This window comes from Triticum urartu, chromosome 2A (genome assembly GCF_056163025.1).
Source record: "Triticum urartu cultivar PI428250 chromosome 2A, HENAU_Tu73, whole genome shotgun sequence".
NCBI lineage: Eukaryota > Viridiplantae > Streptophyta > Magnoliopsida > Poales > Poaceae > Triticum > Triticum urartu.
Genome location: NC_141874.1, coordinates 40,619,097 through 40,881,876, shown reverse-complemented (window position 1 = coordinate 40,881,876; position 262,780 = coordinate 40,619,097). Strand labels below are relative to the sequence as shown.

General features: G+C 45.6%; 18 protein-coding genes and 7 pseudogenes across 21 annotated transcripts; 15 read left to right on the top strand and 10 right to left on the bottom strand.

The window, feature by feature from the left end:
• Positions 1–2,944: 2,944 nt before the first annotated feature.
• LOC125527944 (proline-rich protein 4-like) lies at positions 2,945–4,371 on the bottom strand. Its single transcript, XM_087542932.1, has 2 exons — positions 4,159–4,371; positions 2,945–4,070 (listed from the first exon to the last, which is right to left on the bottom strand). The coding sequence occupies exons 1-2, from the start codon at positions 4,301–4,303 to the stop codon at positions 3,583–3,585; spliced, it is 633 nt and encodes a 210-aa protein (XP_087399058.1). The 5' UTR covers positions 4,304–4,371; the 3' UTR covers positions 2,945–3,582.
• A 17,847-nt stretch (positions 4,372–22,218) lies between these two features.
• On the bottom strand, positions 22,219–23,285 carry LOC125540799 (proline-rich protein 4-like). Its single transcript, XM_048704357.2, has 2 exons — positions 23,088–23,285; positions 22,219–22,995 (listed from the first exon to the last, which is right to left on the bottom strand). The coding sequence occupies exons 1-2, from the start codon at positions 23,227–23,229 to the stop codon at positions 22,502–22,504; spliced, it is 636 nt and encodes a 211-aa protein (XP_048560314.2). The 5' UTR covers positions 23,230–23,285; the 3' UTR covers positions 22,219–22,501.
• Positions 23,286–26,053: 2,768 nt separating this feature from the next.
• On the bottom strand, positions 26,054–27,287 carry LOC125534844 (uncharacterized). Its single transcript, XM_048697921.2, has 2 exons — positions 27,275–27,287; positions 26,054–26,916 (listed from the first exon to the last, which is right to left on the bottom strand). The coding sequence occupies exons 1-2, from the start codon at positions 27,285–27,287 to the stop codon at positions 26,423–26,425; spliced, it is 507 nt and encodes a 168-aa protein (XP_048553878.2). The 3' UTR covers positions 26,054–26,422.
• A 7,669-nt stretch (positions 27,288–34,956) lies between these two features.
• On the bottom strand, positions 34,957–36,109 carry LOC147983413 (proline-rich protein 4-like). Its single transcript, XM_048698382.2, has 2 exons — positions 35,874–36,109; positions 34,957–35,759 (listed from the first exon to the last, which is right to left on the bottom strand). The coding sequence occupies exons 1-2, from the start codon at positions 36,013–36,015 to the stop codon at positions 35,266–35,268; spliced, it is 636 nt and encodes a 211-aa protein (XP_048554339.2). The 5' UTR covers positions 36,016–36,109; the 3' UTR covers positions 34,957–35,265.
• A 3,770-nt stretch (positions 36,110–39,879) lies between these two features.
• Positions 39,880–40,860, top strand: LOC125535329 (uncharacterized). The gene has a single exon (XM_048698383.2). It carries the CDS (start codon positions 39,929–39,931, stop codon positions 40,562–40,564), a length of 636 nt encoding a protein of 211 aa, XP_048554340.2. The 5' UTR covers positions 39,880–39,928; the 3' UTR covers positions 40,565–40,860.
• Positions 40,861–44,828: 3,968 nt separating this feature from the next.
• Positions 44,829–95,000, bottom strand: LOC147983409 (uncharacterized). Of its 2 annotated transcripts, XM_087542933.1 has the most exons (6): positions 94,941–95,000; positions 68,626–68,637; positions 50,643–50,793; positions 50,363–50,495; position 50,276; positions 44,829–45,182 (listed from the first exon to the last, which is right to left on the bottom strand). In XM_087542933.1, the coding sequence occupies exons 1-6, from the start codon at positions 94,998–95,000 to the stop codon at positions 44,829–44,831; spliced, it is 711 nt and encodes a 236-aa protein (XP_087399059.1). The 2 variants fall into 2 exon arrangements, with proteins under 2 accessions (XP_087399059.1, XP_087399060.1); XM_087542934.1 differs by lacking the exons at positions 68,626–68,637; positions 94,941–95,000 and having other exon boundaries at positions 50,643–50,830.
• On the top strand, positions 54,492–55,471 carry LOC125540798 (uncharacterized). Its single transcript, XM_048704356.2, has one exon. The coding sequence runs from the start codon at positions 54,561–54,563 to the stop codon at positions 55,200–55,202; it is 642 nt and encodes a 213-aa protein (XP_048560313.2). The 5' UTR covers positions 54,492–54,560; the 3' UTR covers positions 55,203–55,471.
• LOC147983412 (uncharacterized) lies at positions 75,046–76,639 on the top strand (annotated as a pseudogene).
• Positions 77,743–78,589, top strand: LOC147983411 (uncharacterized; annotated as a pseudogene).
• Positions 84,232–86,039, top strand: LOC147983410 (uncharacterized). The gene is made up of 5 exons (XM_087542931.1): positions 84,232–84,321; positions 84,433–84,645; positions 84,731–84,823; positions 84,949–85,053; positions 85,518–86,039. The coding sequence occupies exons 1-5, from the start codon at positions 84,232–84,234 to the stop codon at positions 85,905–85,907; spliced, it is 891 nt and encodes a 296-aa protein (XP_087399057.1). The 3' UTR covers positions 85,908–86,039.
• Positions 95,001–96,129: 1,129 nt separating the features above from the next.
• Positions 96,130–97,397, top strand: LOC125534843 (uncharacterized). The gene is made up of 4 exons (XM_048697920.2): positions 96,130–96,150; positions 96,269–96,389; positions 96,505–96,597; positions 96,916–97,397. The coding sequence occupies exons 1-4, from the start codon at positions 96,130–96,132 to the stop codon at positions 97,395–97,397; spliced, it is 717 nt and encodes a 238-aa protein (XP_048553877.2).
• Positions 97,398–114,040: 16,643 nt separating this feature from the next.
• Positions 114,041–115,193, bottom strand: LOC125535328 (proline-rich protein 4-like). Its single transcript, XM_087542930.1, has 2 exons — positions 114,958–115,193; positions 114,041–114,843 (listed from the first exon to the last, which is right to left on the bottom strand). Exons 1-2 carry the CDS (start codon positions 115,097–115,099, stop codon positions 114,350–114,352), a joined length of 636 nt encoding a protein of 211 aa, XP_087399056.1. The 5' UTR covers positions 115,100–115,193; the 3' UTR covers positions 114,041–114,349.
• Positions 115,194–118,899: 3,706 nt separating this feature from the next.
• LOC125535327 (proline-rich protein 4) lies at positions 118,900–119,954 on the top strand. Its single transcript, XM_048698380.2, has 2 exons — positions 118,900–119,122; positions 119,215–119,954. The coding sequence occupies exons 1-2, from the start codon at positions 118,981–118,983 to the stop codon at positions 119,703–119,705; spliced, it is 633 nt and encodes a 210-aa protein (XP_048554337.2). The 5' UTR covers positions 118,900–118,980; the 3' UTR covers positions 119,706–119,954.
• Positions 119,955–125,124: 5,170 nt separating this feature from the next.
• Positions 125,125–126,004, top strand: LOC147983408 (uncharacterized; annotated as a pseudogene).
• Positions 126,005–132,109: 6,105 nt separating this feature from the next.
• LOC125535326 (uncharacterized) lies at positions 132,110–138,060 on the top strand. Its single transcript, XM_087542928.1, has 6 exons — positions 132,110–132,282; positions 132,351–132,606; positions 132,729–132,951; positions 133,042–133,174; positions 135,270–135,495; positions 136,432–138,060. The coding sequence occupies exons 1-6, from the start codon at positions 132,121–132,123 to the stop codon at positions 137,637–137,639; spliced, it is 2,208 nt and encodes a 735-aa protein (XP_087399054.1). The 5' UTR covers positions 132,110–132,120; the 3' UTR covers positions 137,640–138,060.
• A 1,262-nt stretch (positions 138,061–139,322) lies between these two features.
• LOC147983407 (uncharacterized) lies at positions 139,323–139,878 on the top strand (annotated as a pseudogene).
• A 1,376-nt stretch (positions 139,879–141,254) lies between these two features.
• Positions 141,255–146,830, top strand: LOC125540797 (endo-1,4-beta-xylanase 5-like). Its single transcript, XM_048704355.2, has 7 exons — positions 141,255–141,491; positions 141,622–141,659; positions 141,762–141,912; positions 144,594–144,769; positions 144,869–144,970; positions 145,065–145,211; positions 145,709–146,830. The coding sequence occupies exons 1-7, from the start codon at positions 141,380–141,382 to the stop codon at positions 146,693–146,695; spliced, it is 1,713 nt and encodes a 570-aa protein (XP_048560312.1). The 5' UTR covers positions 141,255–141,379; the 3' UTR covers positions 146,696–146,830.
• Positions 146,831–165,028: 18,198 nt separating this feature from the next.
• Positions 165,029–171,171, top strand: LOC125535325 (Transducin/WD40 repeat-like superfamily protein). Of its 2 annotated transcripts, XM_087542926.1 has the most exons (6): positions 165,029–165,400; positions 165,921–166,082; positions 166,745–167,229; positions 167,981–168,629; positions 168,720–168,828; positions 170,317–171,171. In XM_087542926.1, the coding sequence occupies exons 1-4, from the start codon at positions 165,073–165,075 to the stop codon at positions 168,350–168,352; spliced, it is 1,347 nt and encodes a 448-aa protein (XP_087399052.1). In that variant the 5' UTR covers positions 165,029–165,072; the 3' UTR covers positions 168,353–168,629; positions 168,720–168,828; positions 170,317–171,171. The 2 variants fall into 2 exon arrangements, with proteins under 2 accessions (XP_087399052.1, XP_048554335.2); XM_048698378.2 differs by having other exon boundaries at positions 168,720–171,171.
• Positions 171,172–176,322: 5,151 nt separating this feature from the next.
• On the bottom strand, positions 176,323–180,764 carry LOC125534842 (uncharacterized). Its single transcript, XM_087542927.1, has 5 exons — positions 180,707–180,764; positions 177,527–177,582; positions 176,756–177,005; positions 176,539–176,687; positions 176,323–176,407 (listed from the first exon to the last, which is right to left on the bottom strand). The coding sequence occupies exons 1-5, from the start codon at positions 180,762–180,764 to the stop codon at positions 176,330–176,332; spliced, it is 591 nt and encodes a 196-aa protein (XP_087399053.1). The 3' UTR covers positions 176,323–176,329.
• A 24,377-nt stretch (positions 180,765–205,141) lies between these two features.
• Positions 205,142–206,546, top strand: LOC125540795 (uncharacterized protein At4g15970). Of its 2 annotated transcripts, none has more exons than XM_048704353.2 (2): positions 205,142–205,429; positions 205,505–206,546. In XM_048704353.2, the coding sequence occupies exons 1-2, from the start codon at positions 205,253–205,255 to the stop codon at positions 206,375–206,377; spliced, it is 1,050 nt and encodes a 349-aa protein (XP_048560310.2). In that variant the 5' UTR covers positions 205,142–205,252; the 3' UTR covers positions 206,378–206,546. The 2 variants fall into 2 exon arrangements, with proteins under 2 accessions (XP_048560310.2, XP_048560311.2); XM_048704354.2 differs by having other exon boundaries at positions 205,144–205,429; positions 205,511–206,546.
• Positions 206,547–207,586: 1,040 nt separating this feature from the next.
• LOC125540794 (putative 3-hydroxyisobutyrate dehydrogenase-like 2, mitochondrial) lies at positions 207,587–208,916 on the bottom strand. The gene has a single exon (XM_048704352.2). The coding sequence runs from the start codon at positions 208,763–208,765 to the stop codon at positions 207,779–207,781; it is 987 nt and encodes a 328-aa protein (XP_048560309.1). The 5' UTR covers positions 208,766–208,916; the 3' UTR covers positions 207,587–207,778.
• An 11,825-nt stretch (positions 208,917–220,741) lies between these two features.
• LOC147983406 (uncharacterized) lies at positions 220,742–221,977 on the bottom strand (annotated as a pseudogene).
• Positions 221,978–224,868: 2,891 nt separating this feature from the next.
• Positions 224,869–226,916, bottom strand: LOC147983405 (uncharacterized). The gene is made up of 4 exons (XM_087540719.1): positions 226,389–226,916; positions 226,060–226,282; positions 225,582–225,988; positions 224,869–224,985 (listed from the first exon to the last, which is right to left on the bottom strand). The coding sequence occupies exons 1-4, from the start codon at positions 226,887–226,889 to the stop codon at positions 224,869–224,871; spliced, it is 1,248 nt and encodes a 415-aa protein (XP_087396845.1). The 5' UTR covers positions 226,890–226,916.
• Positions 226,917–237,151: 10,235 nt separating this feature from the next.
• On the top strand, positions 237,152–238,066 carry LOC147983404 (protein FAR1-RELATED SEQUENCE 5-like; annotated as a pseudogene).
• A 33-nt stretch (positions 238,067–238,099) lies between these two features.
• Positions 238,100–239,682, top strand: LOC147983403 (protein FAR1-RELATED SEQUENCE 5-like; annotated as a pseudogene).
• The last annotated feature ends 23,098 nt before the right edge of the window (positions 239,683–262,780 follow it).

Genomic DNA, 262,780 nt, shown 5'->3' with positions numbered 1-262,780 from the left:
TAAACCACATGGGCCTCTATGAATTGAGTACAAAGCTTGAACCTAATTTCAGAGAACATGACCCCAATCGGCGCTAGGTCATAGGCTTTAGAGGAGGTTGCTTGCTTGAGGACCAGGGAGTCTGTTTCAAAAATTGCCCTCCCCACATCAAGCCTGTCTGCTATGGAAACAACCTGGTACAGGGCAAAAGCTTCAGCATGCAATGCATCAGGGAAGTCATGTTTTCCACCAGCCGCTGCAAAATGGATAGCCGAATACGCATCTCTGCAAATCACTCCCCATCCCCCAGCTCCCGATCGTTCCGAGAACGCCGCGTCAATATTGATCTTGACCATGTGTTCAGGTGGCTTCTCCCATTTGCAGTGTTGCACTACCGGCCTAGCTGGTTTTGGTACAAGATATTGTATCCACTCCTCAGCATGCCGGGTTACCATGTATCGAAATGCTTCAACATCTAGCCGCTTTTCCCCATGGTTGCCCCTGTTTCGTTCTGTCCACCAGAACCACAACATTGCCACAGACATTAGCATTCGCTTCTCCGAAAGACTGAGGATTAGCGACAGGCATTCCTTTGTTGAAGTACAGTCGACTAACTTAAGTCTGACATCCTCCAGAAACAGAGCCCGCCACCTCTGCTTGGCGTTCTTGCATTTTATAAAAAGGTGCCCTCCATCCTCGAAATATTTGCCACACACAGCACAACGGGTGTCAAGCTCCACCCCGCGTCTACAAATATTCATGTATGTAGGATGACTATTGTGGGCGAAACACCATAGGAAATGATGAACCCGGGGTGGGCAGTGGACCTTCCAAAGCGCTCGGAGCAGTGCAGGACTTGTATCTGAATTTTCAGAACTGCCCCCTTGCTGCCTGCTTGCCTCATTCCTCAACATCTGCACATGAATCTTGTAGGCCGATTTAACAGAGAAAACTCCCTTGCTGTCAAAGTGCCAGGCTACAAAGTCTTCAGTTTGGTCACAAATTGGTATACGAAGAATGGTTTGGGCATCATCTGGATGGAAGCAACTAGTCACCAGGTCACTATCCCAGCTACCGGTGTTCGGGTCCATCAGTTCAGAGACCCTCGTGAGCAGGTTAGTCCCTTGGTGCGAGACCGGTCTGCGTGAAACACCTCGTGGGATCCATGGATCCTCCCAGATTTTCACACTAGCCCCATCACCGATGCGCCAGATTATCCCTTCTTTAAGAACTTCCAATCCTTTTAAAATACTTCGCTACACATAGCTCATGCCGACCACCGGTTTTGCAGACAAAACATCCCCACTTGGATAATATTTGGCTCGCAACACGGGAGCACATAGTGAATCCGGGGCCTGAAGCAATCGCCACCCCTGTCGCGCCAACATAGCCATATTAAAGGAGTGAAGATCACGGAAGCCGAGCCCCCCTTCCTCCAATAGTTTCATCCTCTCCCATCCTATCCAGTGCATCTTCCTCTCGTCTGCTTGCTGATTCCACCAATATCGGCAAACAAATTGGCTGATCTCGTCACAGAGAGATCTAGTGAGGTCGAAACAGGCCATAGCGTAGGTTGGAATAGCTTGTGCAATTGCCTTGACATATACCTCTTTTCCTGCCATTGATAGGCACCTTTCCAATTGAGTCAATGGGATTACCGCGGATGAGCAGACCGGCACAAAAATTGACCCAAGCGCATGAACTGGGATGACTGAGCTCTTAGCTGCTAAGAACGTTTAGTGAGCAATTCTTCAGCGTTGATTCAATAATTTTTTTTTGAAGTACGTTGATTCAATAAATTGGAATGTTTAGGGTGCCAAATTGCTGTGAAAGGCCTTAGGTGGCTCAGTTTTACTGTTTTTTAATTATTATGGCCCAGTCCTGATACGATACCTTCCTTTGTTATTCACTTTGTTTCTTTTTTCTTTTTGTTATTTATTTCAAATATTTTAAATATGTATATTATAAAAATAATTTACTTAAAAATTTTAAAAGTATTTATCATATTTAAAAACTGGTCATGCAGTGTAAAATAAATGTTTGCACAACTTTTAAAAAGTGTTGCCTACCGCTTTAGTGACCCGTGGTAGGGAGGATAATCCTCATGCATTGGCTCAGGCTAGTTTAGATATGTTGGGGTTTTAGTCCTCGTAGGGGCTACGCTACATCTTCGAGCCGGTCTTTCGGGCACCGATCCTCCTTGAGTTCGTTCATTGGGATGGATTGACGGACCTCTGGTGTAGATTATCATCAGCTCCTTCGGTCGGCGGGGTTAGGATTTATTGTCTTGTGTACGCGATAACGAGATTTGATGTCTGGTTCTTCAGATCGATTCAAGGATTCAATGACGACGACTGCAGTTCCGGGGCACTGGTCCTTAGGGGCATGTGCGCGAAGACTTTGCAGCTGCCATCGACAAGGTTAGGCTGGTTCTGGTGGCTGCAATGGTCATTCGGTGGTTAAGGAACCTCGCTGTAATTTTTATTGATTGTGGTGCTTTGTAATTGTACTTCTAGTGAACTTTTACAATAGGTCTGGATCGTTTTCATCAAAATTAAAAAAAAATGTCTAGCTATTACATGATCTACCTCATTGTCTTCTGTGAGCTCTGAAGCATTGTTCAAACCTTACCCTTGTAAATCCATACCTGACTTAGCAAGTTCTCTCCAGCCCAAGTAGTATTGATTGTTTGGTCTTCAACAGTTCGGGCCAAATATGCCCCCTCGTGTACTTGAGTTGGACCGGGTCATGGCTCAGTTCCCCTCCTGCTTAGGCTGAAAGAAGTCCAAGGACGGGCAGTATGAATGCATGATCCCTGGTGGTAGCTGCAATTCTGTTTTTGACATGAATGCCATGAGTTGTCCATGACAGATCCATTTGCACACCTGACTGAATTCCACTTGAGTTTCAGTCCACAGATCTGAAAACCGGCTGAAAGTAATGATGGTCTCAGGCAACTACACAATGGCAAAACCATTTTTCCATTAAAGAGACCGCCACACAGTTATTACATGAACTAAAAACAAAAAAGAATGTGAATAAAAGTAAAAGCAAGCCTAAAACATCAGGCAAAACATGAACTAAATGCAGGCATCACACACTAGAACAAAATCAAGCCAAAAAAGCCAACATCTCCGGTAATCCCATTGACTCAAATGGACTTGATTAAATTACTAAGAACTACGTATACAAAACACACACCGAAATTACAAAATCTTTAAAAAGCAGTACAAGCACACTGATCCCTGTGTTCCTCACAACTGTTATTCTGAACTCTCAACCGTGCAGTGCAGATACTAAACCGGGGCAGCGAATAGCAGAAGACCAAACAATACACCCACGCATGCATGCAAAACGGATCATGAATATCAACGTCGATCACTCAATGATCACCAATGAGGACGGGGCTTCGACCCGTTGGCTGGGCAGCTGAGGTTTCTGTCAGCCCGCCCGAGTTCGAGTCCCGGCACGAATGCGCGGTGCTCACGGAGTTTCTCCTATAAAGAAAAGCCAACGAGGGTTAGCCCTTGGGTTGATCTCACACAATGATCACCAACCCGTTGATGAGATTTCATCGCTGGGCAGGACGGTGGTAGACAGGACTCAGTGGTGTCCGTGGTATCCACCGCCGCCACCGCCGCCGTAGGTGGGCGTGGGAGGGACGTGGTGGTAGTCCGGGTGGGGTTGCGGCTTGGGCTCCAGCTTGGGCACGGGGCCGTAGTCTGGGTGGGGCTGGGGCTTGGGCTCCGGCTTGGGTGGCACAGGCTTCTTATGATGGAAGTGCTTGATGATGTGCTTCTTGATCGGCCCGCACAGGGTCACCGACGCGCACTCTGGCGATGCCACCGCGTTCGTCTTGGCGCCCGCGACGACGCCGAAGGTGGTGCCCTCGGACACCGGCACGATCCTGGATGGCTCCTGCCCAGGGCACGCTGTGTTGGAGGCTGCGCTGTGGAGCTGCGCGACGCAGTCGGTGCCGTGGAGGTTGGCGGCCAGGGGCACGCTGAAGGTGCCGGTGCCGTCGAGGCCGCCCACCGTCTTGCTCTGGTAGTCGCCGTGGACGTTCTTGCACTTGATCGCCACCTGAAGACCTGATGTGCATTCATGGCCGAACAAGAGTGAGCTAATTTCAATATGTATGTGTGCTTTGATGCAACGTGGCCGATCTAGCTAGCTTACCTTTGAAAGCTTCCTCGGCCTTGATGTTCTTCCTGGTGCAGTCGGCGCACTTGGCCAGGCCGACCACGACGGATGCCGCCTCGGCGTTGGCGACGGCGATCGCCAGCAGGACGGCGAGGACAAGTGCTCTCGTCGGCGCCGCCATGCCCGAACCTCTAATCGAACCCCACTACTTGCCTGTGTGAAGTGAGTAGCTAGCAGGTAGCAGCTCGATGGATGGATGGATGAATGGAACAGGCGACGCATGGTTTATATAGGCATCCGCATTGAAGGATACGATGCAGCTCGTTGATGATCTGATCTGGCTGCAAGCCAAGAAAAAGCGAGGCAATGAGAGACAGACCAATTTTCGTCTGGCGCGCCGAAATTTCAGATGGCGAATTAAAACACGGTTGGTTCCAGAGTCCACTGCACGCATCGATCAACGATTTGATCCACGTCGTCATTTGTTATTCGGTTGATGATCAACTTTGCATTGGCTGGTGGTTGATCGCGTCGTTCTCGTACGCACGTAGGTTCCACGCGGCATGCACATGGATATGCATGCATACAGCGTACGTACATGCCCTTTTTACCGTCTAGTACCTCTGTCTTGATTTGTTGATCTTTTTTGGTATTTTGCGTCAAAATTTTATCATAGATTTAACTGATAAAATGTTAATGCATGTTATAAAAAATTATATCGTTGGATTCGTATTCAAACATAGTTTTCAATAATATTGATTTTTTACAACACGCATTAACATTTTGTAATTAAATATATAGTTAAAATTTGGCACAAAATACTCGGTGACCAATAAATCAGGACCAAGGTAGTAGAGCGTACTTAAGTCAAAGCATTCTCTCTGTTGATCCCTTTCTGCCGGTGTGGTGCGCCTCCCGCTCATTTAATTGGCAAGGACGTGGCTAGGGGTAAGTGTTGACTAAAAGACGTTTAGGTCAGTTGATCTGTTTTGAGCCGTCGGATGTAAGATGAATGGCCAGACCATCTTCTCCAACCTCCCGCTGCCCTCCGGTTCATCTCTTACCTAAAACCACCCCACGCATCACAGGCCCAACTTTCTGCCTCCATCGCCCGCGGCCGGTGGTGCTCCCGCATCAACCTCACCGCACCACCACCCACCGTCGTGCTAGCGCCGCCCCCGACCATCCCTTTAAACTGGCGACCATGAGATTTTTTTTGGCGAGCTTCCACCTGCACCCCTCAACTTTCGTACTTGACTCCGCCGACTACACCTCATTCCTTTATGAGGCATTGACATGTAAATAATCTGAATTGGCAAAGCAACAATAGTTGGAGCTAGTAGCGTCGATTGGTTGGTTAGAAGCTTAATTAGAAAGCAATCTTAAAGTGACATAATCTATACCAATATAAAAAGATCCAAATGGGCAGATCCAAACCATCTCAATCATCAAATCATGTTATCTAGCGGTTCAGATCGCTCCAATGTTCAACACCAAACACGTTTAACGCTCTAATTACTCACCACTGCCATTGGTTATAAACACGTTTTGACTCAACGTTATCCCTTGAAATCTGCCATGTAATTAATATCCTACCATTCCCGCGAAAAAGTAATTGATATCTTACCAAATACCAACATGCAACAGATATATCTTACCTAATATAACGTGCAACTAATATCCTATCTAATATAAACGTGCATTGCACGTACATTATTACTAGTAATGTAAAAACGTCTTAAACTTTGAATATGACTTCGATTGCAGCCATACATATTTTGTTCTACAGTTCTAGATAGCTGTATTCCATTGAGTTGAAATTGCTCTACAACTACCGGCTCATCAAATTTGGGATTTCTATCGTGCCACAATATTTTGGTAAGTAGTTTCCATATCAGCTAAATCAAGATCGGGGCTATTATAGTACTACGCACCAATGCAACCATGGCTCCTATGTGCATGGAGAGAGTACGGGAGGAGATGGAATGGTGTTGCGGGACGACAAGGGAGCTGTGATTTTCTCATCATGTCGTTGTCTCCGCTCATACTACTCGCCGCTTGAGGCGGAGCTAGCTGCTTGCCTCGAAGGAATCGGTCTGGCACTCGCTCACACTGATAACAACCTGATCATTGAACTTGACTGTAAAGAAGCTGTGGACATGCTGAATGACATAGGCATGAATTGATGAGCTGTGGCTAGTATGGTAGAGGAGGTGAAGAGCATGCTGTATGGCATCCGATATCACAAAATCGTGCATGCAGGCAGGCCATGCAATGCTGCTGCTCACTATATGGCGCATATGGGGCGTTGTTCCCAGCGTACGGCCGTTTGGTTTAGCTCCGGGCCAGAGGATTTTATGTATGATCTGTGAAACTGAGTGTAGACTCATTACTTAATTAATATACACTATTTTCACCCGCAAAAAAAAACCATGAACCCTGACCATACACCATTCACGTGATTCCGATTAGGAAGAAGAAGAGGGTGTGGATGTTAGGATGTGGATGGCACTCCAGACGGATCATGAAGGATGCAGAGGAGAGGGGCGATGGCGGCAACATCCCAGGCACTGGTGCGTGTTGGCGATAGTGATGATGGGGTTTTGCACCACATACAGGACAAGCTGAGTGTGCACTTGATAAATGATGAACGACAAACGTCTAAAACTAAGTGATTAGATGTCCATTAAATTCTAGAAAACAAAGATGTTGATACGAAGGGTGTGTATATCAATCTTCGCTTCACCGCTCCGCCGACGGTTGCGTAGAGAATACATCCATAAAATGAAAGGGTATTTCATATAACCCAAAGTTTAAAACCCCTTTAGATGAAGCACACATATGTTCCACAACTATGAATTGCTATACCTATTTACAATTGGGAGCATGAGGGTTTGGGGGATGGGGGGGGGGGGCATTCGCCCCTTTAGCCCCATTGAAGTTCCACTAATGTGTCCAAGTGACCAAATAAAGAAAAGGTAGTACATAAGTAGGAGATCAATGTTGGTCCAAACCTATTAACAAGCGAAAATAATCCTCAATTTACTCCCTGATACCAAAAAAGAAGAAGACACCCTTCTCCCCCAATCAGACGTACTGAACACACAAAATTCATGAGCAGAATGTTGTGCGATGCTATCGCACAACATTAAAATGGCTAGCCCATCGCGGATAACTACGAGCCTGCGATGGTTCTAAGATCGGTGACGCATGACCAAAACAGCTAAAATCAAAGCGCTGCAGGATAGCAAAAACATATGAAAAAATAACTGTTGAGCATGCACTAAGACTGAGGAGGGCGTAGAGGTGGCGAAAATTGCTCAATACCTTGAACCGACGACCAACACTGATAACCTCCCCCCACCCCACCCCTCCCGACCACTGCTTTTCTTCGAAAAGGGGGGACTCCCCGGCCTCTGCATCAGAACGTTGCATACGGCCAGCTTTATTAATAAGCAAATAGGTTCAACAAAGGTCATAAAGCTGAAGTGAAAGTAAAAGAAAAGCTCACATAGAGACTATAAAAAAGTAACCATAGCGCCACAACCGGCCGGCATCAACAAGATAAGGAAACTAATTGCCTATCCTATTACATGACCGCCATCCAAACCGGTTAAAAATATCCCGTGCTACCATCTCCCATCGGATAGATCCAGTAACCAAACGCTCCTTGGCCTCCGTTGGAGTGAGTAGCGACCACATACGGATCAAAGCAGTGGCTCGGAAGATAACCTGCAAAAATTGAAAATTTGTTGTTCTATTAAAAACCAAATCATTTCTGCAGTTCCAAACTGCCCACAATAAAGCACATACTCCTACGCGAATGTGTCTCGCTGTTTCGGCCTGTATCCCGTTAAGCCATGTTCCAAATAACATGCTGACAGAATTCGGAGGAATAATATTAAAGGCTATGTACACCGTCCGCCATAGCACTTTTGCCAGCGGGCAGTCAAGAAAAAGGTGTTTGATGGTTTCATCTTGATTACAAAAACTGCACCTAGTAGGTCCTGTCCAGTTGCGCTTTGCTAGATTGTCCTTAGTTAAGATGACTTGTTTATGAACAAACCACATAAACACTTTAATTTTCAAAGGAACTTTGACTTTCCAAACCTGTTTGGAACTAGGAATGGAGCTGGAATTGATAACATCGAGATACATCGATTTAACTGTAAATTCCCCATTCCTAGTAAGATTCCAGCGCAACTGATCGGGTTGTTGAGATAACTGGACCTCCATCAGTCTACGCACTAAATAGAGCCAAGCCTCCCAACGATTACCGGCTAGCGTTCTCCTGAATTGAATATTGAGGGGGATGGACTGAAATTCCCGACCACTGCTTGACTGATTGTGAGGCCGACGAGAGATCTCCACCGACCTCCTATCCATACCACCCCTCTCCCACTGGTAGAAAAAGGGCCTATAGTCCCGGTTCCTGAACCAGGACTAAAGTGTCGGTACTAATGCCCTGTACCTTTAGTCCCGGTTCAATCCAGAACCGGGAGTGATGGGCCTCCACGTGGGCAGTGCGTAGAGCCCAGGCAGGAGACCCTTTGGTCCCGGTTGGTGGCACCAACCGGGACCAATAGGCATCCACGTGTCAGCATTTCTGTGGCTGGGGTTTTTGTTTTTTTTTGAAAGGGGGGGGGGTTGGGGGGTTTTGGGGGGTTAATTTAGGTGTTTCATATATTGTGTTAGCTAGCTATAATTAATAGAGAGAAGTGTCCTCTCTTACGTCCGTGCTTGGTCGACGCTACGTACTATACATACGTATAGAGAGGACTAGACACGCTAGTTAGCTAGTAAGCAAACGAAGGAAACAGAAGATCGTCATGAACATATATGCATACAGAGAGAAGTGATATCGACCACCTCTCCTTCTCCGAGAGATTGGTCGAACAACAAGTTCTCGTATATCTATCCGACACTACCGGCTACATATATACAATAATTATCTCTTACAAATATAATCATACGGACTCATGGTCCACATAGTATTCTCCGTCTTCAGCGATCACTTGGTCAAGAAAGAATGCCGCCAATTCCTCTTGAATTGCTCGCATGCGAGCTGGTGCTAGGAGTTCATCCCGCTTCCGAAACATCTAATTTGAAGAAGGGGGTCAATACATATATATATGAATGAATGAAACTCAATACAAATGATGGTAATAAAATAAAATTGTGAATGTTGTTATTTACGTACTTCATATTGTTCGTCAGAGTACCCGCCCCGCTCACAGGTCGTGTGGCGGATGGACTCGCAGACGTAGTATCCACAGAAATCATTCCCTTTTTCCTGCCACAACCACTTTACAAGAAATAGAGGTCAATCAAACTGATAAGCAAGAATGCTAAATGGTATTGATGAAACTAGCGCTTGAATCACTAGGAGATGCGCGGAACATGCTACTATAGTACTTACTTTCGGGTGTCTAAATTCCAGCTCCTTCGGCAATCCTGGAACTTTTCTGGTGAATTTTCTCCAAACCCTGCCGGACAAAGAAAACAATTACTTGATATCAGGAAATGAACAAAGTTGCTGATATGGTGGATAATGATCGATTTAACTTACTTCTTGAGGATTTCAGTCATGTCCGCATACTCCTGGGGATCTTTTCGTTTAGAGTCCAAGACGGTTACTACTCCCTGCTCAAGCCTAATCTCTAGGAGAATATAGTGGAAACTGCACACGCATGCATAACTCATCAATTACATTACTATAACCTGGACTAATATATAAGGGAAACCGAATATGCACAAGACAGTAACACTCACTTGAAGTTGTAAGGAAAGAGTATTATATCTTTTTTCATTTTTTTGAATGATCGTAGCAAGTTGGCCTCGGTATCTCCGGGACGATGTTGAACCTCAGTTGCATCTATGAGATATGTGTTAACGAACCCAATATCACCGATTTGTCTTTTCTTCAATTCGGCGATCTTCATTCTGCATAATATAGTGAGGATAATTATAAATACATGCAATGAAAGAGATGAGCTATATAGAGAGACTTAATGACAGAAGTAGTAGTACTTACAGACAGTAGCAGGTGATCGTTGTTTTATGGAGGGCCAATTGATTGAAAAATTGATAGAACTCCTCAAATGGAATAGGCAACAACTCAATTCCAACGAGGTCATGCTCCGGTTTAACTCTCGCATACAAAGTACTCTCCCCCAGACTCTCTGCAGATTTTCAAGTACCAATCATGTAATCTTCGCATCATCGTTGTTAAAGATTTTTCATCTTTGACGAGAGGCTTCCCGTACTCGTATCTGTGTATCTGCACCTCCATGGGATCATAATGTACATCGTCGGGCAGGTAATCGTCAACATTGCCATAACCGGGCACCATCCTCGGATCGACGATGTCACTAGGCACCTTGAGGGGGGGGCACGATTGCTTCGCTTGTTCGCCGAGCTGGGCAATTTGTTTCCCAGCTGCTCGTCGTTCTTTCAGCCTTTGATCACTGACTGTACTTCCCGACCGCTCCGCTTCGGCCCATGTCTTTGCAATAATGTGCTCATAGTTGCCTTTCGGCGGAGACTTGGGTGGTTTTGCCAGGGCAGCCAGAGTGCGCTTCACTTTCACCGGATCTACCTTCTCCTCCGGAGGTGGATGTCTCTTTGCTCTCAACCCTTGAAACCAGTCATCCACTTCGGTTCGCGCGATCTCGGCGTTCTCCTCCGGGGTCCTCTCATATGGTAACTTCTCTGGAGTCTTCAGAGAAGGACCGAATCTGTATGTCCTCCCGCCTCTGGTTGTACTGCTAGACGCCGACCGAGCAGACGGAGCAGTTGTCTTCTTTACTTGCTTACGAGGCGGAGGAGAAGGACTACGACGCGCCAGAGCAGCTGGAGCGGCGGCAGGTCTCTTCCGCCCTTGCTGACGAGGCGGAGAAGGAGGAGGCTGGCTGCTCGGGCGCGTCGGCGCAGGCGGAGAAGGAGGCGGAGTGCCGCCACGCGCCGGAGAAGGAGCCGGCCGAGGGCCCTGATCATCACTCGCCGGAGGAGGAGGCGGTGGAGGAGGCGGAGTGCCCTGATTCACTGGAGAAGGAGGAGGAGGCGGAGGCGTCCAGTTCGGAAGGTTGATGAGCTCCTTCCGCCATAGGCATGGAGTCTTCAGAGCAGACCCCAGCCAAGTCTCCCCTTCACCGGTAGGGTGGTCAAGCTGGAGGTCCTCAAATCCCTCCGTTATTTCATCCACCATCACCCTAGCATATCCTTCTGGAATCGGCCGGCAGTGAAAAGTTGCGCCGGGTTCAGTAGGATAAACAGAGCCAACAGCCGCCTTGACCTTCAAATTCATCCATTGCGTCATAAGGTGGCAATTTTGAGACTCCGTGATAGCATCCACGGGATAGCTGGCAGGAGCCATCAAGGCATGCTCTGGCTGAAGCAGCTCAGTGGAACCCACGCTGCTTTTGCGCTGAGATGGCGGGGTAGCTTCGGGGGAGGCTTCGACAGTACGTTTGCTACGATTTGCTTCTCGTTCCTCTATCGCGTCTACCCTTGCTTGCAGCGCTTGCATTTGGGTCTGCTGCACTTTTTTCCTCCTCTCATGGGATTTGTAACCGCCTGCGTCCGGAAACCCAACCTTCCACGGAATGGAGCCTGGCATGCCTCGTGTCCGTCCAGGGTGCTCAGGATTCCCGAGGGCCATTGTGAGCTCGTCGTTCTCTCTGTCTGGAAAGACTTCCCTTGCTGCGCTGCTTCGATATACTGCTTAAGCTTCCTGACTGGTATGTCCATTTGATCGTTCGTCCAAATGCACTTCCCTGTTATAGGGTCCAAGTTTCCGCCAGCGCCGAAGAACCAAGTCCGGCAACGGTCTGGCCAGCTAATTGTCTCTGGTTCGATCCCTTTATCAACCAGATCATTCTCAGTCTTGGCCCACTTAGGCCGGGCTACGAGGTAGCCACCTGACCCCGTGCGATGGTGAAGCATCTTCTTCGCAGCATTTTGCTTGTTTGTCGCCGACATCTTCTTACTCTTTTCCGATGTCTTGTGGGCCACAAATGCGGGCCAGTGATTTCTGATCTTCTCATATCTGCCCTTAAATTCTAGTGTCTCATTATTTTCGACAAACTTATTCAGCTCTTTCTTCCACCTCCTGAATAGTTCTGCCATCCTCTTAAGAGCAAAAGACTTGATTAATTGCTCTTTAACTGGGTTCTCTGGATTATCCTCTGGCGATAGGGTGAAATTTGACTTCAGCTCAGTCCAAAGGTCATTTTTTGCATATCATTGACATAAGACACCTCAGGGTCTTCTGTAGCCGACTTAAACCATTGTTGGATGCTTATCGGGATCTTGTCCCTAACCAGAACCCCACACTGAGCAACAAATGCGCTCTTTGTCCGGAGGGGTTCAATCGGTTGGCCGTCGGGCGCGATTGCTATGATCTCAAACTTTTCATCCGAGCTCAACTTTTTCTTCGGGCCTCATCTCTTTACCGAAGTTGTGCTCGATCTGGAGGGCTAGAAAAAAGAACAAAGACTTAATTAATATGCGTACATACCAAAACAATGAATGCATCAATCAGCTAGTCAGCACAGGCTTAACTAATATATATACCTGGCCGGACTCGGTTCGGTCACCGGATCCGTCATCACGGTCACCTTCTTGCACCGGCATTGGGTCACCGGAGCCGTCCTCATGTTCTTCTTCTTGCACCGGCATTAGGTCACCGTAGCCAGCTTGTTCACCCTCTCCTTCCAGACCATCGGTGTCGTTGAGAAACAACGAGACGGCATCACTTCCTTCTGCGATTATGTCCCTCAACAACGCTTCTTTTGCTTCGTCTTGGGCGGTGTCCATAGTTTCTACAAATATTTACAACATGGCAATTATTATTCAAACATGACAGATGTATATATTAGTGCCAAACGTAGAACTAGCTACCTAATCATAGTAAGGAATCATATATATTACTTAGTGGCCTCGACCCCCCCCCCCACGTGTTGAAGCTATCGGGAGGGGGTATATATCGACAACGACGACACTACATCTATATGTCCCTCGACGACCCTCGTTCCCGATAAAAAAAGAGGAAGAAGAAGAAAAAAAAAGAGGAGAAGAAAGAATAGAGGAGAAGAACTACTCTATTCTTTCTTCTCCTCTTTTTTTTCTTCTTCCTCTTCTTTTTTTATCCTGTTCTTCCTCTCATGTTCGAGAGGATCGTCGAGGGGTCGGAAGGTTGCCTAGTGTCAAAGGATTCAACAAAACCATGTCTTCATCATTAGGCGAAAGTAACATGTGCATGATGGTACGAAGCTCTCCAAAGTTATTTTGGAACGGAGTCCCAGATAAGATAATTCGCTTTTTGGTACAAAGTTCAGCAACACCTTCCAAATATCGTTATTTGGAAGGCCTTTGCTGAAATTCATACAAAAAGGCAAATTATCCTATCCGGGACACCATTCCAAAATAACTTTGGAGGACTTCGTCATGCCCTGATTACTTCCGGCTAATGATGAAGCCATGGATTTCTTCAATACTTTGACACTAGGAAACCTCTCTCGACCCCTTGGCGATCCTCGACCCCTTGAACCCTCGACGACCCTGGAACCCTCGACCCCTAGACGACCCTGGAACCCTCGACCCTCGATCCCTAGACCCTATAGAACCCTCGAACCCTCGACCCTGAAACCCTCGACCCTTGACCCCTTAACGACCCTCGACCCTCTACCCTAGTTCCCGATCCTCGACCCCTCGGCGATCCTCGACACCCTCGTTCCCGATAAAAATTAAGAAGAAGAAGAAGAAGAAGAAGAAGAAGAAGAAGAAAAAAGAGGAGAAGAAGAAAGGAATAGCTAGAGGAGAAGATCGAAGAAAAGAAGAAGAAAAAAAAGAGGAGAAGAAGAAAGGAATAGTGGAGATAGAATATTCTATTTTCTCTTCCTCTCCACTATTCCTTTCTTCTCCTCCTCTTCTTTTTCTTCTTTTTTCTTCTTAATTATTTATTTCTCCTCTTCTTTTCCTCTCCTCTTCTTCTTTCTTTCCTCTTCTTATTTTCTTCTTTCTTTCTTTTTCTAAAATTGTAACTTTTGCATATATAAAACTTTTCTAAAATTGTAACTTTTGCATATAGAAAGGAATAGAGGAGAAGATCGAAGAAAAAAAAGAAGAAAAAAAAGAGGAGAAGAAGAAAGGAATAGAGGAGAAGACTTCTTCTCCTCTATTCCTTTCTTCTTCTCCTCTTCCTTTTCTTCCTCTCCTCTTCTTCTCCTTTTCCTCTTCTTATTTTCCTTTTCCTCTCCTAAATATATAAAACTTTTCTAAAAATGAAACTAACCTAAAATGTACTAAATCAGAGAACATATATAGATAATCCTTTTCTAAATATATAAATCTAACTTTTTTGCATATATGAACATATATACACAGAGAACATACAAACATATATGCATTTTTATAAAAAAGCAAAATACAAATCATCATATGTATGAAAAAAAATCTGAAAAGAAGCAGCATTCACAATACATATACTCACATATATATATATATATATATATATATATATAATCTGAAAAAAACAAGCATATAATATATGAAAAAAAGGAACAGGGGAGGGGCGGCGCCGGCCGGACCAAGGGAGGGGCAGGGGTGCGGGTTCGGCGGCGAGGACGGCGACGGGGCAGGGGGCGCGCGTTCGACGGCGAGGAATGGGGCGGGGCAGGGCGGCGGCGATGACGGGGGCGCGCGGGCCGGGGCGCGCGACGCGCGTCGGGGCAGGGCGGCGATCGGCGACGGCGTCGGGCGAGGGCACGGGCGATGGCGAGCGGGCGGCGACGGCGACCTCGGGAGGCTAGGGGAGGCGACGGCGACGTCGGGGCAGGGGCCGGCGTCGAGGAGCAGCGCAGCAGCCTGGCGGCGTTGGAGAGAAGAATGGCGGGTGGGGGAAATTTCTTAAGTGTTTGGTTATATAGAAAAGGCTTTGGTCCCGGTTCGTGGCACCAACCGGGACCAATGCCCCCCTCTTTTCAGCAGCCCAAAGGGCGGGAAGCGGCGGCCTTTGGTCCCGGTTGGTGGCACCAACCGGGACTAAAGGGGGGCATTGGTCACGGTTGGTGCCACGAACCGTGACCAATGCCCCCTTTAGTCCCGGTTGGTGCCACCAACCGGGACCAATGGCCTTGTGCTGTCCCGCACCCAAAAGTTTAGTCCCACCTCGCTAGTTGAGAGGGCTCGGGAGTGGTTTATAAGCGATGCTGCGCCCACCCTCCCGAGCTCCTCTCAACTGCAGGCTTTCGGGCCTAATCTGTCACTGCAATGCCTGTGGGCCTACTGGGCCTGCTGCGGGCCTGAATCCTGGCCCATGGTAGGGTTTCTAGTCGTATTCAGGCCGTGGTGGCCCAGTAGGTGGCATTTTTTGTTTTTTTGTTGCTTTATTTATTTTCTTTTGTTTTTTGCTTTATTTTTTAATTCTTTATGCTTTTAGTTTTAGAAAAATTATAAACTTTTTGTTAATGCCATTAGTTTTCAAATTTTATTTTGTGATTAACTTTACTATAAAAATAGTTTTTTCCTGTTTTTTTGATTTGTTTTTTGCATTATTTATTTTCTTTTGTTTTTTTCTTTAATTTTTAATTCTGTTTGCTTTTAGGTTAGCAAAATTATAAACTTTCTGTTAGTGCCATTAGTTTTAGAAAAATTATAAACTTTCTGTTAGTGCCATTAGTTTTCAAATTTGAAAACACTTTTTTAGTTTTTTTGTTTTCTTTGTTGCTTTATTTATTTTATTTTGTGATTAACTTTACTATAAAAATAGTTTTTTCCTGTTTTTTGCATTATTTATTTTCTTTTGTTTTTTGCTTTAATTTTTAATTCTGTTTGCTTTTAGGTTAGCAAAATTATAAACTTTCTGTTAGTGCCATTAGTTTTAGAAAAATTATGAACTTTCTATTAGTGCCATTAGTTTTCAAATTTGAAAACACTTTTTTAGTTTTTTTGTTTTCTTTGTTGCTTTATTTATTTTATTTTGTGATTAACTTTACTATAAAAATGGTTTTTTCCTGTTTTTCTGATTTGTTTTTTGCATTATTTATTTTCTTTTGTTTTTTGCTTTAGTTTTTAATTCTGTTTGCTTTTAGGTTAGCAAAATTATAAACTTTCTCTATTAGGGCATCTATTTTCACTTTGAGAGGAGCTCAACAAGGCAGAGAGGGAAGAGCTTATAAACCGGTGTGAGCCCTCTTCGGTTGGCGAGGTGGGACTAAACTCGGCCCGCAACGAGGACCAACTCTTTAGTCCCGGTTTGAAAGTTGGCATGGGCCAGGGACTAATGGTCATGGTATTACGAGGGCCGAACCATAAGACATGAAAGCATTTCAAATGAACTCTGAAAATGTTGAAAGTTGGGATGGTATCATAATTTCACCCACATAGCATGTGCATGTACAAAACGGACAATGGTAGCATGTTCGTGTGTTACAAAGTTGCAGGAGAAAGTCTTCACTTTTTCTTTGCTTGTGTCATTTGCTTATTGCGCCGTAACCATGGATAATCTTCATTGTTTATCAGGATGCTTGGGTCAGCCTTGACATTGAAGGGAGGAATTTCATGAAACTTTTCATAATCTTCAGACATGTCTGTCTTGCCGTCCACTCCCAGGATGTCCCTTTTTCCTGAAAGAACTATGTGGCGCTTTGGCTCATCGTATGATGTATTCGCTTCCTTATCTTTTCTTTTTCTCGGTTTGGTAGACATGTCCTTCACATAGATAACCTGTGCCACATCATTGGCTAGGACGAACGGTTCGTCAGTGTACCCAAGATTTTTCAGATCCACTGTTGTCATTCCGTACTATGGGTCTACCTGTGCCCCGCCGCCTAACAGATTGACCCATTTGCACTTAAACAAAGGGACCTTAAAATCAGGTCTGTAGTCAAGTTCCCATATGTCCACTATGTATCCTTTCCGCTCTCGGTTGCAGCATCAAAGCGGACACCGCTGTTTTGGTTGGTGCTCTTTTGATCTTGGGCGAATGTGTAAAATGTATTCCCATTTATCTCATATCCTTTGTAAGTCAATACAGTCAAAGATGGTCCCCTGGACAACAAGTACAACTCATCACAAACAGTATTGTCACCTCTGAGACGTGTTTCCAACCAACTGCTGAAAGTCCTGATGTGTTCACATGTAATCCAGTCGTCACACTGCTCTGGGTGTTTGGAGCGCAGACTGTTCTTGTGTTCATCGACATACGGGGTCACCAAGGTAGAGTTCTGTAGAACTGTGTAGTGTGCTTGAGACCAAGAATATCCGTCCCTGCATATTATTGTCTCTTCCAAGAGTGCCTTTTCCAGTCAGTCTCCCCTCATACCGCGATTTAGGGAGACCTATCTTGTTAAGGCCATGAATGAAGTCAACACAAAACCCGATAACATCCTCTGTTTGATGGCCCATGGAGATGCTTCCTTCTGGCCTAGCGCGGTTACGGACATATTTCTTTAGGACTCCCATGAACCTCTCAAAGGGGAACATATTGTGTAGAAATACGGGCCCCAGGACGACAATCTCATCGACTAGATGAACTAGGACGTGCGTCATGATATTGAAGAAGGATGGTGGGAACACCAGCTCGAAACTGACAAGACATTACGCCACATCACTCCTTAACCTTGGTACGATTTCTGGATCGATCACCTTCTAAGAGATTGCATTGAGGAATGCACATAGCTTCACAATGGCTAATCGGACGTTTTCCGGTAGAAGCCCCCTCAATGCAACCGGAAGCAGTTGCGTCATAATCACGTGACAGTCATGAGACTTTAGGTTCTGAAACTTTTTCTCTGGCATATTTATTATTCCCTTTATATTCGGCGAGAAGCCAGTCGTGACCTTCATACTGAGCAGGCATTCAAAGAAGATTTCTTTCTCTTCTTTCGTAAGAGCGTAGCTGGCAGGACCTTTATACTGCTTTGGAGGCATGCCGTCTTTTTCGTGCAAACGTTGCAGGTTCTCCCGTGCCTCAGGTGTATCTTTTGTCTTCCCATACACGCCCAAGAAGCTTAGCAGGTTCACGCAAAGGTTCTTCGTCACGTGCATCACGCCGATTGAGGAGCGGACCTCTAGGTCTTTCCAGTAGGGTAGGTCCCAAAATATAGATTTCTTCTTCCACATGGGTGCGTGTCCCTCAGCGTCATTCAGAACAGCTAGTCCACTGGGACCCTTTCCAAAGATTACGTAGTGTAAATCATTGACCATAGCAAGCACATGATCACCGGTGCGCATGGCGGGCTTCTTCCGGTGATCTGCCCCGCCTTTGAAATGCTTGCCTTTCTTTCGACATTGATGGTTGGTCGGAAGAAATCGACGATGGCCCAGGTACACATTCTTCCTGCATTTCTCCAGGTATATACTTTCAGTGTCATCTAAACAGTGCGTGCATGCGTGGTATCCTTTGTTTGTCTGTCCTGAAAGGTTACTGAGAGCGGGCCAATCGTTGATGGTCACGAACAGCAATGCCTTAAGGTTAAATTCCTCCTGTCTGTGCTCATCCCACGTACGTACACCGTTTTCATTCCACAGCTGTAAAAGTTCTTCAACTAATGGCCTTAGGTACACATCAATTTCGTTGCCGGGTTGCTTAGGGCCTTGGATGAGAACTGGCATCATAATGAACTTCCGCTTCATGCACATCCAAGGAGGAAGGTTATACATACATAGAGTCACGGGCCAGGTGCTGTGATTGCTGCTCTGCTCCCCGAAAGGATTAATGCCATCCACGCTTAAAGCAAACCATACATTCCTTGGGTCCTTTGCAAACTCATCCCAGTACTTTCTCTCGATTTTTCTCCACTGCGACCCGTCAGCGGGTGCTCTCAACTTCCCATCTATCTTTCGGTTCTCACTATGCCATCGCATCAACTTGGCATGCTCTTCGTTTTTGAACAGACATTTCAACCGTGGTATTATAGGAGCATACCACATCACCTTCGCAGGAACCCTCTTCCTGGGGGGCTCGCCGTCAACATCACCAGGGTCATCTCGTCTGATCTTATACCGCAATGCACCGCATACCGGGCATGCGTTCAGATCCTTGTATGCACCGCGGTAGAGGATGCAGTCATTAGGGCATGCATGTATCTTCTCCACCTCCAATCCTAGAGGGCATACGACCTTCTTTGCTGCGTATGTACTGTCGGGCAATTCGTTATCCTTTAGAAGCTTCTTCTTCAATATTTTCAGTAGCTTCTCAAATCCTTTGTCAGCCACAACATTCTCTGCCTTCCACTGCAGCAATTCCAGTACGGTACCGAGCTTTGTGTTGCCATCTTCGCAATTGGGGTATAACCCTTTTTTGTGATCCTCTAACATGCGATCGAACTTCAGCTTCTACTTTTGACTAATGCATTGCGTCCTTGCATCGACAATGACCCGGCGGAGATCATCATCATCGGGCACATCGGCTGGTTCCTCTTGATCTTCAGCAGCTTCACCCGTTGCAGCATCATTGGGCACATCGTCTGGTTCCTCTTGATCTTCACCAGCTCCCCCCGTTGCAGCATCACCGTATTCAGGGGGCACATAGTTGTCATCGTAGTCTTCTTCTTCGCCGTCTTCCATCATAACCCCTATTTCTTCGTGCCTCGTCCAAACATTATAGTGTGGCATGAAACCCTTGTAAAGCAGGTGGGAGTGAAGGATTTTCCGGTTAGAGTAAGACCTCGTATTCCCACATTCAGTGCATGGACAACACATAAAACCATTCTGCTTGTTTGCCTCAGCCGCATCGAGAAACTCATGCACGCCCTTAATGTACTCGTGGGTGTGTCTGTCACCGTACATCCATTGCCGGTTCATCTGCGTGCATTATATATAATTAAGTGTCCAAATTAATAGAAGTTCATCATCACATTAAAACCAAAGTGCATACATAGTTCTCATCTAACAACATATAGCTCTTCAAAGCATCTAATTAATTAAACCATACATTGAAACTATGTAAAACATTGCAATGCGAAAACAAATGCGATCATAATCGCAACCAAGGTAACAATTGATCCAACGGCATAATGATACCAAGCCTCGGTATGAATGGCATATTTTCTAATCTTTCTAATCTTCAAGCGCATTGCATCCATCTTGATCTTGTGATCATCGACGACATCCGCAACATGCAACTCCAATATCATCTTCTCCTCCTCAATTTTTTTATTTTTTCCTTCAACAAATTGTTTTCTTCTTCAACTAAATTTAACCTCTCGACAATAGGGTCGGTTGGCATTTCCGATTCACATACATCCTAGATAAATAAAATCTATGTCATGTTGGTCGGCATAATTTTCATAAACAATAAATGAACCAATAGTTATAAAGATAATATACATACCACATCCGAATCATAGACAGGACGAGGGCCGACGGGGGCGGATACCAAAACCATCGCACCATATAAGATGCAATAATAAATGTAAGAAAATGATACAAGTATAAACATACAAGTAAGAATATTTTTCCTTTCAGAAAGAAGATAAGAACAAGAGGCTCACCACGGTGGTGTCGGTGATGAGATCGGCGCGGGTGATCGACGGCGGTGAAGACGGGGACGGGGTGTGACGGACCGCTAAATATAGACAAATCTCGAGGAAAATGGAGTTTGGAGGTCGAGCTTCGAGAGGAGAAAGCTTAAGTAGTGTGGCTCGGGCATTCCATCGAACACCTCATGTGCATAGGAGGTGATCTAGAGCACCACAAAGCCCTCTCCCCCTCGGCCAGAAAAAACAGAGCAGTGTGCTCTGCTCTTGCGCGAGGGGGTATATATAGGCACCTCATTGGTCCCGGTTGGTGACATGAGCCGGGACTAAAGGGGAGCCTTTGGTCCCGGTTCAAGCCACCAACCGGGACCAATGGTGGTGGGCCAGGAGCGAGGCCCATTGGTCCCGGTTCATCCCACCAATCGGGACCAAAAGGTCCAGATGAACCGGGACCAATGGCCCACGTGGCCCGGCCGGCCCCCTGGGCTCACGAACCGGGACCAATGCCCACATTGGTCCCGGTTCTAGACTGAACCGGGACTAATGGGCTGACCCGGCCTGGACCAAAGCCCTGTTTTCTACTAGTGTCCTATCTACCGCCATTCTCGGGCAACACGAATCCCTCCTACCAACGCTACTTGTCGGCAGCTCTCCGCGCTCCATGGCATGTAGCCAGCCCCTGTCGTTGATTCACCGATGAGGCACCCTACTTCCTCCACCGTCTCCCCCCCTCCTCGGCTTCCCTCTTTTCAGTCCCCTCCTCACATATGCAGTGCGACCAAAAAAGTGAACATGGTGTCGACCAAAACCTAGATAGGCAAACCGCAAACCCGAAAATGAAAAAGGGCTCAACAACAAAAATCCCTGGACTCACACACGCGGAACACTCGCATGAGATGACCGCTCAAGTGTTGAGATTCCTACTAAATGGGCGGCCACAAAAAACGACCTGAGGCGAAATAAAAAATAGACACACGAAAATTAGGAAAAAATGTTCAATATTGCATCCGCATAAGTGGGAAGAAAAACCTCCCGGATGATATCTTATCGCCAAACCGCAGCTAAGATATCTCCTGTCCAAGTTTTTTTTAGAGAAAACACACTTTATTAATTGCTCAAACCAAGGTTTTACATGAATTACAGCGGGGTCATAACGGTTTCCCAACCATACATGACCACCAACATCTAAACCATGATCCCTGGTACCTACTCCCTCCTTCCATCTATATAGGGCCTAATGTGTTTTTCGAGGTTAACTTTGACCAAATGTTAGAGCAATAATATATGACATGCAACTTATATAAATCATACCATCAAATTCATATGTGAAAGTAGATTTCAATGATATAATTTTCACATTATGCATGTCATGTACTATTAATCTTGTCAATAGTCAAAGACGGTCTTGAAAAAAGCATTAGGCCCTATATAGATGGAAGGAGGGAGTACCAGTTTGCTTTTGAATGCCATGAGTTGTCCATCACAAATCCATTTGCACACTTGCCTGGATTCCACTCCACAGATCTGAAAATCGACTCAGAAAACTACGCAATGCATGGCTAAAACATTGTCATCGTCATACCCAATCATCCATCCACAGATCCACACCAACGGCTTCATTAAATTACTTGATTCACAGTAATTTCTTATACAAAACACACACTGAAGTTACAAATCTTAAAAAAAGCAATACACGTTCCTCACAAATGTTATTCTGAACTCTCAACTCTGCCGTGCACATACTAAAACGGGGCAGCGAATGGCAGAAGACCACCAAAGAATACCCACGCGGCCACGCATGCAACTGATGATAAATAGTAACGTCGGTCACTCACTGACACTGATCATGCACTCGCTGATGAGATTTCAGTGCTGGGCAGGATGGTGGCAGATCGGAGTCAGTGGTGACCGTGGTATCCACCGCCGCCGCCACTGTATGTAGGCGTGGGAGGGACGGGGTGGTAGTCGGGGTGGGGCTGCGGCTTGGGCTCCGGCTTGGGCACGGGGCCGTAGTCAGGGTGGGGCTGGGGCTTGGGCTCCGACTTGGGTGGCACAGGCTTCTTGTGGTGGAAGTGCTCGATGATGTGCTTCTTGATCGGCCCGCACAGGGTCATGGACGCGCACTCCGGCGACGATGCAGCAGACGGCGTGGCGGTGTTGTCGCCGGCGACGATGCCGAAGGTGGTGCCCTCGGAAACCGGGACGATCTTGGATGGCTCCTGGCCGGGGCACGGCACCTTGGAGGCGGCGCTGTGGAGCTGAGCGACGCAGTCGGCGCCGTGGAGGTCAGCGGCGAGGGGTACGTTGAAGGCGCCGGTGCCGTCGAGGGCGCCCACCGCCTTGCTCTCGTAGTCGCCGTGGCTGTTCTTGCACTTGATGGCCACCTGAAGACCTGTTGTGCATGCATTCATGGCAGAACAACAGTGAGCAGAGCCCCATCGATCATGCATTTGCAGTTTTACACAGTAGCTAGCTAGCGCTTACCTTTGAAAGCTTCCTCGGCCTTGATGTTCTTCCTGGTGCAGTCGGCGCACTTGGCCAGGCCGACCACGACGGACGCCGCCTCAGCATTGGCAACGGCGATCGCCAGAAGGACGGCGAGAACGAGCGCTCTCGGAGCTGCCATGTCTGAATTGGGTTGCCTGCTTGGGTTAACGGATGGATGATGGATCGACTGAGTGGCAGTGTGGTTTATATAGGCGTCCGCGTTGATCGCCACAGCTCGATGGATGATCTGGCTGCATGCTCTCCAAGGGTGGCCGGCGCAATGATGCGTGACAACGAGAGGCCGGCTAATTCGCCGAAATTTCAGATGGCGAATTGAAAACTCGATTGATTCTGCACGCATCGATCATCGATTTGTTCCACACCTCGTCATTACTCAGTTGGTGATCGAGATCAAAATTGCTAAACTGGTTGGTGATCGACTTTGACCGGTGGTCGATCACGTCGTTCTCCTTCATATGGATGCATGCAGCGTAAGTACGTACGTACCCTTTATCATCTCGAGCCTACATAAAAGTCGTCAGAGCGTACGTACTGTTAACTAATTATATCCGATGATCCCTTTCTGCGTGAGGTGCACCTCCCGTGCATTTATATGGCAAAGCAACAAGAGTTGGAGCTAGCGACGTGGATTGGCTAGTTACAGGCTTAATTTGAAAGCAATCTTACAACCATTCAGAGCTAGAAGGATTTGAGCACCAGAGCTATAAAAACTTCTCAATCTTTCAATATAATAACGCTGGTTGCAATCGTACATATTTTGTTCTGCAGTTCAGAAGATAGTTGTATCTCCCCGCAAAAAAGAACAAGAGTTGTAATCAAATCACTCTCGAGGACACATGCATGGTAGTTTCATCAAGTTACTTTCATCTTGTTTATATTGAGTTAACATTCATTGCTTTGATAATTTGCTGTGCGGTGGAACCTATAGTAATGTGTTGTTCTAACTTCCATCAAGATTCATTGAGAATAATTAAGATAGCATCTAACCATAACAATAAAGTTTGGGGTTCCAACAGCCCCTCATGCTAATTCATAAACTTAGGATTTGGTAATTCAGTCACTCCAACCATCTACCATAGATAAACTAATCACAAAATACTCTCCTCGGCCTTCATGTTCTTCCTGGTGCAGTCGATGTTCGCACATCACCACTACAAAATTACATCACAACATAATATCAAAATATTGAACTATATTTAAATTCACAAGATTAATAGTAACCAGGTTTATCCCATGTCCTCAAGAACGTAATGGGCTGCCACTCACAACACATCATATGGATCATAATCAGTGGAGATGAAAGTATGAATAATAACCTGAACATATGAATCCAATAAAACTTCTAAGTATCAACTGCAAGCAGTAATCAACATCAGACATTATACTCAACAAAGGATCTGATGTAATAGTTCATAAGTCAGAATATGCATTGGTCCCAATGATGATCGGAGTGTTGTGATGACAATGGCTTCGAATTCCCCTTCCGAGAGGGACGAATCTCTGGCAAATCAGCCCGCCAGAGGAAAAAAAGTGCCCCGCCTCTCTTCCACCTCGCGGAAGACCGGATGCAAGGAGGGCAATCCTCATGGCTCGGCTCCGGCTAATAGATAGGTTGGGGTTTTAGTCCTCCTAGGGGCGATGCTACATATTCGAGCCGGTCTTTCGGGCATCGATTCTCCTCGAGTTTATCCGTTGGGATGGATCGACAAACCTCCGACGCAGATTCTCGTCTGCTCCTCGGGTCGGCAAGGATAGGGTTTATCGGCATGCGTACGCGACGATGATATTTGATGTTAGGTTCTTCACATCGATTCAAGGGATCTACAACAACGATTGCAACTCCAGGGCGCTGGTCCTTAGGGGCATGTGCACCAAGACTTTCTAGCTGTCATCGACAAGGCCAAGCCGGCTTCGGTATGGGAGCGACGACAACGACACGTCGTCGGATCGTTCTGGTGGTCAGTGGTCGTTCGATGGTTAATGGACTTTGATGTAATTTTTATTATGTCCGTTGTGCTTTGTAATTGTACTTTTGGTGAACCTTTATAATACTCCTTCCATTCCTAAATATAGGTCTTTTTAGAGATTTCAATATACACTACATACGGATGTATGTAGACATATTTTAAGTGTAGATTCACTCATTTTGCTTTGCACGTAGTCCATATTGAAAACTCTAAAAAGACTTGTATTTAGGAACAGACGGAGTAGATCTGGACCCTTTTCGCCAGAAAAAACTATGTTCAGCTATTACATGAGCTGCCTCTTTATCTTCTCTAAAGCATTGTTCAAACTTTACCTGTGTAAATCCATGTACTTGACTAAGCAGGTTCTCTGCTGCCTAAGTGGTACTGATTGTTTGGTCTTCAACGGTCCGAGCCAAATATGCCCCCTTATGTATTTCAGATGGACCGGGCCATGGCCCAGTTCCCCTCCTGCTTAGGCAGAAAGAAGTCAAAGCAGAAGGGGCAGTATGAATGCATGATCCCTGGTAGCTGCAATTTTGTTTTTGACATGAATGCCATGAGTTTTCCATGACAGATCCATTTGCACACCTGCCTGAAGTCCACTTGAGTTTGAGTCCACGAATCTGAAAACCGGCTGAATGTAAATGATGGTCTCACATGACTACACAATGGCAAAACCATTTTTCGAGCAATGCTACATCAACGGACCATTACGAATGTTTTACAGGGTGTTTTTGAGTTTGGCAAACTGTGATTGGACTAAGGGGGAGAGGGGCCCCGCCTTCCTGAAAATCAGAGGTGGGGTGGGGTGGGGGTCAAGTTTAGTTTGTTGGGAGAGTCCGTTGAAACCCCGTAAAGAGCCCGTCGATGTACCATTTTTGCTATTTTTCCATTAAAAAACTGCCACACAGTTATTACATGAACCAAAAACTTAAAAGAAAATAAAGGTAAAAGCAAGCCTATAAAATTAGGCAAAACATGAACTAAACACACGCAACACACAGTAGAACAAGATCAAGCCAAAAAAGCCAACATCTGCGGTAATTCCATTGGCTCAAATGGACTTGATTAAATTACTTGATCCACAACTTTATACAAAACATACACCAAAAATACAAATCTTTAAAAAGCAAAATACACAGTGATCCCTGTGTTGCTCATAACTATTATTCTGAACTCTCAACTTTGCGGTGCAAATACTAAAATGGGGCAGCAAATGGCACAACACCAAGCAATCCATCCACGCATGCAAACCGATCATAAATAGCAACATCGATCACTCATTGACTTTGAACCCGGTGATGAGATTTCATGGCTGGGCAGGACGACGGTGGTAGACTGGACTCAGTGGTGTCCGTGGTATCCACCGTCGCTGCCGCCTCCATAGGTGGGCATGGGAGGGACAGGGTGGTAGTCTGGGTGGGGCTGCGGCTTGGGCTCGGGCTTGGGCACCGGGCTGTAGTCTGGGTGGGGCTGGGGCTTGGGCTCCGGCTTCGGCGGCACCGGCTGCTTGTGGTGGAAGTGCTCGATGATGTGCTTCTTGATCGGCCCGCATAGGGTCATGGACACACACTCCGGCGATGCTGCGGATGGCGTGGCAATGTTGTCACCGGCGGCGATGCCGAAGGTGGTGCCTTCCGAAACTGGCACGATCTTTGATGGCTCCTGGCCAGGGCACGGCGTGTTGGAGGCGGCGCTGTGGAGCTGTGCGACACAGTCATTGCCGTGGAGGTCAGCGACGAGTGGCACGCCGAAGGCGCCGGTCCCGTCGAGGGCACCCACTGCCTTGCTCTCGTAGTCGTCGTGGACGTTCTTGCACTTGATTGCCACCTGGAGACCTGACAAAATTTTCGTGGCAGGGCCATTAGTACATCAGTGACTGTGAGCTGATCTCCATACATTTATAGGTGTGTGAAGTGTGCACCTGCAGAGTGACAGTACTGTTCATATTTATCGACCTATATATGGTATGTAGCTAGCTCACCTTTGAAGACTTTCTCGGCACGCAAACCTCTTTTTACCGGATACGGTACCTACCGGCAAACCATCTGCCACTCAAATGCGAAGTGATTCGTGCTATAGGGAGGCCCACAAACAATGTATAGATGTGTATAATGAGAGTCTATCTCTTGTATCTTTATTAATAGTCAAATCAATGTCAGGTGAAAGGGGCCCATGTCAGCAATATAGTTATACTTGACGCATGCATGGTCCATTCTCTCTCCTCATTCTCACGTACTGAAGATGCATCACATGTCAGACTAATTCACGCCCTTTATTTTCTCTTTGGCAATTTCATTCATTCATATATTTTAAACTGCAACTTGATTTTTGAAACATTTTATATATTTGAACTCCCGATGCCAAGACCTTCAGAACAAGACCAATCTTAAATACATTCAAACATATTTTAATTTCAACATTTCAAATGTGTGAAACATGTTTTGTGGAATACACGAAATAAGTATTTGAGTGAAACCAAAATTTTCAAATGAGTACATTCTGTTTTCATGCATATGAAACAAATTTCATCATGAAATATTTTTAACTTGTTATTTAGAAAATGTGAAACTAGTTATTTTAAAACATGTGAGACAGATTATTTCAATTTTTTTTATAAATGAGTGAAATCTATTTTATGAAGCGAGTGAAATTGTTTTTTCATAGCATTTAAATTTCACTTATTTCAAGTTAAAATTTATATTTCAAACATTTGAAACTAACTTTTGAGATGATTGAAATACATTTGAATATATTTCGTAAATACAAAGTGGAATTAGTTTTTGAGATATTTTTTGTAATGAGTGAAATCAGTTTTATGAAATGGGTTATTTCAATTAAATGAAATATGTTTTTTGAATTCAATGAAACAAATTTTATGAATTGAATGAAATCATTGTTTGAATGGGTGAAATCGTTTTTGAAATGAGTGAAATATAATTATTGAAATGAGCGTAATCTGTTTTATGAAGCGAGCGATTTTTTTTCTTTTCAATTGAGTGAAATCGTTTTTTTAATAATCGAAATGAGTTATTTGAAACAAGTGACATCAAATGAGTGAAGTTAGTTTTATGAAATAATTGAAGTTTATTTTTGTGACATATACCAGCTTCTTGAAACAAGAATATTTTTATTTTCAAATGAGTGAAATTAGCTTTTCAAATTATTGAAACATGTATTTCTTTCAATTGAAATGACTCAAATCAGTTGTATCAAATGAGTGAAATGTGTTGTTTGATTCAATGAGTGAAATCAGTTGTCTGAAATGTTTGAAATAAATGTTTGAATGAGTGATATCCATCATTTTGAATGGGCCTAAATCTATCTTTTGAAAATGAGTGAAATATGTTTATTCAAATGATTGAAAATGAGCGAAACACTAGAAAAAACTTTGTGAGTTCCATATTCCAGTTTGTGAAAAATGAGCGAAACACTAGGAAAAGCTAGAAAAAATGTTGTCCTATCAAATATATCCGTGTCTCTGTGAGTTCCATATTCCAGTTTATGAAAATGAGTGGAACGCTAGGAAAAACTTCTATGACATAGTGAAACAATCTAATTTTTATGAAAGTGATTTCAAACAAAATTGAAATATATAAAATAAAATATATTTCAAACATATCCAAAATTGATCTTGTTCTGAAGGTCTTGTCACCACGAATTCAAATATATAAAAAGTTTCAATAATAAACATTTGGTTCAAAAGATATGAATCATTAAAAATATGAGGAGAAAAATAAAGCATGTCATATGTATGGCTTGAGAGAATGCATGCATGCATGCACCGTTCTCTCTATTTTAACTCTCTCTCTTTTGTAAAGCTGACAATATCTGACATCAGTACATGTATTGCTATGTCCAATCTAATATCTAGAAATAGAGTATAAGATATGCATAGATCTTGACAAAAGTGATGGATGGTGGATTGGCCACCGGTACATACCAGCACCGGTAAAATAACTTAGTCGTTTCTCGGCATGCCTGAACCTCTACCACTCGCTTGCCTGTGTGAAGTGGCTGGTCGATGGATGGATGGATGGATGGATGAATGGAACAGGCGACGCATGGCTTATATAGGCCTCCGCATTGATCGATACAGCTCGATGGATGATCTGGCTGCATGCGTGCTCGAAGCTCCAAGGGTGGTGGTGGACGGCGAAGTGATGCGTGACAACGAGACGCCGGCTAACTCGCCGAAATTTCAGATGGCGAATTAAAACTCGGTTGATCGATTCTGCACGCATCGATCAACGATCGATTTGATCCACGCACGTCGTTAGTCATTATACTCGGTTGGTCATCGACTTTGCATTGGCTGTTGGCCGATCGTGTCCTTCTCGTTCGTAGGTTCCACGCGGCACATGGACAAGCATGCATGCAGCGTAAGTACGTAAGTACGTACTAGAGCCTAAACAAGTTAGAACCTACATACCTAATTCTCTGTTGATCCCTTTCTACGTGCGGCGCGCCTCCGGAGCATTTATATGTACCAAATCAACAAGACTTAGCTAGCAGCGTGGATTGGCTGGTTAGAAGCTTAATTTGAAAGCAATCTTACAACCAATCAGAGGTAGGGTTAGAGCACCAGAGCAGCACAAGCAGCACCAGATCCCAGGCTACCCTCATGTTGCGGTAAAACCAGTACTAACTATAGGGTTTGTCAGTGTGAACCCGAGCAATTGCCATCCACCTCGTTGCTTCTTCCGCCAATTCGGCATCCTCCACAACTACACCTTGCTGATCATCTTCCTTTAGCCCTAGTTCTTCCATCATGGCCTCTAGCTCGGTTGTAGCCGTGCCCGAGCCCGAAGCCTTATTCTCCATCAGATCTCTTGCCCGAGAAGTCAGTATCCGCAGGCGGTAGGTTCCCTAACCAGATACCCCCGGGACCGCTACACCACCCAGAGCCCCGGGCTCCGGCAGCGGCAGATCACCGGCGGGGGAGGCAAGGGAGACAGGTTCTCTACGGGGTGTAGCACGCCGCCGCCGAGAGGATAGAAAACCCTAGCGAGAGGGGATCGCGAAAGTTTTTTCTTCTTCTTGTAAACAACGACTTGGCATGCTTGGGCCGGCCCAACAGGCCCCGGCGGCGGGTTGGGCCATGGCTGCCGCATTTTCTTATCTATTTTTTCTTTTTTCTTTCCTTTTTTGTTATTTAATTTTTTTTCCTTTCTTGAGTTTAGTTATTGTTTCGTTGACAATTTTCAGCAACTGTTAGGAACTTATTTTTAGCAATTTTCATAAAATTGTTAAAGTTTTTAAGATTTTCATAAATAATTTGAAATTACAAAATTAATGATAAATTAAAAATGGTTAGAACATAAAAATATGTTCATGTTGATTCATAATTATGGAAATTTCATATTTGAATCAACAGAAGCATTGAATTTAAGAAAACTACATGCTCGCCGATGCAGTCTCTAGTTCGGCACCCTACTCTTAACTTTTTTTTGCACTATGGATAAATGACCTCAACTTTTACAGTAGCCTGACCTGGACATAATAGGCATCCATGCCTGATTCGAACGACTTACGACATTGCCGGCACATTGCAACATGTGTGGCCATTATATAGACCATTATTCACTAAAATAATTCAAAATTATCAAAAACTTGTCCTATGAAAGTACCAGTTGGCATGGTGGCATGAAATGATGATACAAGGTGATGGAAAAAATAGTGCATTTGACGGATGTCGAAAAATGAGGTGTTCACAAATAGACTGGAACACCATGTATCGAACATGGTTTTTTTACATGTGAGAATGACCCCAACTTTTGCCACCAAGGGTGTATGCCTATGGTAGGCATATACCTGTCTGATTTGAATGAATTCAGGCACCGTTTGCGCATTGCAACACGTCCGGTCATTTATAAGCCTTTTTTCACCGTGAGAACTTCAGAAAATACAAAACTTGTCGGAAACGAAAACAACCTGACATGATGGCATGAATTGGTGATACAAGGTGATAGAAAAAATTGAGGCCATTGACGGATGCAAAATACTAGGTGTGCACAAACGGACCCTTCTGGCCACCAGAACACCCTATGCCTAACATGGTTTTGTTGTACATGTGAGGAATGACCCTAAATTTCGCCACCAAGGGTGTGTGCCCATAGTAGGCATCCATACCTGGTTTGAATGAATCGGACACCATTTGCAAGTTGCGACATGTTTGGCCATTTATCGGCCTTTTTTCACCGAGAAAATACCTTAAAGTACAAAAATTGGTGAAAACGAAAACAACATGACATGGTTGCATGAATTGGTGATACAAGGTGATGAAAAAAATTGGGGCCATGTGACAGATGTAAAAAACATGGTGTTCACAAACTGACCCTTCAAGCCTACCCAAACATCCTCTGTCTGACATGATTTTTTGTTGGACATGTGAGGAATGACCCAAATTTTGTCACCAAGGGTGTGTGCCCATGCTAGGCATTCATGCCTGGTTTGAATGAATTCAGACATCGTTTGCACGTTGTGGCTGGTCCGACCATTTATAGACCTTTTTTCACTGAGAAAACTCCATAGAATTACTAAACTTGTCAAAAACAGAAAAACAACTTGGCATGATGGCATGAATTGGTGATACAAGGTGATGGAAAAAATTGGGACCATCTGACGGATGTCAAAAACCAGGTGTTCATAAACAGACTCTTGTAGTCTATCCGAACACTCTCTGTCTAACATACTTTTTTGGACATGTGAGGAATGACCCCAACTTTTGCCACCAAGGATGCGTGCCCATGGTAGGCGTCCATGCCTGGTTTGAACGAATTTGAAATCTGTTTGCACGTTGCGACATGTTCGGTCATTTATCGGCCTTTTTCAACAAGAAAACTCCAAGAAATACGAAACTTGACAAAAACCGGAAACAACTTGGTATGGTGGCATGAATTGGTGATACAAGGTGATGAAAAATTGAGGTCATTTGATGAATGTTGAAAAACGAGGCGCTCACAACTCGCTTGCTCGCTCTCTTACTCGCACGAGTTTTTCTTGGTTTTTTTCTATTGGTCTGGTAGGGAAAAACCAGCCGGTTTTTTTATGCTGTAAAAAAATCAGGAAATAAGGTAAGTTCGCAAAAAGTCAAAAAAGTTCTCTGAAAAACGAAGAAAAGGTCATAGATTTGGAAAAGCTTCATCGATACTGAAAATTAGTTCATGAAAGTTGAAAAAGTTCATCGGTTTTTTTAAAGGTTCATCAATCTGAGAAAAAAATCACAAATTTGAAAAAAGTTCATCAATTTTCAAAAAGCTCATGAATTTAAAAAAATCATGAGATTTAAAATAAGTTCACAAAATTTGGAACAAAAATGTTCGCAGAGCTTGGAAAATAAAAACAAAAATGAAAAGAAGTGCACGTATTTGTAAATTCACGAATTTGACCAAAACAGAAAAAAAAACTAAAACCGGAAAAAAGGAAAATAAATAAAAAAATCAACCAGCGAACAAAAAGTAAGAAAATACAAGTACATTGTAACACGAAACTTAGGCTTCCCAGATGGTTATCTCGAGTCCTTGTGAACCTTGTGGTTGTGTGTTTGAGTCCCACGTACGCATCTGTTTTTTTTTTGAACTTTAGCACAAAATAAGTGTAGCAAAGAAAAGTATAAATTGGGCCAGCCTAGGACGGAGGGGAGGCAGCCAGGATGTGGAGACGCGTGTGTACGTCCCGAAAGGAGACCCATACTGAGGTAAAGTATACGTTTCTCTCAAAAGACCAAACTGCCCTTATATGTTTTGTGGAGGGTTGTACCGAAGCGGGACTCATACAACAATACGCTGACTTCATATTTGTAGAATATGAAGGACTGGTGTATGAGGCTAAGACACTGCGTAACTTTACTTCACAAAGTCACTAAAGTCACTGAAGTTACGCCCTCAGTAGCCCAATAAACTTTTCATGATCTCGTTACAAATTATTTCTCTAACCTCTTGGTTGTCGTATGAATAAAGCACTGCTCCTCACTTCATGCCCAAAAATCATCAATCCTTCTGTGCACAACGGAAATTTGAGGATTGCTTTTGCGTCAAAGTGTGTAAAGGCAGTCTGCATCATTTCTTCTTTCCACATCGCTGTTACTAATTCAACGAGCTCAGCTACTTTTTGAGGAGGATTCTGCACCAAAGATATGATAGGCCTCCTGTACTCAAATTGTACAATATAGAGAAAATTAGTCAATGGTCATACTGTCATAGCTAAATCATATCCTGGAATTTATGAAGGAGTTGTACAATATAGACAAAATTAGTTCGATGGTCATACTTGGCACACATGTAATTTCAATGTTAAAGAATTGACACATGGGTAGTAATTTTCTAATGTCTTTCTGAAGGTTATGTACGAAATTTCCATGTGTGTATAAACATTTAATAATCAACTATTACTACCATTAAAACAACCTGCTAAGTAGTTTCCGGTAGCTATTTATAGTTAGAAGCAGATGAAGGAAGAAAAATATGAACCTTTCCGTGAGCACTTTAATATGATTGTTAGCAAGTAAGAAGAACATGAAGAAATAATCCATCCCACCTCTCTTGTCGTTACACTTCCAATGTTTTTTCATGCAGTTGTCAAAATTTTAAACTTCTATAAGAAGATTTTAGACCTCGCATTGACCAAGGCTCTATCTAGTCTGCATCTTGTGTAAGTGCCACCAGATACCTTCTTTTCAAAAGTCCAAAAGTTGCCCTTGAACCCCAAATCTAGCAGCACGCAAATGTCAATCGTGTCCCGAAACGCTTGTATTTGGGCATAACTACGCTGTCGAACTCCCTCATGCTCATCCGGACGTAGAACTTCGTTGAAATCACCCATACACAGCCATGGCAACGAGTTCAAAGTGCTAATGTTTTTTAGGACTGTCCATGTTTGATGCCGCAAGTGTGTTTGTGCCTCGCCATATACACAAGTCAGCCTCCACTTTTCATTTGTTTGTTCCTCAACCACAACATCAAGATGATAAACAGAGTAACCGAGAATCTCTACTTTTGTTGCATTATTCCAAAAAAAGTCCAATACCACCGCTCCGCCCTTGGCTGCTAATAGCATATGGATTATCGAAACCCAAAGTACCAGCTAATGCTTCTACCCTAGATCCCTCTATCTGTGTTTCAACGATGCATAGTAGGGCAGGGGCAAATTTCTTCGCGAACTCGCGAAGCTCTCGTGCTGTCGCGGTTTTGCCCGCGCCGCGACAGTTCCAACAGAAGGCACTAATTGGGGTCGGCGGTTCTCCTCGAGAGAGCCCGTCAAAGTATATTTTGCTGCGTTGTTGTTACCACCCTTTACATCAGAAGTAGTCTTCGGCCGTGTTGCCGCCATAGAAATTATACACGTACGGATACTGTGAGCAGACATCTGAATCATTTTCCTGTTATGGTCGCTCGTGTCCATATATGCATATGGTTTGACGCTGCCGTGGCCAAAAGCATCGGTCAGTAAAGTTTGTCGAGACAGTACTTCCGCGACTAGCGGCAGTCGGGATCATCGCCAACAAGATCAAGCCAACAAAAGCCAACACCGCCGTAATTCCATTGACTCAAATGGACTTGATTAAATTACTTGATCCACAACAACTTCGTATACAAAACACACACCGATATTACAAATCTTTAAAAAGCGAAATACACACTTATCCCTAATGGTTAGACGGAGGAACTGAGGAGATGCTAAAACACATGGACCTCAATGACGAGGAACTTGATAATGTTGTTCTTGGGTGACCAACATAAACACATGGAGCTGCAGTCTTTGAACTCACCAACCTACAGGCGAAGACAAACCTGGCTCTACACCACAGAAACTCAATCCAGAGCACACAGTAGAGCAAAGTCAAGCCAAAAGAAGGCAACATCTCGGCAGTAATTCCATTGACTCAAAGTGAACTTGATTAAGTTACTTGATCCACAACAACTTCGTATACAAAACACATACCAAAATTACAAATCTTCCAAAAGCAAAATACACACTGATCCCTGTGTACCTCACAAGTCACAACTGTTATTCTGAACTCTCAACTCTGCAGTGCAGATGCTAAAGCGGGGCAGCGAATGGCAGAACACCAAACAATACACCCACGCATAAAACTGATGATAAATAGCAACGTCGATCACTCACTGACACTGATCATGAACTCGGTGATGAGATTTCAGTGCGGGCTGGACGGTGGTAGATCTGACTCAGTGGTGTCCATGGTATCCACCGCCACCGCCACCGCCGTAGGTGGGCGTGGGAGGGACGGGATGGTAGTCCGGGTGTGGCTGCGGCTTGGGCTCGGGCTTGGGCACGGGGCCGTAGTCCGGGTGGGGCTGGGGCTTGGGCTCCGGCTTCGGTGGCACGGGCTTCTTGTGGTGGAAGTGCTCAATGATGTGCTTCTTGATTGGCCCGCACAAGGTCATGGACGCGCACTCCGGCGACGCTGCAAACGGTGTGGCAATGCTGTCGCCGGCGACGATGCCGAAGGTGGTGCCCTCGGAAACAGGCACGATCTTAGATGGCTCCTGGCCGGAGCACGGCGCATTGGAGGCGGCGCTGTGGAGCTGAGCGACGCAGTCGGCGCCGTGGAGGTCGGCGGCGAGGGGCACGCTGAAGGCGCCGGTGCCGTCGAGGGCACCCACGGCCTTGCTCTCGTAGTCGCCGTGGACATTCTTGCACTTGATCGCCACCTGGAGACCTGAGGTGCGTTCATGGCAGCAGGAAAACCATGAGCTGATCTCCATCTATAGGTGCGTGGCTGTGTGCATTGACATATATGGTACGAATTGAGCTGCATATAGCTAGCGCTTACCCTTGAAGGCCTCCTCGGCCTTGAGGTTCTTCCTGGTGCAGTCGGCGCACTTGGCCAGGCCTACCACGACGGACGCCGCCTCGGCGTTGGCGACGGCGATCGCCAGCAGGACGGCGAGGACGAGCGCTCTCGGAGCTGCCATGCCTGAACCCTTACCACTCGCTTGCCTGTGTGAAGTGGCTGATGGATGGATGGATGGATGGATGATGGATGCAACAGGCGACGCATGGCTTATATAGGCATCCGCATTGATCGATCCAGCTCGGCCGATGATCTGGCTGCATGCGTGCTCGAAGCTCCAAGGGTGGTGGTGGACGGCGAAGTGATGCGTGACAACGAGAGGCCGGCTAACTCGCCGAAATTTCAGATGGCGAATTAAAACTCGGTTGATCGATTCTGCACGCATCGATCAACGATCGATTTGATCCACGCACGTCGTTAGTCATTATACTCGGTTGGTCATCGACTTTGCATTGGCTGTTGGCCGATCGTGTCCTTCTCGTTCGTAGGTTCCACGCGGCACATGGACAAGCATGCATGCAGCGTAAGTACGTAAGTACGTACTAGAGCCTAAACAAGTTAGAACCTACATACCTAATTCTCTGTTGATCCCTTTCTACGTGCGGCGCGCCTCCGGAGCATTTATATGTACCAAATCAACAAGACTTAGCTAGCAGCGTGGATTGGCTGGTTAGAAGCTTAATTTGAAAGCAATCTTACAACCAATCAGAGGTAGGGTTAGAGCACCAGAGCAGCACAAGTGGCATAATAACATAAAAACTTCTCAAACTTCGAATATAATAACGCTGGAGTATTTTGTTCTGCAGTTCAGAAGACAGTTGTATTCCATTTTACTTGAAAGTTGCTCTATGACTACTGGCTCACGGAACATGCAATTTCTATCAATTGTTGCCACAATATGTTGCCAAGTAGTTTCCATCACTAAATCGAGGTCGGACCTAATATATGAAAAGTTAAGTGCTCTTGATAAATGATGAATGGCAAACATCAGAAACCAAGTGATTACTAGATGATATCTCGCACATTGTTGAGGGAATGTTCTGCATATATTTCAATGTATTTGGCTGGGTGGAACATGAGTAGTTAGATTAATATTATAATAAATAAATGAAAATATATATGGTTTATTGTGTTTGATTATTGTATGGTTGTAAAATATTTATTAGATGTAAATAGCATAATACTACAGTGGAAATTCCAATTAATATTTGCATGTTGAGGTGATGCTTTTCCTATGCATGGTTGCATGTTAAAGGTGGGTCTTTGACACGCTGAGATGGCTTGCTTACATAGAGATAAATAGGTTAGTGGCGCTAGCTATTTAGATTCTCCAGGATTCTCTCAAGATATAGAAAACTTATGTTTGTGATTGGCCGAGCCACCATAGAAGAATATCTTTTTCAGATCGAGAATCTTTGCTATACCCTTTTTTTTGCAGCAAACAACAACACATGGGTCGGCAAGAATGCCCCTGTTCTGGGACGGTTAATTGCTGACAATGTTTTGATTACCTATGGAAGTTTGCATCCAACAAAAACAAGAGATTTCGTAAAGATGGATGGTACATTGGATAAAATATATAATGAGAATAATATTGAAGCATCGAGGCATAACGGTATGTGGGATTTAGTTTGGAACCTGCAGTGTCCGGCCAAGGTAATTTTTTTCTTGTGGAGGGCAATTGAAAGGGGCGACTCCCTGTCGTGCAAATCTTGCTGATAGACATATACAGGTGTCTCCTCATTGTCCCATTTGCAAATTATGGGCTGAGGAGTGAGGATGTTAAACATCTTCTATTTGAATACTCTTTGGCTAGTGAAGTGTGAAATCCCTCGGGACTTGGTGATATCATCCATAAATCATGTGTCTCTGGCTTGTCCTGGGAGGAGACGCTGGAATATTTATTGAACTTCCTTGATCAAGAAGCGATGATTTTAGGACATGTATCCCGATAAATTATTGCTATTGCATCTTGGTATGTGTGGGAGCAGAGGAAACTCTTGCTACGTACTCTCTAGGCATCGTTTAAAGCTCAACGTTGATATATCGTTTGACCTTGATACTCTCTAGGCATCTGTATCACCTGTCCTTCGAGATTGTATGGGAAAATTCATTGTTGCTGCAAATGAAAGAATTGATGTCTGTTTTGACGCTTTCACGACCGAAGCCACAACACTGAGATATGGGGTGAATCCTGCACACACAGTTGGGTGCAACAATCTTGAAGTGAATTCAGATAATCTGGAGGTGATTACGACAATGCTAGAAGGGGCTTCATCATCTGGCGTCACGAGTGCTTTATTTGACGATTGCTATGTACAATATGTCTCTTGATTTTACTCATGTAACCCATGATCACTGTCCTAGAGAGGCCAATGCAACCGCACATGAATTAGCTATATTAGCTAGATCTTCTGCTCATGGTACTTGGATGGATGACGCGCCTTGGGAGCTAATCCAAATTCTTGTCAACAATGTAAAAAGAGACCTTAAGTGTAAAATAAAGAACATCCATGCGGCCATGATACTTGGAAAAGGGATGTTGTATATGTGTAGATCTTTTCCACTGGAACACAACAAGCTCATACAGCAACGATTCACTTAGAGTATATGAACCGCATAACCATTGGATGCATCGTGAAATGGGATACGACCCTGAATATACAGTATCGTCCGGGATACATCGTTGTCCTTGGAGTTGCCAACCCCGGTGGAGCTTTCACTGAAAATGAGATGAAGCTTTATTATGCCCACTCATATGTGAATTCTTTTATTGCTTCCACCAATTTGAGAAACATCAAGTTTTTACAACGTCTGTTCTTTGTGTGTATTCCATGCTCTTAAACTAAAAGGTCGTGTTAGTTTGTACAATGTCATGAGTCACATGTTTTTGTCACTCCATTAGTTCCAAAATACAAGGTGCATTAGTTTTTCAAAAATTCAAGCATTTTGATATTTGATCAAGTTTAGAGCAAAATATATCAATACCTGCAATACTAAGAAATAAAGTAAGAAAATATATTTAATGGTGATTCTAGTGATAATGGTTTTGTATTGTAAACATTGATATATTTTTCTACAAACTTGATCAAAGTTATAGAAGTTTGACTTTTAAAAACTAATACACCTTTTATTTTAAAAACGGAGGGAGTATCTATTTGATCAAATAAACATGGAAGTCAGCAGTGTCATAATTTTGATGCGTCAACCTGCAATCTGTAGTAAGTACTACTCTCCAAAGTTTGACTTTCAAGACAGAACCAATATGTAAAGTAAAAAAAGAAATGAAGCAATTGCTGTTTGAACTGGAAGTTGCTACTTACTTCCTTCGTTTCTTTTTAGTCTGCATATAAGATTCGTGCAAAGTCAAACTTTGTAAAGTTTGATCAACTTTGTTGGAAAAAATATCAACATCTACAATATTAAAACTACTCCCTCCGTTTCAAAATAGATGACTCAACTTAGTACTAATTTTATACTAAAGTTAGTACAAAATTGTGTCATTTATTTTGGAACAGAGGGAGTATATGGTAAGAAAATTAATTTCATGATGCATCTAACAATATTGATCTCATATTGTGAATTTTGCTATTTGTTTTATAAACCTAGTGAAAGTTTACAAAGTTTGACTTTGATCAAATCTTACATGCAGACTAAAAAAGAACGGAGGGAGTACTGATGTTTGCCAGCTAGGATACCATTCGTGACCTGTTTGTATGTTCTAAATAAAAAATCGATCACCAAGACACCAACTGAACAGTGACGTGGATCAAAACGACGACCGATATTAATTCGCCATCAGAAACTTCGGCGCGCCGAAAGCGAATTAGCTCATCTCTCGTTGTCTCGCTTCACTGCGCCCGCCGGCCATCCTTCTTCTTCTGCGCTTGCGGACAGATCGGCCGGTTGAGCATTCGAGCTCTGCCGATCAACGCCGAGGCCTATATAAGCCATGCGTCGCCTGTTACATCCATCCATCCATCAGCCACTTCACACCAGCAAGTGGCAGTAGTGCGATCCACACAAGTTCAGGCATGGCGGCTCCGAGAGCACTCGCCCTCTGCGTCCTGCTGGCGATGGCCGTCGCCAACACCGAGGCGGCGTCAGTCGTCGTCGGCCTGGCCAAGTGCGCCGACTGCACCAGGAAGAACATCAAGGCCGAGGAAGCCTTCAAGGCTCTGCAGGTGGCGATCAAGTGCAAGAACAGCGCCGGCGACTACGAGAGCAAGGCGGTGGGCGCCCTCGACGGCACCGGCGCCTTCAGCGTGCCCCTCGCTTCTGACCTCCATGGTGCCGACTGCGTCGCACAGCTCCACAGCGCCGCCTCCAACGCGCCGTGCCCCGGCCAGGAGCCGTCCAAGATCGTGCCGGTGTCCCAGGGCACCACATTTGGCGTCGTCGCCGGCGACAACATTGCCACGCCGTCTGCAGCGTCGCCGGAGTGTGCGTCCATGACCCTATGCGGACCGATCAAGAAGCACATCATGGAGCACTTCCACCACAAGAAGCCCGTGCCGCCGAAGCCGGAGCCCAAGCCCCAGCCCCACCCGGACTACGGCCCCGTGCCCAAGCCCGAGCCCAAGCCGCAGCCCCACCCGGACTATCACCCAGTCCCTCCCACCCCCACCTATGGCGGAGGCGGCGGCGGTGGATACCACGGACACCACTGAGTCCAGTCTACCACCGTACTCCTGCCCAGCGATGAAATCTCATCAGCGGGTTGGTTGTCAGTGAGTGATCGACGTTGCTATTTATGATCGGTTTGCATGGGTGGGTGCATTGTTTGGTCTTCTGCCATTCGCTGCCCCGTTTTAGTATCTGCACTGCAGAGTGAGAGTTCAGAATAACAGCTCTACGCGTGTGTGTCAGGCAAGTGTGTGGGTGTGGTTGGTGTGTTTGCTTCTGTAATTTCGGTGAGTTCTCTTGTAGTACAAGAGGTTTTTATGAATCAAGTAATTTAAATCAAGTCGATTTTGTCAACCGAAGTACACTGCAGCTGTTCCAGACGATTGACACGATAAGGATAATGTGATTTTGCCATTAGTTCCAGTCAATTTTCTGATCCGTGAACTAAAACTCAAGAGAAACTGAGGTAAGTGTGCAATTGGATTTGTCATGGACAACTCATGGCATTCATGTTGTAAGCAAATGGTAGCTCTTTTTTTCTAGAAGCAAATGGTAGCTACCAGAGATCATATTCATACTGCCGGTCCTAGTTTTCCTATTAGGGGAAAAGCACTTTTTGTCTTGCTAAGTCTTAGTCGGCTGAGACTTCGTTAAGTCTTAGTCGACTGAGACTTCGTTAAGTCTCAGTCGATGTTATATCCGTTGGATCTTATATTAAGATCTGTGCAAAATTTATTTCTCAGTTTTTTCTCTCTTGCATGTTATATCATTTGACTGAGACAGTGTTAAATCTCAACCGATTGAGACCTAGCCACACCCTTTATTAAAACTCAATATCGTCGAACAGCACGTGATTAACCAAAGCTTGAGCTTCCTCCTTGTTGGCGCCTTGTGCGGCACTAGGATCAACCGGCGCTCTGCTCACACGCTGCCTCCCGTGGCATGGCCCATCAACGCGCGCAGATGGCTAGCTCGGGTCGCTTTGCTTTACTCTTTTTTTGAGTTGCTGGTTCACTTGATAAGGTTGCCATTAACTAGATGTGTTGGCCTTCTGACACATTGACCCGAGTTTACTGTTGACTTTTTTACAAATTTTAAATGCTCAAAAATATTCATACAATTTTTATAAAGTTTACGAATTTGGAAAGAGTTTGTGGTTCAAAAAATGTCACCGATTTGAAAATAGTTCACGAATTGAAAATTAAAAAGGTTGCTAAATTTAAAATGGTCATTGATTAGAAAAAATCATTGAATTTGAAAAAAGTTCAATGATTTTGGAAAAAAAATCAATTTTTTTAAAAAAAGTTCATCGATTTTGCACGTACCCTTCTGCGTGAGGTGCACCTCCCACGCATTTATATGGGAAAGCAACAAGAGTTGGAGCTAGCGGCGTGGATTGGCTAGTTACAGGCTTAATTTGAAGGCAATCTTACAACCAATCAGAGCTAGAAGGATTTGAGCAGCAGAGCTAGGTGGCATCATCATAACATAAAAACTTCTCAATCTTTCAATATAATAAAACCGGTTGCAATCGTACATATTTTGTTCTGCAGTTCAGTAGATAGTTGTATATCCCCGCAAAAAAGAACAAGAGTTGTATTAGTTATAGGGATCAAATCAATCTCGAGGACACATGGTAGCTTCATCAAGTTACTTTCATCTTGTTTTATTGAGTTAACGCTCATTGCTTTGATAATTTGTTGTGCGGTGGAACCTGTAATAACTGAGTTATTCGCACTTTCATTACTCCCTCTCTCCCGGTTTATAGGGCATGCACATACCCCTAGGTCGTCAATTTGGCCAACCTAATACAGGTCCTATATTATAAAAAATATACCAATATAAACTTTAGATGTTCTATTTTTAAACGGTATAATTTTTGTGTTATATAGTTTATACTAGGGTGATAAAATTGACAACCTAGGTATACGCGCAGGACTTGTAAACTGAAACGGAGGGAGTAAGATTCATTGAGAATAATTAAGATAACATCTAACCATAACAATAAACTTTGGGATTCCAACAGCCTCTCATGCTAATTCATAAACTTAGGATTTGGTAATTCGGTCACTCCAACCTTCTACCATAGATAAACTAATCACAAAATACTCTCCTCTAGGATTATGAAGATCAAGTGATATGCAGTCGACGTTCGCACATCACCACTACCGAATTACATCACAACATAATATCAAAGTATTGAACTATATTTAAATTCACAAGATTAATCGTAACAAGGTTTATCCCATGTCCTCAAGAACGTAATGGGCTGCTACTCACAACACGTCATATGGATCATGATCAGTGGAGATGAAAGTATGAATAACAACCTGAACATATGAATCCAATAAAACTTCTAAGTATCAACAGCAAACAGTAATCAACATCAGACATTATACTCAATTAAGGATCTGATGTAAGTTCAGAAGTCCGGATATGCATTGGTCCCAATGATGATCGGAGTGTTGGTGATGACGATGGCTTCGAATTCCCCTTCCTAGAGGGATGAGTCTCTGGCAGATCAGCCTGCCAGAGGAAAAAAAGTGCTCCACCTCGTAGACAACCGGATGCAAGGAGGGCAATCCTGATGGCTCGGCTCCGGCTAATAGATAGGTTGGGTTTTTAGTCCTCCTATGGGCGATGCTACATATTCGAGCCGGTCTTTCAGGCTTCGATTCTCCTCGAGTTTGTCCGTTGGGACGTATCGACAAACCTCCGGCGTAGATTCTCGTCTGCTCCTCGGGTCAGCAAGGGTAGGGTTTATCGGCATGCGTACGCGATGATGATATTTGATGTTAGGTTCTTTAGATTGATTCAAGGGATCTACAACAATGATTGCAAATCCGGGGCGCTGGTCCTTAAGGGCATGTGCACCAAGACTTTCTAGCTGTGATCGACAAGGTCAAGCCGGCTTCGGTATGGGAGCAACGACAACGACACGTCGTCGGATCGTTCTGGTGGTCAGTGGCCGTTCGATGGTTAATGGACCTTGATGTAATTTTTATTATGTTTGTGGTGCTTTGTAATTTTACTTCTGGTGAACATTTATAATACCCCCTCCGTTCCTAAATACATGCATTTTAAAAGATTTCAATATACACTACATAAGGATGTATATAGACATATTTTAAGTGTAGATTCACTCATTTTGCTCTGCACGTAGTCCATATTGAAAACTCTAAAAGGGCTTATATTTAGGAATGGAGGGAGTAGATCTGGATCCTTTTCGCCAATAAACTATGTTTAGCTATTACATGAGCTACCTCGTTATCTTGTCTAAAGCATTGTTCAAACTTTACCTGTGTAAATCCATGTACCTGACTAAGAAGGTTCTCTCCTGCCTAAGTGGTACTGATTGTTTGGTCTTTAGCGGTCCGAGCGAAATATGCCCCCTTATGTACTTCAGCTGGACCGGGCCATGGCCCAGTTCACCTCCTGCTTAGGCTGAAAGAAGTCAAAGCGGAAGGGGCAGTATGAATGCATGATCCCTGGTAGCTGCAATTTTGTTTTTGACATGAATGCCATGAGTTGTCCATGACAGATCCATTTGCACACCTGCCTGAAGTCCTCTTGAGTTTGAGTCCATAGATCTGAAAACCGGCTGAAAGTAAATGATGGTCTCACACGACTACACAATGGTAATACCATTTTTCGAGCAATGCTACATCAACGAATCATTACGAATGTTTTACGGGGAATTATTGAGTTGGCAAACTGTGATTGGACTAAGGGGGAGAGGGGCCCTGCCTTCCTGAAAATCAGAGGGGGGGGGGCAAGTTTAATTTAGGAGAGTCCCTCGAAACCCCGTAAAGAGCCCGTCGATGTAGCATTTTTGCCATTTTTCCATTAAAAAACCACCACACAGTTATTACATGAACCAAAAACGTAAAAGAAAATAAAGGTAAAAGCAAGCCTATAACATTAGGCAAAACACGAACTAAACGCACGCAGCACACAGTAGAACAAGATCAAGACAAAAAAGCCAACATTTGCAGTAATTCCATTGGCTCAAATAATGGACTTGATTAAATTACTTGATCCACAACTTCGTATACAAAACACACACTGAAATTACCAATCTTTAAAAAGCAAAATACACAGTGATCCCTGTGTTCCTCACAACTGTTATTTTGAACTCTCAACTCTGCGGTGCAGATACTAAAACGGGGCAGCGAGCACAACACCAAACAATCCACCCACCGACCCACACATGCAATCCGATCATAAATAGCAACGTCAATCACTCACTGACTTTGAACCCGTTGATGAGATATCATCGCTGGGTAGGACGACGGTGGTAGACCAGACTCAGTGGTGTCCGTGGTATCCGCCGCCGCCGCCGTAGGTGGGCGTGGGAGGGATGGGGTGGTAGTCCGGGTGGGGCTGCGGCTTCGGCTCGAGCTTGGGCACGGGGCTGTAGTCCGGGTGGGGCTGGGGCTTGGGCTCCGGCTTCGGTGGCACGGGCTTCTTGTGGTGGAAGTGCTCGATGATGTGCTTCTTGATTGGCCCGCACAGGGTCATGGATGCGCAGTCCGGCAACGCTGCAGACGGCGTGGCAATGTTGTCGCCGGCGACGATGCCGAAGGTGGTGCCTTCCGAAACCGGCACGATCTTTGATGGCTCCTGGCCGGGGCACGACGCGTTGGAGGCGGCGCTGTGGAGCTATGTGTTAAACGATGTATATCTGTAATGTGTGCATGTGTTGTATTCAGTTAGGCCAAGGAGACCTGATCCCAAGTGTTAAACGATGTATATTTGTAATGTGTGCGTGTGTTGTATTCAGTTAGGCCAAGGAGACCTGATCCCATATCTGTTAGTTAGTTAAGTTGGAGATCAAGTCCATGGCCTAACAACCCTTGTAATCTCGCAGGCCTTTGCGCCATATATTAAGACGCACGCGTCCCTGCATCGAGTATATGCTTCAGCCTAGGTTTTCTACATGGTATCAGAGCCTATCTCTTCCATCGCATCTAGGTCATATCTTCTTCCACCTCCGCCATGGCTGCGCCCTCCCTTGCCTCTCTCAGCCACACCATCACAGAAAAACTGAATCGGGAGAACTTCCTCATCTGGAGGGCGCAAGTCCTGCCAAACATTAAGGCAGCGGGCATGATGGGCTTCCTCGACGGCTCCACCTAGGAGCCCCCCGCCGAGCTTCGCACGGAGAAAGCCGTCTCTGGCAAGAAGGAGATCACCATCACCGCCAACCCAGAGCACACCGTTTGGGTCACTCAGGACCAGCAGGTGCTTAGTTTCCTGATCGCATCTCTCTCTCGCGATGTTCTTCTGCAGGTCAGTAACTGCACAACCGCTACCGCAACCTGGAACGCTCTCCTTCAGAGTTTTTCCTCGCAATCCCGAGCTCGGATCATCCAGCTCAGGGACCAGATCGGTCACCCCAGGAAGGGTGACCTCTCGGCGGCCGCCTACTTCACCAAGATGAAGGGGCTCGCCGATGAACTTGCTGCTGTTGGGAGGCACTTGGATGAAGATGATGTGGTCTCTCACATCATCCAAGGTCTTCAGCATGAGCCGGAGTACAGCGGCTTCTTCTCCACCGTCTCCACACGCACCATCACTGACCAACCCATTGGCTTGGGCGAGCTGTTCTCGTTGCTGCTCGCTGCCGAGTCCCGCATCACCGCCGCCCAGACCTCTATCTACTCCGCCAACCTCGCTGCAAAGGGCGGCGGCCGCAGAAACTCCAACCGTTCTGGGAACGGTAGTGGTGGCTGGAACGGTGGCGGTGGCTCCCGTGGCTACAACAACAACACGGGTGCCCGCTTCTCCGACAACTCTGGTGGCGGCGGCTCTGGTGGTCCGCCCCGCCCGGGTGGTGACCGCGGTGATCGTGGTGATCGCGACCGCGAGAAGTGCCAAATCTGCAAGCTTGAAGGGCGTGGAGCATGGCGCTGCAAGAAGCGCTACGACCGCAACTACAACAACAATGTGCGCAATCCAGCAGGAGGTGGAGGTGGCGGTGGTAACCGATCTGCCAACGCCGCCCATGCTTATGGGGTTGACACCAACTGGTATCTTGACACTGGGGCGACGAATCACGTGACTGGCGAACTGGAGAAGCTTGTTGTCCATGATCGCTACACCGGCCCGGAACAAATCCACACTGCGAGTGGTCAAGGTATGAACATTGCTCATGTTGGTCATTCAGTTTTATCTACACCCCATGTCTCATTAGATCTAAACAATATCCTTTATTCTCCTCAAGCTGACAAGAGTTTACTCTCCGCTTATCAACTTATCAAAGACAATCATGCCTTTCTTGAAGTTTACCCTGAAACTTTTTTTGCTAAGGATCGTGCCACTCGGAGGATCATTCTTCAAAACGAGAGTAGAGATGGTCTCTTCCCAGTTTCTGGTCGGCAAGAGGCTCCTCCCACTCGACAAGTCCTTAGCGTGGTAAAACCGTCTACATCAAGATGGCATAGGCTCCTAGGACATCCTGCATTCCCGGTGGTTCAGAAAATTCTTCGAGATTTTAGTCTTCCTGTGTCCAATAAAACAGATCATTTTTTGGTTTGTGATGCTTGTCAGATGGCCAAGAGCCATCAACTCCCTTATCGTAAGTCCACTAGTGAGTCCAAGGCTCCTTTAGAGCTTGTTTTTTCAGATGTGTGAGGTCCCGGACCCGTTTCTGTAGGTAGACAAAAATATTATGTGAGCTTTATTGATGATTTTAGCAAATTTAGTTGGATTTATTTGCTCAAAAATAAGTCTGACATGTTTGAGAAGTTTCATATCTTCCAGCAGCATGTTGAACTCCTCTTTGATCGCAAGATTTTGGCTATGCAAACGGATTGGAGGGGGTGAATACCAAAAGCTAAATTCTTTCTTTGAACGCATTGGCATTACTCATCACGTTTCATGCCCCCATGCTCACCAACAGAACGGGTCCGCGGAAAGGAAACATAGGCATATCGTGGAAGTGGGTCTATCTCTTCTTACGCATGCTTTTATGCCCTTGAAGTTTTGGGATGAGGCATTTCTCACTGCAGTTTACCTCATCAACCGTGTCCCTAGTAGGGTCATCAAAAACCAAACGCCTCTTTGGTACAAAACCCAACTACACCTTCCTTCGCATTTTTGGGTGTGCCGTATGGCCCAATCTACGCCCCTTAAATAAACACAAGCTTGAATTCCGGTCAAAACAATGTGTGTTTTTAGGGTATAATACCCTCCACAAAGGCTACAAGTGCCTTGATGTGGCCTCTGGTCGGGTTTATGTCTCATGTGATGTGGTTTTCGATGAACATGTCTTTCCTTTTGCCCAACTCCACCCAAATGCCGGTGCACAACTTCGCAAAGAACTCATTCTCCTACCTTCACATCTTCTGCCATCACCTGGTTTTCTTCAAGGGGGAGTAGTAGATGCTGCTGACCACATGTCAATGTCTCACAATAATGCCTTTGATGAAAATTCTGCTGAAAGTGTATAGGAATATGGAGCAGAAAATAGCGAAAATGCGCATGATTTTATGCTCACAGAAACCACAGGGGAAGCCACAGAGGATCCGGTCGCCAATCCCGGTGGGATTCCCTCGGGATCCATCCTGTCAGACGCGGCAGGATCTCTTGCGGGATCAGCGCCATCGCCTGATTCGGCGGGCAGGCGCGCCGCGCCCACTACGGGTCCAGGCGGAGCCCCAGCGCGTGGCCTCGGTTGGGCATCTTCAGTGGCGGGGTCAGGCGGGCCCCCTGCACAGGCATCTGGTCGACCCACTTGTGTGGACGAGGGCAGCCCACACACCGGTGGGGTTGCACGCTCGGGCGCAGGTGTGCCCCCGCCCGACCAGCCTCTGCGCACCATACAGGCGGCGCCAAGTGGCAGTTCCGGAGAGGCAGCCTCGTTCGCTCCAGCCGATTTGTCTCTGTCTGCACAGGAGCCGCTACAGGAGTTCTCTGGTGGATCTTCTGTGGCTGATTCTGGATCTGCTGTTTCATCCTCTACAAATCGTCTTCAACAACAAATTGATCGACCAGCTCCGCCCCCTCCCGTGCGTTCGCACACCATATCGCAAAGTGGTATTGTTAAACCTACAGTATACAAAGATGGTTGTATTCGTTGGGGTTCTTTTTGTGCAACAGGTGAACCTCAAAGCTTTGGAGAGGCGCTAGGTGAATCTCGTCGGAAGCAAGCCATGGATGAGGAGTATGCAGCCCTAATAAAGAATAGAACATGGCGTTTGGTTCCACCAGCCAAGGGCAGGAATATAATTGACTGCAAGTGGGTTTAGAAGGTAAAGAGAAAGTCTGATGGCACTGTTGACAGGTACAAGGCACGTCTAGTTGCTAAGGGATTTAAACAGAGGTATGAGATTGACTATGAGGACACATTTAGTCCTGTAGTAAAGGCTGCCACCATTAGATTAATTCTTTCAGTTGCAGTATCTAGAAACTGGTGCATAAGACAGCTAGATGTCAAGAACACGTTTTTGCATGGTGTTCTGGAAGAGGAAGTGTTCATGAGGCAACCTCCTGGGTATGAGCATCCACGTTTTCAATGTCATGTCTGCAAACTTGATAAAGCAATCTATGGACTGAAACAAGCACCTAGAGCTTGGTACTCTCGATTGTCCTCAAAGTTACAATCTCTTGGTTTTGCTCCGTCCAAGGGAGATACTTCGTTGTTTTATTATCATCGGCATGGGATAACTATTTTTATGCTTATTTATGTTGATGATATAGTTGTTACAAGCTCATCATCTAAAGCAGTTGAAGCTCTTCTCATGGTTTTGAGCAAGGAGTTCGCACTCAAGGACCTTGGTAGTCTTCATTTCTTCCTTGGAATTGAAGTAAAATATGCAAAGAATGGAATTGTTCTGTCACAGGAAAAATATGTGCAAGAAATACTTCAAAGGATGGGCATGAAGGGATGTAAGCCATCATCTACACCTTTGTCCACCTCTGAAAAATTGTCTCTTTATGATGGAGACATGCTTGGGACAGAAGACTCTACCAGGTACAGAAGTATTGTAGGAGCATTACAATATCTGACATTGACTAGACCAGATATCTCATACTCAGTAAATAAAGTATGTCAGTTTTTACATGCTCCTACTAGTGTGCAATGGACAGCAGTAAAGAGAATACTTAGGTATCTTCAAGGAACAAAGAGTCATGGACTCAAACTGGGAAAGTCGGATTCGATGCTTGTAAGTGCTTTCTCAGATGTAGATTGGGCAGGTTGTCCTGATGATAGGAGATCAACTGGAGGCTTTGTAGTTTTTCTTGGAAGTAATCTAATCTCCTGGAGTGCTCGTAAACAGCCAACTGTATCCAGATCAAGTACAAAAGCTGAGTATAAGGCTCTAGCAAATGCTACTGCTGAAATCATCTGGGTTCAGAACTTGTTGACAGAGTTGGGTGTTCGACATCCAAAGGCAGCATCACTTTAGTGTGATAATCTTGGTGCTACATACTTGTCTGCTAATCCTATTTTTCATGCTAGGACCAAGCATATAGAGATAGACTATCACTTTGTTCGAGAAAGGGTGGCTGACAAATTGTTGAATATCAGGTTTATACCTACTGGCGATCAAGTTGCAGATGGATTTACTAAACCGCTTTCTTTTAGGCAGCTGCAAGCTTTTAGGCACAATCTCAACTTGGATAGTTGTGATTGAGGGGGAATGTTAAACGATGTATGTGTGCGTGTGTTGTATTCGGTTAGGCCAAGGAGACCTGATCCCATATCTGTTAGTTAGTTAACTTGGAGATCAAGTCCATGGCCTAACAACCCTTGTAATCTCGCAGGCCTTTGCGCCATATATTAACACACACGCGTCCCTGCATCGAGTATACACTTTAGCCTAGGTTTTCTACACTGTGCGACGTAGTCATTGCCCTGGAGGTCAGCGGCGAGTGGCACACTGAAGGCGCCGGTGCCGTCGAGGGCACCCACTGCCTTGCTCTCGTAGTCGCCATGGACGTTCTTGCACTTGACTGCTACCTGGAGACCTGACAAAAATTTCGTGGCAGGGACATGAGTACATCAGTGACTGTGAGCTGATCTCCATACATTTATATGCGTGTGAAGTGTGCACATGCAGAGTGACAGTACTCTTCATTTCTTATCTACCTATATTCGGTATGTAGCTAGCTCACCTTTGAAGGCTTCCTCGGCCTTCATGTTCTTCCTGGTGCAATCGGCGCACTTGACCAGGCCGACGACCACGGACGCTGCCTCGGCGTTGGCGACGGCGATCGCCAGCAGGACGGCGAGGACGAGCGCTCTCGGAGCTGCCATGCCTGAACCCTTACCACTCGCTTGCCTGTGTGAAGTGGCTGATGGATGGATGGATGGATGGATGATGGATGCAACAGGCGACGCATGGCTTATATAGGCATCCGCATTGATCGATCCAGCTCGGCCGATGATCTGGCTGCATGTTCGCCTGGTGGCCGGCGAAGTGATGCCTGACAAGGAGAGACCGGCTAACTCGCCGAAATTTCAGATGGCGAATTAAAACTCGGTTGATCGATTCTGGACGACTGCACGCATCGATCAATGATCGATTTGATCCACGCACGTCGTTTGTCATTACTCGGTTGGTGATCGACTTTGCATTGGCTGGTGGTCGATCGTGTCCTTCTCGTTCGTAGGTTCCACGCGGCAGATGGACAAGCATGCATGCATGCATGCATGCAGCGTAAGTACGTAGTCTTTATCATCTACTAGAGCCTAAACAAGTTAGAGCCTACATACCTAATTCTCTGTTGATCCCTTTCTACGTGCGGCGCGCCTCCGGAGCATTTATATGTGCTAAATCAACAAGACTTGAGCTAGCAGCGTGGATTGGCTGGTTAGAAGCTTAATTTGAAAGCAATCTTACAACCAATCAGAGCAGCACAAAGTGGCATAATAACATAAAAACTTCTCAAACTTCGAATATAATAACGCCGATTGCAGCCATACATATTTTGTTCTGCAGTTCGCATTCCATTTTACTTAGAAGTTGCTCTATGACTATCGGTTCATCGAACGTGGGATTTCTATTAATTGGGCCACAATATATTGATAAGTAGTTTCCATAACTAAATCGAGGTCGGAGCTAATACTCCTATATGACAAGTTGGGTGCTCTTGATAAATGATGAATGCCAAACATCGGAAACCAAGTGAATAAATGTTTATTATAACTAGATGATATCTCGCACAATGTATTTTGTTGTGTGGAACATGAATAGTTAGATTAATATTATAACAAATAAAATGAAAATATATGTGGTTTATTGTGTTTGATTACTGTATGGTTGTAAAATATTTAGTAAATGTAAATAGCGTAATACTACAATGGAAATTCCCATTAATATTTGCATGTCGATGTGAAGCTTTTCCTACGCATGGTTGCATATTAAAGGTGGATCTTTGACACGCTGAGATGGCTTGCTTACATAGAGAGAAATAGGTTAGTGGGGCTAGCTGTTTAAATTCTCCAAGATTCTCTCAAGATATAGAAAACTTATGTTAGTGATTGGCCGTGCCACCTTAGAAGAACATCTTTTTCAGATTGAAAAGCTTTACAACACCCTTTTTTACAGCAACCAACAACACATGGGTCGGCAAGAGTGCCCTTGCCCCAGGACGGTTAATTACTCACAATGTTTTGATTTCCTATGAAAGTTTGCATCCAACAAAAATAGAGAGTTGGAAAAGATGGATGGTACATTGGATAAAATATCTAACGAGAGTACTATTGAAGCATCGAGGCATAACAGTACATGGGATTTAGTTTGGAACCTGTAGTGTCCGACCAAGGTAATTTTTTTCTTGTGGAGGGCAATTGAAAGGGGCGATCCCCTGTTGTGCAAATCTTGTTGATAGACATATAAAGGTGTCTCCTCATTGTCCCATTTGCAAATCATGGCTGAGGACGTTAAACATCTTCTATTTGAATACTCATTGGCTAGTGAAGTGTGCAATCCCCCGGGAGGAGACGCTGGAATATTTATTGAACTTCCCTGATCAAGAAGTGATGATTTTAGGACATGCATCACGATAAATTATTGCTATTGCATCTTGGTATGTCTGGTGGGAGCAAAGGAAACTCTTGCATGGCCAGTCGATACAAACACCAAATCAAATTCATCTTCCAGTGAGAGCATTGGCAGCAAACTTCACATTAGCAAGCTACCTCGAACCAATTATGAAGCATGGAGGGTGGACCAAGCCGATCCATGGTTATTTAAAGCTCAATGTGGACACATCGTTTGACCTTGATAATCTGTATGCATTTGTAGCACTTGTCCTTTGAGATTGTACGAGAAAATTCGTTGTTGCTCCAAATGAAAGAGTTGATATTTGTTTTGACGCTTTCATGACCGAAGCCACAACACTAAGATATGGGGCTGAATCTTGCACACACAGTTGGGTGCAACAAGCTTGAAGTGAATTCAGGTAACCTAGAGGTGATTATGACAATGCTGGAAGGGGCTTCATCGTCAGGCGTCATGAGTCATTTATTTAATGATGTTACGTATAATACGTCTCTTGATTTTACTCATGTAATCCATGATCACTGTCCTAGAGAGGCTAATGCAACCGCACATGAAGTAGCTATATTAGCTAGATCCTCTACACATGGTACTTGGATGGATGACGCGCCTTGGGAGCTAATCCAAATTCTTGTCAACAATATAATGCTACTCGTTGTTGAATAAAAGGAGACCATAAGTGTAAGAAAGAAGAAGATCCATGCCGTTATTTATGTGTACAAAAAGAAGATCTTAAATGTAATGATACTTGGAAAAGGGATGTTATATATGCGTAGATCATTTCCACAGGGACACAACAAGCTCAAACAGTAGCATTTCACGTGGAGTATATGAACATTGTATAACCGTTGGATGCATGGCGAAATGGGATATGATTCAGAAAAAAATACAGTGTCATCCGGGATACACCGTTGTCCTTGGAGTTGCAGACCCCGTGGGGCTTTCTTTGAAAATGAGATGGAGCTATTAAGTCCACTCGTATATGAAGTCTGTTATTGCTTCCACCAATTTGAGAATCAAGTTTTTACGACGTCGGTTCTTGGCGTTTATTCCATACTCTTAAACTTAAAGGTCTCATAGTTTGTATAATGTCACGAGTCACATGTTTTTGTCATACTCCATCAATTTGAAAATATAAGGTGCATTAGTTTTTTTATAAGTCAAACATTTCGATATTTGATCCAGTTTAGAGCAAAATATATCAACACCCACAATAGTAAAAAATAAAATAAGAAAATATATTTAATGATGATTCTAATGCCAATGATGTTGTATTGTAGACATTGATATATTTTTCTATAAACTTAGTCAAAGTTAAAGAAATTTGAGCTTTAAAAAAACTAATATACCTTATATTCTGAAATAGAAGGAGTATCTATTTGATCGGATAAATATGGAAGTCGGCAGTGTCATATATTTTGATGCGTCAACCTGCAATCTGTGGTACGTACTACTCTATGTTTGTCTTTTCGCATGCATGTCAGTTTGGTCTTAAATCAAACTTTCTAAATTTGACCAAGTTTTTAGAAAGACATAAATTTACCAACATTTAAAGATACCAAATCAATGTCACGTCCATCATAAAATATATTTTTCATATCACTTGATATTATAGATATTGACATTTTCAACATAAGTTTCTGAACGATTCAACCTTCCGCGCCGAAGAAGTTTGGCAGCTAGGATGCCATTCGTGACATGTTTGTATATTTTAAATAAATAAAAAATCGATCACCAAGACACCAACCGAACAACGACGTGGATCACAAGGACGACAGATATTAATTTGGCATCAGAAACTTCGGCGCGCCGAAAGCGAATTACTAGCTCATCTCTCGGTGTCTCGCTTCACTGCGCCCGCCGGCCATCCTTCTTCTTCTGCGCTTGCGGACAGATCGGCCGGTTGAGCATTCGAGCTCTGCCGATCAACGCCGAGGCCTATATAAGCCATGCGTCGCCTGTTACATCCATCCATCCATCAGCCACTTCACACTAGCAAGTGGCAGTAGTGCGATCCAGAGTTTCAGGCATGGCAGCTCCGACGAGAGCACTCGTCCTCTGCGTCCTGCTGGCGATCGCCGTCGCCAACACCGAGGCGGCGTCAGTCGTCGTCGGCCTGGCCAAGTGCGCCGACTGCACCAGGAAGAACATCAAGGCCGAGGAAGCCTTCAAGGCTCTGCAGGTGGCGATCAAGTGCACGAACAGCGCCGGCGAGTACGAGAGCAAGGCGGTGGGCGCCCTCGACGGCACCGGCGCCTTCAGCGTGCTCCTCGCTTCTGACCTCCATGGTGCCGACTGCGTCGCACAGCTCCACAGCGCCGCCTCCAACGCGCCGTGCCCCGGCCAGGAGCCGTCCAAGATCGTGCCGGTGTCCCAGGGCACCACCTTCGGCGTCGTCGCCGGCGACAACATTGCCACGCCGTCTGCAGCGTCGCTGGAGTGTGCGTCCATGACCCTATGCGGACCGATCAAGAAGCACATCATGGAGCACTTCCACCACAAGAAGCCCGTGCCGCCGAAGCCGGAGCCCAAGCCCCAGCCCCACCCTGACTACGGCCCCGTGCCCAAGCCCGAGCCCAAGCCGCAGCCCCACCCGGACTACCACCCCGTCCCTCCCACGCCCACCTACGGCGGCGGTGGCGGCGGTGGTGGATACCACGGGCATCACTGAGTCAGGTCTACCCCCGTCCTGCCCAAGGATGAAATCTCATCATCAGCGGGTTGGTGATCAGTGAGTGGTCGACGGTGCTAATTATGATCGGTTTGCATGCGTGGGTATAAGCCAAGCATGCGTTTTGTTGTGTGTGTCGCTGTGTCAGGCGAGTGTGAGGGTGTGTTGATGTGTTGCTTTATCAAGATTTTGTAGTTTCAGTGTGTGTTTTGTATAAGAAGTTATTATGATTCAAGTAATTTAAACAAGTCGAATTGTCAACCGAACAACTGCAGCTGTTCGAGGCGATGGACATGATAAGGACAGTGTGATTTTGCCATTACTTCAAGTCAATTTTCAGATCAGTGAACTGAAACTCTAGAGAAATTTAGGCGTGTGCAACGCATTCATACTGCTGGTCGTAGTTTTTTCTCTTAGGATGAACAAGCCGATTTATGTACATTTTTTTCTAGATAAGTGAGGCTTTTAAAAAATGTTCATCATGTGTTCAGAACATGATAACCATGAATTTAAAATCTTCATTGCGTATTGCAAAATTGTTCGCCGTGTATCTTAAAAATGTTCATCGTGAATTTAAAAGGCTTTCCATTAATTTTAAAAAGTTCATCTTGTATTTAACAATGAATTATCATGTATTTAAAAAAAGTCATCACGTAATTAAAAATGTTAATTGTGCATTAATGAAAATTTTACCATGTTTCAGAAATGTTCATCATGTATTAATAAACTTAACCGTGTACTTTAAAAGTCAAATAAATTCTCCTTATCTATTTAAAAAATATAAACATAGTTTATAAAATAATATAAAAATATTCATTGTGTATTAAAAAAATATTCACCATGAATTGTTCAAAAAAATCACCTTGTATTAGTCAAAAACGCTCAGACCCAAAGGACAAATATTCATACATATTGGGGGGAAAGGAGAAAATGCATAGAGTAAAAGAACAACAAAAGAGGAAAAATGGACGATGAAAAAAAAGAAATAAAGGGATAGAATGGAGAATCCAACTAAGAAAAAAAACAGTTCAGAAGCCAAACAGAAAAACCACGCAAAAAAACGCAGCAGGAACCTTGCTTGTGACTGTCTTCGCATCCATTTGACGTGTGTGCGTATTTGCCGGAGACCTCCTATTCCCTGACCTATGCGGGGAAAAGTGAGGAAACGTGCACCTTGTTTTTTTGAGACAATCTCACGAAGTTTTTATTAATCCGTCACAATGTTTACAGGGACGGAAGTAAGGTTTCGAGACAGTCCTAACCAAACATGACGGCCACCCTGGAGAGATAAACCATACTTCGCTAAATTGTGAGCTTCGAAGTTCGAACTCCTAAATTCATGGCTAAATTTACAAAAATCAAAATCCAAGGAGTGTCGTATTATCTCTTGTATAATCGCTCCATCAACGGATGAATTCTCCTTCTTCAAATCTTCCACAACTACCTTGCAGTTAGGCCACATGTATCCTCCTTTCATAGAGATCATCTGAGAGATCTAGTGCTTCTCTGATTGCAATCGCCTCCAAAATCTGTGGTTCTGCAATAAAATTGACGACCATTACAGAAGCTCCCAAGAATGTCCCATCCGCACTACGACATACTGCCCCAATAGCACCACGCTTAGCTCGTCTCGACACTGCAGCATCAACATTAACCTTAACACATCCCGCTACCAGTGTTTACCACTGGTTTGGTTTTGGGATGGCCGCATGACTTGTTTTTGGTAGTTTTGCATTGATTGCACTAACTTCGGCTAGATAGCTTGTGATGAAACCATTTATGGCATTTATGGCATGCGATGATCGATATATATCTTCATAAATCGCTTTTCTCCTCGCTGCCCAAATCGCCCACATGGTAACAATCATTCGTACAAAGGACTCCCTATCAAGACGGTCATATGAAGGGCAAAAAGCCACTCCCTCGATCCTTCCTCCTGTCTTTCCATCAGATGATAAACCAGATCATCAGGCGCGAAAGACCATACGCTAGCCTATATCGGGCAGATAAAAAAGGCATGTTTCCACGTATCCGTCGCTCCACACAAGTGACAACTGTCCTCGGGAGACATGTTGCGGTGTTTTAATAACTCTCCCGTAGGCATGGATCGTCTGGAGAGACGCCACACAAACATCTTTAACTTCGAGGGAACCTCCATGTGCCAAATTTTACTCAAGTGATCACTCTCAGCCTGCGCACTTGATGACCCTCTTGTTCATTAAGCCAAGCTTCCCGGCCATGTTTTGTATGCAGGATCATACGATAAGCAGAACGTACGCTGAATCCACCTCTAGCTTCCTCATGCCATGCCCAGAAGTCATCTATCCTCCTCGTACATAGGGGTATTGAGGGAGTCATGGATTAGGGGGTCTCCGGATGGGACTCTACTTGGCGTGGAAGGCAAGCTAGGCAATACGGATATGTATATCTCCTCCTTTGTAACCGACCTTGTGTAACCCTAGCCCTCTCCGGTGTCTATATAAACCGGAGGGTTTTAGTCCATAGGACAACATACAATCATACCATAAGCTAGCTTCTAGGGTTTAGCCTCTTCGATCTTGTGGTAGATCAACTCTTGTACTACTCATATTATCAAGAATAATCAAGCAGGACGTAGGGTTTTACCTCCATCAAGAGGGCCCGAACCTGGGTAAAACATCGTGTCCCCTGCCTCCTATTACCATCCGCCTTAGACGCACAGTTCGGGACCCCCTACCCGAGATCCGCCGGTTTTGACACCGACATTGGTGCTTTCATTGAGAGTTCCTCTGTGTCGTCGCCATTAGGCTTGATGGCTCCTTCGATCATCGATAGCGATGCAGTCCAGGGTGAGACTTTTCTCTCCGGATAGATCTTTGTATTCGGCGGCTTCGCACTGCGGGCCAACTCGCTTGGCCATCTGGAGCAGATTGAGAGTTACGCCCCTGGCCACCAGGTCAGGTTTGGAACCTTAAACTACACGGCCGACATCCGCGGAGACTTGATCTTCGACGGATTCGAGCCCCTGCCGAGTGCGTTGCACGGTCACGATGAGCATGATTTAGCTCTGCCGTCGGACAGTGTTCAGGAGACCGCACCGGCAACCGCTTCGACCCTCAATTCAGAGCCAATTGCGCCATCCATGGACGGGTGGATAGACCCCGCCCCGGAGGCCGTACTCTCAGCGGCGATCGAGCCGAGTATCGACCTTACCCTTCAAGGGAGCCGTGACGCCGAACTACCGGATTCTTCCCCGGCCACGGACTCCGAGCCGCCTACGCCCGTGCCTATCGAATCTGACTGGGCGCCGATCATGGAGTTCACCTCCGCGGATATCTTTCAGCACTCGCCCTTTGGCGACATACTGAACTCACTAAGGTCTCTCTCCCTATCAGGAGAGTCCTGGCCGAACTATGTTCGGCAGGATTGGGATGCGGATGACGAACAAATTCGCCGCCCACCCACCACCCACTTGGTAGCCACTGTCGACAATTTGACCGACATGCTCGACTTCGACTCCGAAGACATCGACGGTATGGACGACAATGCGGGAGACGAAGAAGAACCACTACCCACAGGGCACTGGACAGCCACCTCATCATATGATATATACATGGTGGACACACCCAAAGAAGGCAATGGCAACGAGACAGCAGAGGATGACCCCTCCAAGAAGCAACCCAAGCGCCGACGTCAGCGGCGCCGCTCTAAGTCTCGCCAAAGCAAAAGCGGTGACAACGGCACAAGAGATAATAGCACTCCGGACAGTGCCGAAGACAACAACAACCCCCTCCAGCAAGATTTAGAGCAGGAGGATGGAGAAGCCAGCCCTCCCGAGAGAGCGACAGATGGAGAGGCGGAGGATGATAATTACATGCCTCTCTCTGAAGACGACGCAAGCCTCGACGATGACGAATTTGCCGTGCCTGGGGACCCCGTCGAGCAAGAGCGCTTCAAGCGCCGGCTTATAGCCACGACAAATAGCCTTAAGAAAAAGCAGCGGCAGCTTCAAGCCGATCAAGATTTGCTAGCTGACATATGGACTGATGTCCTTGCGGCCGAGGAATATGAACTCGAACGCCCCTCCAAGAGTTACCCAAAGCGCAGGTTGCTACCCCGACTGGAGGAGGAAGCATTAAAACCTACATCTCCAGCATATGATGCGGATGATCGGCCACCTCGTGGCCATGACAGAGAGGCAATTCAGCCGAAAACTCAGCCCGCACCCCGACGCCACTCAAATAAAAATGACAAGGCACGAGGAACCATGCTAGACCTGTGAGACATATTGGAGGACAAAGCAAAACACGCAAGATCGATCTACGGATCGCGAGGGCGCGCCACTACGCGAGACGATAACCGTCACGCCGGATACAGTAAAATTAAATCTGGCCGGGCCGAACACAGCGGACAATACTCATCCGAGCTGCGTCGTGACATAGCCCACTACAGAGGCGCCGCACACCCCATATGCTTCACAGACGAAGTAATGGATCATCAAATCCCAGAAGATTTCAAACCCGTAAATATCGAATCATACGACGACACAACAGATCCTGCGGTATGGATCGAGGACTTCCTCATGCACATCCACATGGCCCGCGGTGACGATCTACACGCCATCAAATACCTCCCACTCAAGCTCAAAGGTCCAGCTCGGCATTGGCTCAATAGCCTGCCTGCAGAATCCATTGGCTGTTGGGAAGATCTGGAAGCCGCATTCCTCGACAACTTCTAGGGCACTTATGTGCGACCACCAGATGCCGATGACTTGAGCCACATAATTCAGCAGATAGAGGAATCGGCCAGGCAATTCTGGACACGGTTCCTGACAAAGAAAAATCAAATCGTCGACTGTCCGGATACAGAGGCCCTAGCAGCTTTTAAGCACAACATCCGCGACGAGTGGCTCGCCCGGCACCTTGGCCAGGAAAAGCCGAAATCTATGGCAGCCCTCACGACACTCATGACCCGCTTTTGCGCGGGAGAAGACAGCTGGCTGGCTCGCAGCAACAACATATCAAAGAACCATGGTACTTCAGATACCAAGGATAGCAAAGGCACGTCACGTCGCAACAAACATAAGCGTCGCGTCAATAGAGACAATACCAAGGATACGTCAGTCAATGCCGGATTCAGAGGCTCTAAACCCGGTCAGCGGAAAAAGCCATTCAAAAGAAGCACTCCGGGCCCGTCCAGTTTGGACCGTATACTCGATCGCTCGTGGCAAATACGTGGCACCCCTGACAAGCCAGCCAACCACACCAACAGGGAATGTTGGGTGTTCAAGCAGGCCGGCAAGTTAAACGCCGAAAACAAAGACAAGGGGCTACATAGCGATGACGAGAAAGAGCCCCGGCAGCCGAACACTGGAGGACAGAAGAGGTTCCCCCCACAAATGCGGACGGTTAACAGGATATACGCAACCCACATCCCCAAGAGGGAGCGGAAGCGTGTGTTAAGGGACGTATATGCGTTGGAGCCAGTCGCCCCAAAGTTCAACCCATGGTCCTCCTGTCCGATCGCCTTCGATCGCAGGGACCACCCCACTAGTATCCGTCATGGCGGATTCGCCGCACTGGTCCTAGACCCAATCATCGACGGATTTCACCTCACTCGAGTCCTTATGGACGGTAGCAGCAGCCTGAACCTGCTTTATCAGGACACAATGCGCAAAATGGGTATAGACCCCTCAAGGATCAAACCCACAAGAACGACCTTTAAAGGCGTCATACCAGGTGTAGAGGCCCATTGCACAGGCTTAGTCACACTGGAAGTGGTCTTCGGATCCCCGGATAACTTCCGAAGCAAGGAGTTAATCTTCGATATAGTCTCGTTCCGCAGTGGCTATCATGCACTGCTTGGGCGAACCGCATTCGCGAGATTCAACGCAGTACCACACTATGCATATCTCAAGCTCAAGATGCCAGGACATCGGGGGGTCATCACAGTCAATGGAAACGCAGAGTGCTCTCTTCGCACGGAGGAGCACACTGCGGCCCTCGCAGCAGAAGCGCAAAGCAGCCTCTTAAGGCAATCCACCAGTTTGGCGATTCAATACCCGGACACCTTCAAGCGCGCCCGGAGTAATTGGCAGCAAGACCACCTGGCACGTTCCGAGCTCGCGTAGCAATGCGGCCCCCACCCCAGTACCAGCCAAACGGCGAAATCCGTGCCACGCGTACATAATTACGCATTGAAAATACCATGGGCACAGGTGGGGAGGGGGGCACGACTACGGCACGCCACAAGACGCGGCTCAACTGCACTAGGGGCTTCCCGCTTTGTTATTTTTCTCTCTTTCAGGACTTTAATCTCTGGAAACCCCGTTCGGCAGTACGATTGCCGGACACACGATGCAACAACCAAGGAGGCGGAAAGCTACGTCGCACCACGGAACTCCCAGATGGTCTCTGACAACGAGTGAACTACCTGCTTTAAATACCATTCCTCAGCTTGCCCTTGGAGGGGACATGTCAGATAGTCCTACTTGTTGCTTATCGCACTACTTGTATCATTCTGCTTCGACGCACCTTTTTGAATAAACAATGCATAACACTAGACTATTACCGCATTCTCTATTCTCTTTATATATATATATATATGTTCATCCATGACATTCAGCATCCGTACACTGGTACGGCGAATACGCCAGGGGCTTAAGCATACCCCATAATACGACGTGAGAAGTCCGAACACTTTCGACAGTGCGGCACCCTGAACTTATAGCATTATATGCATCGGCTCCGAATCATGTCTTGGGTCAATAGTTGGGTTTGCCCGGCTCCCATGTTTTGGTACCTTACGTTCCACTATATCGGCTAAGGTAGCACTGGAAGAACTACTGCGATTGTGCCCCGGTTCAGCTGGGCTAAGCACCTCAGTAGAGAAAGCTAAAACTGACTGTCATGATAAGGTGAGAGCTGGTCGCTGTTCGAGAGGTCTCGAGTCCCTAAAGACTTATGCCGCTTAGAGCGAGGAGTCGGCTTTGTCCGGCTTATGGAGTGTATAGCACCCCGAATTTGGCCTTCCGAATACTAGGGGCTTCGCCAAAATTTAAAATTGTAGAATTCTATGGCTAAGTGAGAGTGATAAAGCATTATAGTACGGTTGCCTTGTTCGTTGTGCTGAACACCTCCCTCGAAGGACCCAACAATGGGAAAAAGAGTGCTCAGGTTTATCCCGAACACCCCAGCACTCATGGCATGGGGCCAGAAGCCGACGACTGGCCATCTCTCAGATTTGATAAACAGCCGCACAGAAGGTAATATTTTAAATCCAAACAAGCGTTGCATAGCGCATATGAACAAGTTTTCATAATACAGGATCACACGAGCAAGTTTACTCAAAAATTACATCCTTAGCACACTCGTCCGCCACAAGACGGGCACCCTTCAGGACACCCTCATAATACATCTCAGGGTGGCGATGCTCCTTGCCCTGCAGCGGCCCCTCCTTCACCATCTTCTCGGCGTCCATCTTGGCCCAGTGCACCTTCGCGCGGGCAAAGGCCCGGCGTGCACCTTCGATACAGACGGACCACTTGATGACTTTCAGCCGTGGGCAGGCATCCACAAGCCGCCTCACCAGGCCGAAGTAGCTGTTGGGAAGGGAGTCGCCAGGCCACATCCGGACTATAAAGCCCCTCATGGCCTGTTCGGCCTCCTTGTGCAGCTCGACCAGTTGCTTCAGCTGGTCGCTCATAGGCACCGAGTGTTCGGTCCCAGTATACTGAGACCAGAACAACTTCTCCATCGAGCTTCCCTCCTCGGCCTGGTAATACTTCGCGGAATCCAACACGCTGCGGGGAAAATCTGCGAATGCTCCTGGAGAGCTCTGGAGTCGGGTAAGTAACAAATAATTTACTTTCACATGCTTGCTTTGCATATTGAATGCCTTAGCCGCCGCTATTTTCCTCATTGCCTCAATTTCCTGGAGGGCCTTTTGGGCTTCGGCCTTGGCATGCTTGGTGCTCTCGAGGGCCGCGGCAAGCTCGGACTCTCGCGTCTTCGAGTCAAGCTCCAAAGTCTCGTGTTTCTTCACGAGAGCCTGGAGCTCTTGCTGCACCTCGCCCACCCGTGCCTCTTGTCTCTCCCGCTCGGTGCGCTCCTTGGCCGCTTTGTTTTCGGCCCCGGACAATGCTTGCTTCAGGGTTGCCACTTCGGTCGTGGCCCCTAGCACATTCATGATGATCCTGTCAGTTCGCAACCATATTTTCTTTTTTATATAGACAAGGTATTACTTACCCTTGTTCTCCTCGAGCTGCCTCTTGGCAAGGCCGAGCTCTTTCTCGGACCGCTCGAAGTCCTGCTTCAGTGCGGCGACTTCCGCAGTCAGTGCGGCAGAGGTCAGCAGCGAAGCCTGCATACGCATACATACATACTTATGTTAGACTCCTGCAGATATTATTCGATCCTCTATTCGGCTTTTCTTTGTGAACACCAAACAGAGCATCAGGGGCTACTGTCTATGCGGTAATATTTTTCCTATATTTTAAATACTTATCTCAAAGCCTGTTAGAAGGTTGGTACAGGCTTCAGTCAGTCCGCTCTTGGCGGACTGAACCTTCTTGATCATTGCACTCATAAAAGTACAATGCTCTTCGTCGATGGAAGTGCCGCTAAGCGCTCCCAGCAGTTCGTCCGGTGCCTCTGGATGGACAGAGGTCACCGGCACGGACGGCTTGCCCCTCTTGGAAGGGGGCCGCCTGCCCGAGTCCGGAACCACTGGAGGTTCCGGCACAGTGTCCGGCTGCGGGCCGAACTTGGAGCCCCTGGGAGCCTTGCTCCCTTTGCTCCTGGAGTCCGGAAGGTCGCCTTGAGGCGCCTCCGGGACTGTCTCCCCCCGTCTCGGTGCCCCTTGAGACAGTACCTCGGCATTGTCCGTAGGGCAGGGAGAGGTGGCGGTTGGAAGTGTATCACTATCGATGTCCGACGACCCCAAGGAACCGCCCGATGATGATACGTCGATACGGGCTTGGGGCGAACTGCATAATCATATTCGATGTTAGGAGAAGCAGTGCAACAAAAGTATGCTATGAGTTACTCTAGTATCCAAATACTTACGACTTCGCCAGGGGCTTGGCCCTGAGAAGCCACTCGTCTTCGCCGTCGGCGGCGGTGGTGGAACAGTCCGGAAGGAGAGTCCTTCCCTTCTTGGACCCTTTGGCCTCCCGGTTGGAGCGGCCTTCGTTTTCTTGTCTCCCCCGGATGGAGGGGGAGAGTCTCCGTCTTCCTTCTCCTCGTTTTCATGGGAGGAGTGCGTATCGGAGTTATCGGACGATGAGTCCGATACCACCTGGCGCCGGGAACTCTTTCGGGGTTCCCTTGGCCTTCTTCTTGGTTTTATTCGGCACCTCATAAGGAGCCGGAGTCCGCATCTCCGTCAAGAGAGCGTCCGCAGGGTCTTCGGGCAGAGGGGCCGGACAGTTGATCTGCTCCGATGTCTCCACCCAGTCCTGTCAAAGGCATGGGAGCTCAGACCCCGCACATGGTTAAGCTATGGGAAATAAATACCCTGCCAGATGTACAGAACTTACCGGATTCGCACGGCGCTTCGCGCTTAGCCCGTGGTCCTCGGTAAGAGGAGGAGGGACCTCAGCGCCCTTAAACCGCACCTTCCAGACGTCTTTATGCGTCGTGTCGAAGAGCTCATGTAGAGTCTGGTGCTGGGCCGGGTCGAACTCCCATAAGTTAAAAGCCCGTTGTTGACACGGGAGGATCCGGTGGAAGAGCATGACCTGGACTATGTTGACAAGCTTAAGTTTCTTGCTTGTCATGTTCCTGATACACTTATGGAGTCCGTCCAGCTCCACCGATCACTACAAGAAATCTGTTAATCCATGACGGATTTTTTTGACGATCCTATATCCGTCACCGATTATGACAGTTTACACTCATCCGTCACCCATACCGTCACCGACTAGTAAGCCGCGTGTGGGCCGAAAAACAGCAGGCCCTTGATGACGGACGTCGGGCTACCGTCACAGAAACTGTCACGAATCGAACAAGTGGGCTTAGTCGGGCCTACAATTTTTTTCCATATACACCATCCAGACCGTCATGGATTATGCTCATGCTGATGTGGCGTAGATGCCCCTTCTTTGGCCCACATGTCGGTTGGACCATACGTGTTTTTCCAAAAAACAAAACAGTGAGGATGCGTGGGTGCCATTGTATGTGTTCGGAACGTAGTAATTTCAAAAAAAAATCCTACGCACACGCAAGATCATGGTGATGCATAGCAACGAGAGGGGAGAGTGTGATCTACGTACCCTTGTAGACCGACAGCGGAAGCGTTAGCACAACGCGGTTGATGTAGTCGTACGTCTTCACGGCCCGACCGATCAAGCACCGAAACTACGGCACCTCCGAGTTTTAGCACACGTTCAGCTCGATGACGATCCCTGGACTCCGATCCAGCAAAGTGTCGGGGTAGAGTTCCGTCAGCACGACGGCGTGGTGACGATCTTGATGTACTACCGTCACAGGGCTTCGCCTAAGCACCGCTACAATATTATCGAGGATTATGGTGGAAGGGGGCACCGCACACGGCTAAGAATATGATCACGTGGATCAACTTGTGTGTCTATGGGGTGCCCCCTGCCCCCGTATATAAAGGAGTGGAGAAGGGGAGGGCCGGCCCTCTCTATGGCGCTCCCTAGGGGGTCCTACTCCCACCGAGAGTAGGATTCCCCCTTTCCTAGTCCAACTAGGAGTCCTTCCATGTAGTAGGAGTAGGAGACAAGGAAGGGGAAGAGGGAAAAGAAGGAAGGAGGGGGCGCAGCCCCTCCCCCTAGTCCAATTCGGGCTAGGCCTTGGGGGCGCGCGGCCTGCCTCTCCCTCTCCCCTAAAGCCCAATAAGGCCCATATACTTCTTCTCCCGTATTCCCGTAACTCCCCGGTACTCCAAAAAATATCCGAACCACTCGGAACCTTTCCGATGTCAGAATATAGTCGTCCAATATATCGATCTTTACGTCTCGAACATTTCGAGACTCCTCGTCATGTCCCCGATCTCATCCGGGACTCCGAACTCCTTTGGTACATCAAAACTCATAAACTCATAATATAACTGTCATTGAAACCTTAAGCGTGCGGACCCTACGGGTTCGAGAACAATGTAGACATGACCGAGACATGTCTCCGGTCAATAACCAATAGCGGAACCTGGATGCTCATATTGGCTCCCACATATTCAACGAAGATCTTTATCGGTCAGACCGCATAACAACATACATTGTTCCCTTTATCATCGGTATGTTACTTGCCCGAGATTCGATCGTCGGTATCTTAATACCTAGTTACCTAGTTCAATCTCATTACCGGCAAGCCTCTTTACTCGTTTCGTAATACATCATCTCGCAACTAACTCATTAGTTGCAATGCTTGCAAGGCTTATGTGATGTGCATTACCGAGAGGGCCCAGAGATACCTCTCCGACAATCGGAGTGACAAATCTTAATCTCGAAATACGCCAACCCAACATGTACCTTTGGAGACACCTGTAGAGCTCCTTTATAATCACCCAGTTACGTTGTGACGTTTGATAGCACACAAAGTGTTCCTCCGGTAAACGGGAGTTGCATAATCTCATAGTCATAGGAACATGTATAAGTCATGAAGAAAGCAATAGCAACATACTAAACGATCGAGTGCTAAGCTAATGGAATGGGTCATGTCAATCACATCATTCTCCTAATGATGTGATCCTAATGATGTGATCCCGTTAATCAAATGACAACACATGTCTATGGTTAGGAAACATAACCATCTTCGATTAACGAGCTAGTCAAGTAGAGGCATACTAGTGACACTTTGTTTGTCTATGTATTCACACATGTATTATTTTTCTGGTTAATACAATTCTAGCATGAATAATAAACATTTATCATGAAATAAGGAAATAAATAATAACTTTATTATTGCCTCTAGGGCATATTTCCTTCAGTCTCCCACTTGCACTAGAGTCTATAACCTAGTTCACATTGCTATGTGATTTAACACCAATAGTTCACATCATCATGTGATTAACACTCAAAAGGGTTTACTAGAGTCAATAATCTAGTTCACATCGCTATGTGATTAACACCCAAAGAGTACTAAGGTGTGATCATGTTTTGCTTGTGAGAGAAGTTTAGTCAACGGGTCTGCCACATTCAGATCCATATGTATTTTCCAAATTTCTATGTCAACAATGCTCTGCACGAAGCTACTCTGGCTAATTGCTCCCACTTTCAATATGTATCCAGATGAAGACTTAGAGTCATCCAGATCAGTGCCAAAAACTTGTATCGACGTAATCCTTTTACGACGAACCTTTTGTCACCTCCATAATCGAGAAACATATCCTTATTCCACTAAGGATAATTTTGACCGATGTCCAGTGATCTACTCTTAGATCACTATTGTACTCCCTTGCTTAACATAGTGTAGGGTATACAATAGATCTGGTACACAGCATGGCATACTTTATAGAACCTATGGCTGAGGCATAGGGAATGACTTTCATTCTCTTTCTATCTTCTGTCGTGGTCGGGCTTTGAGTCTTAATCAATTTCACACCTTGTAACACAGCCAAGAACTCTTTCTTTGACCGTTCCAATTTTGTACTACTTCAAAATATTGTCAAGGTATGTACTCATTGAAAAAAAACTTATCAAGCGTCTTGATCTATCTCTATAGATCTTGATGCTTAATATGTAAGCAGCTTCACCGAGGTCTTTCTTTGAAAAACTTCTTTCAAAATAATCCTTTATGCTTTGCAGAATAATTCTACATTATTTCCGATCAACAATATGTCATTCACATATACTTATCAGAAATGTTGTAGTGCTCCCACTCACTTTCTTGTAAATACAGGCTTCACTGCAAGTCTGTATAAAACTATATGCTTTGATCATCTCATCAAAGCGCATATTCCAACTCCGAGATGCTTGCACCAGTCCATAGATGGATTGCTGGAGCTTTGCACTTTTGTTAGCACCTTTAGGATTGACAAAACCTTCTGGTTGTATCATATACAACTCTTCTTTAATAAATCCATTAAGGAATGCAGTTTTGTTTATCCATTTGCCGGATTTCATAAAATGCGGCAATCGCTAACATGATTCGGACAGACTTAAGCATAGATACGAGTGAGAAACTCTCATCGTAGTCAACACCTTGAACTTGTCGAAAACCTTTTTGCGACAATTCTAGCTTTGTAGATAGTAACACTACTATCAGCGTCCATCTTCCTCTTGAAGATCCATTTAATCTCAATGGCTCGCCGATCATTGGGCAAGTCAATCGAAGTCCATATTTTGTTCTCATACATGGATCTCATCTCAGATTTCATGGCCTCAAGCCATTTCGCGGAATCTGGGCTCATCATCGCTTCCTCATAGTTCATAGGCTCATCATGGTCAAGTAACATGACCTCCAGAACTGGATTACCGTACCACTCTGGTGCGGATCTCACTCTGGTTTTACCTACGAGGTTCGGTAGTAACTTGATCTGAAGTTACATGATCATCATCATTAGCTTCCTCACTAATCGGTCTAGTAGTCACAGGAACAGATTTCTGTGATGAACTACTTTCAATAAGGGAGCAGGTACAGTTACCTCATCAAGTTCTACTTTCCTCCCACTCACTTCTTTCGAGAGAAACTCCTTCTCTAGAAAGGATCCATTCTTAGCAACGAATGTCTTGCCTTCGGATCTGTGATAGAAGGTGTACCCAACATTTTCTTTCGGGTATCCTATGAAGACGCACTTCTCCGATTTGGGTTTGAGCTTATCAGGTTGAAACTTTTTCACATAAGCATTGCAGCCTCAAACTTTAAGAAACGACAGCTTAGGTTTCTTGCCAAACCATAGTTCATACGGTGTCGTCTCAACAGATTTAGATGGTGCCCTATTTAACGTGAATGCAGCTGTCTCTAATGCATAACCCCAAAACGATAGTGGTAGATCGGTAAGAGACATCATAGATCGCACCATATCTAATAAAGTACGGTTATGACGTTCGGACACACCATTACATTGTGGTGTTCCAGGTGGCGTGAGTAGTGAAACTATTTCACATTGTTTTAATTGAAGACCAAACTCGTAACTCAAATATTTGTCTCTGCGATCAGATTGTAGAAACCTTATTTTCTTGTCACAATGATTTTCCACTTCACCCTGAAATTATTTGAACTTTTCAAATGTTTCAGACTTATGTTTCATCAAGTAGATATACTCATATCTGCTCAAATCATCTATGAAGGTCAGAAAATAACGATACCCACCGCGAGCCTCAACACTCATTGGACTGCATACATCAGTATGTATTATTTCCAATCAAGTTTGTTGCTCGCTCCATTGTTCCAGAGAATGGAGTCTTAGTCATCTTGCCCATGAGGCATGGTTCGCAAGTACCAAGTGATTCATAATCAAGTGGTTCCAAAAGTCTATCGGTATGGAGTTTCTTCATGCGCTTTACACCGATATGACCTAAACGGCAGTGCCACAAATAAGTTGCACTATCATTATTAACTTTGCATCTTTTGGTTTCAATATTATGAATATGTGTAACACTACGATCGAGATCCAACGAACTATTTTCATTGGGTGTATGACTATCGAAGGTTTTATTCATGTAAATAGAACAACAATTATTCTCTGACTTTAATGAATAACCGTATTGCAATAAACATGATCAAATCATATTCATGCTCAACGCAAATACCAAATAACACTTATTTAGTTTCAACACTAATCCCGAAAGTATAGGGAGTGTGTGATGATGATCATATCAATCTTGGAACTACTTCCAACACACATCGTCACCTCACCCTTTACTAGTTTCTGTTTATTCTGCAACTCCCGTTTTGAGTTACTACTCTTAGCAACTGAACCAGTATCAAATGCCGAGGGGTTGCTATAAACACTAGTAAAGTACACATCAATAACACGTATATCCAATATGCCTTTGTTTACCTTGCCATCCTTCTTATCCGCCAAATACTTGGGGCAGTTCCACTTCCAGTGACCAGTCCCTTTGCAGTAGAAGCACTTAGTCTCAGGCTTAGGATCAGACTTGGGCTTCTTCACTTGAGCAGCAACTTGCTTGTCGTTCTTCTTGAAGTTCCCATTCTTCCCTTTGCCCTTTTTCTTGAAACTAGTGGTCTTGTCAACCATCAACACTTGATTTTTTTCTTGATTTCTACCTTCATCGATTTCATCATCATGAAAATCTCGAGAGTCGTTTTCGTCATCCCTTGCATACTATAGTTCATCACGAAGTTCTACTAACTTGGTGATGGTGACTAGATAATTCTGTCAATCACTATCTTATCTGGAAGATTAACTCCCAGTTGATTCAAGTGATTGTAGTACCCAGACAATCTGAGCACATGCTCACTAGTTGAGCGATTCTCCTCCATCTTTTAGCTATAGAACTTGTTGGAGACTTCATATCTCTCAACTCGGGTATTTGCTTGAAATATTATCTTCAACTCCTAGAACATCTCATATGGTCCATGACGTTCAAAACATCTTTGAAGTCCCGATTCTAAGCCATTAAGCATGGTGCACTAACCTATCAAGTAGTCATCATATTGAGCTAGCCAAACGTTCATAACGTCTGCATCTGATCCTGCAATAGGTCTGTCACCTAGCGGTGCATCAAGGACATAATTCTTCTGTGCAGCAATGAGGATAAACCTCAGATCACGGATCCAATCCGCATCATTGCTACTAACATCTTTCAACACAATTTTCTCTAGGAACATATCAAATAAACACAGGGAAGCAACAATGCGAGCTATTAATCTACAACATAATTTGCAAAATACTACCAGGACTAAGTTCATGATAAATTTAAGTTCAATTAATCATATTAATAAGAACTCCCACTTAGATAGACATCCCTCTAATCCTCTAAGTGATCACGTGATCCAAATCAACTAAACCATGTCCGATCATCACGTGAGATGGAGCAGTTTCATTGGTGAACATCACTATGTTGATCATATCTACTATATGATTCACGCTCGACCTTTCGGTCTCCGTGTTCCGAGGCCATATCTGTATATGCTTGGCTCGTCAAGTATAACCTGAGTATTCCGCGTGTGCAACTGTTTTGCACCCGTTGTATTTGAATGTAGATCCTATCACACCCGATCATCATGTGGTGTCTCAGCACGAAGAACTTTCGCAACGGTGCATACTCAGGGAGAACACTTCTTGATAATTAGTGAGAGATCATCTTAAAATGCTACCGTCAAACTAAGCAAAAATAAGATGTATAAAAGATAAACATCATATGCAATCAAAATATGTGACATGTTATGGCCATCATCATCTTGCTTCTTTGATCTCCATCTCCAAAGTACTGTCATGTTCTATATCGTCACCGGCATGACACCATGATCTCCATCATCTTGATCTATATCAATGTGTCGTCACGTGGTCGTCTCGCCAACAATTGCTCTTGCAACTATTGCTATCGCATAGCGATAAAGTAAAGTAATTATTGGACGCTTGCATCCTATGCAATAGAGAGACAACCATAAGGATTTTGCCAGTTGCTGATAACTTTAACAAAACATGATCATCTCATACAACAACTTATATCTCATCACGTCTTGACCATATCACATCACAACATGCCCTGCAAAAACAAGTTAGACGTCCTCTACTTTGTTGTTGCAAGTTTTACGTGGCTGCTACGGGCTTAGCAAGAACCGTTCTTACCTACGCATCAAAAACCACAACGATAGTTTGTCAAGTTGGTGCTGTTTTAACCTTCGCAAGGACCAGGCGTAGCCACACTCGGTTCAACTAAAGTTGGAGAAACTGACACCTACCAGCCACCTGTGTGCAAAGCACGTCGGTAGAACCAGTCTCGCGTAAGCGTACGCGTAATGTCGGTCTAGGCCGCTTCATCCAACAATACCGCCGAACCAAAGTGTGACATGCTGGTAAGCAGTATGACTTATATCACCCACAACTCACTTGTGTTCTAATCATACATATTACATCAACGCATAAAACCTAGGCTCTGATACCACTGTTGGGAACGTAGTAATTTCAAAAAAAAATCCTACGCACACGCAAGATCATGGTGCTGCATAGCAACGAGAGGGGAGAGTGTGATCCACGTACCCTTGTAGACCGACAGCGGAAGCGTTAGCACAACGCGGTTGATGTAGTCGTACGTCTTCACGGCCCGACCGATCAAGCACCGAAACTACGGAACCTCCGAGTTTTAGCACACGTTCAGCTCGATGACGATCCCCGGACTCCGATCCAGCAAAGTGTCAGGGTAGAGTTCCGTCAGCACGACGGCGTGGTGACGATCTTGATGTACTACCGTCGCAGGGCTTCGCCTAAGCACCGCCACAATATTATCGAGGATTATGGTGGAAGGGGGCACCGCACACGGCTAAGAATATGATCACGTGGATCAACTTGTGTGTCTATGGGGTGCCCCCTGCCCCCGTATATAAAGGAGTGGAGGAGGGGAGGGCCGGCCCTCTCTATGGCGCGCCCTAGGGGAGTCCTACTCCCACCGGGAGTAGGATTCCCCCTTTCCTAGTCCAACTAGGAGTCCTTCCATGTAGTAGGAGTAGGAGACAAGGAAGGGGAAGAGGGAAGAGAAGGAAGGAGGGGGCGCAGCCTCTCCCCCTAGTCCAATTCGGACTAGGCCTTGGGGGGCGCGCGGCCTGCCTCTCCCTCTCCCCTAAAGCCCAATAAGGCCCATATACTTCTTCTCCCGTATTCCCGTAACTCCCCGGTACTCCGAAAAATACCCGAACCACTCGGAACCTTTCCGATGTCTGAATATAGTCGTCCAATATATCGATCTTTACATCTCGACCATTTCGAGACTCCTCGTCATGTCCCCGATCTCATCCGGGACTCCGAACTCCTTCGGTACATCAAAACTCATAAACTCATAATATAACTGTCATCGAAACCTTAAGCGTGCGGACCCTATGGGTTCGAGAACAATGTAGACATGACCGAGACATGTCTCCGGTCAATAACCAATAGCGGAACCTGGATGCTCATATTGGCTCCCACATATTCTATGAAGATCTTTATCGGTCAGACCGCATAACAACATACATTGTTCCCTTTATCATCGGTATGTTACTTGCCCGAGATTCGATCGTCGGTATCTTAATACCTAGTTCAATCTCGTTACCGGCAAGCCTCTTTACTCGTTTCGTAATACATCATCTCGCAACTAACTCATTAGTTGCAATGCTTGCAAGGCTTATGTGATGTGCATTACCGAGAGGGCCCAGAGATACCTCTCCGACAATCGGAGTGACAAATCCTAATCTCGAAATACGCCAACCCAACATGTACCTTTGAAGACACCTGTAGAGCTCCTTTATAATCACCCAGTTACGTTGTGACGTTTGGTAGCACACAAAGTGTTCCTCCGATAAACGGGAGTTGCATAATCTCATAGTCATAGGAACATGTATAAGTCATGAAGAAAGCAATAGCAACATACTAAACGATCGAGTGCTAAGCTAATGGAATGGGTCATGTCAATCACATCATTCTCCTAATGATGTGACCCCGTTAATCAAATGACAACACATGTCTATGGTTAGAAAACATAACCATCTTCGATTAACGAGCTAGTCAAGTAGAGGCATACTAGTGACACTTTGTTTGTCTATGTATTCACACATGTATTATGTTTCCGGTTAATACAATTCTAGCATTAATAATAAACATTTATCATGAAATAAGGAAATAAATAATAACTTTATTATTGCCTCTAGGGCATATTTCCTTCAGTATGCCCCACATGACAGTAAAAAAAACAAGTTATCGATTTAGTCTGTCCCCGTCCAGATTGAGGGTCGTCGCCGCGGCGCCGCCAGTGCCACCGACGGCTGCCCGGGCGAGGGTGGTCCGGCGGGGTGGTCTGTCTCGGCGTCATCTTCAGGATCCCATAGGCCTCTCGCCTCGCCGCCACCCGCCCTTGCTGCGCCGACGAGCCAGCCTCCGCCAGGCATTGCCGCGCCACGATCTAGACGCAGCCCGCCATTGCCGCACTGACAAGCCGCCGCCGCCCGCCATTGCTGCACCGGACACTCCCCCGTTCTTCCCCACATCAACGTCAACCAGGAGCAAGCGGTATGTCTTCTACAGAAATCATCTCTCTCCTACTGAATTTGTTGATTAAATATTGTGATTTGCAAGCGGAGGTGAAGCAAGTATGCATATACAGAGATAATTTAAGATGGATTTCCCATCCTTAATACTGCTATTCCAGTATAGTTGTATGGATTGAGGTGAATTTTTTTTGGATAGGGGATCTAGGATAACAGTGCTTGGCCAAATGATTTAAATGTACGCATAGATTAAAAGTTGGGGTTGTGTTGTGTTTTAATATCCGGATCTTGTATACCATGTGATCTGAAATCCCAGTTACCTTGCGTAATCTGCAAGTGATTTATGCATGCTTAAGCTTGGTGTTTTGTTGGCAGAATTTGCCCAGAATCTGATCCTGCCCTAAGTACAGGACATGCTGCTTCTATTGGTACAAAATGCCCAAAATCTGATGCTGCCTTAAATCCTTAATACTTGTGACTACCTGGTTATCGTTATTTTGTTTGTTCTGTTGTGCAGAAGAGATTGTCTACAGGCAGCTCCCTCTATTATAACTTGTTGCTATTTTATTTATCTGGCCGTTAAAAGTCTTCACTTATGGTTGTATGTTATTTCCATCTTTGCTAGTAAACATGTTGCCTGTCTAGAGTTATAATTCTGATCCATATGCCCCTTGTAATATTGGGATTACTTGTAAGTTCTTCTAGTCATGTCTCTTCAGTGATGATATATCTTTGATTCTTTTTCTGCAATGCAGATGGATAGACGCTGGATTCATCATACATTGTTTTCCCGTGAGTACATCGAAGGTGTCAAAGAATTTATGAACTTCATTCAAGATAAATTCAGCGAGGATGAGAAAATACTCTGCCCATGTAGAAATTGCCTTAATCATAAACACCAGCGTCAGACTGTTGTGAACACACACATATTGACGTATGGCATGGAAAGTACATACACTCGTTGGATATATCATGGAGAAGACTTTGATGTTGATGTGATTGAAGAACCTGTTCATGTGCATGACACCGCCGATGGTAACAATGGTGCTGATCGATTTGAGGAGATGTTTGGAGACCTACACACAGCAGTAGAACAAGCTGAAAGTGAAATTGAAAATCCTTCTGAGCATGAGTCGTTTTTGAAGAACGTGATGAAAGAGGCAAAGCAGCAACTTTATCATGGTTGTACCAAGTTTTCGAGGTTCTCCTTTGTGGTAAAGCTTCTTCATTTGAAGTCATACCATAGGATCACAAATAGTGCATTTACTGATATATTGAAGATATTGGATGAAGCATTCCCTGAACCTAATACACTCCCAAAATCATACGAGGAAGCGAAGAACCTTCTGAAGGAATTAGGCCTTGGGTATGTTTCTATACATGTGTGCTTTAATAATTGCATTTTGTTCAGGAAGCAATATGCCAATCATGACAACTGCCCAGTTTGTGGTCTATCAAGGTGGAAAGACCCTGCTAGAAAGAAGATTCCACAAAAAGTGTTGAGGCATTTTCCATTGGTGCCTAGGATGAGGAGGATGTTTCTTTCCAAAAAAGGAGCAGAAGAAGCACAATGGCACAAGCTAAAGAGGCAGCCCAGTGAGAAGGAATTGAGTCATCCGGTTGACGGTGATGGATGGAAAGATTTTGATAAACAATATCCAGATTTTGCAAAAGATGCCAGAAACATTAGACTTGGCATTTCCACTGATGGGTTCAATCCTTTTGGAAACTTTAACACAACCTATAGTATGTGGCGTGTGTTTGTTATACCATACAACCTTCCACCTTGGGCATGCATGGACCAGTCAAATTTCATGATGGCTTTGCTAATTCCAGGTCCTAAATCACCTGGCAAGCACTTTGATGTCTTTCTACAACCACTTGTAGAAGAATTACTTGAGCTCTGGGAGGGTGTGCATACATATGATGCTCTTACTGAAAAAATGTTTGATCTTCATGCTGCAGTTCTATGGTGCATTCATGATTATCCAGCTCTGAGCACTCTTTCAGGGCGTACCACAAGAGGCTATTTTGCATGTATCCATTGTGACAAACACCCTATTTCTTACGGCCTAAGGGAAAAAATTGGGTATATTGGTCACTATCGTTTTCTTCCAAAGGGACATTGTTTGCGGAGAAATAATGAATTTGTTGGTCTTCATGAAAGCAATGATCGGTTAGGTAAATTCTCTGAGAAAGAGCTGCAAGCAGAATTGGAGAAGGTTAGACCTGGGAGGCAACAAGAAAGTAAGAAAAGGAAACGTTCTGACTTAGGCAGCAAGAAGGCTCATGTGCCAATTTGGAGCCGCAGGGTTTGTTTGTGGGATTTGGAATATTGGGGTAAATTGAAGCTGAGGCACAATCTTGATGTCATGCACATCGAGAAAAACATATTTGAAAACCTCATTGGGACAATTTTGAACTTAGAGGGGAAGACAAAGGACACACTCAATGCTAGGATTGATCTCCAAGATTTGAATATTAAAGAGGAGTTGAAATTGAGGAAGGAAGGAAACTCATATGTGATGCCTCGGGCACGATATACCTTGTCCAAAGAACAAGTGGTTGCATTTTGTCAATTTCTACGGGAGTTAAAGTTTCCAGATGGATTTGCTTCCAACATATCAAGATGTACAAGTGCTGATGGTACCAAGGTACAAGGCCTTAAAACACATGATTGTCACATTCTTCTGCAAAGAATCTTACCTGCTGGCATGAGAGGATTTTTGGACAGTGATATATATCAAGCAATAGCTGAGTTAGGCAAGTTTTTCAGGGAACTATGCAGCCAAACTCTTAATAGGGATGTGTTGGCTGAAATGAAGAAAGAAATCCCTATAATTTTGTGCAAGCTTGAGAAAATTTTCCCCCCTGCTTTCTTTGATGTGATGGTGCACCTTGCAGTACATTTACCTGAAGAGGCATTGCTTCGAGGCCCCGTACAATATGGGTGGATGTACCCAGTTGAAAGAAGGCTATATACTTTAAAGCGCTATGTGAGGAATAGGGCACGACCAGAAGGTTCGATTGCTGAAGCATATGTTGCGGATGAGTGCCTGACATTTTGCTCCAAGTACATGGATGATGTTGAAACAATATTTAATCGGAACCCAAGAAACATAGGTTTTTCAGATGAAGAAGCCTATGGTGTTGATGTTTTTGGACATGGAGTTAATTTTACTTCAGGATATGATTATGAATATGTACATGCGGAAAAATAATTTGATCAGATGGTGGGGTATGTGTTGAACAACTGTGATCAAGCTAAGAAATATATCGAGTATGTTGTCACTTCTGAACTTGCTTATGTTGTTTGTGTTGTACTTATGTGATCTGTTGATTAATATGTTTTACTTTACAGAATATTCAGAGATGAGTTAAAGATAAAAGGGGCGCCAGACAGTGATAAGGAGCTTCAAAAAAATTCCAACATGGTTCAAGAACTATGTTAGTTTTCATTCGCATCTAGTTTTTGGTTGTCACATTTCACTACAGACTCTAATGTATGTGTTTGCGTGTGTTGTTGCAGATGATAAGGATGCAGGATGAGGTTGGTGAAGAGGTAGACGAAGATCTCTTTGCCTTGGCATGTGGTCCTGATCGGAGAGTCCGGAAATTCTCATCATGCATAGTGAATGGGATTAGATTTAGCACTGTTGATCGTGATAGCAACAAGAGAACGCAAAACAGTGGAGTCATGACCGAAAGTGAACATGACCGTAAGATCATAAATTTTTATGGAACCTTGAAAGAGATCATTCAATTAGACTACAACTTGGATGACAGGTCAGTTGTTTTGTTTAAATGTGACTGGTTTAAACTTGATGGAAAGAAGACCGAGCTTAAAATGATGGTTTTTTCGAAAGCATAAATGTTGGAAGTATGTGGTACAAGGACGATTCTTTGATTCTGGCTACGCAGGCTAGAAAGGTTTTTTATTTGCCAGACATGAAGTATGGGAAGAATTGGCAAGTTGTGCAAACATTTGAACATAGGCATCTCTTCAATATTAGTGAAACTGAGGGTGTACCTTTTACTGGTCCTGCATATCAAGAGGACGAGTGTTGTGATGAGGAGGGTAGGAGAATATCTATTTCTGACCTTACATCCGAGAAGCCTTTGCATAGATATGATGAGCAAGGCATTGTTTTTGAAGCTGATGTAGTTGCTCGTTTGATGAAAGAAAAAAGCACAGAAGTGTATGAAGGTGGCAATGAAGAGGAACAAGATGATACGGGTCTGGAATATTGCAGCGAAGACGAAGGAGGTGCCATGGATGTTGACAGCGATGATGAGTAGATGTTTTAATGTAGAGGTAATATCTTCATTCTTCATTTAGTTTCTGTTTCCTATTGTCTACATGGAGTTTATGTTCATTACAGGGTTAACACAAGTTTGCCATGATTTAGTTTATGTTCAGTACAGTTTTAAAGAGAGTGAGGTGTTTTATGCACTACATGGAGTTTTTGTTCAGTACATTACCAACTGGTATTTCCTAAAAAAAATTCTCACTGAATCCTGTAGTTAATGTGTTGGCCGGTGTGTTAGAGGATTAAAATGGTAGTATCTGAAGTTTTATCTTGTTTGCCTTAACAGAGTTTTAGTCTGTCAGTGTGTTGTGATCCATAGTGTTTGTTCAGTACAGTACATGAGAGTGTGATGTGTTTTTCTTCTCACTGATGCATAGTTTTGTTCAGTACAGTTCATGGAAACTTCTAATTTTGAAATATTCGACAGGCGTTGCTAATGAGGCTGAGAAGGAGATGCTCAAAAATGGTAGTGCTGCAAGCTTAAGTTGGTCTGGAGTTTTATTTTGTTTGCCTTGATACGACAATGACCGCTGATCCTTGTTGTGATCCATAACAGAGTTGTATCTGAAGTTTTATTTTGTTTGCCTTCATAGGCCAACCATTTTGTCTGTTAATGTGTTAACAAAGTCGCTGTAGTTGTAATCCTTGTTGTATGCCTGACAATATATCATCTGTGCACCGGCTGTTGTGAGGATGGCATATGTGTGCTGTCATTGGCTATTCAGTTTCACAAATAATTCCTGAAATTCATAAGGCTCATGTATGTTCAGAATATGGCCTAAAATCAAGTTCCTTATATCTAGTTTAGATGCAATCTTCCAAAACACAATTCTGGTCATTTTGGAGCTTTGTGAAGCGATCCCAGGCTAGCCAACAGTCTTGGCAGTGTAAATTGGCAGAATGACACTCCTTACTACCCTGGCCATCTACCCAAAACCTCTGGACAAATTACCCAATGAAAGTCCAGTGCATCAGGCATCAAAGTTTGCCGCAGAAACTGATTTTCATCCAAACAGGGCACCTATCCTTAGCCATTAACATCTAGCTTCTTTGTATACCCTAATTGAGCATAGAAGCACATTGTGACACGGTCGGTTTCTTCAACCAATTCACAGAGAGGGAGAGCATGTGGTGACCATTGCCCTGGCAGGCAAAAATGGCTCTGTGCGTTTCTGGCGGCGCCACGAGCGACTCAGGCCCCTACTCACCCACCCCTCTCGCCTGTAGTCCAGCACCGTCCAACCCCCCATAGCGCCAAGGTCTCATCCCACCTGCCCCCTCCAACACGTGAAAAGGAAAGAGGAAAAGGGGCACCAGATCGTGGGAAAGAAGGATCGAAGGAAACAGAAAAATGATCGAAGGAAAGAGGGAGGAGATCTCGTGCGGCGCAACCCACCAGACGCGCGTCTGATCCATCGCGCGAGCCCTACGCGCTCCACCAGACAGTGCGTCTGATCCAGCACGCGATTTTTTCCTCTATATGCTAGCGACAGCTTCCGCTCAATAAGATGAAGTCCCACCAAATATAACACAACAACTAAGATAGCCCGGTGGAAAGAGCACCGCGCTTCAGCGCTGGTGACCCATGTTCGACTTCTCTTTCTCCCCTTTTTCCCTACGGCGCGATTTTTTCTTTTATGTGCTACCTATGACTCAATAACAGAAATTCCCAGAATATAAAGCATAATTATTGAGATGGTCCAGTGGATAGAGCATCTTGCTCCAGCATTGTTGACCCAGGTTCGGCTCCACCTTCTCCCCTTTTTCTTTTTTGGCGGCAAATTTAAAGTTTTTTAAAATATTCATATCTTTTAAACCGCAACTCACTCAAATTCCTCTTTCTGTTTGAAATTACACCCTTGGCAGATTATTTTCTAAAATATTCATATCTTTTAAATCGCAACTTGCTCAAATTCCTTTTTCTGTTTGAAATTACACCCAAATTAAATCGGAGCGGCGGAGCCCATGCCACCCAACAATGGACACGTCTCAACGACGTCCTACACCATCCATGTGATCACTAACGTCGCCTCCGATGATCGGGTCACCGTCGATGACCGTGTCGACTCCGGTCGCGGCTTTGTCGGAAGCTTTCAAGATCGTGCGCTCCATTCCAAGCTCTCCGTCCATCCATCCCGGAGGCCATGCCACCCAACAATGGACACGTATCAACGACGTCCTACACCATCCATGTGATCACTAACGTCGCCTCCGATGATCGGGTCGCCGTCAATGACCGGGTCGACTCCGGTCGCGGCTCTGTGGGAAGCTTTCAAGATCGTGCGCTCCATTCCGAGCTCTCCGTCCATCCATACCGGAGCCCATGCCACCCAACAATGGACACGTATCAATGACGTCCTACACCATCCATGTGATCACTAACGTCGCCTCCGATGATCGGGTCGCCATCGATGACTGTGTCGACTCCGGTCGTGGCTCTGTGGGAAGCTTTCAAGATCGAGCGCTCCATTCCAAGCTCTCCGTCCATCCATCCCGGAGCCCATGCCACCCAACAATGGACACATATCAACGACGTCCTACACCATCCATGTGATCACTAACGTCGCCTCCGATGATCGGGTCCCCGTCGATGACCGGGTCGACTCCGGTCGCGGCTCTGTCGGAAGCTTTCAAGATCGTGCGCTCCATTCCCGAGCTTTCCGTCAATCCATCTCGGGCCCATGCCGCCCAACAATCGACACATATCAACGACATCCTACACCATTCATTTGATCACTAACGTCGCCTCCGATGATCGGGTCGCCGTCAAGACCATGCGCTCGATTCCATCACAAAATAATTTCATAAATAATTTCTAGTAATTATGACATAGTGTGTAATTAAATATATGTCTTGCTAATTATAGAAACAAATCACTTGCTCGTGATGTGTTCTCTAGAATTTTTTTAGATCAATTCTCTCTCTCTCTTTTTTAGTGGAGAGATCAATTCTCTTTCTTTTTTTGAGTGAAGAGATCAATTTCTAAATTTACCTAGCGGCAAGAAAGCGCGCGCAGGGGACTTTATTTTTGCTCCACCGGTGCCAAGCCAAAAAGAACCATCTTGAATTGACCATATTGCCCACCAAGCTACTCTTCCATCAGTACATACAAAGGGACAACATTGTAATTTGACACCAACCACTATCCCCACCGCACGGCCGCCCCTAGCCCCCAAATCACCAAATCCCCCACGCCCCGCCCCCCCCCTCCTGCACGGCCGCCCCAGATCCGCCTCCACCGCTCGCACCACCTCCTCCACCGCCGGCATCACCTACTCCATCGCCGAGCACGAGCCTTGTCTCTCTTCCACCTCCACCGCCGGTCACAACTCCTCCCTCACTGCTGGCCAAGACCCCCTTCCGCCCCCACGCTCCACCAAACCCTAGAACACGACCCGGCCGCCACTGGTCACCTCCGCCACTGCCTTCCTCTTCCTCTTCCGCCTCCACCACCAGTCACAACCCCACATCCACTGGCGGCCACAGACTCCCTCCCCTCCTCCTCCCCTCCACCAAACCCGAGAAACAAGATGTTGTCGCCTCCATACTGCGCTGCTTCAAGTGCCTCGCCGCCACCACACTTCACTGCTCCAAGGGCATCTCCGACACCTCGCTGGACATCTACATGACACACTGATGGGGAAGAAGATCGCAGCGAAGAAATCCCGAGGACGCAAGACAGCAGGTATAATCTTCTTAACCCATGCTTTGATCTAAAACTACCATATCTGAAACTAGAGCTTGAGCTACTGCATACTTGTACAGCAGTCCTGGAGCACCTAAAAGGCACTTGGATTCCTGTTATGTAGTAAAATACGAGCAGATAAGATAAGGATCAACATTATAGTGTTTGTTGGTTTTCAAAATTGCACACAACTGTATATTGATATATTCCTATCCAACCAGATAAAATTCAAAACATGACCATGTATGTCTAATTACTAGGTGGTAATAGTGTTTTTTATTGTTCTTGACTTCATTTGCTAGTGTTCCTGGTTCATTAGGGCCGTAGCCATACATAAACATAAGAAACAGTAATTTGTTAGTAAGTACATATTATGCACATAGTAATTTGTGTTCATGTGTTCACTCATCTTAGAACCACCACCTGTACATCATATGGACAATTTGCGCCTCAAAAGAATCATAAGGAACAATTCAAGGCTGCAAGCACTCGGAATTCCTGCATTATCAACATTGTTTGCAGCCAAAACTGTCATTTCACCTGGAAAAAAAGGCCCAGCAATAGTACCGATGAATCTGAAGCTGAGTACCATCCTAATGAGGACGATACCAGTGAAGGAGAGTCGTCCGGTGGTAGTTTAGTACATGAGACAGAAGCATTGCAAGAATTTAAGTCCACACCTGCTGCTAGCTCAAACTCCAAGGTGCTAGAATCCTCCATCTAGTCATTGCTAGATATGTTGCTTGTTGGTCATTGTAGCAGAGTTTTTGTTAAAGGTTGTTAATTAAACCGTGTTTTCATTTTCTGTCAGGGCTTGAAGGACTGTAAAAAAACAAGTCAGGAATCTAGTAAGAAAAGATCTGCTGTCATGCCCCCTGGTGGAGTCAAGCCTCGGCCTCCTAAGAGAGTTCTCGCGGACATCCCAACTAATATGCGAGTTACAAGGTCGAGGAAAGTACAATCACAAAATGGTGGTGCAAGTGCTCAAAATGAAGAGATGTATGATCCTAAACAGCAGACACCAAGTGTCATTCATAAGCCAATTTCTTCTATGGCTTGTGCCAGCCAAGCTGAAGAATTTGTTCCCAACTCTGACGACCATTTTGTTGAAGGCAAGTTTCTTACTATTGTTGTCATATCATGCTCATGTTCTGTCCTTTGAATTTCTAGCCTTGTGTATTAACTTCGATTGCATAATGAACATGCTCTCACTGGATGCCTTCTTCTAAAAAGATGATGACCTTACACGTTGTGATGACGGCAACTGGATGGCCAATGGAGCTGATCTCATTGCCCATTGTGATGATGACAACCAGAGGGACAACGAAGCTGGTGGTAGTACCCAACCTCATCAGCAATCTCAACCTGACAGTAACTTTGAAGGCAAGTTACAAACCTGATTTTTCTTGCATTTATTTGATTGTTAATGAGGCTATTGTTATTTAGTAATGGCACTGTGACATAGCAAATTAAGTATATATATTTTCAGATCTTCCATTCAAGCATTAATGCCCTTCAGATCTTCCATTCAGATTTTCTAAACTTCTTGTTTAATCTATTGTTCTATGCATCTTACCGTCTTAAATATACTTGATATAAACCATAATGAAAGCTTGACAGATCAACTATTAGTGCATACATCATTAGCTTCTCTTGTCACCGCTTTACACTGTTTCGCCTTAATTGTTGCTGCCATCGGTTACTAGTATATTGTCTTGGCCTTCTTGTGAGCTTAATACATCCTTGATTTTACCTTCTTTGTAGGTCCACAATCCTATGAGGAGCCAAGGGAAAGGGGGCCCAATTTGGGGAAAGGTTTGGAAAGGATCACTCAACGCCGGCAGGGCAAACTGCCGCTTCTCATTCCAGAAGGAAGCTTACGGCCAGACACACCTCTTCTGGCTGCAAAGTTTGCAATCGAATGCAATGTCATAGTCAGACACCATATGCCCGTGTTTAAGCACCGGAAGGATTACAAGGACCCAAATGGAAATGTCAGAGATGGGATCTTCAGGAACTTTGTAGGCAAAGTTGGTGTAAGTACATAATACTGGCCTTTCTCCCTCACATTGCTAGGAACCTGTTAATCTTCTGCTATTTTGTCTATCTGCCATCATGATACTTACCCATGTTTTTTATCTTACTAGAACAAGTTTCAGATGGACCTAGAGGCGGTGCCAGTTAGGAAGGCTTGCACAGAAATGCTGAAACACGCGACTCGCCAACAACGATATAGACTCAAGAAAGAGTATTTTGATCCTCACGCACCCCATTTGGTGAGGAGAACTTCTCCAGTCCCCTTGATGACTGATGACCAGTGGAACGAGCTGGTGGAAAGCTGGAAGGATCCCAAAAAGATGGTATGTCTCTTCCTGCAGACCGATCTCGCCTTCTACATGCTAATCTAGAGACTGTGCCTTACATGTATTTGGTCTCTTGATGTAGGGGATATCTCAAATTAACAAAGCTAATCGAGCTCAAGTTAAGTTCCACCAAACTACTGGAGCGCGCAGCTACCCTGTGCACTGTGGAAATCTGGTAAGTCAAACATGTGGTTGTGGATGTGCAAGATGTATGTGTGCACTGTTAAAAGGTGTTTTTGGATTGCTTCCATGTAGTGTAGGTATATGATGCTCCCTTGCCTTCATATCTGTTGTTTTCAGGGAGACAAATACAAGGATAAAGAACCAACTGCAGTGGATTTGTTCAAGGAGTGCCACTACAACAAGAAAAAGAAATGTTACACCAATGTTGTGTTGGATGCAATTGTAAGTCAGCTTTCAAAGACTACCAACCATCAAAGTTTTAACTTTTGCACGGCTAGAATTAATATTGTTTCAGCCCCTCTTACAGATTGAAAAATATTAAGCAAATGCCAGTGTAGGTTAATTGGAAATGTTAACATATTCACCTGACTATCTTGTAATAGATTGTCCTATATTGCAGTTTTGGCCATCCTCAGTCTCTATCTTGTAGTATATATAAAATAATTAGATTTAAACATTAGTTGCTTGTACTTTATTGATATAATTTATCCTGTTTCTTCTGGCCACTTTGTTGTTGATGAATAATCCGACTCAGCTCCACACAGAAAAAAGTTTAATCTGACTCTGTTCTCACAAGATAAGGATGCATGCTAGCTTTCCTCATGCATGTTAACTTGCTGATGATGATGTCATCTCTACTTGTGCTTAAGCTGTCTCATAACCATGTTTGTTGCTTGCATTGCTAGACCGAGATGGAAAAGAAGGTTCCTAATCCTACAGAAGATGGTCGGGAATCGAGCTCTGCAACTGAGGCGGCAACCGAAGCTGTAGCTGAAGTGCTTGCTAAGCACACTAAGAAGCCGAGGTTTCTTCAGCATGTGGGGATCCAGCACGTCCATGCGAGATCCAGTGCTATCAACCGTGAAGTAGAATTGGCAGCGCAGAAGATGAATGTTGAGCTTCGGGCGTGTGTTGACACCTTGACCAAGAAGTTGAAGGAATCTGAAGAAGAAAGGGCCAGGCAAGATGAGGAGTACAGGAAGCGAGACGAGGAGAACAGGAAGAAGCAAGCTGAGATGGATGCAAAACTAGACTTATTGCTAAGTCAGATGCCATCAAGATCAGCTGAAGGGTAAGGTGTTTGTCCAAAAAGCTGCTCGAAGCTATATGAATGTGGGATATGCTGGTGGAACCTAGCTTGTTATTTTGTCAGCCTTTTGTTATGCAAACTGCATACTGTTCGATGCAAACTAGTTGCATGTTGGTGCTTGATGGTTAGTGGATCTTGAGATGTAAGCTGAATGCTATGCTGGATGTGTCATGGAGGACCAGTACTTGTGTAATGTGACTTGTGCTTTGTAATGTTGTGCCTCTTTTCTTTCTTAATATTTGTATACAAATTATTAATAATTGTCAGTGCTAAATTGTTTCGTGTAAAAATCACAAATGGGCTTCGTTGGGTAAACCTAACATTGATGGGCTGGATGAAGTAGGCCTCGAAACATATTTTGGGTAAAAAAACATAACTGGCCCATAAGATTAATGGGCTGATGTGCTTGTTGGACCACTCGAAATGGGCTAACATGAACGGTGAAAAAAAATAGTTCGAACCAAAACAAATGGGCCAAAACTTACTGGGCCGAAGGCTACATCGGCCCAGGCGGTGCCATGTCAGACCCACACTGGAGTGTTGATGCCACGTCATCATGTAAATGCGTGACGGAAAAGTCCGTCACAGAGGCCCGGGTGGACAAATCGAGGATAGCGAGCTTGGCGACCGAGCGGTGACGGTAAATGACCGTCATAATTTGGCCTAAATCCATGACAGACGGAAAATCTGTCAAGGTTGGTCGGGTGGACAAATTATGACGCGATATACATGACGGACAGGCCCACCGTCACCGACGGTCATCGATGACAGTTTCTGGGCTCTCGGTGACAGACAAGGGCTGTCACAGATTACCATATTTCTTGTAGTGGATGAACCCCAGGACAGGCTCTTCTCCTTCCAGGAAGTGAGCCGTGTGGGGATTCCGGATCAAAACTCGGGGGCCGCCACCCAGTTGGTGTCGCGCGGCTCGGTGATGTAGAACCACCCCGATTGCCACCCTTTATGGTTTCCACGAAGGAGCCCTCGAGCCATATAACGTTGGGCATTTTGCCCACCATGGCTCCGCCGCATTCCGCTTGTTGGCCGCCAACCACCTTCGGCTTGATATTAAAGGTCTTCAGCCACAGGCCGAAGTAGGGCCGGATGCGGAGGAAAGCCTCGCACACGATGATGAATGCCGAGATGTTGAGGATGAAATTCGGGGCCAGATCATGAAAGTCCAGCCCGTAATAGAACATGAGGCCACGGACGAATGGATGGAGGGGAAACCCGAGTCCGCAGACGAAGTGGGGGAGGAAAACCACCCTTTCATGAGGTTCCAGGGTAGGGACGATCTGCCCCGCGGCTGGCAGCTGGTGCGCGATATCCGCGGCTAAGTATCCGGCTCCACGTAACTTTTTGATGTGCCCCTCCGTGACAGAGGAGGCCATCCACTTGCCTCCCGCTCCAGACATGTTTGAGAGTTGAGGAGAAGGATGCGGACCTGGGCGCTGGAGCTCGAGTGCACGAGAATGGATGAGCAAGGAGGAAGAAGGCATGGGTAGAAAAAGGTGAGATTTGATCCCTTTATAAGGGCGGACTAAACTATGCGCCCCCACTAGCCTGCTAAACTCGCTTATCCCCCAAGCGCCGTAATTGATGGCGTGGTTGGGTTACCCACGTCCGTATTGATGAGAATCCCGTAATAAGGGGAACACGATCTCTGCTTTGACAAGACGTGTCAAGAAACCGTCTCGCGTTATGTGCGGGGCTGGTTAAAGAAGAACGGTTCAAATAATTGCCGGGCCGTGGCGTGATGTCATGCTGCCAAAACGTGTCAGCAGATTAGATTTGTGGTAATATTATTCTCTCTATGGTGGTATGTGGAACTTATTTTGTAGGGTCGGACACTATCCTTGTATTCAAATTCTTTCGTGGTGTATTCGGAGGAGGAACCCGCCTTGCAATGCCGAAGACAACACTGCACGCCGGACTCGTCGTCATTGAAGCCTGGTTCAGAGGGCTACTGAGGGAGTCCTGGATTAGGGGGTCTACAGACAGCCGGATTATATCCTTTGGCCGGACTGTTGGACTATGAAGATACAGGATTGAAGACTTCATCACGTGTCTGGATGGGACTCTACTTGATGTGGAAGGCAAGCTAGGCAATACGGATATGTATATCTCCTCCTTTGTAACCGACCTTGTGTAACCCTAGCCCTCTCCGGTGTCTATATAAACCGGAGGGTTTTAGTCCGTAGGACAACATACAATCATACCATAGGCTAGCTTCTAGGGTTTAGCCTCTCCGATCTCGTGGTAGATCAACTCTTGTACTACTCATATTATCAAGAATAATCACGCAGGACGTAGGGTTTTACCTCCATCAAGAGGGCCCAAACCTGGGTAAAACATCATGTCCCCTGCCTCCTGTTACCATCCGCCTTAGACGCACAGTTCGGGACCCCCTACCCGAGATCCGCCGGTTTTGACACCGACAGGTATCTTCAATATTTCTGCTGCATCAAACTAAGTGAAAGTCGCCCTTACAAGATCGACGTTCCAAGATGAGCTTGTAGCATCAATTAGTTGAGCCACCATCTGAGGCGGATTTGGGACCAGAGAGGTAATGGGTCTCTCAAAACTGTCCCAGGGGATCCAGTTTTGGCTCCAAATATTTGTGGTTTCACCGTCTCTGATTCTTCTGATTATTCCTTGCGCAAGGATGTTGCGCCCATCAAGGATCGCCTGCCCAATCTGGGAAGGATGCGCTCCCAACTCCGCCTCTAAAAGTGAGCAGTTTGGGTAGTAGACCGCTTTCAGAATCCTTCCACTCAATGATGACTCATCCGTCAACAGTCTCCAAGCCTGGCGAGCAAGCAGCGCGAGGTTGAAGATTTCCAAGTCGCGAAAACCTAGACCGCCAAGCTGTTTTGGTCGAGTCAATATATCCCAAGCCACCCAGCTAGATTTTCGCTTCCCCTGCTTGCTTCCCCACCAAAATTGTTATATGATGGAAGTGATACTTTCACAAAGTCCTCTTGGCAATCTCAAACATGACATAGAAAAGACCGGAATTGCTTGGGCCACTGATTTGATCAACACTTCTTTACCTGCCGATGACAAGAGCTTCTCCATCCAGCCTTTTATTTTCTCCCAAACACGATCGCGCAAATATCTGAACGTACCATCCTTCGAGTGGCCCACATCTGTAGGCATACCTAGATATTGTTCATTCAGTGATTCATTGTGTACATGTAGAGTGTTTTTGACTGCCTCTCTCACAGCCTCCGGACACCCCTTACTGGAAAATATCGATGACTTTTCATTATTTATCCGCTGCCCAGATGCACCACAATAAGTATCAAGTAGGTTTGACACCACACCAGATCCCTCTACATTCGCCTTGAAAAGCAACAGGCTATCATCTGCAAACAGAAGGTGGTTAACGACTGGCGCCGTCGGGGCCACCTGGATACCCGCAAACGATGACTGATTACTAGATTTGAGGAGGCACGAAAGGGCCTCTGCTGCAATCAAGAAGAAGTAGGGGGAGATTGGGTCTCCCTGCCAAATACCTCTAGTTGGTCTGAATGCATCAAGTTTCTCACCATTGAAGAGCACCGAGAAAGACACTGATGACACCATGCCCATCACAATGTTAATCCACTGTTCTGCAAAGCCAAGTTTTGCCATGATAGCTCTCAAATATGGCCACTCCAATCGATTATAGGCCTTCATCATGTCCAGCTTTAGCGCACAAAATGAGTTGGCCTTTGACCTGGACCTTTTCATGAAGTGTAGGCACTTATATGCACATATGATATTATCCGTTATCAACCTCCCTGGAACAAATGCTGACTGCTCCACAGAAATTATGCCAGGCAATATAATTTTTAATCTGTTCTACTTTGATATTACCTTTGATGCTATCTTGTATAATACGTTACAAAGACTGATGGGTCGGAACTAGGGCAAAACTGTTGGATTTGTTACCTTGGGGATAAGTAATAACACCGTGTCATTGATACAATGTAGATTTTCTTATCCCCGTACTATCCTCAGGACAATCCTTGTGACTTCGTCTCCACAAATGTCCCAGTGACGCTGATAAAAATGTGCAGGATAACCATCTGGGCCCGACGCCTTTGTTGGGAACATCTGAAACAATGCAACTTTCACCTCCTCATTAATGTATGGGGCACAAAGTGTTGCTTTCATATCATTTGTTACCTTCCTGAGAACATGCTGTAAAACAGCCTCCATGTTATGCACCCCCTCCGAAGCATACAAATTTTGATAGAACTCATTGGCCATAGCTTTCAGCTCTGCTGGGTCTACTACAACCGCTCCAAGGGTGTTTTGTAGAGCCTTTATCATGTTTTTCTTCCTTCTTAGACTTGCCCGAAGATGAAAAAAGTTGATATCCATGTCTCCTGCAGAAAGCCATTCTATTTGAGCCCTTTGTCGCCGCATAATTTCCTCTCTATGATACATTTCAATCAGCCGTTCATTTACTTTTAATACAAAATGAGAGAGTCCTGTTCTGGCCGGGTCACTCCTTAATTCCTCCAGAATGCTTTTCAGTTGCTTTATCTCCTTAAGGACACTGCCAAACATATCTCTACTCCAGTTATTCATTCCCTTTGACAGGGTTTTCAATTTTTGGCGCATCTCCTCCACTGAAGTGCAGGGTGGTACCATAGCCCAACCGTTCATAAGTAAATCTATGAAGCCTTCATGTGATTCCCACATCAATTCATATTTGAAAGTTCTTGGCGGCTGCACCTCCTCTAAGCATCCAAACTCCACTAACAACGGCGAGTGGTCTGAGGTCGAACCAGTAAGATGTGTAACAGATGCTGTTGGAAACTTGGACATCCACCCCGCATTGACCAAGGCTCTATCCAGTCTGCATCTTGTGTAAGTGCCACCGGATACCTTCTTCTCAAAAGTCCAAAAGTTGCCCTTGAACCCCAAATCTAGCAGCATGCAAATGTCAATCGTGTCCCGAAACACTTGTATTTGGGCATAACTACGCTGTCGAACTCCCTCATGCTCATCCGGACGTAGAACTTCATTGAAATCACCCATACACAGCCATGGCAACGAGTTCAAAGTGCTAATGTTTTTTAGGACTGTCCATGTTTGATGCTGCAAGTGTGTTTGTGCCTCGCCATATACACAAGTCAGCCTCCACTTTTCATCTGCTTGTTCCTCAACCACAACATCAAGATGATAAACAGAGTAACCGAGAATCTCTACTTTTATTGCATTATTCCAAAAAAAAGTCCAATACCACCGCTCCGCCCTTGGCTGCTAACAGCATACGAATTATCGAAACCCAAAGTACCAGCTAATGCTTCTACCCTAGATCCCTCTATCTGTGTTTCAACGATGCATAGTAGGGTAGGGGCAAATTTCTTCGCGAACTCGCGAAGCTCTCGGACTGTCGCGGCTTTGCCCGCGCCGCGACAGTTCCAGCAGAAGGCACTCATTGGGGTCGGCGGTACTCCTCGAGAGAGCCCGCCAAAGTATATTTTGCTGCGTTGTTGTTACCACCCTTTACATCAGAAGTAGTCTTCGGCCGTGTTGCCGCTATGGAAATTATACACGTCCGGATACTGTGAGCAGACATCTGAATCTTTTTCCTGTTATGGTCGCTCGTGTCCATATATCTGCCTCCACTAGCGAGATCATCATCATACAAATCAGCTTGGCTATGTCCTGCATATCCCCAACTGCCTCCAATTCGGTCTGCATGGCACCCGCTAGTTGCCTTTCAGCGGAGTTGCTGTACTCCTTGCCATCTTCCCCGCGGATCCCAATATCCTCCATCATCTTCTTCAGATCGGCTGCAGATCCTGCGCCGGACACCGCCGCCGTCGCTGACCTTGCCGATGATAACTTGAAACCTAACCCGACTGAGATTGAATCGGGTGTTGCAGGAACCCTAGCTCCCCTCTCACGCACCGAAGGTTCGACCAAGGGCAGGGGGGTGATCAGGGATCACCACGAGACATCCCCGAGTGAAACAGCAGGCGGATCGGAGGAGGGAAGGTAAAACCTCGATGGGAGCGAGAATCGCCGCCGGGAGAAACATGACCCTAGCTAGAGGGAACGTAACTCTAGCGGCGTAAACATGCACCTAAACCTGTGGGTAGCACGACCTGAGCCTGGCCCGAAAAATCCAGGCTGAGCTCGGCCCTTGTTTCGCAGCCCAAAGTACATTTCGGCTAGGCTCGGGCTTTCGTAACAGTACTGAGAAATAGTATTTGGTTGGGCTTTCAATATTCAGGTCGGGCTTACAACTAACAACATTGATAAACAACACTCGGGCTAGACTTTCGGGCTTGGGGCCTATATTTGGGAGAGGCTCGAGCTTGAAAAAGTGTGTGTTGACACTAGATTTTGGCATGGTCAAAAACACAATTAAGATGGCCTCAAATGAAAAATTGCTCAAAGTGAGAAAGTTCGTCAAAATGAGAAATTTTGATATTTGAGCCATAGCCATCCGATCTCATCTCTATGGCTGAAGTTGTATTCAAAGTACTGAGATTTTGTATTCAGAACACTATTCGGCTGATTAAGCCCTGGCCTCATATGGAAAAATGATCTACACGAATTGTCTGCGTCTCATCGAAACGATTGATTTTGATATAATAATCATCCTAATCCGAGTTCGTATGCAAAAGTTGGAGCTATCGGAATGCAGCCCTGTCAGGAGATGAAATATGGTGCGCCCCATCAGACGCATGTCTGATGAGTAGCGCGAGCAAACAGATGTTTTGCGTGACCGTTTTGGCTCAGAAGATGGCTTCGAATCGAAAAACGTTCAACATAAAAGTTGTTCGTCTCGTCGAAATGAGTAAATTTGCTTTTGGGCTTATCTTCATCCGAGGTCGTTTGTGGCCTATGGGTTCTAAAAACCGAACTGATGTTCCAGACTTAACTAAATCCGATTTCGGTTAATTTTGGAAAAACATTGGATTTGATTTGGACGTGATTTGGAGTCCTTTTCTTGTACAGGAAGTCCATCCACCTCTTATATACCTAAGGGGTGACGACCGATTAAACAACGCACAAACGAACAAAGCATCTACCACTTTTTATCTTTTATCTATTCTCCTTAACCCTAGTTCTTCTTCTTCCTCGTTCTTCGTTCATTCTTCTTGTTACATGGCGGCGAATCTCGAGGCCCTAGGGGCGATCAGGTCGACCTAGGGCAGCTCATAGCCGCCGCGCGCCCACTGGGTACCTCCCGGGCGTGTGGGGTTTCGGGTCCTCAAAAGCACCCGCCGGATTGCCTGCGTACCGCGCTTTCGGCCGGGTCTCCTTCGACGTGAGCTATGGTGCATCACCCCCGGCATCGAGGGTACACGATGACGTGTTCGTCTGTGAACACACTTTTTGGCGACTCCGTTGGGGACGAAGCTTTGAACGGTCTCCGGTCCGTTCTTGCTACGAAGAGAGCGTCATCTAGGGTTTGCAATCTACAAAGGTAATATGAATACCCATTTCCCTATTGTAGATGCAAATAATTTATACGGTGTTACTAGATCGTTTAATGAGTATACTCTATCGGCCAGCCCTAGTTTTTTCAATAATGCATCTAATTACGTGCATAGGCCAATTCAAAGTAAATTACATGCTTCAACTTCTTAGGATACTAGTAACATACAACATATGTATCCTAACTCTCATGTATCGGCAACCCCACAAATCTATATGCCGACGAACAACATGATGGGTTTGGCTAATCAATTTGAAACACCTCATGTTAAAATTTCCAATAGTATACAAGAAAGTGTTTCGCCCTCTTATTCATCAGCAACTAATTTGCAATATGTGAATCCAACCTTGCCGGTGGATGGGAGAATTGGCTATACTGCTACTAGCTATTCGGCCAGTCACTCTCAACCATCATATGCTACACCTCATGACAGTAATTTTTCAGCACCATACATAATTGTAAATGTTCATACTTCGGCTTCACACCTTTCTGTTCATAGCCGAATGAATGTAAATTTACAGCAGCAATTGTGCCAAATATTGTAGAAGATGAGGTAGTGGTGGCTGCATTGAAGAGTTTAGCCCAGAATAAGAGGATTAGTGCTATTTGCCTTGAACAACATGAAAAAGGGTTATTTCCCAATTATGTGGCAATAAAAGCTAGAGTTTTGCAAGAAGATGAATCTTTGCCAATTGATAAATTTGGCGAGCAAAAATATGGTTTTACAACAATGCATATGCCTTCACCTAATACTACATCATATTATACACCCCCTACACAATTGCAAATTTTCGGCAACACCCATGTGTCATTGCCGAATGAATCTAAAAGCATTAGGGGGCAATCATATCCTGAGTGGGCTGAAATTGATAAAAAAACTTAAAGCCAATTTTGCCGCTCGCCGCCAGAAACAAAAAGAGAAAGAATTGGCTCAAATAAAAGAAGCATTGCCAATTGGTAGAATCAATGAAAAGAAGGATGATTTGGAACATGAAAGTGCTTCGGTTGAAAAAGCCGAATCAAGTAGTTTATATTCTGAGTCCATCAAATTCAAAGAGGCAAGCATTATTAAGAAAGGGCATGGCAAGCATAGCAAAACGACCATGTTTGATTTTTCTGAAGTTAAGGGAACCTACTTCCTCCCCTATGAGCTTCGTGGCACAGAAATTGACAAGTCTCAAGGACAAGAACAAGTAGCCGAACAAAGTTCGGTTGACAAGGATCTTCAAAGTAACAGTGCAAATAATCAAGAAAAAGATGATGAAAAGGCATTGGGGAGCCATTCAAAGACGGAGAAAAGTATTATTGAAGTGATAAAACACCATCATGCTCTCCCAATATATTTGAAGAGGTATGTTTAGCAACTAATAATTTACCTATTTTCAGATTTGGTCAGAACTTTATTGTTGATGTATCTATTAGAAAAATCCTCATAAGTAATTTTGAAATACCAATGAAGAAGAATAATTTACTTCTTAGCAATAAAATTGTTATAAAACATATTGGTCAACCAATTGCGCCATTTATAAAGACCGATAATGACTTGACTGAACCTATGAATTGCACTACCACTTGCTTGCCTATGTGAAGTGGCTGATAGATGAATGAATGGAACAGGCGGCGCATGGCTTATATAGGCATCCGCCTTGATCTGGCCGACGAAGTGATGCGTGACAACGAGAGGCCGGCTAACTCACCGAAATTTCAGATGGCGAGTTAAATACCGCGCCGGCTGGATGATCGGATCGGTCGGTGCGTGTGCCTCCACGTCGCTGTTAGTGATCAATTGGTTTGGTGGTGGAGTACGTAGGTAGGCACCGGCCGCGTCTCTCGATCGGCATGCACATGCATTTGCGTGCGCTCCATTTGGTGGTGGAGTAGTAGTAGTATCCTGTTTGATGGTGGTAATCTGGTGTTGGATCGACATCAGAATTGCTGTAAAGGGCCACGTCCATTTTGGGGAGTAGTGAGTTTGCGGTACAGTACCAGTGGAAAAAAGCAGTGCTTTGTTTTTCACAAATAGAATGTTGTAAAAATTTGAGCAGCTTCCAGCTATGTTTAATCCAAGAAAAAGCAGCTACAATAGTGGACATGATATTCGAACAAGAGAACTTGGTAAACAGAACAGACATGCTATTCGACGGGTATGGTAAACATTATGGTATGTCAGGTTGAAGGCTAGCAGTAAGGAACCAGAAGTGATCCTTAATGGAAGGGGAAAATAACGTATGATGTGGCGGATGAAGAAACGTTCGCAATCACCGCACCATCGGCGGTTGACATGGCGTGGAGGGAGGGGGAGTCGTCGTCGGAGTAGTCATCGTTGAAGAAGTCGGTGTATGCCACAATGTCCGAGGAGATGCTAGCAGTCGTGCGAGAGCTCTCCCCAAAAACCCCAATGTCATTTCTCTCATAATGATCACAGTAGACGGGGTTCCAGAGACCTGATGTCCCACATTGCGGTGCATGATGAAAAGTGCACTGGGAAAGATGTAGGCGGCGCAAAGCTCTGGAACTGAAGGATAGTCTCATGTACATCTCTCCATGGCCCCATCTAAAGATACAGGAGCAACCTCTAATAGACTCCGATAACCGAAACCGGTCCACTATGGAGGAGTCGAAGAGGAAGAGCCTACAAATGCTCGATTTCATCTTCTGCCAAAGAAAAAAATGACTCCTGTCACACACGGAAAAGAGAAACAGTGAAACACACGTGACATAGGTCAAAGTCCAGCTTGTTCACGAAACACGCGTCATGACAGGTGATGTTATGCAAGTGCATAGAGTTTAGATGTGCCTGTTTTCGAAGTAAAGTATCGATCCCACCAAAGCTGGGGAAATGGTATTTTGCCCGTTATAGAGGTTTATCATAATGTGCTTGCATGTTATTTTAGGTCCCAAGAAAAAGTGGTGAGAAGGATGAAATATGCACATGTGAGTCAAAGCGAGTATTAAAGTCTGCAAGAATAATGGCTAAGAATAAGAGAGTAATGAAAATGATGGAAGCTGCAACAGGTCTAAAAGGCATTTTCATGGAGTCTGGATTCATCACTAGTATTTATTATACTTAATTGTGTAGAAACACAACCTTTGGTTCAAATGTGATATGTGTTATATATGTATTGTGCAGGAAATGACAATAAAAAGATATGTGCTTACTGCCGCAGTTATGTATCACGCATGCCACAACTGTCCCTGCAATACATATCCATGGAGTACAAGGGTGATTAAGGGTCTCTCCGAGACGCGGCACAAAACACATGAATCTCCATTGTTCCCTTACCAATGATTCGGTAAGGATTAAAGGTAGCTTATGCCACCGTTATATCTCTAACCCCAGCCCACATCACAAAAATAGTAATCCGTCAAGTCTCGATGGGCTAAATATTGCGCAGTCGACGTTCGCACAATATCACGAAGAACATTAAAACATGTACTATATAACAAATATTGTATATCTTATCGACATTAGGCTCATATAAATACTAGAGTTTCCCCATATCCGCTATAAGTCAGTAACTAGTGAATTACTTACACATAGTGGCGATCAAGTGCAAGAACAGCGCCGACGAGTACGAGAGCAAGGCGGTGGGCGGTGTCGACGACACCGGCGCCTTCAGCGTGCCCCTGGCCACTGACCTCCACAGCGCCGACTGCATCGCGCAGCTTCACAGTTCCGCCTCCAGTGCGCCGTGCCCCGGCCAGGAGCCGTCCAAGATCGTGCCGGTGTCCGAGGGCACCACCTACGGCGTCGTCGTCGCTGGTGAGAACACCGCCATGCCGTCCGCGGTGTCGCCGGAGTGCGCGTCCATGACCCTGTGCGGGCCGATCAAGAAGCACATCATCGAGCACTTCCATCACAAGAAGCCCGTGCCGCCCAAGCCGGAGCCCAAGCCCCAGCCCCACCCGGACTATGGCCCCGTGCCCAAGCCCGAGCCGAAGCCGCAACCCTACCCGGACTACCACCCTGTCCCTTCGACGCCCACCTATGGCGGCGGCGGTGGATACCACGGACACCACTGAGTCCGGTCTATACCACCGTCCGGCCCAGCGCTGAAATCTCATCACTGGGTTTGTGGTCAGTTGCATGCGTGGGTACCGTTAGGTGTTCTGCCATTTGCTGCCCCGTTTTAGTATCTGCACTGCAGAGTTGAGAGTTTAGAGTGCGCGTATGTGTCAGTGGGTGTGTTGCTTTATCAAGGATACGTCAGCGAGACTTTTTCGAGGATACGTCAGCGAGATCATAAATAGAAAGTGTCTAGAAAGGTATATAGTTTTACAACTTATCCACCGTTATCATAGCCAACCTTTAACATGCGGATTACTCACTACTAGCTCACCCACCTACTCTCTGGAAGCGATCTCTCCTCACGAAGCAGCCCAGCCGCCCTCCAATCTTGTCCTTCTAAGTCGATCCTCTTGAGAAGCTCCCTTGTTGAAGGAACCGTTCCGTTGAACACCACATCATTCCTGTGTTTCCATAACAACCATGCTGCGGGGCTGAGCAACGCCCTTCTGCTGCTCTCGAGTGCCCCGGCATGCTTCTTAGTGTACGGGCCGGCGGCACTCTAACTCTGTATCCCATCTACCTATCAATGCAATCAGGCGTATTAGAGAAAAAAATAACAACCATGCTACCAGCGCTATTATTGTCCATGTCTCCTTCCTAAGCTTTGGTTCTGGATTTAGGGATGTCCACCAGTCCACCAAATTGGTGTCGGCGCTAGGTAGCCAAGTTAATTTATCCCAATGGTCGAGAATGTAGAGCCACACTTGTCTAGCAAATACACATCCAAGCAATGGTTGATCGTCTCAGGAGCATGATCACAGAAGGGGCAGGCCGTCGGGTGTGGTAGATGTCGTCGTGCAAGCCCGTCGGCCATCCAGCACATCTCCCTGGCAACCAGCCGTGCAATGGATTTGTGATGGACAACTCACGGCTTTCACGTCGTGGGCAAATGGTAGCTACCAGAGATCATGCATTCATACTGCCGATCCTAGTTTCCTTTTAGGGGAAAACTACAGTTTTTATTAAAACTCAATCAACATCGTCGACCAGCGCGTGATTAACCAAAGCTTGAGCTTCTTTGTGCGATGTTCTTCCTCCATGAAGTAATGCTACTGCGCCTGTCCATAGTTCCTTACTTTATCAAAATAGTATTTCTAGCGGTTTCGGCACCTAGTGGTGAGGAATCCACCATTGACTGTTTATTCTGAAACTCATGCAGGTTTTATGCTCTACTATGTAGGGAACGCATAAACTTATTGTCCAAGCACATAAACAACGTATTAACCATAGCGAAAGAAATTTAGAATGATTGCTCAATATGGATCAATTCAATCTAGTAAGGTTACATCAGAGACATGGCATTGCCTTGGTATATGACATAAGTGTGTCCCGTACAGAGCAGTTGTCCAAGCAATGTTGAAGGGTAAGGAGATCAAATACAAAAAAAGAAAAAAAAAACAAGGCAACATTAGATCTGAAAGTTCACAACAAAGTGAGTAATATATACTATGTTCCAAAAGTAAGCCAAGACGATGGATCGTCACTAAGTAGATACAATAGTTGGGTTGCCAGAGTAGCGGTGCGAGATAAAGTCCAACCAAACACTCACAAAGAACATATATAGTTCTGCTAAAGCTTAATATTTGATGGCTTCACTTGGTCATTGACTGACTCGTCACATGTCATGTCATATGAACCTGTTGTGATCATATTGTTTAGCCGATGAAACCATAGGAAACATTTCATGTATAGTATGATGACAACCTTGTGACCGACCTTGTCAAAGCAGGTAGACAGTGAGCAACAGTTTGCTCCTTTTAGCATTGAACACAGAAGACACATATCTGACGTTCTCCAATCTCTGATGTCTTCACAAGTCTGACCAATTAGTTGTTATGGTGGCTCTTCCACAACTCACTTTATAAGTTGGACATGTTCCTTGGCGCACCCACATGCAAGTTTAGTCCACATGTCCTCGATTGATGGATTGAGGTATTTTGTAAGGTATTTCCTTGTGAATGGAACTGAGAAATATTGGAAGCAGGAAAGATCCGACAGTCGTGATCATTGATAAGTGAAGTTCATTTGCGTCAAGGAAAATGCGTAGATAGAGCTCTCACCATCCTTTGGCCGGGAGCGGTGAAGGTCTTGTTCATCTCGCATATGTAATACCTGATGGCAGGCTTGTTTGTACTTTGTACCAACAAAATGCTTGAGTCAACCAAGTTCGCATGGAGATACTTTTAGCTTCTTTGCATAGAAATACCTGCATCCAAGGGTTGTACCACAGTGGACATGCAGTCCTGCGTAGCATCAGAATTTAGCATTACAGAAGTGAGAAATACGGGTTTCATCAGAGTTTGTCATTAGATAAGGCTCTTTCTGGCACAGTTGTTTTTACGGAGGCGTCTAACTGAATATTTGAGCCAATCAGTGTGTACAACACAACATCATTAACAAAATTTATAGATACATAACTTTGTCATCACCGATGCAAATCGGGTCGTCGATCCTCGCCCCTTTCATAATGTGTCCATAAAGAGTGAAGTGTAAACGCAAGAGAGACTGTGATCAGCATAGGCCTAGTGAGATCAGTTTCAATAAAAATACTAACAAATAATTAACTTAGCTTGTACGCAATTGATCATGATTGTGGATATTCAGTGGAACTCACATGCATGTTCACATTAATCTAATCTGATATACAACACTTCCTCTACGGTACAACCCCCCTAAACACAAGAAAGGCTGCGATTGATACGTACCCTTTGATAATAAAGGGCATGATGGTCCTATTTCAAATAAGCTTGGGCTGCCTATCCGCGTTGTACGTAGAAATATGTACGCCTAACTGGGCATGGGCGATGCGTGCGGGCCAGCCCATTTAATCCTTCTTTTACTGGTAACCTCCAAAAAATTATGCACGCGGCATGATTCGGGAGCAACTAGTTAACGAGCGCTCCTTCGGGAGCCTCGCAACGATCAGCGTCACTTGGCGCGTTCTCAGCCATTCGCCATGTGTCGCGCTCTGGACGCTCCCTTTGGATTTTTTTTTTATTTTTCCGCACGCGTTTTCGGCTTTTTAAACGGTTTTTTCGACGTTTTGGTTTTCCCCCGGTCTTTTTTAGCTTTTCGAACAAAAAAATTTGAAAAAAAAATTGCGCGAAAAAAACGCGTTTTCTTTTATTTTCCTTTCGCGAAAGTCACGGTTTTTCTTCCGCGAGGGGCATGGTTGTGCATTAGCGAGAGTCACGGTCGTGCCTTTCGGAAATGAAAAAAAACGTGTTTTCTGTTTTTTTTCTTTCGCGAGAGTCATGGTTTTGCTTCCGCGAGAGGCACGGTTGTGCTTTTGCGAGAGTCACGGTCGTGCCTCTCAGAAAAGGGGAAAACAAAACGCGTTTTCTGTTTTTTTTTGTGAGAGTCACGATTTTGCTTCCGCGAGAGGCACGGTTGTACTTTCGCGAAAGTCACGACCGTGCCTCTAGGAAAGGGAAAAACAAAACGCGTTTTCTGTTTTTTTTCTTTCGTGAGAGTCACGGTTTTGCTTCCGCGAGAGGCACGGTTGTGCTTTCGCGAAAGTCACGGCCTCTAGGAAAGGGAAAAAAATACGCGTTTTCTGTTTTTTTTTCTTTCGCGAGAGTCACGATTTTGCTTTCGCGAGAGGCACGGTTGTGCCTTCGCGAGAGTCACGGCCGTGCCTCTCGGAAATGAAAAAAAACGTGTTTTCTGTTGTTTTTTTCCTTCCACGAGAGTCATGGTTTTACTTTCACGAGAGGCATGGTTGTGATTTCGCGAGAGGCACGGGCATGCCTCTTTCAGAAAGGGAAAAAAACCACGCTCCCGGTTCGGTTTTTTCGCCCGGTTTTTTTCGTTTGGTTTTTTTCGTGAAAAGAAAAGTTCGTCAAAACCTATCAACATGGATCTAGTTTTGAAGATCTCGACGTGAGGAATCCAATGGTGAAAACAGTTCGAGATTTGGACGCACGGTTAAAGAGATAAAATGTTCTTAATAAACGGATCTACGAAAAAAGGGAAAACTCTCAGGTTGCGACAAGTGGCGCGCTGCATGTGCACCACTTGTTGCGACCTGGGGAAGTGGAGTGTTCTTTACAACAAGTACTCCTTAATTAGTGATTTCGGCATGATTCGAACTCGAAACCTCCAATTCTAATAAACAACACAATAACCAAGCGAGACAACTTACTCTTGTCATTTTTTCTTCTTCTTGTATTTTTTTTAGTCTAAACACACGCTTTATTGCTCAAGAATGTTCTGAGGAATACATCTCAGACTTGGAGGATCTAGCAGCCACACATGGCGGCCAATAAGTAGATTAAGCGCGTATCTAGCGAGGCTACGTGCCTCTATATTCGAAGCTCTATTTTCGTAAATAAAAGAACAAGAATGTTTTTCTAATTCCATTAACTTTATCTCTCGAATGATATGAGCGTGTTTTCCTCCGCTGCCTTCAGAGATATTTGATAGCACTTCCTTGCAGTCCGACGCAACAACCACTTGTGTCTTCATGAGATCCGATGCCAACGCCAGAGCTTCTCTGCAAGCTAGAGCTTCAAGAGACGCCGGGTCTGAAACTCCTTCAAAGCAAATAGCTGACGCTCCCATATACGAACCATCAACGGCACGGCAAATGGCACCCACGGAGCCGCGTCTAGCTGATTTGGTTGCAGCCCCGTCCACTTTGATCTTGCAATGGCCTATCGGTGGGGGGATCCAACGCGTATCTGCTCTCACAGCCTGCGCTCTGTTTTGATAAGTAGGCCTGGTTGCTGAGATTTCTGAGATGAAGCGATCAATAAAGCCATGCGTGCTGGAAGGACTTTGAAATATATGTTCGTGTATGGCCTTCCGTCGAGCATGCCAAATGGCCCATAGTGTGATGAGGGCTCTAGTCAGTTCTGTAGCAGAAAATTTCTCCATGATGGTAAATATCCATCTACGTGCATCCGGTTCTGTGGCAGCAGTTAAAACCGAAGTGAGTTGCTCCTCCTCCAAAGCTCACACACATTTAGACATGGTGCACTCCACCAATGAGTGGCGCCATGAATCCTCATTGCCGCAAAGAGCACACCGGCTAGATGTGGCCATATTCCGGTGATGAAGCAGATCTGCAGAAGGTATAGGCTGTTGCGCCAATCTCCAAAGAAAAATTCTGATTTTTGAAGGGACTTGGATTTTCCATAGTTGACACCATGATTGTTCCTCTCTTTCAGTATGAGATGAGTCACTCTGTCCTTCAAGCCAAGCCTCTCTACGGAGTTTGGTCGTGACTAACATACGGTAAGCAGACCTTACTGAAAATAAGCCCTTGGGGTCATGGCTCCAAGCCCAAAAATCCTCAACTGACCTTGTACATAGAGGTATTGATAATATTGCATCAGCGTCAAACTTGATGAAGATACTTCGGACCAGCTCCCTGTTCCAATCACCAATATTATGCATGATAAGCTCCTCGACCAACTGTGGTGGATTCTGAACCAAACTCGTTATGGGCCTCATATTGTGATCACGGGGCAGCCAATTATCACGCGAGATGTGGGTACTTGCACCATTGCCCACTCTTCTGATAAGCCCTTGAGCCAAAATTCCCTTTCCTTCTACAATCGCTCGCCAAACTTGAGATGGTGAGCTACCTAGTTCGGCTTGTAGGAAATCTGTTGGAGGAAAATATTTTGCTTTCAATATTCTTGCACTGAGGGAGGTTGGGTCCTGAAGAATACGCCATGCTTGCCTAGCCAGCAAAGCGAGGTTGAAGAGTTCTATGTCCCGAAACCCTAGTCCTCCCATGTATTTTGGTCTTGTCATAACTTCCCAAGACACCCAGGCAGCCTTTCTTTCCCCCTCCTTGCTTCCCCACCAAAATTTTCTGATAAGGGAATTAATGTGCTGACAAAGGCCTCGAGGGAGTAAAAAAACATGACATCGAGTAAACTGGAACAGCTTGAGCCACACTTTTAATAAGAACTCCCCCCCCCCCCCCCCCCCCCCCCCCGCAGAAAAAAGTTTTTCCATCCATCCTTTTACTTTATTCCATACTCTGTCACGCAGATATTTGAAAGCCCCATTTTTTGAGTTACCAACATCACTAGGCATACCCAAGTATTTCTCATTGAGGGTTTCATTTGGAACTTCCAGCACCTCTTTTATCTCATTTTTCAAGTTTGTAGGACACCCTTGCTGAAAAACATAGATGACTTTGATAAGTTAATTTTCTGCCCTGACGCCTTGCAGTACTTATCCAAAGCAGAGGATAACTCTCTAGCTCCATCACCATGTGCCTTGAAAAACAGCAGGCTGTCATCTGCAAAAAGCAAATGACTTACCGGCGGAGCCGTTTGGGCCACTTGTATACCATTGAGGTGCGATGACTCGTTACTTTTTAGGAGACACGAAAGGCCCTCCGCTGCAAACAAGAACAGGTAAGGAGATATTGGCTCCCCCTGCCGGATACCTCGGGTAGGTTTGAAGCTCTCAAGTTTGTTTCCATTTAATAACACGGAAAAGTTAACTGAGCTTATCATACCTAACCTATGATCATGGAGATCCACGCCGATGCAAAACCAAGTTTGGTCATTATAGCTTCCAGATATCTCAATTCCACTCTATCATAAGCTTTCATCATGTCCAGTTTAAGTGCTGCAAATCTGTTTTTCTTTGCCTTGTTGTGCTTCATAAAATGCAGGCACTCGTATGCAGAGATTATATTGTCTGTAATGAGACGGCCAGGAACAAAGGCAGATTGATCTTCTGATATGATCTCAGGTAAAATTAGCTTTAAACGGTTGGAAACTACCTTGGAAGCTATTTTATAGAGAACATTGCACAGGCTAATAGGGCGAAACTGAGATACTGAGTTCGGATTGGCTACCTTCGGGATCAACACCAAGACCGTAACGTTGAGCACTTCCGCACTCTCCTGCCCACGCAGAATCCTCAACACAATATTTGTTACCTCGTTTCCAACCAGATCCCAATGCCTTTGAAAGAAATGTGCCGGATACCCGTCTGGTCCCGGCGCCTTGGTTGGGAACATTTGGAAGAGAGCCTATTTTACCTCTTCCGCTGAGTAAGGAGCAAGTAGGAGCTGGTTCATCTCTGGCGTGACTTTGACTAGAACAGAATTGAGCACCTCCTCCATACCAGACGTGCCCTCTGAAGTAAACAGATTCCTGTAGAGAGTGAAGTCTGATTTAAACCCTGAGGTTGTAGAGCTTGTGGAAAACGAACCCTCACCTCCGAATTCCTGAAGTCTGTACCCTGTACTCTCTAATCTCGATCGTTTTTAACCTTGCGGTCACATCCAAACAGGGATTTCGTATTTGGCATCGGGAATGGCCGGGATCGGTGGGTTAGGCAGCACACGTGTTGAAGTGCGGAAAATGCGCACCAACCCAGCTAACGAGTTTTCGTCTCAAGTGAACAGAGATAGCTCTTCTATAGGAAACACACATAAGAAAAGGCATCGTCCACGGGTTTGCTTCAGTCTGATCTGCTGCGGCATGAAGGCATCGTAGGAAGAATACAAGGCGCCGAGTAGCTGCACCAGGGGTAGCGAGGAAGGAAGAAGGTGCCTGGTGCAGCTTCGATGGCTGCAGCGCTGCGGCCGCCTCGCGCGCTCACAGATGTGCTATGGCGAATGGGTGTGCTGCAGTATGGAGAGTTGGAGACCCACCCAGCGACGTGTGTTGCGTACATGATGCAGTCATGCAGAAGAAGTAGGTGGAGGGCAGCGCGGAAGCCCCGGCGGAGAGGTATGCTCGCTCGCCGGTGGCCAAGCCGATGTTGTACGTGGCTGAGCTGACGTCCATGGAGTCCTTCAGGTCCCCAACAACGGTGAGGGACGGCGTGATGTGATGGCCAGTAGGCGCGCGACAACCCCGGCGATGCATGAGCATGAGCCGGCGAGACGGCTGTCAGCTCGCCAGTGTATGAAGCCGTGTACAAACAGTCGGAAGTCGGCGAGCAAAACGATGTTGCCAGCAGTGCACATGTAGGTACGCAATCCTCAGGTGCGTGTGCGAGTATGCGTACACACGTATCTTATTTTGCGCTGCTCGTACATGCATACCCTTGTGTTCAAGTAGCTAGCGTAGGTACGCTGCGTATGATCGACCGGCGCCCCTGTGCCAAAAGAAAAAAAGAAAAAAGAGAGAGAACAGGAAAGAACGACCAACCGACGCGGTATGTACTCACGCTGCCACGCACTAAGACATGCATCCATGCACTCGTTTAAACAAACCCACTCTTAAAGAAGCATCAAGGTTAAAAATGATCAGGATTAGAGAATACAAGGTACAGACTTCAGGGATTCGGAGATGAAGGTTCATTTCCGACAAGCTCTACAATCTCAAGGTTTAAATGAGACTTCACTCTCCTGTAGAAGGAGTTCGCCACTTGTTCCATCTTAGCTGGATCCGACGTTGTCGTGTCATCAGCACGCACTAGTTCTTTTATTTTATTTTTACGGCGTCGCATACTAGCTCATTGTTGGAAGAACTTGGTGTTTCTGTCACCATCCGATAACCAGTCAATACGTGATCTTTGCCGCATCATGATCTCCTCTATATGGTATAGCTCTACTAGATGATCACGTATCTTTATCTCTACATGTGATGGTCCCGTTCTGGAGGGTGTGTTCTGCAAGATATCCAGTTCTTTTTGAGCTTCTTTATCTCACGCCGGACATTGCCGATGTGACGAGCCGACCAGGAGACCAGCGCACCGGATAAATTATGGGAAAAGCTTCTAAACAGACGGCTGATTTGCTTGAGGAAATCAGCCGCCTCGCTCAGGCGCCACGCGTCATATGGTCCCACGTGTACGCTCTCCCTGGACCATCGATGTGGAGCGCCATCAACCTCACCACCATCCTGGTACCATCGGCGCAAGCAGCAACCATATAACCACGCAGTATGTCCATGTCCACTCCAAGTTTCTGTAACAATAACGTTGTTGCGGAACGGCGACACGGCGACAGCATAGGACGATTGTGTTAGTGCGCGATGCGGACAGAGATGTCGTTGCAATTTTTGCAACAAATATCTTGTTACAGAAAATTAGACACGGCGAAAGATGTGTTTGGAATTTTTGCAACAAGAGTCTTGTTGCAGAAAATTAAAGAAGAAAAGATTTTGCAAGATGAGACGTGTTAGAGGAAATTAGTGAACGGAAGGTTTTGCAACAAAAGTCTTATTGCAGAAAATTAGAGAAAAGAAGGTTCCGCAACAAAACTTTTGTTGCAGAAAATTAGAGAAGAGAAGTTTCCACAATAAAGATCTTGTTGCAGAAAATTAGAGAAGAGAAGGTTTGGCAACAAGAGTATTGTTGCACAAAATTAGAAAGAAGAAACTGATGGCTCGCATCACTCAAGCGAACAGCTCGCGAGCCGGTGGAAATGCCATTTGAAAGTGACTAGAGATCTGGGGCAGCATGCAGCCCCGCAAAGCGATCCAATGGATTAATCATACGGCGATCAAGCCGGCTGATTTATATGTCAGATGAGCCGGCTGACGCATAGTGCTGCCCGCACGGGATAAATTATTTAGCTTAGCTGCTAGTCCGGTCGCTGTCGTTGCTACAGGTACCGCGTCCCATCTCGTTCCCAGAGAATCTCTGAAATTATCGTGTCGCTCCCAGAAAACCTCATATCTGAACTGACGTTGTTCCCTCTTGCCGCGTGATTCCGGGGTAAACAATTCCAGACTGATCGGAGCATGATCCGAAGACGCAGCAGTAAGGTGCTGAAGCTTAGCATTAGGAAATTGAATCATCCAATCTACATTTGCTAGAGCCCGCTCTAGCCGTACTCTGCAGTAAGCTCCACCTGATACTTTCTTTTCAAAGGTTCAGTTTCTGCCTACATACCCCAGATCGACCAGGCCACATACATCCACTGTGTCCTGGAATCCTGCTATCTGTGACGGCCGTCGCTGACCCGTTCCCACGTGCTCTGACACATGCTGGACCTCGTTGAAATCGCCAATACATGTCCAAGGCAACGGGCTTGTGGACACCAAAGACTTTATTGTATTCCAAGTGTTGTACCTTTTGCCAGTTTGAGCCTCTCCATACACACAGGTCAGTCTCCAGTCAGGTGTGTTCACCATGCTCACTTTTGCATCTAGATGGTATTTCGAGTAACCCAAAATTTCAAGCTTTATTTCATTGTTCCAAAACATTCCAAGGCCACCACTACGGCCGTTGCTACTTACAGCATAACCATTCTCAAAACCTAGTGTACCAGCTAGTCCTTCTACCCGTGTTCTTGAGATTTGTGTCTCTACAATACATAACACGGTAGGGGCAAATTGCTTCGCTAGGTCACGAAGCTCGCGAACTGCCGCCGGCTTGCTCGCACCGCGACAGTTCCAACACAGCACACTCATTGGCCCCGGCGGCGCTCCGCACCAGAGCCCGCCAAAGTTGCTTCAGTACTCTTGCCAAGAGATGAAGTGGTTGGTGTAGGACTTTTCTCGGATGTTGTTCGGATCCTCTTTGGGTCCTGTTTCGATGTTGGGCTAGGAGGGATTTGTGGCGGTGGCAGAGCCAAAACTGCACCAGGCAAATTAGCTTGAGGTGATAATTGCACTATAGCTGCTGGGTTAGCTGTTGCTGGATCAATCGAGTTACTCCTTTCTGACGACCGTTTCCTGTTGAGATCAGCTTCAGTCATAGTTGCATCAACGTCATCTTCCCCTAACCCAAAAGCATATGTGTCCTCCTTGCCCTGCGTATTCCTGCGCCCAGCTCCACGACCAGATCGACCTCCTCCTCGTCCTTGACCTCTTCCTTGACCTCGACCACCAGCAGGTCCCTGGCCAGCTCCACGGAACCACGTGGCTCTAAGATCTTGAAAGACCAAAGCTTGGGGGGGGGGGGGGGGGGTGCACACCATCGCCACACTCCTTGAACATGTGACCCAGATGGCCACACACCGCGCACCAATCTGGCAGTCTCTCATATTTCACCCTGTAAATCTCCCTATGAATCTCTCCCTTCCTCTTGACGACAAGCGAAACAGCATTCTTTAGTGGCTTCGTTACATCTATCTTTACACGGACATGAAAAAAACTGCCCTCAAAATCATGTGACTTTGGCTCAGCATATATGAACTCACCAACTGTTGATGATAGTGCCTTGATCTTGTGGAAGAAACCATCAGGTAGATCATGGATTTGCATCCAGATATCTATTTTGTTTAGTTCATACGAAGATGGCCGTGTGTAACCATCATAGTGCTCTATAACCACTGCCTTGCCCTTGGACGTCCATGGACCTTCCTCCATAACCCGTTCCCAGTCTCCAAGACATGAAAACTTCAGCGTATACAGGTTGTCCTCGAGGGGGCGGATCTTTACTTCCTGCGCCAGATCCCAGGCTACCCTCATGTTGCGGTAAAACCAGTACTAACTATAGGGTTTGTCAGTGTGAACCCGAGCAATTGCCATCCACCTCGTTGCTTCTTCCGCCAATTCGGCATCCTCCACAACTACATCTTGCAGATCATCTTCCTTTAGCCCTAGTTCTTCCATCATGGCCTCTAGCTCGGTTGTAGCCGTGCCCGAGCCCGAAGCCTTATTCTCCATCAGATCTCTTGCCCGAGAAGTCAGTATCCGCAGGCGGTAGGTTCCCTAACCAGATACCCCCGGGACCGCTACACCACCCAGAGCCCCGGGCTCCGGCAGCGGCAGATCACCGGCGGGGGAGGCAAGGGAGACAGGTTCTCTACGGGGTGCAGCACGCCGCCGCCGAGAGGATAGAAAACCCTAGCGAGAGGGGATCGCAAAAGTTTTTTCTTCTTCTTGTAAACAACGACTTGGCATGCTTGGGCCGGCCCAACAGGCCCCGGCGGCGGGTTGGGCCATGGCTGCCGCATTTTCTTATCTATTTTTTCTTTTTTCTTTCCTTTTTTGTTATTTAATTTTTTTTCCTTTCTTGAGTTTAGTTATTGTTTCGTTGACAATTTTCAGCAACTGTTAGGAACTTATTTTTAGCAATTTTCATAAAATTGTTAAAGTTTTTAAGATTTTCATAAATAATTTGAAATTACAAAATTAATGATAAATTAAAAATGGTTAGAACATAAAAATATGTTCATGTTGATTCATAATTATGGAAATTTCATATTTGAATCAACAGAAGCATTGAATTTAAGAAAACTACATGCTCGCCGATGCAGTCTCTAGTTCGGCACCCTACTCTTAACTTTTTTTTGCACTATGGATAAATGACCTCAACTTTTACAGTAGCCTGACCTGGACATAATAGGCATCCATGCCTGATTCGAACGACTTACGACATTGCCGGCACATTGCAACATGTGTGGCCATTATATAGACCATTATTCACTAAAATAATTCAAAATTATCAAAAACTTGTCCTATGAAAGTACCAGTTGGCATGGTGGCATGAAATGATGATACAAGGTGATGGAAAAAATAGTGCATTTGACGGATGTCGAAAAATGAGGTGTTCACAAATAGACTGGAACACCATGTATCGAACATGGTTTTTTTACATGTGAGAATGACCCCAACTTTTGCCACCAAGGATGTATGCCTATGGTAGGCATATACCTGTCTGATTTGAATGAATTCAGGCACCGTTTGCGCATTGCAACACGTCCGGTCATTTATAAGCCTTTTTTCACCGTGAGAACTTCAGAAAATACAAAACTTGTCGGAAACGAAAACAACCTGACATGATGGCATGAATTGGTGATACAAGGTGATAGAAAAAATTGAGGCCATTGACGGATGCAAAATACTAGGTGTTCACAAACGGACCCTTCTGGCCACCAGAACACCCTATGCCTAACATGGTTTTGTTGTACATGTGAGGAATGACCCTAAATTTCGCCACCAAGGGTGTGTGCCCATAGTAGGCATCCATGCCTGGTTTGAATGAATCGGACACCATTTGCAAGTTGCGACATGTTTGGCCATTTATCGGCCTTTTTTCACCGAGAAAATACCTTAAAGTACAAAAATTGGTGAAAACGAAAACAACATGACATGGTTGCATGAATTGGTGATACAAGGTGATGAAAAAAATTGGGGCCATGTGACGGATGTAAAAAACATGGTGTTCACAAACTGACCCTTCAAGCCTACCCGAACATCCTCTGTCTGACATGATTTTTTGTTGGACATGTGAGGAATGACCCAAATTTTGTCACCAAGGGTGTGTGCCCATGCTAGGCATTCATGCCTGGTTTGAATGAATTCAGACATCGTTTTCACGTTGTGGCTGGTCCGACCATTTATAGACCTTTTTTCACTGAGAAAACTCCATAGAATTACTAAACTTGTCAAAAACAGAAAAACAACTTGGCATGATGGCATGAATTGGTGATACAAGGTGATGGAAAAAATTGGGACCATCTGACGGATGTCAAAAACCAGGTGTTCATAAACAGACTCTTGTAGTCTATCCGAACACTCTCTGTCTAACATACTTTTTTGGACATGTGAGGAATGACCCCAACTTTTGCCACCAAGGATGCGTGCCCATGGTAGGCGTCCATGCCTGGTTTGAACGAATTTGAAATCTGTTTGCACGTTGCGACATGTTCGGTCATTTATCGGCCTTTTTCAACAAGAAAACTCCAAGAAATACGAAACTTGACAAAAACCGGAAACAACTTGGTATGGTGGCATGAATTGGTGATACAAGGTGATGAAAAATTGAGGTCATTTGATGAATGTTGAAAAACGAGGCGCTCACAACTCGCTTGCTCGCTCTCTTACTCGCACGAGTTTTTCTTGGTTTTTTTCTATTGGTCTGGTAGGGAAAAACCAGCCGGTTTTTTTATGCTGTAAAAAAATCAGGAAATAAGGTAAGTTCGCAAAAAGTCAAAAAAGTTCTCTGAAAAACGAAGAAAAGGTCATAGATTTGGAAAAGCTTCATCGATACTGAAAATTAGTTCATGAAAGTTGAAAAAGTTCATCGGTTTTTTTAAAGGTTCATCAATCTGAGAAAAAAATCACAAATTTGAAAAAAGTTCATCAATTTTCAAAAAGCTCATGAATTTAAAAAAATCATGAGATTTAAAATAAGTTCACAAAATTTGGAACAAAAATGTTCGCAGAGCTTGGAAAATAAAAACAAAAATGAAAAGAAGTGCACGTATTTGTAAATTCACGAATTTGACCAAAACAGAAAAAAAAACTAAAACCGGAAAAAAGGAAAATAAATAAAAAAATCAACCAGCGAACAAAAAGTAAGAAAATACAAGTACATTGTAACACGAAACTTAGGCTTCCCAGATGGTTATCTCGAGTCCTTGTGAACCTTGTGGTTGTGTGTTTGAGTCCCACGTACGCATCTGTTTTTTTTTTGAACTTTAGCACAAAATAAGTGTAGCAAAGAAAAGTATAAATTGGGCCAGCCTAGGACGGAGGGGAGGCAGCCAGGATGTGGAGACGCGTGTGTACGTCCCGAAAGGAGACCCATACTGAGGTAAAGTATACGTTTCTCTCAAAAGACCAAACTGCCCTTATATGTTTTGTGGAGGGTTGTACCGAAGCGGGACTCATACAACAATACGCTGACTTCATATTTGTAGAATATGAAGGACTGGTGTATGAGGCTAAGACACTGCGTAACTTTACTTCACAAAGTCACTAAAGTCACTGAAGTTACGCCCTCAGTAGCCCAATAAACTTTTCATGATCTCGTTACAAATTATTTCTCTAACCTCTTGGTTGTCGTATGAATAAAGCACTGCTCCTCACTTCATGCCCAAAAATCATCAATCCTTCTGTGCACAACGGAAATTTGAGGATTGCTTTTGCGTCAAAGTGTGTAAAGGCAGTCTGCATCATTTCTTCTTTCCACATCGCTGTTACTAATTCAACGAGCTCAGCTACTTTTTGAGGAGGATTCTGCACCAAAGATATGATAGGCCTCCTGTACTCAAATTGTACAATATAGAGAAAATTAGTCAATGGTCATACTGTCATAGCTAAATCATATCCTGGAATTTATGAAGGAGTTGTACAATATAGACAAAATTAGTTCGATGGTCATACTTGGCACACATGTAATTTCAATGTTAAAGAATTGACACATGGGTAGTAATTTTCTAATGTCTTTCTGAAGGTTATGTACGAAATTTCCATGTGTGTATAAACATTTAATAATCAACTATTACTACCATTAAAACAACCTGCTAAGTAGTTTCCGGTAGCTATTTATAGTTAGAAGCAGATGAAGGAAGAAAAATATGAACCTTTCCGTGAGCACTTTAATATGATTGTTAGCAAGTAAGAAGAACATGAAGAAATAATCCATCCCACCTCTCTTGTCGTTACACTTCCAATGTTTTTTCATGCAGTTGTCAAAATTTTAAACTTCTATAAGAAGATTTTAGACCTCGCATTGACCAAGGCTCTATCTAGTCTGCATCTTGTGTAAGTGCCACCAGATACCTTCTTTTCAAAAGTCCAAAAGTTGCCCTTGAACCCCAAATCTAGCAGCATGCAAATGTCAATCGTGTCCCGAAACGCTTGTATTTGGGCATAACTACGCTGTCGAACTCCCTCATGCTCATCCGGACGTAGAACTTCGTTGAAATCACCCATACACAGCCATGGCAACGAGTTCAAAGTGCTAATGTTTTTTAGGACTGTCCATGTTTGATGCCGCAAGTGTGTTTGTGCCTCGCCATATACACAAGTCAGCCTCCACTTTTCATTTGTTTGTTCCTCAACCACAACATCAAGATGATAAACAGAGTAACCGAGAATCTCTACTTTTGTTGCATTATTCCAAAAAAAGTCCAATACCACCGCTCCGCCCTTGGCTGCTAATAGCATATGGATTATCGAAACCCAAAGTACCAGCTAATGCTTCTACCCTAGATCCCTCTATCTGTGTTTCAACGATGCATAGTAGGGCAGGGGCAAATTTCTTCGCAAACTCGCGAAGCTCTCGTGCTGTCGCGGTTTTGCCCGCGCCGCGACAGTTCCAACAGAAGGCACTAATTGGGGTCGGCGGTTCTCCTCGAGAGAGCCCGTCAAAGTATATTTTGCTGCGTTGTTGTTACCACCCTTTACATCAGAAGTAGTCTTCGGCCGTGTTGCCGCCATAGAAATTATACACGTACGGATACTGTGAGCAGACATCTGAATCATTTTCCTGTTATGGTCGCTCGTGTCCATATATGCATATGGTTTGACGCTGCCGTGGCCAAAAGCATCGGTCAGTAAAGTTTGTCGAGACAGTACTTCCGCGACTAGCGGCAGTCGGGATCATCGCCAACAAGATCAAGCCAACAAAAGCCAACACCGCCGTAATTCCATTGACTCAAATGGACTTGATTAAATTACTTGATCCACAACAACTTCGTATACAAAACACACACCGATATTACAAATCTTTAAAAAGCGAAATACACACTTATCCCTAATGGTTAGACGGAGGAACTGAGGAGATGCTAAAACACATGGACCTCAATGACGAGGAACTTGATAATGTTGTTCTTGGGTGACCAACATAAACACATGGAGCTGCAGTCTTTGAACTCACCAACCTACAGGCGAAGACAAACCTGGCTCTACACCACAGAAACTCAATCCAGAGCACACAGTAGAGCAAAGTCAAGCCAAAAGAAGGCAACATCTCGGCAGTAATTCCATTGACTCAAAGTGAACTTGATTAAGTTACTTGATCCACAACAACTTCGTATACAAAACACATACCAAAATTACAAATCTTCCAAAAGCAAAATACACACTGATCCCTGTGTACCTCACAAGTCACAACTGTTATTCTGAACTCTCAACTCTGCAGTGCAGATGCTAAAGCGGGGCAGCGAATGGCAGAACACCAAACAATACACCCACGCATAAAACTGATGATAAATAGCAACGTCGATCACTCACTGACACTGATCATGAACTCGGTGATGAGATTTCAGTGCGGGCTGGACGGTGGTAGATCTGACTCAGTGGTGTCCATGGTATCCACCGCCACCGCCACCGCCGTAGGTGGGCGTGGGAGGGACGGGATGGTAGTCCGGGTGTGGCTGCGGCTTGGGCTCGGGCTTGGGCACGGGGCCGTAGTCCGGGTGGGGCTGGGGCTTGGGCTCCGGCTTCGGTGGCACGGGCTTCTTGTGGTGGAAGTGCTCAATGATGTGCTTCTTGATTGGCCCGCACAAGGTCATGGACGCGCACTCCGGCGACGCTGCAAACGGTGTGGCAATGCTGTCGCCGGCGACGATGCCGAAGGTGGTGCCCTCGGAAACAGGCACGATCTTAGATGGCTCCTGGCCGGAGCACGGCGCATTGGAGGCGGCGCTGTGGAGCTGAGCGACGCAGTCGGCGCCGTGGAGGTCGGCGGCGAGGGGCACGCTGAAGGCGCCGGTGCCGTCGAGGGCACCCACGGCCTTGCTCTCGTAGTCGCCGTGGACATTCTTGCACTTGATCGCCACCTGGAGACCTGAGGTGCGTTCATGGCAGCAGGAAAACCATGAGCTGATCTCCATCTATAGGTGCGTGGCTGTGTGCATTGACATATATGGTACGAATTGAGCTGCATATAGCTAGCGCTTACCCTTGAAGGCCTCCTCGGCCTTGAGGTTCTTCCTGGTGCAGTCGGCGCACTTGGCCAGGCCTACCACGACGGACGCCGCCTCGGCGTTGGCGACGGCGATCGCCAGCAGGACGGCGAGGACGAGCGCTCTCGGAGCTGCCATGCCTGAACCCTTACCACTCGCTTGCCTGTGTGAAGTGGCTGATGGATGGATGGATGGATGGATGATGGATGCAACAGGCGACGCATGGCTTATATAGGCATCCGCATTGATCGATCCAGCTCGGCCGATGATCTGGCTGCATGCGTGCTCGAAGCTCCAAGGGTGGTGGTGGACGGCGAAGTGATGCGTGACAACGAGAGGCCGGCTAACTCGCCGAAATTTCAGATGGCGAATTAAAACTCGGTTGATCGATTCTGCACGCATCGATCAACGATCGATTTGATCCACGCACGTCGTTAGTCATTATACTCGGTTGGTCATCGACTTTGCATTGGCTGTTGGCCGATCGTGTCCTTCTCGTTCGTAGGTTCCACGCGGCACATGGACAAGCATGCATGCAGCGTAAGTACGTAAGTACGTACTAGAGCCTAAACAAGTTAGAACCTACATACCTAATTCTCTGTTGATCCCTTTCTACGTGCGGCGCGCCTCCGGAGCATTTATATGTACCAAATCAACAAGACTTAGCTAGCAGCGTGGATTGGCTGGTTAGAAGCTTAATTTGAAAGCAATCTTACAACCAATCAGAGGTAGGGTTAGAGCACCAGAGCAGCACAAGTGGCATAATAACATAAAAACTTCTCAAACTTCGAATATAATAACGCTGGAGTATTTTGTTCTGCAGTTCAGAAGACAGTTGTATTCCATTTTACTTGAAAGTTGCTCTACGACTACCGGCTCGTCGAATGCGAGATTTCTATTAATTGGTGCCACAATATGATGATAAGTAGTTTTCATAACTATATCGAGGTCGGAGCTAATATATGAAAAGTTGGGTGCAATTGGTAAATGATTAATGGCAAAACATCTGAAAACTAAGTGATTAGGCGTTCATTATAACTAGATGATACTCCACAAGTTTTAGCAGGAATATTTTGCATTATATTTCAATGTATTTGGTTGTGTAACATTAATATTTAGAGTGATATTATAATAAGTAAAACTGAAAATATATATGGTTTATTGTGTTTGATTATTGTATGGTTGTAAATTCTCATCCATGTTTGCATGTCGAGGTCAGACTTTTCCTATGCATGGTTGCATATTAAAGGTGGGTCTTTTGATCGATGACTTACTTACATGTTGAGAGAAATAGGTTAGTGGGGCTAGCTATTTAGATTCTCCAGGATTCTCTCAAGGTTTTTCATGCGAAATTGTGTTCTTTTGTCGTACTGATTTCAATCTGTTCAAAAGAACCGGCCCATACAAGATATAGAAAAAGTTACGTTTGTGATTGGTGATGCCACCATAGAAGAACATCCTTTTCGGATTCAAAAGCTTTGCTATACCCTTTTTTGTAGCAACCAACAACACATAGGTCGGCAAGGGTGCCCTTGTTCCGGGACGGTTAATTACTGACAATGTTTTGATTGCCTAAGAAAGTTTGCATCCAATAAAAAATAAGAGAGTTGGGACAGATGGATGGTACATTGGATTAAATATCTAAGAATACTCTTGAAGCATCGACGCACAACGGTATGTGGGATTTAGTTTGGAACATGCAGTGTCTAGCCAAGGTAATCTTTTTCTTGTGGAGGGCAATTCAAAGGGGCGACATCCTGTCGTGCAAATCATGTTGATAGACATATAAAGGTGTCTCCTCATCGCCCCGTTTGCAAATTATGGGCTGAGGACGTTAAACATCTTCTATTTGATTGATCTTTGGCTAGTGAAGTGTGGAATCCCCTGGGACTTGGTGATATAATTCATAAATCTTGTGTCGCTGGCTTGTCTTGGGAGGAGGCATTGGAATATTTATTGAACTTCCCTGATCAAGAAGCGATGATTTTAGGACAGCCATCCCAATTAGCTATTGCGTCTTGGTATGTCTAGTGGGAGCAGAGGAAACTCTTGCATGGCCAGTCGATACAGACACCAAGTCAAATTCATCTTGTAATGAGAGCATTCGAAGCAAACTTCACATTAGCAAGCTACACCAAACCCATTATGAAGCATGGGAGATGGACCAAGCCGATCCATGGTTATTTAAAGCTCAATGTGGATGCCTTGTTTGACCTTGATATTCTCTAGGCATTTGTAGGAGTTGTCCTTTGATATTGTATGGGAGAATTCATTGTTGCTTCAAGATATGGGATGAATCTTCCACGCACAGTTGGGTGCAACAAGATTGAAGTGAACTCAGATAATTTGGAGGTGATTACGACAATATAGGAAGGGGGTTCATCGTCAGGTCTCACGAGTGCTTTATTTGACGATTATTACTATATGTCTCTTGATTTTACTCATGTAATTCATAATCACTATCCTAGAGAGGCTAAAGCAACTGCACATGAATTAGCTAGATTAGCTAGATCTTCTACACATGGTACTTGGATGGATAAAGCCCTTTGGGAGCTATTCCAAATTCTTGTCAACGATGTAATGCTTCTCGTTGTTGAATAAAAGGGGATTGCAAGTGTAAAAATAAGAAGATCCATGCCACCATGATACTTGGAAAAGGGATGTTGTATATGTGTAGATCTTTTCTGCTGGGACACAACAAGCTCAGGTAGTAATGGTTCACGTGGAGTATATGAACATCGCATAACCATTGGATGCATGGCAAAATGGAATACGCCCCAAAAAAATTACCGTCTCATTCGGGATACACCGTTGTCCTTGGAGTTGCCGACCCCGGTGGAGCTTTCACTGAAATGAGATGAAGCTTTATTATGTCCACTCATATATGAATTCTCTTATTGCTTCCACCAATTTGAGAAACATCAAGTTTTTACGACGTCTGTTCCTGGTGTTTATTACATACTCTTAAACTAAAAGGTCGTGTTAGTTTGTACAATGTCATGAGTCACATGTTTTTGTCGTACTCCATCAGTTTCAGAATATAAGGTGCATTAGTTGTTAAAAAAGTCAAACATTTTGATCAGGTTTAGAGGAAAAATATATCAATATTTACAATAGTAAAAAATAAAATAAGAAAATATGTTTAATGCTGATTCTAATAATAATAATAATAATTTTTTATTGTAGGCATTCATATATTTTTTTCTATAAACTTGGTCAAAGTTAGAGAAGTTTAACTTTAAAAAAAAGTAACATACCTTATATCTCGAAACCAAGGAAGTATCTATTTGATCAAATAAACATGGAAGTCAGCAGTGTAATATATTTTGATGCGTCAACCTACAATCTGTAGTAAGTACTACTCTCTCCTTTTCTTTTTATTTTGCATGTCAGTTTGGTCTTAAGTCGAACTTTCTAAATTTGACCAAGTTTTTAGAATGAAAGAAATTTATCAACGTTTACAAATACGAAATCAATGTCACATCCATCATAAAATATATTTTCCATATTATTTGGTATTATAGATATTGATAGTTTCAACATAAGTTTGATGAAATTTTACAAAGTTTGACTTCAAGACAGAACCAATATGTAAAACAAAAAAGAAATGAAGCAAAATTGATGTTTGAACTGGAAGTCGCTACGTAGTGCAGTGAGTTTCTGAATGATTCAAGCTTCCGCGCCAAAGATGTTTGCCAGCTAGGATGCCATTCGTGGCCTGTTTGTTTATTTTAAATAAAAATTCGATCACCAAGCCACCAACCGAACAATGGCGTGGATTAATTCGCCATCGGAAACATCGGCGCGCCGAAAGCGAGTTAGCTCATCTCTCCTTGTCTCGCTTCACTGCGTTTCTTCTTCTGCGCTTGCAGACAGATCGGCCGGTTGAGCATTCGAGCTGTGCCCATCAACGCGGTGGCCTATATAAGCCATGCGTCGCCTGTTACATCCATCCATACATCCATCGAGGAGCCACTTCACACAGGCAAGCAAGGGTAGTGAGACTCAGAGGTTCAGGCATGGCAGCTCCAAGAGCACTCGCCCTCGCCGTCCTGCTGGCGATCGCTGTCACCAACGCCGAGGCCGCTTCCGTGGTCGTCGGCCTGGCCAAGTGCGCCGACTGCACCAGGAGGAACATCAAGGCCGAGGAAGCTTTCAAGGGTAAGCGCTGATGTGCTACTCCACTGTGTCTGTGTGGCAATGCATGATGGGTTGACGCTGATCACCATTGTTCTGCCATGAACGTACCTCAGGTCTTCAGGTGGCGATCAAGTGCAAGAACGTCCACGGCGACTACGAGAGCAAGGCAGTGGGTACCCTCGACCGCACCGGCGCTTTCAGCGTGCCCCTGGCCGCCGACCTCCACGGCGCCGACTGCGTCGCGCAGCTCCACAGCGCCGCCTCCAGCGCCCCGTGCCCTGGCCAGGAGCCGTCTAAGATCGTGCCGGTGTCCGAGGGCACCACCTTCGGCGTCGTCGCCGGCGACAACATTACCACGCCTTCTGCAGCAGCGTCGCCGGAGTGCGCGTCCATGACCCTGTGCGGGCCGATCAAGAAGCACATCATCGAGCACTTCCACCACAAGAAGCCCGTGCCGCCCAAGCCGGAGCCCAAGCCCCAGCCCCACCCTGACTACGGCCCCGTGCCCAAGCCCGAGCCCAAGCCGCAGCCCCACCCGGACTACCACCCCGTCCCTCCCACGCCCACCTACGGCGGCGGCGGTGGATACCACGGACACCACTGAGTCCGATCTACCACCGTCCTGCCCAGCGCTGAAATCTCATCACCGGGTTCATGGGCATGAACTCATGATCGGCGTTGCTATTTATGATCGGTTTGCATGTGTGGGTATCGTTAGGTCTTCTGCCATTCGCTGCAGAGTTGAGAGTTCAGAATAACAGATGTATGTGTGTCACTGTGTCAACCGAGTGTGAAGGTGTGTTGCTTTATCAAGATTTTGTAATTTCGGTGCGTTTACCGAAGTTATTATGAATCAAGTAATGTGAATCAACCGAGTGTGAAGGAGTATTTAAACAAGTCGATTTGTCAACCCAAGTACACTGCAGCAGTTCGAGATGATTGACATAATAGGGACAATGTGATTTTGTCATTACTTCCACTCAATTTTCAGATCCGTGAACTGAAACTCAAGAGAAATTGAATCAAGTCTGCAATTGGATTTGTCATAGAAAACTGATGACATTCACGTCATTGACAAATGGCAGCTACGAATGCATGCATTCATACTGCCAGTCCTAGTGGGTGGGTGGGTGGGTGGGGGGGCAGTTTTATTAATAATCAATATCATTGAACAACACGTGCCTAGCCAAAGCTTGAGCTTCCTTGTAAAGAATTGAATGGAAAAACAAAATGAAAAGGAATGGAAAACCGAAAAGAAACCAAAGAAAAAGGACAAGAAGAAAACCGAAAAATGTATTTTTAAAATGTTAAACGTGAATAAAAAAAGGTTGATCATGTATTTTCAAAATGTGAAACGTGAATAAAAAATGTTCATGATGTATAGAAAAAAAAATGTATAACGTACATTAAATAAAAGTAGACACCAGGAAACATATATTTTAACAAAAGTTCATTTTGTATTTTAAAAAAGTTAAAAATGTATATAAAAGTGTTTCTGATTTATATAAAAAATGCACATTGTGCGTGAAAAAATGAATATTGCCATTAACAAAATTTTAAACATATGATCAATGATTTTAATTATTTTTAGCAGTTTTCAAATACATAATCTATGTTTTTATACACCTTTAACATTTTTTAAATAAGATGACAAACATTATTTTCATGCAAATTGTATAGTTTTTTAATACATGGGAAATATTTTTTCTATACACTTTTAACATATTCAAATACTTCAGTAAGATTTTTCAAATACTTGATTAATTTTTCGAAATGCTTGATTAACATTTTTTAAATATGTGATCTGCTTTTTCATACATATTTTATATTTTTTCGTTGGTAGCATACTTTCTATACACATTTAATATTTTTGAAATTCTAGATTAAGATTTTTTTAATTACTTGATTAACACTTATTTTAAATGCTCGATTGGAATTTATTAAATACATTATCAACTTTGTAATACACATTGTATATTGTTTCTACATATTTTTCGTATACATGAGAAACATTTGTTCTATACACATTATATATTTTTAAATGCTTGATTACATTTTTTCAATGTTTTATCTAAAGTCTTTTTTAGTATATATATTTAGAATATTTTGAAGTATAAAAAAGTAAAGAACAGACAAATGAAAAAAAACGAGGCTGTGGCCTCGTGCATGCCTGGGCCACCCATCTCGCGGTCGCCTTCAGGCGAGGCTGCCCTACGTCTTATGTCAAGCGAGACATAGCCGTGCCCCCTAATTGACGCTTAGTCAACAAAAAACGCACGCATGTGGGTTTAGTGACTTTTTCTCTCTATTCGTTATAGGTCACTGAGGCTTTATCTATGGGTTTTTTATATAAAAGAACGAATCTTTCATTATGAAAGTGATGAAAATATATAAATAATGTTTTTATATTTGGGATCATTTTTTGAAGCGGACGAACTTTTTGTAGCTAGGTGAAACTTTTTTTAGAAAATGCTCATCATTTGTGCAAAACATGTTCGTCATGAATTGAAATATGTTCGTCCTGTATTTTAGAAAACTTCTTTGTGGATTCAAAATAGTTCATCACATATTTTAAAAGTTCATCTTTGTATTTAAAAATAAAGTAGCATGTATGTTTTTAAAAGTTTTCATCGCATAATTAAAAAGTGTGCACAATATTAATAAAAAGTTCACCATGTTTAAAAAAATAGCATCACGTATTAAAAATATTCACCATGTATTTTTTTGAATAAAAATTGTCGTCATGTTTACACAATGTTCTAGACATAGTTGTTCATGACTTTGACATTATCTAGAAATAAGATGACCGTAGAACATGTTTACAGAACACAACAATTTATGACTTATTATAACAACAATGTAAATGACGAAGAATGCTCCATTTTTATTAATCTTGCTTCCATTAGGATATGAATTGCTAATGTCACAATAAGCATAGCTAGTGTCCTTATCATGTGTGCATCCCAGCCAAATTCTGACCTTGCATTCAACTTTTAATCTTTTATACTATTTTTCCGTGGAAAGGCTTCTAAATAGAATACACCTCACATGATTTTTGTTTAGAATTTCCTCTATTAACAAAGCAAGTTATCTTACATTGACCACACAAGATGTGAAGCAACTCGTCCACCTGCTTTTTCAGGTTTTGTTTGTCCGTAGAAAAGGGAAGACGGGAGCGAACCAACATGTGGTAGGATAGTTAGAAGGACAATGGCATACCTAGCCCACCAAGGTTCAAGTCTAATCTTCTCTGACAATTCGGTTGCTCTCTCCATCTTTTATTTCTCTCACATGTCCCTTTCCCCAGCCATATCTGAGCCATATCTGTTGTGCAATTACCTTCACCTCTCCTCTATCATGGCGGCGACGCTGGATCCAACCTCACCAAGCCCTGCCAGCGCTGGATTCAACAGCGAGGAGCTGTGATGACATGTGCCACTACAACATTTCATATGGTCCGCGACCGAGCTCCACACAAATGTTCACCTCTTTGCTGCTCCTTGGTAACGACCCATCATCTAACTTCTCTAACTCCCACAACCGCCGGATTTTATGGGGAGGAGCTACGGCGACCTACACATTGTCGGATTCAATGGTGAGGAGTTGCGCCAACTGTAAAGAAAAGGTGAGAAAATAGATGAGATTTTGGTTTTTCACTTTTTCTTCCGTGTCACTGCAAGATCTGATCCGAAATTTGTGGAGTGTTGTAGAATCGTTACGATAAGCCGAGAGATCATGTTATTGTTTTTCTCAGACGAGCTCTGTTATGATATTTTGCCATGAGATCTTGAAACGTGTGGGGTGTCATCTAGTTATATATAAGGATTACACCCACCGCCCCAGCATACCACGTGTTTAGTTTCTCAATTATTATGGGTCATTAAACTAGGCTGCGCCACTGGAAGAGTATTATACTACTCCCTCTGTTCGGAAATACTTGTGTTGGTATTGATCTAGAGGCCCAATGGGCCAAAACGAAAATAAAAGACCAGAAATAAAGTTACGTTAAAGAGAGAAACAGGGAGGCCACGAACCAACGTTCGTACCCCTCGATCTCAACTTACGCGCCCTGATCGGGGGCACCCTAACCAAATATGGTTTTGGTCCCCTGTCGCCAGCGCACATAAAAAGATGGGGGAGCAGCCGGCACCTACGCTAGACCAGTTCTCGTACGGTTTACTCCTGCTCCCCACATCCCTAAACCGGCCCTAATCGATCTGGGGGAGCGTTGCACGACGGGAAGATCATCTCCTACCTCTGCCCCTGTTCCAGGGCAGTGCCGATGGCGCCCGGAGGGACGCCGCTACCCGCTGCGAACGTCTACCCCAAGCCTGCATCACGCCTGCATCGAGCAGGCACGGGATTTCGCATCGCCTACACCAATGGCTTCTTCCATTGGTGGTAAGAACTCAACCCCTCTCTGTTCATATGCAATTAGGTGATCTGAATTCTAGGCATAAGATCCAATCTATCCTACTGGAGTAAGTCTAACAATGGTATCTTGAGCATGGTTAAGCCTAGATTAGATCCCTAAGATGATATGTTCAAGTATATGATCTTGATTACGACCTAATGATTAAGGTTAAGGATAATAGATCATGATTAAGGTTAGCCCTCTGTTAAGTCAAGTCCTAGGGTTAAGAGGTTTCTGTTTAAATGACTAATCTGCTACTGGATCAGTGCTAGTTCATTTATGATTATCAACAAGTTATGTCAGTTTACCTGTGTCACGCTTCCGCATCAAGTTCGGTTAATTAGCACTGGTTTTGTTTCATGTTAAGAATATAGGAGGGAATCAGATGAAACACTCATTTTTTCCCCTAATTATGAGAAACCCTAGCCCTAGAACTTTTTCCCCATTCCGAAATCCCAAAATCAGAGTTAAAATATTGAAATTAAGAGAAAAGGTGACGGGCTCACCCAGATGACGCCGGCCTTCGGGGTCCGCATGGCCGCCGCCGTAAGCACACGCCATGGCCGGCACGCCGCCGCCCTTCAGGGTGGCGCGCGGAATGAAGCAGCAGCCGCCGCTGCTGCGCTCACGCACGCGCGCGTCGCCTGGCCTCCGCGCCTTGCACGCCGCCGTCGCCGTCGAACGCCTGCGCCGGCAGCAGCCGGCGAAATGACCCTCCCGCCGCACAGGCGCCGTGTGCGCAACGCCGGAGCCACGCTCGCCGGAGGAGCGCGCGGGACTCGGTCCATTGCACGCTGCTCCGGCGAGGGCAGCCACCGCGCCTCCATGGGCCGGCGAGCTTCGAGCCGCCGCGCGGCCGCCACTCCTCTGGAGTGAGCGAGTGGATCGGGAGGAGCCAGGGGGAAATGGGGATAGGGTTTGACCCGGCACCAGTTTTGCCCCGCTCCGGTGCGATCGGGGCCGTCGGCTCGATCCGACGGACGAAACCGATGCGCTGCTCCGAGCAGGGCCGCTTTCGCGGCTGGGCTTCAGCCCAAGTTGTCTTAGCCCGCAGAAAAAGTGTTTTTTTATGTTTTTTTTGTTCGCTGGGCTAGAATTTAAAGAGCTGCCGTGGGTTTTGGGCTAAAATTAAAGTTTCTGTGCATTTTTGTTGTTGTTTATTCAGTGCATTTTATGTATTATGATTTTCCTCAAAATGTTCTGCACTGTTATAAATAAATAAAAAATTGCTAGAAAAAAATGATGCTGAAAATTATGTTTTAGTTTTCTGAATGAAATGGAACCAACGAGAAATTTTATTTAGAAAACTTTTATGGATTAATGTTTGTGTCATTTTATGGCATATTTATGTTCATCTCATGGTAACATCAATGAATGATGAATTATTAATGTTGGAAAATTTATATTACACATGAGATTAATGTGATCATTTTTGTAATACAGACCAACGTTGTTTTACTTTTTTGAATCACTTTGTTAATTCCTTATTTTTTTTCTGCCCAACGGTGATATAATTTGGAGTTAATTGATCAAACCAATGTAGGTTAATTTTTGTGCAATTTAATTCAATTATGATGTTCTTTTCCTTTGCTTATGATATTTTGAAATCATGACAGCTTCCGGTCCTCGTGGTCTCGAGAATATCGAACCACTCACGGGAAACAACTTCCAAACTTGGAAGGACTCGTTGCTTTTGCATTTGGGTTGGCATGAGGTTGACCTTGCACTAATGGAAAGTAAACCAGTGGAACCTAAAAAGGATGCCACTGGGTATGCTGAGCTTAAGAAAGCCTACGACACTAAAGTTGAGAAGTGGGAGAGGTCCAATAGAATGGCACTCCTAATTATGAACTTCTCCATCTCCACTGAGATTAAAGGGGCTATTCCCCCTAATGAAAGTGCTGCCGAATATTTGAAATCGGTGGAAGAACAATTTAAAGGCTCAGAGAAAATGTATGCAGATGAGCTTTTACACAAGCAACTTGCAAAATATGAAGGAAATGAAAATGTGAGGGAGCATATTTTGAGCATGAGCAATGCCGCGGCAAAGCTTAAAACCATGAAGTGTGACTTGAGCGAAGAGCTTCTTGTGCTCCTAGTTTTTAGGTCACTACCCTCATAGTTCAATCCATTCAAGATAAACTATAATTCTTTTGAAATCAAATGGAAACTATCTGAACTCATTGCACATTGCGTTCAAGAGGAAGAGAGAATGAAGAGTGAGCAGAAAGATCAAGCTCTCCATGTTAACTCTGCAAAGAGGAAGCATGAGAACCATTCTCATAACAATAATGTGCCCAACAAAAAGCAGTATTCCAAAAAGAATCCTCCAAAGCCTAAGCAATGCAACGAGGCAAGTTGTTCACGTCCCGCACCTTCAGCGGCTACTTCAGTTAATCTTACAAATGCCGCTGGAGAAAGACTTTGCAATTTTTGCAAGCAGCCAAATCATGTCAAGGCGGACTGTCCAGATTTTCTTAAGTGGCTGAATAAAAAGGGTAAGGATGAGATCACTCTTGTAGATGAATCTCTATATGTTGATTTTTCTGAATCTACATGGTGGATTGACTCAGGTGCGACTATTCATGTCGCGAATTCTTTGCAGGGATTCCATATAAGCCACACCCTAAGGGGTACAAGAAGACTTAATGTCGCGAATGGGAAGGAGGCTGAAGTTGAAGCCGTGGGCTCCCTCACCTTGAAGTTGCACACTGGTTTCCTACTTCAGCTCAAGGACGTTCTTTATGTGCCTACTTTGAGTAGGAATTTGATTTCAGTTTCATGTTTAGATGATTTTGGTTTTCATTGTACCTTTGGGGAGAAACAATGTTTTTTAAAGTATTGGAATAAGGATGTTGGTCTCGCCGTCAGACGAGGCAAACTTTATATGTTAAATCTTTCCGGTTATCCTATGTGTGTGAATCTCTGCGAAATGAATATGAATGAATGCAATCGTAAAGAGAATGGGAGAAGTATCAATCCTTCTTCGAAATTGTGGCATCGTCGCTTGGGCCACATTTCGAGGGGGAGAATGGAACGATTGATTAAAGAAGAAATACTTCATCCGCTAGATTTCTCTGATGCGGGCAATTGTATTGACTGTATTAAGGAAAAATATGTGAAAACAATTAAGAAAGGAGCAGTAAGAGCCACATCGGTCCTTGAACTTATTCATACTGACATATGCGGACCTTTTAACGTAAAGTCTATGGATGGTTTTGATTCTTTCATTACCTTCACAGATGATTTCTCTCGCTATGGCTACATTTACCCCATATGTGATCGATCCGAAGCTTTGGACAAATTTAAGATTTATAAAGCCAAGTCACTGAGGTTAGGGCGATTGATCTTGAGGAGAAGCGGGTGTACGTTCCATCCCCGACTATCCAACGGAACTTTATCCCTATGCCTAATATGCACGAGACACCTACTGGTGATCCCGAACCTGAAGTGGATCCTCAACCCGACGAGGAGCCTCAGCATAATGAAGATCCCCAGCCTGATGAGGATCCTCAGCCAAATGATGAGCCTCAACCCAATGTTAATCCTCAACCTTCTCGGGCAAGAGAAAATGCACATACTAATGAGCCTGCGAGAAGATCACAACGGGAAAAGAAAAAGGCCATCTCTAGCGATTGTGTCACTTTCATGTGTGAGGATGAAAATGACATAGGGAAGGCACAAGATCCGACCTCATATAAAGAAGCCACTAAAAGTGAAGACTCGTCCAAATGGTTGGTAGCCATGGAAGACGAACTGAAATCTATGAGCTCAAATGATGTTTGGGACTTAGTAGAAGTTCCTGATGGAGCCAAAAGGGTAGGCTGCAAGTGGGTCTACAAAACCAAATATGATTCCAAAGGGAACGTCGAAAGGTTCAAAGCGAGACTTGTAGCAAAGGGTTTTACGCAGAGAGAAGGAATCGATTATAAGGAGACCTTCTCGCCTGTGTCATCCAAAGATTCTTTCAGAATTGTCATGGCACTTGTAGCTCATTATGATTTGGAGCTGCATCAAATGGATGTCAAGATGGCATTTCTGAATGGTGACTTAAAAGAAGAAGTTTGCATGACTCAACCTGAAGGTTTTGTCGTGGAAGGAAAAGAACACATGGCATGTCGTTTAAAGAAATCCATATATGGCTTGAGGCAAGCTTCAAGGCAAGTTCGATGAGATTATTAAAACTTTTGGTTTTAAAGAGAATGAAATGGACAACTGCATATATGTTAAATTTAAAGGCAGTAGGTTCACATTTTTAGTCCTATATGTGGATGATATTCTATTGGCTTGCGGCGATAAAGATATGTTGCATGAGACCAAGAGATTTCTGTCCTCAAAATTTGACATGAAGGATCTCGGTGAAGCCTCGTATGTCCTTGGCATCGAGATTCATCGAGATAGGTCCAAAGGAACATTAAGACTATCGCAAAAGGCATACTTTGAGAGAGTACTAAAGGAATTCAATATGCATAAGTGCTCTTCCTCACCTGCCCCCATAGTTAAGGGCGATAAGTTTGGGACATTCCAATGTCTGAGGAACCAAAATGAAACTGATCAGATGAAGTCGGTTCCTTATGCTTCAGCTGTCGGAAGCATCATGTATGCTCAAGTATGTACACGCCCTGACTTAACTTTTGTAATCGGGATGCTTGGCAGATTTCAATCTAATCCAGGACCGGACCACTGGAAGGCCGCAAAGAAAGTCTTGCGTTATATGCAAGGTACTAAAAATTCCATGCTTACATATAGAAAGTCCGATAACCTGGAAGTTATTGGTTATTCAGACTCTGACCTTGCCGGGTGTGTGGATAGTATGAAATCCACGTCAGGTTATATATTCACACTCGCTGGAGGAGCAATATCGTGGAAAAGCTCCAAGCAAAAGATAGTTGCCTCATCTACGATGATGGCAGAATATCTAGCATGTTTTGAGGCCACCGGGCAGGCTGTATTCTTAAAGAATTTCCTTCCCGGACTTAAAGTGGTTGACAGCATTTTCAAACCACTGACATTGTACTGCGATAATGAACCCACAGTTTTCTATGTGAATAACAACAAGTCAAGTGCTGCTGCCAAGCACATTGACCTAAAGTACCATGTTATTCAACATAAAATCCAGGATCAAACTATTAATATTAAGCATATCAGTACGACACGTATGCTTGCGGATCCGCTTACTAAAGGCTTACCACCCAATATATTTCGTGAGCATGTCACTATTAGGAAAAGGGCTATAGATGGAATTGACACTAATGGCGCACCATGTGTTGGTGCGCCATTAGTAAAAAAAATTAATTTTTTCAAAACTACTAATGGCGCACCGTGGGAGTGGTGCGCCATTACTAGTTGTAATGGCGCACCACTCCCACGGTGCGCCATTAATAAAAAAAAATTACTAATGGCGCACCGTGGATGTGGCGCGCCATTACTAGTTCAACTAGTAATGGCGTACCATGCCACGGTGCACCATTAGTAACTTGGCCCAAACATTCGCCCGAATGCACCCCCTGACTGCCTTTTCAATTTAAAAAAAATAAAAGAAAATGATAGAAATGTCAAAAAATAAAAGAAAATAAGATTCCCATGTGATATGTGGTCTAGTTGTTAGCAAAATTTACAAACATAAATTTTCGACTTTTTTGCAAAATCTCTCGAGAATTTGTAAAAATGGGCATAACTTTTACGTATGAACTCGGATGAAAAAGTTTTTTATATGAAAAATTATCTACTCAAAAAGTTACATCCGAGTTTAACCGGGGAACTTCATTAAACATTTTCAAAATTCTCAAAAACCTAACAGAAAAAAAAGATACGGGGCTTTTAAGATCTGGAGAGGCAAAAAATTCAAATTTACTAATGATGCACCTGCCCATGGTGCGCCATTAGTATCTTCCCGCCTTCAAAATTCAAAATAAGTCAAAAAATAAAAAAAGTTATTAATGGCGCACCTGCCCATGGTGCGCCATTAGTATCTTTCCGCCTTCAAAATTCAAAATAAATCAAAAAAATAAAAAAAAGTTAGTAATGGCGTACCTGCCCACGGTGCGCCATTACTATGTCGTATATATGGCTGGGCGCACCTCCTCCACTCCACCTCTCCTCCACCCCATCTCCTCCTCTCCTCCACTCCATCTCCTCCTCTCCTCCACTCCATCTTCCCTTCTCTCCTCCATCATACTACCCTCCTCCTCTCCGGCGACCTCCTCCTCCTCCTCTCCGGCGACCTCCTCCTCCTCTCCGGGGACCTCCTCCTCCCTCCTCTCCTCTCCTCTCCTCCCCTCCCCTCCCCTCACGGTTTCTCCTCCCTCCTCTCCGGTGAGCTCCTCCTCCCTCCTCTCCTCCCATTCCCTCATGGTTTCTCCTTCCTCCTCTCTGATGCTTCGGTGAACTCCTCTCCGGCGACCTCCTCCTCCTCTCCGGCGATGTAGGCGAGCGCCTCTCCGGTGACCTCCTCCTCCTCCTCTCCGGGGAACTCTTCTCCGGCAAAAGAACACGGCAAAAGAACGTACAAGATCCAAAAATAGGAACAAAATTTGAAATAATATCGTGTCAAAAAACAAGCAAAAAATGGGCAAAAAAATCACGATCCAGATCCAAATTCAAAATTCAAAAATACCAATGGCGCACGGTGGGGGTTAGACGGTGCGCCACTACTATTTTCCCGCCTTCAAAATTCAAAAATACTAATGGCGCACCGTGGCCTATACTAATGGCGCACCGTGGCCTATACTAATGGCGCACCAATGGTGCGCCATTAGTATACCAGATACTAAGTGGCGTTACTAATGGCGTGATACTAATGGCGCACCAGTGATGCACCATTAGTAGGCAAAACTGGTGCGCCATTAGTAGCCATTTTCCTAGTAGTGTGTAGCCAGCATGGGATTATTGGAAGCCTCTTGATTCTGGAATTATGGGACCGCTAATATAAACCACTTCCAATAAGTAAAATGTTTCCTTTTTGAAATAGGATGTGTGCTATGAATATTGAGGTTCAATGGCTTTTCATCGGCTGTTGTAACACTTTACTCTGGTATATTATTCCTATGGAGAATGGACAAAAGTCATTGAGCCTAACGATCAAGGGGGAGAATGTTGGTATTGATCTAGAGGCCCAATGGGCCAAAACGAAAATAAAAGACCAGAAATAAAGTTACGTTAAAGAGAGAAACAGGGAGGCCACGAACCAACGTTCGTACCCCTCGATCTCAACTTACGCGCCCTGATCGGGGGCACCCTAACCAACTATGGTTTTGGTCCCCTGTCGCCAGCGCACATAAAAAGATGGGGGAGCAGCCGGCACCTACGCTAGACCAGTTCTCGTACGGTTTACTCCTGCTCCCCACATCCCTAAACCGGCCCTAACCGATCTAGGGGAGCGCTGCACGACGGAAAGATCATCTCCTACCTCTGCCCCTGTTCCAGGGCAGTGCCGGTGGCGCCCGGAGGGACGCCGCTACCCGCTGCGAACGTCTACCCCAAGCCTGCATCACGCCTGCATCGAGCAGGCACGGGATTTCGCATCGCCTACACCAATGGCTTCTTCCATTGGTGGTAAGAACTCAACCCCTCTCTGTTCATATGCAATTAGGTGATCTGAATTCTAGGCATAAGATCCAATCTATCCTACTGGATTAAGTCTAACAACTTGTCCTATAAATGGTTGTATCTAGAGGGAGTAGATGCAAGTAGAACATAGAAAATACATGTAGCAGTAGTGCAGCACGAATTAGTCTAATTAGCTGGAGCCTGGAGGCGTTGCTGGGGAAGGAAGGTCGTCGAACCGGAGGAATGGAGAGCAGCCGCAGTTACAAGCTCGGTCGTCTAATCATCTCAAGGATTGCTTGATTGGCCGCCCCGTCGTCTAGCCAAGGTATGCTCCTCCAGTATGATGTATTACTCTTACTATTTGGTCCCATGATTAATTATTGGCTGGGCGTTGAGGACGACGGTCGACGGCGGCCGCTCTTGCGCCGGCGAAGATCGGGCAATCAACTTGCTTGCCGAGGTAGCTATTCCTTAATCAGTTTCCATGGCTACATCGATCTCGCCGGCCGCTCTCTCTCTCTCTCTCTCTCTCTCTCTCTCCCTCTCTCTAGATCTGATCTGCCGGTGTTCTTATCCCACGGTAATCAGCTAGTCTCTTGGTCAAGGCAAATTTTAACATGGTCCCTCTTACCTCCTTTTTTTACATGTGAGGTAAGAAGGTAAGAGTCAATCAAGCCATTCATTGATGAGATCAACGGCTAAGATCTATTTTATACTCTTACCTCTCATGTGAAAAGAGGGGGTAAGAGGGACCATGTTAAAACTGCTCCTTGGTCAACGGTAAACTGTCCGGCTCATTCATCTCGGCGCCGCAGATTTGTAAGTCTGCCATTTTTGCTGAAATACAATAACTAGTGAAGTTGGACTGAAACTTTCAGTCTTCAAGCAGAGCAATACTGCCATTTAAGGGTGTTTGGTCATCGGAATGACAAAGTACAATTACATGGTGCATGCTGTTCACACGCAGTTTAATTTCCTCAACAGTCGGCGTAAATAATATACTAAGATGTACTATATGCCTAAATAACGGCATTGCTCTCGATTCAGGAGATTGCGAATGGATCCCGAAGGCAACAGTAAACACGCCATCCTGGAGCGCTTGCTGGTTGATAAAAATGCAGAGCCCGTGAAACCGCCATTATCACTATTGGAAGACATCACGAATCGTCTCTCTCCTCATAACCAAATCGGCTTCGGAGGGTTTGCGGTGGTTTATAAGGTAAATAGCATTTTGGTATGTGCAGGGCCAGACACACACGAAGCTGACAATGCATATTGTCACCACAGGGGATGGTTGGAAAATACATGGTCGCTGTCAAGAAGCTATCCAACACATACAATATCCGCGAGAATAAATTCCACCAAGAGGTTAAATGCTTGATGAAGGCTAAGCATGAGAACATAGTACGTTTCTTGGGGTATTGCGCTGAGACACAAGGGGAAATGGAAGACTACGAGGGAAAGCTTGTCATGTCAGATCGACGAAACTGGCTGCTTTGCTCTGAGCATGTGCCCAACGTGAGTCTTGATAAGCATATTACCGGTAGGATCGATGCTCAACTTGTATTTCTGTTATGTACTTTGCATTCCTAGATTTACATTACGATATCAATATCAATAAAAATTAAATATGACTATTTTAAAAATCTGCTACCTCCTCTTCAGATGTATCTACTGGACTTGAATGGAGAAAACACTATCGAATAATCAGGGGAATATGTGAGGGGCTACATTATCTTCATCAGAAGTGCATTCTTCATTTGGACCTCAAGCCCGCTAATATACTTTTAGATGATCACATGGTACCTAAAATTACTGATTTTGGTCTATCACGGTGTTTCGAGGAAGGGCAAACAAGTGCATTCAGTGAACAAATATTTCTATCACGGTAAGCAATCCTCTTAAAAGTTATTGTTCTCATTGGTGGCAAAAATTATTATACAATTTATTTGCACATTCATCAAAAATCTTGCAACAGAGGATATTTTGCTCCGGAACTTGCTCCGGAACTCCTGAGAGGACAAATCACATACAAGTTAGATATATTTAGCCTAGGCGTCATAATGATGGAGATACTGATAGGAGAGAAGAGTTATCCCGAAGATGAGAAGGTAACAACAAGTTATGCCATGCTCCAAGTTAGTCGAAGGAAATATTGTTAAATCAATGTTTTACACTCTAGTTTAGCAAATATCTAAATACAAGGTGGTAGGGCATTTTGATCCGACCCATCGATACATACTTTCAGCAACCACTCACGATTTAAGTCTGCTATAATTATATCTTAATCTCATGCTTGTAAAATCATTTGTGTGGTTAGTGATAGAAGAAACACCTTTTACGAAGTTAAATTCAATTTACATGTGATCTTTTAAATATGTTGGTGCATTCTCTTGGATTGTGTATTGCACGTGTACACTTCCTTGAAAATGTACATTCTTAAGATGCTTGAGATAACAACATTTTGACATTTTACTTTAAATACTCATATTCATTGTTACCAAGCTATGTGATTTTGATTTCCTACTTTATACAACTATACATGTGATGCACAGTTTTAATATATTGACTACTCCACCCAAAATGTACTTTCACCAATTCAAAAATTATCCTTGCATTTTATTTGGTTTATTATGAACTTAGCACATTCACAATATTAACTCCACCTTGCTAAATAAATAAACTAACACGACATTTTTCTTAGAATACATAAATAGGATAAAAAGTATGTGATTAACCCTTTAGTGAAGTCATTAGAAGCTAAGGTTCCAGGTTTTCTTTCGTGCCCCCATCGGATTTGATATTCTGGACGATTAACATTAGTTGGTTTTCACAAAAGTCGTTCTTCTTATAAGTACTATAGTATCGGTGCTAAATCCGGCATATCTCGAGGTAAGGGTCCTAAGCTAGGCATCTTAGAGCGATGGTAACATGGACACGGGATTTTACCCAGATTCAGACTCTCTCGAAGAGATGATATACCCTACGTCATGTTTTTGATTGTATAGATATGAGGTATAGTACAGAGTACATGTATCTACCGTGAGATTGTTGATCTACGTTGTAATCCTCTACTGACTTGCATGGCCTCGGTCTATATAATGCACTGAAGGTCTAAGGTTTAGAAGAGTCCTCTTCTTGTGCATCAAGTCTTGTGGAATCTTCCTTCTATGCATCATGGGCTGCCCGAAGTGGCCATTAGTGAACCGCCATGGGGTCCTCGGCTAGACCCACCTGGTCAGGAGACGACGTGATGAGTGCCCCCTAGTCTAGGACTCCATCTTATAGCACTATAGGTATGCATATTTTCTGGTGGAAGTAAATTAATCTCGTTTTCTAGTCACCCACTACAAGAAACTATGCATAGTGAATCATCACGAAAAAAGTCTTCGCATCACTAGATATATTTTGTGACGAAATTTTTGCATCAAAATTTTCTTCATGTAACATGACTCGCAAAAGTACATCGAGAAATTTTCCCCTTATCATAGTTTCATCTACCATGACACGAAATATTCATCATATAATTTTGTCCGGCAACATCACATATGACCCTTTTTTCATCACAAATAATTGAAAAAATAACCCAGCTGAAAGTTGGAGCGTTGATGTTGTATAGGTATGTAAGACCAAAAGTGAGATAATTAATTATTTGCAACTAACAAAACATTAATTGTATCGCTTTTGATCTGACCTTTAATTATGTGTTGCGATCTCAAATTACATACATTTGACTCATTTGGCTGCTAATATGGCCTTCTTGCAAACAATATGTAAATACATACTCCCTCCGCCCGGTGAAAAGTGTACATATAGAAATGTTAGGACAAATTATGGATTGGAGTAAAAAAACATTGGAAAGGTGCAAGCCACCATCTCTCTCCTCTTTAATTATCCTACCCCCAATGACCTAAGTGCATGTAAAAATTAAGGAAACCATGTGTAGAATGCTATTGGTCTAGATTACCGTGAGATGAGAGAGAAATATTCTTTTCTATTTTAATGTGCATTGGGAAGATAGATGTACACTCTTTTGTGAACAAATTTTAAAGCCAAACATACACTTTTTACCGGACGGAGGGAGTATGTACGTGAAACCCAAAAAAGTTGTTCCCCATGCTATTGTATGGGGCACGGTGTTAGTTATTAAATACTAATTAACTCATGATTGCAACTGTGTAGGTAGTTGCAAGTTGGATGAATCAGGTAGTTGCAAGTTGGATGGATCGACTGGAGGCATTAGAGGGAGATACACAGTTGGAACAAGTAAGGGTATGCACTAAAATAGGGACAGAATGTTTGGACTTGGACCCGAAGAAGAGACCAAATACAGGGGACATAATCGACAGGCTTGGTAAAACAGGAATTGTGGACTATTCAGACAAAATTGGTATCAGCAGTTCATCAGTTGAGCAGGTTAGTTTACTGAACGGTCTCAGAAAGAAGTTTACTTATTAGACGTCACGTGCAACAGATAACATCGTGTTGGAGACCTTTTGTAAATTAAACTTTTCTTTCACTTTTCTTGATCTCCCTATAATATAACAGTATAATCTTCTTTGTTAGAGTCACAAGAAGGTTAAGCCTGCAGACCTTATCCAAGAGGATGAAAAGGTAAACTGGAGATCATTCAACATTGATGGTCTAAACAAGTTCACAGAGGCTGAGATTAGAAGGATCACTGACAACTATAGCACTCTCATTGGCAAAAGTGGCTTCGCGGAAGTTTACCGTGGTGTTCTTGAAGATGGTAGTTCCGTTGCAGTCAAGATTCCACTCCCAGATATGAAAGAACATTTTGCTAAGGAAATAATCATACATTGCCAAATCAACCACAAGAACGTTGTTAGGCTCTTGGGCTACTGTTCAGAGGAAAACGCTTAATGATGATCACCGAGTACATCTCTGGAGGAAGCCTCAGAGAAGTTCTTGATTGGAAAGACTATCCCATTTCTTTAGATCAAAGGTTGGGTATTGCTCTAGACAGTGCAGACTGCAGAGGCATTAAGCTACATGCATTCTTCCATGTGTCCACCAACCATTCACGGTGATATCGCCCCTGGTAACATCCTTTTAGATGATAACTTTGGTGCGAAATTATTTGACTTCGGGATATCCAGAATGTTTTCCAAGGACAGCACTCAATACACACTGAATATAATAGGCAGAATAGGTTACATGGATCCGTTGTATGCTCATAATGGGTGCATCAATCCGAAGAGTGATGTTTACAGTTTTGGGGTCGTTTTAGTAGAACTAGTCACCAGAAAAAAGGCATATGAAAACGGGAGCATGGGCCTCATAGGAACTTTCTCCCAAGCTGTTCAAAAAGGAAAGAAGGCAAGAGAGATGTTCGATGCTGATATAGCACAGTCGAGCAACATTAAGGTTCTTGACAAGATTGTAAATCTAGCAGCTGAGTGCCTCAGAATGGAGATGAGCAAACGCCCTCAAATGGAAGATGTTGCAGAACGTCTTCGGATGCTAATAAAAGCTCGTTGCCAGCAGGGTCAAGAAAAAACTGCAGGTCACTGGACATTGTGGGGAAAACAAGACAACAACACAACACAGAGCGAAAGGATTTCCAGCTCTAACTCTGCCGTGTTCTTCAACTTGAACAGTTTGGGCATCTTCAGTAGGAATGCACACACAAATTTCAAAAGGAATGGAGGTCCAGTACTGCAGAATGTCAAGGGACTATACATTTTCACAAAAAGTGAACTAAGAAAAATCACCAACAGCTACTCAGAGTTTCTTTTAATCGGAAGCTTTGGTAGAGTCTTCAAAGGAACCCTTCCTGACAACACCGCAGTGGCAGTTATGTCCTCTCTCAAGGTTACTGAAGCTTTAAAGGAGCAGTTTATCGAGCAAATAGAGATCCAGACACATATGATGCACGTGAATATTCTCAAGCTCGTCGGTTGCTGCCTGGAGGTGGATGTTCCGATGTTGGTGTATGAGTTTGCTGGCAAAGGAAGTCTTCAAGACATCCTTCATGGCAACAGCAGAAACCAAAAGCTCCCCTTATACTTGCGTCTGGATATTGCAATTGGAACTGCACGGGGCTTAACATGTATGCACTCCTATGGAGATCAAGCCATACGGCATGGTGATATCAAACCGGAAAACATACTTCTGGATGACAAGTTCGTACCAAAAATCTTGGATTTCGGGTTATGGAAGCTGCTTAGAGAGGAATATTATTTCGGCAAGATTGTAGCCGGGGACATGGCTTACGTTGACCCAACGTTCCTTAAAACGGGGCAACTGACAGAAAAAAGCGACGTCTACATCTTTGGGGCGGTTCTCTTAGAACTCATTACCAGGAAGCGAAGTGTATACGACAAATACTGTAGCCTCATTTTGGAGTTCCGTAAAGTTTGTGAGAAAGAAAAGAGCGGTAGCGCAATGTTGGACAAGGAGATCGCAGCTGAAGAAGAAGATATCTATTGCCTGGAAGAAATTGGCAAGCTGGCAATTGAGTGCCTAAAAGAAGATGTAGAAGATCGGCCCGACATGGCGGCGGTAGTTGAGCGACTTGTAATGCTTAAAAAGGATAGGATGCTTAAGAGTTAGGAACCGTATCCAAGTAACTTGTAGTTGATTTACTTGGCCACTTTCCTCTGCTCTCTGTATATCACTGTAGTACATGTGAATAGAATGTAAAATGTGAGGTCAACATTAACCAGCTCTGTGCAATTCTGCATAACTGAACTGTATAGTGCTGTCGTCATGAATGGCTAGCCAGTTTGCGAAACTGGACTTGCATACTGATTGGGATGCTGGGATTTTTGCTTTTATACCAGGAGCAGTCTATGGCCGCATGCATCTCCCGGATGCAAAGGCCGGGGGTCATCCTCCTTTTCCAAAAAAAAAAATACCAGGAGCAGTCTGGAATGCAGGATGCGTCTCTAAATACATTGTATTGGTGTCATTTCTTCTTCTGTTCCTCAACTTTTCGAAGGATTATTACAGCCATTAGCATGGGCAAAACAAAAGCGTGTTTTGGGGTGAACTGAAGGATTCCAAAGGGACTAAGCGCATATTCATCGGACCCAGTTAAACTAAAGCATGGTAGATGGAATCAAGAAAGCTACTGTAGGTAAGATGCATGGCGAACAGGATGATTATCAGTTTTGATGGACATGGGAATAAGTACTGATTAATTTGCGATGATGACCGTCTCCGGCATGAGATTTACCTGAGGGGATGTAGGCGTGGATCGATGATGAACCCAAACCTCTTGAGTTCCGTGAGACCAGATCGACGGCTTGCTCCATGCGGCCGGAGAAGTTGCTCGCGGGGGAACTGAAGAACAGAAGGGAGATCTGGCGGGCCGGGGGCCGAGGAGAGGTGCGGCAGCCGGTGGGGTGAACTCTCCTCGCCCGCCGGCTGCTCTGCTGTAGTGCGGCGCGGGGCTGCAAGGATTAGAAAGGTTCAGGCATGGCTACCCGCTGACGCTGGACAGAGGAAACATGTCTGAAGAATGGCCTCTGTCCATCACGAGGAGAAAACAGTGTTTATGGTTTTACAAGGGTATCTAGAAGCTAAACGATAATCCAAACTGGGCCTTAATAAGTTTTAAAACATTCTGAAAAAATGCGCACCCGTGGGGATGCACGCGTCATTTCTGCTAATTTTCATGACAAAATAAGTTTTCTTTATCGGTGATATAAAAAACTCGAATCAAGACATATTTCGTCATGAAACATTAGTAACATGTTGTATAGTAGGAGTACATCCTTTATGTGCATGCTTTTGTTGTTTGTTTTTCTTATACTAAAATTAGTTAATATTTGAAATTTTCAAAGCTTGTGCTCGAGCTCCATTAGCAATTTTTGAATGCACGCTTCCCGGCTAACACGGCCCCTTAGAGCATCTATAGCCGGGCAATCCAAACCTTTCTCAAACGCCCAGGCGGGCTGCCCGGTCACGATTTTGACTCCGCCAGGCGCCTCAAATGCCTGGGCTGATCAACACCCCTCATATTCAGTCTAAATATGGGACGAATAAAGGGGGTGCCACGTAGGACTGACGATGGGGTCCCGCGGAATCGCACGTAAACCCAGTGGTCCAACGGACGCCTCCTCCGTCGCTGCGATGTGAATGCCGCATGGCACCGCTCCAGCTCGCCGCCCGAGGCCAAACCCGGCTTTTTAAGCCGGCCAGCCTCCCCCAACCCTAGCCCATCCATCTTCTCCCTCTCTGTGTCGCCATCCAAGCCCGTCCGCCTCCTCTCCCCCGCTCTCCGGCATCGCCATGGTCCAGCGAAAGATTGCCACGTACGCTATGCTCACGCTGGAGCGCCGGAGACAGATCGTGGAGGGGATCCAGGCTATGCGCTCCGCCCACATCGCTGTCGGCCTGCCTCCGGACTCGCCGGAGCCGGAGAAGGATGAGGAGCAGCAGTCGGAGGAGAACGAGGAAGAGCAGCTGCAGGAGCCGATGGAGGTGACAGATCCGGAGGAGGACGAGGCGGAGCAGCCTGCCCCGGGGTTCAACATGAAGGAGGCGTAGGCGGAGTTCGCCGTCGCACAAGCCGCGGAGATGGCAGAGCCCGCAGCTGGCCATCCTGGAGTCTATCCATGATGAAGGCTATGTGGAGGCCAATCGGCAGTTCCTCCGGCAGGAGTAGGCGGCGACCGATGCGCTCTTCGCCGAACTCGACTAGTAGATAGATGAGGAGGCCGGAGCGGAGCAGCCGGAGGAGCCGGAACAGCAGCTGCCGCCCATGTACCCGAAGCCGGGCACGAAGATAGTCGACATCTCCAACAAGGAGTATTTTTTTCATTTGCCTATGTTTGTATGGATTTGAAAATCTAGTATGAGGTGTTCGGATGCAGTTGTTTTAAATTGAGGAGTGTCTAGTCACTGTTCATGATGAGCATGTCCGCGGATGTTTGAGGGGTCAGTAAATGGTCTTACTGCAGCCGCGGCCTCGCCGTGCAGCCTTTGATTGTGTCCCTGAGTGAGTCAGTACAGTAGGTAAGAGCAGAAATAATAGGAGACTGATTCAGCACAATTCTTCAAATGCCTACGGATCGACACATGCTTACGTTGGATGGTTTCCGCTGTCCGAATAGCATGGTCTGGACGGTTGCGGGAGATTTGAGGGCTGGCGTTGGAAATGCCCCAACATCCTTTATGTGCATGCTTTTGTAATTTTTTATATACTAAAATCAGTTAATTTTTGAAATTTTCAAAGCTTGTGCTCGAGCTTCATTAGCAATTTCCGGATGCATGCTTGCCGGCTAACACGGCCCCCCTCCTTATTGCAGCCGCGGCCTCGCCGTGCAGCCTCTGATTGTGTCCTTGACTGAGTCAGTACAGTAGGAAAGAGCAGGAATAATAGGAGACTGATTCAGCAGGATTCTTCACCACTTTCCCGTCAAAACATTCCATGTTCCGGGTCCCGGCCTTCTGCCACCCACTAGAAATGTCGGGTAAACCAAGGGGGCCTATATTGTGCGTCCCCAAAAGGCCAAAACCACATAACATACAGCTCGCGGCTTAACAGTAAACAAGGACAAATGATGGTATGGACTTTGTCGACCGTCCTAACAGAATGATAGCCTAATAATCACCCACCGATTTTGTTCTAACAACATGATAGGCCAACAGTACAGAGACGATCGATGCTGGCTTTCCATGGATGCTGGAAGCATGCGTGTCCATGCCCAGAGATGAGTGACAGGTGGTATACACTGACCGTCTGAGTATAATTTAGTGCTCTCCGGCGAGGTGTCAGTCAGTCGGTCCATCGTCTCTCTCTGCGTTGCTAGTCGCTACTCTGCACGCGTACCACTGTATGTGTAGATATCACACCGAAAGTAATTCCCTGGGCACTGCTGAGCTCTCCACGTGCATGCAATGTAATCAGCTTAATGACTGCCGAGTCAAACACTAACTTGCCTCTCATGCCAACGCCACTATCCATTAGTTTATCCACGAGCAACATAGCAACTAGTCAAACCCACAGCTTAATTATGCAGGTGTAGCTTGGCTACTTGCCAGGCGGTCTTTGGTTACTCCAGTGGTCATGTTCATCTACCTAATTAATCACTAGTAAGATTGTTGCGCTAATTAACCAGCTAGTACTATCATCCACGTTACAGCCGAATTGTCTCGCTGGCTAGCTCCTTGTTGCGTTGCAGTATAAATGCTGGATCGGTAGGCGCACCGACCGCACAGGCGCACACACGGGACAAGGAAGGGATCACGGGAGAGCTGGCCTGTTACACTTGCTCGTTGCTACCCACCTGCCGTTTGCCCGTGCTCTCAAGTCTCAACATACCACCTCTTGCACCTAGGTAGTTATGGACTCTGCGGCGGCACCTCTTCTTCCTCCTCCCCGGGCCATGAAGCCCACGGCGGTCCTCCTGCCATTGCTGCTGCTCGCCGCCTCGCTCGCTCCACATGCTTCCTCTGGTGAGTGCGCTCCTCCCTGCAAGCTTGCACACATGCATCTATCAACCGATCAATGCTGCAGGCGTTGCCTTCTATAGCATGGCCGACGCCTTACTGATTTTGATGCCACTTAATTTCGCCCTCCGTGCAGCTGACGGGGTGCGCTACGACTACAAAGCCTACACTGAAGTACGCTGCACCGTCTCCATCGATCTCTCTGAATAAAACTCTGCTTCGCGCCGTACGTCTCTATCTCACTGCGTTTTTCTGCTGCTTCTTTCTTCTTTGCAGTGCAAAGGCCACCCTGAGCCTGCACTGTACAACGGCGGCATCCTCCGGTGGGCCAAGAAAATCAAGGACTTCAGGACGGCCGACGAAGGCAACTACTCGCCGTCCTTCGTGCTCTACAACATGTCCGCCGGCATGGCCTACAGCTTCTCATGTGAGTTTTTTTCCTTGATAAAAGGAGCCCAGCTCCCAATTTCATTGCTTGTTTTGTGAGCGACTCACTCCATGTATATGCACGGCTAATTATCCTTACTTAAATAGGTTAATAACTTGATTGAAAATGTGTCAGTCAAACTGGTCCTTTTTCCCTTAATTCCCTTTCTTCAGTTTGAGACTCAAAAGTCAAAACACCCTGGTTCTAAAGAAAAACAATTTTGTTTGCCGAGATCTAAGCAGAGAATCTCTGGGGACGTATTACTAGGTGAAAACAGACTAATTTTTGGAAATCTGGAAATGCCATTTGAAAACCATATACAAAAGTTCAAAAAACTATCTCAAAATAGATTTGCGACTTACGTACTTGGGAGAACAGGGTGTTACTCCGTTGGTATGGCGTGCGATTGTGCATGCAGTTTTTGGCTTTTTGCACATCCGTGCACTTTTCAACTTGAAATCCAACACGCTTTGTGAAACTGAGAACGAAGAGTCCAACTGAGTTTGGACATTTTATAGAGTTATAACGCTGTCAGTTATTCGTATTCCTCGAACAGTTTGTCCCTTTCGCGAATTCAGTGAGTATGTACTACGTAGTATTTTTTTGACGTTCATTTTATTTTATTTTTTGAAGCCCGAGAATTAATGTAGCATTTGAAGTTGAGAATTTGCGCACGACATTGCCTGATCCTACAGTTATGTCAGTAATAAGATTTTTTTTTTCCGAGGAACCGGCAAGAGCACTGCCTTTTCATTTCAGACGAAAAAGAGGGTTTGTGTACAAATGTCAGTAATAAGATTCATAAAGCTTTTACTGAACTGGTCTGCAGCTCAGAGCGGGAATGTCTACATGTTCAGAGCGTCAGATTTCAGATGTACTAACGTAACACAGACAACTGAGGACCCAAAGAGAGCAAGTGTCTGCACAATTGGTCCAGTCCACCCAAACCTGTCCAGGTTTTACAGAACTGTAGTTCAGAGGTAGGAGTAACTTGCAGCTGGTCATCAGATCTCAGAGGTCCAACCCACCCAAACTTGTCCTCGTTTTCGCCATACTAGCAACACATACATACATACATACATCCACACACACCGGGAAGATTGAGAAGCGGACAGTCCAAGGGAATGAATCCAATCACGGAGGGAGGGCACAGGGATCTGGGCTCTAGGCTCTCGCTGGATCCAGCAGCTACGTAGCAGAAACGGGCAGGAGGTAGCGGGCGCGGAGAAAGACGGGCGAGGCAAGGAGCCATAGCCAGCGACGACCGATCGAGTGAGTGCTGGTACCGGTACGTGGTGGGGGCGACGACGGCGACGGAGATTCTTCCCGCGCGCGCATACAGATACAGATACAGATACAGGTATGGGTGGGCGCGCGAGACAAGAAAGCTCGGGGCAAAACCAAGAGGTGGCGACGAGGGCGCGCGGCGGGCGGCCCGGGCAGATGAGGCACGTCGTATGCGCACCAGCCGGCCGCCGTCCTCACACGCGTGTCGCCTATGGCCGTGGGTGGATGGATGGATGGATGGGCGCACAGTGCGCATCGCTGCTCTGCATGTGGACACTGCATGGACCAGCGATCGATCGTTTCCTTTCCTTCATTCATTCCGATGCTCATTCCGATGGTAGGGAGCGGACGGACGCGTGCGCTTGTGTGACCACGCCCACGCATCGAGTGAGATCCACACTGAGCACCCAGCGGCAGGCGAGGGAGAGGCGAGCGCTAGCTTTTGTAGCCTTGTGCGTGTATTGGCGGAGAGGGTGGCGGGGCATGCATGGCGGTGGCGAGAGGGAAGTGAGCTCATTGGGTGATTCGGGTGGGTGGACGGCGCCCCAGATTGGGCAAAGGCATGCGTGCTCATGCTCTTTCCACCACGAACCTTTTTTACTACTACTAGTACTACTGGGCTGTGAGCTGGAGTTTGTGCACCTGTATCATGAGCTATTTATACCTGTATCATGACATGATGGTACAGTACAGACCTTAGTGCACCTGCACACTCCCTCCTTCCCCAGAATAGATAGCGCATAAACTCAGTTAAAAAAGTCAAATATTTCTAACTTTGACAAAAAAATATATCAACAGCTATTACATAAACACATTATTAAGATATATCTAATGGTCGACAATGCTTTTATATTTATATTTTGGGTCTGTCCCAAGTTATTGCAAGTCTAAGTGACTCATAAACGCAGAACAAAAGGAAAGAAAAAGAAAAAAATTGCCCACATGAAACTTCACGTCAAATCTAGATGTGTAATACTCAGGACACATCTAGATGTGCTTTATCAAAACCGTTATATTTTCATATCTATGCCGCGCCTGTTCAAACTTAGAAAGCAATGATTTTTTTTATTCGGTTTATACCACACAAATGTGAAAACCATGTTTGTATGCATGTTCACCTTAAACATGTTTTTTTTTTTTGCACCACTCCACCCAGCTTTCTGCAGTCTTTTTTGATTTCTAGCAAATGTAGTTGATGAGCGTTTGAGTCCCCGTTGAATGATAACTTTGTTGTCTTTGTGGTACTCAACCCGATTCCCTCTTCCTAATGCAAAAGCAGAACACCTGCTAGTTCCGTAATTACACATATGTTTTTAGCAATTTTGGTGTCATAAGTTCATTTGTTCACCATGATTTGTCAATTTGTTGAAATGCTCGAGTGATCTATCTTCTAGGCTGGGTGAAATTCAATGGGCCAGGAACTATCCACGTGAAGGCCAAGATCATGTCACTGGACAACGCTGGATCACAGTGCCTGGGCACGGCTCTGGTGCGGAACGACTGCTGGTCCTTCCTCAAGGGCGGCTTCACCCTCAACTCGCCGTCACAGACGTCTGTCCTCTATTTCCAGGCGAGGCCCGCTTGAACGAATCATCAGTAAACTTAAGATAAAAAAGATATGATCGAATGGCAGCTCATGCAATTTTCTCTGTTGATTCATTCTCTGCAGGCAGCAACCGCGAATGCGTCCATGGTCTCGATCAGAAGCGCCTCGCTGCAGCCGTTCTCGCCCGAGCAATGGAGCCAGCACCGGGAGGACCGCATCCAGCTGGTAACGGAATACCACTACGTTGCTACTGAATTTTACTATGAAACTGATGCAAGCAGCATCAGCATCACCTTGATCTTTGATCATTCCATGGCAGATCCGGAAACGCTTCGTGAACGTGCACGTGTCGGACAGCAGCGGCGCCCGCGTCGTCGGCGCCAAGGTCGCCGTGCACCAGATGAGCAGGGACTTCCCCTTCGGCTCCGCCATCAGCAAGACCATACTCGGCAACAAGCCATATCAGGTATCGGGACTGCTAAATCTCGTACTTAACCAAGTCTCAGTCAATGCTTTATTCATGAAACCTTACATAAAGATCTGTGTAATAGAAATCAAACTTTTTCTTTCTTCCTTTTTGTATATTCTGTGACTTGACTGAGCGAAAATCCTATATGCACGGACTGTTACAGAGCATTACAGGCCTGTTTCCAAACAAATCTCCCCCCCCCCCCCCCCCTGATTTTCAGTGAGGGTGGGCCCGTCAGTTTACGAATCAAAATCAGCCAAGTAATCCACTCCATAATACTCTGTAAAAATAATCCGTGCGTGTAGCATTGCTTCTTGACTGAGACTTGGTTAAGTCTCTCAGTCGACTAAGATCTAGCCATACCTATCAGTTATTCCTACGTCGTCAATCATGCCATGATCACCGTGTTTGATTCCTACGTCGTCGATCATGCCATGATCACCGTGTTTGTTGTCAATGTCGGAATAACTAACAAGATCGGTGCATTGGTGCAGGACTGGTTCAAGAAGAGGTTCAATGCGGCGGTGTTCGAGAACGAGCTCAAGTGGTACGCTACGGAGCCGGCGCCGGGGAAGGAGGACTACGCGCTCGCCGACCAGCTGCTGCAGTTCGTGCAGTCCAGCGACGCGGTGGCGCGGGGGCACAACATCTTCTGGGAGGACCCCAAGTACACCCCATGGTGGGTCAAGAACCTCACCTCCGCCGACCAGCTCCGCGCCGCCGTGGCCGGCCGCATCGAGAGCCTCCTCTCCCGCTACAAGGGCGACTTCGTGCACTGGGACGTGAGCAACGAGATGCTCCACTTCGACTTCTACGAGTCCCGCCTCGGCCGCAACGCCACCACCGACTTCTTCCGCACCGCCAAGCGCGCCGACCCGCTCGCCACCCTCTTCCTCAACGACTTCAACGTCGTCGAGGTCTGCGACGACCTCAGCTCCAGCGCCGACTCCTACGTCTCCCGCCTCCGCCAGCTCGCCGACGCTGGCGTCACCTTCGAGGGCATCGGCCTCGAGGCGCACTTCGCGAAGCCAAACATCCCCTACGTCCGCGCCGTGCTCGACAAGCTCGGCACCCTCCGCCTCCCCATCTGGCTCACCGAGGTCGACATCAGCAACGCCCTCGACCCCAAGACGCAGGCGGCGTACCTGGAGGAGGTGCTGCGGGAGGGGTTCGCGCACCCGTCCGTGGACGGGATCATGCTTTGGACCGCCATGGACGCCAGCGCCGCCTGCTACCAGATGTGCCTCACCGACGGCAACTTCACCAACCTGCCCGCCGGGGACGTGGTCGATCGGCTGCTCGGGGAGTGGCAGACCAGGGAGGTGCTCGGCGCCACCAACGACCGCGGCTCGTTCAACTTCAGCGCCTTCCTCGGGGAGTACAAGCTGTCCGTCACCTACCTCAACTCCTCCGCCGAGGGCACCTTCTCGCTCGCCCGCAGCGACGACACCAAGCACATCACCATCCGTCTCCAGCCATGATCCATATCATGCATGTATACGTACTGATCGAGCTTTTGTATTTACTAGAACTTGAGATGGATTTGTAGCAGGTCAGATGCCACGCATATTTATTCAATTGTGTTGACATATAAATACACAGCCCATCTTTCTCCATCAGCTTGACCTTTTGGGTGAACTAGTGGATGCGTGCAGTTCTATATGGTATCAGAGTCAATAGGTCTTTAGTTTAAAACCCGACTGACGCAATTAAATTGCGGCCCACTTTCGGTCCGCCGTCCATACGTCTTTAGTTTAAAACCTGACTGACGCAATTAAATTGCGGCCCACTTTCAGTCCGCCGTCCGTACTTCAGTCAGTGAAAGCTTTGTAGATGTAGCAAACCCTGTCAGCTGCACGGTCGATGAAACTAATAATAGCATCAATATAAGCTCGACCTGGACTTGAGTAGTATATAGGCTTGCAGGACCGAGGGCAGTACTCACTGGAGGAAGCATGTGGAGCGAGCGGGGCACGCAGTAGGAGGGCCGTCGCCTTCTTGGTTCGAGGAGGAAGAAGAGGCGACGCCGCGGCAACCACCGCAGAGTCCATAACCAGCTTAATTAGCTAGGTGCAAGAGATGGTATGTTGAGAGCACGGGCAAACGGCCGGCGGGTAGCAAGTGTATGTAACCGGGTGGCCAGTTCTCCCGTGATCACGTCCTTGTCCCCGTCTCCGTGTGCGTGCCTGTGCGGTCGGTGCGCCTACCGATCCAGCATTTATAAAGCAACGAAACAAAAGGGCGAGCCAGCGAGGCAGCAGAGACAATTCGACTCTAACCATGGGTGATAATTGGTTACTTAGTGCATAGGACTAGCGGTTAATTAGGTAGATGAACATCAGCATTCAGCAGGGCGGCACTGACACTTGACCACGGGAGTAACCAAAGACCGCCCGGCAAGTAGCCAAGCTACACCTGCATAATTAAGTTGTGGGTTTGACTAGTTGCTATGTTGCTCATGGATAAACTAATGATTGGTTTACACTTGCGAGCTGCGACGTTACTAAGTACTACTCCGGTTAGTGGCGTTGGCATGACAGGCAAGTTAGTGTTTGACTCGGCAGTCATTACGCCTATTACATGCACACGTGGAGAGCTCAGCATTTCCCAGGGAATTACTTCCGGCGTGATATCTACATGCACTAGTACGCGTGCAGAGTAGCAACGCAGGGAGAGAGAGAGAGAGAGAGGAGAGACGATCGATGGGCTTACTGAAAGTGATTAACTGACTGACACCTTGCCGGCCCGTGTATTCTCTATATATAAACGGCTGCTCAAACTCAGATGGTCATCGTGTAGCACCTGCCAGTCCTCTCTGCGTATTTGCTATGGACACGCATGCTTCCAGCATCCATGGAAAGCCAGCATCGATCGTCTCTGTACTGTTGGCCTATCATGTTGTTAGAACAAAATCGGTGGGTGATTATTAGGCTATCATTCTGTTAGGACGGTCGACAAAGTCCATACCATCATTTGTCCTTGTTTACTGTTAAGCCGCGAGCTGTATGTTATGTGGTTTTGGCCTTTTGGGGACGCACAATATAGGCCCCCTTGGTTTACCCGACATTTCTAGTGGGTGGCAGAATGCCGGGACCCGGAACATGGAATGTTTTGACGGGGAAAGTGATGAAGAATCCTGCTGAATCAGTCTCCTGTTATTGCTGCTCTATCCTACTGTACTGACTCAGTCAGGGACACAATCAGAGGCTGCACGGCGAGGCCGCGGCCAACAGGTCTGTAATAACACAGGGGCCGTTCAGTAATGCTACACTATACCTGGCCATACCTCTGGCCGGGCCGGGCCTAGCCAAGCCCGACGAAAAAAACCCAGGCCCGAGCCCGGCCCGGCCTGGCCATTGGGCCTGTTTTTTGGGCCCAAGCCCGGCCCGAACACGTAAAAGCCCATCGGGCTTTGGACCGGCCCGGCCCGACCTTCAGAGAAATGCAAAAACGACGGGCCCGGGCCCGGCCTGACCCGGCCTTCGGGCTCAAAATCTAGGCCCGAGCCCGGCCCGGGGGCAGCATCGGGCCGGGCCGGGTCGGGCTTTTTGGGTTGGGCCGGGTCGGGCCGGGCTTTCCATGGCCAGGTATATGCTACACCGACGGACAGTTACAGGGTTCTACAGGATGAGTTTCAGCTGGCAAATCGTGATTGGATTAAGGGAAGTGAAGGGCCCCACCCATCTGAAAATCAGCGGGCGCAATGTTTAGTTGGTTTGGAAGGAGCCTGTAGGAGCATGTAAGATCCTTGTACGTCTAGCATTTTTGGGGGCCGTTAGCAAGGACGAGGATGACATGCACAAGTCTATGCTAAGACATCTCTCAATTGACGTTGTATTCTTTTTCGTTAAAAGGAGATTAAAATATCTTAAAATGTACACCCTTCGTCCCATGATATAAGAGCATTTTTGACTTAGCATAACTACATTACACACAGTCAACTAACTCCGTATAGCGCTCGTGGCATTAATTAGTTGACTTATCAAAGGAGAAGGATCAGTTTTCCTCCTGTGTTCCTGTCCCTCCTCCTCCCCCTTTCGCTTTTCCCTCTAGCGTGGGCGAGCACAAATCTGCTAGGGACGAGGCCATGTTCTAGGATGGTGCACGTGAGCTGAGCTACAGGTCTGCTGCCAACACAAAAAGGCCGTCTTCATCGAGGTACAAATAGGAAGACGCGCGTGTGGATCGTTTATAGCTTTAGGTTTTAGGGCCAAGAAGGTTAGGGTTTTGGATCGTTCGATGTCTTGGCTTCGGCGGCAACGACGACGGTGCTGAATAAAGAAGCTCCAGATTCTTCTCCGGTGAGGCGATCGTCTCTATGGTTGGTGAAGAATCTGGGAACTAGTCTGTTCAAGCGGAGATGTCATGGCGGCGGCATCCTTGTGGTGGACATTGTCCTCGGGCTCCGCCGTTGCGACGGCATCTGCTCCAACGTCGGCGTGGAGCTTGGGAGGTAGTCGAGGAGCGGATGCAGATTGTGGTCTGCATCGACGACATCTCGAAGACAGAACGTGTGTTGGGCTCGTGGTTCGTGGAGGGCAGGTATGGTTTCCTCCTCCGACGTCTTAGTCATGTGGGGGTGCCAGATCTGGAGTTCGATGGCGTGTCCGGGGTGTTGCCCCGGTCTGATTCGTTCAACGGCAATGGTTTCGCCTTTGGCGAGCCACCTTGAAGGTCCGCAAAACTGCATATCAGCGATGGAGCAGCGTTGAGCTCAGGTGAGAAGGTGATCCGTCATTTTTTCTTTCGGTGGCTGCTTTGGTGGTGCCGGAGGCAGGTGACGGGCGTTGGTGTCAAGTTCAGAGACGTTCTGCTATCTTTTCAGTTTTTTCATGTCGGTCTTTATGTGACTTGAACTTTAATCTTTATAATACGAATGAGACACATATTACCATGAGAAAAAAGGAAGACTAACATTTTTCTTTAAAGAAAATCAGAGACAAAGATTTCTGTCATCCATTAATTAGCAAGAAGACAGACAGAGTTTAGCGAACAAGCGACACATTACAAAGGGGTCTTGACTCTCTCAAAATCATTATACTCAAATGTTTAGTACCCGCAATGAGCCCAAGCTTTGTCTTCTTCTTTATCTCTTGCAAGAGGATCATGGGCAATGCAGATTTATCGTGGAAGATCCTAGTATTCCTTTCATTTCAACCTGTCCAAGAGACTAGCATGGGTAAAGAGGTCATTGCTTTCTATGAGGCTTCATCTCCTTGGACATGTTGTTCCACCAATATTTAATGGATAGCTCCGTAAACCGTCTTGGCGTGGTTATGTACTGCTAACTCCATAGTTCAATGTACTAACCTACTATAACACTATCACAATACATTCAGGGCACTATGTTGTGATCAATTAATCAAGTTCTATTAGTATCATATTGTATTCAAGTGTACATACATGTTTATCTGTTGTCATACATATGTCGTACACTATAAATCTGCAATTATACTTGACAGAAATGAGCTATACAAGTGAAAATAACTTGACAGGTAAGATAGAGGCAAATATAAAAATTAAATAAACAAGCATTTTAAATAAGGATAATGTCTACTCTCTTTTTTCAATCTTCAAAGTATGCCCAACTTGAGTGTGTGCATACAATTGGAAAAAAATGTCATGAGGTACCAAAAGGAAGATAGATAATATGCTATATCAAGCAAATAAATAGTTTAAAAATATGGCACCTTGTTAGATAGAGGAACTTCTCGTAATATGTCCCATACAATTATAGTTGTTCTCACTAACATTGCTTCTGGTTGTGTCAGTTAAAGAGATAAGATGTTTCCCATCAGCACTGAATTCAAGGTCAAGGATGGTTTGTTGAACTCTTTAGTTACCAAGCCAGTTCGAATATCCCAGAGTCTAAGAGAACCCTTAGACCCACCAGACATGAAGAGATTTGAGTTGCTTGGATTGAATTTGATGACCTCCACTGGTTGATCGCCCTTGAATACCATGATTTATTTTCCCGCCTCGGCATCAACTGGTCGTGAGGAACAATCAAACCCCCAGAAAGTAAGAAGGGTCGATGATGAGACCACTTGACATCCTTTACAGCAGCACTATGATGTTTTAGAACTCGAGCAGTGGTATTCCCTCTATTCCACACGTTCCATATGCAGACAATATGATCCATTCTAGCAAAAGCAAGAAGATGTCTTGTGAATTTGCATCTTGGTGAGTATCTGTTGGCAATAAAGTTCTAATTGAATACAATAAAAGGAGGGAGCAAGATTATCCTGAAATAGTGTACATCAATATGTAAATTACAAAATCACCATCAACTCATCTCATTGCATCACACTAGGTAGTAGTTAAGAGTGGAACATGATAATATGACATACCAAAGAATCTCCAATTCTCAATATATCTATCAAATTAAGCAACACAACATCAAGATATACACTTCAACTATATGAATGACAGAATCTTTCCAGCTTTGTTTTCGTGTATAGTAGAACATTATCAGACTTTTTCCTTGTGAGTGAAGAGAATGGAATAGAGTGAGTATAGCACTTGATATCTACAGATACTTTGCCACGTTTATATCATCAAATTTAGAAATGACGTCATTATCAGGACATGTATTGGATGTCCTTGTTCACTAGTTAATATACCATGATCATATCATGTTAGATGACTGATTGCTCATAATATAACATTTATTGTGACTCAAAAACCAGAAAGCAAGAATCCTGCAAAGAAAATGTAACACATAATCCTAGAGAGCGTCTTACACATCTCATTTCTAAGTGTGTTTACTTATAATTTGGTAAACATAAGTCCATGTTGGAAATATGCCCTAGAGGCAATAATAAATTAGTTATTATTATATTTCCTTGTTCATGATAATCGTTTATTATCCATGCTAGAATTGTATTGATAGGAAACTCAGATACATGTGTGGATACATAGACAACACCATGTCCCTAGTAAGCCTCTAGTTGACTAGCTCGTTGATCAATAGATGGTTACGGTTTCCTGACCATGGACATTGGATGTCATTGATAACGGGATCACATCATTAGGAGAATGATGTGATGGACAAGACCCAATCCTAAGCATAGCACAAGATCGTGTAGTTCGCATGCTAAAGCTTTTCTAATGTCAAGTATCATTTCCTTAGACCATGAGATTGTGCAACTCCCGGATACCGTAGGAGTGCTTTGGGTGTGCCAAACGTCACAACGTAACTGGGTGGCTATAAAGGTACACTACAGGTATCTCCGAAAGTGTCTGTTGGGTTGGCATGAATCGAGACTGGGATTTGTCACTTCGTGTAAACGGAGAGGTATCTCTGGGCCCACTCGGTAGGACATCATCATAATGTGCACAATGTGATCAAGGAGTTGATCACGGGATGATGTGTTACGAAACGAGTAAAGAGACTTGCCGGTAACGAGATTGAACAAGGTATCGGGATACCGACGATCGAATCTCGGGCAAGTATCGTACCGCTAGACAAAGGGAATTGTATACAGGATTGATCGAATCCTCGACATTGTGGTTCATCCGATGAGATCATCGTGGAACATGTGGGAACCAACATGGGTATCCAGATCCCGCTGTTTTTTATTGACCGGAGAGTCATCTCGGTCATGTCTGCATGTCTCCCGAACCCGTAGGGTCTACACATTTAAGGTTCGGTGACGCTAGGGTTATAGAGATATTAGTATGCGGTAACCCGAAAGTTGTTCGAAGTCCCGGATGAGATCCCGGACGTCACGAGGAGTTTCGGAATGGTCCGGAGGTAAAGATTTATATATGGGAAGTCCTATTTCGGCCATCGGGACAAGTTTCGGGGTCACCGGTATTGTACCGGGACCACCGGAAGGGTCCCGGGGGTCCACCGGGTGGGGCCACCTGCCCCGGGGGGCCACATGGGCTGTAGGGGGTGCGCCTTGGCCTATATGGGCCAAGGGCACCAGCCCCAAGAGGCCCATGCACCAAGAGAAGAGGGAAAGGAAGAGTCCTAAAGGGGGAAGGCACCTCCGAGGTGCCTTGGGGAGGAGTCCCGGGGAGGAGGGACTCCTCCCTGGCCGCACCCTTCCTTGGAGGAAGGGCCAAGGCTGCGCCCCCCTCTCCCTTGGCCCTATATATAGTGGGGGGAAGGGAGGGCAGCACCACCCCGAGCCCTGGCGCCTCCCTCTCCCTCCCATGACACATCTTCCTCCTCCCACAGCGCTTGGCGAAGCCCTGTTGGAATCCCGCTACTTCCACCACCACGCCGTCGTGCTGCTGGATCTCCATCAACCTCTCCTTCCCCCTTGCTGGATCAAGAAGGAGGAGACGTCGCTGCTCCGTACGTGTGTTGAACGCGGAGGTGCCGTCCGTTCGGCGCTAGGATCATCGGTGGTTTGGATCACGACGAGTACGACTCCATCGACCCCGTTCTCTTGAATGCTTCCGCGCGCGATCTACAAGGGTATGTAGATCCACTCCTCCCTCGTTGCTAGATGAATCCATAGATAGATCTTGGTGACACGTAGGAAAATTTTGAATTTATGCTACGTTACCCAACAGTCCAAGCAAAAAAAGCAAATCAAAGTACAGAGAATACCTACATACCATGACTCAGTGACCATTCCACACAATTGACTGCTTTAGTGTGACCCATCAAAGACACTGAGAGCTTCAAAGGTGAACTGTTGCTCTATCCAGGCTTTGGGTGGCAGCATAAAGAATGCAAAATATCAGCTCGAATATTTAAATGAGCAAAAGACCCAACAACTGCAATAAGAAGCATAGAGCACATGAGCAAGGAACATAAATGTTGTTAATAAAACAAGAAAACAAAACTAAGATACACTTGTGTCACTTGCAACTCACTGACTCATCACAAATTCGTCATACGAGCAAAATATCACTACTAGGGACAAATCAGGGCTTCGATTTTCTTGCACAACAGCTAACAGTTAGAGCTTTTAATTCATGTTTACCCAATAACTCTCCACAATTCCTCACATAGTTTCAAGTTCAACCATTACCGGTATGTAAATAGACAAGATCAGATCGGTACTAAAAATTGCATTACGCTATCGACGAATGACGGCTCAATTTTATCTCCACGTAGATGACACAAGAATCTCACTTTAGCATTTGGCACAATGCATATTAGGATACTAATGTTTCCAATCGAACCGGAGCCAGAAACTTAGACCGACTTATCCAACTTCTACCACCAAATCAAAGTCATAATATGATGCTGCCTCCAGGTTCCACGATCCTGGTAGGTACATCCATGCACGATCCACGTGTGAGATGCGACGAAGATGCGAGATGTGGCCAAGGATTTGGGATGTTGTAAACATATGTACGAGATTTTCTCTCTCTATGAATACCTAATAGTTTACTAGAAGCCGCTATCAGGATATCTCTGACTTTTAAAGACACACACACATAGAGATATACATATATACTATGGTCATGTGGGTGTCACAATTTAATCCATGAAAGCATGCAATTTTATATATTCTATTTTCTTATGGTTAGGGTGTTAGGGAACGTAGTAATTTCAAAAAATTTCCTACGCACACGCAAGATCATGGTGATGCATCGCAACGAGAGGGGAGAGTGTGATCTACGTACCCTTGTAGACCGACAGCGGAAGCGTTAGCACAACGCGGTTGATGTAGTCGTACGTCTTCACAGCCCGACCGATCAAGCACCGAAACTACGGCACCTCCATGTTCTTGCACACGTTCAGCTCGATGACGATCCCCGGACTCCGATCCAGCAAAGTGTCGGGGAAGAGTTCCGTCAGCACGACCGCGTGGTGACGATCTTGATGCTCTACCGTCGCAGGGCTTCGCCTAAGCACCGCTACAATATTATCGAGGATTATGGTGGAAGGGGGCACCGCACACGGCTAAGAATATGATCACGTGGATCAACTTGTGTCTCTAGGGGTGCCCCCTGTCCCCGTATATAAAGGATCAAAGGGGGGGTGCGGCCGGCCAGGAGGAGGGCGCGCCAGGAGGAGTCCTACTCCCACCGGGAGTAGGATTCCCCCCCTTTCCTAGTTGGAATAGGATTCGGGAGGGGGAAAGAGGAGAGAGAGAAGGAAGGGGGGCGCCGCCCCCCTCTCCTTGTCCTATTCGGACTAGGGGGGAGGGGCGCGCGGCCCAGCCCTGGCCACCTCTCCTCTCTTCCACTAAAGCCCACTAAGGCCCATATACCTCCCGGGGGGTTCCGGTAACCTCCCGGTACTCCGGTAAAATCCCGATTTCACCCGGAACACTTCCGATATCCAAATATAGGCTTCCAATATATCAATCTTTATGTCTCGACCATTTCGAGACTCCTCGTCATGTCCGTGATCACATCCGGGACTCCGAACAAACTTCGGTACATCAAAATGCATAAACTCATAATATAACTGTCATCGAAACCTTAAGCGTGCGGACCCTACGGGTTCGAGAACAATGTAGACATGACCGAGACACGTCTCCGGTCAATAACCAATAGCGGAACCTGGATGCTCATATTGGCTCCCACATATTCTACGAAGATCTTTATCGGTCAGACCGCATAACAACATACGTTGTTCCCTTTGTCATCGGTATGTTACTTGCCCGAGATTCGATCGTCGGTATCTCAATACCTAGTTCAATCTCGTTACCGGCAAGTCTCTTTACTCATTTTATAATACATCATCTCGCAACTAACTCATTAGTTGCAATGCTTGCAAGGCTTATGTGATGTGCATTACCGAGAGGGCCCAGAGATACCTCTCCGACAATCGGAGTGACAAATCCTAATCTCGAAATACGCCAACCCAACATTTACCTTTGGAGACACCTGTAGAGCTCCTTTATAATCACCCAGTTACGTTGTGACGTTTGGTAGCACACAAAGTGTTCCTCCGGCAAACGGGAGTTGCATAATCTCATAGTCATAGGAACATGTATAAGTCATGAAGAAAGCAATAACAACATACTAAACGATCGGGTGCTAAGCTAATGGAATGGGTCATGTCAATCACATCATTCTCCTAATAATGTGATCCCGTTAATCAAATGACAACACATGTCTATGATTAGGAAACATAACCATCTTTGATTAACGAGCTAGTCAAGTAGAGGCATACTAGTGACGTTTGGTTTGTCTATGTATTCACACAAGTATTATGTTTCCGGATAATACAATTCTAGCATGAATAACATTTATCATGAAATAAGGAAATAAATAATAACTTTATTATTGCCTCTAGGGCATATTTCCTTCAGTCTCCCACTTGCACTAGAGTCAATAATCTAGATTACACAGTAATGATTCTAACACCCATGGAGCTTTGGTGCTGATCATGTTTTGCTCGTGGAAGAGGCTTAGTCAACGGGTCTGCTATATTCAGATCCGTATGTATCTTGCAAATCTCTATGTCTCCCACCTGGACTAGATCCCGGATGGAATTGAAGCGTCTCTTGATGTGCTTGGTTCTCTTGTGAAATCTGGATTCCTTTGCCAAGGCAATTGCACCAGTATTGTCACAAAAGATTTTCATTGGACCCGATGCACTAGGTATGACACCTAGATCGGATATGAACTCCTTCATCCAAACTCCTTCGTTTGCTGCTTCCAAAGCAGCTATATACTCCGCTTCACATGTAGATCCCGCCACAACGCTTTGTTTAGAATTGCACCAATTGACAGCTCCACCGTTTAATGTAAACACGTATCCGGTTTGCGATTTAGAATCGTCCGGATCAGTGTCAAAGCTTGCATCAACGTAACCATTTATGATGAGCTCTTTGTCACCTCCATATATGAGAAACATATCCTTAGTCCTTTTCAGGTATTTCAGGATGTTCTTGACCGCTGTCCAGCGATCCACTCCTGGATTACTTTGGTACCTCCCTGCTAGACTTATAGCAAGACACACATCAGGTCTGGTACACAGCATTGCATACATGATAGAGCCTATGGCTGAAGCATAGGGAACATTTTTCATTTTCTCTCTATCTTCTGCATTGGTCGGGGATTGAGTCTTACTCAATTTCACACCTTATAACACAGGCAAGAATCCTTTCTTTGCTTGATCCATTTTGAACTTCTTCAAAACTTTGTCAAGGTATGTGCTTTGTGAAAGTCCAATTAAGCGTCTTGATCTATCTCTATAGATCTTAATGCCCAATATGTAAGCAGCTTCACCGAGGTTTTTCATTGAAAAACTCTTATTCAAGTATCCTTTTATGCTATCCAGAAATTCTATATCATTTCCGATTAGCAATATGTCATCTACATATAATATCAGAAATGCTACAGAGCTCCCACTCACTTTCTTGTAAATACAGGCTTCTCCAAAAGTCTGTACAAAACCAAATGCTTTGATCACACTATTAAAGCGTTTATTCCAACTCTGAGAGGCTTGCACCAGTCCATAAATGGATCGCTGGAGCTTGCACACTTTGTTAGCCCCCTTTGGATCGACAAAACCTTCTGGCTGCATCATATACAACTCTTCTTGCAGAAATCCATTCAGGAATGCAGTTTTGACATACATTTGCCAAATTTCATAATCATAAAATGCGGCAATTGCTAACATGATTCGAACAGACTTAAGCATCGCTACGGGTGAGAAGGTCTCATCATAGTTAATCCCTTGAACTTGTCAAAAACCTTTTGCGACAAGTCGAGCTTTGTAGACAGTAATATTACCGTCAGCGTCAGTCTTCTTCTTGAAGATCCATTTATTCTCAATTGCTTGCCGATCATTGGGCAAGTCAACCAAAGTCCATACTTGTTCTCATACATGGATCCCATCTCAGATTTCATGTCTTCAAGCCATTTTGCGGAATCTGGGCTCACCATCGCTTCTTCATAGTTCATAGGTTCATCATGATCTAGTAGCATGACTTCAAGAACAGGATTACCGTACCACTCTGGCGCGGATCTTACTCTGGTTGATCTACGAGGTTCAGTAGTATCTTGTTCTGAAGTTTCATGATCATTATCATTAGCTTCCTCACTAATTGGTATAGGTGTCACATAAACAGGTTTATGTGATGTACTACTTTCCAATAAGGGAGCAAGTACTGTTACCTCGTCAAGTTCTACTTTCTCCCACTCACTTCTTTCGAGAGAAACTCTTTCTCCAGAAAGTTTCCGAATTTAGCAACAAAAATCTTGCCTTCGGATCTGTGATAGAAGGTGTATCCAATAGTTTCCTTTGGATATCCTATGAAGACACATTTCTCCGATTTGGGTTCGAGCTTATCAGGTTGAAGCTTTTTCACATAAGCATCGCAGCCCCAAACTTTCAGAAACGACAACTTTGGTTTCTTGCCAAACCACAGTTCATAAGGCATCGTCTCAACGGATTTTGATGGTGCCCTATTTAACGTGAATGCGGCCGTCTCTAGAGCATATCCCCAAAACGATAGCGGTAAATCAGTAAGAGACATCATAGATCGCACCATATCTAGTAAAGTACGATTACGACGTTCGGACACACCATTACGCTGTGGTGTTCCGGGTGGCGTGAGTTACGAAACTATTCCACATTGTTTCAAATGTACACCAAACTCGTAACTCAAATATTCTCCTCCACGATCAGATCGTAGGAATTTTATTTTCTTGTTACGATGAGTTTCAACTTCACTCTAAAATTCTTTGAACTTTTCAAACGTTTCAGACTTATGTTTCATTAAGTAGATATACCCATATCTGCTTAAGTCATCTGTGAAGGTGAGAAAATAACGATATCTGCCACGAGCCTCAATATTCATCGGACCACATACATCTGTATGTATGATTTCCAATAAATCTGTTGCTCTCTCCATAGTACCGGAGAACGATATTTTTGTCATCTTACCCATAAGGCACGGTTCGCAAGTACCAAGTGATTCATAATCAAGTGGTTCCAAAAGCCCATCAGTATGGAGTTTCTTCATGCGCTTTATACCAATATGACCCAAACGGCAGTGCCACAAATAAGTTGCACTGTCATTATCAACTCTGCATCTTTTGGCTTCAACACTATGAATATGTGTGTCACTACTATCGAGATTTAATAAGAATAGACCACTCTTTAAGGGTGCATGACCATAAAAGATATTACTCATATAAATAGAACAACCATTATTCTCTGATTTAAATGAATAACCGTCTCGCATCAAACAAGATCCAGATATGATGTTCATGCTTAACGCTGGCACCAAATAACAATTTTTTAGGTCTAATACTAATCCCGAAGGTAGATGTAGAGGTAGCGTGCCGACTGCGATCACATCGACTTTGGAACCATTTTCCACGCGCATCGTCACCTCGTCCTTAGCCAATCTTCGCTTAATCCGTAGTCCCTGTTTCGAGTTGCAAATATTAGCAACAGAACCAGTATCAAATACCCAGGTGCTACTGCGAGCATTAGTAAGGTACACATCAATAACATGTATATCACATATACCTTTGTTCACCTTGTCAGCCTTCTTATCCGCCAAATACTTGGGGCAGTTCCGCTTCCAGTGACCAGTCTGCTTGCAGTAGAAGCACTCAGTTTCAGGCTTAGGTCCAGGTTTGGGTTTCTTCTCTTGAGTAGCAACTTGCTTGCTGTTTGTTTTGAAGTTCCCCTTCTTCTTCCCTTTGCCCTTTTTCTTGAAACTAGTGGTCTTGTTGACCATCAACACTTGATGCTCCTTCTTGATTTCTACCTCCGCAGCTTCCAGCATTGCGAAGAGCTCGGGAATAGTCTTATTCATCCCTTGCATATTATAGTTCATCACGAAGCTCTTGTAGCTTGGTGACAGTGATTGGAGAATTCTGTCAATGACACAATCATCTGGAAGATTAACTCCCAATTGAATCAAGTGATTATTATACCCAGACATTTTGAGTATATGCTCACTGACAGAACTGTTCTCCTCCATCTTGCAGCTATAGAACTTATTGGAGACTTCATATCTCTCAATCCGGGCATTTGCTTGAAATATTAACTTCAACTCCTAGAACATCTCATATGCTCCATGACGTTCAAAACGTCGTTGAAGTCCCGATTCTAAGCCGTAAAGCATGGCACACTGAACTATCGAGTAGTCATCAGCTTTGCTCTGCCAGACATTCATAACATCTGGTGTTGCTCCAGCAGCAGGCCTGGCACCCAGCGGTGCTTCCAGGACGTAATTCTTCTGTGCAGCAATGAGGATAATCCTCAAGTTACGGACCCAATCCGTGTAATTGCTACCATCATCTTTCAACTTTGCTTTCTCAAGGAACGCATTAAAATTCAACGGAACAACAACACGGGCCATCTATCTACAATCAAATATAAACAAGCAAGATACTATCAGGTACTAAGTTCATGATAAATTTAGGTTCAATTAATCATATTACTTAAGAACTCCCACTTAGATAGACATTCCTCTAATCCTCTAAGTGATTACGTGATCCAAATCAACTAAACCATGTCCGATCATCACGTGAGATGGAGTAGTTTCATTGGTGAACATCACTATGTTGATCATATCTACTATATGATTCACGCTCGACCTTTCGGTCTCCGTGTTCCGAGGCCATATCTGTATATGCTTGGCTCGTCAAGTATAACCTGAGTATTCCGCGTGTGCAACTGTTTTGCACCCGTTGTATTTGAACGTAGAGCCTATCACACCCGATCATCATGTGGTGTCTCAGCACGAAGAACTTTCGCAATGGTGCATACTCAGGGAGAACACTTCTTGATAATTAGTGAGAGATCATCTTATAATGCTACCGTCAATCAAAGCAAAATAAGATGCATAAAAGATAAACATCACATGCAATCAATATAAGTGATATGATATGGCCATCATCATCTTGTGCTTGTGATCTCCATCTTCGAAGCACCATCGTGATCACCATCGTCACCGGCGCGACACCTTGATCTCCATCGTAGCATAGTTGTCGTCTCACCAATCTTATGCTCCCAGGACTATCGCTACCGCTTAGTGATAAAATAAAGCATTACAGCGCGATTGCATTGCATACAATAAAGCGACAACCATATGGCTCCTGCCAGTTGCCGATAACTCGGTTACAAAACATGATCATCTCATACAATAAAATTTAGCATCATGTCTTGACCATATCACATCACAACATGCTCTGCAAAAACAAGTTAGACGTCCTCTACTTTGTTGTTGCAAGTACGTGGCTGCTACGGGCTTAAGCAAGAACCAATCTTACCTACGCATCAAAACCACAACGATAGTTTGTCAAGTTGGTGATGTTTTAACCTTCGCAAAGACCGGGCGTAGTCACACTCGGTTCAACTAAAGTTGGAGAAACTGTCACCCGCAAGACACCTATGTGCAAAGCACGTTGGGAGAACCGGTCTCGCGTAAGCGTACGCGTAATGTCGGTCCGGGCCGCTTCGTCCAACAATACCGCCGAACCAAAGTATGACATGCTGGTAAGCAGTATGACTTATATCGCCCACAACTCACTTGTGTTCTACTCGTGCATATAACATCAACACATAAAACCTAGGCTCGGATGCCACTGTTAGGGAACGTAGTAATTTCAAAAAATTTCCTACGCACACGCAAGATCATGGTGATGCATCGCAACGAGAGGGGAGAGTGTGATCTACGTACCCTTGTAGACCGACAGCGGAAGCGTTAGCACAACGCGGTTGATGTAGTCGTACGTCTTCACGGCCCGACCGATCAAGCACCGAAACTACGGCACCTCCGAGTTCTTGCACACGTTCAGCTCGATGACGATCCCCGGACTCCGATCCAGCAAAGTGTCGGGGAAGAGTTCCGTCAGCATGACGGCGTGGTGACGATCTTGATGCTCTACCGTCGCAGGGCTTCGCCTAAGCACCGCTACAATATTATCGAGGATTATGGTGGAAGGGGGCACCGCACACGGCTAAGAATATGATCACGTGGATCAACTTGTGTCTCTAGGGGTGCCCCCTGCCCCCGTATATAGGATCAAAGGGGGGTGCGGCCGGCCAGGAGGAGGGCGCGCCAGGAGGAGTCCTACTCCCATCGGGAGTAGGATTCCCCCCTTTCCTAGTTGGAATAGGATTCGGGAGGGGGAAAGAGGAGAGAGAGAAGGAAGGGGGGGGGGCGCCACCCCCCTCTCCTTGTCCTATTCGGACTAGGGGGGAGGGGCGCGCGGCCCAGCCCTGGCCACCTCTCCTCTCTTCCACTAAAGCCCACTAAGGCCCATATACCTCCCGGGGGGTTCCGGTAACCTCCCGGTACTCCGGTAAAATCCCGATTTCACCCGGAACACTTCCGATATCCAAATATAGGCTTCCAATATATCAATCTTTATGTCTCGACCATTTCGAGACTCCTCGTCATGTCCGTGATCACATCCGGGACTCCGAACAAACTTCAGTACATCAAAATGCATAAACTCATAATATAACTGTCATCGAAACCTTAAGCGTGCGGACCCTACGGGTTCGAGAACAATGTAGACATGACCGAGACACGTCTCCGGTCAATAACCAATAGCGGAACCTGGATGCTCATATTGGCTCCCACATATTCTACGAAGATCTTTATCGGTCAGACCGCATAACAACATACGTTGTTCCCTTTGTCATCGGTATGTTACTTGCCCGAGATTCGATCGTCGGTATCTCAATACCTAGTTCAATCTCGTTACCGGCAAGTCTCTTTACTCGTTTCGTAATACATCATCTCGCAACTAACTCATTAGTTGCAATGCTTATGTGATGTGCATTACCGAGAGGGCCCAGAGATACCTCTCCGACAATCGGAGTGACAAATCCTAATCTTGAAATACGCCAACCCAACATTTACCTTTGGAGACACCTGTAGAGCTCCTTTATAATCACCCAATTACATTGTGACGTTTGGTAGCACACAAAGTGTTCCTCCGGCAAACGAGAGTTGCATAATCTCATAGTCATAGGAACATGTATAAGTCATGAAGAAAGCAATAACAACATACTAAACGATCGGGTGCTAAGCTAATGGAATGGGTCATGTCAATCACATCATTCTCCTAATAATGTGATCCCGTTAATCAAATGACAACACATGTCTATGATTAGGAAACATAACCATCTTTGATTAACGAGCTAGTCAAGTAGAGGCATACTAGTGACGTTTGGTTTGTCTATGTATTCACACAAGTATTATGTTTCCGGATAATACAATTCTAGCATGAATAATAAACATTTATCATGAAATAAGGAAATAAATAATAACTTTATTATTGCCTCTAGGGCATATTTCCTTATAGTGTGTCAGTGATTAAATAGGTTTAACAGTGAGTTATTCATGTTATTCTTGCTTCTCTTATTTCGCGAGCCCTGACACATTACCGTTTGTTCCCAACTCAATCCAATAGTTAAGTCGAGAACGTCATGGACAATGACAGGTCGCCATTCAACCAATGCTCCTTAAAATGATATAAACTACCACTTTGAACATCTGTAGCAATTTGGCAACATATGTAGTTATCACTGGAGTTCTTTCTACATGTTGTTTATCGTGATGTATCGTTGTTTATTTCACTAGATTTAGTAAAGCAGAGACATTTTGAACTTTCCACCTCCATCATTCTTTTGCCGACCACTGAATTAGTTTTCTCCACTAAGTCGGAAATAAAGCTACCAAAAAATCCCTTAAGTTTAAGAAGAAACCTTTACAAACACAACCAGGTGCTGCCATTAGTGGGCAAGGTATACTATTGTTCTCGTTTTCCTTTAATTTTTTATTTCTATGACCCAGAGTACTCTTTTATATATATATATATATATATATATATATATATATATATATATATATATATATATATATATATATATATATATATTCTAAGTGTACCTTTTTGTAGTGTCCAGTTCTTATTTCCATCATGTATGCTACGTTTTCAAGTCTTTAAGAAATAACATATTAATAAATTGTGCATGACCACCTCTTGTTTTTTTAGTGTTTATGTTTTCAAGGAATATAGGTAGTTTTAACTTACAGGAAAAATCCGAATATTATTTTTGAAGCAAAAGAGAGCCACTAGGCAAGTCCCATAACAGAGGAGACCCGGGGGTCTAGGCGCCTGAAACCCTAGGAAAATCGAGAGAGGTGGTTGTGAACACTTTGCACTCAAACAACTTTTATATATTCGAGTTTTTTTTGTTTCAAATTTGTTTTTTTCATTTGCAAAAAATCCCAAAATCTCGATAATTGCCATTGTCTGTTAGGACAAAAATCCCTATAATTTTTAGAGGTGATTGTTTTTCTAAATTTGGCATGTGCATTTTTATTATGTGTAGCATGACAATTTTCCCATGTTTTAGAGTGCCCCCATGGCAGTTTTTAATTAGAGCATTGCATTTAAATAATTATCTACATGACATTTGTATTATTAAAAGGATTGCAGTTTTATTTTTTAAGAGCATGGCATTTATTATTAGTAACAATTGTAGTTTTTATTTTTTTTCTAAATGATGACATTTTTCTAACTAACCATGGATTTTTTAATTATTAACAGGTGGCAGTTTTATTTTTGAGAGAATGTCATTTTTATTATTGTTGACATGGCATTTTTGCGCGTATTTTTCTAATTCATGGCATTTTTCTTATCAAAGATGGCAGTTTTTGTTTTTATCTGGAAGATGGCAGTTTTTAAGTTTGGCATGGAAAAAAAAGCAGATCACTCAAAACTATTTTGTTTTTGTTTTAAAGCTGTATTTTTTAGGGGGGGTTTAAAGTTGTAATGTGGCAATTTTAAACAAGAAAAACACTTTAACTGGGCCTTTTGGGTCTGGGGGGTCGCGCTGGGCTGGGCCTGCCTGCTGGCGAAAGAGCAAAAACGGTCGCTGGGAGGCAGCCCCCCCTGGCGATCGAACGCCAGATATTGACGTCGAAAAAAAATAACCTTCCGGCCGATGGATCTCCTCTCCGCCGCCTACGGCGCCACCTCCGACGACGACGCCGACGCCGCCCCGCTTCCCAGCTGGTCCGCCACGGCCCTCCCCTCGGTCGCCCCGCCTCCCCCGAAGCGGCCGCGGTGGGAATCTCCCCCGTACCCTGGGTACCCACCACCACCTCCCCTCCCCTCCCCGCGACCGGCCCCACCCCAAGCCGCGCCGCCGCCACTGGCTGGCAGAAGGTACGTCTCCAAGAGGGAGCGCGCCCTCCTGGCGGCATCCCAGCCTCCCGTGGGCTCCGCGGCACTGCTTCCTCCGCCGGTGGCGCCGGAGTTCGACTCCCCAGGTGAGGACGCCCTTGACCCCCTTCTGACAGCCACTGCAGAGGTTGGATAAGACATTCCGAGTTCCTTGTCGCGGTTAGATTGGCAAAATTGATGTCCGAATATGCATTGTGACCAACAACATTGATGTCAGAAATTTTTACACTGCTCAAGTGAGATTCTCGTGTCATCCATGTCAAGATAAAATCGAGCTTTCATTCGTCAATAGCATAATGCAAAATTTAGTATCGACCCGATCTTGTCTATTTACATACCGGTAGTTAATGGTTGAACTTGAAACTGTGTGAGGAATTGTGGAGAATTATTGTGTAAATGTGAATTAAAAGCTCTGAATTGTTAGCTGCTGTGCAAGAAAACCGAAGCCCTGTTTTGTCCCTTGTAGTGATATTTTGCTCATATGAAGCATTGGTGATGATGACTCAGTGAATTGCGAGTGATGCAAGTGTTATCTTAGTTTTTTTTTCTTGCTTCTTAAACACCATTTATGTTCCTTGCTCATGTGCTCTGTGCTTCTTATTGCAGTTGTTGGATCTTTTGCTGATTCAAATATTCGAGCTGATGTTTTGCATTCTTTACGGTGCCAACCAAAGCCTGGATCAAACAGCAGTTCACCTTTGAAGCTCTCAGTGTCTTTGATGGGTCACACTAAAGCAGTCAATTGTGTGGATTGGTCACCGAGCCATGGTATGTAGGTAGTCTCTGTACTTTGATTTAACTTTTCGCATTGACTTATATTGACCAAATTATAAGTAACACCTCTTATAAATGATGAGGTGTGGAGCGTTCTCTGGGATTATGCGTTACATGTTTAAAACAAATGTAGGATTCTAGCCTTTTGGTTTTTGATTCACAATAAATTTTTGTATTATGACAAACTGGTCTTCTAACATGAAAAGAGGATGGTATACTAACTAGTGAAGAAAGGACATGCAATACATGTCTTCATTATAATGACAGCAGTTGTGAAGTCAAGGTTATGATGAACCTGGCAAAGTATTATCTTACATATTATGACATTCTCTTAACCCACAAGTAAGAAGTCGGATAAGGTTCTATTATTCATGGGAACAAAGTTGGAAAGTATTCTGTTATTCAGATAGTTGAAGTGTATATCTTGATGTTGTGTTGCTCAATTCCATAGATATATTAAGATCCTTTGGTATGTCATACTATCATGTTCCACTCTTAACTACTGCTACCAAGTGTGATGCATGAGATGACTTGATGGTAATTTTGTAATTTACATATTGATGTACACAGTTTCAGGATAATCCTGCTCTCTGTTTTTATTCTATTCAATTAGAACATTATTGCCAGCAGATACTCACCAAGAAGCAAATTCACAGGACATCTTCTTGCTTCTGCTGGAATGGATCATACAGTCCGCGTATGGAACGTTTGGAACAGAGGGGATACTACTGCTCGAGTTTTAAAACATCATACTGCTGCTGTAAAGGATGTGAAGTGGTCCCATCATCGGCCCTTCTTACTTTCCGGGGGGCTTGATTGTTCCTCACGACTAGTTGACCCCGAGGTGGGAAAAGAAATCACGGTATTCAAGGAGGATCAACCAGTGGAGGTCATCAAGTTCAGTCCAAGCAACTCAAATCTCTTCCTGTCTGGTGGGTCCAAGGGTTCCCTTAGGCTCTGGGATATTCGAACTGGCTTGACAACTAAAGAGTTCAACAGAAGTCTTGGCACCATCCTCGACCTTGACTTCAGTGCTGATGGGAAGCAGTTTATCTCTTCAACCGACACAACCAGAAGTAATGTTAGTGAGAACACTATAATTGTATGGGATATATTACGAGAAGTTCCTCTATCTAACCAGGTAACAGATTTTTGTTTTTTTTATATAGGTTAGTATCTATCTTCCTTCCAGTAGATCATGATGTTTTCCCCATTTGTATGCACACACATTCAAGTTAGGCATATTTTGATGATTGAAAGAAAGGAGAAACGATCCTTATTTAAAATGCTTGTTTGTTTACTGGTTATATTTGCCTCTATCTTACCCATGAAGGTATTTTCACCTGTATAGCTCATTTTTGTCAAGCATAGCTGCAAATTTAGTGTCTAGAAAGAAAAACATGTCTGTAGCCTCGAATATACTATGATATTAATATAATTTGATTAATTGATCACAACTGATTACATGAAGTTATGTGATGTGCTTTTATAACATAACAACTGATCTGATATGAACTGAACTCAATGTCCTAATGCAAAATGGACTATCTAACCCAATTTATGTACGCTATAACATTTATCCCTATATTTCACTGTGTTTGGCATGGATACTTTTAAATTAACACTTCCCTAACCTAATGCCTTCCGACTCTCCAGCAGCTGCAAGCTAGTCCTATCCACTGACTCTCTTTGCAGTTTGGAGCTGATAAACCGTGCTGACTGAAGTACTCATAACAAATTTTTTTTGTTTGACTAAAAGTTCCTGTTTCATGTTGATGAATCTTGAATTATTTATCAAAACTGGGTGTTTCAGGGAACAAGTTTTGCAAAAAATTGAACTGTGTTTGAATAATTACACTGGAACTTGACACGAATCCCACCCTGTATCACAGGTTTATACAGAAGCATTCACCTGTCCTTGTGTGAGATACCACCCATACGAAGCTTCTTTTGTCGCGCAATCCAACGGCAACTACATCGCTATTTTCTCAGCAAGGCCACCATTCAAGCTAAACAGGTACAGGCGGTTCGAAGGACATGGAGTGTGGGGCTTTCCGATAAAGTGCAGTTTCTCTTTGAGTGGGAGGGAACTTGCATCTGGTTCGTCCGATGGCTGCATCTACTTTTATGACTATAAGTCCTCGAGGTTTCTGAGAAAGATCGAAGCCTTCAAAGAAGCGTGCACTTATGTTGCATACCACCCTGTACTACATAATGTGATTGCTTCATGTGGGTGGACTGGTGAAATATCTGTTTTCGAATGAAAAACACTGATCCTTGCAGTGTTCTGCGGGATTTCTAACTGCAGTTTCAGTTTGACCTATCGCTACAAGCTTAGCCTGTCTTGTGTTCGGGTAATCGTGGACATCATTAGTTGCAGTGGGTTGGTTAGATGGGAACACATTTGGTCATCATCCGATCACAAGAACGCAATTGGGAATTGACTACTGAATGTGTACCAGGTGACATCTTGAAAACTTCTGAAGCTGCAGGTGGTGTGGCCTACATTTTATTGATGGAGTAGGATGATTTGAATCAAAGGTAAAATGCACCGAGTCATTTGACTTCTTCAACGGGCTCACTTTACTCCTCTCAAACTACCACATGTTTGATTCCTTTTGAACTCTGCAGGAGATGCAGCGGTGGCGAGGCCATTGCTGGCAAGGTGCCCCTGTCCCTATATTCTGCTCCTTAATGCTGGGATTTTCGAGCTGCGCCATGCCAATTATCCCCTCTTCAGGTAGGGTCTTTCGGGATTTTTTTCTCTCTTGCATCTTTGTGCTAAATCAATCGAATGATTGGACCTTAGTTATTCACACAATGCAAGAAGGAATAACCAAACGGTCCCATCAATAACTCATGAGCGGAAGAATACACGATCACAAATCTGATGAAACATCGATGAGGGCTGCAATTGACTGAATATATAGTTTCGCAAACTTGATTTTCTCATCGGAGGCTGAATTATAAAAGCAACATGGAGGTCCCTCATGAACACACATACCATCTTATTGAAACAAAGAAAGAAAAATACGTTAGTAAATTTGATGGATTATTATAGATTACATGAAGTTACATGATGTGCTTTTATAGGATCAAAACTGATGTGACTTGAACTGAACTCAACCCCCTAATTCGAAATGGACTACATAACCCAGTTTATGTACTCTATTTCATGCATCCTGGTATTGCACTTTGTTACGGTGCGATGTGGGAGTCAGGGATGGCGGCGCAACGCACTCGCTCTATGTGCTCCGGTGCGCGGGTGCCCTGTCCGGGATAGAAGGGAGAGAACGATGGCGCGGGAGCATGGGCTCCTGTGACTCTGGGTGCCTGGATGGAGTGCGAGTAACCAGGGCAGTTGCCAAGTTGGCGTACCGAGGCATGTGCCATCAGCATGAAAATAATGGGCAAACGCATATGCTGGGGGAAGAATACCCTTAATTAACATATGGGCAATGCTACATGTCCGCCGGTGGATAATCTGAAAAGATCCACCCCGCAGCAGATCTGGTCCATCCAACAGCCTAGCCTCGTCCTCGTTATTGCAACAAAGTTAGGCCTATTTGGTTTATAAGTCCTAGGACTTTTTTTAGTCCCAACTTATAAGTCTCAAGTCCTAAAAAGTCCCTACCTGTAAGTTTCTATAAGACCATATTACAACTATAAGTCCCTATAAGTTCCTCCTTAAGAGTCTTATTTCATAAGTCCCAAATGCCCACTTTAAGTCCCTACAAGTCCCTCCTGTTTGGTTTAGATGGGACTTATAGGGACTTATTTAAGTCCCTACACCAATAAGTCCCTGTAAACAAACACCCTCTTAGTGTTGCAAAATCGTTTCCAATTAGTCCTGGCCATGGCTAGCCTGGCCCGAACGACCCGACCTGACCTTGCCCACGGGCCGGGCCCGGGCCTATATTTTGAGCCCGTCGGTCGGGCTGGGCTTGGGCCCGTCATTTTCGCCGTTTAAGGAAGAGGTCTGGCCCGTGGCCTGAGGCCCACGGGCCTTTAGCGTGATAGGCCGGGCTTGGGCCTGATTTTTAAGCCTGATGGCCGGGCCGGGCCTGGGTTTTTTGCGTCGGGCTTTGGTTGGCCTGGCCTGAAGCCCGGCCCAGCCCGACAGATGGTCAGGTATATCTCCAATAGAGCTCATGGTGCATAATTCAACAGAAATTGTGTTGCAGTTTTTTTTTGTCTTCACTTATTTGCAACATAGATGATGTTGCAGTAGGACTTTTGCAACATGGAGGATGCTACACAAATTAGAGGTAGAACATCAATCCAGATCCTGCAACATTCGAGTTGTTACGGTGGGCAGACTGCAACAAGGGCTCAATTGCAGAACCATAAGAGATAATAGGTGAGTCCACGCAGGGCATCCGTCGCACGGATGAGGCGGGGGACGCTTGTGTGCGATCCGCCCGTTGAAGCCAAGCATTTCCGAAAAAAGGTAAACAAATAGCTTCTACAGTATTATAAAAAAAACTATGTTCTATTGCAACCAACTCAGGTAATAGCTCAACTCTCAATTTTTTTGACTAGACTAGTTAATCATAAAATAGTGACCCGTCTAATAAACACTTGACTGTCCTATATTTTTTTAACTAGACTATTAATCTTAGAAAACTGACCTGACAGGCCTATATTTTGAAGCTAATTAATACACACTAGCTGCAATGCCCTGGACAACAAGTGCCTTCTTACTGCGGCACCTGCCATGACGATACTTGATCGTCCTGCGGAGATCATGAGAACTCCCTGCATCCAGCAACTCGAGCGTCTTGTGACTCCGAGGATCCGAGCTCCTCCCAACGCGCAGCAGGCATCAGGCGTACAGGCCGACGGCATAGCAGTTCGCGGTCACCACCCCTTGCGTCAACGTCTCCGTGCTCGGGTCATATATCTGCAGCGCACCGTCACGGGACCCATCCATCGACGACCAGACGACGTCTTCCCATCGTCCGGCACCCGCAATGGCTTCTCGAAGCTGACTCCCTCGAGGCCCGCCATGGGGATCTTGTATAGCGCGAACCACTTACGATTCTCCACGTCAACGTTCATCCAGAACCATAGCCTTACAACAGAGGTGCCTTTGTCGCGATGGGCCGCGACCAGGAAGCCGTTGACCTCCGCCAGGCTCCTGTCGGTGTGATCGGCCTCGCGCACGCCAGGCAAACGGCTGCCATGCTTCGGTGTCGAGGTCGAACCCCGTGATCACGTGCTCTTCTGACTCGTGGCCGTGCTGGCAGGACTCCATGGGGAAGCAGGCGACCCCCCTGACGACGGCCATGTTGCCGTGCCACCTCCGCACCATAACCTCGGGGCTCCCTCTTTCTTCCACCGCCTACCGCCATTGCTTCCCAGGGTCAGCGCCAGGGCCACCTGGTTGTACCAAACATCACCCCATCTACACTGCGCCTTTTGCGGACAACGATGGTCAGGACCTTGTACTCTCCTGTGGAGGGCCCCCTCCCGAGCGTGCACGTCAGGGCCCCGCGTGGCCAGTCGGGAAGGCGGCTGCCGCGCCGGTGGCCATGTCGAGCACGCGGAGGCGCTGGTCCATCCTTCCGACGAGGCAGGCCAGCTCGCCGTTCGCGCACATCCCGTGCAGGGAGCACTGGTCCACGGCGGTGTGGCCCCTTATCTTCTTGACCACGTTGCCGATGGTGTCGAGGAGGTCAACGTCCTCCTGGAGCTGCACCCCCTCAAGGTACAGGAGGTTGTCGTCGTCGGCTTCGTTGTCATCAGTGGGCGACGTCGTGGAGAGGTCCGGTAGAGCTATCTGGCATGTCCAGGGACATGACACTATCGTCAACGGCGATAGCGACGTCTAGGCCGCCGGCGATGGAGGCCGCTACGGTGACTTTGGTCTCGGTAGCGGGATCGGAGAGTAGGTCGCCATCCTTGGCTACCGGGACGAGATCATCAGGTCTGCCGGCTTGCACGTCGAGGGGCTGTTCGACGGCGTCGACGAGAGGGTCCATATGGATTGATCGGCCCCGGGTTACTTGTGGCTCGTATGTGGAAACGAGTCGACAAGCTTTTCGAGGCGCACAATTTTTTGTCATACGGAGAAGAGACTCGTCTACTTGTATACACGTACAGCAGAAGGACGTAGCACTTGTGCAATAGCAAAATATGAATCGGCCGGTCTCCTAGCTAGTGGTGATTCTGTTCGCGTGGCTCACTCTAACTCTGGACTAGCTACGGTACATAAGGTAACTATAACCTGCAATCTTTGCATACTTATATGCAACTCTGTCTGTGCACTTGTCCAACATAAATCCATGCAACATGACATATGACACGGATACAAACACTAGTGCCAACTTCCAACAATCGTCACATGACACACGTGGTAAGCAATCCAAACATTTTTTTTTCAAGTTCCAACACTAGAATATTACCAGCATCAGAAATCCTATTCTTACAAACTACTTTTATGTAAAAACAATCAAACCAAGACACATGCTTTAGTTATTGCACATCTAAACAACTCAATCAAACTAGAAAGAAAAAGAAAAAAAGACAAAAGACAAAAGAAAATGCTTACACGAATCTTAACATAAAATCAATGACATAGGACTCAGATATGCAATATTTAGAGCACATCTAGATATGCGTTAGCAAAACAGCAAAAACTATTTCCAACAGATTTGCTCCACCTCTGCCCGTATAATGAAGTCTGTAAAATACGCCCGTAGCCTAGCATTACTACTCCTACTCATAAACACCTATTTTGAAGCTAATACACACTAGTTGTAGTGCTTTGGACAAATAGTTCCTTACTGCGGGTGCGGCCGCGGCACCTGCCATACTCGATCGTCCTGCTGTGGCCATGCGAACTCCCAGCACCCAGCAGCTCGAGCGTCTTGTATCTACGAGGATTTGGACTCCCAACACGCAGCAGGCATCCCGTGTAGGGGCCGACGGCGTAGCAGTTCGCCGTCACCGCTCCTTGTGTTAGCGTGTTCGTTCTCGGGTCATATATCTGCGGCACGCCGTCACGGGTCCCCCGCGGCGACGACCAGACGACGATCTTCCCGTCGTCCAGCACCCGCAGTGGCTTCTCGAAGCTATACTCGCGCCCGACCGCCATGGGGATCTTGTACAGTAGGAACCATAGACTTATCTCTGCATCGACGTCCATCATGAACCACAGCTTCACGGCGGAGACGTCTTTGTCGGGGTGAGCCGCGACCAGGAAGCCGTTGACCTCTGCCAGGCTCATGTCGACGTGGTGGTGCGCAGGTGTGTGGCCGTGGTCCTCGCGTGCAGGCGGCGCGAACATGGGGGCCGGCAGCCATTTTTCGGTCTCGAGGTCGAACCCCACGATCAAGTGAGGATCTTCTGGTTCAAGGTCATCCTCCATCTCCACGAAGAAGTAGGCGACCCCCTTGACGACGGCCACGTCGCTCTGCCGTCTACCCACGATGACCGGCGGGCTCCCCCTATCCCTCCACCAGCCACCGCCGTTGCTTCCGAGGGTGAGCACCATGCTGACCTGGTCGTACGTGTCCGGGACGATGGCCAGGACCTTGTACTCTCCCGTGGAGGGCACCCTCCCGAGCGTGCACGCCGGGGCCCCGCGGGGCCGCGGCGGGAAGGCGGCCACGGCTCCAGTGGCCACGTCGAGCACGCGCAGACGCCGATCCGTTCTTCCGACGAGGCTGCCGAGCTCGCCGTGCGCGCACATACCGTACAGGGAGCACTGTGTCACGGCGGCGCTGGTTCGTATCATCTTGACCACGTTGCCGGACATGTCCAGGAGGTTGACGCCCATCGCCATGTCGTTGCTGCTGTGGTCCAGGCGCACGGTAGCGGCGATGAGCGTTTGGTGGTGCCGGGCCCTGTGGGCGGTGATGAAGCCTGGGTGGCGGAGGAGGGAACTCCACGAGGTGGAGACGCAGCGGAAGCGGCATACCGTCTTGGCTGGTACGCGCAGTAGGATGTCGCACAGCACCTCCAGAGGGAAGACGCCGTCGTTGGAGGTGGCGGCCATGTCACTGAGCATCAGTTCGCCGCCGTTGCCTTTGGCCATGTCGATGGGATCAGGTTCCCCGTATTTGGATGCGGCGACGAGAGTCCGCAGTTTGTCATAGTCAATGACTGGCTGGGTGTTGTTGGGCACGTCGTTGTTGTCGCCGTCTGTGGCAAGGACGGTGAGGATTCCACCTCCTGCCGGCGGCAACTCCAGGGGCAGGAGGTCGTCGTTGTCACCAGCTGTGGCCACGTCCTGGAGCTGGACGCCGTCGCTGTTACCTCCAACGACGGCATAGTCATAGCCATAGTCCAGGTCGGTGTTGTCGGGCACGTCGAGGTCCTGGTCGTCGTCCTCTGTGGGGACGATGGCGAGAGGTCCACCTCCTGCTGGCAAGTCCAGGGACAGGAGGTCTTGGTCGTTGTCATCGGTGGCGATGTCCTGAAGCTGGACGCCGTGGACTTGAGGTCCGGCAGAGCTATCTGGCACGTCCAGGGGCAGGACGCCATCATCGACGATGGGGGCAGCAACTTGCCGGTGCAGAACACCATGGCCAACGGCGGCAGCGACGACTAGGTCGCCATCGACGGAGGCGGCCACGTCGACGTTGGTATCGGGGGCGAGATCCAAGAGTAGGTCGCCGTCCTTGGCCATCGGGACCGGGACGAGCTCATCAGGTCCGCTGTCTTGCGCGTCCAGGGTCGCTTCCACGGTGTCGACGAGAGGATCCATGGATCGATGATGGCGTGAAAACTACTAGTAGTAAGAATCGAGCAGCTTCCGTACGTGCTGATCGTCTACTTATACACAGCACAAGGTCGACGTACTAGTGCTGCTGTATATAGTAATACAAACCTGACACGTACGTACGTACGGCTCCTGCCGAGTAGTAGAAAACAACACTGATTCTGTTCACGTGCCAACTCAAAACTCTATCGGGAGTACGGCAAGGTAACCCGCAATAGTTTTTGGACACAAATTCATGCAATATGACAGCGATGCATCCAACCCCCTCCTACTCTATAGCATAGCCGGCCACCACAAACAAGGGCCGGTTATTCTAAAGTGACTAGAGCTCATTTAAATGTGCATAATTATGTCACATCTAAAGTGATGTCGTGTGAGACGTTCATGTGAGGCCCTGTTGCCCTGGCTAGGCTGCATGAATATGAGAATGGTACAAAACTAAAATAAGGTTAAATTGCTATATGTGTGTTTAAAGAAACTTGCCATGTGATAGTGCACTTAAAATGACATGATATGAGTATGATGAAGATACGAAAATCATATTTGAGAATGACTAGTACAAATGCCCGTGCGTTGCACCGGGCGAAAAAAAAACACATGTGCCATTGTGCATCATTTTTTATATCCAGTTTTAATAAACGCCCATAATAAGGTTCAACATGGAAAATTCCTTATTTTAAATAAAAGTTAAGATTTTCATAAAAATTGGAACACTTAATAATTAACGTTTTTATGAAAATTGGAACATTTCCTAAAAAAGAATAGTTTTTTAGGAAAAAGATTTTTTTACATATATTCTTTAGAGCATTTTTGCTAGGGAATTTTTACAGATGGTTGTTTGCTTGGGAAGAGTTTGTTCCTTTTTTTTAATGCCCGTGAGTTGCAACGCGTACAATCTTGCAAAACCTGCTCCATGTGTCCTTACGCAACATTTTCTTTTATTCAAATATGATAATTAATGTTACACTTATTCAAATATGATAATTAATGTTACACTTATTCAAATTTGATAATTAATGTTACACTGTTTATTGCTTTCTGTTTGAATTTTGGTCATTAAGAAGCCACCATAGTGTTCTTTGTTTGATTCAAGAGTAGTGGTTCATGGAATAGTCTCTGAATTGGTTTTATTTTTTGCTTTCCGCCACAGTTGCCGCAGAGGGAGGACAAACGGCGCACGAAGACCACCATGGTTGGCATGGAGGGAGGACAATGACCCGCGAAGACGCCTCGAGGGAGATAGGGTAGATCGCCGGAGCACCAAAACAACGTGGTCGTGATTCTCTGTTTATTCCCAATCTTAATGAAGAGTTGCCACACACTGAAGAAACAGAGCATCGTCCATCGGAAGCAACACACAAACCAGGAGGAGCACCAAAACAACGTGGTCGTGATTCTCTGTTTATTCCCAATCTTCAGATTGAGGGAAACATATTTGTGGAAATTAAATAATAAGAGCACTGCAATTGCTAGTAAACTACATGATAATTTCAAGCAATACACAGGACCACCATCATATCTTCAAATATACTTTATTGTCATTCTGGACATGTATTTGGTCCTTCATACAACATATATATGCATTGATCACCTATATAATTAAGATTATTTTTAAATACATTAGTAATAGATATATGAGCAGACACATCATCATTTATGAGCAGATACATTAGTAATAGATATATGCATTGATTAATAACATTTTCCTGTTTGACTACTTACATCATCATTTACCCACTCTTTTTCATCTAGCAGACACATCAACTGATTTTGTAACACAGAAGTTCCATCGATCTGAACCAACAATTGTTTTCTGAAAGATGACTCTATTGCTATATGAGCACATAGATCATGATCGGTCAATGTATTGTCTGCAAAAAATCAAATACTTTAATAATATATTGAATACAGAAGTACATAGAATAAATCAAACAAATACCTTGTGGTAGATAATCATATTTCTCTTCAACTATGATCTCTTTATTTGAATCTGGTTCCATAACATCATGTAATGGTAAAACTGATTCCAGCACAATCGATTCAAAACATTCAGAAATTGGAGAAGATGTTGACATAGTTGGTGACATTGGTGATGGCTCCAGAACACCTGTTTTAGAATTTTTTGCTTTTTTTGAAGGTCGGTTATCCAAATCCTCTGCAATGTTCATTTCAGTGATGTCATCTATTTTCTGCAGTTACAACATAAACAAAAGGTAAGCCTCAAACCATTATTTTGTTTGTAGAATATTTCAGATTGTGCAAAGATAGAGTCAACAGGGAATTGTATCAAATATGGAGCAAATAGAATAGGCTACTGTTGCCACCACCAAGGGAAGCACATGCTGACACATAAATATATTTTGTATTATATATGATGCAAAAGTAATCTTGAGCACTGATTTACTCATTGACGAAAAACTGACTAAAAGATCAGTACCACCTTTCTAGTTCATTTATTGACTGAAGTGTGGCATTTATGAATATGTAATACTACCTAATCCAAATACATATGCCACCTGATACACGTCTATGTGTTTGCTGGACATTCTACTGCAAATTATTACATATATACTAAAAACTATATACTTAGAATTGGATGATGATATTCTAGAATAGCTGTTGTCTATGTATGACAAACTAGTAATAATAAAAAATCAACAGCAACAGCAACATGTATAGAAATTATGCAATTTGAAGGGGGGGGACTTACAGTGTGCACGTTGGTATCACTGAATGGCATGTCCGGTAGCCGAATCTCCTTGGCATTGTAACATCCCAAAATTCTAAATTTTGGAATGTTATAATAAATAAATAGATTTGATTGATTGTTTGATTGATTGACTGAAAGTGAGTGAATTCGAAACCTTTTGAAAGTTACATGAGAGGGAATAAAAGGACTTTCCCAAACTTTCACCTTTTTCTTTTTGATCCCCGTGAATTCAAATTCTTTTCATCACAAAACCCTAGAGAGAAGATGACATGACTTCTTCCATTATTTAAATGACGAGGGGTGTTGAAAATATTTGAATTTCATTGGAAAATATTTCCAATTCAGAAACTTTAAGCAACTCAATGATTTTCACGAGAGGAGATAAAATGACTTCTTCAAATTATGAAATATGAGTTGGGAGTTTCAAGGATCAAATTCAAAGTCCTTTTGAAATTATTTTTCAATTTGGAATTGTTTGAGTTTTATTCAAATTATTTTTCTCCAAAAAAAATATATGGAAAATAGGGTAACATGATTCCCTACATTAGAAAATTGGAGAAAAATTAATTTGAAATCATTTTGGTATTTTTAAAATGATTTTTGTTGGATTTTATTAGACCAGTAGCACTCTTTGAATTATCTGATTTTGTGTGTATTTTATTTAATGCTAGAAAAATGTTCATATCGTAGAAAATCTTTTTCTAAAAAATTTGATATATTATATGCCTATGTAAAATTTTATTTATTTTTGCGTTTATTTTGTTTTGCTGGAAAAATGTTTTTTTTAAAAACCCTTTTGCCGACTGGGCCGGCCCAGCCGAAGCCAGGCCAAGGCCCAGCGCGCCGCCGCCTTCGTCCCCGACTCCGCCTCCCGCACGCCATCGCCGCCGCCGTTCCTCATGCGGAAGCCGCCGCCGCCTCCCTTTCCCCTCCTCCACGCCACCACGTCCCCTCCCCTCGCCCTTATAAGGCCAACCCCGCCGCCCCTCGCCCCCTCTCTCTCCTTCCCGCTCTCGCATCGCCGCCGCCGCCGCCGAACGCTTGCGCTCGCCGCCGCTGCACCACCGCCACCGCGCCGCGCCCCGCCTGCTCGCCTCGCTGCCGCGCTGCCGCTACAGTCCCGCGCCGCATCCGCCGTCGTCTCGCCGCGCCACCCGTCGGAGTTAATGCCGCTGCCGCCGGACTTTTTCCTCGAACCGGTATAAACCGAGTTAACCTACCCCGGTTTTTCTTTGGTTTTTTATATATAGATCGGTTTTTCTTTTAGAACGGTTTTTATATATTAGGTTAGTTATTTTGTGAGCGTTCGTTAGCTAGAGTTCGGTAGCGAACGATTTTCGTTCGTTAGCAATCGGTAACGAACGTTCACTATTTAGTTTTTTTCTTTTATTTCTTTAGTTTTCTATCCAGGGACCTATTTGTAGTAGTTTCTTTTACAGATTTGTCTCTGTACTTCAAACGACCACATCTTTTTACTCGTTAGTCCAAATCCAATGAAACCAACGCTCACGTCTTCGTTACGATCCCCTCTATCCATTAATCCAACTCAAACAGGTTTTTGAAAAGTTTAAAATTTGAATTAGATCAGATTTGAATTCAAACTTCGTTTGATCATAACTTGAGTTTCGTAACTCCGATTTAGTTGATTCTTTTTGCAAATCGAAGCTCTTGACCTAAACTTTCTGATAAGGCCAAATTCACATAATTTTGGTACTGTTAGAAATTGTTTTATGTTGCAAGAGTTATTTGCTTGGTTTTGATGTTTTCCGAATCGTCTTCTTCGTTCTTTCTGATCTTTTGAGTGATTGCTTATGTGTGGTTACTATTGCTTGATTATGATAGATTGACCGGAGTGTGATGAGTAGAACTATCAAGAGTTATGAGTGCGAATCATCTTCATCAACATTGCAGGCAAGTTCACACTTTGATCATATCCCCTTTCATACCCAGTTTTTATGCATTAGTTGCACCCTCAAACATTGCATGAGTAGGATTGATAACATGTGGGTATTGGGAACTAGTTGATGAGGTAGGAACCTATTGCCCTGCATTCAAACCTTGGGAGTTACTATTACGTTATGCTTATAGTGCCATGCTATACTCGTAGAAGTGGATTGGGTTTTGAGAGTATTCATGACAGATGTGAAATTGTTAATTAATGGTTTACTTAAGGTGGCAACTTAAACACACATCTGGGTGGATTGAGGTACCTGGGTATTCCAGGATTGCCTGTCTAGGCACCTGGGTAGACCAGGATTGCCTTTTTTTTATGGACCGCCACCCAGGCTCAAAGGGATCATGAGATTATTCATACTAGAAACTTCCTTGTGCAGCCACAAGCTATTATGGGCTCTAGCATAGTTGATTAAGTCATGCGAACTCTTACAGGGTAGACTAGCAGATGTAGGGGAAAGTTGGTGTAACGGTCTATCCATCGTAAGGTGCTAGCGCTTCTGAAAGACTATGTCTCGGCCATCCGTCTTCTCAAACACCATGTAGTGCGAGAAACCAAAAGGTGGCGATCGAGTCTTGTGGGGAAAAGTGCGCAAACCTCTGCAGAGTGTATAAACTAATCATGATTAGCCGTGTCCCCGGTTATGGACATCTTGAGTATCTAGTACCTGGATTATCATGTGAATCTCATCACGTTACTTTAAATGAATATTGTTGGGTTTTAATGATGATATTTAATTGGGATTAAGAATGCTGTCAACCATTCTCAATGTTTAACAACCACCATGATAGTTAAATAAAATTTATTCCTTTGCAGTAGGGAAAAATTGGCTTTACGCAAAACCCTATAACCATAGAGCTTTGCCACCAGCCAAATATGCATGTAGTGATAGCCTTTATTCATCATTCTCTATGGTGTGAATTTCCAGTACATTCCATGTACTGACCCTTTGTGGCTGCAACGTCTCATGTTGCAGGATTTCTTACGGCGAGTAAGTGATACGTTAGGGTTACGATTTCTACACTCAACTTTGTCGTTGGTGTTGATGGGAATCCACAACCTTGTTACTTCCGCTATTTGGATTGAGGTAATAGTATTTACGTTACTTATACATGTGATTTACCTCTGTTATAAATCCTCGAGTACTGTGTGTGTCAGCATACCGATCCAGGGATGACACTTAAGCACAGAGACTTGATCCATTCGGGTCGGATCGCTACAGGCATCCACTTGAGTTCTACCAGACGCCTTTGGCACCTTCACGTGCACACACAACAGAGACATCAAAACTAATTATCCTACACTTGAACAACAACATTTTAGTTTGGACAAAATTCTATCAATCGATGCAAAAATTCAAAATCAGCATGTATACAACAAATTAATACAATGCTAGACCATTAGCAGAAAACAAATTCTTAGCTAGACCTATAAACTGAAGCAATGAGCCAATTATGACTGAACCAATTTCAGTCAGGAGCAACATCAGAATGATTTCAGCATGCAATTGGAATTCATTAGTACTATATTAGTAGGGCGTAGATAGATTATGAAATCCATAAAGCACTATGACTGAAGAATAACCAAGCAAATTCAAACAGTGACAAGCAAGCAAATATTTTCAGAAGGTAAGACGACTCCCAGCAAAAAAAAGTTGCAGCCCCTGCTGCCTGCTAGGAAGTAATGCTATGCTCAGATTCCCTCTTTAAGTACTGCCAGAGCAGTCTAGTCGATAGGTGTAAGTTTTCTTCAGAAAGTTCAGTAGTTTCAGAGTTCTTCAGTTTCAGTTTTTCTGTTAGAGCACGAGGGCACGATCGTTGTGTGTTCCGTGCGAATATGTAGGAAGCCAGCTGCATGACTTCGCCTGTGGGATGGCACGGGCACGATGGGGTTGTTGCAAGCATCACGACATCACTTTAGATCGCTGAATAAAAGGATAAGCAGAAAAACAACAGAACTTGGGCTGCACAAAAACCACTTGTTTATGTTCTTTTTCGTCTGTGTCCAGAGTGAGAGAACAAGAGCGAGAGAGAGGTAGGAGGTGCTCCGGCGAGCATCTCCAGCTACATAATAGTCAGTTGACCTTAGTACTATGTATCTCGATGTGTAACATGAAATTTCATATCTTCTTTTTGTGATGTTGTAAAACTAACCAAGATCAGATGCCTGACTAATTACTGCCTCCATGGAGGATTGAGGATGCCTGATTAAGCTGAACTTCCATGGTAGCCTGATTGTTCTTGTACCTCCGGCAAACTCGGCGCTTCTTCCTCCGGCGAACTCGGCGGCGACATTAGATGTTCCTCCAAAATTGATCTGATGGAGATTACGGCTGAGTACCCTTCCTTCTCATACCAAAAAACAGCAATCCGGGTTCAGCACTCCATTGACTTGTGTCCGACAAGGACACGGTCTAAAATCAATCCAAATTGGACACGGGACTTGCGCTCGAGCACGACCTGCATTCCTCTGCTCCGACCGCGCCCGATGCGCGCGCCGGCGACTCCTCGGGCCCTCGCCACGCCGGCGACCACCAAGAACACCGCCACCTCCTCGCCTTCGCTTGCTGCTCGTCGCCAGGAGCGCCGCCACCCTTCTTTCTCCTGACACCGGCGGCCATAGGAGCCCCGTCGTCCCTGGTGGTTGGCCCGCTTGAGCAGGGGAGGCCAACGAGATGGTCATGCGCGAGCAGAGGAGGTCGCGGACAGTGACGAAAGGAGGAGGCGTGGGCGAAGCGGGCAGGATGGAGCTCGGGGCGCGGCGCGCTTGCGCGGAGGCATGAGGCGCACGGGACTGGGCGAGGGGAAGCAGCAGCATGCCGTGCGAGGGGAGGTCCCGCGACGACGGGGCACCGGAAACAGAGGCGGACGGCGGAGGTGCTGCAGGAGCGGCACTCGGGCGCGAGGTAAGGAGGCGGAGCAGAGGAAGGGGAGGCCGGAGGTGGTCCTCGCCGACGATGGAGGGACGCAGGCGCGAAGGGGAGGATGAGAGGAAAAAGAATAGTGGCATGCTGGTGGCTGCCGGCGACGGCGGGTGCGAGGGGTCGTGGAGCGGCGCCGTGGATGCCGGCACCAAGCGGCGGCGAGTGGCCGGCGGTGGACTCTGGGAATGGATAAGGAATATAAGGACTGACTGCGGGCTGAATTCCAACTAATGTAGGGGCTCTTTTGCAAAAATGAAACGTTTTCTTAGGAACTCACTTAATATAGGACTGCGGGTTGAATTCAACAAACAATAGGGGCTTTTTTGCAAAAACGGCCACGACGGACGTCCAGAAGCAATAGTTGGTTTATTAGTAGGTAAAGATATGTGTTATTTGAATACTAGAAAAATCAAAATAAAAACAGAGGGGGTGTGCAAAGCCTAATCAGAGGGGTGTTAGAAATTACCGTGGTGTATACGGGGAAACAACAGAAAGTAAGGAAAAAGTTTGGCATGAAACATAGGAACAAGTAAAACTAGCACCCTTCATTGTTAATTTTTCCAATTGAACAGACGAAAAAGGTATCAATGCCTCCTTTAAAATCTGTTTGCCGCCCGCCACATCATTCCTTCTCGCCGGCATGAAATTATCATCATCGTCAGTCGGCCTTGATGAAATAAGCCTGCACATGACAAGAGAGATATATGAGTTTAAATATGGAAATTCTCCAAAACAAAAAGTATATAAATAAGTTCAATTCTGGAACCTTGACAACCCCTCCATCCCCTCATAAAAAACAAAAGACTGGAAATAGCAAGAATGTAGTAAACCACATCATATAATATAATGGCAAAGTTGCCAAAAGAAAATCTATGGCAAGATGATAGGATGGCAAATAGTAAGCAAACCACATACATGATGGCATGGCAAACTTTGCATTTAACAAATTAGTGCACATATAACAGCATGCCAAAACAAAAGAAGAAACTCTGAAAAGATCACACATGCAAAATGACATGGCAAATTTGCGGTGAAAACAATAGTACATATATGCATGGAAAAAATGTGAAGAAATCACAATGCATGATGCCATGAAATATTTAGAAGTGAACAATCTTCTGCGTACATAAGAGCATGGCAGCAAAGTTATACAAATCACACATCTACACATGAACACATGGAAAAACTGAGAGAGAACAAAAATCTTCTGCATACACAAGAACATCGTAAAAAGGTATACAAATTCACACATCTAAATGAAGGAAATATGCCCTAGAGGCAATAATAAAGTTATTATTTATTTCCTTATATCATGATAAAATTTTATTATTCATGCTAGAATTGTATTAACCGGAAACATAATACATGTGTGAATACATAGACAAACAGAGTGTCACTAGTATGCCTCTACTTGACTAGCTCGTTAATCAAAGATGGTTATGTTTCCTAACCATGGACAAAGAGTTGTTATTTGATTAACGGGATCACATCATTAGTTGAATGATCTGATTGACATGACCCATTCCATTAGCTTAGCACCCGATCGTTTAGTATGTTGCTATTGCTTTCTTCATGACTTATACATGTTCTTATGACTAGATCATGATGAACCTATGAACTATGAAGAAGCGATGGTAAGCCTAGATTCCGCAAAATGGCTTGAAGCCATGAAATCTGAGATGGGATCCATGTATGAGAACAAAGTGTGGACTTTGGTTGACTTGCCCAATGATCGGCAAGCAATTGAGAATAAATGGATCTTCAAGAAGAAGACTGACGTCGACGGTAATATTACTGTCTACAAAGCTCGACTTGTCGCAAAAGGGTTTCGGCAAGTTCAAGGGGTTGACTACGATGAAACCTTCTCACCCGTAGCGATGCTTAAGTCTGTCCGAATCATGTTAGCAATTGCCGCATTTTATGATTATGAAATTTGGCAGATGGATGTCAAAACTGCATTCCTGAATGGATTTCTGGAAGAAGAGTTGTATATGATGCAACCGGAAGGTTTTGTCGATCCAAAGGGAGCTAACAAAGTGTGCAAGCTCCAGCGATCCATTTATGGACTGGTGCAAGCCTCTCGGAGTTGGAATAAACGCTTTGATAGTGTGATCAAAGCATTTGGTTTTATACAGACTTTTGGAGAAGCCTGTATTTACAAGAAAGTGAGTGGGAGCTCTGTAGCATTTCTGATATTATATGTGGATGACATATTACTGATTGGAAATGATATAGAATTTCTGGATAGCATAAAGGGATACTTGAATAAGAGTTTTTCAATGAAAGACCTCGCTGAAGCTGCTTACATATTAGGCATAAAGATCTATAGAGATAGATCAAGACGTTTAATTGGACTTTCACAAAGCACATACCTTGACAAGATTTTGAAGAAGTTCAAAATGGATCAAGCAAAGAAAGGGTTCTTGCCTGTGTTACAAGGTGTGAAGTTGAGTCAGACTCAATGCCCGACCACTGCAGAAGATAGAGAGAAAATGAAAGATGTTCCCTATGCTTCAGCCATAGGATCTATCATGTATGCAATGTTGTGTACCAGACCTGATGTGTGCCTTGCTATAAGTCTAGCAGGGAGGTGCCAAAGTAATCCAGGAGTGGATCACTGGGCAGCGGTCAAGAACATCCTGAAGTACCTGAAAAGGACTAAGGATATGTTTCTCGTATATGGAGGTGACAAAGAGCTCATCGTAAACGGTTACGTTGATGCAAGCTTTGACACTGATCCGGACGATTCTAAATCGCAAACCGGATACGTGTTTACATTAAACGGTGGAGCTGTCAGTTGGTGCAGTTCTAAACGGAGCGTCGTGGCGGGATCTACGTGTGAAGCGGAATACATAGCTGCTTCGGAAGCAGCGAATGAAGGAGTCTGGATGAAGGAGTTCATATCCGATCTAGGTGTCATACCTAGTGCATCGGGTCCAATGAAAATCTTCTGTGACAATACTGGTGCAATTGCCTTGGCGAAGGAATTCAGATTTCACAAGAGAACCAAGCACATCAAGAGACGCTTCAATTCCATCCGGGATCTAGTCCAGGTGGGAGACATAGAGATTTGCAAGATACATACGGATCTGAATGTTGCAGACCCGTTGACTAAGCCTCTTCCACGAGGAAAACATGATCAGCACCAAGGCTCCATGGGTGTTAGAATCATTACTGTGTAATCTAGATTATTGACTCTAGTGCAAGTGGGAGACTGAAGGAAATATGCCCTAGAGGCAATAATAAAGTTATTATTTATTTCCTTATATCATGATAAAATTTTATTATTCATGCTAGAATTGTATTAACCGGAAACATAATACATGTGTGAATACATAGACAAACAGAGTGTCACTAGTATGCCTCTACTTGACTAGCTCGTTAATCAAAGATGGTTATGTTTCCTAACCATGGACAAAGAGTTGTTATTTGATTAACGGGATCACATCATTAGTTGAATGATCTGATTGACATGACCCATTCCATTAGCTTAGCACCCGATCGTTTAGTATGTTGCTATTGCTTTCTTCATGACTTATACATGTTCCTATGACTATGAGATTATGCAACTCCCGTTTGCCAGAGAAACACTTTGTGTGCTACCAAACGTCACAACGTAACTGGGTGATTATAAAGAAGCTCTACAGGTGTCTCCAAAGGTACATGTTGGGTTGGCGTATTTCGAGATTAGGATTTGTCACTCCGATTGTCGGAGAGGTATCTCTGGGCCCTCTCGGTAATGCACATCACTTAAGCCTTGCAAGCATTGCAACTAATGAGTTAGTTGCGGGATGATGTATTACAGAACGAGTAAAGAGACTTGCCGGTAACGAGATTGAACTAGGTATAGGATACCGACGATCGAATCTCGGGCAAGTAACATACCGATGACAAAGGGAACAATGTATGTTGTTATGCGGTCTGACCGATAAAAGATCTTCGTAGAATATGTAGGAACCAATATGGGCATCCAGGTCCCGCTATTGGTTATTGACCGGAGACGTGTCTCGGTCATGTCTACATTGTTCTCGAACCCATAGGGTCCGCACGCTTAAGGTTTCGATGACAGTTATATTATGAGTTTATGCGTTTTGATGTACCGAAGGTTGTTCGGAGTCCCCGATGTGATCACGGACATGACGAGGAGTCTCGAAATGGTCGAGACATAAATATTGATATATTGGAAGCCTATGTTTGGATATCGGAAGTGTTTCGGGTGAAATCGGGATTTTACCGGATTACCGGGAGGTTACCGGAACCCCCCCGGGAGGTATATGGGCCTTAGTGGGCCTTAGTGGAAGAGAGGAGAGGTGGCCAGATATGGGCCGTGCGCCCCTCCCCCCCTTGGTCCGAATAGGACAAGGAGAGGGGGCCGGCCCCCCTTCCTCCTCTCTCTCCTCTTTCCCCCCTCCGCGAATCCTATTCCAACTAGGAAAGGAGAGTAGGACTCCTCCTGGCGCGCCTCCTCTTGGCCGGCCGCCCCCCCCTTTGAACCTTTATATACAGAGGCAAGAGGCACCCCTAAGGACATAAGTTGATCCACGTGATCATATTCTTAGCCGTGTGCGGTGCCCCCTTCCACCATAGTCCTCGATAATATTGTAGCGGTGCTTAGGAGAAGCCCTGCGACAGTAGTACATCAAGATCGTCACCATGCCGTCGTGCTGACGGAACTCTTCTCCGACACTTTGCTGGATCGGAGTCCGGGGATCGTCATCGAGCTGAACGTGTGCTAGAACTCGGAGGTGCCGTAGTTTCGGTGCTTGATCGGTCGGGCCGTGAAGACGTACGACTACATCAACCAAGTTAACGCTTCCGTTGTCGATCTACAAGGGTACGTAGATCACACTCTCTCCTCTCGTTGCTATGCATCACCATGATCTTGCGTGTGCGTAGGAATTTTTTTGAAATTACTACGTTCCCCAACACTAAATTGGAACACATGGAAATTTTTGAATTGAAGAGAACTAGTAAAAAAATGACAACATGGCAAAAACGTGCAACAACATTCCAAAGCTAAAATGAGCATGGCTTCCATTGCATTCAACATAAAAAGGGCACATGAGCATAGCAACCAAGGTATATATCACACACATCTGGACATGGCAGAAGTAACCAAGCTGCATAAAAGTAGCACTACAAGAAGTACAATCAACCACACCATGGACAAAAAGGGAAAAAAATCCTACAATTACACAAGCAGAATGGGAGCACAACAAAGATGAGGGTAAATTGCCCCAATGACAGCTAAATTTCCATGCCCACCAAATGCCTCGAATGATGATCTAGCCGACGATGCTCGTTGCCGCAGAACGAGAAAAACCCTCAACCTCGGAGGTTGTTCCCAGCGTGGCGACTGCAACCACCAAAATCCTACCCCCGCACTGCTGCCCATGTGCCAGCGACACCAAACCACAAAACCGCTGCAATCTGAGCAAACACTACGCAATCGCCGTCAAGCAGCCGTCTCCATTACGGCAACTCGACCTAGTTGGAAAACGCGCAGGACACACACGACGACGAAAAGCGGATAAACACAGAGGATGGTGGTGCGCGGCACAACATACCTCGAACTCCGACGCAATGCCGGTGCGGTGGAGCTGGATGAAAGCGTTTGCGGCAGGTGGCCTTTGAATCTCGCCCAATTGCGAAGCACCACGACGAGCATCGTCGCTCGCGTGGAGCTCTAGAGGGGAGAGGAAAACATAGGAGAAATGAGGAGACTGGCTGAGTCAGTTGGGGAAGAAGTGGGTAAGTGCGTGTAAAAACTCGACACAATGGGCGAGTGGGCTGATCGTTCGTGGTCGCGACGGGTAGCGTGAACGTTCGGCACTTCTAACGTGGCAAGCCTCGGGTGCTTGAAGAATCATGCGAGCAGACAGACGAGGATCATTGCGTACAAAAATATGGCGTTAGTTTTTTTTTTTGAAACGGAGGCAAAGATTTGTCTCATTGATTAATCAAGAAGAAGAGAACTATGCAATTAATTAACTAAAAACTGGATGAAAATCGATACAAACAAACCACATGTAGACTACTCACCATAAGCAGTCTTGTAGAGCTCAGGCACGAGTGTCTTGAGGGAATCCTTTCCACTTGAGTTGTCATGCCAGAATAACGCCTTACGCCCATTCCCCAAGGTAATAGTGGTGGAAGCACGAAAGAGATCCATATCTGCCTGGTCACAAGGGAGTTGGCAGCACACCCAAGGCCTATCAGGGTCGGTCCATTGCAACCAAGGCCAAGGAAGGCGCAAAGCCCTCCCCAAGCGGTCAATGTAAGTGATTCCAAGGCCCCCAAGCCTTTTTGGGTGGCACACCGACTTCCAGTTCACAAGGGAGTGCCCTCTGGATTTATGCCTCTGATCATTCTTCTGCTAGACAAAACCCGTGCGTGATCTTGTTAGTTATCCATGTGACCACTTGGGCGGGTTCAGTGCTGTTATATCGAAGGCGACAATTGCGGTGAGGATGTACTAGGCCATGGTGACTCTACCAGGCTTCCTAAGGTTCTTTCCAAGACATCTCAGCAATCTACTGGCAATCTTTTCAATGAGGCCCTGATAATCGATCTTGCCAAGGCGGCGAAAGTGTAGGGTAGCCCTAGGTACCGTCGTGGGAAGGTAGCAACATATTGGCAGGGAATGCGGAGAAGATGTCCTGAAGATCTATGCCATGGCAACAAATAGAGAAGATATGTTTTCCGAAACGGAGGCAAAAAAAAAGCCTTGACTCATCGATTAATTAAGAAGAAGAGAATTGCCCAGATAATTAACAGATACAAACACGGACAGAAATATGTTTCTATTATTTTCTTCTTTTGGAGTGGTACAAGGTGTTGCGTAAGAAGAAAGCAAAGTTAGCTCAAAGAAAAAGATAAACCATCAAGTTCTACACATTATTATAAAAAAGTATATTTTGTTGCAACTTGCAACCAACTCAGGCAATAGTTTTTTTTACTATATTAGTTACTACAGTACCAACTATTTTGAAGCTATAGCTAATACACACTAACTACAGTGCTCGGGGCAACTAGCTAGTGCCATGCTCAATCTTCTTGCTGAGGCCATATGAACTCCCTGCGTTCAGCAACTCGAGCGTCTTGTACCTACGAGGATTTGCGCTCCCAGCACGCAGCAGGCATCCCGTGTAGGGGCCGACGGCGTAGCAGTTCGGCGTCACCGCCCCCTGTGTTAACATGTCCGTCCTCGGATCATATATCTGCGGCACGCCGTCACGGGACCCATCCATCGACGACCAGACGACGATCTTCCCATCGCCCAGCACCAGCAATGGCTTGTCGAAGCTATACCCGTGCCCAGTTGTCATGGGGATCTTGTACAGTGAGAACCACATACTAGTTTGCGTACCCACGTACATTATGAACCAAAGTTTCACAACGGAGGCCTCTTTGTCGTGGTGAGCCGCGGCCAGGAAACCATTGATCTCGGCCAAGCTCATGTCATTGTAGTCCACATGCCTGTGGGCATCGTCCTCGTTAGCCGGGGCCCATTCGCTAGCCGGGGGTGCGAAGAAGGTCTCCGACTGCCATTTCTCGGTCTCCAGGTCGAACCCCACCATCGAGTGATCTTCTAGATCAAGGTCGTGGTCCAACCCCACCGTCCAGCGATCTTCTTCTTCAATGTCGTACTTCATCTCCACGGAGAAGTAGGCGACCCCCTTAACGACGGCTACGTCCCTGTGCCGTCGACCCACCATGACCGGAGGGCTTCCCCTCTTCCTCCAGAAGCCGCCGCCGCTGCTTCCAAGGGTCAGAACCATGCCGACCTGGACGTTACAAGGACGACCCCGTAAAGATCGTGTCTCGGGGACGATGGTTAGGACCTTGTACTCTCCCGTGGAGGGCACCCTCCCGAGCGTGCACGCCAGGGCACCACGGGGAAGCGGCGGAAAGGCGGCCGCGGCGATGGTGGCCACGTCGAGCACGCGCAGACGCCGGTCCGTTCTTCCGACGAGGCAGCCGAGCTCGCCGTGCGCGCACATGCCGTAGAGGGAGCATTGGGTCACGGCGGCGCTGGTTCGTATCATCTTGACCACGTTGCCGGACAAGTCTAGGAGGTTGACGCACATCGCCATGTCATTGCTGGAATCCAGGCGCACGGTGGCGGCAATGAGGGGACGGTAGTGGCGGGCCCTGTGGGCGGTGATGAAGCCTGGGTGGCGGAGGAGGGAGCTCCATGAGGTGGAGACGCAGCGGAAGCGGCAGACCGTCTTGGCTGGGAGGCGCACTAGGATGTCGCAGAGCACCTCTAGAGGTAAGACACCGTCGTTGGAGGTGGCGGCGAGGTCCCGGAGCATCAGTTCACCGCCGTCGCCCTTGTCCTTGTCGACGGGATCAGGTCTCCCTTGTCTGGAGCCGACGAGAGTCCGCATTTTATCATAGTCGAAGCGTAGCTTGGTTTTGTTGGGCACTTCGTCGTCGTCGCTGTCGTTGTCACTGTCGTCGTCACCGTCGGTTTCACTGTCAGTGTCGCTGTCACTGTCGTCGTCATCTGCTGCAATGGCGGCGAGAGGTCCACCTCCTGCCGGCAACTCTAAGGAGAGGAGGTCCTCGTTATCCCCAGTGGCGACGTCCTGAAGCTGGACGCCGTCACCGCCACCTCCACCTCCATCTCCAAGGACGGCATAGTCATATAAATAGCTATCATAGTCCAGGTCGGTGTTGTCAGGCTCCTCGCCATCATCGTCGTCGTCATCGCTGCCGTCTGTGCCGATGACGGCGAGAGGTCCACCTCCTGCTGGCATGTCCAAAGACAGGAGGTCGTCGTCGTTGTCACCGGTGGTGGCGTCCTGGAGCTGGACGCCTTCGTCGACGGAAGCATCAACTTGGAGGGGCAGGACACCATCGTCAATGGCGGCAGGGGCGTCTAAGTCGGTATCGGTGGAGGCGGCGACGTGGTTGCTTTCGGCGGCGATATTGAAGCAATGGTCGTGGTTCTTGACTATCGGGATGAGATCATCAGGTTCGCAGGCTTGCACGTCCAGGGGTGCTTCGACGGTGTCGGCGAGAGGATCCATTGATCGATCGATATTACGGACAACTCGATCTGTTCACGTGTGCCGACTCTGACTCTGGACTACGATAGACCAGTGGACATAAATTCATGCAATTTATGACACCGATGCAAACATCATATTTATTTCTCTCTCTGAAAGAGGACTCTATTCTTATATTATATGGAATCGTACCAAGTACTAGTACTACAAATTATATAGGAGTATATCTTTGAGGTAAATACACCCGTGGTGCTTGAACTTGTCATGGATGTGCACTTCAGTGCCTGAACTTGCAAAATATATTGAACTGGTTCAATAACTTGGCATGGACGTGCATATACGGTTCAAATGGCGTTTGTATATGTCCGTGAAGCTGAGAAGGCACGCCAGCATGCCATGGGGCCCACTGTCATTGACAAGGGTGTGTGGCCTGTTTTTTGTGGGAAAACCTCCAGAATTATTTTCTTACCAAAAAGGCCCTCACGATGAAACTGACAAATTGTAAAATAAAAACTAGGAGTATAACTATAAGATAAAAATTAAAACGGGTGTGCTGGATCAAACCAACGACATACCAGTCAAGTGCACGCGGCTAGCCACTCGACAACTTCACATTTGCTGATATTTAATGATTCGTAACCTTTATAAATATTTGGCCAAACAAAATAAATAGAATTTAATAATCCAGCAAAAACAACACCAGATCTGTGACCCGAACATCAGAACAAAGCTTGTAGACCAAGCACCGATGCCACTCCAACCAATGAGTTGTCATATATCAAAAGTACAAGTACTCTTTATGACTGTATAACATACATAATTTCAAAATAATGCAAAAATCTTCGTGCCATTTGAAAAATAATTCATATGTTATTTTAAACATATTCTAAATTGAAAATATTTATGAATGCTTAAAATGTTTATATGATTCTGGTATTATTCATGTAGGGATACGCAGTCTAATGGCACACTAGGCTTGTATTTTTTTTAGAAACACACACAAACTTATATACTATATAAACTTTTTAAAACAACACATTTCTTTGTTAAAGGATGAACACATTGATATACTGCATAAATAGTTTATTAAAAATGTGAAAAATTAAAACTATATGATTTTTTTAAATATATGAATGTTTCTAGAATTACAAACATTTTTTCAAATTATAAATTTTATTCTAATTCATAATTTTATTATGTGTATCTCTATTAAATTACTGCGTAGGTATTCTATGAAATTATATGAACGTTTTAACATAATTTGTATTACATATATGTATATTGTTTGCACGTGATAATAATTAACTTCTTTCTAAAAAATGAAATGAAAAAGAACAAACCCGTTGAAACTTGATCCACATAGTGGTCCATTTTACCCACACGGGCTCGTTATGTTATAAACCTAAATTAATTATTTTACCATTCAACGTCGTCGGTTATAGTGGTACATGCGGCCACTATATAGCCCCTGGTTGCAGGTTCAAAGCAGTGGCACTATATTGCTGGAATAATTTTTTTAATTTATGTTGTTCAGTTTTATGTTTATAAAGTGTATGAGTCCTTTCCTGACACTAAATTTGAACGGGTAGATTGGCTAGGCACACGCAGGTTTCAAACCCCGGACCAATTCATTTATTAATAGATTAATAGATTTTTTTGCAATATATCAGTTTCTCTCTGAGGGACTTTTTGTAAGATTTTTTTATTCTAGAGGTTTTTCTAAAAAAACAGGCCACACGCCTTGTCCCTTAGGGCATCTCCAGCCGCGCCTCCAAGAAGGCCCCCCAGGCGTCTTTTCGTCCGCCGGCGCCAAAAAATCGGCCCAGTTGCACCCCCAAGAGCCCAGTTTTCGCCGGCTCGGACCGAAATTGGCGCCGGCGGACCCAACCCGAACCCGGCGCGCTGGGGGTCGCTCGGGGGCGCCGGGCGAATCGTTTTTGGCACCAAGAGCCGCGGGCCCGCCGCGTCAGCGACTCTACCCTCTTCTCGCCCCTTCGTCATCCTCATCGCCTCGTTTCCCGCAGCGAATCAATACCAAAGCTGCAGCGCCGGTCAACCTCCATTGATGCCTCACGGGCGGCACAGTGAAGACTGGGCGGCGCGTCCCTCGGCCGCCACGCAATCACGCCACGCGTAACGCGTCGGCCAAGCCTACCACGCGGCGTCTCCGCCTATAAAAGCCGACTGCAAGCGCGCCGGAGAGACTCACCCCGATCATCCATCGACGACGCGCTCATTTCTCCCCCTTTCCTCCTCTCGCCGTCACCAGTTGAGAAAGCATGGCCGAGCGTTTCCCAGACGACGACGCGGCGGCGAACGGATTCGGGCGCCGTCATCTGCACGAGGACGAGGCTCGCCTCCTTTTCGAGGCCGAGTACTCGGTCCCGCCGGACATGCGGGTGCCCGGGGCTTGGAGGATCAGCGCCGGCGGCGTGCCGGTGCCACCACCACCCACCGGGGCGACGCGGCGTGCGGAGATCGCACGCATCCGCGCGTCCCTGCCACGGGCAGCGAGGAAGGGGCCACGGTACGTCATCGACAGCCTGCTCTGGGAGCCCTACTTCCGCCGCCGTCACGCCGAGCAGCTCGAGGCCACCAACGGCGTCGTGCCCTCCTGCAGGCTCAACTCCGATGGTCGGCGCCGGTGGTGGGGCGTGCCCGGCCGCACGTTGGAGGCCGTCCTCGAGTACATCGAGGGCGGCAACACGCCGCGCCTCGAGTACCCCGCTCCCCCGTCCTTCTCACGCCGCCGGAGAAGCTCCTGGACGCCGAGGCGCATGAAGACCGGGGTGTCCTCCTCCTCGTCCGGCAGCTCTCCCTGCCTCCACCTCCGCCCCGTCAAGCCGGAGCCCCAGGGCACGCCTGCCAGCGCGCGTACCCGCAGCTCCGGCGGCTCTCCCTGCCTACACCTCCGCCCCGTCAAGTCGGAGCCCAGGACACGCCTGTCAGCGCGCGTACCCGCAGCTCCGGCGCCCTCATCGAGCCCAAGGTGGAGTCCAGCCTCCCCCCGGAGTACGAGGAGATAGCCCGGCGCGGCTACTCCGACGAGGACGCCATGCGGTGGTCGCGCGACGACTACGTGCGCGAGGAGATGGTCCGGCAGCACCGGGCCCTGGAGGAGATCGCCGCCCGCAGACGTGAGCGCGAGGACGAGGACGGTGCCGTCGTCCTCGATAGCGACGACGACGACGCCCCCGGACCGTCCAACCTGCCGCGCCAACCGGGGGAGGGATGCAGCAGGGACGGCGGAGGCGTAGGCGGGGGCAATGACGACGGCGGCGGTGACTACACGCGGTTCTACAGCCTCCTCGGCATGTAGAACCGCGTGGGCGGGCGGCGAGGCGGGCGGCGAGGGAGACGGCGGGGGTAGCCCGCGGTAGTTTTTTTTTTGTAAAATATGTTTAAATTTGAATAAACTCGCCCGTGTTTGCGTTGTGTTTGCGCCGAATTTGAACATTTTAAAAATCCGTGGGGGGGCGCGACTGGGGGGCATCACGCCCCTAGTGCGCGGTTTAGCGCCGGTGCGCCCCCAGGGGGCGATTTTTTGCCCCTCCTGGGGGGCCAACGGCTGGAGATGCCCTTACATCGAGTGCCTCATCGGCGTCATGGACGTACAAAAACAAGATTTGAACTGTATATGCACGTCCATGTCAAGTTACGGAACCAGTTCAATGTATTTTACAAGTTCAAACACCAAAGTACACATTCGTGGCAAGTTTAAGCATCAGTGATGTATTTACCTCTATATCTTTCCCTAAAAAGGTAAATTATATATATCTTGATCTAAAAAAAGGAAATTTTATATCTCTCTTTTTCTAGCGGGTATATATATCTGTCTTGGCATGAATTGGTTGACCATACTTAACGTGGCAGATAGCGAATCTCGAGGCAATCTCGATCAGTGATTCCTTGACGACAATAGAATTCTTCGGTTTGCTCCAAGCACAAGCATTCACACACAAAAAAGAAAAAGAAAAACATAGGCTCTCTCGTGTTTCAGGGTCCACAGGGAGACGGCATGCATCACGGGGGAGACTACACACATGCCACAATGTCAAACCTCATCAACGGTAATGATATGCCATAACGTCTCTGGATTTTCTTTTCATTCTTCTCTCCTGACAGAAGATCATATGAAATCCTGGAACCTATCAGTAAATGGCTTCCCGATGTTGCGTGCCTCCAATCCAGTTCACCGTCTATATAACACAAGTTCAGTTCGTCGGCTGCCCAGCATGTGCTCTGAATTCGAACATACTCCACTCGCTGTCGGTCGAGGATCCCAGTTTGTCATGTACGCGCTGGGACATGAAATTTCTTGGGCTTCTTTCTTGGAGTGGCGATCGCGGCGGCCTTTGTTGTGCTATTACTGCTGCCTTCTCCTTCTCCGTGGCCGTGCGGCGGCATGCCGGCGGCAGACCAGAAGCTAGCGTCGGACCAAGTAGCTCCGATGACGAGGCTCGACATGGTACATTTACATTCGTTTAATTTCGCTTCTTCTTCTCATTGGTTTGGTTCCCCCTTAATTATTTTGGATGCACGTCTGAGCTCTGAACCTGCGTTAGCTGCAGGGCGTGGATAATCATGCAGCCGCAGGGAGGAGCTTACGTCAAGGTCCCTTTCCATTTCGTTCACGAAAACAAAAAACATATGACAATGTCAAATTCGAGCCTAAAATGTTCTCTCTTAGTATTTTTCGCTTTGTTTTTCTATACAAGTCTAAATAATTTTTGAACAAAGCCTGATGAATAAAAGGGACAACAACAACCAACAAGTAGTCCAACAGCCCGTAGAAAAGCAAAATAAGTTTGGACGTGGTAGCCACACGTTTTATAACATGACACGGTATGACATGAATGAGATAACTACTATCTTAACACTAAAAAAAATAAGACAACTATATCTTAGTTGTTGTAGGCACTCCTTTACTAAATAAGGCTACGCCGTCTTCTCATTGAGTCTGAAAAATATACGTCGAGAAAGCCTGGGTGGTCAACGAGGGAATGCCACGAGGTGGAGACGCAGCGGAAGCGACAGATCGTCCTTGCTGGGAGGCGCAGTAGGATGTCGCACAACACCTTAAGAGGTAAGACACCGTCGTTGGAGGTGGCAGCGAAGTCCTGAAGAAAAAACATCAGTTCGCCGTCGTCGTATGTGACCTTGTCGTCGGGATCAGTTCTCCCATGCTTGGGGCTATCTGGCGCGTCAACGTTGGTCTCGGAAACGTCGACATTGGTGTCGGCGACGAGATCAGGTCCGCCGGCTTGCACATCCATGGGCGCGGCTCCCACGGTGTCGACGAGAGGATTGCGCCGCGTCTTCCTAGTGCCTGAAAAATAGGCGTCGAGGAACAGCATCAGGATGTCGCACAACACCTTGAGAGGAAAAACACCTTCGTTGCCGGTGGCAGCGAAATCCTGGAGAAACAGCATCAGCTCGCCGCCGTCGCCTGCGCCCGTGTCGACGGGATCAAGTCTCCTGCGTTTGGAGCTATCTGGCAGGTCGACGTTGGTGTCAATTGGATCAGGTCTCCTGCGTTTGGAGCTATCTGGCAGGTCGACGTTGGTGTCAATGGGATCAGGTCTCCTGCGTTTGGAGCTATCTGGCACGTCGACGTTAGTCTCGGCGACGAGATCAGGTCCGCCGGCCTGCACGTCCAGCGGCGCTCGCAGGGTGTCCACGAGAGGATCCATGGGTCGATCACGAGCTCAGGGCGGGGAAACTAAGACGGAGCGATTTTCACTTGCCGTACGATATGCGTGGATCAGCATATGGACGGACAACTCGTCTATACTTATACACAAGCACAAGGGCGTACTAGTGCTATTAGCAATTCACACCGGACACGTATGCATGAGTACGACGGCGCAAGTAGAAACCGACGGTGAAAAAGATCACAATGGAAACTCGACTGCCATCTTGAATACAGTAGTACTTATGCAACTCTGTCTCAGGAAGATTTTTTTTTCCATGAACGGGAAGAATTCCAACTGCGCAAACTTCTAATTTCTAAAACGTAAGCGTCTTGAGCTCTCCGGAAAGATCAACTGCACGGCAAAGATCGAGGCTGTACCTGCGCAAAGCGGGTGCAAATACGAAGTTTTTTCACTCTCCCAAAAAAACCAATTGCACGTCAAAGATCGAGGTTGTTGCACACGAAGTTTTTTTTTTGCATGATAGTATGTGTTTTATTTATATCATAAGAATCATAATACAAGTCACGTACACACCAACCTGACAAAACTAAAAAGACCGCAAAACGCTTTGGCTCTAGGCTTCTTTGGTCTGTTGCTTTGGACTCCCGTTTCCTTGATGCACTAGTAGAAAACGGGCCATTAGCACCGGTTTGTAAGGGCCTTTAGTGCCGGTTATGGAGCCGGCACTAACGTTTCGGCACTAAAGCCCCCCCCCCCTTTAGTACCGGTTCAGCACGAACCGGTGCTAAAGGGGAACCACGTGGCACGAGCCAGCTCCGGGGGCCGGGAGCCCTTTAGTACCGGTTGGTAACACCAACCGGTACTAAATGGTTGTGGGTTTTTGTTTTATTTTGTATTTTTCAATTAAATTTGTGTTATTAATTTAATTTAGGATTGTTTTACGTTTTAATGAGTTGTAGTCGTCATCATCATCATCATCATCATCATCACATATTAATAAATAAATAAACTCTAGCTAGCTAAAAATCATCGTAGTCGTCTAATTACCACTATTTAATCATCATAGTCATTACCGCGCTAGCTATCTAATCATCATCAACGCTGGCTAGCTTAAAGAGGAAACATTCACTTTGTAACAGAAGCAAAGATATCATCAAGTTCAACATAATCGTCACCAAGATCGAAGTTCAGGACACGGACATGAGACAAGTACTAATTAAGAGCATGAACTAGCTAGTAGCTACTGATCCTGCTGCTCCCTCTCAGGTAGAATAACATAGAACATGTATAGCTCTCCTGATTCATCATACTGGAGCATGCAGATGAATCTGTCTCCTAATCTTGGGTTGTGCTTCACCTTACTGCCCCCTAGTACTTCTCTGCGATCGTTAACAATTTTGCTCCAATCTTTCACTATTAAGCATTTTTCGCTTTCAGAATCCTGAATGCACTCATGTGCAATGTAGGAAATCTTGGTCATAAGCTAACCATTGACATGCGACCTTTTGTCTCGATCCACTGAGGCACAACTGTCATCGGAAGTCCTTGTTGAACAACATCGTATAGTAATTAATATACTAAGCAATGAAAGTTTAGCTTTAAAAATAATGTATGCAAAAGATGCACTAATTAAGGACAAATATTTAAAATCTTACCATCTTTTGATTATAGATGTGACCGTAGTTCAATACGATCACCATTGGTCGCACGTTTTGAGTACTAACATTTCTAAGTTTAGGAAAAAAATTTGTCTTGACAGTATTAAGATCCTCAAGCCATGAAACATAATGACTTATCTTCTCGCAGTTTAGTTGAGCCCCGGGGCAGTAGTAGGTCCTGTCTACCAAGCGCCGGACATGTTTGCTTGAACCGAAATAAGCTGACAATATAAATTAGTTGTCAACTATTTTTGAATAAACTGTATGAAAGACATAAACATATGCATGCATGGTTGAGAAAAACTCACCAAATGGTAGAACTGGAGGCATTTGCACATCGACCCAGATGTCTATATTACCTTCAATATCATCTTCCGGACGAATATCAAAGGTGATAGCCATATCAGGCTCAAATGCATAAGCCTTGCATAGTGCTTGCCAAGTTTTGCATTCAAAATGGGTGTATGTGTCTCCATTATATAATTTGACGTTGAAAGTATACCCATGCTCCGTCTTCAAGTAAACTCTCTTTACCTCCATATCATCTATAGCACTAAAACCTATCTTATACAAGACAAAAATTCTTGCATGACAGGGGATGCGCTATAGTAGAATAGTGAAAATTTAAAATTATAAGTTGAAGCAAATGAAGCATAAGTTTTGCATTCAAATAATAATTGACAAAGTGACTTACTGTATCAACTTCGAATGTCTCATCCAGCTTGATGCTGAAGCGCTTACCATCAACAAGGAAATTTTGGTCACACAGGCCGCGCTGGTCTTCACAGTGTTCGCACAAAATAAAATCTTTTTCGTCGTCAGATGACATTTCCTATGTTCATATAGGTGAAACATTAAACACCTATATCTAGCCAAATATATATTCATCTAACATTTGACATTAATATATCTAACTATATATTCAATTGACATTACTATATATTTAACTTTTCTATCTAATTCATCTAACATTCGACATTAATCTAACATTTATATAAACTCAAAATATATAAAAAATTAAATAAACAGAAAAACTCATTAACAAATAATATTTTAATTAGATCATCAAATCTCAGATACCTAAATTTTTCTTACTAAAAATAAACTAGTTATATTAATTATTGAACTAGTTCAAATCTCATATACCTAAATTTTTCTTACTAAAAATAAACTAGTTATATTAATTATTAAATTAGTTCAAATCTCATATACCTAAATTTTTCTTACTAAAAATAAACTAGTTATATTAATTATTGAACTAGTTCAAATCTCATATACCTAAATTTTCTTACTAAAAATAAATTAGTTATATTAATTATTGAACTAGTTCAAATCTTATATACCTAAATTTTCTTACTAAAAATAAACTAGTTATATTAATTATTCAACTAGATCAAATCTCATATACCTAAATTTTCTTACTAAAAATAAACTAGTTATATTAATTATTCAACTAGTTCTAATCTCTAGTTCGACAATTTTTCTATCTAGCTAATTCATCTAACATTCGACATTAATCTAACATTCGATCATCTAATTAACTTTTCTGAAAAACAGAAAATAAGAAAAAAAATGTGTGTGTATGTGTGTGTATACGTATATGTGTGTACGTATGTGTGTATGTGTGTGTATGCGTGTGTGGTATATGCATGTGTGTGTGTGCATGCGCGCCGCTCCGTACGTACGAGCGGGGGCGCCGGCGTACGGGGCGGGGGCGGCGGCGTTCGGGGCGGCGGCGGGGACGGACGGCGGCGCGCGGCGTTCGGGGCGGACGGCGCGCGGCGCGGCGGCAGGGTACGCGCGAGGAGAGAGCGAGATACGTACGGACGGCGGCGCGGGACGACGACGGACGGCGGCGCGCGGCGTTCGGGGCGGTGGCGGGGACGACGACGGGCGACGGGCGGCGGCGACGGGAGCGGCGCGCGAGAGGTTGACGAAAGAAATGGGAAGATGTAACTGAAATTTCGTAAGTGCTGTATATATAGGGTGAGCCTTTAGTACCGGTTGGAGCCACCAACCGGTATTAAAGGCCTTGCGCTGCCACCCCAAAGTTTAGTCCCACCTCGCCCGGCGAAGGGCAGCCGCACTGGTTTATAAACCCAACCGCGGCTACCTTTTCGAACTCCTCTATATAGCAGGCTTCTGGGCCTAATTAATTAGGGCACGCTGCCCTGTGGGTCTGCTGGCCCTCCTGGGCCTGCATTTGCACACCCTAGGTCTGGTAGACCCACAGGGCAGTGTGCCAACAAATTTGCTATATAGTTTTTTCTTTTCTGCATTACTTATTTTTTTTTATTTTTTTGAGTAGTTTTTATATAGTTTTTTCTTTTCTGCATTATTTATTTTCTTCTATTTATTTTTGAGTAATTTTTTTGTATGGTTTTTTTTATTTTCTGCATTATTTATTTTTGTATAGTCCGAAACCCTGATACTCGAAAAGAGTTTGTCCAATTTGTACACGAAGTGCGTCCAGTTTTTGCCGTGACCCTCTCTACTCTTTCGCGCATGTTATGCGGGTGATATGATGATACCATGCCAAGTTTCAACATTTTCAGGATTCATTTTGTAGTGATTTTCAATTTCACGGTCATTTAGCTCTCTAAACAATTAGGTAAATGACCGAAAAACAACAAATGATGTCAGAACATGTTCGAAATTGATGACGCCGCTTTAAATGCTGCATACTGAACACAAAAGAAGTCCGGAGTTTAAATAAGTTATTAAAAATAAAAAAGAGGTGCAATGCTGGTTAATTTGCTTCAAGCCATTCGGAATAGTGTAGACTGCACTGCACATAGCTCAGTGCAATCTATGCTATTCCGCAAGGCTTGAAGCTAATCAACATGTAGGTGAGCATTGCAACTCTTCGTCATTGTCTGTGCACTCACGGCTTATAAACCGCTCATACTGCCTCTCTCTTGGCGAAGATCACAAGATAGTTTGGTTAAATTGCATTACTTGTATGTCCAGTTAACATGGATGCTTATGATGCAAGAGCAACAGCAAAAATGAAAATTTGGCACAAATAGGTAGTTGTGTAACTAAAATAGGTAGGAGGAGAGATAGCTCTTATGTCACAAAAAAGAAGTTGTATCAAACCTTTTATGTCGGATCTAGAACAAACCAATCGGTATCGCCATCATACAGCCCAACCGTGGCTCGTGATGCATATATATGCATATCAAATGCACGGTTGGACGTATGATGGCGAATCCGAATGATTTGTATTCAGTCGATGAACTGGTAAATGTATGCAGTCGATGAACTGGTAGATGTATGCAGTCGATGAACTGAAAGGCTTATGCAGGGAAGGCGAGAGGTGGGCTAGCTATATATAGGGTCGTCTGGCTCACAAAGTGATTGTGGTAGTTTCGATCCAACGACTCACATGAGTTAGGAAGAAACACACTCTTGATCCAACGACTCGCAAGAGCTAGAAAGAAACACACGATCCGTGTGATTCTTCCTGATTGGTGGGATGCACATTAGTACCCACTCCGGACTCCGAAACCCTGATACTCGGAAAGAGTTTGTCCAGTTTGTACATGAAGTGCGTCCAGTTTTTGTCGTGACCCTCTCTACTCTTTCGCGCATGCTATGCGAGTGATATGATGATACCATGCCAAGTTTCAACATTTTCAGGATTCATTTTGTAGTGATTTTCAATTTCACGGTCATTTAGCTCTCTAAACAATTAGGTAAATGACCGAAAAACAACAAATGATGTCAGAACATGTTGGAAATTGATGACGTCGCTTTAAATGCTGCATACTGAACACAAAAAAAGTCCGGAGTTTAAATAAGTTATTAAAAATAAAAAAGAGGTGCAATGCTGGTTAATTTGCTTCAAGCCATTCGGAATAGTGTAGACTGCACTGCACATAGCTCAGTGGAATCTATGCTATTCCGCAAGGCTTGAAGCTAATCAACATGTAGGTGAGCATTGCAACTCTTTATCATTGTCTGTGCACTCACGGCTTATAAACCGCTCATACTGCCTCTCTCTTGGCGAGGTGGGACTAAAAACAGCTTGCCATAAACTCATTAGTACCGGTTCGTGGTAAGAACCGGCACTAAATGGTGATGGTGGGGCCATAGCCTAACCGCAGGCTGATGCAGCCTCTTTAGTACCGGTTCGTGGCATGAACCGGTACTAAAGGTTCGCCACGAACCGGTACTATTGATCGCCGCCACGAACCGGCACTAATGTACACATTAATGCCGGCTCTAATTCAAACCGGCACTAATGTGCTTCACGTTTGACCATTTTTCTACTAGTGATGTTGGATCCTCGAAGATGGTAAACCTGCATTTGGCTCTAGGTTTCTTTGGTCTCTTTTTTTTGCTTTTTTGCGAGGGAGGCTTCTTTTGGTCTCTAATAGGGTTATCTAGATGTGGGACGAAATCACTATTCTGACCCTTTGAACGAACTTTGTCACAAAATGAATTCAATGTGAAAGTATTTCACGATCTGACCCTTTTAGCAATACCACAGCCCGCGGCGTTTCTGTCCAACATAGAAACGCCGAGGTAGCTAGCGTGTCTGACCAAAGAAGAAACGCCAAGGTAGCTAGCGTTACGGACCATGTAAGAAACGCCGAAGGCGCTGGCGTTGCAGCCCATCATGGAAACGCCAATGACCATGGCGTTGCTGCCCTGTTTGGTCATAATTAATTAGCCTTATTAATTAGGTTGTTCATCCACGTTCCACATGCACATGAAAAAGGGCAGCAACGCCATGGTTCTTTGGCGTTTCTGTGATGGCCAGAAACGCCAGCGCCTTCGGCGTTTCTTACCTGGTTTGCAACGCTAGCTACCTCAGCGTTTCTTCTTTGATCAGAAACACTAGCTATCTCGGCGTTTCTTTCTTGAGCAGAAACGCCACAGGCTATGGCGTTGCTAAAAGGGTCAGATCGTGAAATACTTTCACGTCGAGTTCATTTTGTGACAAAGTTTGTTCAAAGGGTCAGAATAATGATTTCGTCCTCTAGATGTGTGTCTGCAGTACTTTCAGTTTGGTCCTGTGGTTTGGAGTTCCTAAGACGTGGTGGTTTCTTAGATGAAATCAAAGAGGGCGGCCCCTCTTTTGCTCAATAATTAAAAAACTGAAGCAGGTTATCTTTTCAACAACCAAAGTTCTCGCACAGATTAAATTGAGAGTAACAATGGAGATTGGAGAGAGAATGTTAGTTGGTGAGGCCGTGCTAGCCTAAGTCGCGTGCTCTGTAGCCTGCATGGTGCACGCGCTGCTACTTTGTTGAATTTGTCTTCCCAACGCTAACCAAGATCCAAGAAGGCAAACTTATCTTCCAAGATCGAGTTAATTAATCAGGAGGGATATGGGATCAGCAGGAGCCCAATGTTGGTTGTCGGTACTAAGGTTAATTTTCTTTTTTTAACAACACAGACGCAATCACTCATCCCTATAAAAACACACGCACACCCTACCCCTTTGAGTACTTATGCTTATGAGCACTTCTGAGAGACTGAGTCTGCATATCATCTTGAGATTGACGAAGTCTTCATAGGCGCCTCGTTGTCGACCGGAATGTCTCCTCCCACTGAACGTACATCATCAAAAAATCTTAAAATAAATCCAGGATAATGCGAGCACGAGGACTTAAACCCTGATGGCCTAGGAATGCCACTGTCCTCCTAACCATCCAACCTCAGGTTGGTTCGCGGTTAATTTGCTATTTGGGCTGCCTCTCAGATGCATGACCCCCAATTAATGAAGTGAATACTTGCAGTGCTAGAAATTGTACGAAAATGCTAATATTTGACACCAAATTTTTAGGCATGGCATATCAAATGTTAATTTATATTGGTGCCATAGTTTGCAAGCACGGTAATTTTCTGAAGAAAAAGAAAATGAACTAAGATGGATTTGCCATGCTTGCCAATTAAACTTGTCATTCTTGACCATCATAACTTCAATGAATAATATTTGATTTGACATGCTTAAAAATCCGACGTTTGCCAAATACTCGAGTCGAAATTTTATTACTATATAGTACTTGTAGTAGTACTAGAAATTATATATCTCTGCATAGCATGATTTGGTTGACCATACGCCACGACATAACGTGCCAGGGATCGCGCAGTAATCTCGAATCTCGATCAGCAACTGACGGTGAGTTAATGATTCCTGTTTGTACTTGTGTTGTAAGTAAAAATTGGTGTTTAATCGATCAGTTGCATGCATCACAGGGAAGAGAAGACTACACCCATGCATGCAGGATGGTTGGCTAGTTAATGGCACAAGGTCAAACCTTATCAACGGTAATGTTGATATGCCACAGCGTACGTCTTGATTTTCTTTTCTTTCTTCTCTCCCGGCCGGCAGAAAAGAAGAAGATGATGTGAAATGGCTGGCACATGCATGCCTTCTGTATGTATGATGCGCGCATCAAGGTCCAGTTCACCGTCGTCTATATATAACACAAGTCCAGTTGGCCGGCCGGCGGCACACTGTGTGCTCTCCACTCGCTGTGGATCGAGGATCCCCCAGTTCGTCATGTACGCGCTGAGACATATCCTGGGCTTCTTTGTGGGCGCGGCGATCACGGCGGCCTTTGTCGTGCTATTGCTGCCGCCTTCTCCTTCTCCGTGCCCGTGCCCGTGTGGTGGCACGCCGCCGGCAGATCACAATCTGGCGTCCTCGGACCAAGCTGCTCTGAAGAAGCTCGATACGGTAATTAAGTTTATGTTCCTTTTGCTTCTCCCAAAATTAATCTGGATGCACGTCTGAGCTCTGAACCTGCGCTAGCTGCAGGGGGTGAACAATGCTGCACGGGAACGGGAACGGGAAGAGGACGACGACGAGAAGCTGGCGGAGCTGCTGCGGAGCGCGGCCATGGACGACAACACCATCATAATGACCTTCACGAACGAGGCGTGGACGGCGCCGGGGTCGCTGCTGGACATGTTCCTGGAGAGCTTCCGCATCGGCGTGAGGACGGAGCCGCTGCTGAAGCACCTGGTGGTCGTGGCCGTGGACGGCAAGGCGTTGGAGGGGTGCCAGCGCGTGCACCCGCTCTGCTACCGCCTGGCATCGACGGCGGACTTCGCGGCGGAGAAGTCGTACAACACCCTGGGCTACCTGGACATGATGTGGGCGCGGAACAAGTTCCAGGCGCGGGTGCTGGCGCTGGGGTTCGGCTTCGTGTTCACGGACGTGGACATCGTGTGGTTCCGGAACCCGCTGCTGCGCATCCCGGTGGGCGCCGACATCGCGCTCAACTGCGACTGGTTCTACGGCGACAACCCCTACGACCTCAACAAGACGGCCAACGGCGGGTTCCTCCACGCCAAGCCGCGGGCGCGGACGCTGGCCTTCTTCGCGGACTGGTACGCGGCGCGGACCCGGTACCCGGGGGAGCACGACCAGTTCGTGTTCGACCAGGTGAAGCACGAGCTGGCGGCGCGGCACGGCGTGACGGTGCAGTTCATCGACACCCAGTACCTGAGCGGGCGGTGCGAGCCCCGCATGGACTTCCGCAAGCTGTGCACGTTCCACGCCAACTGCATCATCGGGCTGCGGTACAAGCTGGAGTATCTCACCGGCGTGCTCGACGAGTGGAAGCGGTTCAAGGCCCAGGAGGAGCTGCTCGGCACCAACAGCACCGCGCTCACTTACTGACATTCTCTCTCTCTCTCTCTCTCCAGTTGCTCGCCGTTACTCTCGAAATAATTTGTGCGAGAACTAGTAGTTGGCCGAAAAAATTCGCCTTCCGTTGACTCTCTGTACCGTTGGATTAAGATCCAATGGCTGCCCATTTTTGAGCTGGTCTTCCTCTTCCGGCCGTTAACCTCAGGCTTGCTTCTCTCCTCCGGGTGTGACGGTCCTTGTCTCCGGCCTCACCTCCCTTTTATCGTCACCGATTCAATTTTCATGTTCTCAAGAGTCCTTGCCCTTCGAAGAGCTTCCACACATCCCTTCTTTCGTGCTTGTCAAAGAAGGATGGAGTAGAAGGGAAGCTTGAGCATTTAACGCTTCAACTTTGAAGTCATTGATGAAGCCTACGCAACCTGGGTCGCACGTCCTGACCATGAGTAGAAACCACTCAACTCAGGCAAGCCTATTAATTAGCCTAAAAAGGCAAGCCAGTTAATTCTCTGAATCCAGTAACAAATCACCAATCCCCGTTCCTTTCAGCTCTCACGTCAGTCGAGCGGCGCCATCTGCAAGATGTAGCCTGAAGGACGTACACGACGCAACGAGCAGACGAGCTGCGCCTGAAGGACGAGCTGCCAGGGTGGTGAGGAAAGCTGTCGTGTGTCGTGTACGGCGGGGGAGAACAACGGGGGTGGCGGCCACACCGCGGCCGCGATGAGCGAGCCCAAGAAACGCCTCACAAGCAAGTTGTCGGGGCGCAAAGGAACGTTGGAGAGAGCAGCCGTGGCGAGTGAGCGGAAGAAGGAAAGGGATACGGATTCGTAATTTGTTAATGAAAGCACATGAACAATAGCCTACGCGCGTTGAGATTCGGTTTGTGCCAAGTATCCACCACCGGAGAGGGTCTCACGATCAGGACTGTGACCCAGGTCACATAGGATTTTTTTTTCCGATGCCCCTCGAGGTTTGGATGCTTTGCAAATTGCTCGTCAGCCGTTATAATTCTTTTTAGAGGATAAATGAAGTTTTATTCCTTAGGTAGTACTCCCTTCGTTCCTAAATATTTGTCTTTTTAGAGATTTCAACAAGTGACTACATACGAAGCAAAATGAGTGAATCTACACTCTAAAGTATGTCTATACTCTATATACGTCCGTATGTGATAGTCCATTTAAAATATCTAAGAAATAAATATTTAGAAACGGAGGAAAATGATTTGGATTTGGATGCTAATTCATGGGAGTACCCCACTTCACCACCACAGATAACTGAATCACAGTTTATACATCAGCAAGCATCAAGAGGCATGCGAAAATGACATAAATCGGAGTGAATCCATGCATGGTTGCGACAGTGGCAGATCGAATACAGCCCAGAAACATCTCCGTATGTCCGTGTGTCGTTGCGACGAACACATGTCTTGCATTACTTGTGAACGCCGCTGAGGCGCTCGATGACGGTGATCAATCCCCGCACGCACAAGTCACCGTCGCCGTTCGCCACCATCGCCGAGAACATCTGCCGGAACAGCGCCGCCCCGGGCAGCGCGGTGGCCTCGTCCTCCTCCTCCTGGCCATCCCCGATCTCCAGTGCCATGCCAAGGTCCTTGATGATGTAGCGCGCGGAGCCGGGGCCCGACGCGAAGTCGCGGCTCACCGCGCGCGTGCCGAAGATGTCCATGACGCGCGACCCCGCCGCGCCCTTGGACACCGCGTCGAGGAACAGCCGCGCGTCGAGCCCGGCGGCGTCCGCGAAGGCCAGGGACTCGCTGAGGCCGACCACCGCCCCGACCACCGCCCCGGCCACCGCCATCTGGTTGGCGATCTTGCTGCTCTGCCCGCTGCCGGGCGGGCCCATGTGGGTCGGCGTGCCGAGGTGCGCGAAGAGCGGGGCGAGCCAGGCCACCACGGCCTCGTCGCCCCCGGCGAGGATGGCCAGCGTGCCGTCGCGGGCACCGGCGTCGCCACCGGAGACGGGGGCATCGACAGCGTGACAGCCGGCGGAGCGCGCGGCCGCGGCGATCTCCCGCGCGAGGGAAGGGGAGGAGCTCGTGCAGTCCACGAGGACGCCGCCGGGGCGGAGACCCGCCAGGGCGCCGGACGCGCGGTCCAGCACCACCGCGCGGACGTCTCCGGGGTCGCTCACCATGGTGAACACCACGTCGGAGGCCGCAGCCACGGAAGCGGGCGAGTCAGCGACACTCGCGCCTGCGGCGACCAGGGCATCCGCCTTGACCGACGTGCGAGCGTACGCAGTCACCGTGAACCCAGCAGCGAGGAGGCGCGTGGCCATGGCGCCGCCCATGACGCCAATGCCGATCCATCCCACCCGCGTTCTCCCCCGCCGCACCTGCGCCGGGTAACCAAACCCCAACGGTTTTACCTTCTTCCCCACCTCCATGACCATGCCCATGATCTTGACCTCACGGGCTCGACACGCTCAAGCTCAACAGTCTAAGCTCCCAACGACCCAAAGTTGTGGTTTGTTTGTTAGTTGTTACACCTGCACCTACAGAAGGGCAGATCATGAGAGCGAGAGAGAAAAAAAACATCCCATGATTCGCGCGTTCCAAATCTGGGATAAACAACTCACTTGTTCCAAAAAGCACAAGACTAACTTACACTAACTGCAACGTCGATCGTCAACTGGCAATAAGTCAACAGTGTTAGAGATATATTTAGTTTACTTGCATTTGGTAGTCTAGGATTTATGATCCATCTTCTACCTTATTTTTAAGATAGGTTTCTTATTCTTCAAGTCTTGTACTTAATATATACCCGTCCTCGAGATTCAGTAATATATCCATCATATTCCACAATAATCCCTCTCTCTCATTTCTAATATGATATCAGCCTAACCGATCCAACCTAGCCGCCGCCCGCCGCCCCGGGGTGATCGGCCTCCATGACCGCCGCTGGGGCCGCGCCGCCCCGGGGTGTCAACCGGCTGCCCTAAAGAGTCTTTTTCTCGATCTTTTGATCGAGGGTTTTTTTCTTTCTCGCCGGTCATTTTGATCGGCGTCTACTTTCTAATTTTCCGATTTAAGATTGGTTTGCGTCGCTCGACGACACACCTCTACTCCACCATTAGCATCGACTTCATAAACTTCGTTGTCTCTGCACGATCGGGCGTGCACATGGAGCGGCTGCTCGCGTACTCCTACACTGGCCCGTCAGTCCGCCACCGCTCGTGCGTCCTCTTGTGCCGCCTGGTCCGAGACCACTTTGGTTTCTCGTGCAGCTGCGTGGCTGTTGGCGTGTCCGGTTCCAGGCAGAGTACGGGCTCCTCACTCACCCTGTGCGTTTGGTTTATTTGGTTTACATGGTTCGATTTATACGGTTTTTCAGTTTATACGGTATTAATACTTCGGTAAATATGGTATGCAATTAAAATACGGTTTGGTTTCGGTATATACCAAATTATTTCGGTATGGTTTCGGTATATACCATAAAAACCAAAGTTGACGCGAATTTGGAAATGACGTAATAATAATTAGCAAATTTATGACTCAAAACACATACTATTCTACACAAATAGTATATGACTATATATATAAGTATATATGCATGCATTGATTCATCTGTTGATGGTTATGGACGTGCTTAGCATTTTAAAAATAGAAAAATGACTGTTACAAGAAAAAATTACGTGCTTAGTAGTGCATTTGACTCATGTACAAGAAAAATGATAACTTGTATGGTTGTTCATCTCAAGAAATATAAATTTATTTTTTACTTCGGTTTATTCGGTTAACCGTTCGGTTTTCCGGTATATACCATAAAAACCAAGTTCAAATCGGTTCATACCATACTGAAACCAGAAACCATAAAAATCATAAAATTGGTTCAATTCGGTTTATTTTCGGTATGGTTTTTCGGTTCGGTTTTTAAATACACAGAGTGACTTCTCACGCATGTTGCATGCACACGCAAATGTATGATCAGACCTCGTGCACTGTTTGTTTGTGCACTATTCGCACGTCCGGCCGTCGCGGGTCTTTCGTCCATCTGCGTCTTTTCAGTCTCGCTCATAGTGCCTTCGGTTTGATCAACCGTTGTGCACGCCTTCGTGGGATTTCGTGAAGATCATTATCAAGTATGCATGTCCCTACATCGATTGAGCATCAGACTACTGTTGCTTCGTCCTGTTGGGCCGCAGCGTCGCCGTCCCTGGTTCTCTTGGCAGCTTCATCGACTCGCGCGTCGCCGCTGTATCGTCCCTTTGGTTCGTAATGCCGTGATACACGGACCCTACCGCCACCCTAAAGCCGTCCCCGTGACTGTACTGACTCACGTGCCGCCGTTGCATCGCCTCTTGGGGCAACAGCGCCGCGGCCCACGGTCCACACCGTCGCCCCGACCTGCCCGCCGTCGTTGCGTCGCCCCTTCAGGCCGTAGCCCCGCGGCCTGCGGTCGACTCCGCCGTCACCGCGCATCGACCTCCCGTGGTATGCGCTGCACCATCTTCCTCGGCGCGGGAACGTCACCGTCTGTGTCAGTCTTCGTCACGCTGTCGGGTTCCTCGCCTACTTCGAGCATCGGCGCCGCGCTCCTAACCTAGCCGCCGCCGCTACCATCATAGCCGCCGCCGCTGCCCGTCCACCTCCTTCGTCTTCGTCCAGCACCAGCTCATCGTCAGCGTCGCCGTCATTTACCCCGACCACTTCGTCTACTCCGACCACCATTGGTGACATCGGTCTCACGCCAATTGGCACCACAACCGTCGTCGAGTCTCCTTCTCTGTTGGTCGCTCCGACTCCTCGACATGGCATACAGCTCGTGCAGGTGCCTCGTCTACGCATGTCCGATGGTGGCAACACCAATGTGTGCCTTCGTCCACGACATGTTCCCGAACCTGGCAAGCGTGATGCGGTGCTTCCTCAACTTCGTCTGCGTCCGTCTTTGCATACCCGGTGCTGGCAACACCGACGTGGGCCTTCGCTACGACATGTCCCCGGGTTTGGCACACCCGGTGCGATGCCTCGTCAACACCATCCTCCTTCCAGCGCACCACTACCCGACACCACTGTGCCCATGACTAACTCGGCGTCTCCTTGTGTCCACGGCTCCATGGCGACTCCCTCGACAGCCGCTACCCCGACTCGACATCGACCACGGCGTTCCTCGCACAGCTACCCCGACCACGGCGTTCTTCGCACAGCTACCTCGACCACGGCTACACCACCCCATCTCTCGGCTACCTCGACAACGGCACAAAGGGCTATCATCCGCTTGAGCAAATCGTCGGCTTCCTCTACAGTCAACAGGTCCGAGACGCGACACCGTCCACGACGCTCCCGCTACGGTTGCGGAGGGATGTCAGCCCGTCGGCTGCTATTCTCTCCAGTCTGACCGTCCACGACGCTCCTGTTGTCTACGATGCTACCGCTACGACTGCGGGGGGATGTTAGAGATATATTTAGTTTACCTGTATTTGGTAGTCTAGGATTTGTAATCCATCTTATACCTTATCTCCAAGAGAGGCTTCTTGCCCTCCAACTCTTGTACTCAATATATACTCGCCCTCGAAGCTCAATAATACATCCATCATATTCCGCAGCAATCCCTCTCTCGCCCTTCTAACAAACATGAAGCATGATCATCATACTACTAGTTTGGATGATATATATGGCAACTGAGGAATGATATAGCCTGTCGCCGGAGAGAAGCTATTCTTCTGTGCATGGTAGGCCCCACTGGGCACCATACGTGCATGCATGCGCCGTTGGTTTAGCTTGGAGATCGATACTTGGTTAGATCTTTCTCTCACCACCACATGCAAGCACACTGTTCCACCATCCCATGCTTTTTTATTTTGTTTCCAAGTTTAAATCTATTTATTTTTTGAACCGACAATATAATTTATGATACGTTTTCATATTTGTGTTAATGACGACGAGAACACTTTTGAATATATTTCAACAAGTTTTAAAATTCAAATTCTGGAACACTATAAAAGTACACAAAATTATGAAATGTTTTGTTAAACACTACAAAAGTTCAACGTTTTGTTGCAATAAAATCTATTGATATTTATAAGGGTTAATTTTATAAATGCCATTCCAAATTTGGTGATTCCAAGAAATGCCACTGCAATTTCCAAACTTTGAAAAATGCCATTTCATGCCATTTTCAGTGGCATTTTTCGAAGTCTGCAGTGGCATTTTTTAAAGTTTGCAAAAATTGTAGTGACATTTACAAATTTGAAAATTGCAAGGGTATTTTTATGAATCACCATAATTAGAGTAGCATTCATCTAATTAACCCTATTTATAATCTTTTAGACTAAGAAGGATCAGTTTGATATACATTGGCACACAATGTAACATTATGATATGCAATGGAACATGGCGAGAAAAACCGAAACATTCCAAAACCGAAAAAAGCTAGTTGGGCCGGTCCGAAAATGCACATGTGAGGAGCTGGGGGGTGCGCGTGTGGTCCCTAACCAGCGAGCGACCTGACTCGTCACATAGCACTGTTCTAGCTCACCCTAAAATTTGGATCAGCCTATACACATATTTGACATTAAGAGGAGATGGGCCAAAAAAAAAAGACAAAGACTGCCTACTCGCCCCATCCCATCCTCTAGCCCGACAAACAACGGGCTGCCCCACAATGCCACTGCTTCCCGACCCTCACCTCTGATTCTACACTGCCGATCTTGTTGACTTACCACCTGATATTGTCAGCTGCCATACACCCAGGAGCCGCTCCTGCCCGCCACTCCTGCCGGTCCGCACTCAGCACTAGCGACCCCGTCGATGTTCGGCGTGCTACTGAAGCTGCCAGCCCGATTTGACGTACAGGCACATTCTCCACTACCCCTTCCACATACTCATTACTAGTTTAGGGTTTGCTTTCATGTTGTGTATACCAAATTTATTTTTCATGTAATCCTGAACGTTTTGTACAAATTCATGAACAGTTTTTTTTCAAATTGTAACATTTTTCTTATAAGTGGACCTTTTTAAAAATTTTGAACATTTTTTTGAAACCCGTGAACATTTTTTGGAACCACTGAAGCATTTTTGGATGCTGCAAATTGTTTTTGCGAACAATTTTTTAAATCCTGAACATTTTCTGTTCAGACATTTCTTTATAGTGCATGAATTTTGAATCAGCAACAAAATTGTATTGATGATTTTTTTGTAATTCATGAACATTTTTTGATTTTTGTAAACATTTTTTATTGCACGAATGTTTTGTTTTAAACATGAACATTGTTTTGAATTTTTGAACAATTTTCAAAATCATGAATGCCTTTTCAATTCAGGGACATTTTCTTAATTCCAATAACTTTTTTAGAATTTGAGAACATTTTTTAACATGCAAACATTTTTTGAATTCGGAAGAATGTTTCCTTGTGAGCTTTTTTTTTAAATCCATTTTAGAAATCTTAAATCCTGAACAATTTTACAGAACAAAAAGAAAGTATAGAATAACAAAAGATATAGGGGTGCCTCCCCTCATATGCGCTGGCCCAAAAGCACGCGTGAAATAGGAGCTGGTCCCACGTTCCACCCTATAGATGTGTTGTCCAACTTAAGCGGGAGTCAAAATGATATGGTATTCTTTTGTTTTGAATTGTTTGGATTGCTTACCACATGTTTCATGTGGTAAATGATATGGTATTCATTGTACCTGTCAAACTTTCGACTACCCCTAAAAAAGTCAAACTTTCAACTGCCAATTTGCAAGGGAGTCAAAATGAAGTGGCAGCACGGAAAATGTCCTGTATCGGATCTCAAGGTCGCAAGCACAAGGCGGATCCTTCTTTTGGAGCCAAAAAAAGGTAATGAGCTCGCAGGGCGATGCCCGAGCGCTGGAGGTCACGAATACAAGCCCACTCAGAGAGTTGGGGTGATTGTCGAGAGAGGATTTTCTACCTTGTACAGGACCTTCCATGTATGCATCCATCACATTTCTTATTACTATATGGGACCACTGAACATCATTTATATTATTACATATATTCACACACTATTTTCTACTCACTAAGTTTCATTCAAATAAATAGATGCCTAATGTATGTTGAAATAAAAGTTTGAAACATTTTGTTTGGACAATTGTGTTTTTAAGATAAATAAATAGATGCCTAATGTACATGGCATAATGGATATCACTAGTGTAAAGTATTTTTTAGTGAAATAGCGAACCAACATGTGATTGGATGGTTAGGAGTACAATGATATCCCTAGCTCATCAGGGTTCAAGTCTTAAACTTGACATTGATGCTTGCATTATTCCTGAATTTATTTCAAACTTCCGACGATATTCTTTCAGTGGGAGGAGACGTTCCCGTCGACTACGAGGCGCATATGGCGATTTTATAAAATCTCAAGATGCCATGTGATACGTCTTCAATGTATCTATAATTTATGAAATATTTATGCCATGTTTACAATAATTTTATATGATTTAAATGGAACTAATCAGGATGGGCTGGAACTTTGTGACGATTTTTTTGAACAAAGGAGACCCCCGAAGCTTCTGGGAGGACCAAAGGAGCCACGAGGTGCCCACGAGGCACCAGGGTGCGCCCGAGGAAGGGGGGGTAATGGTGCCGTGGTGCCACGTGGACCCATCTTAGACCATCTTTGCGTGAGACCGATGCCAAAAACAATTATAAATAGAGAAACCACCAGAAATAACCCTAGAACTTCGACTCCGCCGCCGCAATCCTCTGTACCTTCGAAATACTATCTGGAGCCATGTTACGGCACCCTGCCGGGGGGGGGGGGGGGGGACCATCACCGGAGGCCATCTTCATCATCCCGGTGGCCTTCATGACGAGTAGGGAGTAGTTCACCCTCGAGGCTAGGATTATGTACAAGTAGGTATGTGTTTGATCTCTCTCTCGTGTTCTTGATTTGGCATGATCTTGATGTACTGCAAGCTTTGTTTCATATGGTGTTTTCCCCTCTCTATCTTGTTGTGATGAATTGAACTTTTACGTTTGAGGTTTCACTATTGCCGGATTGAGTACTTGTTGGATTTGAGAACACTTGATATATATCTTGCATTTTAATACCCGTCGTGACACTGGAGTATTTTATTGATTCACTTGATGTATGTTTTGGCACTCAACTCACAGATTTCCGAGATAACATTGGGATAATCTATGCATAGGGGTTGATACACGTTTTCGTCCTACTTTATCCGTTAGAAATTTTAAGGCACTCTTTAAAATTCTTTGTGTTGGATTGAATATTATGAATGTGAAGTTATTTGATGAATATTGTGATCTATCGGCGGCGTGCACGGGCACGGAGAAGGAGAAGGCGGCAGCAAAAACAGCAGCACGACAATGACCGCCGTGATGGCCGCTACCAGAAACAAGCCCAGCTCAGCGCGTACATGATGAACTGAGGTCTTAGATCGGCCGACAGCGTGTGAAGTATATATATGTTCGAGTGGAGAGCACACACACTGTGCAGCCGACCGGCGAACTGGACCTTTGACGCGTGCAACATACACACACAATCCATGCATGTGTCGGGCATTTACTGCCGGATAGGTCTCAAGATTTCACATGATCTTCTTCTCTCAGGATAGAAGAAGGAAAAGAAATTCGAGACGTTGTGGCATATCATTACCCTTGATGAGGTTGACCTTTTGCCACTAACTATAGCCAACCATCCTGCATGCGTGTAGTCTTCCGCGTGTTAGAGTCCAGTTTGTATACGAATATAATTACCCTAGCGTATATACTTTGTATATGTACTATCCTATGCTATATAATGAAAGCAACGCAGCCCTATTGGAATACACGCTGCTTTTTCAGAGTCTATAGGGGAAAGGTACACGATGATTTTTTGAAGTCTACAGGGGAAGATTCCACCAGCCCCAATTGTTTTGGGTGAGAGATCGAACCTCCACTCGTTTCTGGTTTCTGCTTTCTTCCTAGGGAAAGAAGATATGATACTTTTCGAAGAATGCAATCCCCGCATTCCGGCCCTGCTCTGCAAATCAACATCTGAAGATCTACGGGTCACCATAGTCTTCTGATCCACTAATAAGATTCCGCGCTCGAGATGATGTGATCTGAACGAAAAGATAGATACATCCGAGCTGCGATACTGCGAAACCCTCCACCCGTTATGTTTCCTATATGGTATCAAACTAGGTATCGATCATGACTTCCGCTGCTTCCTCAAACGCCGCCGTCGCACCCTCGACTGCCGCCAGCGCTCCAACAGCCACTGCCCCCGCGGTGGGGATCTTCTCTCCTGTCCTCGCTGCTCTCCTCGCCGGCACCAACGGCGGGCAGAACGCCCTCGTCGTCAGCACCGCTGCTGGCTCATCCAGCGTCGGCAACCTCGGCTCCTTCATGGCTGGGGTGATGCCGCCTGCTTCTTCAGCTCCTCCGGCCGCCGCAGTCCGGCCCGATCCCGTTTGCCCGCCCGTGGTGCCCACGTGCCCACTCCTGCGCCGTTCCACTTTGCGCATCTGCTGACGATCAAGCTGTCAGCGGAAAACTTCCTCTATTGGCGCGCGCAGGTTCTTCCTCTCCTCCGTAGCCACAATCTTCTTGGCTATGTTGATAGATCGATGCCGTGTCCATCACCGACCGTTGTCGCCACCACTACTGATGGCGCACAGCACCTGGTTCCTAACAGGGCGCATGCGATTTGGGTGCAGCAAGACCAAGCCATTCTCTCGGCGATCCAACCGTTGTTGACGGAGGGGGTGGCCGGCATGGTTTTGTTTGCGGCAACTTCTCAGGACGCGTGGACAACCCTAGAGAGCAGTTTCTCCTCTCAATCTACGACGCGCTTCATGGCTCTTCGTCGGCAACTTCAGGATATTAAGAAGCTTGATCTCTCGGCCACGGTTTACTTCAACAAAGTTAAAACTCTAGCCGATACTCTTGCTGCCATTGGGAAACCCCTCACCGATGAGGAGTTGACCGGATTTGTTCTTGGTGGTTTAGATGGTGATTATGACTTGCTGATCGAGGTTGTCCAAGGACGCGACACTCCGATGCCTCCTCGCGATCTTTATGCGCGACTTCTTCAGACTGAGCAACGCATCGAGTCTCGACGATCGGTTGAGGTTCATGGTGGTTTCTCCTCAGCTAATGTCGTGACTCGTGGCAGTCCACGACAACCCTACCGCGCTGGTGGGAACACATCTTCTTCATCTGGTGGCAAGGCAATCCACCCCTCGCCATCACAGCAGCAACAAAACTACACCAACAACAACAAGTCTGGATCCTTCTGTCCTACATGCGGTCGTCCTAACGGCGGTCGCCCGACATGCCAGCTCTGTGGGTTTCAGGGGCATGTTGCATCTCGCTGCCACAAACGCTTTAAGCGTGATTTTCTAGGGATTGGCAACGATGGATGCAACAATGAGAGGCGGACCTCCATGGCTACTCAAGGACCCATTGGCTTGGGTGGTACTGGCCACGGTCACGGGCACACTCCGTCCTACCCCATTGATGCAAGCTAGTATATGGATACAGCAGCTACAGATCACATGACCAATGAGATGGACAAGCTACACTCAAGCCAACCTTACCTCGGCCATGTTAAGGTTCACACTGCAAACGGGTCAGGTATGCACATCACACATATTGGTCAATCTTCTCTTCCAACTAGCACATCTAGGGAGCTTCAACTTCACAATGTTCTTCATGTTCCCGATGTTACACGTAATCTTCTATCTGTTCCTAGACTTACTCATGACAATGATGTTTTTGTTGAATTTCACCCTTTTGATGTCTTTGTTAAGGATCGCGCAACGAGGGACGTTCTTCTTAGAGGTCACTTCCACCATGGTCTCTATCCACTTGATGCACCTTCAAGGTTCAGTGTCTTCAGCAGTGTTCGTGTCAAGCCGTCTCAGTGGCACTCACGTCTTGGTCATCCAGCTACTCCCATTGTGCGTCATGTCCTTAGTCGTCATCAACTTCCAGTCGAGTCTTGCAATAAAGATAAGTCCGTGTGTGATTGCAACGCCCTCGATGCGGCTATATCTCCCACGTGTCGAAGCACGACTTAGAGGCATAACCGCATTGAAAGCAATGTCGTAAGTGAGGTAATCTTCACACAACCCATGTAATACATAAGGGAAAAGATACATAGTTGGCTTACAATCGCCACTTCACACAATTACAAGAATAAAGCATTACATCATCCAGATACAATCAGGGTCCGACTACGGAACCAAAATGAAAGAAGACTACCCCAAATGCTACACAGATCCCCGATCGTCCCAACTGGGCTCCACTACTGATCGACTAGAACGAAACAACACAAAGGACAAGATCTTCAACGAGCTCCTCCTTGAGCTTGGTTGCGTCACCTGCACGGTTTAACGGCACCTGCAAACTGGTTTTGGAAGTATCTGTGAGTCACGGGGACTCAACAATCTCACACCCTCGCGATCAAGACTATTTAAGCTTATAGGAAGGGTAAAAGGTATGAGGTGGAGCTGCAGCAAGCGACTAGCATATATGGTGGCTAACATACGCAAATGAGAGCGAGAAGAGAAGGCAAAAGCACGATCGAATAACTATGATCAAGAAGTGATCCTAAAACAACCTACGTCAAACATTACTCCAACACCGTGTTCCCTTTCCGGACTCCGCCGAGAAGAGACCATCACGGTTACACACGTGGTTGATGTATTCTAATTAAGATCAACTTCAGGTTTTCTACAACCGGACATTAACAAATTCCCATCTGCCCATAACCGCGGGCATGGCTTTCGAAAGTTCAAATCCCTGCAGGAGAGTCCCAACTTAGCTCATCACAAGCTCTCATGGTCAACGAAGGATATTCCTTCTAGCGGGAAGACCCGATCAGGCTCGGAATCCCGGTTACAAGACATCTCGACAATGGTAAAACAAGTCCAGCAACACCGCCCGAATGTGCCGACAAATCTCGATAGGAGCTGCACATATCTCGTTCTCAGGGCACACTCAGATGAGACTAGCTACGAGTAAAACCAACCCTCAAGTTTCCCCGAGGTGGCCCCGCAGGCAGCTCGGTTCGGACCAACACTTAGAGAAGCACTGGCCCGGGGGGTTAAAATAAAGATGACCCTTGAGTCTGCAGAACCCAAGGGAAGGTAGTAGGTTGTTAGTGCAAATGGTAAAACCAAGGTTGGGCATTGCTGGAGGAGTTTTATTCAAAGCGAACTGTCAAGGGGTTCCCATTATAACCCAACCGCGTAAGGAACGCAAAATTCGGGAACATAACACCGATATGACGGAAACTAGGGCGGCAAGAGTGGAACAAAACACCAGGCATAAGGCCGAGCCTTCCACCCTTTACCAAGTATATAGGTGCATTAATTAAATAAGAGATATTGTGATATCCCAACAAAATAACCATGTTCCAACATGGAACAAGCTCCAATCTTCACCTGCAACTAACAACGCTATAAGAGGGGCTGAGCAAAACGGTAACATAGCCAAACAACGGTTTGCTAGGATAAGGTGGGTTAGAGGCTTGGCTCAACAATATGAGAGGCATGAAAAGCAAGTGGTAGGTATCGCGGCATAGGCATAGCAAAAGAGCGAGCAACTAGCAAGCAAAGATAGAAGTGATTTCGAGGGTATGGTCATCTTGCCTGAAATCCCGCAAGGAAGAAGAACGAGTCCATGAAGAAGAAAAACGGACGTAGCCAACGGATCCTCACAAACACGACGTTATCGGAACCAACCCGAAGAAGCAACACCGGAAAAGAAACACACAACATAGTAAACAACCATCACATAAGCATGGCATGATGCACAACCAAGTATGATGCATGTCCGGTTTAAATATGCATGACATGGCAAAGTGCACAAACAAACCTACAAATTGACGGAACACCACGTGACTTATTTAGTTCACTCCCGGTTAGGTACTCAACAAAATTAAATGTTGTTGAACATGGCAAAAGGGTGAAGCAAAGTAAAACTATCTATCTAGTCAAGTTTAAATGAGGCCAGAAACAACGAACAACAATTCCGGAAAAATCCTCATATGCATATATTAGGTTTGGTACTGTTCTGCCCTAAACACAATTTTAGAGTTGTTAAACATGCAAAATAAAGCCACCATATTAAACCAGGCATTTTTCTACCCCATTTACAAATATAATTTATTTAAAACCGAGCTACGGTTTAAAAGTTATGAAAAAAATCATTTTAGCATGGCAATAGGAGCAAATTAATGCAAACAGCTGTTTAAACATTTTTAACATGGATCGATGCACGGTTGTGGAGTTATTAGCATTTTGAAACAATGGCATTTACTGAAATTATGCATGCCATGAAAAGATGTCTCACACTAAAAATAAAAGGCCAAAGAAGAAAATATGCGGAGCTGGGAGTCGAACGCAGGACCTCTTGAATGGATGCATGCACGAGTGACCAGTGGGCTACGATGAAAGATTAATAAACAAAGCATTTACACGCAACATGAACCATACCCTGGTGCAAGTCTGACGAAACTGAAAACTGAAACAGCGATAGCTTGCTCTGAACCGTGGCTGCTCGATAGATGCGGGGTCAACGCGAACATACAAGGCAGCGAGGCATTCGCGCGCAGGGTCGAAGGGGACGCAGCCATGGCGACTCTCGAGCGGCTTCGGTCTTGTCCGCGACGGCGCTGCTGCTTGCATACGGCCGGTGGAGGCGAGCGTGCACGAGCACGGGCAGGCTGGAGACGTGGATCCGGCGGCGGCGAGCTTGCCGGCGTAGGGGACGAGGGCAAGCAGCGGTGCTCGGGCGGCGAGACACGGGCGTCCTCCTCATCTGCTCAAAGCAGAGGCCGGACCTGGCATCGGCGGCGCGCAGGAAGAAGACGACGGCGAACTTGGCGCGCGAGGGAGAGGAGCTCGGGCTGCAGGAGAGGTCCGGTAGGGCAGCGCATGGAGGAGGGCACGCCATGGCTGAGGCCCTGGTGGACTTGGGCGGTGGAGCCCGACGTGGCGACGGCTCGACGAGGACGTCCATGGCAGCGGACGCGGTTGACCCGTGATGAGGCTTGCGGAGCGAGGGAGGCAGTAGGCGCGAGGCAGCTTGCTGGCGAGGGCGAGGCGGATGCAGGCGAGGATGACGGCGACGAGCTCCTGCTGGTCGCCGGCGGCGGCAGGATGAGGTGGCGTCGGGGTCCAAAGTGGGGTCGAGGAAGCATCGGGCGCGTCGTGGTAGTCTGAAGGTCGGGGTCGCCGGTGGGTTCGCGGGATGCAGCACGGGCACGGCGGTATCCTCCTGGGCTGCTGGAACGAGGGGGGGTTGGAGTCTCCGAGCTGCGCGGGCCAAGCTCGGGATGGCCATGGCGCTCGAGCTCCTGTTGAGGTAGAGAGAGATGAGGAGATTAGGGAGAGAGAGATGCAGGGAAGAGGGAACAAAAAGAGACGGTCGCGAGGGGCTGGCCTGGAGGTTCTGGTTGCCGACGACGGCGACGCGAGGGGACGAGGCCGAGCGCTCCTGCTCGGGGCCTCGAGCAGCTACACGATCCATTCGGGATCGAGGAAGAAGAGGTAGGCTTCAGGCGCCTGGGCAAGAAGCAGAGGGGGAGCTCGGGATTGAGGCTGCTGCGATTTGGGCGGTGCGCAGAACGAGGGAGGTGGTCGGAGATCTGGTTGGTGGGAGGAGATCCCGAGGAAGACATGAAAGAGGTGGTTGGCTGGCGGCGGCGGGATGGGAATGGGTGGATTGGACCAGTAGGGGCTAGGGTTTAGACTGATATTTATATCAGATGAATTTAGGTTAGGGACTAACTCGTCCCTCCGATCGTAATCGGACGGTCGCGAATAAATAGCTAGGGAGTCCAAATGAGAAACCGATGATGATTTAGGGATGTTCGGGGATGATTCGGATCCATCGGTAACGACAACCCGGGTCGGGTCCGGGACAGCTTTCGGACGCGCGCACGAGGAGGGCCGTGGGCTGATGAGAGAGGTTAGGTTGGGCCTGGCGGTAGGTAGTGGGCTGTGGAGAGACCGTGGGCTGAGAAGGGGGAGAAGCAGAGCGGTCCGGCGACTGTTCCCGGAGACCGAAAACGTCCGGCGTGTGCCCGGCTATAATGCCGCTATAGTTTAACGGTTGGGCTATCAAACGGACTCCGAACGCGATGAAATTTGACAGGCGGTCTTCCTACACTAAAATAAGACCGCACGCCAACTTTTAACCCATTCCGAGAACATTTTCCGGCCACTTATAAAATAATATTTCGGACATGCCGCGGGTGCGTGCGAGTGTGGTTGGGCTCAGAACGGACAACGGACGGAACTGGGGGAACCCGGACGGATGCAAGTTTAGAAAACATGATGATGCAATGCACATGATGACATGATAAGATGCAACACGCAAGCAAAAGACATGGCAACATAGCGAATCACTGGAAGACACCTGGCGCAACGGTCTCGGGGCGTTACAGTGATGCATGTCAGCAAGGCAAAAGCCATCAGCTCCCATTCCCATTGTCTAGTCGTGTAGTTACAACTCCTCTTGAAATTGTGTTTCCGGATGTATGGGGCCCTGTCCAAACTTTAGTTAGTGGTCACAACTACTATGTTAGCTTTATTTATGCTTACAGTCGATTTACTTGGCTTTATTTTCTTAAGCGCAAGGCGGATGTGTTCAATGTATTTCTTCAGTTCCAAACTCATGTTGAGCGTCTCCTTAACCATAAAATCATTCATGTTCAATCAGATTGGGGGGGTTGGGGGTGAATATCGCAATCTCAACACATTTTTTGGGAAACTTGGGATCACACACCGTGTGTCCTGTCCACATACACATCAGCAGAATGACTCCGCTGAACGTAAGCATCGACACATAGTAGAAACTGGTCTAACTCTCTTGGCACATGCATCTGTACCGTTTCGTTTTTGAACTAATGCCTTTTCAATAGCTTGCTTCCTCATCAACAGGCTTCCCACAAGAGTTTTAGACATGAAAACACCCATTGAGTGTCTACTTCAAGAGACACCTGACTACACATTTCTCAAGGTTTTTGGTTGTGCCTGCTGGCCACATCTTCGACCATATAACCGTCACAAACTCGAGTTTCAATCAAAAAATGTGTGTTTCTAGGGTATAGTTCTCTTCATAAAGGGTACAAGTGTCTCCATGTTCCGTCTAATCGTGTCTATATATCTTGTGACGTTATTTTTGATGAGAATATTTATCCTTTTTCTAATTTCCCGGCGTCACAAAATTCATCCAATTCTAGTTCGCCATCGCTTCCTTCATCTGACCAATTTGTAGATGCTGCATACTCTTCTTTTTTTGCTTCCTAACCATGGTGCAGGTACTAGACGTGGTGCACGGCTTGAGTTGCTAGATGATGCAGCAGCTACAAACGCCCCTCACAACAATTGCATGCAAGAGATCCCAGGCAATGCATCGGATGATGGTTACGTGCATGCGTGGGGTATTGAACGCATGCAGCGCCATGCAACGGCAACTCGAGCCGAGCCTGAGCCAGCCGAGCTGTGCACAGCTCCTGTTCCCGCTGGGTCGCACTCGACTACTGAGTCCATTGGCTCGACTGCGCCGGAGACCGAGCCGCAGTCCCCCTCGGCTCATGACAAGGCTGAACTGGAGACCGAGCAGCACTCATCGACGCCTACGACTGCGCGTCAGACAGCAACTAGCCATGATTCTAGTGTGGCCTCTCCTGTGTCGCCGTCTTCTGGACCGGTGCTGTCGCTCGTCCCGTCACCGGCTCCTATCGTTCCTTGTCGAGTGCACACGCGCAGTCAAAGCGGGATTTTTCAACCGAAGCAATGAACTGATGGTACTGTTGCTTGGCTTGCTACTTGTATGGCACATGCAGTCTCTAATCCAACATCCGAACCACGGCATTTTCAAGCAACAATGACCATACCTCACTGGCGAACTGCCATGGAACAAGAATTTCTCGCACTCCAGAAAAATGAGACTTGTAAACTTGTCCCTCCTCCTTCCGGGGTCAGTGTGATCAATTCTAAGGCGTTGTTTGGATAGTGAAGATTAGCGATAGGATTATAAAAAATGAGTTTTTAGCCGATTTCTAGGAAAACCTGTTTTACGTCAGTTTTTCCGAATAACCAGTTTATAAATAACTACATTTGGTATGGAAATTTGGAAAACTAGTCGGCCCAGTTCCTTATTTGGATGCCCACGACTACTAGCTGCTTCTATTCCTATTCTCCTCCCGTGAGTGACTCACTTCCCCCAAATCCCACACCATGGCCTCATCCATCCAAGCTCGTTGAGCTGCTGCTGCCCTCCGATTCCTCCTCCGCTCGCTCACACCGCTGCTCCCTCGTCTAGCCCGTGGAAGAATCCGCGCGCGGATGCCGAGTACGGCGCGCCTCCGCCGTCCTGGACACCGGTTGCTGCTGGACTCCCAGGTCGCCAGGTACACGCCGCCGCGCGCGGACGCCTACTACTGTGCGCCTCCGCCCCTTGGATGTTGGTTGCTGCTCGCCTCCCCTCCCCTGGACGGGTAGGTCCCCAGGCGTACTCCGTTTCATCGGCCGTCGACCCCGTACAAGCTGTACCTAGCGAGCAGTCCTGCTTCAGGTCAACGCACAGGCCTGCCTCCCCTCAACGCCGGCCGTGCAGGCTGCACCGACATCAGCCTGTATCGGCGGCGCCGGGGGCAGCAGGCAGCTGTAGCGGATGGGGATTCCAAGCTAGCGGATGGGGATTCAGAGGAGCAGGTATGTTTGATTATTATTTTCAAGTTTTGTACTAGTAAATTAACATGAACTACATCATGCATTTGACGAGAGAAGCTACAGTTATCTCCCTTTTTGGTTTCTTAGCATGTTTTCATGGTCTACATCATGCACTTGCGGAGAGTATACTACTTCATAACTGACAGGACTTAGCAATTAGCTACATATCTACTTGGTCCATTGAAGAATCTGGTGCGTAGGTACAAGGGGAACACTTGAATGTCACATAAAAATGCACCAATTTTAAGTAGTTTATTTGTTGCTTTACTTGCTGAAAAGATTGGTAGACAATAACATTTCATCTTGTAGCTCCAGATAGAGAGAGGGAGAGGCAGAGGGTGAGAGAGAGAGATAGAGCATATAAGCCTATAAAAGAATGGGAAGTTCATGTCCATATAAAGAATTAAAAGTTGCAACAATAATTATGCAGATATATCTGCAATTGAAGATGGAAAACAAATATTACAGTATTTAATCATCTTCTGGTTGAGCACTACGTTGTTGATGTTTAGTCCACAACTCTCGGGCGATGGCAGCACGAACTCTCTCACCAGCAACTCTATCATCTTCTCTTGCTTGCCCATGAACTTGTTGATCACCATGGTCGGTATTTTGTTCTGTTTCCCATGCTCATAAAGCTCGAATAACTCATCAGGATGATTAACCTTCCTTATGAAGTTGTGGATAATGTAACAAGCCATAACAATTTTCACTTGAGTTCTGTATGGATAAGGAATTCCTCCTTTCCTACTTAGAATTGGAAAACGAGCTTTTAGAACACCAAAAGTCCATTCAACAACATTCCGCAACTGTGCATGTAGATGGTTGAACAAGTCCTTCTCACTAGTATATCGCCGATTACTTCCACGAAAAGAAGGAATATGATAGCGATCTCCACGATACGGGGCAATAAATCTTGGAGTATTTGTGTAGCCTAAATCAACAAGGTAAAATTTACCTGCACATTAATTTCATATCAAACTCATCATCTTTATATATATTGTAGATACACAAATAATTGTACTTTACCTTCAGGAACAACTAAACCCCCACTAGTCACAGCCCATCTTAGAACAGCTTGATCCGATGCAGAACCCTCCCATCCAGCAGCGACATAAGAGAATGTCATGTCAAATGACACCACTGCCATTACATTTTGAGACGGATAACCATGTCTGTTTCTATAAGGAGTTTGCTTATCAAGCCCGACTTTTGCCTCAATATGTGTCCCATCAATTGCTCCTAGGCAGTTCTGTTGGGATTTTTTGTTAGTCAAAAAATAAAGTTTAAATGGTGTCGACCTTCTATTTATGAAAAATCATATGTAAAAGAGCATCTGCTTCTAATAGCAAACATACCTTGAAATATGGGTAGAATCTTGCGTCAACCAATATTTTTGATGGGACTTGATTGCTTGAATCTGTTATGCAAACATCACGCAAACCATTTATGGTGTCTAAAAGTTTGTTGAAGTGTCGGCTGATTGGTTCGCCAGAATGCTGATATCTATCTTGGATGACACGGTTTCTAACATTGTGACCAATTGTATGTAGAAACATGAGTAGTTGTTCGTCCACTGTCATTCGATTTGTATCCTTAAGTAACTTCCTCTCGCACAAAGCATCCCGCAACAAGTAGAATGTGTGCTTCTCAAGACGAAATTGTTCATAAAATCTAACTGGATGTCCCTCTAAAAACTCTATCATTTTCTGAGCACCAGTTAATATAGAAGTGTTACGGGGCGTTCTGGATAACCTTGTGAACAACACATCACGAAACAAGGACACTGCAGAAATGTTATTAATAAGCACTTGTTCGGAATCAGAAAGTTCATCATCTGGCACATCCGAAATGTTCATAGATCCCTGCACGATTTGCACAGTTGACCATATCATCTCTGGATAATTGTTTTAAAATGTAATAGTGTTGAACCGGACAATGAACAATACCAAACTGAAAACAATATTTATTACATATGGCTTGAAGATCTATCCAACTAGGCCACACCTTATCTCGATATTCTTGGATAGCCTTATCCTTCTGAAAGTTGTTTAATGTTTTTGTTAATAATAGGATATGAAAACTTTATATGAATTCTACTTGAACAAACTTACCTTAATTAGTTCTTCCCAAATATCTTCTGGAGCTTTTATCATTTTGTCATCGTCATCCCAACCAAATCCCGTGAGTTTTAGAAGTCTGTCCATGGTGCTGTAGCAATTCCTGTAGTACTTATGACGATTTTTCAGTTGTTGTAATTCAAGTTTTTCTACCCTTGAATCATTGAATTGTTCTAAGATATCACGCCAAGCTTTCTTTGTGTAACCTCTTCCTTCTTTTCCTCCATGTAGGCTTTGATCTTTTAATATATTTAGCAGTATTTTGTCCTCTGAAGATTTCCATACATGGCGCTTAGCTTTATCTGTGTTTTCCTTCTTAATTTTTTTTCCTTCTCATCATCCATATTTTTCTACAGAGGGGATACAAGAAGCAATAATGGAAGATGAGTCATTTGGTTCAAAAGGAATAAATCTACGAAGTGTAAGAAAATGAGCATGCCACTAATCTTTTGTTCATGCTATGACTGGACACTTGAATTTTTGTCGCTTGTCTGTCTAACGGGATGTTCACATCCCTTATCAGTTATTTTCCTATGTTGCTGCCAAGATCTTTAATTTGCTATTAAATCTGGTCTCGCTTGCCCCACGTACTGCTATCAACATCAGATGACATCACAAGGTATTCTAATCTTCATCTGCTTACTGCTTAGCTCTTACTACACACTATATATTCTGGATAAATATGATTGATACTTTTGGAAAATTATCCTTACAGTGTGCTTTAAACTGCATCCTTATCATGAAAAATTAACTACTGCACTTGATATATATAGTCATGGATAATCTAATTGTGGTTCGATGTTAGATCATTTTAGTATTTATATAGGCATTCATAGTGCAATCTGATTCTCTTATGTGCCACATGTTCATATTTACGATACTCCCTAATCAGAGTTGCCTCTAATTTTTCCTTCAACAGTACGTGTTATCATTTAGATTAACAGATTACCAGGTTGTTGGATCTACTATGTCCTAGGAATTGCCCATATGAAATTATCAGAGGTTTTATGCAAAATAGGGTTCACTACCAAATAGATTAATTCAATCAACAGTACCATGAAAATATTTACAAATACAAATTCGTACTGCTGTGTAGGATGGTGAAGCCATGGAACCTGATTGAAGATGGGAAGACTGATTGAAGGTGGGAAGACGATGCACGAAAAGCCTGAAGGAGATGTGGAGCCTTATTGAAGATGACCAACTTCAGATCCAAGGTCAACGTCTCCCATCCAGTGCCTGTCACAGGGATCACAGCTAGCCCTTTGCGATCTGGGTGTATAACATGCGGGAAACAAAGTCTGTCTTTTATAGGCAGTGAAAAGGGCGCGAGGTGAGACGCAAAAAGCAGAATTGGCGCCATCTCAGGTTGTTGAGGAATAGGCAGGGGCGGAGAAAGGCAGTTGCATCTGTATATGCTAATCGCGTTTGTGGAAAAACGAGTAATACTAGTTTTCCCACAAACCCAGAATTATGGATTTTTGGGAAACGAGTTTCCCCTATCCACGGGGTTGTTGGACGAGCCAAACAAGATTTTTTACGGTTAGGCAGTTTCCTTGGCTTACGTAGATTGCGTCCTCTATATTCCTCTTATCCAAACAACGCCTACATGGATATTTAAGGTCAAAAGGCAGGCTGATGGCTCTGTTGAACGCTACAAGGCGCGACTGGTTGCCAAAGGATTTAAGCAACGATATGGTCTTGATTACGAAGACACTTTCAGTCCTGTCATCAAGCCTACTACTATTCGTCTTCTTCTCTCATTGGCAGTTACTCGTGGTTGGTCCCTTCGACAGTTGGACATCCAGAATGCATTCCTCCATGGTGTCTTAGAGGAAGAAGTTTATATGCGGCAACCTCCTGGTTTTGTTGATCCAGATCCTCCACATCATCTTTGTCGGCTAATCAAAGCAATTTATGGTCTCAAACAGGCCCCTCGTGCCTGGCATGCTCGTCTTGGTTCCGCCCTTCAGTCACATGGCTTTGTTCCCTCTACTGCAGATACATCTCTCTTTCTTCTGCAGCGCCCTGAGCTCACGATGGACCTTTTGGAGTATGTTGATGATATTATTCTCATCAGTTCTTCGCCTACTGCCGCCGACAAGCTCATACTAAGTCTTCGACGTGATCTTGCTGTTAAGGATCTTGGCCCCTTCACTATTTTCTGGGTTTAGAAGTGAGTAATACTGCTGCTGGTCTCTCTCTCACTCAGAAGAAATATTCTTTGGACCTCCTTCAACGTGCGGGTATGTTGAAGTGTAAACCTGTCACCACACCCATGGCTGCGACTGAGAAGCTCTCTGCAGATATTGGTGTGCTTCTCAGTTCTGATGACGCTACTAAGTATCGCATTATTGTTGGCGGGCTACAGTATCTTACTATTACTCGACCAGATCTTGCTTTTGCAGTTAACCGTGTCTGCCAGTATCTTCATGAGCCTCGTGACACACATTGGTCTGCAGTCAAACGCATTATGCGCTATGTTCGTCTTACTGCTTCCTTTGGTTTGCATCTTCGGCCGACCACCTCTGGAGTGTTGTCTGCCTTCTCTGATGCAGACTGGCACGGAGTCCTGATGATAAGCGATCTACGGGGGGTATGCTGTGTTCTTTGGTTCAAACCTGATCGCCTGGAACACTCGCAAGCAAGCCACTGTTTCTCGGAGTAGTACAGAAGCTGAGTACAAAGCTGTTGCAAATGCTACTGCCGAACTAATTTGGGTGCAGTCCTTACTGCGAGAGTTGGGTATTCCTCAAGACATACCACCGGTGCTATGGTGTGACAATATTGGAGCCACATATCTTTCGTCCAACCCTGTCTTTCATGCAAGGACAAAGCATATCAAAGTTGACTTCCATTTTGTGAGGGAACGAGTTGCACACAAACTGCTGCAAATCAAGTTTATCTCGTCTAAAGATCAACTTGCGGACATTTTCACTAAGCCATTACCACTTCCTTTGTTTGAAGTCTGTCGGCACAATCTCAACCTACTTGACACTGGTTAAGATTGAGGGAGGGTGTTAGAGTCCAGTTTGTATACGAATATAATTACCCTAGCGTATATACCTTGTACATGTACTACCTTATGCTATATAATGAAAGCAACGCAGCCCTATTGGGATACTGCGAAACCCTCCACCCGTTACGTTTTCTATACCGCGTGGTGCATGCAACTGACTAAACAGCAATACTGCAACACAAGCAGTCACTCACCGCCAATTGCTGATTGAGATTCCGTTGCGAAAAAGAAAAAGTTGATCGAGATTGCAGCAAGATGCGCGATCTGGCACGTTACACTGTGGAGTATGGTCAACCAATGCCATGGCAGGGCTCCTGATGATCCCATATCCCTCCTGGTTACTCCCTCCTTTCTGATTTATAAAGCTTATCTCAAAATTTTAGTTTTTCCATTTTATAAGGCTGGTCATAGTGGGGAGTAACTTATACTAGTGTCATAAATATGACAGTAGTCTAAGTTACTATCTTCATAGTATAAAGTAACGTAGTAGTAGTGTCATATGTGGCTTCATTTAATATCTTGTAGACTCATGTTGTCTTGGAAAGCGCTGTGTTACAGTAACATATTATGTTACCACTTCTCATTAACTACTTGCCACATAAGTAAAAATATCTCGAAGTGCATTATATTACTATCTAAGTTACTCCCACTATGACTAGCCTAAGATTAGTCACAGTGGGGAGTAACTTAGAGTAGTAACATGCATATGTTACTATTCTTTGTTACTACCTCCACAGTGGGTAGTAACATGTGTTGTGTCATGCATCACTTTATTTATTAGGTTGTAGAGTCATCTTTTCTTGATATGTGTGATGTTATTGTAACTAGCTATGTTATCATATGCCTCTATTTCTTCATTAATTACATGCCACATCATCTATTTTGTCTAGATAAGTGTCATGTTACCATCTATATTACTCCTATTATGGGTAGTCTAAGACTCAATTTGGTTGTTCTCCATCATAAGTTCATATTCGAAGGTGCATTAAATCATTGCATGCAAGTATTAAGAGAAAATTGACCAATGCATGTACTTTATATATGCATGCATTGCAGTTAATGCATTGGTAAATATAATTTTTTTGAGAAAAACAAGACATTAATTGGGTGCTTTTTTCAGCTAAAACAAGTAATCCACCACTCATCATCTATCTTGGTTGATGAGATTTTTAAATTAAGACCTATAAACCGGAAACAAGAAAGTAATTAACTTGATCTGGGAACATAAATTTACTTCCTTCTTGGATCTTGGTCAGCTTTGGGAAGACAAATCCAAACAAAGTAGCAGCGCGTGCACCATGCAGGCTGCACTACTACGCTAAAAATGCAAATGTCAACTCCAGCAGCTATACATCACTGCCGTAAAACCGGAAAGCCAATCACACTTACACTCCGCACCACCGTACGTGTTTCTACAGTTGCCAAAACCATCGTCATGGGCCTGAGTTTCTTCGCGGCTTAGGTTCATTCTCGTATCAACCCACCTCTTGATCTTCTAGTAATAATCCGGTCATCATCATCATCATCGGCTCGAGTTTCCTCACGGCTTACGGCAGCCCGTACGAACATCTAGCTTTACTGCTTGATCTTTTGGGGTAACCGCGCGGGTGGTAGGGCATGAGCCACATGCTGGCGCCGAATCATGCAAGCAGCAGTCAGTCGGTCACCCTGCATCGACGACAATAATCCGGTCTTGTTCACCTGGGCAATGCTAAACTTGAATTGTGGTCCTATGCCATTTTGATGACGACCCAGACGTCCATAAGGTCCGTAAGTTTTGATGTTGCTGACAAATTTGACTGACTCCAGATTACTAGTATTTGCTTCAAGAGTCTGCTTCGGTACAACCCCCACCACCACCACCCCCCCCTCCCCCGCGCTTAATCGTATAAGGGCATTTTGGGCATACGGTGCTTAACGTATCCCGTGCCGTATGGACAGCAGGTAGAGCCGAGCGCACGGCTCGAGCCGATACGGCCGGCTCGCATCTACCCTCTCCCCGTCATGCGAAACAAAAAAACCACGACATGCATTGATCACGCGGCCCGTTCCAACGTCGCCCCGCCCCGCCGATCGCCGCCCTTACCCGCCGATCGCCGCCTTTCCCCGCCGATCCAATGAGCATGAGGATGGAGCTAATATGGACATTGAGGAAGCTGAAATCCAGCAACGTGCGGTGGAGACACAGTTGAAGGTTATGGGTATGACATTTGCATCACAATGGAAGGCCTACATGTTCTATAATAACTACGCCAAAGACCGTGGATTCAGTATCAGAAAAGAGAAGGTGAAACGAGGAAAAGGACTTTCAACCACTGTTCGGTATAGGCGATACGTTTGCTCGAGGGCAGGAAAACGTCTCAGTAAATTTTTAAACCCGAAGGGCCGTACCCGCAGGCTAAGACCTGAGACTCGTTGCGAGTGGGGCGCACATTTAGTCGTGAAGTTGGAAAAAGGACGTGGAGTTTGGTTCGTGGCAGCTTTTATGGATGATCACAACCATTTGTTAGCTAGACCAGATGAGGTGGTATTTCTGCGGTCACATCGGTACAACCCCCCCCCCCCCCCCGCGCGCTTAATGTATAAGGGCATTTTGGGCATACGGTGCTTAACGTATCCCGCGCCGTATGCGGCGTGCCCATACAGGTAGAGCCGAGCTCACGGCTCGAGCCGATACGGTCGGCTCGCATCTACCCTCTCCCAGTCGTGCGAAACAAAAAAAACCACGACATGCATTGATCACGCGGCCCGTTCCAACGTCGCCCTGCCCCGCTGATCGCCGCCCTTACCCGCTGATTGCCGCGTTTCCCCGCCGATCTAGCTGTGATCACGCTGCCAATTCCAACGTATTCCCGTCCGGCCGACCGCCGCCTTTCCCCGCCGATCGCCGACCATTTTCCCCGTCTTCACCCGGGATCTGGCCGGCGCGGACGTTGTTGGAGTCGCCCGCCGTACGTGATGTCGCCTCCATGCAGGTCGTCGCGGTGACGTTGCCTACGTGGACGCCGTCGCCGTCCGGAACTCCGTGATCAACCTCTCCGGGAACGTCCTCGCCGTCCGCAGCCACGCCAGGCCGGCCGAAGTGCACGTGCACGCCATGTAAGCCGTCTAGTTTGTCAAAAAAAATTGTATCTGTAAATAATTCTGTGCAATCACTTGTTAGATAAGAAGTTGTCATCCGTATGATCGTAGTACATTTAATTTGATTTAAAATTGATAGATCAATTTTTATTATAATATTTTAGTGTTGGTTGTGAGATCATTCAATGGATAAAGAAACTGCATTTACGGATCTTTTCTTTGGACACGAGTGAGTGGGATGTTAGCGATAGTGTTGATCGTACGAATGGTAATGATAGTAAAGATGATGATGATGGAAGCGACAATGAATCCTGGTCGTCGTATGATAATTTACCTGAGGAGGATTTTGAAAAGAAGGAGGAGGGTGCTTGTAGTGAAAACGTAAGTGTCGTGTACAATATTTTCGTCGGATGAAGAACCATATGGTACTTACATGTGCATATGATTTTTTTATGTGCAGGAGGATATTGACGTCCAGAACGAGGAAAATCATGGTGTTGAATCTTTCGCGGATAACATAAGCCAGGTTCGGTCCAAAATTTAAGATGTCATTGAATAATAAAAACTTGTTAATGACAACTTACACTTGCTTATGTGGAATATTGTAGGCTAATTTTGATGGTTGGAGTGGTGATGATGAATATGAGCATGAGGATGGAGCTAATATGGACATTGAGGAAGCTGAAATCCAGCAACGTGCACTGGAGACACAGTTGAAGGTTATGGGTATGACATTTGCATCACAATGGAAGGCCTACATGTTCTATAATAACTACGCCAAAGACCGTGGATTCAGTATCAGAAAAGAGAAGGTGAAACGAGGAAAAGGACTTTCAACCACTGTTCGGTATAGGCGATACGTTTGCTCGAGGGCAGGAAAACGTCTCAGTAAATTTTTAAACCCGGAGGGCCGTACCCGCAGGCTAAGACCTGAGACTCGTTGCGAGTGGGGCGCAAATTTAGTCGTGAAGTTGGAAAAAGGACGTGGAGTTTGGTTCGTGGCAGCTTTTATGGATGATCACAACCATTTGTTAGCTAGACCAGATGAGGTGGTATTTCTGCGGTCACATCGGTACACCCCCCCCCCCCCCGCGCGCTTAACGTATAACGGCATTTTGGGCATACGGTGCTTAACGTATCCCGCGTCGTATGCGGCATGCCCATACAGGTAGAGCCGAGCGCACGGCTCGAGCCGATACGGTCGGCTCGCATCTACCCTCTCCCCGTCGTGCGAAACAAAAAAAACCACGACATGCGTTGATCACGCGGCCCGTTCCAACGTCGTCCCGCCCTGCTGATCGCCGCCCTTACCCGCCGATCGCCGCCTTTTCCCGCCGATCTAGCCGTGATCACGCTGCCAATTCCAACGTCTTCCCGTCCGGCCGATCGCCGCCTTTCCCCGCCGATCGCCGCCTTTCCCCGCCGATCGCCGACCATTTTCCCCGTCTTCACCCGGGATCTGGTCGGCGCGGATGTTGTTGGAGTCGCCCGCCGTACGTGATGTCGCCTCCGTGCAGGTCGTCGCGGTGACGTGGCCTACGTGGACGCCGTAGCCGCCGGCAACTCCGTGATCAACCTCTCCGGGAACGTCCTCGCCGTCCGCAGCCACGCCAGGCCGGCCGAAGTGCACGTGCACGCCATGTAAGCCGTCTAGTTTGTCAAAAAAAATTGTATCTGTAAATAATTATGTGCAATCACTTGTTAGATAAGAAGTTGTCATCTGTATGATCGTAGTACATTTAATTTGATTTAAAATTGATAGATCAATTTTTATTATAATATTGCAGTGTTGGTTGTGAGATCATTCAATGGATAAAGAAACTGCATTTACGGATCTGTTTTTTGGACACGAGTGAGTGGGATGTTAGCGATAGTGTTGATCGTACGAATGGTAATGATAGTAAAGATGATGATGATGATGGCAGCGACAATGAATCCTGGTCGTCGTACGATAATTTACCTGAGGAGGATTTTGAAAAGAAGGAGGAGGGTGCTTGTAGTAAAATCATAAGTGTCGTGTACAATATTTTCGTTGGATGAAGAACCATATGGTACTTACATGTGCATATGATTTTTTTATGTGCAGGAGGATATTGACGTCCAGAACGAGGAAAATCATGGTGTTGAATCTTTCGCGGATAACATAAGCCAGGTTCGGTCCAAAATTTAAGATGTCATTGAATAATAAAAACTTGTTAATGACAACTTACACTTGCTTATGTGGAATATTGTAGGCTAATTTTGATGGTTGGAGTGGTGATGATGAATATGAGCATGAGGATGGAGCTAATATGGACATTGAGGAAGCTGAAATCCAGCAACGTGCGGTGGAGACACAGTTGAAGGTTATGGGTATGACATTTGCATCACAATGGAAGGCCTACATGTTCTATAATATCTACGCCAAAGACCGTGGATTCAGTATCAGAAAAGAGAAGGTGAAACGAGGAAAAGGACTTTCAACCACTGTTCGGTATAGGCGATACGTTTGCTCGAGGGCAGGAAAACGTCTCAGTAAATTTTTAAACCCGAAGGGCCGTACCCGCAGGCTAAGACCTGAGACTCGTTGCGAGTGGGGCGCACATTTAGTCGTGAAGTTGGAAAAAGGACGTGGAGTTTGGTTCGTGGCAGCTTTTATGGATGATCACAACCATTTGTTAGCTAGACCAGATGAGGTGGTATTTCTGCGGTCACATCGGTACAACCCCCCCCCCCCCCCCCCACGCGCGCTTAACGTATAAGGGCATTTTGGGCATACGGTGGTTAACGTATCCCGCGCCGTATGCGGCGTGCCCATACAGGTAGAGCCGAGCTCACGGCTCGAGCCGATACGGTCGGCTTGCATCTACCCTCTCCCAGTCGTGCGAAACAAAAAAAACCACGACATGCATTGATCACGCGGCCCGTTCCAACGTCGCCCTGCCCCGCTGATCGCCGCCCTTACCCGCCGATTGCCGCGTTTCCCCGCCGATCTAGCTGTGATCACGCTGCCAATTCCAACGTATTCCTGTCCGGCCGACCGCCGCCTTTCCCCGCCGATCGCCGACCATTTTCCCCGTCTTCACCCGGGATCTGGCCGGCGCGGACGTTGTTGGAGTCGCCCGCCGTACGTGATGTCGCCTCCATGCAGGTCGTCGCGGTGACGTTGCCTACGTGGACGCCGTCGCCGCCCGGAACTCCGTGATCAACCTCTCCGGGAACGTCCTCGCCGTCCGCAGCCACGCCAGGCCGGCCGAAGTGCACGTGCACGCCATGTAAGCCGTCTAGTTTGTCAAAAAAAATTGTATCTGTAAATAATTCTGTGCAATCACTTGTTAGATAAGAAGTTGTCATCTGTATGATCGTAGTACATTTAATTTGATTTAAAATTGATAGATCAATTTTTATTATAATATTTTAGTGTTGGTTGTGAGATCATTCAATGGATAAAGAAACTGCATTTACGGATCTTTTCTTTGGACACGAGTGAGTGGGATGTTAGCGATAGTGTTGATCGTACGAATGGTAATGATAGTAAAGATGATGATGATGGCAGCGACAATGAATCCTGGTCGTCGTATGATAATTTACCTGAGGAGGATTTTGAAAAGAAGGGGGAGGGTGCTTGTAGTGAAAACGTAAGTGTCGTGTACAATATTTTCGTCGGATGAAGAACCATATGGTACTTACATGTGCATATGATTTTTTTATGTGCAGGAGGATATTGACGTCCAGAACGAGGAAAATCATGGTGTTGAATCTTTCGCGGATAACATAAGCCAGGTTCGGTCCAAAATTTAAGATGTCATTGAATAATAAAAACTTTCTAATGACAACTTACACTTGCTTATGTGGAATATTGTAGGCTAATTTTGATGGTTGGAGTGGTGATGATGAATATGAGCATGAGGATGGAGCTAATATGGACATTGAGGAAGCTGAAATCCAGCAACGTGCACTGGAGACACAGTTGAAGGTTATGGGTATGACATTTGCATCACAATGGAAGGCCTACATGTTCTATAATAACTACGCCAAAGACCGTGGATTCAGTATCAGAAAAGAGAAGGTGAAACGAGGAAAAGGACTTTCAACCACTGTTCGGTATAGGCGATACGTTTGCTCGAGGGCAGGAAAACGTCTCAGTAAATTTTTAAACCCGGAGGGCCGTACCCGCAGGCTAAGACCTGAGACTCGTTGCGAGTGGGGCGCACATTTAGTCGTGAAGTTGGACAAAGGACGTGGAGTTTGGTTCGTGGCAGCTTTTATGGATGATCACAACCATTTGTTAGCTAGACCAGATGAGGTGGTATTTCTGCGGTCACATTGAGTGATGGGAGATCACCAGATAGCTGAGATCTTGGCGATGGAAGGAGTTGGGATCAGAAAGCATATCATCGTCGACAACTTCATTAGCAGGTATGGCTCGTATGATAAGTGTGGGTTTCTGAGACCAGACGTGTACAACCTATGTTGCCGAGAAAAAATGAAGTTGATTGCGAAGGGTGATGCTAACACGGCAATCGGGATTATGAGGAGCAGAAAGGAGAAGGATCCAGACTTTTTCTTTGAGTACGTGCTCGATAAGGAGGGCCGTTTGAAGAGCATGTTCTGGTGCGATGCACAATCGCGGCGGGACTATCAATTGTATGGAGATGTGACTGTGTTCGACAGCACGTATAAGATGAACAGATATGGTATGCCGTTCGTCCCCTTTGTTGGTGTAAATAATCACCGTTGCACCACAGTTTTTGGTTGTGCCATTGTGTCCGACGAGACCGAAGCGACGTACGTGTGGCTGCTCCAGACATTCCTGAAGGCCAATTGTCAGAAAAAGCCAAGGTCAATCATCACAGATGGAGACGCTGCAATGATACGAGCTATTCGGTTGGTTTTGGTTGATGTGTTGCACCGTCTCTGTTCATGGCACGTGGAAAAAAACATGCAGAAGCACCTTAATTACAAATCGCTAAATGAGTTCAGGGCACTCTCGTACTACTCCATCTCTCCAGCCAACTTTGAGGCGAGATGGCACGCTTTCTTCCGTAAATGGAAGACTGATAAAACAGAAGAGTGGCTGAGTAGGATGTACAGGAAGAGGAGTCTGTGGGCAGCATCATATCTGTCAGATGGTTTTTTCTGGGTATGCGCAGTAATCAGAGGAGTGAAAGCCTTAACTCTTGTCTTCACCTTCACCTGGACGGCGGTATGACTATTGTTGACCTAGTTGTGCATTATGAGAATTGCATAGTTCGACTACGTGGGAACGACGTGCATGATGACTGTGTTTCAAATCAGTCATTGCCACCATCAGTCACAAAATATAAGGATATTGAGAAGCATGCTGCCGAAGTATTCACTCATTCCAATTTTTATATTCTTCAACAAGATCTGAAGAAGATGGGAGAGCTTGAGATTTTTGAGACGCTAGTGGGAGTTGACTACCACACCTTCATCGTGACATGGAGAAATAACCGCAAATTTCCGTTCAGCATGAATTATCGAGCTGAAAACTCTGAGAATACGATAGACTGCAGTTGTGGACGAATGCTTCGGAAAGGATTGCCTTGCAAACACATTCTGTATGTGTTGGTTCATCTGAAAATATCTAAAATACCTAAGTGTTGCATCCTTAAGAGGATGTCGAAAGTTGCGAGAGGTGGGCTGCCTGCACAGCGAAAGAGTGACATGTTTGGCTGGGGTTGGACAGGGGCAGAGCAGCGTGCTCGCTATAGTCAACTCAGTATAACAGGAGCTGAAGCTTTTCATGTTGCTTCAAATGATCCATTCGTCTTTGATGAGTTGATGCAGTGTCTGCAGAATATAATAGCGAAGAAAAAGGTCCCTGATAATGATGATGTTGGTAGTAGAAGAAATGTGCATGAGGAGCCACGTCAGCCGGAACAACATGTTGATGTCATAAGTGATCCCGTGAAAGTTTCCACGAAGGGCGCCCCTAAACAGAGCACGACAGGGCGGGCAAAAAAAGATCCAAATGTTACAAAAAATGGAAGACCAAAATCATTTTCTGAGAAAAAACCCGGTCCTCTTTGTGGCATTTGTAAGAAAGAGGGCCATAGACGGCAAACATGCGCTGAGAATGAAAAGTAAGTTTTACATTATTTTAATTATTTTTTGGTTCTCTCTTTACAATTGTCTGATGAGTTGTTTACAATTTGTTATGTAGAAACCGGGCATAAAGATGAAGTATTCTTAATCAATTGAAGGCACTCGCAATTTCAGTTTATTTGTTTAAGGATAAGAGACATGGCACTTTGAGTTTATTCTTTAAGCCACCTTGTTCGATGGAAGGCACTGGCACTTTCAGTTTATTTGTTTAAGGATTGGAGACATGGCACTTTGAGTTAATCTTTATGCCACCTTGTTCGATGTTATGAGACACGCGATTTCTATTATTATGTGTGAAACATGATATATTTGTATGAGTGTGTTACTGCTGTCATGACTTTATCAACTGATTAACATTTTTTAAATTTAATGTATGTGAAAAAAATATTTGAAAAAAAAGCCCAGCCATGGCCGGGCGCGCGCACGCACAGTATACTACAACACCTTGTGGGAGGCCTTTCGGCCGGCGAGCGAGGAGGCCACGGCGTACAACAGGGCATTCATTAGTGTTCTGTAGCGAGCTTGTGAGAAGGCGAAGACGCGGGTATATAAACCGGTCGGCGCGTCTCTCCACGGGCGAGGTGGGACTAAACTTAGTCGGCACAACGCGCCAGCGTCCCCATCCGCACAAGAAGAGGATCGGCCCACGCGCCCGACGCGCGTCGTTTATGGGCCGACAGATCGCCATATTCCCCCTCGGGATCGTTGCATGTGCCCGCTGGGTGGGGCGGGACGAGACCTCTGCCACCGGGCGCGCGGCTGTCGGTCGGTCGGCTGCTGGGCCAGCAGACCCGCGCGTGGCGCACGGCGAATCACGCCAGCCCGCACTAGCTGGATTGCGTGGGCCCGCCACTGCCTCGTCGGATCCAGCGCCACTGCTGCCAGCACAATCGACGTGGGAAATTGTGCAGGTTTTGTCCACATCGCGCCAACTCAGGACTGCGGGGATATTTTCTAATAAATAAATGACCGCCGCGAGTAGAAACAACAACAGTACATATAACATCGCAGCCGCAAACCAATACATTTTAGGACAGCAAAAATATTACTTGCCCACACGCATTTAAATGTTTAGTCTCACACGAAAGCGATAAATAAAACGTGAAAAATTGTCGAAATCTATCCCAATGCCATGTCGCATTACAATCGTTCAAAGTATCCAACAACGGTAGGGAAACCTTCTACGGGACTAAAACCCTACCGACGCTAATACCTATTCCTTCTCCATGATTTTAACAATTTTCATCTTGACCTTCTCTAATTTGTTCACCTCTGAAAAAATAATTTCCGCGACAATACGTGGCCTTGACTCATTAATCTCTTCCTGGTCAAATTCACGTGTCCAGCGATCTTCGTCCCAGTATTTTATGCACCACATCACAAAAAGTCCACAAGACACTCTGCAATAAACATGTGTGATCAGCTTAGGATATAGCATGCACTTCCTTGTACTCATTTAACTTACCCATCGTTTTGTCTCGGCATTTAATACTCATTAATTGGCCACGATGAGACATCTGGAATTTATTTTTGATTCAAGAGTTGAGTTGGCCTCCATAATATCCTTAGAAATTTCAGCTCTCTAAAACAAATTAACAAGCCAGAATTTAATGTATGACTCAATATTTTTCTGAATGCGAGTGTGAAAATTATAGCGTACCAGGGTGGCAATCATATTGCGAATTCTTTGGCTAATTGCGCCTTTAGAATTTGAGTCAAGAACTTGAAACTCCTCCTTGACGGTGTGCATCACTATGGTTATCCAATGATTATCATTAACGTGCATAGGAAAATACGCCTACATAGTAACCAAATGATGTTAGTGCAATTAAATAGTAATGTCTAATAAAAACAAATAAATATGAAAGCAATACCTTGTCCCGTCTGAAATACTCATCCATTACTCTTGCGATGACTTTTGTTTTCTTTGTAACATGTTCTGAGTCTAAATCATTTAGTGACTTGGTCTTTCCCCTTGCCCTACTCAACATAAATTTAGGGAACCACATTGTTGATATGTAACGATCAAAAAAATCACGGTGTTGTAGGTGTTTACAATATGCATTGATGATCTGGATACATAAACAAAAAATTTCTATCAACTTGTGAAGTACAAATGAGAGATTTGTTAAAACCAAACTCATACTTACAGCGCCATGCAACCATTTAAACATCAGGGCATCGTGAAGCATAGGTGGTGTGCATATGTCCCCATCTGGTGGCGGCATATCGACCACGGTTCGGTGTGCATGCTTCTTTGTCGATGCTAGAGTCTCAACAAAAACTCTCGCTGCCTCTATGTGATCCGGAGTCATATTAAGAGAACATGCTATAATTGAATGTGGTGATGATGCAAACAGATCTAAAACAATGCAGCTACCGTCATTAAAAATAAAAAAAAATTACATAACGCGTGAATGAATTATAAAGTAGTACTTGACTTACTTTTTTTAACACGTTTCTTGCGGGTAATGAGAATGTCGTAGGGGGATTGGCAATATTTCGACTTTATTCTTTTGCGCTTACCATCATTTTCCTGACTACCTTCACCATTACATATGTTGCTCTCTCCCGGGAAACTCTCAAATGTGTCTTCGGACTTTGTTGGTGACAAAGCATCCATAGACTCACCAGAAATATCAGCATTCTGCGGGGTTCGGGACATAGACGGAAAGTCTTTTGTACGTACAGTTGATGTCGAAGATGGAGTGTTTCCATTATCGTCTATAATGAAAGGATCAGTAGCTTCACCTTTACCCAGTGTCGTCGCCGGAGCACCCGTGTCATCAACGGGCACGGAGGTATCATTGATACCTGTGAAAGATGTTCGTACCTTTACGTCGGTAGGTGAATCAACATCTGGCAAATATTTTGATGACTTGTACTGGCCATTCTCCATCCCAACTCCTTCACCTACATTATCAAATTCGTCATTGTTGTCCCTCTTATTGGGTTTGTACAGCACACCTTCCGTGTTCAACCTTTCCATTACCATCTACAAACACAAATGAAACACGATAAGTAGTTGAACAATTAAACCATGTTCAATACAACTTCTAAATTACCTATGCACATCTTTCGGGTATATTGAGAACCTCCTTGTGAAGCATCTTTATGTATGTCATCACACGGTCCATACTACAAGTCGTGTTCGATGAAACCGTGAACGTGCTTGGCTTTCTACTCCTGCCACCACCTTTCCGTTTAGGTTTCTTCGTTTCTTCCTCTGGGACAGTCCCTTCACGTGCTAGCTTAGCACGTCTATACTCTTCGCTAACGCAGTTTTCAATCTGTACAACAAACAAAAAATAAATTAAATAACAAATATAATTAATTACTATGTGCAACCAATAAGGACTTTACTTATTGACTTACATTGCCGGTGCCACGCCCGTGCATGTTGTCATAGTCGTCTCGCTTTTTCCCTTCCGTTTCTGGCGAGTTAAGCATTAGTGGGTATTCACGAGACGAAAGATCAAATGTATCCACATCAATTGACTGAACTTTTTCGCAGTATATATACTGCATGATAGTAAACACAACTAGTCAGGCACATAGATCACATAAAAATCATATGTACATACAACTATTACGAAATGACTTGTACCTTAAGAAGAGCCAAGTTCCCGATAGGCCACTTGAATTTTTCAAGATCTTCGACCGATTTTTTTAATAGCATCCATGCACACCCCCAACGTGAAATCGTTACAATTGTATGACTTGATAGCGTTCACGTCCTCCACCATTTTGTAATAACGATAAGGAACAAGCTTGGTGGATTGTGGTGCTAAGACTGTACCCATAAGAACCAGTACAGCCCTTCTCACAAAATCATCATCATATGACTGAGTATCAACAATATTTTTTATCAACTCATCGATGAGGTTTAGGCCTGTTCTTTTGTCTAGAAACTGATTCAGATCAATTTTTTTGGCATCTAGTTGTACTGTTGCTATCATGCTACTGACATCATCACCCTCGTTACGTAGCCCGAATATGTCGTAAACATCTTCATTAAGCACACTGATGCCGTCAGTATTTGACCGAATAATAAATCGCTTTCTACTACTATCATACGTTGTAATCATAAATTTCAATAAATTTTTCCTCATTTTCACTGAAGGAATTCTCAACATACTGTCCAAATTTGTGCCACGTAGCATCATGCGCTGTCTAGGTGTGAATTTTCCCACCAATTCGCACCACTTCTCAACCGAGCAGTACACATCTCCCAATTCTTGCATTCTAAATAAGATGACAGTTATCTAACTAGTTACGAGATTCAAAAAACATTACATATGGTTTAATACCATACCTTCCGGCGTCTCGGCGTGCACCGGCAGCCCCTGTTGCCTAACCCCACCCGGTGTGGGTTAGTCGTGGCAGCCACGCGCCCTCTGCCCACACCAGCGCGCTGGCCGACGGCCCGTCCTAGGGTTTAGGGTGCCGGCAACTTTGCCGAGACGGCACGGCCGGGCCTGAGATCCAAGTCGCGCGTAGATGCCGGATTGTATGGCCGCCGTTAGGCCGGCGGTGAAGGGAGTTGGGACGGCCACGGCGGTGCGACTGTCGGATCGGGGAGGGGTGAGGACGTGCGTGGAGGCGGCAGGGTTAGGCGTGTTGGAAATATGCCCTAGAGGCAATAATAAATTGGTTATTATTATATTATATTTCATTGTTCATGATAATCGTTTATTATCCGTGCTAGAATTGTATTGATAGGAAACTCAGATACATGTGTGGATAAATATACAACACCATGTCCCTAGTAAGCCTCTAGTTGACTAGCGCGTTGATCAATAGATGGTTACGGTTTCCTAACCATGGACATTGGATGTCGTTGATAACGGGATCACATCATTAGGAGAATGATGTGATGGACAAGACCCAATCCTAAGCCTAGCACAAGATCGTGTAGTTCGTTTGCTAAAGCTTTTCTAATGTCAAGTATCATTTCCTTAGACCATGGGATTGTGCAACTCCCGGATACCGTAGGAATGCTTTGGGTGTGCCAAACGTCACAACGTAACTGGGTGGCTATAAAGGTACACTACAGGTATCTCCGAAAGTGTCTGTTGGGTTGGCACGAATCGAGACTGGGATTTGTCACTCCGTGTAACGGAGAGGTATCTCTGGGCCCACTCAGTAGGACATCATCATAATGTGCACAATGTGACCAAGGAGTTGATCACGGGATGATGTGTTACGGAACGAGTAAAGAGACTTGCCGGTAACGAGATTGAACAAGGTATCGGGATACCGACGATCGAATCTCGGGCAAGTATCGTACCGCTAGACAAAGGGAATTGTATACGGGATTTATTGAATCCTTGACATCGTGGTTCATCCGATGAGATCATCGTGGAACATGTGGGAGCCAACATGGGTATCCAGATCCCGCTGTTGGTTATTGACCGGAGAGTTGTCTCGGTCATGTCTGCATGGTTCCCGAATCTGTAGGGTCTACACACTTAAGGTTCGATGACGCTAGGGTTATAGGGAATAGATATACGTGGTTACTGAATGTTGTTCGGAGTCCCGGATGAGATCACGGACGTCACGAGGAGTTCCAGAATGGTCCGGAGGTAAAGATTTATATATGGGAAGTCCTGTTTTGGTCGCCGGAAAAGTTTCGGGTTTTATCGGTAATGTACCGGGACCACCGGGAGGGTCCCGGTGGTCCACCAAGTGGGGCCACCAGCCTCGGAGGGCTGCATGGGCCAAGTGTGGGAGGGGACCAGCCCCAGGTGGGCTGGTGCGCCCCCCCACCAGGGCCCAAGGTGAAGAGAGAAGGGAAAAAGGGGAAACCCTAGGCTCAGATGGGCCTAAGGCCCACCTAGTGGTGCGCCCCCCTCTCTCCCCCCTTGGCCGCCCCCTAGATGGGATCTAGGGCTGGCCGCCACCCCTAGGGGTGGAAACCTAGGTGGGGGCGCATCCCCTCCTCCCCTATACTTGAGGTTTTGGGCTGCCATAGACATGAGAACATCTCCTTCTTGGCGCAGCCCTACCCCTCTCCCTCCTCGTCTCTTGCGGTGCTTGGCGAAGCCCTGCTGGAGTACCACGCTCCTCCACCACCACCACGCCGTCGTGCTGCTGCTGGATGGAGTCTTCCCCAACCTCTCCTTCTCACCTTGTTGGATCACGACGAGTACGACTCCATCAACGCCGTTCACTTGAACGCTTCCGCTTAGCGATCTACAAGGGTATGTAGATGCACTCTCCTTCCCCTCGTTGCTAGATTACTCCATAGATTGATCTTGGTGATGCGTAGAAAATTTTGAATTTCTGCTACGTTCCCCAACAGTGGCATCATGAGCTAGGTCTATGTGTAGTTTCTATGCACGAGTAGAACACAAGTTGTTGTGGGCGTCAATTTTGTCAATTTGCTTGCCGTTACTAGTCTTATCTTGATTCGGCGGCATCGTGGGATGAAGCAGCCCGGACCGACCTTACACGTACTCTTACGTGAGACTGGTTCCACCGACTGACATGCACTAGTTGCATAAGGTGGCTAGCGGGTGTCTGTCTCTCCCACTTTAGTCGGATCGGATTCGATGAAAAGGGTCCTTATGAAGGGTAAATAGAAATTGGCATATCACGTTGTGGTTTTTCACGTAGGTAAGAAAAGTTCTTGCTATAAACCTATAGTATCCACGTAAAAACTTGCAACAACAATTAGAGGACGTCTAACTTGTTTTTGCAGCAAGTGTTTTGTGATGTGATATGGCCAAAGGATGTGATGAATGATATATGTGATGTATGAGATGATCATGTTCTTGTAATAGGAATCACGACTTGCATGTCGATGAGTGTGACAACCGGCAGGAGCCATAGGAGTTGTCTTAATTTATTTATGACCTGCGTGTCAACATAAACGTCATGTAATTACTTTACTTTATTGCTAACCGTTAGCTGTAGTAGTAGAAGTAATAGTTGGCGAGACAACTTCATGAAGACACGATGATGGAGATCATGATGATGGAGATCATGGTGTCATGCCGGTGACGATGATGATCATGGAGCCCCAAAGATGGAGATCAAAAAGGAGCAGAGTGATGATGGCCATATCATGTCACTATTTGATTGCATGTGATGTTTATCATGTTTTTGCATCTTATTTGCTTAGAACGACGGTAGTAAATAAGATGATCCCTCATTAAAATTTCAAGAAAAGTGTTCCCCCTAACTGTGCACCGTTGCGAAGGTTCGTTGTTTCGAAGCACCACGTGATGATCGGGTGTGATAGATTCTAACGTTCGAATACAACGGGTGTTGACGAGCCTAGCATGTACAGACATGGCCTCGGGACACATGCGAAACACTTAGGTTGACTTGACGAGCCTAGCATGTACAGACATGGCCTCAGAACACAGAAGACCGAAAGGTCGAACATGAGTCGTATAGAAGATATGATCAACATGAGATGTTCACCGATGTTGACTAGTCCGTCTCACGTGATGATCGGACACGGCCTAGTTGACTCGGATCATGTTTCACTTAGATGACTAGAGGGATGTCTATCTGAGTGGGAGTTCATTAAATGAACTCAATTATCATGAACATAGTCTAAATTGTCTTTGCAAATATGTTGTAGATGAATAGCTCACGTTGTAGCTCCCTGTTTCAATACGTTCCTAGAGAAAGATTAAGTTGAAAGATATTGTAAGCAATGATGCGGACTAGGTCCGTAGTCCAAGGAGTGTCCTCACTGCTACACAGAAGGCTTACGTCTTTGATGCACCGCTCGATGTACAAACCCCTACAACATCGTCTGTGGATGTTGTGAACACCTGACAGACACATCCTGATGACTACTTGATAGTTTAGTGCACCATACTTTACGGCTTAGAATCGGGATTCCAATGACGTTTTGAACGCCATAGAACATATGAGATGTTCCAAGAGCTGAAATTGGGATTTCAGGCTCATGCCCGTGTTGAGAGGTGTGAGACCTCTGACAAGTTCTTTTGCCAACAAGATGGAGGAGAATAGCTCAGCTAGTGAGCATGTGCTCAGAATGTCTGGGTGCTACAATCACTTAAATCAAGTGGGAGTTAAACTTCCAGATAATATAGTGATTGATAGAGTTCTCTAGCCACTATCACTAAGCTACTAGATCTTCGTGATGAACTATGACATGCAAGGGATGGAGTTGATCCCGGAGCTGTTCGCGGTGCTTAAGACCGCAAAAGGTAGAAATCAAGAAGGAGCATCAAGTGTTGATGGTTTATCAAGACCACTGGTTTCAAGAAGGGCAAGAGCTAGAAGGGAAACTTCATGGATGGCAAACCAGTTGCCGCTCCAATGAAGGAACCCAAGGTTCAACCCAAACCCGAGACTAAGTGCTTCTATTGTAAAGGGAACGGTCACTGGTAGCGGAATTACCCCAAATGCATGGTAGATAAGAAGGCTGGCAACTTCAACAAAATTTATACGTGTTATTAATGTGTACCTCACTAGTACTCCTGGTAGCACCTGGGTATTGGATACCGGTTCAGTTACTATTATTGGTGACTTGAAGCAAAAGCTACGGACTAAACGGAGACTGGCTAAGGGCGAGGTGACGATGTGTGTTGGAAGTGTTTCCAAAGTTGATGAGATCACCATCGCACGCTCCATCTGCCTTCGGGATTAGTATTGAACCTAGATAAATGTTACCAGGTGTCTACGTTGAGCATGAGTATGATTAGATCATGTTCATTGCAATATGGTCATTCATTTAAGTTAGAGAATAATGGTTATTCTGTTTACATGAATGATACCTTTCATGGTCATGCACCCTATGTGAATGGTTCATTGAATCTCGGTCGTGGTAATACACATGTTCACGCCAAAAGATGTAGAGTTAATAATGATAGTACCACTTTCTCGTGGCACTGCCGCTTAGGTCATATTGGCGTAAGATGCATGAAGAAACTCCATGTCGATGGATGTTGGAGTCACTTGATTTTGAATCACTTGACACATGCGAGCCATGCCTCATGGGCAGGATGACTAAGACCCCGTTTTCAGGTACAATGAAACGGGCAAGTGACTTGTTGGAAATCATGCATGTTGATGCGTGTGATCCAATGAGAATTGAAGCATGCGGTGGATATCGCTAGTTTCTCATCTTCACTGACGATTTGGGTAGATATAGGTATATCTACTTAATGAAGCACAAGTCTGAAACGTTTGAAAAGTTCAAGCGATTTCAGAGTGAAGTTAAGAATCATCATAACAATAAGATCATGTTCCTACGATCTGGTCACAAGGGGATTTTCTGAGTTATGAGTTTGGCAATCACTTAAGACATTGTGGAATTGTTTCACAGTTGAGGCCACCTGGAACACCACAAGGTAATGGTGTGTCTGGACGTCGTAATCGAACACTATGAGATATGGTGCGATCTATGATGTCTCTTATCAATCTACCTTTTTCATTTTGAGGTTATGCGTTAGAGACAGCTGCATTCACTTTAGATAGGACACCATCTAAGTCTGTTGAGACGATGTCGTATGAGCATTGGTTTGGCAAGAAACCAAAGTTGTCGTTTCTTAATGTTTGGGGCTGCGATGCTTTAGGCTTCAGCCGGAGAAGCTCGAACCCAAAAGCGGACAAACACATCTTCATAGGATACCCAAAGGTGACAGGTGGGTATACCTTCTATCTCAGATCCGAGGGCAAATTGTTTGTCGCTAAGAACGGGTCCTTTCTCGAGGAGTTTCTCTCGAAAGAATTGAGTGGGAGGAAAATAGAACTTGATGAGGTTGTTGAACCTTTACTTCAACCAGAGAGTGATGCAACACAGAAAGATGTTTTCTGTGGCACCTACATCTGTTGAATAGGAAGTTAATGATAGTGATCATGAAGCTTCGGATCAAGTTGCTATCGAACATCGTAGGTCGACAAGGATATGTACTACTCCTGAGTGGTACGGTAATCCTGTCTTAGATATCATGTTGTTAGACAACAATAAACCTACGACCTATGGAGAAGCGATGGAGGGCCCGTATTCTGACAAATGGTTAGAAGCCATGAAATCCGAGATAGGATCCATATATCAGAACAAAGTATGGACTTTGGTGGACTTGCCCGATGATCGGCAAGATAAATGGATCTTTAAGAAGAAGACGGACGTGGGCGGTAATGTTACCGTCTATGAAGCTCGACTTGTGGGAAAGAGTCTTTTCACAAGTTCAAGGAGTTGACTACGATGAGAATTTCTCACCCGTAGCGATGCTTAAGTCCATCGGAATCATGTTAGCATTAGCTGTATTTTTTGATTATGAAATCTAACAGATGGATGTCAAAGCAAGTTTTCTTACCAGTTTTCGTAAGAAAAAGTTGTATGTGATACAATAAAAGGTTTTGTCGATCCTTAGGATGCTAAAAGGTATGCTGGCTCCAGCAATCCTTCTATGGACTAGAGCAAGCACCTCGGAATCGGAATATATGTTTTGATGGAGTGATCAAAGCTTTTAGGTTTATACAATGTTTGCTAGAAACTTGTATTTACAATAAAGTGAGTGGGAGCACTACAACATTTCTGATAAGTATATGTGGATGACATATTGTTGATCCAAAATGATGTAGAATTTCTGGAAAGCATATAGGGTTATTTGAAAGGTGTTCTTCAATGGAAAACCTGGATAAAGCTGCTTACATACTGGGCATCAAGATCTATAGAGATAGATCAAGACGCCTGATGATACTTTCAAAGAACGCACACCTTGACATGTTTTTGAAGGAGTTCAAAATAGATCAGTCAAAGAAGGGGTTCTTACATGAGTTGTAAGGTGTGAAGTTGAGTAAGACTCAAAGCTTGACCACGGCAGAAGAAAGAGGAAGGACGAAGGCCGTCCCCTATGCTCTTGTCATAGGCTCTATACGGTATGCCATGCTGAGTACCGCACCTGATGTGTGCCTTGCCACATGTCTGGCAAGAGGGTACAAAGGTGATCTAGGACTGGACCACCAGATAGCGGTCAAAATTATCCTTGGGGAAATAAGGAAATGTTTCTCGGTTATGGAGGTGATAAAGAGTTCGACGTAAAGAGTTATGTTGATGCAAGCTTAACACCTATCCGGATAGCTCTGAGTAGAGATACCGGATACGTATAATGGAGCAACAATTTGGAATAGCTCCAAGTGGAACGTGGTAGCAGCATCTACGATATGACATAAAGTTTTGCGAAGTACATAGGGATCTGAATATGGCAAGACCCATTGACTACAACCTCTCTCACAAGCATAACATGGAGTGTTTATCACATAGTGATGTGAACTAGATCATTGAGTCTAGTAGACTCTTGGATGTTGGTCACATGGCGATGTGACCTGTGAGTGTTAATCACATGGCGATGTGAACTAGATTATTGACTCTATTGCAAGTGGGAGACTGTTGGAAATATGCCCTAAAGGCAATAATAAATTGGTTATTATTATATTATATTTCATTGTTCATGATAATCGCTTATTATCCATGCTAGAATTGTATTGATAGGAAACTCAGATACATGTGTGGATAAATAGACAACACCATGTCCCTAGTAAGCCTCTAGTTGACTAGCTCGTTGATCAATAGATGGTTACGGTTTCCTAACCATGGACATTGGATGTCGTTGATAACGGGATCACATCATTAGGAGAATGATGTGATGGACAAGACCCAATCCTAAGCCTAGCACAAGATCGTGTAGTTCGTTTGCTAAAGCTTTTCTAATGTCAAGTATCATTTCCTTAGACCATGAGATTGTGCAACTCCCGGATACCGTAGGAATGCTTTGGGTGTGCCAAACGTCACAACGTAACTGGGTGGCTATAAAGGTACACTACAGGTATCTCCGAAAGTGTCTGTTGGGTTGGCACGAATCGAGACTGGGATTTGTCACTCCGTGTAACGGAGAGGTATCTCTGGGCCCACTCGGTAGGACATCATCATAATGTGCACAATGTGACCAAGGAGTTGATCACGGGATGATGTGTTACGGAACGAGTAAAGAGACTTGCCGGTAACGAGATTGAACGAGGTATCGGGATACCGACGATCGAATCTCGGGCAAGTATCGTACCGCTAGACAAAGGGAATTGTATACGGGATTTATTGAATCCTTGACATCGTGGTTCATCCGATGAGATCATCGTGGAACATGTGGGAGCCAACATGGGTATCCAGATCCCGCTGTTGGTTATTGACCGGAGAGTTGTCTCGGTCATGTCTGCATGGTTCCCGAACCCGTAGGGTCTACACACTTAAGGTTCGATGACGCTAGGGTTATAGGGAATAGATATACGTGGTTACTGAATGTTGTTCGGAGTCCCGGATGAGATCCCGGACGTCACGAGGAGTTCCGGAATGGTCCGGAGGTAAAGATTTATATATGGCAAGTCCTGTTTTGGTCGCCGGAAAAGTTTTGGGTTTTATCGGTAATGTACCGGGACCACCGGGAGGGTCCCGGTGGTCCACCAAGTGGGGCCACCAGCCCCGGAGGGCTGCATGGGCCAAGTGTGGGAGGGGACCAGCCCCAGGTGGGCTGGTGCGCCCCCCACCAGGGCCCAAGGCGAAGAGAGAAGGGAAAAAGGGGAAACCCTAGGCTCAGATGGGCCTAAGGCCCACCTAGTGGTGCGCCCCCCCTCTCTCTCCCCCGTTGGCCGCCCCCTAGATGGGATCTAGGGTTGGCCGCCACCCCTAGGGGTGGAAACCTAGGTGGGGGCGCAGCCCCTCCCCTCCCCCTATATATACTTGAGGTTTTGGGCTGCCATAGACATGAGAACATCTCCTTCTTGGCGCAGCCCTACCCCTCTCCCTCCTCGTCTCTTGCGGTGCTTGGCGAAGCCCTACTGGAGTACCACGCTCCTCCACCACCACCACGCCATCGTGCTGCTGCTGGATGGAGTCTTCCCCAACCTCTCCTTCTCCCCTTGCTGGATCAAGGCGTAGGAGATGTCACCGGGCTGTACGTGTTGAACACGAAGGTGCCGTCCGTTCGGCACTAGGATCATCGGTGATTTGGATCACGACGAGTACGACTCCATCAACCCCGTTCACTTGAACGCTTCCGCTTAGCGATCTACAAGGGTATGTAGATGCACTCTCCTTCCCCTCGTTGCTAGATTACTCCATAGATTGATCTTGGTGATGCGTAGAAAATTTTGAATTTCTGCTACGTTCCCCAACAAGGCGGTCCTGGGGCGAGGTAATGGCGGCGTGGTTTCCATGCCATGCACGCACGTACGGCGTCATAGACGTGGTCACGCCATAGTGGGCCACTTGGCCCGTCCCATAAAACTACCGCTGGCTGGCCCACGATGCATTTATTAAAAACATGCATTGTACGTTAACATTTCAGTTTAATACCACATCGCTAAGCCAGCGTGCCGTTGACTCCTTTATATAATTTTCTTTTGGTCAATGCACAAACATCTCAGTTTGTGGGACTTATTTGGAGGATATGCAGGATCGATGTGAGTCTTCACCTGCTCTAGAGCTTGTGAAGGTTCACATGGATCATGCATATTCTTCAAAAAGAGAGCCATTATCTCCGATGTTTTTTTAACGTCAGAAAATATTAATGCATTTTTTTAATGCAATCATTCAAATTTTTTGCACACGCACTCATCACCAGGGCCATCATGCGTTCTCTTTTCGGACTCAGCCAGTGGACCCCAAACTTTTTGCACACGCACTCATCGACAGGTCCATCATGCGTGCAAGTTTTCATAATTTTCCGGCACCGTATGCATTTCCTATGGTTTTCTCCGTAAAACACACCGAAAACACTGACCGGGCGTGACGCAACGTGCGTTTGGTGTCCGACGTCATTCAAATCTTGCGTGGGGCCCTAAGATGGGCATGCCCACTACCTCCCAAAATTGGGTGACGTCTCGTGCATGCCACCTCGTACCACCAATGCAACCGGCACTGATCGGATATGAACGATGTCAGCCCCGTACTGCGTTCTCTTTTCGGACTCATCCGGTGGACCCCAAACTTTTTGCACAGGCACTCATTGACAGGTCCATCATGCGTGCAAGTTTTCATAATTTTCCGGCACCGTATGAATTTCCTATGGTTTTCTCCGTCAAACGCACCGAAAACAATGACCAGGCGTGACGCAACGTGCGTTTGGTGTCCGACGTTGTTCAAATCTTGCGTGGGGCCCTAAGATGGGCATGCCCACTGCCTCCCAAAATTGGGTGACGTTTCATGCATGCCACCTCATACCACTAATGCAACCGGCACTTATCGGATATGAACGATGTCAGCCCCGTACTGCGTTCTCTTTTCGGGCTCAGCCGGTGGACCCCAAACTTTTTGCACACACACTCATCGACAGGTCCATCATGCGTGCAAGTTTTCATAATTTTCCGGCACCGTATGAATTTCCTATGGTTTTCTCCGTCAAACGCACCGAAAACACTGACCGGACATGACGCAACGTGCGTTGGTGTCCGACGTCGTTCAAATCTTGCGTGGGGCCCTAAGATGGGCATGACCACTGCCTCCCAAAATTGGGTGACGTTTCGTGCATGCCACCTCGTACCACCAATGCAACCGGCACTGATCGGGTATGAACTTTAGCCCCGTACTGCGTTCTTTTTTCGGACTCAGCCGGTGTACCCCAAACTTTTTGCACACGCACTCATCGACAGGTCCATCATGCGTGCAAGTTTTCATAATTTTCCGGCACCGTATGAATTTTCTATGGTTTTCTTCATGAAACACACCGAAAACACTGACCGGGCGTGACGCAACGTGCGTTTGGTGTCCGACGTCGTTCAAATCTTGCGTGGGGCCCTAAGATGGGCATGCCCACTGCCTCCCAAAATTGGGTGACGTTTCGTGCATGCCACCTCGTACTACCCATGCAACCGGCATTGATCGGATATGAATTTTTTATGATTTTTTCTATGAATTCAATTCTATATTAAGTAGTGTTTTAAATATAATTACATAATAAATTATATATTAAGTATTGTTTTTAACATAACTACTAAATAAATTCTATATCAAGTACTATTTTTTAAAAAGGGTATTTTCCAAATTATTATTACTTCTAAATTATAACAAAAACCTCTTTACTATTACTTCTAAATTATATATTAAGTATCATTTCATTATTATTTATACAATACAACATTTATTAAAAAATTACTATTATTTTTGAAAAAATAAACACATAACAAAAAAACAATGACACCGCGTGTTGGACGGCCCAGTGACTGTGCGCGACGGCGCGCGTGGGCCGGCCCATTGAGTGTGCGCGCGGTGCGGGAGCAGCGTCGGCGGGGGTGACGACTAAAGTTTAGTCCCACCTCGCCCGCCGAATGACGCCGCGACCGACTTATATACCAACCTCCCACCACCGTTTCGAACTCCTCTCATTCCCGCCCCGTCCCGCCACTGCCCCGTTGGCCTGTGCTGCAGGCCGTAGCTGGGCCGAAAGGCCGGCCCTTTCGCCACCCGGCTTGATCGGGCCGGACCGATTAAGCGCAGTTGCGGCATGCAAGCACCGGTGGACATCCTTGAAATGAACTCAACTTTTTTATAGTGTTCCACCATCATCACTAGGATGCATGCAAAGTTTTCTATATTTTTTATCGCTTTATGAATTTTCTATAATTTTTTCTGTGAAAACAGCACATAGCACACCTCGGACGTGACACAACATGTTTTTGGTGTTCAAATACGTTCAATTCTTGGATTGAATGTCAGGGTGACCATACCAACTCACTTGCAAAAGTTGAGTTCATTCCGAATATGTCGAAAAATTGACCTCCTTCTCCGGAGACCGTTCGAGCAGACCCGTCCGAAAGGAGTTTTTTTTCGACATCCTTGAAATGAACTCAAATTTTTTTATAGTGTTCCACCATCATCACTAAGATGCATGCCAAGTTTTCTATCTTTTTTATCACTTTATGAATTTTCTATAATTTTTCTGTGAAAACAGCACATAGCACACCCCGGACGTGACACAACATGTTTTTGGTGTTCAAATACGTTCAATTCTTGGATTGAATGTCAGGGTGACCATAACAACTCACTTGAAAAAGTTGAGGTCATTCCGAATATGTCGAAAAATTGACCTCCTTCTCCGGAGACCGTTCGGGCAGGACTGAAGGACCCGTCTGTCATGGAATTGTCACGGCAGATGTCCTCTTGCAAGGACTTAATCGTGGAGCCATCGCAACTAGGAAGCTTAAAGGGGTTAATCGGGACAAAGGACACGCGAGGTTTATACTAGTTCAGCCCCTTACGATGAAGGAAGGCCTACGTCTAGTTGGGTTGTTATTGCTTGAGGTTTCGATGACCAGGGAGCGAGATACGCTATGCCCGGTTCTCGATTGGTCGTCTCTTCTTCCCTAAACCGCCAGCGGGTCGTCCCCTTATATACTCGGGTCGACGCCCTACGGCTTACAGAGTCCCGACCGACTCTTAAACAGTGTCCGGCTCGGTGACTAGTTACTTCTACCTTACAATACAAGTCACGTCCTTATGGCGGTTTATCACCATGGGCCATAAATCGCCTGTGGGCCTTTAGACCCTTTACTGAACCGCCATCTTCACGTCTTGGTCTTGGGCTTCAGATGGGCTCCTCCTTGCGTAACCCGGCCCCTCCTGTGCGGCTTACATAAATAGTTATATCCCCAACATTAGGCCCCAGATTGATTTGAACCGGTTCATGTCAATCTTTAAAAACCTTATGAACTGGCCTTCAGTCTTCTGTTTTGTGCGGAAACTGTAACCCGCCGTGACGTCATCATCTGGATCCGGGTTAAATCTCCGTGATGTCATCTTCAATAAAACTCATATTTTATTTCGTCATATCCTCCAATGGATCTTTGCCTTTACTGACCATCCTGAAAATCGAGGTGTCGGGGTCGCTGGATAATGATACTCCGTCTCCTCGTTTTTCGCACCGTCTTGGTCGGCCCCTCCTTATAAATAGATGCGACCTAGGTCTTTCCCATTTTCCTCAGCTGTCTTCCTCCTCGCACTCCCTTCTCTATTGCTTGAGCTCCTCCGCCGCCGCAGTCGAACTCCTTCATCTTCAACGACTCAGGCCGCTGCATCAACCTGACTCTTGACCAGAAAACGACGATGACCCTCCACAGCTCATCTGCATCGGTGAGTTCCTTTTCTTTGTTTCCTTAGATCTGCATTGGAACTGTCCTGAGTTCGTCGGCGTTCTTCGCCGCCCGATGCGAGTCTTTGCTAGTTTCCACTTCCAACGCACTTTTTAGATCGTAAAAACAACATAGAACTGCTGCGGTACTTATTTGCGCCTGTTTTGTATAGAAACAGATCTCATTTCCCCTGTCTGGAAACCATCTTCGATTGCATGAACCTCTCTGCCCTGTTTTAGGTCTAGAAATTTTTCTTTTTAGAGCAACCGTTTGATCCAAAATAATAATTGCAACTTGTGAAACCTGTTTCTTCCACACTTAGCCAAAAACTGCGTCTGTTGACTCTGTTTCAGCCATAGCAGCTCATGTGACCGGTTTAAAATAATACCGGCTATCAACGCCGCTTGCTTCCGGTGACTTAAGAAAAATTTGATTACCTTTAATACCTGTAGTGACTTAAATACCATTGCATAGTTACCCATATATCATTAGGCCCCTTCTTAAGCCACCGCCTTAAGTAAATGAATGATGCTCTCCTCCGGGTTATGAATTGAGCTGGACAAATTCTTTTACCTTGTTGTAGGCTTCGATTTACGCAACGGCACCCAAAGCTCCCAAACCTTCGGTGACTTGCAACTGGGTCCCATCCATTGTTACAGAGAGCAAATTGTCCGAGTTTGTAAAGTCTGGCCATCTGCCCAAGAAGGATGTCATGTCTTATCGTGCTCCTGAACCGTCTGAAGAGAAACCTCAACCCAAGGAAGGGGAGGTGATCATTTTTACCGATCACATGAGCCGGGGATTTGCTCCTCCTGGTTCAAAATTCTTTAGAGACGTTCTGCACTTCTTTGACTTAAGACCTCAAGACATCGGGCCCAATTCCGTGTCAAATATCTACAACTTCCAAGTTTTCTATGAGGTCTACCTTGGAGAAGAACCCAGCCTACTTTTGTTCAAGGAATTGTTCTATTTGAACCGGCAGAATGAGCGGGCCAACGGGCCCAGTCTGGAGCTTGGTGGCATATCGATTCAAAGGCGGAGAGACTGCCTGTTCCTTTATGCTGAATTGCCGAGTCATCCAAAGGACTGGAACCAGACATGGTTCTACTGCCAAGATACTTCTCCGGCTGGTGAAAACCCGCTGCCCGGCTTCCGTGCATTGCGCCTTGAACCTACTCACCCGCTGCCGGATAAGTTGACTGCTATTGAACGTCTGCCACTCACCCCCAAGATCAAGAAGATTAAAGCTCTTTTAGGGAATGGCTTAGATGGCATTGACCTGGTCCGAGTCTGGGTTGCTTGGAGAATAATTCCGTTAAGCCGCCGCCCTGGCTTAATGTGTAATTATTCAGGCGAGAAAGATGACCCTCAGCGTCATAGTCCTGACAACTTACCAGATGACGTAGTGGAAGCCACAACTTAGTCTTTGTTGAAAGAGGGCACAATGAATAACAACGCTTTCGGCTTACTACCTTTTTGCAGGAAGAACCCGGCCCCTCCAGTAAGTTATTATCCTCCACAATTATCTTTATTATGTTATACCTTACCTTTACTCATAACCCTTTATCCTTATTCATAGGCAAATAGCGGCTTCTGGAAGGTCAAGTATGACCATGAGGCTGCCAAACAAGCCAGAGCAGCAAAAAGAGCCGAAAGACGAACCGCTAAGACTGGAACTTCAAGAAAGAGGAAACCCAGCGCCTCAGATATGATGAAACTGGATGATACTGATGATGATGAAGAAGAGGTAACTCCTAATTCCCCTGACTCTTTTATCATCATGTTATTGACATTAATTCCTCTCAGGAGGATACAGGCAACAGCCAAGCCGTTGAAGAAGAGGTAACTATAATCTCCTCCGACTCAGAGCCTTTGCCGAGGTTGAAAATCCGAAGAGTAACCCGGAAAGTAAGATTTTCACATCCTTTAGCTTACCAAGACCCTCAATTTCTTTTGAAGCGACAGATTTATGAGAGCCGGAGGCAGGCCCGGACCAGCAAAGACGCGGAACTCTCCTCCGGCTTACCTGATGTGTCCAGGAAGCGCCAGGCTAAGGTTATCTCCGATTTACACCTTCTTTTTCCTTTGGCGGGTTTCATTCGTCAGCCTCTCAATTCCTCTGACTCCAACTATCAGGATACTTCACCTTCCTCCGGTGAGTCTATGCAGTCCAACATGCCGGCCTTCAAAACTGCTCCCGGGTAATATAAACTTGTTGTACCTTATGCTTTATTTTACTCACATTTTTTTATTTAACCTGTCTACCTTTCCCACAGTGTGCAAGTAAAGCCCAGCAAAAAGGCAAAAAAGAATAAGCCGTCCCAAGAGCCGGTTGTGACTGAATCGGAGCTGGGCACAGCTGCTCCTGACGCCTCTGCTCATGAGCCGCCGCCTCAACCATCTCATGAAGTTCCTGTATCTTCCTCTGACCCGTCTGCTGAGCAAACCCTCAATGATTCTGATAACCCGGAGGCTCCTGGCCCCGCCAAGGCAGATGATCCGGAAGTTGAGATTCTCAAGACTCAGTTTGTTGAGCCGGCACAGCCAACTGTACTTGCCAAGTGTTCTGCTAAAGAGGAATTGTTAGAACGCCGAAAGGCCAAGCTGGACGTCACTGACTACACTCATTTGAGTATTGGAGAGATCGTCTCCGACTATATCAATCAAGTACATAGCAGCCGTGACCTGGAAATTGACATGGTGAAGCAGATACAGCAAAAATCTGAGGTATGACTTATGCTAGCTTTCTTTAACCATACTTACTGTACCAGCCCCCAAGTCTATTGCTTATAAGTAAATATGTTATAGACTTTAGAAAACTGCCTAGCACTGCTTATCCGGCTTAGGAAAAAGATATTTAACCCGGTTGTAGCACTTGCGATACACATTAGCCCCCAAGTGCCAAACATCTTTGCTTGCAAAGTGCTTGGGACTTAATTTCCATGAACCAGAGTAGTAATTGAGAGTTCTTCAGTATACATTAGCCCCCAAGTGTCAAGTACCTTTGCTTGCAAAGTGCTTGGGACTTAATATGATCTTAAAGTAATTCTGATTATAACCCGGCGTCAATGCAGGCCACCATAAATCATTTTGAGTCAGAGATTACTGAACTGAAGAATCGACTGGCAGCTCAAGAGCTTGAAATCCAGAAATCCAACTCCAAGTTTGAGTTCAGCGTCTCTGAACAAGAGAAGTTGAAGAAGAACTTTGAGTTGGAGAAGAAAACCTGGGCTGATGAAAAGGCCGCACTGGTGACCCGGGCCGAGACAGCAGAGGCATCGCTTGCGGAAGCAACGGCCGAAATGTCCGGCTTAAAGCGCCAGATATCTCGAATGGTCTCATCAATCTTTGGTGAGTGACTTACTTAAACCTTAAACACCGCAAAACTCCTTTAATGACCATTTCAGTTGTTTCCAGCGGCCCACTTTATGCTTAATAACGCAGGCCCCAGGAGCACAAATCTCAAGCAGAACATGGTGATCAAGCTGAAGGCGGTTTATACTCTGGTGGAACATCTCTACACCAGGTCACAACGCGCTCTGGCCGTTGTGGCTTTATCAAATGATGTTCCCCATCTCCTGCAAGATGTGCTGAAGCGGCTTGCTGTGCTACCTCAGCGAATCCAAGAGTTAAGACGAGCATCTGCAAGAGCCGGAGCTATAGCCGCATTGAGCTGGGCCAAGGTGTGGCTTCTAGAGCTAGACCCCGCTGATATTGCTCTTGGGTATCCAAGTTTGAAGGAAGATGGCACTCCATTTGATGAAAAGGATTTCACCACCTGCGTGAGGGATATACGCCCTGTGGCCACTCAAATTGGAAACGACACTGACCTCACCAAGTGTCAGCCGGGTTATGACAAGGAGAATCGGAGAATCCCCACGCCGCATTATGATGATGTCAGCTTGATTCCTCCAATCTGTAAGCACATCTTTGCCCCTGAAGTCGACCCAACCGGTTTAATAGATGATGAAGCTGAGTTTGAGGCTTTGAGTGGCATTAACTGGGCCTCATCATCCTTCCAGGACAAAGCAGCCGGCGGAGAGGCGGAGAAGGATAACCCGGAGGCTTCAAGTCAACCCCAAGAGTAGATTGCCAGGCGCCACCTGCTTATGTCATTGTAGAAAAACAATGCCGCATCATTCAGACTTGGGGAGTCTTGTAATAGAGTAGAAAATACTTTGAGTTTTGCTATGCCTTTGCGCATGCTTATGGCCCTTAATACTTGCATAAGCCGCCGTCACTATGCACTTTGTAGTTTATATGAATCTGTTATGTCCTTTGCAGAAATGTCTTGCATTGCCCTGTGATGCTTACAGCTGCTTTTCCGGCTTATATAAGCCAACCCCTAAGGGTAAGTTTAACTCCTGAAAATTTGGCACATAAAAGTTCACCTGGTACTTAACAACCTGATGTAACCAATATTAATCCTGGAGGATTACAATGTGTTCCATTGTATTTTCAAGAGGGTCGCAAGATATCCAATGTTGATACTTGTAAAATATGATGAAAAAAATTCAAGGGTTTCTGATTCGAATACGATCAGTGAACCGTTCCAAAGGGGTTAAGCTAAGATTCGGATATGATCTGTTAGCCCCCAGTGGCTGTGGCGATGCCGATCAAGTGGGTATCGACAGCTATGTTCTCTTTGGTTCGAATACAACCTATGTTTGAACAGGAAGCCCCCAAGTGACCATAAGAGTTGTTTAATGACGCTGATTCGAATACGATCCACATCAGAACCAAAGGGGTTAAGCTATGATTCAAATATGATCAAGAAGCCCCCAAGTGGGTTTGGCAGTATGCCGATCAAGTGGGTATCAACAGCTATGTTCTCTTTGGTTCGAATACGACCTATGTTTGAACAGGAAGCCCCCAAGTGACCACGGCTAGATTCAGATATGATCATAAGCTGGACCAAAGGAAAGCCGGATTCAGATATGATCCACTTCTCCTTGGTTATCTCCACCACCTGACAAAGAAAACACATAAACCTTTTTTGGGAGTGGAAAAAAGGACAGAGGTCCTGCTTTATTGTAATATACATAGCATAAGTATATACACATTAGAGCCGATGGCTCAAGTATAATAAGGCCGAAGATGAGCGATATTCCATGGCCGATGGGTCTCCTCCTCCGACTTACGTGAGTCTTTGTGCTCCCAAACGTCGATAAGGTAGTATGATCCGTTGTTCAGATTCTTGCTGACCACAAAGGGTCCTTCCCAAGGAGGGGATAGCTTGTGCATGTCAGATTGATCCTAGATGAGTCGGAGCACTAAGTCGCCTTCCTGAAAGGTTCTGGACCTAACCCGGCGGCTGTGGTAGCGGCGCAGGTCTTGCTGGTAAATCGCTGAGCGGGCTATTGCCAAGTCTCGCTCTTCATCTAACAGGTCAAGTGCGTCTTGCCGAGCCTTTTCATTGTCTTCTTCAACATAAGATGCCACACGGGGTGAGTCATGACGGATGTCACTTGGCAGGACCGCCTCTGCTCCATACACCATAAAGAAAGGCGTGTAACCCGTAGATCTGTTAGGTGTAGTATTGATGCTCCAAAGTACAGAAGGTAACTCCTCCACCCAACAACCCAGCGTCCGCTGCAAGGGGACCAAGAGCCGGGGCTTGATACCCCTCAAGATTTCTTGATTAGCTTGTTCTGCTTGACCATTGGATTGAGGATGAGCCACAGCTGAAACATCAAGCCGAATATGCTCTCGTTGACAGAACTCTTCCATAGCTCCTTTGGAGAGGTTAGTGCCATTATCAGTTATAATGCTGTGCAGAAAACCAAAGCGAAAAATCACCTTTTTCATAAACTGGACCGCCGTGGCTGCATCACACTTACTGACTGGCTCCGCCTCCACCCACTTTGTGAACTTGTCAACCGCTACCAAGAGGTGCATCTTTTTATCCTTAGACCTTTTGAAAGGCCCGACCATATCAAGCCCCCCAGACTGCAAACGGCCAAGTAATTGGAATCATCCTCAATTCTTGAGCCGGCACATGGGCTCGTCGTGAGAATTTCTGACATTCGTCACATTTACTAACCAGGTCTTCTGCATCAGCATGAGCCGTCAGCCAATAAAACCCATGACGGAAAGCTTTGGCCACAAGAGATTTTGAGCTGGCGTGATGACCACAATCACCTTCATGAATCTCATGAAGGATCTCCTGACCCTCTGTAGGTGACACGCAACGTTGAAATGCTCCAGTGACGCTGCAGTGATGTAACTCGCCATTGACAACTATCATGGACTTGGACTGCCGGGCGATTTGTCTTGCCAAGGTCTCATCTTCAGGCAACTCTCCCCGAGTCAT

Excerpts from the sequence above, each read along its gene's own strand:
- LOC147983405 (XM_087540719.1), bottom strand. The coding sequence starts at position 226,889 with ATGAACATTTCGGATGTGCCAGATGATGAACTTTCTGATTCCGAACAA. Across the intron at positions 226,283-226,388 it reads GATTCTACCCATATTTCAAG|AACTGCCTAGGAGCAATTGA; the intron begins GTATGTTTGCTA and ends AAATCCCAACAG. Across the intron at positions 225,989-226,059 it reads GGGTTTAGTTGTTCCTGAAG|GTAAATTTTACCTTGTTGAT; the intron begins GTAAAGTACAAT and ends ATTAATGTGCAG.
- LOC147983413 (XM_048698382.2), bottom strand. The coding sequence starts at position 36,015 with ATGGCAGCTCCGAGAGCGCTCGTCCTCGCCGTCCTGCTGGCGATCGCC. Across the intron at positions 35,760-35,873 it reads GGCCGAGGAGGCCTTCAAGG|GTCTCCAGGTGGCGATCAAG; the intron begins GTAAGCGCTAGC and ends AACGCACCTCAG.
- LOC125527944 (XM_087542932.1), bottom strand. The coding sequence starts at position 4,303 with ATGGCGGCGCCGACGAGAGCACTTGTCCTCGCCGTCCTGCTGGCGATC. Across the intron at positions 4,071-4,158 it reads GGCCGAGGAAGCTTTCAAAG|GTCTTCAGGTGGCGATCAAG; the intron begins GTAAGCTAGCTA and ends AATGCACATCAG.
- LOC125535327 (XM_048698380.2), top strand. The coding sequence starts at position 118,981 with ATGGCAGCTCCAAGAGCACTCGCCCTCGCCGTCCTGCTGGCGATCGCT. Across the intron at positions 119,123-119,214 it reads GGCCGAGGAAGCTTTCAAGG|GTCTTCAGGTGGCGATCAAG; the intron begins GTAAGCGCTGAT and ends AACGTACCTCAG.
- LOC125540797 (XM_048704355.2), top strand. The coding sequence starts at position 141,380 with ATGGACTCTGCGGCGGCACCTCTTCTTCCTCCTCCCCGGGCCATGAAG. Across the intron at positions 141,492-141,621 it reads CGCTCCACATGCTTCCTCTG|CTGACGGGGTGCGCTACGAC; the intron begins GTGAGTGCGCTC and ends CCCTCCGTGCAG. Across the intron at positions 141,660-141,761 it reads ACTACAAAGCCTACACTGAA|TGCAAAGGCCACCCTGAGCC; the intron begins GTACGCTGCACC and ends TCTTCTTTGCAG.
- LOC125535325 (XM_087542926.1), top strand. The coding sequence starts at position 165,073 with ATGGATCTCCTCTCCGCCGCCTACGGCGCCACCTCCGACGACGACGCC. Across the intron at positions 165,401-165,920 it reads GCCGGAGTTCGACTCCCCAG|TTGTTGGATCTTTTGCTGAT; the intron begins GTGAGGACGCCC and ends TTCTTATTGCAG. Across the intron at positions 167,230-167,980 it reads AAGTTCCTCTATCTAACCAG|GTTTATACAGAAGCATTCAC; the intron begins GTAACAGATTTT and ends CCTGTATCACAG.
- LOC125535328 (XM_087542930.1), bottom strand. The coding sequence starts at position 115,099 with ATGGCAGCTCCGAGAGCGCTCGTCCTCGCCGTCCTGCTGGCGATCGCC. Across the intron at positions 114,844-114,957 it reads GGCCGAGGAGGCCTTCAAGG|GTCTCCAGGTGGCGATCAAG; the intron begins GTAAGCGCTAGC and ends AACGCACCTCAG.
- LOC125540795 (XM_048704353.2), top strand. The coding sequence starts at position 205,253 with ATGTACGCGCTGAGACATATCCTGGGCTTCTTTGTGGGCGCGGCGATC. Across the intron at positions 205,430-205,504 it reads CTCTGAAGAAGCTCGATACG|CTGCAGGGGGTGAACAATGC; the intron begins GTAATTAAGTTT and ends AACCTGCGCTAG.
- LOC125534843 (XM_048697920.2), top strand. The coding sequence starts at position 96,130 with ATGACAGGTGATGTTATGCAA. Across the intron at positions 96,151-96,268 it reads TGACAGGTGATGTTATGCAA|GTCCCAAGAAAAAGTGGTGA; the intron begins GTGCATAGAGTT and ends ATGTTATTTTAG. Across the intron at positions 96,390-96,504 it reads AATGATGGAAGCTGCAACAG|GAAATGACAATAAAAAGATA; the intron begins GTCTAAAAGGCA and ends TGTATTGTGCAG.
- LOC125540798 (XM_048704356.2), top strand. The coding sequence starts at position 54,561 with ATGGCAGCTCCGACGAGAGCACTCGTCCTCTGCGTCCTGCTGGCGATC.
- LOC125535329 (XM_048698383.2), top strand. The coding sequence starts at position 39,929 with ATGGCGGCTCCGAGAGCACTCGCCCTCTGCGTCCTGCTGGCGATGGCC.
- LOC125540799 (XM_048704357.2), bottom strand. The coding sequence starts at position 23,229 with ATGGCAGCTCCGAGAGCGCTCGTTCTCGCCGTCCTTCTGGCGATCGCC. Across the intron at positions 22,996-23,087 it reads GGCCGAGGAAGCTTTCAAAG|GTCTTCAGGTGGCCATCAAG; the intron begins GTAAGCGCTAGC and ends CATGCACAACAG.
- LOC147983409 (XM_087542933.1), bottom strand. The coding sequence starts at position 95,000 with ATGCGCCGCCTGTTCCATTCATTCATCTATCAGCCACTTCACATAGGC. Across the intron at positions 50,496-50,642 it reads GGCCGAGGAAGCCTTCAAAG|GTCTCCAGGTAGCAGTCAAG; the intron begins GTGAGCTAGCTA and ends AATTTTTGTCAG.
- LOC125534842 (XM_087542927.1), bottom strand. The coding sequence starts at position 180,764 with ATGTCTCTGTTGTGTGTGCACGTGAAGGTGCCAAAGGCGTCTGGTAGA. Across the intron at positions 177,006-177,526 it reads GTGATACCAACGTGCACACT|AAAATAGATGACATCACTGA; the intron begins GTAAGTCCCCCC and ends TTGTAACTGCAG. Across the intron at positions 176,408-176,538 it reads AAGAGTGGGTAAATGATGAT|GTGATCAATGCATATATATG; the intron begins GTAAGTAGTCAA and ends TTAATTATATAG.
- LOC147983410 (XM_087542931.1), top strand. The coding sequence starts at position 84,232 with ATGCCCGTGTTTAAGCACCGGAAGGATTACAAGGACCCAAATGGAAAT. Across the intron at positions 84,646-84,730 it reads GGAAGGATCCCAAAAAGATG|GGGATATCTCAAATTAACAA; the intron begins GTATGTCTCTTC and ends CTCTTGATGTAG. Across the intron at positions 84,824-84,948 it reads CTGTGCACTGTGGAAATCTG|GGAGACAAATACAAGGATAA; the intron begins GTAAGTCAAACA and ends TGTTGTTTTCAG.
- LOC125540794 (XM_048704352.2), bottom strand. The coding sequence starts at position 208,765 with ATGGGCATGGTCATGGAGGTGGGGAAGAAGGTAAAACCGTTGGGGTTT.
- LOC125535326 (XM_087542928.1), top strand. The coding sequence starts at position 132,121 with ATGGATCCCGAAGGCAACAGTAAACACGCCATCCTGGAGCGCTTGCTG. Across the intron at positions 133,175-135,269 it reads GTTATCCCGAAGATGAGAAG|GTAGTTGCAAGTTGGATGGA; the intron begins GTAACAACAAGT and ends TGGATGAATCAG. Across the intron at positions 135,496-136,431 it reads GCAGGTTAGTTTACTGAACG|CACAGTCGAGCAACATTAAG; the intron begins GTCTCAGAAAGA and ends ATGCTGATATAG.